Genomic DNA, 281498 nt, shown 5'->3' on the forward strand with positions numbered 1-281498 from the left:
CCCAATTTGCGGTGCAACACTTTTGCCCACTCAGTGTTTGCGACACAAGTGCGGATGCCAGTACTGGTCGCATGGTTGACCCCACAACCGTAAACAAGGAACGAGCCACTGCCTCGGCCTTTCTGTCCGTGGGATCCTTAAATGCAGGAGTCCCCTCTACTGGGATCGTGGTTACTTTGTTTAACCTGGATACTGGGGGGTCCACGACTGGAGAAGCTGACCACTTTTTGAGAAGGCTCTCCTCAAAGGGGTAGCACACCTGCCATGTATTTGGGGACCGAAAAGGTCTGTTGCAGTCGACCCCATTCCTTGTCAATGAACTTGTCAAAATAAGTCAGATACGGTGAACAAGCTGGCTTGCAGGACCCAAAAGGGACCTCTACATCAGCAGAGGGATCTGCTGGCTCCTGAATCTTCAGTGTATCACGCACAGCTGTGATAAGTGCTCCAACAAGCACTTTGTCGCGCATGGACCTGGACGGGGACTCATCCTCACTGTCCGAACGGTCCTGGTCAACGTCATCTGAAACGACAGAACTGGGGTCACCAGCCTCAGCAGGGCCCGAGTCTGTGTCAGAGCTCTCCCCAGAGGAGGGGGGTGGGGGCCAGGGGCCGCTTTTTAGCACCTTTGTGCCCACGTACCGCCTCTATCTTGGCAACGAATAAACTGAGGACCGCCGACAAAGCGTCCAGGGGCACTGCACATTCTGCAGACGAACCCTGCAATTGCCTTGATTTCAGGGGAAGAAACATCAGTTTGTGAAGCCATGCTGACCCTACCCTGTCTGCCACCTGATGGGGACTCAGGACAGTGATGGTCCCACCCTCCTAAATGCTGCTGGCTGAGGGGCTCTTTGCCGCAGGACTCACCACCGTGACTGGTTCTGCGCTGTCCAGCAAGTAGTGCCTGTGTTCTCTGTCAGCTCCCAGGTGCAGAGGGAATTTACACTGTGTCATCCAGAGATGCTGTTTATGGTGCTGAAACCGATCTAAAATGTGCCCAGGCTTAAAGTGGTTGTATACTCATTTTTGTAGCTTTTACCTACAGGAAAGCCTATAATAAGGCTTACCTGTAGGTAAAAAAAATATCTCCTAAACCTGTACGGTTTAGGAGATATTCCCCTCGGTATGCGCCGCTGACTGCAGCGGCGCATGCGCACAAGGGGATTCTCGGCCTGAAAATCCGGCAGTGGCCGGCCGGAATGAAATCTCCCGCGCGCATGCGCGGGAGTGACGATATCGCGGCTCCGGCCACTCACAGCGCCGGAGCCGCGATACCCGGAAGAAACGCTGAGGGAGCATGTCAGCTCCCTCGGCGTGGATCGTGCCAGATGTCGGGGCCTCGTTCTAAGGTAAGTATTTCATAATGAGCTAGTATGCAGTGCATACTAGCTCATTATGCCTTTTGCTTTGCAGGTGTTAAAAAAAATAGCGGGTTTACTACCGCTTTAAAGAAAATGGCTGAAAGAAAAAAAGCGTCCAGTATAAGGCACAGAGAAATTGGCCACCAGACTACAGGAAAGCATGCTGCTCCTAGAGACTGCTCAAAAAACATGCTCAGGCTTCAAGAAAATGGCCAGCGGGCGTCCAGTATAAAGGACAAAACCACAGGGAAAATGGCCGCCAAGCTACAGGAGAGCATGCTGTTCCATGCCCTCACCTAAGATGGCCGCTGAACACTGAATACCATGAGGGACAGTAACAGAAAATGGAGGTGGACAGTGCAGCAGGGATCACAGACACAGCCTCAACGGACACCTCCTGGGAGAGAAAAAACACACATCAGGGCACAGTCAGCCAGCACAGCCCCCCCCCCCCCTGCACATGACACACACCGCTCAGCAGCCACATGCAACATCCCCCATAGGGAGGGGGGGAGGGAAGATAGGGAGAGAAAAGAGGGTGGCGAGGGACCCCCGAATCGACCTCCCAGGGAATGCCCAGCTGCTCAGTTCCACCGAGGCAGGGAGAGCTGTAATTACCAGTCCTGCAGAGCTGGGAGACATTCCATCACAGACCCACTCTCCGACCAGTAGGGGGTGGCTGCTGGCCATGGGACACTGTGAAGCAGACATCAGTAGCCCGGTCATATGTGTGCCCAGGAGCATTAAAGCTCACTACCACCTCTGGAGCTGAGGTACGTTGTGGCCGGCCCAGCGCGTAGCTCTGACCTGCACACGCTCGCTGGCCAGGCTGGGGAGACTACAAGGATAAGAGTATCCAGCCTGTCAACCAGCCGGCTGTTGATAGCAGATCACAGGATCTTTCATCTTGCACAAAAAAACCACAACCCAAAGAGAGGAACTGTGTCATTTGGTGAATATAAGAGAAACACAAATACACAGTTCTCAACAAAGCAGTAAAGTGAAAGTGTTTCTGAGGTTACATCTACAGGCTATACAATTTTTAATACGTATGACTATGCATAAGGTCCAGGTGTGTTATAGGTGTGACCGTATACTTTAGTTCAATCAGCATTCATATCTTCTTAGTAGCAAGAGAACAGTTAAATGGGTGTATACATCATGTGACTAGCAAAAAAAATAGAATTCAGCAGTATCTGGTCAGTTCAGACTGGGTTTGGTGTGAAAGCCTGTTATGAGCAGCTTTCTGGATTTTTATCAGTAGTTTGTCTCGTCACATATCCAACAGTTTTGATTTCCCAGGAATTGAAACAAGCCATCTAAGAAGGAAAAAAACTAATCGAGCATATTATAAATTCTTAAAGTGACAATCTCTATATATACACACACACATACATATATATATATATAAATAACTCAACATTATTAGACCCCTATAATTCTACTCAGGGTCCAACCTATTACTAGCAAGGTGTACCTAATGAAGTGGCCGGTGAGTGTATGTACCAGTACCACACGCATTTTCAGACTGTTGTGGGTCACATGACCAGGTTATATAAACATAATGTGAAAATTAACATTTGATTAAATTCACAAAACATGAATATGTTAATGTAAAAGTTTTATTTTTTTCTCTCCCAAACAACAAATTAATTGCTAATGAAAGGGAAATAGGCCAATATATTGCCAACTCCACTATAATAAATTGGGGTGAACTGGTTTATATATAATTATTTACATTATGCACAAAGCAGTATAACATTACATACAAAAAAAAAAAAAGATTTGATACTAGTTTGGAAATCTACATTCTGAACAAAGTATATACATACATCTACAACCAGTCTTTTATTATACAGTACATTTTCATGTATAGGCCATCAAAACCAAGGGCTCAAATTGCCAAGTCATGAGGCACTAAGGATCACAAAATGACAGTCTTCACCTCCCCCACGTCATTACCAGCTTGTTCTTTTGCAAAACAGACTAAGGCTCCATTCACACTTGTGCGACTTATAATGCAACTTTGGACATCAAAGTTGCATGACAAGTCGTTTCCCATTGATAACCATTAATATATGTGCAACTTAAAAGTAGTTCATGCACTACTTTGGTCCAACTTTCATGCAACTTGAGGGCCATAGACCTCGGAAGTTGCATGAAAGTCGTACCTGAAAGATTTACAATGCAACTTGTGTACAACAGCTGTCCATTATCACTGGTCAAAGACAAAGTCGTAGCAAGTTTCACCTATCCAAAGTTGCATCAAACCTGCACTCCAAAGGCGACACAACTTTGGAGTCGTACAAGTGTGAATGGAGCCTTACTGGCCAGATCACCAGATGAAAAGAGAACAAAGCCTAAAAAAAAGAAAATTAATGCAACCATTACATTTGAGAAATAGTAAGCTGCAATATAATAAATGTTTCCTTTTGGGTTTAATACCATTTTAAAAGATGCTGCCATATCGAGCTGTGATTTCTTTAGTGCAGATTTGAGAAATAAAGAGGAAAATTACTGGTTTACTTTGTTCAATGAGTACAGAATAATACTTTTTATGGACTGATTGAACACTTTAGGTGCTTTTGACACCGACCAATGGGAATAAGCATTTTGTGGACTGATCTCAGATTCAACCTAACTCCCACAAAGGCCTGAAATCACTGCGCTAAGAAGAACTCCGTCTCTGGCTGCAGTAACATCATTAGATCCTGAGAAAAAGATCAGATGTTTATGTATAAACAAAATGACTAGGACGGGAAACTTTAGTACCTTGCAGTAATGTTTAGTCACTCCAAACACATCCTCTATTTACGAAACACATATAATGCTTTGTTTCGGTTATTCGAACAACCCAAAATACAACATGCAATGTTTGTTGTGCTTGTCTGCTGGTCATTGTCTGCTCTATACTAGCTATGCTTCCCAAAATACCACCTATACCCAGTTTCCTAAAGGCTATACCTTACAGACAGTGCCTCATCTGTCAGGGACAGTCATTCTTCTGCTGTACTTTTATCTGGGCCAATCAGGATTGACTATGTAACTTTTCCCATAAAAGTTTATGTTTAGTACCAGAGTCACTGTGGTTTTTGACTAGCAGATGTTACTGTGTTTTGCACCATATGGCTAGTACTAGATAAGGCTATCAGAGCAGGCTGCAGTAGCTGCCTGTTCACCAGTGACTCTCGACTGTGAATTATTGTGCTGCCCTCATCAACCACAGATGGCACTCTGCCCAGACTTTCCACAGAACCAATCATGTGATTTCCAGATGACTTATCACTTGAATCAGTCTTTGCTAAGAGAACAGTTTTTGGAGAAGCTTGCAGAACCGGACCAATCTTAGACAGCACCACCGTACAGGTTGTGTTTGATGTGCTAGCTAGTGATGGTGTTGTAAACGTCACTGTTCCAGGGGCAATAGCAGGTGAACTTTGTAAGGCCATTGGCTTCAGTGGTAAAGATGCAAATTCGCTGCCAACAGATTTGGTGAGTGCAGAAAGCTTGGCATCTGACATGACATACAACGTCTTCGGAGGGCTAGTAGTCACTGGGGGGGGATATAAAAAAAATCAACAGTAAATAAAATGATGAAACATATCACTAGGATAACTATTCTATTTATTCACTAAAGATAAAAAAAAAAAAAAAAAAAACAATCTAGAAGTCAAACTTCAGTCTGACAGCAAAATCGGACAGCAATATAAATTATCTTTAAATGTTTATTGGGAGACAAAGCAGACCTAATACCCAAGATAACTACTTATGGTAAATTATGGTTAACATTAAAGCGGAGTTCCACCCAAAAGTTGTACTGCTGTAGGGTTCCCTCACTCGCAATGGAGGCAGCATGCACCCAACAGCTGATGGAAACAGCTGCGGTGCCGACATCATTGGACTCCAGGACAGGCAAGTGTCCGATTATTAAAAGTCAACAGCTGCAGTATGTGCAGCTTTTCGTTTTTTTTTTTTACTCCACTCTGGCTTTTCATTTTTGCAGCGGCGGGTGAACCTCCGCTTTACATAAGGTTTTTGGGGGCAACAGAAGCCTTGTGCCGTTGGGTTAGGCTGCCACCTACAGGAGAACTGGGCACAGACAAAAAATTGTAGACCAGCACAGAATAATTCCTTATACTCCCAGCATGCCTCAGATGGCAGTACCAAGACTTTGTTCATAAACACAGAGGGGTTGGACCTGTGTTCCTCAACTGACTCCAAGAAAAGTATTTTACAGCAGGTACAAAAATTTGATTTTCATCCTCATCCACTGAGGGACACAAGAAGTCTAAAGGCGGTCCAACTGAGGATTTGGCAACAGCATACAAAAGGCTAAAATCCCCCCCCCCCCCCCCCCCAAGAAAGAAATCAGAACTTGAGGCTGCCTGTAGTTAAAAGAGCTGTCCTGAAGTACCGTACGCTAGAAGATGGCATCAGATGAGGCCTGAGCATTCACTTGATAAAATACGTGACCAGTAGACCATGTGGAAGCCTTGCAAATATGAGAAACAATTGTCACCCTCATGGTAACCAACAAGAATGACAGAAAGAGTGTCAGTCTTTCTGAAGGAAACAGTGGTTTGTGAGAAACGCAAAGCCCTAATTACATCCAGGCAATAGAAGGAGATCCCCCCTCTAAGAATTGCAGCTGGACATGAGGAAGGTTTAAGGTGAAAGGTCAAAACTATCTCAGGATGGAAGTTCGGGCCCTCAACAAAACCTTGTTCTGGTTTATGACCAGAAAGGGTTCTTTAGAGAATAAGCCTGCTAGCTCAGAAACTCATCTTGAGGTGATAACAAAAAAAAGAGAACCCACCTTGTAGGTGAGTGTGGGAAAGGGGAATATCCCTGGCTCAAATTGCAGGAGTGTTGAGAGAACCAAATTCAGATCCTCACGGAGCCACTTAACAGAAAAGTCATAGTCAAAGAATGTACTGCTCCCATTGAGTCATTAGAGCATCCACTGCTTCCGCTAGAGGATCCCTGTACCTGGGGATAACTGGGGATAAAAAGGAACAGGGGGCACACTAGCCTAGTGGATTACCTTTGCGACAATGGTCTGATATTATTTTATAAAGAAGCGTATAAAACATACTCACAAAGGATAAAATCAAGCAAAATATATAAAATCCACAAGATGCTCTAACCATTATGGTCTGCTGGTCAGTGACAATTGTGGAAGGAAGAGTCCAAAAATCTGACACACTTCGAGGGATGTCCCCTCTTCTTCAGAGCTAAATTCGGAGTGCGGGTAGCTGGTCTTTATAGCAATAAAATTCCCCAAAAATTGTCCCATGTGACCTCTGGTTTGGGTATAGGGGTGTGATTATATATATATATTACACACTAGAGGTCGACCGATATTTGCCGTTTTTTAATTAATCGGCATTGGCCGATTGTGCTGATAAAAAGCCGATGTAGAACTACAGCGGGACTTTGAAATGACTTCTGTAATAGAAGTCAGTGTAAGTTGCCTGAGTCGTCATAGAAATGTCTTCCTCCTCTCTGGGCAGGCTGCCAAGAAAAGAACAGAAAGATACAATGTTTACACTTGAATGAATGAAGTCATCTCTGTGTGTAGTTCTCAGTTTAACCATTTAAAGACTAAATCTTTTCTGACACTTGTTGCTTACAAGTAAAAATCCTGTATTTTCTGCCAGAAAATCACTTAGACCCCCCAAAAATTATATATATTTTTTTAGCAGAGATCCTAGGGAATAAAATAGCAGTTGTTGCAATATTTTATGTCACACGGCATTGGTACAGAGGTCTTTCAAATGCATTTTTTTGGGAAAAAAATACACTATTTAAAAAATAAAAATAAAATAAAAACAGTAAAGTTAGACCATTTCTTTTTTTTTCGTCCAAAAGTTTTGACTACCTGTTTTTATTTAATATATAGGTTTTTTTTTTTTTTTTTTTTTTTTTTTTTATCTAAATCATACATACAAGTAAACTGATTGGAGGTTTGTTTTGTTTAATAAATGTTTAAATGTAAGAAAATGTAAGAAATTTTCTGTATCACTTATGAAAGCTGCTTTCACGTGCTGCTTGCAGGACTTTTTTTAAGATCCTGCTAGCGCATCGCCTCAGTGTGAAAGCACTCTGTCTTTCACATAGACTGCAGGGGAGCCATTTTGCAGGCACTTTACAGACGCTATTTTTAGCCCAAAAGCGCCTGAAAAACGCCCCAGTGGGAAAGGTGTGTTAGATCAAGGGGGATTAAAAAAAAAAAAAAAAAAAGGAAAAAAATAAATAAAATAAAATCGGCCTAACATATCGGCCCGAAAAATCGGCATCATATATCGGCCGCCATGATTTCTAAATATCGGCATCGGCCAGAGAAAAACCCATATCGGTCGACCTCTATTACACACACACAGGCTCAAAAAACAAAACAAAAATAAACACATTTCATATCTTTAGCTCTGCATCTTCAAGCATGATGCACTATGTACCAGGCATTATAAGCGTTTCTAGGAATGGATACTCTGGAGGCAGTACTGGGGTGTACGGAAGTCCAGAGTAACAGGGCGCTAAAGTGGGGGCCATGCCATTCAAATGATGGATTGCACGCAGGCCGAAACCAGGAAGTTTGGCCGCGCTGTGCGTTCCAGATGCCGGCCCTGTGATGCACAGACGTCACTTCCGGTGATGCGAGATAGGGTCAGATCCAGCATACCTCCTGGTTTTCAGCCGGTGTGCGATCCAGCATTTGTATGGCATGTTATAAATGGCACTTTTCATCTGTGACAGTGCCTGTTTAGCCCTTCCAGCTGGCAATCACCAGCATATCCCCCCACTTTACGCTGTTACTCTGGACTTGTGTACAGCACTACCCATTCTCATAGAAACGGTTATAATGCCTGGTGCATAGTGCTTGAAGATACAGTACTAAAGATATGAATTTATTTTATTGATCCTATGTGTGGAGAATATATATATATATAATCTCCACACACAGTATATAAAAAAAATCCTTGTGATGCTTGGTCCTATTTGGGGTTTATTTATGTGTGTATATATGGAATTGTATTATCCGATGGTACCAGCCCTCCTACAGAAGGGAGGGGCTTAAACCAGAGGTCACATGGGAATTTTATTTATGATTTAAAGACCAGCTTCCTGTAATCCAAATGACAGTGAGTATCCATTCCTAGAAACGCTTATAATGCCTGGTACATACTGCATCATGCTTGAAGATACAGAGCTAAAAGACAGGAAATGTGTTTTTTGTTGTGTGTGTATATATATATATATATATATATATATATATAAAAATCCTTGTGATGCTTTGTCCTATTTGAGGTTTATTTAGGTGTGTATTTCTCTAATTGTATTATCTGACTGTCCCACCACTTCCACAGAAGAGGGGGGCTCAAACCACATGGGACAATTTTTGGGGAATTTTATTGCTATAAAGACCAGCTACCTCCACTCAAAATTTAGCTCTGAAGAAGAGGGGACATCCCTCGAAGTGTGTCAGATTTTTGGACTCTTCCTTCCACAATTGTCACTTACCAGTGGACCATGCTGGATGGGGCATTTGATATATTTTGCTTGATTTTATCCTTTGTTTGCGAGTATGTTTTATATGCTTCTTTAAAAAATAATAAATTAAATTATCGCAAAGATAATGTGCTAGGCTGGTGCGCCCTCTGTTCCTTTTCTTTTTAGAGCACTACTTGGGTGTTCCCTGACCTGTTGGGAGTGGCAGCACAGCCAATGTGGTGTCTAGACCAATGAAGACAGTCGTTTTAAATCAGCCACACAGCAATTTCTCAAGCGCAGGAGCATTTTTCTCTTCATGACAACTCTGCCTAGTTGGTTGTTGAACCTGGTGGCCAGAAGGTCCACATCTGGCACCCCTCAACTGTGACACAAGCCCTGGAAAACTGCTGGCCGAGAAGACGGTCTGCCAATTGTCCATGCCTGTAATGTAAACAAGGACAAGGCTGGAATGTGAAGTTCTGCCTAGGACAGGATGTGCTCTACCACTCTTTTCATGGCAGGGCTTTTGATTCTCCCCTGATGGTTGATGTACGCCAATGCCTTGGTGACTAAATCTGGATTGGATAACCCTCCAGACGGGGGAGTCCAGCGCTGCAGGGACAGCCAAACTGCATGTAGTCTCACAGTGTTGATCCGGAGATGAGTTTCCTCAGATTTCCAAAATCCCTGCATCAACAAGGTGCCCTACAGGCTGGCATCCAGCTAAAGGATCTCCTAGAAACCAGGATGAAAACACTTTGATGCCAGAGCCAGCCTGAGCTACCAAGCCAGGGACAACCTATTGTTGAGTGCTGGTCTGTGCCAAGGACTGGACCTGTGCCAACTGCCCTCTTAGCAGGAGGCTGTCCTGATATCTTGCAATGGGAGTACCCAGAGAATTCAGCAAGGATAACATTTGGGCCAGCACCTTGGTGAATATTCTAGGTGCAGAACATTGGCTGAATGGCAGGGCCACAAACTAGTAATGCAGGGGACGCATAGCAAAGCTTGGGGAAAATATGGAAAAATGGTACCATGCTAGTCCTTGATGTCCACAGAGGCCAGAAAGTTTTCCTAATAGTGGAAGACTATGACAGAGATGGTGGACTCTAACCAGGATTTTCTGGGCCCACGTAAAGAAGTTTAGGGCTTTGAGAGCCAAGATTGCCAGATACCCCCTTTTGGGTTGGGAACAATATAGGGGTTGAAGTAAACCCCTGAAACTGTTCTGCCACAGAGACTGAAGCAATGGCAGCTTGCTCCAAAAGACCCCCTAGGGCTGCATTGAGATCTGCTAGTGTTGATACAGACAGGTTGGATGGTGGGGTTATTACAGGTGTACATCCTCCCCAGGAATATTAGACTGCTGAATCCACTGAGGGGGAAGCTCGCTTTTTAACAAAGACCTCCTCAAATGGGTGCAGGACTGATAGGTACACGGAAGATACAAACATCTAGTAAGGATGCTTCCAGTCTTCATAAAGGAAGACTGCAAATAGCAGGGGCATGAGGAATATGTTTGCAGTTTTAGGAGCACTAAAGGATCCCAGACTGATGACAGTAATAGTGATAACAGGCTTTTACTCAAGATTTTGAGTGGTTTGTACTAGAGCAGTTAGAGTGTAAATTGTCTTTTTCAGTTTTTGAGTGATGGCAGAACTCTTCAGAGGCACGTTTGTCCATCAAGGACTGCAGAGACTCATTGTCAAACACATGCCATCTGTCCGAGGCAGATGGCATAAGCAGATGCAGACAAATCAAACAGCAATCCTACAAAGGGAAGGAGCAAGAGTATGCTTGAGACCTTTGCAGTCAGGGTCAGCAAGCATCTATGCTTTTTGATTTATAAAATCCTGCATGACTTCATCCAAGATCAGAGGGGTCTGGCTTTTAGCAGGCAGGCGGTGGAAAGTCTGATCCAGGAACCTGTCATGTAATACAATTCAAGCAGCAGTGAAGCAGGAATCTTGATTGAAGAAAAAAGCTAGTAAAAAAAAAAAAAGGTTAGTCATTCTGCAGCAGAGCTGAAAAGAACAAGTCCATCCTCTTAGACACTAGCAAAAAAAATTACGCTGCTGGGAGTAGAAGGGTTATCATGGGCTGGCATTTTGTTTTGGTTTTCAGTGTCTAATCCTCCTGTAGATAACAGTATAACTTCCAGTATCCCTCAATGAATGAGAAAGAAACCCTTTTTATCTTGTTTGCTGGGAGGCACAGGAACCATTTGCATTATAAGCCCTACCCAGGTCTGCTGTCTCCCAGTTGACTATTTGGGAAAAACATTTTACCATGGATGCTAAAAAGGTCTGAAATATTTATAAGTTGCTGAAAAGAAGCCAGGACAGCTTGATTATGTCCTCAAGAGTTGACCCTTGATTCTAACTGGTCTGTTCAAATAGACCTGTTATTAGGACAGTGGAATCCACAGTTTATCTCCTGAAGACACTGGCTGGCTGCTATGCTGACCTAATAGCTTCAATATGTTCTGAGTCACTGACCTGGAACAAGTAGATCAGGAAAGTCAGAATAAAGTCCTTATCTGCATACTTGGTAACTAACAATTTTCAAAAGGAGAGGTCAACCTCTGTATTTTTTTTTTTTAATTACATAATGCTTAACCTTCCTCTTAAAAAGGGGCTCTTTTAATTGTAATTTAAAGAACAAGCTAAATAAGGCCCCTCAACTCTAAACAATTACCAAACATGTATTATAGCTGCCATGGATCAAAATAAGAATAAAGTGCAGGCGCTTCACTTATATCAACACATAAACCAATTATCAAATATATACCACAATGTGATTCTATGTGTAAAACAAATTAAGTCCAACAAAACAAAATAAAGTACACTATGTGGTCCTTTGTGTTAAATCCAAAAGCAAAAAAGGAGGTTCAACTATACACGATAGCTGGCAGGCTGTTCTCTGTTTGCATCTTAAAGTTTACAATGCTTAGATGCTTGCAATATCTACATGTAGATCCTCCATCTTAAACTTCACTATACGTGATCATGCAGGAAATTTAGGTGGCTGTTTGAAAGACATATGATAGTTTGTTATCTATACACAAGCAATTACAGTATAGGTCATATATTTCCAAGAATGTTGCTCCAATTCAGTAGTCACTACTTCTTCAGTAAAAATTGACTGTCTTAGTGAGCACAACCCCTCATGCTACAGTAAAGTCACTATATCCTAATGAACAGAGCACTGGCTTGGTTCACAAAGTACCTGCATTCAGTGCATACTCTGATGCTAAACTAAAAGGCAACAACTCGGCCACACACATCTGACCATAAATGCTGGGGGTAGATTAAAAAAAAGAGAAAGCAAAAGAGTCCGTGTTACCCAAAACATACAACCAATTTCGTAGCAACCTATAAAAATGTTGCATATAATTGAAATGATCGCTTAATTTTTCTTAAAAAGGAGGAGGATTCCAGCAGTCATTAAATAAATATACTGTCTGAATTGGCAAAAAACACATCTAACAGATCCATATTGAGATTTATGTGGCTAGGATTTCAGTATCACACCTAATAATTATCATCAATCCTCACTTCACTATCTATCTCAAATCACCTCAATTGATTATAGCAGGTGTAAAACCGGGCTTCTCACCTGCTGGAGGGGTTACCGCACGCACTATGGATAAGGACTTCTCTCCCGGAGTCCTGTCGCTGGCTGTTGCTACCTTGCACTGTTCTGCCACAGTAGGGGGGAGGACTTTACTAGCAGATACCATGATGGAAGTGGAGTCTGAGGCCTGAAGATCACAGCAGAGACACAAGGTCAGAGACCAGTTCATGCATAGTATACATGTCTTCCCAGGAAAATATACATCTAGACACGTACAGCAGAACATGCGCATATGAATTTCCTTTCCTTATATTACCTCACAAGTTTCAGCTACAGAATGCCTTGCTAAGCAACACACAACGAATAAAAACAAGCAAAGTATATGGATGAAACGTATATTGGTCAGTGTAGTTTCATTAATTGGCAGACAGGTACAAGAGATATAAAACAGCTATAAATAATACGTGATCCAAACACAACTGAACAACAAATATGACCCCCCAGGAACATGGTCGTGTATACCAGTACACACAATTTTGAGGAAAAAGTAGCAATGTGCAATAAATCTGATTATTCCAGATTTTGAGGAGCTTAATTCAACAACTTCATGTCACAAAGGCTTCCTTTATAAAAAAAATAAGAAAATATTTGTGTTACACTTTCAGTATTTTCTGGTATTGGAGTACAGAATCTAAAAGGATACACAGCATTTTAAAAATGTTCCCATCACCCTCAGTCATCAAATAAGGAAGATGAAGCAGACAAGGTTGGTAACCCCTTGCAAACATTAATTTACCTTTATTATAAAAACACAAGATAAACAGTATGGAGGTCTTATATATGTGGGATTTCATACCTGTTGAGAGACATCATCCTGTTTGGCATGAGCCCCTGCTCCTATACTGGCCTGACTCAGTGTGGTGACACGGCTGGGCTGGCCACGTAGAGTAACAGTAATGGTGGTAGGTGCCTTCAAGCCTATACAGAAAAAAGGGCATGTTAAATATGATGAAGAGTATAGCAGTTTCAGAAGCCATTATTAGCTGGGTTAGTTGCAGCTGGCCTAAAAATGTCAGTAGCTTTAAACTAAGAATTCTTGTTTTAACCACTTCAATACTGGGCACTTTTACCCCCTCCTGCCCAGGCCAATATTCAGCTTTCATCGCTGTCGCACTTTGAATGACAATTACACGATTATGCAACACTGTACCCAAATACATTTTTTATCATTTTGTTCACACAAATAAAGCTGGTGGTAGTTAACCATTTCAGCCCTGGAAGAATTTACCCCCTTCCTGACCAGAGCACTTTTTGCGATTTGGCACTGCATCGCCTTAACTGACAATTGCACAGTTGTGCGATGTTGTACCCAAACAAAATTGACGTCCTTTTTTCCCCCCAAAAAATAGAGCTTTCTTTTGGTGGTATGTGATTGCCTCTGCGGTTTCTATTTTATGCGCTATAAACAAAAAGAGCATACATTTTGGAAAACACGCATTACTTTTTACTATAATAAATATCCCCCAAAAATATTTAAAAAAAAAATAATTTTCCCCTCAATTTGGGCAGATATGTATTCTTCTACATATTTTTGGTAAAAAAAACAAACAAAAAACCCCCAAAAAAACACAATAAGCGTATATTGATTGGTTTGCGTAAAAGTTATAGCGTCTACAAAACAGGGGATAGATTATAGCCTTTTTATTACTATTTTTTTTTACTAGTAATGGCGGCGATCTGCAATTTTTATCGTGAATGTGACATTATAGCAGACACATCGGACAATTTTGACACATTTTTGGGACCATTGGCATTAATACAGCGATCAATGCTATAAAATTGAATTGATTATTGTAAAAATTTCACTAACAGTGAAGGGGTTAACACTAGGCGGCAGTCGAGGGGTTAACTGTGATCCCTGGGAGGGAATTCTAACTGAAGGGGGAGGGGACTGACTGGAGGAAGTGATGGATCACTCGTCCCTGTTCTGTCTCTCTTGGTCACGATCGATCATGGCCAGAGGTCATCGCGACCGTCAGCCACAAGCACCGGCACACCTGCTGTGCAGCGGGCACGCGCCTACTATCCCGAAACCGCGAGCTGACGTATAGCTATGATGGATCGCGCAGAGGAGCCAACCTGCCGCAGCATAACTGCAGTAGTTGGTCAAGCTGTAGTAAACCAAGGTATTTAGTAGGAAGCATTTTTTTTTTTTAAATGCTCTCACCAATGCAATACAGTGTCATCATAACTGGTGTGGTGGTCATCAGGCACACTGACTTTTTTTTTTTACCTATAGCAATGTATTACATTGCTATAAGCAAGCATTTTACCGATTCATTCAGTCTGTTTTGTTGTGATTGTTCACAGTCCAGCTGTACCATGTGATTAGCTTTGATTGGCCCTGTGTGTACCATGTGATCAAATTGACCAATCACAGCTAGCGTCACATTTCTACACATTGGATGGCACAGGAAGCCATCCATTGTGTACAACTGTCATGTGACCTGCTGTGATTTGTAACGGCGGTCACATGGTACCGGCAGTGAGCCGGTATTCGGATCAGTCATCGGCCGTGTCCATGGTGACCGATCACGCATCCTGACAGGACATCATATATCAGGATAACTAAAGCCCCACCTGGTTGTCATTTTGCTATAGGCTGCACAGGAAGTGATTAATTCAGTTAGTGTTACTGGGGTTTAAAGCGGGAGTCCACCGGGACTCCGCGTTTTTTTTTTTTTTTAAAAGCCAGCAGCTACAAATACTGCAGCTGCTGACTTTTAAATAGTGACACTTACCTGTCCAGCGCGCCCGCGATGTCGGCACCCGAAGCCGATCGCTCGCTCGTGCCGCCGCCATCTTGGGTATGGGAATTAGGAAATGGAGCCTTTCGGCTTCATTTCCCGGTTCCCTACTGCGCATGCGCGAGCCGCGCGGCGCAATCCGGACGGTCCCCGCTGCCTCTGGGAGCTGTGTGTTTCCCAGCAGGCAGCGGGGCACTTGCTGAAGGGGGCGGGCGCTTGCGGAAAGGGGCGTAACGTACGCCCCTTTCCGCAGAGAGCTAGCCCGGAAGTGGGTGCAGTTACCTGGATTATCCAGGTAACTGCACCCCCCCTCCCCCCTGAAAGGTGCCGATTGTGGCGCCGGAGGGGGGGGGGGGGGGGGATTCCGATGAGCGGAGGTCCATTTTAGGGTGGACCTCCGCTTTAAGTATGTAGAGGGTTAACGGCCAATGTGCTTTATGCAAACACATCCCTTAGAATATTCTTAAATTATAATTTTTTTAAGCTTAAGTTTAGCTAAAGTAAAAATACATCACTAGCTTTAGTCAAATCACTTATCAGTAATGAAGCACGGCCACTTTGTGTAGGTAGAATGATCCTGGAGAAGTCTTAACAGCAGGGATGCCTGTTCTCTTCTTGTCTGAAATTCCAGCGCTGCAATGGTACACAGCTTTGGGTTTTCAGCAGTACAGATTGTCCGGCAGGGACATTCTTCATTACAAGTAAGTGATGTGACGAATGCTGTGTGATTTATTTATTTTTTTAGTTAAATGTTAACTTTACTGTAAAATTAATTGCATGCATTACAGTGAGCAAAGGGCTAATTACGACAACTGAACAACTGAGATACCTGTAGTTGGGCTGGATAGCTGTGCCAAGCCAGGAATACTACTAGCCAGTTTTGCCAGGCCACCATTTGTGAGTAGCTGATGAATAGCAGTGGGTTTGCCACCAGCTGATGCCACAAGGGATGAAGAAGCAGTCACCACAGGGATGGTTCGAAGGATTGTCCCAGTTCCAGTGGTTATCGTGCCCAAGCTTTGAAGAGGAGCAGGAGCTTTAACTGCCATTGTCTATAAAAAAAAATTACATTATCAAAATTATTTTATATTATTAAAAATATAAACATCAATAGATACAAACAAGTCATTTTTAACACTCATGTAATTCTGTAAGTTGTCTTGCACTTAAACTTTCTCTAATGCTTTACTCTGCTTACTCTGCAAAGTAGACTGTATTGGGTGGTAACAATTAACAGAAATTTTAAAAAGAATAACTTCACTTTTGTTGGAAAAAAAAAACAAAAACATTGCCCTCTGGGTGATCCGTGTACATTGCAAGGATTCCAACAAACTTTGTTGCAGAGTCCTAACTTATGTTATTCTGGAGAAATAACTGTTTGTGTCTATGTGAGTGAATCTTTATAGAAGCGGTTTTAGAATGATCAGTCAGCTGCTGCATATGCAGGGCTCTAATGAGCAAAAAAATCGTATTTTTATGACAGCTTACCTGTAAAATAATTTTCTTGGAGTACATCATGGGACACAGCACACCATAGTAATCACTATGTGGATATATAGGCACCTTCAGGTGATGGACACTGGTATACTCAAAGGAAGTTCACTCCCTATATAACCCCTCCTCCTACCAGGAGTACCTCACTTTTTGTAGCAAAGCAATATACCTAAACCTCAAAAGAGGGGAGGAACCTCTGTGTCTCATTATGTACTCCAAGAAAATAGGATTTTTGTACTAAACAGAATTCAGGAATACTAAAAATACACCTGATCCCAGCGTTCTATGGAATATTTTTTTTTAAATTACCATGAAGAGATTACTCCTCACACAACTACAGCAGCTGTTATAAATAAATTTGTAAAATAAATGATACACAATGTGGCTAATTAAAAAAAAAATCAGACACTAACAGCGCTAAATATATTAATCTAAACATTTCTCGGACCTCACCTATGGGTAATATGGTTTAAAATTTATTTTACCACAAATCTAAATGTGTAACCTGTGGTCAATGTCTCAAAACACCACTGATTACATTAAAAGCATTACGCTAATCACATGCTAACAATAGTACGTAATTAAAGATAATAGCGAGAGAAGTGTCAGCAGAGAGGTGCAATCCACCATAGAAATCAATTTCACCAACAAGGGTTAAGAGTCCTACACCATCACCGTAGCCACCTTTGTGCAATCCCCCATGGTTGGCTGTTTACCAGAACGGCACTGCAAACAGGCTTTGTATGGTAGATATTTAAATTTCTCTGCTCTTCCTGGTCTCTTACTCCTCCACACACTGACTAGAATCTCCTCATTAGGCGCAAACATGCAAAGATACACATGGAATCTGATGGTCCCTCTGAAGACGTAAGCACGAAACGCGTGAGCGGGTGGCCACGCGAGGTTTACGGTTGGTCACAGCGAACGCTTCCCGCCTCATCCAGCATATTGTGTAGCGGAAAAAACGGTCGTTGGTGAGCTTTTTATGCTGATTTTATCTTATAGTTAATGTAAGCGCAATTTGTAAGGGGGGAAGGTGAAAGTGTAATAAAGGGTATAACACTATATATCAGATTCCATGTCCCCTCGGCCTCCACTCTGTGAAGCAGACGTGGCAACAATTTGAGAGGAGGGAATGCGTAAATCAGCCAGTACTGCTCCCATGGAGTCACCAATGTGTCAGACGCGTCCGCCCAAGAATCTCTTGTCCTGGACATGAACCTCCGCATTTTTTGATTGAGCTGAAAGGCCAGGAGATCCCTATCTGGTGTGCCCTACCACAGGCAAAGAAGCCTGAACACCTCCAGATGCAACGACCATTCTCTTAGGTACAGTATCTGGCGACTTAATCAGTCCGCCTGCCAGTTATCTACTCCCGGAATGTATATGGCCGACAGGGCCGGTACATGTTGCTCTGCCCACCGGAGGATGTGAGCGACCTCTCGTGCTGCAGGTGAGCTCCTTGTTCCTCCTTGATGGTTAATATATGCAACCGCCATGGCGTTGTCTGACTGGATCCTAATCGGACGCCCTCGTAGCCTCACTGACCATGTGGAGACACAGCCTGATCGGTCGAAGCTCGAGCACATTGATCGGCAACTGGGATTCCTCCTGCGACCAGAGGCCCTGGTTCGACTGTACCCCCAGCACTCCACCCTAGCCGGTCAGGCTGGCGTCCGTTGTGATCACCGTCCAATGAAGAGGCAAGAACGATTTTCCGGAACTAAGGGCCGGAGCCACCAGAGAAGAGAGTCCCCGACTAATTGGCTCACCCCAATCTGCCGATCCAGGGATAACGGAGCTTTGTTCCATTTGGACAGTATCTCCCTCTGCAAGACTCTGGTGTGAAATTGGGCGTACGGTACCGCCTCGATGGAGGCTACCATGAGGCCCAGAACTCGCATGCAGAAACGCAACGACAAGAACCTGTAGTTCATCAACAACTTCACTGCGGCTTGGAGAGTCTGCAGTTTGTCTGAAGGGAGAAACACTCTAGCAGTAAGTCTAGGTACTCCAGGCGCTGAGTCGGCACCAGTACCAACTTCTTGAGGTTCAATACCCACCCAAACTCCTGTAGAGTTTGCATTGTGATTGCCACATCCGCCCTTAATTTTGAGGCGGAAGCTGCCCTTGGAAGGAGGTCGCCTAGGTAACCCATGATTGTGATCCCACGTTGTCGCAGCAATGCCAAAATTGGAGCCAATACTTTGGTAAAGACTCGGGGTGCTGATGCCAGACCAAAGGGGAGAGCCACAAACTGGTAGTGCTCTTCCCCTACTGAAATCAGTTTGTAGACCCATTGGTCGTACAGCCGAGAGGCCCACCGAGTCGCAAACTCCCGGAGGCGACCCCCCCACCCAAGTGTCGGACAAACTTTCATGCTGTAGTACTTTTGCTCACAGGCTTGCGAGACCAGGGAAGCTTCTGTCCCTCAGCAGTCGCCCTGTCGGACTGGGAGCGCTTACCCAACATCCCAAGTGGGTGAAAAAGCCTCTTTTGAGCGGAAAAGGAGTGCCCTTGCCTGCGGCGTGGCTCCTTACCCTTCTTGGACTGTGGGAGCAACGTGCTCTTCCCACCTGTGGACATTTTTAATAATGCCATCCAGCCAAGCTCCAAATAGCCGCTCACCAAGAAAGGGTAAATCCGTCTGAGCTTTTTTTTTTTTTTTTTTAGATGCCTGGTCCGCAGACCAGCATTTCAGCCAGATCAGGCGCTGTAGCACCACTGCTGATACCGATACTCTGGAGAGCAGGGGAAGTGTATCCAGGGGCACATCACAGACATACTTGAGGCCGGGCACCAGCTGGTCTGCTAGTTCTACGCAGACTGGAGGAGACTGTTGCTTCTCCAGCTCAAGGTGAAATAGTTTTGCCCACTCACTAAGGGTCTGCGACACCAATGCTATGGTCAATACCGGTCGTAGCGCTGACCCCACCTCCGTAAACATGGACTGGGCCACGGCCTCGGCTCTCCTGTCGGTAGGGTCCTTAAATGCAGGAGCCCCTTCTACCGGAATCGTGGTTACTTTATTTAACCTGGATACGGGGGGGGGGGGGGGGGGGGCATTTTTTAAAGAGGCTCTCTTCAAAGGGGTAACGCACCGCCTTTTTGGAACTGAAAAAGGTGCGCTGCGGGCTTCCCCATTCCTTATATATGAACTTATCAAAATAAGTCAGAAGCGGAAACAGCTTAGGTGTACGGGCCGGTTTACGGGACCCAAAAGGGATCGACACCTCAGCAGAGGATCCTGCTGCATCCTGTATTTTCAGGGTATCCTGCACAGAGGTGATAAGTGCTCGAACTAGCGCTTTTTCCTGCGCGGACCCAGATACGGAATCTATCTTAATAGCTGGTCAGAATTAGCTCCGGAAGAAGCGTGAGGACACGCGAAACATGTCGAGCATAACATCAGATTTCAATCCCTTTTGATGTTTCACCATTTTGTTTTACCTTCTACTTCATTACCTAGAATGTTTACTGGTGGTTCCCACCATTATAGTATTATGTTAAAACAGTGGTAACATATTAGGGACTATTTTCTGATCAATTCTTTAATAATTAATTTTTTTGTAATTATTGTGTAATTTTTTTTTTTTTATGTTTTTGTAAATAAAGATTACTTTTTAATTAAACAAACAGTGGTATTGTGCCTAAAAAGTCCATAGCCCAAAATGTGTTTCTCTTTGCTTCAAATCCTCACTGTCTGAACGGTCCTGGTCAGCATCCTGACACATCAGAACAGGGGCCGCCAGTCACGCGGGGCCCGAATCTGAATCAGAGCTCTCCCCGGAGGAGGGGGGGTTGGGACAGGGGACAATTTTTACCCCCCTTGCGCCCACACGCTGCCTCCACCCTGGCAACAAACATCTCCAGGACCGGCGAAAAGCATCCAAAGGCACTGCACTATTTGCAGGCGAGCTGGTTGCAATTGCAGGGAGACCTGGGGAAGCTTTTGACGCCATGCTGACCCACCCTTGGCTCAATCCCATCCTCCTAACTGTTAACAGACTGAGGGGCCCCACCGCAGGACTACCCACCCTGACCGAATGCTGCGCCACGCTGATCGCTGTCAGTCACAAGTGTCCAGGAGTAAAAACCACGCTGTTCTGAGGCACAGGAACCACCGCTGAGTAGAAAAACCGTGCTGAGGCTACAGGGAAATGGCCGCTGGCCTTCTTGTATAGGAAAAAACACTAGGAAAATGGCCTAAGGCCATGTTGCTCACAGAGACTACAGAAAGTGGCGACGGCCACCGCTATATCGGTAGCACATACGGAGCCCACAGACCGCAGCAGACAGACAGATGACAGCACATGGACAGTCAGCGCAGCCCCAAGCTAAGGGTTAGAGCCCCCCCAGAGGACCCCCGGCCCAGGTACATACACCACAGCCATGCAGTGTCCCCCCCAGGGGGGAGGGAGGGAACACAGGGACAAGGAGAGAGGAAAGGTAGAAGAGGGACCCCCTAATCAACCTCCCAGGGAATGCCTAGCTACTCTGTCCTGCCAAGACAAGGAGAGCTGTACTTACCATCAAGCTGGAGGCATCCCATCGCAGACCCAGACCCGAGCAGTACGGGGTGGCTGCTGGCCACGGCACACTGTGACAAAGACATCCATAGTCCGGTCATATGTGTGCCCCGGAGCGTGTAGCTAACCGGCCGCCCCTGGAGCCTGAGGGGCATGTTGTGGCCGACCCAGCGCGTAGCTAGGGTCTGCTCACGCTCAACGGCCGGGCTGGGGAGACTACAAGGATCTATATTTATCCAGCCTGTCACGCAGCCGGGATCCGTATGATCACCCCCTGAGCCAGTAATCGGTCTAATGCCCGAAACATATTGTCTGTTCCCTGGATCTTTGGGAACGTTTGATCTCAGAAAACGAGACGGTGGAAACTCCCGAAATTCTAGTTTGTATCCTAGAGACACCGTGGAGATGACCCATCTGTCCACAACCTCTTCTCCCGCTAATCCCTGTAGCCTGATGTTACCTACAGCTGGTCTGCCCCTGCAGTAGCACCGTTTAAAAGGTACCTCATGGCACTTAAAGTACATTATCATATTAACACTTGCTTTGGCATATACATTTTTATTGTGATTTGTGCTCATGTACCCTAAATATTTAACAGTTTTGGTGGGATTTGTGAAGTCCTATCACTCGGTGGGAGGAGCTTGTTTTTTTCTACTTTTTGCCCTTTTTTCTGATTGGTTGATGGCTCTTTAAATATTTCTCATCGTTACTCTACACATATCACATGCCTGATGACGGGGCCCTGTGTTGTGATCATGCAATAAATCATCTGTTTGGACGCTACTTGTGTCGTTCCATGGTGTGCTGGCAAATATCTTCACCGTGACTTGAACCAGCATCCAGCAGGTTGTTGCTACAGCACCCAAATCTGAGAGTGCATCCAGAAACGTGTGCGATGGGAATATGAAGTACTGTCTCTTGTCCCCAGTGCCTATGCTGTGTGATCCTCGTGGACTTATGTCCCGCACACGGCGCCTTAAGCCACGCCCTCTCGGTCATTACACACCTCCCTTCCTCTGTTTTACCTAGCCACAGTGCGAGGGCTGGGGATGCGGGAAGCTTTTAAAAAACTTCTGTGGGGAAGAAAAGAAAAGCCCTGCAAAGAAAGGCTTACAGGCAAAACTTTGTGCTTCGTATACGAGGCCCGGGTAGCATCCCACCTTGGCCTCAGTGGCACTTTGGATGGATCTGGTCTATGGAGGCTGTTTAAATCCAGCAAGGATCCCTCCAGTGGAGCTCTTCAGAGCACATCTTCACTCGTGACCAACACCTTAGACAATGGCGAAAAAAACTGAGGTACTGCTGGTAGGAGGAGGGGTTATATAGGGAAGGACCTTCCTGTTTTGGGTATACCAGTGTCCATCACCTAAAGGTGCCTATATACCCCCATAGTGATTACTATGGAGCTTTGTGTCCAATGATGTACGATAAAGAAAGCAGAATATGCATCCCTTTAGATGTGATTTTCCTTTGGGAGTATCTCACCAAAAATGCAATTTTTGTTGCAGGGGATGCTGAAAATCTGATTTGTATATCTTAGTGCAGACTTCTGGGGAAAATTGGTAAGCTAACCACACAAGCAGAAAATTACATATCTGGGGGTGTTGTGTGAACCTTCTGTGTTCAGAACACCTCCAGGTAGTCATTGTATTTTATAGAAAGTTACACCTCTGCAGATTGAAAAGTAAAGGTCAACATTTAATTACAATATGACCAGTGTTGCAATTGTATACGCCATATTATTTTATTTGCTATTTTTTTTCCCCACACAAAAGTGGAGTTACCCTTTACATCCTTGTAAATGGACAATAACCTTCCCACCAACATGCAAGCATTTAGCAGTGAACCACATAAACAGTGCCAACTAATTCTATTCAGTTTGTAGTCCATTTGATCAAGCATAAATGGATCCCAAGCACAATATATGATCAGTACATTTAATTATAGCTTATAAATATGCAACACTGAGTGCTTTAATGAATATGCCTATATTTATGCAACTATTGAAGTACCTGAGTGGTGGATCCAGAGCTGGCACTGGTGCTAGGAAGAGTACCAGATTTACTTCCTATATCCTGTAAACTGAAACTTAATCCTTGAAGGAGACTGCTGGCTGAGGCTCCAGAATTTGTTCCTGCAATCAACACATCATATAACAAAACATGTAAGCATAAGCAGAAAAAATAAAGAAAAACAATAATATTTTGGGATCAACTTTGCTGTGCTTTTATAGACTAAGGCTTGTTGCACAGTGCTGCCTAAGGCGGGGGTCAGCAACCAGTAGTTTGCGATCTACCAGTAGATTGCTGACAGGTGACTAGTAGATCATGGTCTGGGCTTGCTGACCCACCATTCCAGAGCATCAAAGAGCAATGCAGAGGGGCTGCTTGTAAAGTTGGACATGTAGTAGTGAGCAAGAACCACATAAGCTGATGCCTCCTCTGTAGTGCTGGCTCTTATCCCATGTGGAGGGATACTAACCGCACTCCACCTCTTATCTCGGCTAGTGGTCTCTACTGTGGTGCCAGCAGCAGGAAAGAAAGGATCTTCAGGTCAGTGTGAAGCAATACAGTGGGCATAATAGTATAGGGCTGCTTCACACTGATGAGCTGCGGTTTACCCACAACGAGGGTGCAGTGCATCTGCAAATTTTCTGTGTTATCTGCGCTTTTCCATATAGACTTCTATATGCTGCAGGTTTTGAAAGTGCACCACAACTTCTAAATGCAGGCGTTTTGGTGCGCTTTCAGAAAGAGCACCACACCTGCAGTTTATAACAGAAGAAAAAGATGCCTTCTCTCCAAGGAGAGAAGAAAACAAAAAAGAAAGCCTGTAAATGACAGTACGGGATCGCTCAAAGAATTCATAAATTTATTTACCAAAATGGATGTTTAAAAAGCATGTTGCTGCCTACAATGAGAGGCGTTGTTTGGGAATGGCTTCACCACGGGTGCTGTTTGCTGATAAAATCTACTGGTGCTCCTCATATCACTCTCATGGTCGGTATATTTCACTGACTGCATCTGTAGTGGTATGTGCATGTGAGGAAGAGAGATATTCTCAAGAACGGAGGGGCCTAGGGCATGTAAAGCTGAGGGGAAGTATCAGCATAGGTTGAGGCTACTGTGTATAGCAGGGGTGTCCAAACTTTTTTCAAAGAGGGCCAGATTTGATGAAGTGAACATGCTCGAGGGCCGACCATTTTGCTTGACATTCTTTAAACCATTAAAATTCAGTCTAAGTGTGTTCATCCGAGCACTAATACACGGCCCAACAAGAATTCTCTTGCCTTTGTGCTGTGTGTGGTGAATAGATGAGCTTGGGTGTGTTATTTGGATATACTGTATTTAATCGGCTTATACCACACACCTTAACTTTAAAAAGGAAGTCTCAGGAAAAAAAAATAAAAAATCTTACATTTTAAATAAAGACATGTGAAGCAAAATAAGGGTCAGTGCCCATCTGCAGCCCCCAGTGTATTGCCATGAATTCAGCCCCCAGCGTATTGCCATGAGTGCAGCCCCCAGCGTATTGCCATGAGTGCAGCCCCCAGCGTATTGCCATGAGTGCAGCCCCCAGCGTATTGCCATGAGTGCAGCCCCCAGCGTATTGCCATGAGTGCAGCCCCCAGCGTATTGCCATGAGTGCAGCCCCCAGCGTATTGCCATGAGTGCAGCCCCCAGCGTATTGCCATGAGTGCAGCCCCCAGCGTATTGCCATGAATGCAGCCCCCAGCGTATTGCCATGAATGCAGCCCCCAGCGTATTGCCATGAATGCAGCCCCCAGCGTATTGCCATGAATGCAGCCCCCAGCGTATTGCCATGAATGCAGCCCCCAGCGTATTGCCATGAATGCAGCCCACACATTGCCATGAATGCAGCCCACACATTGCCATGAATGCAGCCCACACATTGCCATGAATGCAGCCCCCACATTGCCAGGAATGCAGCCCCCACATTGCCATGAATGCAGCCCCCACATTGCCATGAATGTAGCCCCCATATTGCTATGAATGCAGCCCACACATTGCCATGAATGCAGCCCCCATATAGCCATGAATGCAGCCCCCATATTGCCATGAATGCAGCCCACACATTTCCATGAATGCAGCCCCCCATATTGCCATGAATGCAGCCCACACATTTCCATGAATGCAGCCCACACATTTCCATGAATGCAGACTCACCATTGCCATCAGTGCAGCCTGATTCATGTCCCTCTGCAGCGTTGGAGGAGACAGGGAGGGGGGCGGGACGAGCACCGACAGACATACAGGAGAAACTCCTGTTTCTATGACGGCCTCTTTAATTGAAAGTCCCGCCTCCTGTGATGGACAAAACGGTTGTCCAATGGCAGCACAGGACGGGACTTCCTTTTACACAGGACGCTGTCCTGTATCCAGTCCACGGCACTCGTCCTGCCCCCTCCATGGCAGCTGAGCCAGCATATCTATCTTTTGTGGCCCCCGGCGATCGGGGATTCGTTGGGGGCCACAAAAGATAGATATGTGAACATGACCAGACGGGCCGTCCGAAACCGGAACGCGGGCCGCGATTGGCCCGCGGGCCGGACTTTGGACATGCCTGGTGTATAGTAACACAATTGCATATGACAATACAATGATGATGTCAAAAATAGCTGTACTTATCCCCTCCATGGGAATGACAGCCCTCGACCCTCCACAGTGTTCACCAGCCAATGTCCGTTGTTAGCGTCGTTTCCCGCTTGAATTTCTGTCCCTTCCAGGGTTTAAAATTAGCCTGCCATGCACCAACTTGAAGCTGGGGGTGTCGTCATGGACTTTTCCTCTCTATTGTCATCTCACACTGCTGGTGTGGCATCAGGACAGTGATTGACGGCATCATCGTCCTGACGCCACACCAGCATCCCCTATAGTGTTGGCAAGTGTATGAGGGATCCCACAAGGGCAACTATTTGTTTATTTTGAGAGCACCACTCGGCGGTAGCAGAAGGGAGGATGGCCTAGATGACATCATGTGTGTGTGAGATGACAAGAGAGATAGCGAGGAAAAGTCAGTGATGACACCACCAGCCCCAAGTTGGTGCACGGCAGATTAATTTAAACCCTAGAAGGGGCGGACATTCAAGCAGGAAATGGCGCTAACAACGGACATTGGCTGGTGAACACGGCGGAGGAACGGGTACTGTCATTCCAGTGGAGGGGATAAGTACAGCTATTTTTGACATCATCATTGTATTGTCATATGCAATTGCGTTACTATACACAGTAGCCTAAACCCATGCTGATACTTCCCCTCATCTTAACATGCCCTAGCTCTGCATAGAAACCAATCAGCTTCCAGGATTTATTTTCAAAGCTTAACTGAACAAGCTAAATTTCTGAAGTTAGAAGCAGTTTGGTTACCAGGCAGGGCTGTACCAGAAATTGAGTGCTCCAATTTTAGTAAATCCCCCCCATGAGTCCATAGATGTGGAACAAAAGTGATGAAAGTTCTGAGGGATAAAACATGTGAAATTCCAAGTCAACAACAACAAAGCAAACAAACTCAAAAACCTCAACAGTACAATGGAGGAAAACCCCCACTAAATAGCCACCGGCAAGACCTTTCACCAAACCTGGCATTTGCAGATGCGAGAACATCTTACCTGGCAAAAATGTGTAAAGTATGAAGAAAAAAAAAAAAAGGTAACAGCCAAACAAACTTGAACAACAGACGCTTGATGCTGAATTGCCCAGGAAGCATGACACTCCTAGTGGAATAGGACTTGACAGGGAAGAAAGAACCTTGCCCTTGAGACCATAGGCCTGGGAAATTAAATGATGCATCTAAGCTGACCCTTAGTTCTAAATCCTTGCCTTTGCAGGGTGAACTATGCAAGGGGTCCTCCTACCTGAAAGAGGTAATTGGGAGCCCATCCCCTTCATCATTACCTTCGCCTATTTGCCTTGGCAGTGGGATGGTATACACAGTTAATAGTTGTAACCCCGATAGGGTAGCAATTATCCAATTGAAAGGAGTGTCTGCCAAACCAGCCACCTACTGCCAAGTAACCCACACCAAAAGTGTACCAAAATACTTGTAATGGGGAGCACTGGCAGAAGGTGCTGACCGCTATTGCCTGGACTGGAGATAGAGCTGCTCTGCAGCCCCAGAGTATTCCTTACTGATGTGCGATCTGCCACCTTGAGAAAACCCAAAATGGAGCCCACGGATACACCCTGTGATGTCATTGTAGCCCAACCCTGCCCTTTTTGAACACAACTACTGGGTAAATTTCTCCACATAGCAGTACAGAACATAGTGCCCCAGCAGTAGAGGAAATATTGGGGGGGGGGGGGGGGGGGGGGGTTACCACACCTTATGGACTTCCACAGGGGCACAAATCGTTCAGGCCCAATACCCCTATTGTAGGCATTCCCAAAAGGGCTTTTAGCGATCCACCTTGCTCTCAGGAGATCATTGCCCTGGACCTGTAAAGTACCCTGCCAGCAAAGTCAATGGATACTCCAGTAAAAGCTGCACGCAAGGTTAAGCGTTGAGCAGTAACATTACAGGCTGTCCCTATTCTTTTAAAGTGGGGTCCGAGTACTGTTGTTCTTGGCCCCCAGGGCCACAGGTGATGGATCTGGACACACTTCACAGACACATCTATCAAAGGACACCAGCAAAAAAATAAAACTCAGCTGGGCTTTGCCTGGGCACAGAAACCTGCCTTTTTTGCCCACTGTCCATTCACCTGAAGGTAAGCAGCATAACCCAAGTAGTCAAGGATATAAAGACACTTTGTTTCCTGTAACGTACTCTCAAAAGAATATATACAATAATAATTTCCTTTATATTATAAGAAAGAGGGTGGAGTACGGAACTCTATTTTGTACTCCATTAACCACCAATCAAACCTACAAGTCTGGGATGTCTGTAATCCGAGAGATAAGCGATTGTGACAGATATCTCCCCACTCCTTGGAGTGAGGGCACCTCTTCACCGGTAAGAAGGCTTGAGGGAAGACTTGTGGCAGAGGTGCTCTGCATTTTGAGGAAGTTGAAGCCACTGAGCAGGGGGCTTCAGAGCCTTTCCGCTATGAGATGTAGGATTCCTTTTATCACTTCATGTAATCCCAGGCAGACTCGATGTTGTGATCAGAGCTCTGAGGGGGCCAAATCATCGCTTCCAAGACTTTGTTCTTCTTTGCACTGAAGACAGTTTTAGGCTCCGTTCACACAGGGGGCGACACGAGGCGACACGACTTGCCGTGCCGCGACCTGACAAGTCGCCCCCGTTCTGTACTATGGAACCGTTCTAAGAGGAGCGACTCGAGTCGCTCCGACTTAGAAAAAAGGTTCCTGTACTACTTTTGGGCGACTTGCATTGACTTCTATACAGAAGTCATTTGCAAGTCGCCGCTGAGGTCGCGGCAGGTCGTGGCACGGCAAGTCGTGTCGCCTCGCATCGCCCCCTGTGTGAACCGAGCCTTAGTGACATTGTCTGTTTTGGGTCGCTGTTCTGCTGCAGAATAAATTTGGGGTCAATCTCATCTTACGCCTCCCTAATGGTATGGCATAATGAATAAGTATCTGCCTGTATGTCACAGCAACATATTCATACATCATGGGCTATAGGTGCATATCTTCAAGTGACTGGCAACTGGAAAGCTTTTAAAAGGACATGTGACCCACCCCCCCCCAAACCCTACCCCACTCTAAGTCCTCAGTTTTGTTGCAAGCAATGCAGAGTAAACAGGGAGAGTTTAGGGATTGTGTCCTGTACTGTACTCCAAGATATGGAATTTACAGCTAAGTCAGAATTCCTCTCATTATTTGTACAGTATGGCTCTCCTCTCCTCACACGGAAGCTGTCGCTGAGGAGAGGAGAGCAGATCAGTGAGTATGAGCTGTTTTTTACAACTTTTTACTCACTGATCACCAGTCTAGTGTAAACACACATGTCCACACACAATGTCCCCAAAACACACATGTCCCCAAATAATAAAAACACATGTCCCCCACATATGTCCCACTAAAATCACATGTCCCAATGATTATCTGCACACATATGTCCGTGATCACCTGCACACACCTGTACATGATCATTTGCGTACATATGTTCGTGATCACACAAACCAATTATTCTACACTTAACTGAATTTTTTTTTTTTTTTTACCAAAAGCATGTAGCAGAATACATTTTGGCTTAAATTTATGACAAAATTAGATTTTAATGGATTTCTTTTAAAATGGAAATAAGAAAAAAAAATTTCCCCCAAATTTCCGCTCTTTTTTCGCTTATATCGCAAAAAAATAAAAGAAATGGAGTCATGAATAAATACCACCAAAAGAAAGCTCTATTTGTGCGAACAAAATGATAAAAATGTAATTTGGGTACAGCGTAGCATGATCGCGCAATTGTCATGGAAATTGCGAGAGCGCTGAAAGCTAAAAATTGGTCTGGGAAGGAAGGGGGCGAAAGTGCCCTGTATTGTAGTGGTCAAACAATCAAATTTCTAATCCACCTACAGGGCATTGCCAGTGTATAAATTAATATATACTTCCAGGGGTTGCCCTAAACAGTTTGACAAAATATGGGCTGGTAGGAATAAATCGGTATCCGGGGACATAGAGGTGTAGTTGATCTAATGGTAGAGGCATAATTTGATTATGTAAATGTACGAAATATGGATATAGAGTTGGGTTTATTAGCTTGATATCAGAAAGGCGGTGTGCATTATTATTATACAAGTTTGAAGTTCAATTTATTTGTTCTTTTTCCTATGTTCCTCGTTTACACTTTCATGCATGACCTAATGTAAGTACACAAGATTTTGTCACATATAGCTGTATAACCAGGATGCTAGTAGTGCATGGACTGGTGTGTAAATGCTAATACTATATAACCTGTATGTTTTTTCTTTCATAGCTGTCATCCTTTGTAAAAGAAATGCTATGGATGTTGTAACACTCTCTCTTTAAAAAAAAAAAATAAAAAAAAAAAAACCTAATCCACCTAGCAATTGTGGATCTTGAGGTGGGTGGCCCTTGCAAGGACCGGGTGAGATGACAAATGGAATCTGCTTGTCTAATGGAAGGCTAGGTACATTCTGCACAGAGCTCAAGGGCAGAACAATGTTCTCATTGAGAAAGAATGCTGAAACCACCTTTGCAAGGAAGGATGGTCTGGTGCGTAATATAACCTTGTCATTGGGAAATTCGGGGAAGGACTTTTTGCAGGAAAAAGCTGCTAGTTCTGAGATTAACAGATGTGATGATCACTAGAAAGGTTACTTTACTGGTAAGAGACTCCAAAGAAATATCCTGGATGGGATCAAATGGTGCTCCCAGGGGTGCATAGGGTTCTGCAAGGGGGCCTAATAGAAGAAACATCTTGAATATATGAGGGAATGTGAAGCTATGGGCCTTTGGAAACTGATGGAGAAGACAAAAACTTGCCCCTTTTAGTGTGTTGAGAGCTAGATTCTGGTCAAGACCTGTTTGTAGTAGAAAAGATGTAGCTGGATAGCCGCACTCCAAATTATTCAACTTTATTTCAAAAATGTAATTAAAATCATAGCATATAGGCTGGCAAACAGACTAACTGCACAGCCGCTGACATGTTTCACACCGAACACGGTGCTTAGTCATAGCTCTTAGCTAGTCTTAGCTATGACTAAGCACCGTGTTCGATGTGAAACATGTCAGCGGCTGTGCAGTTAGTCTGTTTGCCAGCCTAGATGCTATGATTTTAATTACATTTTTGAAATAAAGTTGAATAATTTGGAGTGCGGCTATCCAGCTACATCTTTTCTACTTCAGTTCCTGTTGCAAACAGAGCCAGCACCCTGTGGGATTGTGGAGACAGCTGTTTTGGGAGAAGTCATTACCTTAGAGCGGTAATTCTTTGTATTTATAGCAAGACCTGTTTGTAGGAAGACCAGGAAGTGGGATAAAGAGTAAACTTTGGGACTAACTTGACTGCACTGACACCAGGCAAAGTAAGATTTCCAAGTAGATATACCCGATATCCTTTAAAACCTGGGTTTCAAAAGCGATGCAGTTAAAGCCAGAGACTGTGAAGCAGGATGGAATAGAAGGCTTTAAGATCGTAGATTCAGCCTGTTGGAAAGAGGCCTGGGGTCTTCTGTAAGAAGTTTGAGTATGTCTGTGTACCAGGTGTTGGACCAGTTTGTTGCCAAAAGAATCACAGTCCTCATTCCTTGCTCTATTTTGTGGAGCAGATGAGGGAAACTACTCAGTAAGACATGAACTAGCCTAAACTGGAGCCAAGGGATAATTAGAGCATTCGAGGATCCCTAATTCCGAATACAAACATGGGTATCTTGCTGTTGTATCTGGAAGCTATGATATCCACATTCTAAATACCCAGTTTTTGCTGTACAATATTTTTTTAGTGAGGTTTTTAAAGAGAAACTCCACTTTTGTTGAGGAAAAAAAAAAAAAACACATTCCCCTCTGGGTGATCTATGTACATTACAAAGATTTTAACAAACTTTGTTGGATTCCTACCTTTTGTTATTCTGCATAAATGACTGTTTGTCTGTGTTCATGCGGTAAGTGAATCTAATGGGAGTGGTTTCATAATTATCAGGAAAATTGCAGGGTCTGCATTTTTTATTGGGATTATCCCATTAAAAATGTATATTTTTGTTGCTGGGGATGCCAAAAAACTGATTTGTATCTTAGTGTAGACTTCTGGGGAAATCAGTGAGCCAATCAGACAAAAGAAAGAAAGAAATGGCTGCACATCCAGAACTTCCAATTGCCTTTTATTTTGCTTCACAAAGATAACACCAAAGACACCAAACTGTGGTCACGTAGACGTGTTTCACACATACATCTTGTAATAATTAAGCACATCGGAAGTTCTGGAAGTGCAGCCATTTCTTTCTCCTTTCCAAGTTTACACGGAGTAGGGACTGAGCTGGCACTCTGCAGGATATTCCAAACAGCCTCATCTTTATACACCTGGAGAAGCGTCTCTTTTTCTTGTAGCCAATCACACAAGCAGGACATTATGTCTCTGATGGGGCATTCTGTACACATTCTGGTGTCCGTTTATGAAGCAGAGGAAAATATCCACTGCTCTATTCTCTGGCATTGACCGAGAAGATCTCTCCTCTGAGTGCCAGTTTATGAAGCGGTGTAGATCGTTTCACCTTTTGTGAAGTAACGCAAACTACAAACGTTTTAAACTGTGGAGAACGCCCCCTGATACTGTAATCTTGTGAGACAAACGAGATTACAGTACCAGAAATTCACAGAAACACTGAGGTGTCCGTTTATTAAGCAGTGATAAATTATCACACGGACAGACGGCCCACCTCATGTTAATAAAATAAATAGTCCCCCTGCATAATTTATATATATATATATATATATATATATATATATATATATATATATATATATATATATATATATATATATATATATACACACACACACACATACACACACATATACACTTGTACTCAGAGTCACTCTGTGGATAGTAAGGAAAGGAACAAAGAGCAACAAAGACCTGAAGTGTGCCAGGGTCACGCGGTCAGTATGCCTAAAAGGGGGCATACCCAAGTATGAAATGTAATGAATAAAAATAAAAAGGGAATGGGTGGGTGGGACACGAGAGCCAACGTCCACGAGAGGAGGAGGCAGAGGAGGACAGGCTTTATGCAGCCTGACTCCTCCTATAAATACAGGCTGACCTGCAGTCAGCCTTAAAACTTGTACTCTGAGTCACTCTGTGGATAGTAAGGAAAGGAACAAAGAGCAACAAAGAACAAAGACCTGAAGTGTGCCAGGGTCACGCGGTCAGTATGCCTAAAAGGGGGCAAAAAAATAACACAGTAGGATGAAAGCTTAATAACCAGATTACACAGTGAATAACGTCTAAACTGGGGAGGCGGCAAATGAGGTATGTATTTGGCTGCAGAAAAGGAAGCGCTAGGAAAGGCAGTAGAGGACCAACCCAGCGTTAGACAAATGTAACACTAACACGCTTGGAATAAAACCAACACCAAGCACCACACCTAGCCAGGCTCCAAGAACCTGACAACAGTGCCACCCCCGAATGCTGCGTCTTGCGAGCATGCAGATGTAACAGAAAGGGCCCGGGGTGCCAATCAGTAGATTGGCTACAGTAAGTGAGACCCTGGGCCAGAAGCACCACTCCCCTGGCTTTAGGAACCACCAAGCCAGCTACAGCACCCCTTTGAGCCCCAAGCCGGTAACCAACGCAAAAGGAGTATGTCAAAACAAATCACGGAAATAAAACCCACAATGAAAAGTCAGCTGGGCACAGCAGGGAGTCTACTCCGCTGGAACCCTGGAAGGCCTCAAACGAAAGAGCAGAAAAATAAAACAACCTGACGGATCATTAAAGATGAAATGCTGAGACTTAACTCGATACACCCAGAAAGTGCTGAGGGCCGATACAAGCTGGAGGAGGCAAAAAAAAGGAAACAAAACAAAACAAAAATGGAAATAGGAACTGGATGTTAACCATCAGGACTGGAAACCTAACTTGGAAAGCCCAGAAAAATGCCAAGCAGTGTCATGAGCCTTCCTGGTATGCAAAACAAAACCCAATGATCAAGGCTGCTGCGCCAGCCAAATGGAAAACCAATCTACCACAACTGGAACTGAAAAGAAAGTGCGGCGCTGGTACCTGCTTCCGAGACCCGAGCCTACAGATACTGGCCCGGGCCCCGGGATCTACGAAAGCCCCTGAGCCAGTAGAAGCTGCAGAGCAGCGAAAGGCTGACTAACCAATCGTTCTATACCCTAGCGCAACTCCTGGCCGTGACACAGCTAGGAAATTTAAAGATAGTGAGGAATGACAACCAACTGGACAGGAACACAACTAGCGAGAGAACCGTGAGCAAAGAAAACCTGCGACAAGAACGTAACCTGTGAGAAGGAAACGTGACTGAACGAGAAACTTGAGTAGCGTGATCTGATAACCGTGAGCAGCATAAGAACCAAGGCTGCTAGAAAACATGACCTCCCTAGGAAATGCAGGTTGCATGAGAAACGCGAATCAATGAAACCACAAGAGAAAACCCCGGGGGTACGAGAAAAAACCCCGGGGGTACGAGAGAAACATGGAAAACGAGAGAAACCTGGAACACGAGAGAAACCCGAGAGAAACGTGACATAGCATGAGAAAACGTAACATCGCACGAGAAACGTAAATTGCATGAAAAACGTAAATTGCATGAGGACAAAGCGTATGAGAAACTAACTGCATGAGAAACATGAGTTAGAACAAAATGTGAGTGGTGTAAGAACAGATGAGAAGACTTGCCACTGACCAAGCCAATTAAAAACGATCACCTCAATCTGTTAACCCATAGGTGTGATGGGTAACCCGCAGTGGAAGAACATGGACAACCCAACTGTGTGTGACAACCAGAAAACCTAACAACAACCCGCCCGTGACACAACAAACCCCCTGGTACCTGACAAGTAAAGGATGTAGGACCTAAAGTGTAAGGACGTGGGTGCCAAAATGACAGGACCAACAGCGCATAAATGTGAACCTGATGACACCATCCTGATGAATGCAGACATAAGCCCGAGCAACCTGCAGCGCCAAGACAGGAAATTAAAAATGAACACTCAGGGCTAAGGTACCCACAGACCGTGGTGGGTATAAGTAAAAGGTGTAACGGTGAACATATACGTATGATGTGTGGACTACAGGTGAGAAGATTGTGGGACAACAATCAATTAACAACGAAACCTCAGCCCGTATGGACCTGTAGATGTGACAGATCCTGGAAGTAAGTACCAGCTAACGGAAATGCCGCAAACGAAGGGCAACATGAAACATACGACACATCGGAAAACGTAAACACATGGGAAAATGTGAACATGGGAAAAAATATGAGAAACACGGAAAACTTCTGAAAACATAAAAAAGTTGCCTGAGACACAAATAGCATCAGACCAGTAAAATACAACAGATACGTAAATTGTATGGGAGAATGTAAAACCTGAGAACCATAACTACCCTGAAAAACAAAACGTGAAAACGTCAACCGCCTGAGAAACGCAAAACGCATGAGCAAAGCAAATTGCAAGAAAAACCTGTAAATTGCAGAAAACTGTAAATAGCATGAAACCATAAACCGCACGAGAAAACTATGACCACATAGAATGTCAACACCCAAATTAACATGCGAACTGTAAATTGCGTAACCGTGATTGCATAAACACGTAAATTGCAAAAACGTAAGAAGCGTAATGACCGGTAAATTGCATGAGACAGTAAATTGCCTGAGAAACCGTAAATTGCATGAGACCGTAAAATAGCATGAGAAACCGTAAATTGCATGAGAAACCAAACATGCGTGAGAACCTGAAAAAATTGCATGAGGACCCCCACCCGGCGGACGGACCCCCCCCTCCCCTAGCAGAACCAGGTGACCGAATCCTCCCCCAACAGAACCCCCAGGAGAAGGAGGCAGGTGTGAGAAACAGCTCCCTGGAGCCACCAGGCGGGCGAACCCCCCCCGGCAGAAACAGGCGACCTGAACCCCCCACCCCCTGGCAGAAACACCTGAACCCCCCTCCCGCGGCAAGCCAGCGGGCCCCCGTGGAGACGGAGCACACCGAACAACCGGGGGAAAAGGGGTCAACGAGTGGAGCTGGCGGGGGATGCAAACCCCCCCAGCATGAATACTGGGAGAGGAGGCGGGGCGGTCGAAACAACATGGGAAGAGAGGGGCGGACCAGCCCCCCCTCCAGTCGGCAGGCGATCGAACCCCCCCCCCCCCCCCCCCCCCGGGCCAAACCCCCAGGAGAAGGAGGCGGGCGGGAGAGCCCGCAGCTGCCACCTCCCTCCCCTAGCAATCTGGTAACAGAGCCTGAGGAGAAAAACTATTTATCAGATCTTTTGCTTCAAGCCCAGTAATTAAGCTTCTTGCATTTACCTACAGTATGAGATGTTCCCGGAACGACCCCCAACCACGCGGGGGAAACCTGATGGAAACCTCCCGCCCCCCTCCCCTCCGGCAAAGGCAGCCGGAGAAGGAGGCGGGCGGGAGAAGGGCTCCTTCGCGGAGACAGGAGCCGCCGGCAAACCCCTCCCCAGCAGCACCACACAGGGGAAGCCTGTGGCTGGCACCCCCCCTTCCCTCCGGCAGTGATAGCGGGAGGAGGTGGGCGGGCGACAAGCTCCCCAGTGGAGACAAGCGCTGCGGACAACCCCCCCCCCCCCCCCCCGACAGAACCACACAGGGGAAGCCTGAGACAGAAACCTCCCTCCCCCCTCCCCTCCAGCAGCCGGAGAAGGAGGCGGGCGGGAGAAAGGCTCCCCCGTGCAGATAATAGCTGTCGGCGGGTGAACCCCCCCCCCCACAGATGACCACAAACGGAGCCGGTGGGGGCCAAATCACCCCCGTCCATGAGCGCCAGAGTAGCAGAATGTCCTCCTCCGACCCGCCCGAAGTGACGTCAGCCACACGAGAGCCAACGTCCACGAGAGGAGGAGGCAGAGGAGGGCAGGCTTTACGCAGCCCAACTCCTCCTACAAATACAGGCTGACCTGCGGTCAGCCTTACAACATACATACATATATACACACACACACATATACATAGTCATGGCCAAAATTGTTGCCCCCCTGGAAATTTTTGCAGAAAATCAAGTATTTCTCACAGAAATGTATTGCAGTAACACATGTTTTGCTATACACGTTTATTCCCTTTGTGTGTACTGAAATAAAACAAAAAGGGAGGGAAAAAAAGCAGATTGGACAATGTCACAAAAAACTTCAAAAATGGGCTGGTCAAAATTCTTGGCACCCTTAACTTAACTGAAATCAGTCGCTTCCTATAACCATCAATAAGCTTCTTACACCTCTCACCCAGAATTTTGGACCACTCTTCCTAGGCAAACTGCTCCAGGTTTCTCTTATTGGAAGGGCGCCTTTTTTCCCCCCCAACAGCAATTTTCAGATCTCTCCACAGGTGTTCAATAGGATTTAGATCTGGACTCATTGATGGCCACTTTAGAACTCTCCAGGGCTTTGTTGCCACCCATTTCTGGGTGCTCTTTGAGGTATGTTTGGGGTCATTGTCCTGCTGGAAGACCCAAGATCTCGGACACAAACCCAGCTTTCTGACACTGGGCTCTACAGTGCTACCCAAAATGCTTTGGTAATCGTCAGATTTCATGATGCCATGATTGCACACATTCAAGGCACCCAGTGCCAGAGGCGGCAAAACAACCCCAAAACATCACTGAACCTCCCACATATTTCACTGTAGGTACTGTGTTCTTTTCTTTGTAGGCCTCACTCCAAACAGTACAATGATGTGCTTTACCAAAAAGCTCTATCTTGGTCTCATCTGTCCACAAGACATTTTCCCAGAAGGATTTTTGCTTACTCAAGTACATTTTGGCAAACACTAGTCTTGCTTTTTATGTCTCTGTCAGCAGTGGGGTACTCCTGGGTCTCCTGCCATAGCGTTTCATTTCATTTAAATGTCAACGGATATTTTGCGCTGACATTGATGCTCCCTGAGCCTGCAGGACAGCTTGAATTTCTTTGGAACTTGTTTGGGGCTGCTTATCCACCATTCGGACTATCCTGCGTTGCAACCTTTCATCAACGCCCAGAGAGATTAGCTACAGTGCCATGGGTTGCAAACTTCTTGGTAATTTTGCGCACTGTGGACAAAGGCAAATCTAGATCTCTGGAGATGGACTTGTAACCATGAGATTGTTGATATTTTTCCACAATTTTGGTTCTCAAGTCCTCAGACAGTTTTCTTCTCCACTTTCTGTTGCCCATGCTTAGTGTGGCACACACAGACACACAATGCAAAGACTAAGTGAACTTCTCTCCTTTTTATCTGCTTTCAGGTGTGATTTTTATATTGCTCACACCTGTTACTTGCCCTAGGTGAGTTTAAAGAAGCAATTTTGAAAGGTTGCCAAGAATTTTGACCAGCCCATTTTTGGAATTTTGTGTGACATTATGTCCAATTTGCTTTTTTTCCTCCTTTTTTTCTTTTGTTCCAATACACACAAAGGGAATAAACATATGTATAGCAAAACATGTATTACTGCAATACTTTTCTGTGAGAAATACTTGATTTTCTGGAAAAATCTCTGGGGTACCAACAATTTCGACCATGACTGTATGTATGTGTGTGAGCTGGTGAAGTGCTGAGATCGCAGCTTCATAAACTGGCTGTTTATGTGTCAGAAAAATTACAGATTCTCAGTGTGCGGAGATCGGCGGAGAACATGTTCTCCCCCTATTATCTCTGTTTCATAAACTGTTTATGAGCCGAGATCAGCGGCGATCCTCGGCATCACTGCTGTTCACAGTTTAATAAACTGGACACCTCTGTGTTCAGAACCCCTCCAAGTAACCATTTTGCATTACATTTTACAGAAAGTTAGAGCTGCAAATTGAAAAGTAAAGGCCATTTTTAATAACATTCAATTATGACTTAAAGCGGGAGTCCGCCGTTTTTTTTTTTTTTTTTAAAGCCAGCAGCTACAAATACTGCAGCTGCTGACTTTTAAAATAATGACAGTTACCCACCATATATTCAAAGTGAGAATGGTTATCAAGAATGGATCAGGGTTCCCAAAATTTTTTGTTTTACCTCTCTGAAGTTCAGGGATGGTTGTCCCCAAGCCTTAGCAATAGTGTGTTGTGCAGAAAGAAATCAAATCTTCTTTCTGATTTTCTAAAGCTCAAAACTGGCTTATAAAGCAACTGACTATTGGGCATTCCCACCAAATATGGAGTAAGGTAACATTGGCGTTGCATCCGTTAAAGAAGGGGGGGGGGGAGAAATATGAAGGAGGTCCATATGAAGGGATCAATATACCAGCAAACTAGAAATTTTATGTGCATTTTCTTGTGCCAAAGCATTAATGAAACAGCTATTTCTAACCAAATTTTATGCCATTCTGTAACGTCTAGAGATTCTCCTAGGTCATGTTCCCAATCAAGGACATAAGTAGGTTTATTAGTGCAAGAAACTTGAGCAGCATATAAGAGATATAAAAGGCCAGGGGAGCAGGGGTTCATTTTGCACAATTTATCGAAAGGGTTCAAAAAGGTAGAAACAGGTAGAAAGGAGATTTTGTATGAATACAGTTATCTGAAATAATTGAGACAATTCCGAAGAAGGAAGATGCCAATGTTCCAAAAGATAGGAATACTCTTTGACTCCATTTAACAACAAAACGTTTTGTCATGCCACTAAGTTAAACTCTTAGGCCGCGTACACACGCGGAGACTGTTCGCCCAACTTTGTCCGTCAAACAGTTTCGGCAAACAGTCCGCTCAAAATTAGCATGGACGGACATGCCCACACACGACGAACGAACAGTTTGCTGAAACCGTGCGCGATGACGTGAACGGCACGTACGACGGGACGAAAAATACGACGTCCTATACACTGCATTATAACTTTCGGCGTGTAAATCCTTTCTGAGCATGCGCGGAACTTAGTTTGACGAACAAGCCTACACACGGGCGGACTGTTCGCTCAAACAAGGTTTCAGCGGACAGTTTTACGGAATTTCCGAAAAACCTTGTTCGTCAAACTGTCCGCTGAAACTGTCCGCTGAAAGCCCACACACGAGCGGACTGTCCGCCCAAACACTGTTCAGCGGACAAAGTTGGGCGAACAGTCCGCCCGTGTGTACGCGGCCTTAGAATTGTTAAAAGCATTGGGGGGGGGGGGGGGGGCATTTAGATGACTAGAAGAACTGGATTTTTTGTTACCGTAAAACCCTTTCTCTGAGTTCATTGGAATCTTCTAACCTCGGCCATATGGTTATATTACCACCTACAGGATGACACTAGGCAGAAAAAATAAACATGCCACCGCTTATAGGCAGTCCTGGTTGATATAAAATCCCTCTCTGCATAGGCACACCAGTTAGTTACAAGCAGTGTCAAAGAAAAAGAACAGGTGTGGGTGCAGTGTCCCCCAATGAACTCAGAATAAAAGATTTTATGGTAACAAAAAAGAAATGTAAAAAATCCTGTTTTCTCTTTGGTTCATTGATGGACACAGTGTCGACCATATGGACATACTAAAGTAGTGCTCAACAAGTGAGGGGTGGGAGGAAAACAAAAAAACAAAGGCCAAAACATGGAAATACAAAACCAGGCCCAAAGACGCCAGGACATTCACCTTGTAACATTTTGTAAAGGTTTGCACACGTGACCAGGTGAGCTGTCTTGCATATTGGAGACACAGACCCCTGATGACGGAAGGTCCAGGAAGCACTAAGTGCTGAGTAGATTGTTGCTACAGAACAGGGAGGAATTTGACTCTTAATGGTATATGACACTAGGCAGAAAAAACTGAAGTAAAACAACAAAAAGTCTGGGACATGTATGACACTTGGAACCATTGAAATGTCCCAAAAAAGCAGCTGTGTGGATGAGCTGAAGTGCCTATACAGAGTGGGGGTTTATATCAGCCCGGACTGCCCATAGGTGTTACTTTTTCTGCCTAGTGTCCTACTCCTGTAGGTGGCAATATAACCCTATGGTCGAGATTAGAAGAGGCTGTATCCATCCATCAATGAACGACAGAAAACTTAATACAGTCCCAGCAAGAAAGAGTGGTGTAAAGTGGGATTATCTTCACAGCAAGGAGTGATCCAGATTAAATTATATATTGGGGCTGGGAGCATTGAATAACAGCCAGTTACATCCATATTGGGAGATCCGAGGTAGCACGGAGGTGCAATTTGAGCAGCTAGATAATATTTGGAGATGTCATGGTTTCCAAGGCCACCCATTTTTTTTTTTTCCAAGTACAGAAGCTGAAATACGTGTTTTTTTGAGGTAACTTTCTTTGTTCAATTCTGAGTACATTATTAGCTAGAATTAAAATGGGTAGTACTCAGAAGAAGTATAATAGTTTAAGTAGGTATGACATTTTAACAGCACTAATGCGCCCAAACCAGGATAATAGGTATGTATTCCAACTGGACAATAGCGAGACACTTTCTTAAAGAGGGACGGGTAATTGGCAGCATATAAAGAATCAAATGTAGAAGAAATATGAATAACTAGTTAACTAGTCGGGTAATGTAGAGAGCCATGAGAAGGTTACATTTCTCTGAACAAGAGCTTGGCAATGAGGATTAACGGAGATATTTAGAGCATTTAATTTTTTTTTTTTTTTTTAAACTGTGAGTTCGGAAATAGGAGCAAATTAATAGAGTAATTGAAAAAGATTGGGCAAGGTGACGTGTGGAAAAAAAGAAGTATGTCATCCGCAAAAATTTATATTTTATGAAGGATATTTGCAATTTCTAGGCCTTTGATAGAGAGGTTTGAATGGTTTGCGATTGCTAGAGGTTCTAAAAATAAAATGAAGACAACAGTAGAAAGCTGAAGAGACCATTCTCCAGGTCCAAGTGGTGGTGGCTGAGATAATCTGCCTGGTAACTGTCCACTCCTGGAATGTGGATTGCATGAAATCACTGGACAGCGAGTTTCTATCAATGGGAGAATCTGATGCACTTTCTTCAAGGCAGCCAGGCTACTCATGCCCCCTTGATAGCTGATATATACCACTGTGGTGGCATTGTCTGACTGAACCTAAAATGGATGTCCTTTTAGAAGGGAGTTGCTGAAGGGACAGGTTGACAGCTCTGTGCACAAAGATGTTAATGGGGAATTTAGTCTCCTCGCTTGGCCATGTACTTTGAACTGTCAAGGATTGGAAAACTCCTCCCCAGCCTGACAGACTTGCGTCTGTGATAAGAAACTTCCTAGAACTTCCCTGTGATAAGAAACTTCCTAAAGTAGGGGCAGAAGGATTTTTCCACTATCAAAATTAAAAGGATAATACACCTGGACAAGGAATTTATTGTTTAGGAGGATAGAAGCATGGTTATATTCACGGAAAGAGCTTGCTTTTTCCATGCTGATAGAACGTTTTGTTGGAGAGCTCTTAAATGCAACTGGTGTAAAGGGTACTGCCTCAAAAAGGAGGCCACCGTTAGGGCTCCCATGGGAATTCAGTTGTTTGAGAAAGAAGTTGTTTTTGTAAAAAATACCTTTTGCCTGAGATTTATTTAGAATTAGACCCAGATACTCTAGGTGTATGGAGGGCTAGAGAGCAGATGATAGACAAAAAAAAGGCAGTGTAACAAATTAAAAATGTTTTTTTGCTATAGATAAAGCCATCTTTAATAAGGCAGAAACCCATGTAGCGGGTAAAGCAAACAAAAGGATAATGTAGCCATTTTGGATGCAAATTTTGTTTACAATCGACTATGAGTTAAATTGATTTAATTTTGCTCCTCATTTAAAACAGGTAAAATCCCCTTAACATTAGCTACTTGATACTACAGATAAATTATTAGGAGTCAAACCAGTTTTACCTGACAGTGTACTAGACTGTTGGTTCTGCACTCCAGGGGAAATGCTGGATACCAGCCGGCTCTGGATGGAGTGGAAAGCACTAGGGGTTGATGCGCTGGGGATCAGACCTGAAACAGCTGAGCTCGATGAGGCATTTTCAGAAGCTAGTCTGTGAACATAAATGTAAAATTGTATTAAATAAAAAAATAGACTTGTCCAAAGAACAGGTAGCAAAGACAAAGAACCTTTACTATTAAAAAAAAAAAAAAAAAAAAAAAAAAAAAAAAGCTTAAAACAACATCTGAGGGCATGATCCAGAAGCAGTAAATAGGCACAGACACAGACCTCGTTTGTTACAAGATGGCTTGAATCAGAGGATACTTTAAAAATTAAACAAGTTGAATGAGTTATTTACAGTTGACCATAATTCTAAACCTTATGATTAAACTTGTGAAATATGTTCGGATGATTTATTGGTGAAGGAAATCTAAAATAGCCTATAAAAAATAAATTTACATTTGGAGAATAGCATTATCACTCCCACACATACTAAAAGGCATTTTAGGATGTAAGCAACTTTAATCACAGTATGGAAAACGCCTATAATTTACCTTAGGGCAGGAGAAAACCGTCTTGGTGACTTAAAATGTATCCAGATCATGAATGCGTGTCAGTGTTGGAAATTTTGAAGTGCCACTTATCTCTGTGCGCAGGTACAGTTTTTTACGCACAAACGTGGCTGAATTTAAAAAAGAAAGCTGAAATGCTATACTGGCTTGAATCACTAACTTGGACAGAAACTCCGGCATCTCAGTGTCAGTACAGCCATAGTAGTATCACAGAATTTTGAAAGTGTTGGTTGTGTGAATCGTCTCTCCTTTTTGTATATTACTGGGCAAAGTAGGTTAATTCGCTTTAGAGAGACATAGACCAGACTGGCTGTCAACTGTAGCATGAATGATTAGCAGAAAAGGTGCAATTTGTAGTAGCATAGACCACAATTATGAATGGGATGCATAGATTTAAGAGCAACCAGTCCTTGTACAGAAAGCAGAAATACAATTACCAAAGGAAAATAATCTGATGTAGGATGAAAGCAACAAATTAACAATATAAACACTCACTGACCTATATAATAGCTGCAGGAACTGTGGAGCCACAAATCCTAAAAAACAAAAAAAAAAAAACAAAAAAAAAACAACAACACTGAAGTCCTTCAAGTGATTCTCTTTTACTAGTTCACCTCACCCCATTATCGGTGAGTCAGCAGCTTTCCAATTTTCACATCTCTTATGTGAACATACAGCAGAAGCTTTGGGGAAGGGGGTGAGGACAGAGACAGCTGAGCTACTCAAAGAATAACATCTTATGCTGTGAAATTTCAGGAAGAATTGCTCTACAGTGCATGCAGCTAAAAAAAAAGGTCAGTGGAAAATTGTTTTAAAGCTCATTTAAGAATATGTAAATACTTGAATGTCCATTTCCCGGGTCACAGGTTTACTTTAATGCTTTTCTCATTAAGCCCCATACACATGATCAGATTTTCTGCTGAGTTTTTCCTTCAGATTTACCAAAACCATGTAGTGCAAGGGCATGCCTGATTGCATACACATTGAAACTCCTAAGCTTTGACCTCATAGTATATGGTTTTGGTAAATCTGAAGTAGTACCCTAAAAAATTATTATCTCTAGGCTGTTTGACCAGTCTCAGTTTTTTAACTGGTTCTCCAGTACCAAGCTACAACTAATTATGTACACTTTCTGCTTTTGTGCACATAAGAAGCTCCCTCAGAGTTTCAAGGATTTTGCACATTCCTTTGTATGCCATGTGCGTTTTTACACCAATGGCTATAATATTTCTATTTATCGCTGTCACTTTCATTGGAAAATGTATAAGCCATAAAAAACGAACTGATCATATTAAGACAATATAGGTATACTTCTCAGATTACACAGGGGTCACTCCTCTACCCAATACCCAATTCCTTGCTCAGTTATGCACTCTTTCCAGTGCTCACCTCTAAACGGATTACTAACAAGGTTTTTGTTTTTAATTTTAACTACAAATAGTCTTGTGATGAGTTTTTAGACAAAAAAATAAAAAATAAAAAAAAGGATTTTTTGTACTCACCGTAAGATCCTTTTCTCTGTAGTTCACCTACTGACACAGCTCCTTTCTTAGACCATCAGGTTGTTACGTTACCTTCAGGAGAGGACTAGGCAGAACATGTTAATATGTTATAATAAAACTAGAACTTTCTAGTTCCGCCCAAGGGGCGGTCCCTGAGGTAACAACCCCCCAGCCTGCTACTGCAGCCTCAGTACGTCAAACAAGCAGTATAACGTAAAAATAGGAGGGGAGGGAGCTGTATCAGTCAGTGAACTACAGAGAAAAGGATTTTACGGCGAGTGCAAAAAATCCTATTTTCTCTTACATTCGACTGACACAGCTCCTTCCTTAGACACCAGGATGTCCCCAAGCAGTGCCAAAACGAGGAGTGGGAAAACAGCATAAAAACTTCACCCGCAATGGCATGTGGGAACCAGTATAAAAACTTTACCCACAAAAAACAGTGTGTGGGAATAACAAAGAACTTTTTTTACCCACAAAAAAACAGAGTGCTCCTGAAACTGGGAGTCACTACCTACAAGCCGCCTCAAAACTTGCGGTAATAAATGCAACAGTGCACTTACTTAAAAAGGTACTGTTTTTTTTTTTACCAAAAATCAGGAAAAAAATGTAAGTACATTTGCAATTACACGGCCGCCTGCAAAACTTTGCGGGAAAAACAGGCACCAGCCGATGCACCGACATCTACCTTGTAGAATTTTGTAAAGGCGTTAACAGACAACCAAGTCGCTGCTTTACACACTTGAGCGACAGATGCTTGATGTTAGAAGGCCCAAGACGTTCCACTTGCCCTGGTGGAGTGGGCCGTGACCGGAAAGGGGGGCACCTGCCCCTTCAAGGCGTAGGCCTGTACTACAATCTGTCTGATCCACCTGGAAATGGTGGCTGACGAGACCTCCATGCCTTTTTCCGGACCAGCCACCGAAACAAACAAGGAGTCCGACTTCCGAAAAGGGAGCCATAGCAGACAAATACACCCTCAGAGCCCGGACCGCGTCCAGGGAATGGAGGGCCACCTCCTTAGGATGTGTCGGTTTAGTACACAGAGATGGTAACACAATGCATTGATGTGGAACGCCGAAACCACCTTCGGCAGAAAAGAAGGTTGCGGACGCAACACCACCTTATCCTTGTGGATAACCCGACTTGCAAGACAAGGCCTACAGTTCCGAAACCCTCCTGGCCGATGCAATGGCCACTAGGAAAACCAGTTTCTGGGAAAGTCAACGAGGGATCTCTCTGATATTCTCAAATGGGGGTTTCTGACGTGCCGATAACGCCAGGTTCAGATGCCACGGGGGTAACGGTGGACACACCGGAGAGAATACATGTCGGATCCTTTGAACAAAAATGCTCACTAGAGAGTGAGATGCCAGGGGTCGCTGGAAAAAAAAGACAGCCAAAGCTGATATTTGTCCCTTAATGGTGCTTAAAGCCAATTTCTGGTCTACTCCCTGCTGTAGAAACAGCGGGATCCTGGATATAGAAAAGGAGCATGGACGCCATCCTTTCTCCTCGCACATGGAGGTGTAGGCCTTCCAGGTACGATGATATATCTTCCGAGAAGATTTCCATGCTTTCAGCATAGCTGGACTCACAGAGTCCGAAAGACCCCGGTTCCTCAATACCTGGCTCTCAATAGCCATGCCATTAAAACCAGCGATGGTAAAGCAGGATGGAGAATCGGACCGTGAGACAGCAGCTCTCGTAACAGTAGTCGCAATGGGGTGTCCGCCACCAGGCGCACAAGGTCTGCGTAACCTGGGGCCAATCTGGGGCAATCAGTATTACTGGAAACCCCTCGACCTCCACTTTGCGGAGCAGACGTGGTAATAGTTTCAGCAGGGGAAAGGCATAGTTCAGCTGGTACCGATCCCACGGAACCACCAGCGCGTCTGCCCAAGGATCTCTTGTCCTGGACACAAATCTCGGCACATTCCGATTGAGACGGGAGGCTAGAAGATCCACGTCTGGTGTGTCCCATCGCAGACACAGTAGCCTGAACACCTCCGGATGCAACGCCCATTCTCCTGGGTCCAGCATCTGGCGTCTTAGGTAATCCGCCTGCCAGTTCTCCACTCCTGGAATGTAAATGGCCAATAGGGGCGGTACATGTCGCTCTGCCCACTGAAGGATGAGAGCAACCTCCCGTGCGGCGGCAGAGCTTCTTGTTCCTCCTTGGTGATTGACATATGCCACCGCTGTGGCGTTGTCTGACTGGATCCTGATCGGACGCCCTCGAAGTCTTATCGACCATCTGGAGAGGCAAAGCCTGATCGCTCGCAGCTCGAGCACATTGATTGACAACTTGGATTCCTCCTCTGACCAGAGGCCCTGGGTCGACTGAACTCTCATTACTCCACCCCAGCCGGTTAGGCTGGCATCCATTGTGATCACTGTCCAACGTAGAGGTAGGAACGTCTTCCCGGACCAAAGTGCTGGGGACCTCAGCCACCAGAGCAGGGAGTCCCTGACTAACTGGTTCACCTGAATCTGCCGATTCAGGGACAACGGAGATTTGTCCCATTTTGTCAAGATCTCCTTCTGCAAGACTCTGGTGTGAAACTGGGCATACGGTACCGCCTTGAAGGAGGCCACCATGAGTCCCAGGACTCGCATGTAGAAGCACAGTGACGACCACTTGCGGTTCATCAACCGTTTTACCGCGGCTCTAAGAGTCTGAAGGGAGAAACACTCATTTCCATGGAGTCCAGCAACAAGCCTAGGTACTCCAAACTCAGAGTCGGTACAATCACCGACTTTTTTAGGTTCAACAGCCACCCAAATTGCTGCAGGGTCTTTGCCACATCCTCTTCTAATTCTGAGGTGGAAGGTATTCTCAGGAGGAGATTGTCTAGGTAACTTACGATCGTGATCCCGCGTTGTCGCAGCAAAGCCAGAACAGGAGCCAATACCTTGGGTAAAGACTCGGGGGGGCTGATGCCAAACCAAGGGGAGAGCCACAAACTGGTAGTGGGCTTCCCCAGCTGCAAATCGCAGAAATTTCTGATGCCAAAGGCATATGGGTATGTGCAGGTACGCATCCTGGATGTCCAAAGACACCAGGGAGTCCCCTTGATGGAGTGCAGCCACTACTGAGTGAACTGATTCCATTCTGAACCTCTGTACTTTTACAAAGTAATTGAGGGCTTTTAGGTCCAAGATTGGACGTACCCTTCCTTTTTGGGGACTACAGATTGGAGTAGAACCCCTGGAAGCGTTCCGGCTCTGGAACAGGTACTATCACCCCGCGACTCAGCAGGTCCCTTACCGCCCCCATTAGGGCCTCCCGGCGAGCCGGGAGTACGGGTATGCTGGAAGGGAAGAATCTGTTTGGTGGCCAAGAGAGGAACTCTATCTTGTAGCCGGAGGAAATCAAATCGCAGACCCATTGGTTGGACAGCGGAGGCGCTCACCAGACTGCAAACTCCCGAAGGCAACCCCCCACCCGAGCTGCGGGCGGGGGCAAACCTTCATGCGGTAGCACTTTTGCTCGCAGGCTTGCGGTTCCAGGGACGTTTTTGTCCTTCAGAGGTCGTCCTGTCGACTTTTAGCCCAAGCCTCGGGCAGACGAAAAAGCCATTTGTGAGTGGAAAATGAGGGCCCTTGCCTACGGCGTGGCTCCTTAGCCTTCCTGGCCTGTGGGAGTAGTGTACTCTTACCACCTGTGGCATTTTTAATAATGTCATCCAATGAGGCTCCAAAGAGCCGCTCGCCAAGGAAGGGTAGATCCGTCAGGGCTTTTTTAGATGCCTGGTCTGCTGACCAGCATTTTACCCAAATCAGGCGCCTCGGCACCACTGCTGACACTGAAGCCCTGGATAACAGAGGGAGAGTATCCAGGGCCGCGTCACAAATGTATTTAAGGCTTTGCACTAACTGGTCTGCTAGTTCCACGCAGACAGGAGAAGCCTGTTGCTTCCCAAATTTGCGGTGCAAAAGTTTTGCCCACTCAGTAAGTGTCTGACACAAGTGCAGATGCCAGTACTGGTCACATTGCTGACCCCACAACTGTAAACAAGGAACGAGCCACTGCCTCGTCCTTCCTGTCCGTGGGATCTTTAAATGTAGGAGTCCCCTCTACCAGGATTGTGGTTACTTTGTTTAACCTGGATACTGGGGGGTCCACGACCGGAGGAGCCGACCATTTCTTGAGAAGGCTTTCCTCAAAAGGGTAACGCACCGCCATTCCTTGTATATGAACTTATCCGAATAAGTAAGATACGGAAACACCTTAGGTGTACGGGCCAGCTTAAGGGACCCAAAAGGGGCCGCGACATCAGCAGAGGGATCTGCTGGCTCCTGAATTTTCAGGGTATCACGCACAGTTGTGATAAGTGCTCCAACAAGCGCTTTATCTCGCATGGACCCAGACAGGGAATCATCCTCACTGTCCGCACGGTCCTGGTCAGAGTCGTCTGAAACGACAGAACAGGGGTTTCGGGGGAAGAAACACCAGTTTCTGAAGCCATGCTGACCCTACCCTGTCTGCCACCTGTTGGGAACGTAGGACAGTGATGGGCCCACCCTCCTAACTGCTGCAGACTGAGGGCCCCCTCCCGCAAGACTCACCACCCTGACCGAGTTTTGCGTCGTCCAAATAGGTGTGCTTGTGTCAGCTCCCAGATGCATAAGGGACAAAACCGCACTGTGCTGAGCTCCTCTGTATAGGTCTAAAGTTGAAAAACGCGTTCAGGCTTCAACAAAATGGCTTCCGAGCGCCCAGTATAAAGGACATAATCACAAGGAAAATGGCCACTGGACTACAGTAAAATGGAGACAGACACTGTATGCAATGAGCAGTAAAAAACAGGCAGAGAAATGGCGGTAAACATCGCTACAGCGATCAGCAGACACAGCCTCCAGACACCTCAGGGGAGAGACCTACAGACATCCAGGGCACAGCTACCCAGTGCAATCCCAACCCCAGGTGAGAGCCCTCTCGGGAGCCCCTGTCTATGGCACACACACCGCTCAGCGGCACATGCAGCATCCCCCACAGGGAAGGGGGGAGGAAGATAGGGACAGGGAGAGAAGAGAGGGTGGCGAGGGACCCCCGAATTGACCTCCCAGGGAATGCCCAGCTGCTCAGCCCCACCGAGGCAGGGAGAGCTGTACTTACCAGTCCTGAAGAGCTGGGAGACATTCCATCACAGACCCACTCTCCGATCAGTACGGGGTGACTGCTGGCCTGGCACACTGTGATGCAGACATCAGTAGCCTGGTCATATGTGTGCCCTGGGGCATTACGCCCACCAGCCACCCCTGAAGCTAGAGGCATGTCGTGGCCGATCCAGAGCGGAGCTCTGGTCTGCATACGCTCGCTGGTCAGGCTGGGGAGGCTACAAGTCTAAGGGTATCCAGCCTGTCACCCAGCCGACTGTTGATAGCAGATCACAGGATGTTTTAATCTTATCCAAAAAGCAAAACTTCTGCAGAAAAATCCATGGACCGATGGGCCCATAGGGTTCCAAGGTCCTTCCTCCCTAGGCAGAAAAAAACTGGGGCTGCAGTAGCAGGCTGGGGGGGGGGGGGGGGGGGGGGGGGGTTGTTACCTGGGCGGAACTAAAAAGTACTAGTTTTATTATAACATATTAACATGTTCTGCCTAGTCCTCTCCTGAAGGTGGCGTAACAATCCGATGGTCTAAGAAAGGAGCTGTGTCAGTCGGTGAACGTAAGAGAAATTAGAAATTTTGACTTCCCTATAAAATATTTTTCTTGGAGTATATTACAGGAAACCCGACCAGAGTCTTATGGACTATGAATCTGCTTTTAAATGTGATTGGCCACTGGCAAGTTTGTAATCCATGGACATGATCTGGACCCATAGTCTGCAATGCCCTTGGACCAGATGGTATTGAGGGCCAACAGGCTGCTGCCCACTTTGATAAGTCCGCTTTCCCCCTCTGAGAGGAGGGCTTGTTCCCAGACTTTGAAGGTCCAGATTTTGCAGCAGAACTACATTTCAGGAAAGAAAAACTCTTTTTCGCTTTCAAAATCAAAGGATTTACCCACAAAAGCTCCGACCCTCAGTTTCTGCAGTAAAAGGGTACTAACCCTCCCCCTCGACCTCCTTGATGCATTTGTCCAAGGAGTCAGAGGGACAATCCCTACGGATGGGTATTCTCGCAAGGTACTCTGCAGGGACATTAACAGGTACTTCTCAATACGATACTGAACAAAACACTTTAGAAGAATGAACGTTTTTCAGGGTGAGGCCAGTCTCACACAACACATGCTGTAAGAGCAAGTGTACAGAAAAGGTTTTGTTGGGCTGAGGCATCATAAGTGAACCTAGGCTGATAACCTTTGGCCATGTCAGTGCAAGCTGATTTAAGGCAAAGTAAGTGAGTACTGCATCAATAAGGATTAAAATGGTATCCTTAAGCCTGGTGAAGATGTCAGCATATTGGAAAGTAGTCAGAACTAGCAGAATTTGTCTTTTTGGGGTAATGTTACTGACCTCCTACCCCATTGAGCCATTAGTATTAGTATTATCCTTGTGATGATCCACTATGTTTTGTGAAGTATATTCCAAAAGGGGTACTCACAACCTGTACTGCATAGCAGCAACAGTGCAACCCTCTGACTAGTCATTATAGACAGTGGGAGCACAGAGCAATCAATAATGGCTGTGCTGATATCGATAAAAGTATTACTTTCAGTTTAACTGCAAAATGCTTTTCTTGAAGTAAATCATGGGCACAGGATTTCTTCTTATCCATGACTACTTGGGTTATGTTGCTATAGGTGAACAGACACTGGCCAAAAAAAAAAGCAGGTTTACCCACCCAAGCATAATACCCCCAGCACAGCTTCTGTTTTGTAGCAACCAATGAGGAACCATGCAATGGGGGAGGGATCCCTTTGTCCTGTGATGTACTCCAAGAAATGTTTTTTTTTCCAGGTAAACCAAAAATCCTAACTTTATTTAAATTGTAAATCAAAGGACACCGGGTTTCTGACTCTGTCAGACTACTTGGAATGTCCCAAAGCATTGAAAAAGGAGGGTTGGGCAACACTGCAACAAACACAAGAACAACAGAAGAGAAAAACAGAGTTGTCTGCTGCCCCTTCTGCCCAAAACAGATATCCACAGAGGTGAAAAGGTCTACCCCATAAAAACTTAGTAAATGTAAAGCTTAGTACCTTAGGTAGCAGCATTACAAACTTTAACAGCTGAAGCTTGATGCTGAATTGCCCAGGAAGCACGGACACTCCCAGTAGAATGGGACTTGACTGGAGAAGGTGGAACCTTGTTCTAAATTACATAGACCTGAGAAATTAGTTACTAAATCCAATAAGAAATAGTGGATTTGGAAACAGCCTGCCCCTACACGGCCAAACACAACCAGACTACCGAAACAAAGACACAGTTTAGGTAAGCCCGCACAATGTGGGGCCATGTCCAAGGAGTGAAGAAATTTCACTTCAGGGTGTCTGGGATTCAGACAAAAAGAAAGTAACACAGTGATCTGGTTCTGGTGAAGACACCACCTTAGGCAAAAATTATGGTTGAGGCCTCAACACTACCTTATCTCAGTGGAAAACAAGATATTCTTTACAAGAGAGTGTAGCAAGCTTTGAGACCTGACCAGCCAAAGTAATGGCCACCTTGTAAGAAGCACAAAAGAAATATCCTCAATGTTCAAATGGAACATGCTGTAAAACAGACAAAACAAAATTGTGATCCAGCAGGGACAACTGAGGGCTGACAGCTGGAACAATCTGCATGACCCCTTGTATAAACACCTCTAGCAGGTTGAGAGACACAATAAGCCTCTGAAACAGCATAGGCAAAGCTGAAATCTGGCCCTTGCTAGTACTCAAGACCAGACAGGAGAAGAGTTCCGTGACACAATGTCAGGGATGAAACTAATGAGTTTCATACCAGCCAATATAAGTAATCCAAGTGCGATGGCACAATTTACTGGAGGTCACCAGATTCTTAGGACGTGGGACTCAATAGTCATGCTGTCAAAGCCAGCAGTTGTAAAGCAGGATGGAATATCAGACCCCACCACAGCAGAAAAAGAATTTTAGGGTGTCACAAAGATATCCACTGCAAACACCTGAGGATCCCTTGTCCAGCTTTGCATTGAGCCAGAATGTCACAAGACCCACATCTGGAGTCCTACTCCTACGACAAAAGCTTTGAACACCTCCAGGTGATCACTTTGTAGTGAAAGGGCTTACCTAAATTGATCACTGGATATGAATTGTTCAGAAAATTCATGGTAAGTAGTCATATTGCATAGTTTTGGTAAATCTCAAGTTGACTATACAAAAATCGTATAGGCAGAGTGTAACGTGGATGGTGGTTTTTAGCACACATTAAAATCTGTTCATTTACTCCACCAACCACAATATAGTGCACAATTCTATCCAATTGGTTACAATTTGGTTGGATAGTTAAGGAGGGTCCTCATGTTACATAGTTTTGGTTAATCTAGAATTGATTGCATAGTCAGATTGTAATATATTTGGGTGAGTGTTAGTTCTGACTGCACCCACAAAAAAATAATAATAACACAACCGTGGTCCTCTGCGCCTGAGACAAGCCAGGACCCGTATTTGTCTTCAAAAGATGACTCCTAATTTATTTCCCTTTCTTCCACATCTGCATCCAAAGAATAATCCCTCTGACACCTTGTCCTCTCACAAACAGGAAGGAGAAAGAGTGCCCACATCTACGTCTAGGCGTTCCAACCCAGTGAGAACCTCTGAGAGCTGTTTGTCCAATCCCGAAATGGATGCTAAAAATTCTTCCCCAGACAGGGAGAAATTAAAGGAACAAGTCTTTGAAACAGTGGAAAGACCAGATAAGAGCAGGGACTCCAAACTAATCTGACCCTGAAGGGAGGGCAAATTATGCAGGGGGCATTCCCTATGCAAAGAAAGGTTTTGAGAGCCCATCCGTTTGTCCCCCAACCTTGCTGCCTGCATTCTGCCATGGTTTTCTGAGAGATACAAGCCTCATCCCAAACCGGAAATACAGCCACTGCTACAGGAATGCTTCCCCATGTATCAGATGCTGGGACCCCAAAATATGGCTGTACATGTGGCAGTGATGTCATCATATGGGCGTGGTGTGTGGCCAGAACCAACTCCCTTCTCCACTGATATCACAATAGCAGTGAAGACTGAGGCATGCAGCAGAATAAGTTAACAAACAGCAAACATATACAGCCCACACAGCCTACCCTTCCAGCAGCAGCAAAGCACTCTATGGGCCTGCAGTAAAGGTACACTGCCAATGGAGACAGCCACATGGGGAATTTCTGACAAGGGTGCACTCACCAGGCTAAGGCTGCAAGAAATGGGGGCCTTCGGGCATACAACCACAACCCCCCCCCCCCCCCCAGGGGGATCACTGTCCTGGACCAGTAGAACAACCTTCCAGCATCAGTACCAGATACTAGGTGACCTATGCATAAGATGTAATGCAAATCAGTAAGCTTACAAGCTCTCTCTTATCTTCTGCAGCAAGGTCCTGATATTGTCCATCTGGGCCCATGGACGTGGGTGATACATTCTGAGTCCTTTTCCTCAGCAGGGGTATTACAGAACAGACAGTCAAAAGCATAGGTAAATGCTGTAAACTCCCCCCATATTTGGGGAGTGCCCCTGATGAAGCTGGGTATAACTGGCAATACCAGTTCGGTTACTCTACACTCTTTCCATCTCTACCAGGGAAGATCCTTTTGCACTTGGTGCAACACAGTTGTGGGTTTGAACCTGACAACAGTCCATTGATAATATAATAAATAGGAATATGTAACAGTGCTAGCTCCAACAATTGTATCAATAAATATAAACCATCATCCTGTTAGGATTAGCCAAACAGACGTGTAAAAAAACATGCACATATTTATTTTATAATTTGTTGCACAACAATTCATGAACTGAATAAATCATGTACAAAAATGTTTTAAATTAAGCATATACAATAAATTCTTAAAAACCTTATGCAAATGAGGATGAGTGGTACTTTCACTTGTAGGTCTGCTTTAAGCAAGAAGAGACAGCCATAGCCATTTCCACCATTATGCTGCAACACAGCATCTGTGGTTGTGTAGAGAGTTTAAAAGTGCATGGATAGGTACATCAGTACACAAGGGAGGTGGAAGGTTATTGGCACAGCAGATAAAACATTTAAGACCAGAGGGGTGAGGAGGGTGTTGGGATTTTTTTAATTTTTTGTTGTTAAGGTGGAAGAATAATATTCATATTTCACAAGTTCAGTGATGAGCCAGAGATATACAAAGTTAAAATGCCCAGAGCAACAGCTCCAAAGGTTTCATTACATAAAAAAAACCTTTATGACTGACATTGAGAATAGCAGTTGAATTACGAGTCTGTATAAAAACATCCTTTACTAAATATAAAGACTGGCAACATTTGAGTTGACACTAATGACAAGGTAGATGCGCAAAACCTACTTAGATGATGTAAGCAGACTGGAGATCTCTTTTGTACCCACTGTAGACTGGCCAATCACTGATGAAGATGAAGACTTTGAGGCTGCATAAAAAAGAAAAGAAAATAATTACATCTTACACGGTGATATTATAACGTACATTTACATCTTTAAATAATAGCATTAGTTTAACTTACATTTGACAATATCTTATTTCCAATATAAAAAAAAAGCCATTTATTGGACTTATTTTTTTATTGTTTTTACTGGTAATGATCGTGATCTGCGATATTTTTTAGTGGGACTGCTACATTGCAGCGGACAAATCTGACCTTGACATTTTTTTTAGACCAGTGACACCAATACAGTGATCAGTGCTTAAAAAAAAAAAAAAAAAAAAAAATGCACTGATCAATGTGTAAATGAGACTGGCAGGGAATAGTTTAACACTAGAGGGTGATCAGGGGGTTAACTGTGTCCCCTGGGTGTGTTCTAACTGTGTGGGGGATAAGCTCACTGGGAAAACACAGATCACTGTTGTTGATCATTAGGAACCACAGATCTAGATGTTGTCCCGTCAGAACGGGGATTTGCCCACAGTATCTCATGCACGAAACGACGTACAGGTATGTCGTTTTGCACAGCCGGGGTGTCCTGACGCAGTGGGTGGTCCGGAAGTGGTAAGCATGTTAAAGGAAGAATACCTGTTTTTGATGCGTCACTAAGACCTAAAAAAAAAAACACTGTCCATGTGTCTATGAGCAGAAGTTTTGGCAGAAAAAACGCTTGGAAAAAGGCATCTATATGTGCATTAACACTAGCCGCACTTAGCACATGATCGATAATTAATTTTAATAGCCAGAGAACATTATTATTTTGGCCAATGAATTCAATTAATGCACAAGCGATTGACACCTATAAACACGCCTAAACTCGTTACACAAGTTTACAAGCGTCTTGTGTTTTTTCTGACAAAACTCTGCTGCCAGGAAGAAGTGTTTCCAGGAGAAGTTTGCAAAACATCCTGTGTGCATCAGGCCCAATGATTTTTCATCACAGTGAGTAGCCAAATTTTTTTTTTTTTTATCATAAATACAGAGGGATGGAACCTGCATCCCTCCATGGACTGCAAGAATAGGATTTTACAAAATTCCTATTCTCCTTCTCAACCAGTGAGGCACATAGACGTTTTTAAAATTTGGTAAGCCCAAAATCAGTCCAAATGAGGGATGGAGAACACAGCAAACAAATGCTTACAGGCTCAGGAAAAATTTGAGAAAGTTTGGGACTGTCTGCAGCTTTAAAGATCCACCTGAAAGACCTTAAAGCGGAGGTCCACCCTAAAATGGACCTCCGCTCATCGGAATCCCCCCCCCCTCCGGCGCCACAATCGGCACCTTTCAGGGGGGAGGGGGGTGCAGTTACCTGGATAATCCAGGTAACTGCACCCACTTCCGGGCTAGCTCTCTGCGGAACGGGGCGTACGTTACGCCCCCGTTCCGCAAGCGCCCGCCCCCTTCAGCAAGTGCCCCGCTGCCTGCTGGGAAACACACAGCTCCCAGAGGCAGCGGGGACCGTCCGGATTGCGCCGCGCGGCTCGCGCATGCGCAGTAGGGAACCGGGAAATGAAGCCGAAAGGCTCCATTTCCTGATTCCCATACCCAAGATGGCGGCGGGACCCGGCAGCCGAGCGAGCGATCGGCTTCGGGTGCCGACATCGCGGGCGCGCTGGACAGGTAAGTGTCACTATTTAAAAGTCAGCAGCTGCAGTATTTGTAGCTGCTGGCTTTTAAAAAAAAAAAAAAAAAACGCGGAGTCCCGGTGGACTCCCGCTTTAAGCTCAAAGTTTGTATCAGATGAGGCCACAACATCCATCTGAGAGAACATGACCAGGTGGCAGCTCTGTAGATCTGGGAAACAGTTGCTTAATGTTGAAAAGACCAAGAGGCACTTAAAAGGAAAGAGCCACAATGGTCAGAATGGTGTGGCAAATGCAAAAACTGGTAGTAAATTACACCTTAGTGATCTGTAAATTGTGTTCGTCTTAAAACTGGGGCAGCTGAACTGGCTGAGCTAAGCAGCACTGCTTACAAAATGTCCTCAACTGCTCAGATCTAATTACGGGAGATGAGGGAAGGCAGTTCTGTGCTTCCTGAATTCATTTTACGGATACAATACAGTTCTGCAAAAGTCACTCTGGTCCTCATGATTACTATGGCGTGTGCTCAGTGGTGAAATGAAGTTAGCACAGAAAACCTTGGGCTGCAGATGAAAGCAAAAACAAGAGGCTGCTGGACCAATGCCCATATTCTCTAGGAGGTCAGTGTCAGGAGAACAGTTCAGTTGGTTAGATAAGAAGTCTCATTTCCTGTACCTATTCTACTAGGAAACAGGTGTGTGAAGCAGCAAAAAAGAGTTAGGCAAGTAGCACGTTCGCAGTAGACAGTACATTAGTCACAATCACAGACCTTCCTGTGAGCTAGAGGTGCCTCCTGCTGCTCCGTCACCATGAGAGACAATGGTTACTTTGATTTTTGGACGCTTGGAAGGCTTCATTCCAGAGCTGTTTCCAGGGCTGGGAGGTCTCTTCAGCTGCACTCTGTTGTCGTCCTTATCATCTGTTTCTGAAGATACTGGGACTGGGCACAGAAGTGGATAGTCAGTTTAATGAAGTATTTTACCACAAAGCATAACATTTGGTTGTTTGCAATAGGGTCTTCAAACCAATTTTTGATATCCCAGAGAGATCAGTCACTGCTTTTGGTTTTTAGGTGGAACACATTTTACTAAGGTTCCACGACAGCAGGAACCAATTTTTGAAACCTCAGATATGTTCGTTACAGTAAGTCATTTTCAAAACAGAACGATTTTCTTTACTGCAACCCTGGGGAATAACAGCCGCTAGCAATAATCGGATGTAAAATCCGACAGGCCGGTTTTACCCAAGATTAATCAACTTGGGCGCATCAAGCCTGTTCATACATGCTTTGAATCGTTGCCGGTTCAGCAGGAACAAATCTGAACAGATATGGCTGGCTAAAAGCTGGGTACACACTGCAAAAAACAAAAACTGACAGCTCCAGCCAGAGCGGATGTACTAACCATGCAAGGTTATTTCAGCGATCTACCCTGCCGAGTTGTTGTGTTCTGACCCCTGCCAGAACACTCCGATCAGCACGCTCTGCCACTGGCTGAGAGCACTGATCGGGAATCAGACGGCTGCTGGTTTTCCAGCATGTACAGCCGGCTTCTGTTGGACAGACCAACATACACACTGGCCAAATGTCAGATGTCTTATTTTTATTTTTTTAACCGGCTGTTGTCTCCTGACATTCAGCCCGTGTAGACGGGGCTTAAGACTGCAGGTGACTTTTCACCTCCCGGGGGCCTAAAGCCAACTTCACCAGAATAATTTCAGATAAATAATGGGTTAAAACAAAATCTTCTAAAGGAAAGCTTACCATTTATGATATTTACATTATATTAATATTAATTATAACAGTTTATTTTTAAAACGTGTCCTGATGCGGACTAGAAAAAGGAACTACGGTACTCTCAAGTAGGGATTCTGTCTCTTCATAAAGCTTCCTTAACCCCTATGCAATAGCAATACATTTAAGTGTGAAATTACTCCCCCAAGAACAAACGAGCGAATGCAATATTTCTGGGCCATCATTCATGGTTAACTTTCAATTGATAACCTTTAAAGTGTCGCCAATGGGCATCTTTGGGTACAAGCTTGTTGCCCTTTTACTGGGACACGCAATTTTAGGTCGCGAGATGTTCGGTATCTATTTAATCTTTGCAACCTAATATTTTTTACATTTTACAAGAAAAAAAAAAAAGGGGGTGGGTAATATATTGTGTTTCTGTGCACTAACGTTAAAATAACTGTGTTCTTTACTAATAATATCCGTTTGTTAAATGTGTGTTTTAATATGATGCAACATAAAAAAAATTGCAGCTAACGCTATTTTATTTTCAGGGTCTCTGCTTTCAGAAAGGATATAATGCTTAGGGGATTTGATGATTTTTTTTTAGGCCTAACATGTGCATTTTTAGGTCCCTTACACAAATTCTATAGCAGGCTACAGATGGACAGGCCTGAATATTGTACCAAATGGTATCTGCGTTCTGGGCATTTGTTCCTAAACCCATAGCGGCCTAAACATGACCTACAATTGGTACAGCATTCAGCCCCCATACTCCTGCCATAGACTTTGAAAGGGTGCAGGAAAAAGAGCTGAATGCTGCACCCATGCCTCCCAACACCCACAAACAAGGGACCGACTGTCTAAAATCTGAAAAAATGGGTGTGGTAGAAAAGCGGTTAAGGAAGATACACACATTAGCAACACAATCAGACAGAAATCAGGCTGTGCTTTTTATCTTTTCTTGTGACCCGTGCTCCTTTTAAGCCAAATGAGACCGTTTTGAGGTCTGATTTGTCACACAATACACATGCACAATGATGAAGAAGTGGCCAAAGGCAAGTATCATTCTGTCACTGCGTTACTCCAAAGATGCAGAGGGAGGAATTTATATATATGACGCTGCATAATTATAATAAATCTATCTTGTTGCTCCTGCTTAGCACTGACTGTGCCGTGTGACCATATCATTAAATGCCCCCCAATGCGTTTCCCGTTCAATAAACAATGCCCCAAGTAATATTTTCTGCTCTGTGCAAAATGGGGGCATTCAAATGAGAAGACTCACCAAATACACAAGAGGATGAACCTGCAGGGAGAGACTTCCTCACCAGCATGTTTTGCTTCAGGAAAGCTGCAAACTGGGCTGAAAGACAAAATGCACAATGCATAAAGGGAGGAGAAAAAATTAAAATATGTAATTAATTTCCAATGTCATCTTAAAACAGGATTCTCAAATGGAAACAGTCTGCCAAACAGAGTGGAAACACATGGATATCCTATAGGAAGCACTAAGAGCATCCACCCAGCACAGAATTACTGAAATCCAGGCACAAAACACTTGTAATTTCAACACAGAAAAATATTGCTGTTAGAAATAATGAAGACCGAAATGTTTGTTGGAAAAAATCCTGTCTAAACAAACTATTTAGAGTGTATACCATACCTTGAGTTTTTGGATTTACAGTGGTTCCTGGCCTCATTGTGGTCTTCAGTGGTAATGATGTTTGCCCTGGTTTATGGGGCACGGCTGTTAATTTAGTCTTAGGACTGGATGTAGGACTGCTAGACATATCCTTAAAGAAACGTAAAGTAAAAAAAAAAAAAAAAAAATGAACTAGTGCTTATGGTCCAAAGTGAAGATAGAAAAATGCCAGACATTGTACAAGAAAAGCAGCCAGCACACTATTGGATTTAACCAGTTAAGGAGCAGGTCTTTTTCTGACATTTGTTGTTTACAATTTTAAATTTGTATCTTTTGCTAGAAAATTACTTAAAACCCCCAAACATATTATATATTTATTTATTTTAGCAGAGACCCTAGAGAATAAAATGGCAGTTTACATATGTGGGTGTGACTTGTGTATGCATTCTCTTCTGAGAACAGCTCAGAGGGATGACGGGGTACTGTACATTTATTTTTTTCCCCCTTTTCCTTTTTACACAGTCTCTTTAAAAAAAAAATGGGATCACTTTTATTCCTGTTACAAGGAATGGAAACATCCCTTGTAACAGAAATAAAGCATGACAGGTCATCTTTATTCTGAACTCTGGGGTCAAAGACCTCAGATCTCACATTTACACTTAAAGCAAAAAAAAAAAAAAAAAAAAGTAATTTTACATTTACAGATAAAATAAAAAGCAATATATCACACAGAAGTGTTAGGTAGTGTGAGAGTCAGCGCTCACTGGCAGCTATAGGGTGGATCATAAGGGATCAATAACAGGGAGGGGGAAACAACAAGCTATATCCAAAATGAATTAATAAGAATTAGTCCATAGTAGTAAGGCATATCAAGCGGAAGTCCACAGGTGGATGGGGATTGCAAACACAGTCACCGGCAGCTCATCAGCAGGAAATGAGAGTTCTCTTGGACAAAAAAATGGCAGAAAGAGGGCACCTGGGTCAGTGTGATAGTAAAAGCAAGTAACACTTTATTCAGATACACTTACATAAAAGTATCTTGCAAGCTGCACAGGGTGGAAGCAATCAGCTGTCACAAGGGATGAGAAAACCACTGTGGGGATAAGCTCAGACCTGCCATATGGAGGTGTATAACCAACAGCGTCTCCGGCTCTCATAACCTGAGTTTTTGCCTGAAGGAGGCGGTACCCTGGAAACGCTTTGTGGCCTGCCCCTGTCCTGATTTGGTCTCTTGCTAGCTCTGTGAGAGCTGGAGAAGCTGCTGTTTATACACCTCCATATGGCAGGTCTGAGCATATCCCCACAGTGGTCTTCTCATCCCTTATGACGGCTGACTGCTTGATTGATGATCCACATCCATCCTCTGTGCAGCTTGCAAGATACTTTCATGTAAGTGTATCTGAATAAAGTGTTACTTGCTTTTTCTATCACACTGACCCAGGCGCCCTTTTTCTGCTGTTTTTGATTTAAAAAAAAAATGAAGGCCATTGGGTGAAAGTGATGTCAGACATCGCTCCGATCCTCCAAGGGCATAGAGTCGAGCAGGGGGCCATCTTGCCCTCACTCGATTTCCTGCCCATCGCTCCAGGGGATTGGATTGATTCCCCCTTTACCAATGGCTCTGGTATGAAGGGGGAAACTACCAAGAAGCGGCAGGGGTTCGGGGGGCTGGAAGTTTTGAGCACTTCTCCCACTGCCCATAAAAGTGATCCTGTGGGGAATCTGCTGCTGGGACCACTTTTATGTGAAAGAGGATCGCCCACAGTTAAAAAAAATAAAATAAAATAGGGTAATGGCAGCTAGCTGGTGCCATAAACATGGTATATAGTGTCAAAGTAATGACGTATGTACCGTATACAGTGGGCGGTCCGGAAATGGTTAACATACAGTGCATCCAGAAAGTATTCACAGCGCTTCACTTTTTCCGCATTTTGTTATGTTACAACCTTATTCCAAACAATACCCCATATGTGAAAGAAGCGTGTTTGAAATCTTTGAACATTTATAAAAAAAATAAAAATAAAAAAATAAAAAAAAATCACATGTACATAAGTATTTACAGCCTTTGCTCAATACTTTGTTGAAGCCCCTTTGGCACCAATTACAGCTTCAAGTCTTTTTAGGTATGCTACTACAAGCTTGGCACACCTATTTTTGGGCAGTTTCTCCCATTCTTCTTTGCAGGACCTCTCAAGCTCCATCAGGTTGGATGGGCAGCGTGGTGGTGGCAGCATCATGCTGTGGGGATTTTTTTCAGTGGAAAGAACTGGGAGACTAGTCAGGATCGAGGGAAAGATGAATGCAGCAATGTACATAGACATCTTTGAAGACTTGCTCCAGACTGCTCTGGACCTCAGGTTGGGATGAAGGTTCCAATAGGACAACAACCCTAAGCACACAGCCAAGATAAGGGATTGGCTGCAGGTAAACTCTGTGAATGTCCTTGAGTGGCCCAGCGAGAGCCCAGATTTGAACCCGATTGAACATCTCTGGAGAGATCTGAAAATGACTGTGCACCGACGCTGCCCATCCAATCTGAGGGAGCTTGAGAGGTCCTGCAAAAAAGAATAGAAGAAACTGCCAAAAAATAGGTATGCCAAGCTTGTAGTATCATACCTAAAAAGACTTGAGGCTTCTTCCTGGCCATTCTACCATACAGGCTTGATTGGTGGAGTGCTGCAGAGGTAGGTTTTTCTGGAAGGTTCTCCTCTCTCCACAGAGAAATGCTGCAGCTCTGTCAGAGTGACCATTGGATTCTCGGTCACCTCCCTCACTAAGGCCCTTCTCTCCTAATCACTCAGTTTGGCTGGGTGGCCTGCTCTAGGAAGAGTCCTGGTGTTTCCAAACTTCTTCCATTTACGGATGATGCAGACCACTGTGCTCATTGCTTAAATGCTGCAGAATTTTTTCTGTACCCTTCCTTAGATCTGTGCCTTGATAAAATCCTGTCTCGGAGGTCTACAGACAATTCCTTGGACTTCTTGACTTTGTTAAACTGTGGGACCTTATATAGACAGGTGTGTGTACCTTTCCAAATCATGTCCAATCAACTGAATTTAACACAGGTGGACTCCAATCAAGTTGTAGAAACATCTCAAGGATGATCAGGATGCATCTAAGCTCAATTTTGAGTGTCGTGGCAAAGGCTGTGAATACACGTGATTTTTTTCCCGCTTTTTACTTTTAATAAATTGCAAAGATTTCAAACAAACTTCTTTCATGTTGTCATTATGGGGTATTGTTTGTAGAATTTATTCCATTTTGGAATAAGGCTGGAACATAACAAAATCTGGGAAAAATTAAGCGCTGCGAATACTTTCCAGATGCATTGTATAGACATAAAAATTTTTAATACAAGTGCTGTGCTAATCTCAAAGATAAAAAATTTGCAAACCCACTTTATATGAGTGCCAAAAGTGAAGGCTTACCGCAGTTATGAATGGTCGCACTGCGCCTGTTAGATATAGCAGTAACACCGCCTGTATGGACCTAGGGCTCCATAACAGTGCCAAAGAAAATAGTAATTGGTGTTATGATGAAGCATGTTATATGAGTTCTAATAACCATTTTAATGAAATTTTATCCAGCAGTGTTTACACTACTGGGAGCATGTGGCACTTTCTTTTCCTTTTCATATAATGTTAGTGGTCTGTGGAGGGAAACTGTGGAGAGATGATGGAACCCTAGGTCCATATAGGCGGTGTTACTGCTATATCTAACAGGCGCAGTTTAACCACTCATAACTGGGGGTCATGCCCTTCAGGTTTGGCACATACACATTTGGAGTGGGTTTTTGCAGTGGAACGCGTTGGGGGGATTCCTTCTTGCGGTGGAGGAACTTATTAACACCTTTAATAAGTTTGTCACTGAAGGACACTGTTCAATATTGGAAATGATCATATGGTCAATTGTATTGCCATTCACTATTACCTTGTGCACATTTTTGTTATCTTTGAGATTGCAAAGCCCTTGTATTTATATTTTCAATTAGGGTTACACTGATACAGTAAAATATTTTTCTTGGAGTCCACTGAGGGACATAGGATTTTTTTTTTTACCATTGGGTTATACTGCTGCTCACAGGAGGATTGGATGTAGATGCAAGTGGAAAACCCAACTGGACCGTTCCCCTGCATCTACAAATTAGGCATGTTGTGACCATGTGGCGATTAAGTAAAAAGTCCTCAGGTGCCCACAAAACCCAGATGGCAGTAGTAGGTGAAGGGTGTGTGGCTGGAGGTGACCAAAGCCACTATAGGCAGGAAGCATGAATGGATCGAAGTTCATTGTGGCGCTTTGCTTAGCAAGACCAGCACTGGGAAGATGTTTTCTCAAGGCTGTATGGTGTGGAAAAACCGAGCAGATGAGGTCAATGCTTAGCTGCACAGCATTACCCCTTCTGCGGTGGAAACCGTTGAGTAACCCAGAACTTTAAAGGTGCTTTGTGACATATACTTAAGGGAGCTCCTGAGGCTTGACTTGACTGTCCCACACACAAAGTACAAGACAAGCTCTGAAACTTTGTGGCTAAATTGCTACCAGAACAGTCTGGAAAGCACCCTATGTAGAAGGTAACTTCCAGGCTATTTCCTTAATGTTTAGTCCAGTGGATGTAGAGCTCCAAAAGCCAAACGGAGGACAGCCACACGGAATAGCAGCAATCACAGAAAGCAGCAAGGAAGAAAATAAAATTAAAAATAAAAGGTTCAAGCTAAAATAGGGGGGTCTTTTACACAGCATATATAAAAAGGGAAATGTCCATTCTCTTAGGAAACTAGCAAAAAACTGAGGAATGCTGGTAGTAGGAGGGGTTATCCTGGGCTGGCCCTACAGTTTGTTTTGTTTGCCAGTGTTCATTCCTCCTGTAGGGGCAGCACAACTTAAAAAAAAAAAAAAAAAAAAAAAATACATGTGCGAAGCAAACCAGTTGAAATAAGTTGTAAACATGTGAATTGCGCACTTTTATGCCATTTTGAATGCATCTGCAATGTGGAAAAATCCTATCCAAAATGATTCTTCTAAAGCCTGCATGTAAAATAAAAAAATTTATATGCACAAAAACATGCATTAATGAATGTGCATGAACCACATTAAAAAAGAAAGCCGCTGTATATGCATATGTATAAAAGGGCTTTTGTTTGCTCGGGTATTAACAACATACAGGAAGATGCCATGTTACACAGGTATATAGAGCCATGCATATGGGGTTTGAAAAACATGGAAGATAATTTCACACTGTGGTTGGCATGCAAATGTATGCAACTTTAATAAGCTATGTTCCACTATTGGCATATTACTGGTATTTTTATGTCCAGATAATGTTAACTTATTTCCTCACCTCAGAGCCAGAGGGGGAGGCAGGGAAGCGAGCACCAGGTGAAGCTGGTCTGCTGCTCCGCTCTGGCAAATCTAAAGGCAGGTCCCTCCTCAAGAAATCTCTGGACTTCTTCTTCTTCTCTGCATCAAGATCACGAGGATCAGAACCAGAATGACCCTCAGCCCGATTTAAGACCCCTGTGAGAAAATCAGCAATCTCGTCCTGTGGAAAGAAGAATTACTGATATTATAAAAGCCCATATGCATACCATATATGAGGCTTTGCAAACACTGATTGAAGGCCACCTAACATGTTTACATTTGAATATCACCAGCTATATTGATCACCTTCTATTTGTATATATTCAGTTACATAAAACTGCAGGGATAAAATAGAGCGTATCCATTAAAAACATCACTAGGGGTGCAATTTTTTCAGAGTTATAATTATTTACAGGTGTACAAGTATTTTCCATAGGATTTACAGTGCACCTCTTTACCATGTGAACAGAACCTGGCAATAAAATGAATACCATTTATATTTTTTACCCATGTTATGTCAATAAATATTTTCTATTTTTCTACTATTTCTTGTTGATGTGGTAGTGCCTTTAAAAGTCCTCCCCCTAGGGGGTTTTATCTCTTTCACTTTTATATTTTTGAAGGAACGCCACTGAAACAAAAAAGATATGAATCTAAAACAAAGGTACAGAGCAGAACTCTGCAAAAACTGACACCCATAAAAACATGTAGATAAATGTTTTAATATTACATTTCAATTGAAAAGTTTTGATTGTTGCCATTTTTGTGTAGAATTGAGTTTTGCAAACATAGTGCCCAAAACAAGGATGGCTCTTAAAGATTTTTTTCAAGAAATAACCCATAGCATTGGTTTTCCGGATATATGCAAATTAGCATTATGGCTATCTTGATGAAGAGCCTAAATACAGCCAAATAAAGTTCAAGTTTTAAATTTAAAGTGACACTAAACTCTGAACGTTGATATGACGTATGGACAGGCTCCTGAGGTAGACAATTGGGGATTGATTTACTAAAACTGGAGAGTGCAAAATCTGGCACAGTTCTGCATAGAAACCAATCAGCTTCCAGGTCCTTTTGTTAAAGCTTAAAGGGGTTGTAAAGGTAAATTTTTTATTTTCTATATAGGTTCCTTTAAGCTAGGGCATTGTCGGTTCACTTACCTTTTCCTTTGATTTCCCTTCTAAATGTTTTTTTGCTTTGTCTGAATATCTCACTTCCTGTTTCTCCTTAGTAAACTTCTCACCATCATCCGAGCTGGTGGTTAGTCAGCCAGAACAGCTTACTGAACAGCTTACTGGGGTGAAACAGGAAGTGAGAAATTTAGACAAAGAAAACAAAGAAAAAAAACATTTAGAAGGGAAATCGAAGGAAAAGATAAGTGAACCAACAATGCACTAGCTTATAGGAACCTATGTAGAAAATAAAAAAATTACCTTTACAACCCCTTTAAATGAACAAGCTAGAACAAGTTAAAAGCTATTGCTCTCAGCCTCCTCAGACTTTCCAAATTTCTGCTGCTGTGATCCGACTTCTTGTTAGATGGTGGCTGTGTTTGTATTTGTACTGTATATAGGAACATAGTCCACCCTCTCTTTCTTGCTCCTGAGATGGACTAGGGACTTGTAGTGTGCATAGGGCAGTGCACATGGCTGCATCTAACAGAAGTGAGGAGATTATTTAATGAAAAATAGATCACAGGCCATTAAGTAGGAGATGACCATAGATTATTATTTGAGAATGAGGATATTGTTTAGTGCCACTTTAACAATCAAGGACACAACAGAATAGAGAGGCTCATCCTAAAATTTTCACTGGCAGTAATAATGTTTATACTGGATAGATGACAAGCACAAAAACAATGTCTAGTACAGGAAGACTTCCTCCAAAGAGACCTTCTGCCCCTTTAGCCAAACAGTGTAATCGCAAGAACTTAGTTACTGATCATAATCACAGAGTAAAGAGCCCAGGTCCCTCTGAGTTGTTGAAGGGGATTTCCAAGATAAACAACTAGTGTGTGTAACACTGCTTTTAGAATTAAAAGGAGCGGTCCATGGTTAAGCACCTATCCTATTGTGTAAACCCTTACGATTTCACATTTTTCCTGCAATGGTGCCAACGTTGAAACCCCAATATTACAGTCTAACCTTTCAAATATTTAACTGTGTTGTACAAGTGTTATATTTTAAAGGGCAAGCATAATTCACTGGAAACAGCTTAACAAGGCTCCAAAATAAGATTGAATTTAAAGTGGTTGTAAACCCTTTACAACCACTTTTTACTACAGGTGAGCCTATAATTAGGCTTTCCTGTAGCTACCCTGGATATCTCCTAAACCTGCACGGTTTAGGAGATATCCCCTGTATTTGCATGTACCGACATCATCGGCACATATGCACTGAAGCAACGGCACGTACATGCCGTTGCTTCAGTTAGCCTGTGCCGTTACTGGCGGCTTCGGCACACAAGCGTGGGACTGACGTCATTGCGGCTCTGGCCAATCACAGCACTGGAGCCCGCGATAACCGGAAGTAACTCCGGGAGCGATGTCGGCTGCTGGAGCTCTGAACGAGGATCGCTGTGGGGGCTTCAATCTCAGGTAAGTAGTTCATAATGAACTAGTATGCTATGCATACTAGCTCATTATGCCTTTGTCTTGCAGGTTTTTATTTTTTAGTGTTTACAACCACTTTAAGACTAATTCTGAATCAAAACAATTACATCTATAATGCATATCTACATACATTTAGTAAATTGGGGGGGGGGGGGGAACAAAACTTTTTTTGTTACTCACTGTAAAATCCCTCTCGGATTTTAGCTATTCCGATTCTTGACCACAGGGTTTTATAGTGCCACCTACAGGAGTAGGACACTAGGCAGAAAAGAGCACAGCACGTCCTATGGGCAGTTCTAGCTGGTATAATCCCCTTCTCTGCTATAGGCAAGCCAGTTAGTCACAATACAGGGCAAGATAGATAAAATGATCAAATAGAGGGGTGAGTCAATGTCTTGTTACACAGCCGTTTCCATAGAGTGTTTTAGCAAAAAAATAAAGTGGTTCTTTATTTTATCAGCTCAGCTCAGAGATTCCATTCAGGTTTTATAAAAGGAGAAAAAACAGAGGGGAACTCATGTCCTAGTAAGAGAGCTGTCCGTGACGTCACCACACACCAGCAGGCAATGTGAATGAATTTTTGTTGCGGCTGAGTGTTTTTTTTTTTTTTACAGTGCCTTGTGAAAGTATTCGGCCCCCTTGAACTTTTCAACCTTTTGCCACATTTCAGGCTTCAAACAAAGATATAAAATTTTAATTTTTTGTGAAGAATCACCAACAAGTGGGACACAATTGTGAAGTGGAAGGAAATCTATTGGATAATTTAAACTTTTTTAGCAAATAAAAAACTGAAAAGTGGTGCGTGCAAAATTATTCGGCCCCTTTACTTTCAGTGCAGCAAACTCACTCCAGAAGTTCAGCGAGGATCTCTGAATGATCCAATGTTGTCCTAAATGACTGATGGTGATAAATAGAATCCACCTGTGTGTAATCAAGTCTCTGTATAAATGCACCTGCTCTGTGATAGTCTCAGGGTTCTGTTGAAAGCGCAGAGAGCATCATGAAGACCAAGGAACACACCAGGCAGGTCCGTAATACTGTTGTGGAGAAGTTTAAAGCCGGATTTGGATACAAAAAGATTTCCCAAGCTTTAAACATCCCAAGGAGCACTGTGCAAGCGATCATTTTGAAATGGAAGGAGTATCAGACCACTGCAAATCTACCAAGACCTGGCCGTCCCTCTAAACTTTCAGCTCAGACAAGGAGAAGACTGATCAGAAATGCAGCCAAGAGGCCCATGATCACTCTGGATGAACTGCAGAGAACTACAGCTGAGGTGGGAGAGTCTGTCCATAGGACAACAATCAGTTGTACACTGCACAAATCTGGCCTTTATGGCAGAGTGGCAAGAAGAAAGCCATTTCTCAAAGATATCCATAAAAAAGTCTCGTCTAAAGTTTGCCACGAGCCACCTGGGAGACACACCAAACATGTGGAAGAAGGTGCTCTGGTCAGATGAAACCAAAATCGAACTTTTTGCCCACAATGCAAAACGATGTGTTTGGCGTAAAAGCAACACAGCTCATCACCCTCAACACACCATCCCCACTGTCAAACATGGTGGTGGCAGCATCATGGTTTGGGCCTGCTTTTCTTCAGCAGGGACAGGGAAGATTGTTAAAATTGAGGGGAAGATGGATGCAGCCAAATACAGGACCATTCTGGATGAAAACCTGTTGGAGTCCGCAAAAGACCTGAAACTGGGACGGAGATTTATCTTCCAACAAGACAATGATCCCAAACATACAGCAAAATCTACAAAGGAATGGTTCACAAATAAACGTATCCAGGTGTTAGAATGGCCAAGTCAAAGTCCAGACCTGAATCCAATCGAGAATCTGTGGAAAGAGCTGAAAACTGCTGTTCACAAACACTCTCCATCCAACCTCACTGAGCTTGAGCTGTTTTGCAAGGAAGAATGGGCAAGAATTTCAGTCTCTCGATGTGCAAAACTGATAGAGACATACCCCAAGCGACTTGCAGCTGTAATCGTAGCAAAAGATGGCTCTACAAAGTATTAACGCAAGGGGGCCGAATAATTTTGCACGCCCCACTTTTCATTTTTTTATTAGTTAAAAAAGTTTCAAAAATCCAATAGATTTCGTTCCACTTCACAATTGTGTCCCAATTGTTGGTGATTCTTCACAAAAAATAAAAATTTTATATCTTTATGTTTGAAGCCTGAAATGTGGTAAAAGGTTGAAAAGTTCAAGGGGGCTGATACTTTCGAAAGGCACTGTATATTATCCTTTTAAATGTGCTTGGAAAAGTTTTTATTGTTGGAATAAATTCCGAAAATGAGTTCCCCTCTGTGTTTTCTCTTTTTATAAAACCTGAATGGAATCTCTGAGCTGATAAAATAAAGAACCGCTTTATTTTTTTTTGCTAAAACACTCTATGGAAATGACCGTGAGAGACCTGTGGCTCACCATCCAGGAAAACAGCCCCGTGATCAAGGAAAAACACAGGCAGGTGTGCATGCAGGATTAGTGATGAGCTGGAGACCAGAAGCTGATTCCTTCAGTCACTCTTGCGATAACGACTCCCGTAATTAGGAATCCATCAGATCTGGTAAAAAGCCATCTGGCTGCTTGTTTTGTCCCCTGCAAGGATTGATGTGCAATATCTGATATACCCGTGTAGGATGAATTTTGTATGTTTTTGGACTTTTTTTTTGGTTTTATCATCATATATACACACATTCATATGCACTTATGTGTTGAATTGTTGATCATTTATTTTTGTCTGTAGGTTTGTGCGTTTCAGAAGCTTATTTACTTTTATAAAATTATTTCAAGGGTGTTTTTACACACACATTTTCACCATTTATATTTGCACAACTTTTTATGTTTAGTAATATTGTTCGGATTAAGTATTTAATCTTATAAGTCTGCAATATTTATATTTTCACCTTTTAGAGATGAGCGCAGAATTTATTTACCTTTACAAGTCTAGGAATATCCGGAATATGCTCAAGACAAACTTGTTTTTTTAATCAAATCCTTTTATTTTATATGAAAACAACATTGACTCAATACAGACAAAACCACAAAAATAGAAATCACACCAATCCAAACCCCCCAGGAAAAAATAAAATAAAAAAATAAACCCCAAACCACTTCCCTTCAACATGCCCCGCCAACCTCCCCTGAATCGGAGTATATAGGACACACAAAAAAAAGGAACAACAATATCCAGCATTACAAAGTACACATTGGTTGACATGATACCCAAGTCATAGATTTAGGCCATCTAGACCAGATAACATAAAACTTAATCAGGGAGTTCCTTAAGGAATACGTATGCTTTTCAAAATGATCCTATTGAGATCTACAATCCAATCGGACACAGTCGGTGGACGTGGAGAAGGTCACTTAAGAGCAATCGGTCTACAGGCAACAAAAAGTGCGTGCCTTATAGTATTACCAGTAGGGGAGGTGTAGATAGCGGTATCACAGTAACCCAATATACATATAAGCGGTTCAACCGGAATATTAATATCCAATACCCTATTAAAAGGTACCAATCACCTCCACAAAGTATCTTTGAAGTTTTGGACATCGGCACAAAAGATGTATTAATGTACCTGTGTTACTGCATCTAGCACAGGCTGGCTCAAATTTCAGTCCAATTGCACAGAGAAACTGCGGAGTTCTATAGACCCTATGGAGAATAAAAATCTGGGTCAGTCTATGTGATGTAGAAAGACACCCTGGATAGGGACCGGAGGACATCATCCCAAATCTCCTCAGAGATGGGACCAATATCTTTCTCCTAGCCAACCCGAGAACGGATGGGGAAGTTCAATAGAAACCCATCTGACAGTACCCTATAAGTAACCAAGGTAAGACCCTTTGTTGACCCTGCCCGTACTATTTTATCTAAGACAGGGATAGAGGGGAAACATAGCTTGGCAGAAGAAAACTGGGCATGAAGAGCATGTCTTAATTGAAGGAATTGGTAAAACCAGTTGGATTCTACAGAGAACTCTCCCCTCAGATATTCAAAGGATTTAAGTATACCATTCTGATATAGCTGAGCTAAAGTAGTTATTCCTATTTTTTTATATCCCATACTTTACAGATTAACATACAAGGAGGCATTTTAGCAAGCGAGACACCACCTCTTGCACCATCGAGGACAAAAGAGTGGAGACCGACCCTTAAATGCAAAAGAAAATAATCATCGGGCAGGAAAGGATACCTGTTCAGACTCGCATCCGGCAAAATGCTGTAATTAGGAGGCGAGAAAATATAGCCTTGGATTAGGAACTGCCAGGGCGCTGGCATTTGTTGGATGCTGTAAAGTCTCCAGTTTGAAACAAGGGGTTTTGTTCCGCCATATTAATCACCTTAATATAGTGTTTATCTTAATAAAGGTAAAGGCAAACTTGTTATCAACTTCCTGCTGAAAAAAGGCCAAAACCCAAACCACTGACAAGACGCGTGGCTGGACAACCAGAGCCTCCCATCAGGAGATACATTTTTCAAGCGGTAGACTTGTGCACCTTCAATAATGTAGGGATCACCAAACCCGACAGCCCTCTCAGAACCAGGCTATCAAAGCCAGAGAAGAAAAAGCAGGGTGGAAAGTCGATCTTTGGGACAGAATCTCTTCTTTAAGGGGCAACCTTCAGGGAGCGACCAGCCGCACCTCATCAGCATACCAGGGTTGACCAGGCCAGTCTAGAGCTACCAGAATGACTAAAATCCCTTTGGCTGCTATCCTGAGCAACAGATGAGGATGGAAGACAGCACTGTCAGCAAGACAGGTCTGGAGGGAAGGAGAAGAACCCTGCAGTGCCAACTATCCCAGGGAAGGGGGCATCTACTTACCAATTTATGGAGGTTATGGGTAACACTCCTGAAACAGTTCCACGTCCCATGCGTCGGTAGACAAGGGCGGTCCTGTCGGCCAGGGTAGCACTGTGACAGGGATGCCAGGCCCAGTCATATGTACCCCTTCGAGACTAACTCACTGGCTGCCCTGGTCCAGGAAGGGGCTGATGCAGCTGAACCAGTGCGTAGATAAATGTCTCCATGCACTCGCTGGCCAGGCTGGTATGACTACTGGATCTAGATTTTCCAGCTTGTTGTCCAGCCTGGCTGTTGAACGAAGATGCTTTGCAAGGAAAAATCCCAAGAAGAAAGAAAAGAAGAACCTAAGGAACCACAGCAAACACTAGGCAGAAATAACTGGCTTGTCTATAGCGGAGAGGGAGTTTATATCAGCTAGGACTGCATGTAGATGATGCTTTATTCTTCTGTCTAGTGTCCTACTGCCATAGGTAACGCTATAAAACCCTAGAAAAATTAAAGACTCATATGGCTTTATATGTAATTGCCACCATCCCTTGAAATAGAACATAAGAATAAACCTCAAGTTGCGGGATTTTGTAGGCAATTGAAAAAGAGATAATCCATAATTTTATAAATTTATTACAAAAAGATTTCAGTAAAAATCCAAATTGAAGTAAAAAGATACAACAAGTGATGATATCACACTACATGAAATTGGATATGATCAGATAGTGGTAGTCCCCAGCTACTGTTTCTTCATTGGTGAATTACGATGAAATAAAATAGATGGGGATATCCAACATGCAATTCTAAGCAAATCTTCCTCAGGGAATAATACCACTTCTGAAATGTACAATTGAAATGAAAAACACAAATATATATTATATAGAACTGTATATGGATATATATATATATATTATATCTCTTTTTCAATTGCCTACAAAACCCCACGACTTGAGGTTTATTCTTATATGCTATAAAACCCTATGGTCAAAAATCAGAAGAGATGTGTCCGTCAATGAAAGTAAGCGAAAAGTGCTATATTGCTTTAGCTGGATTCAACTTACTGTTAAAGCAGCAATAATAAAAAAAGGCAACAACTAGGTGACTGCACAATTTAATGTCTTTTAAAAGCCCTAGGAGTCTGGGGTGCAAGGATGCCCTGAAATTGTAAAGTTCATACAGGCACCTTTAATATGCAAACAATGGCTTTGCTTAAAATAACTTTTTAATTAGTAGTCAGTACAAAACTGCTTAAAGTGGATCTTCATTCTCGGAAAAGACTTTCCTTCAATCCACCCATCTGCTATATGAATAGCACTGTCACTCGCCTAGGTGATTGACGCGCACAATGCTCCCTGTACATCCAGGGATATGCATGTCACATGCACTTTCTGGAGCGGAGCATTATCCCAGGAGGCATACCCCTTCATTCAGAAAGGAGGAAGTGGGCATGCCTGGTGCCGCTTCATCAGGAGGCACACCATCTGAATATAGGCGAGCTGGTGGGCCTCTTGATGACGTCACAAGCAACAAGGCAGCATGGGGCTGAGCGGTTGCAGAAGACAAGAGAATCTTGTCTAAAGTGTGCACAACAGACCACCCAGTAAGCAGGGGAAAAATAAGTAAATGGAGGGAGGGGGGCAACCGTCCTCTTTAACTACTTCCCGTCCGGCCTATAGCAGATTGACGGCCCAGAAGTCATTCAGTTATCCTGACTGGGCGTCATATAACATCCAGCAGGATAACATGAGGGGGAATGCAGCATGCCAGCCTGACACGCCGCATCTCTGATCGTGGTAAGAAGCCTCTGACAGAGGCCTCTTACTAGGTGATCAGCCGTGACTAATCAATGTGCTGATAATCAGCACATTGATTATTGGCACAGCCCCATCAAATGTACCACCACAGCAGCTAAAAAGTGCCCATAAGCTGCCAGTCAGTGCCCCATAAAAAAACGGATTACAGTGCCCATTAAAGTGCTGGTGCCCAGCACTAAAACCTGTCAGTACCTCATCAGCAGTGCTGCCCATCAGTACTGCCTGTCAGTGCCCATCAATTCTACATATCAGTTCTTCCTCATCAGTACCACTTTATCAGTGCCACCTCATCAGTACCAATCAGTGAAGGAGAAAACAAAACTTTATATCCAAAATGAAGAAAACATTTTTTTTCCCAAATTTTTTTATATTTTGTTTGTTTAGCAAAAAATAAAAATGCTGAGGTGATCAAATACCACCAAAAGAAAGCTCTATTTGTGGGAACCAAATGATAAAAATGTTGTTTAGGTACAGTGTAGCATGACCGCACAATAGTCAAAGTGCGACAGCACTGAAAGCTGTCCTGGGCGGGAAGGGGCGAAAGTGCCTGGTATTGAAGTGGTTAAGGTGGACCTTCACCCTGACTAATGTTGTACTGCCTAATTTATTAAAAAAATTTTGTTAAGCGCTTTATTTGTGCACGTCTGGATTTCTTGCCTAGGCAAGACTTTCTCCCCACCCGCTGCAAGTGCACAGATATGCTGCAGGGATCAGGTCACCCAGAGAGCCCTGTGGGAAATTTGAGAATGTGGGTTTTAATAAGTATGCACAAAGATGGCTACCAGGGAAGTCCAAAACCTTCCCCATCTTTGTGCGTGCATGGAAAGTCCCCTATGGACGCACCCTAAAGATGGTGCCCGGGGGGTTTGGAAGTGAGTTGAAGTTTGGCTTTAGGAGCTCACTCACATTATGTCATTATGTGTGGTGATGTGCATTTTTAGCACTGGATAAACGAAGGTCACTCCTATGGCACACAGAAAACAATTGTTTTCCATGTGCCTCATTCATACCACAATGCTACTGTTATGTGCGGTCTGATGCAACTCAATACACTGCACTGCTGTGCAAAGACAATTGCTTAGTCCCCTCTGCCCCCTCCCCAAAACAATAAGTTGGCAGTTATGGATCTTACACAATTCTAATTGATCTGTTCAAAGGATCCAAATTGAAGAAATTTAGAAGTTTATGCATCAGTAATAAAATCCTATTGCAATATTCTGCACACAGGGAAAGAGTCTGAAAATACAATCATGCAAGCACAATTTTAAAAAGCATGAAGCCATCCACCGTGACCAGATTGGTTTTCTTGATTAGAGTTTAGGATAACACCTGACTACAAACCATCGTAATGCATCTTGAGCAACTTAATAATTTGCAATTAATATTAACCACTTGACCACTGGGCACTTAAACCCCCTTAATAACCAGACCAATTTTCAGCTTTCGGTGCTCTCACATTTTGAATGACAATTACTCAGTCATGCAACACTGGACCTATATGAAATTTTTGTCCTTTTTTCACACAAATGGAGCTTTCTTTTGGTGGTATTTAATCACCACTTGGTTTTTAATTTTTTGTGCTATGAAAGAAAAAATACAGAAAATTCTGTAAAAAAATGAATTTTTCTTTGTTTCTGTTATAAAATTTAGCAGATTAGTATTTTTTTCTTCATAAATTTTGTCCAAAATGTATACTACTACATATCTTTGGTAAAAATAAGTACAAATTGGTGGATATTATTTGGTCTTTGTGAAAGTTAGAGTCCACAAGCTTTGGTGCCAATATCTGAAAATTGATCACACCTGAAGTACTGATGGCCTATTTCAATTCTTGAGACCCTAACATGCCAGAAAAGTACCCCCCAAATGACCCCTTTTTGGAAAGAAGACATTCCAAGGTATTTAGTAAGAGGCATGATGAGTTTTTTGAAGTTGTAATTTTTTCCCACAATTCTTTGCAAAATCAAGATTTTTACTTTTTTTTTCTCAAAATTGTCATAATATCAGTTTATTTCTCACACAGCATATGCATACCACAAATTACACCCCAAAACACATTCTGCTATTACTCCCGAGTATGGCTATACCACATGTGTGAGACTTTTACACAGTGTGGCCACATACAGAGGCCCAACATGCAGGGAGCGCCATCAGGCGTTCTGGAGCACCCAGGACAATTCTGACCTACATGTAAAAATCATAATTTATTTGCTAGAAAATTACATAGAATCCCAAAACATTATATATGTTTTTTTTAGCAAACACCCTGGAGAATACAATGGTGGTTGTTGCAACTTTTTATCTCCCACGGTATTTGCGCAGCAATTTTTCAAATGCTTTTTTTTGGAAAAAAAATGTTTTGTGCTAAAAAACAAAAACAAAAAAAAACAAAAAAAAACAGTAAAGTTAGCCCAATTTTTGCATAATGTGAAGGATGAAGTTACGCTGAGTAAATAGACACCTAACATGTCACTCTTCAAAATTGCACACGCTCGTGGAATGGCGCCAAACAATGCGACTTAAAAATCCCCATAGGCGACTATTTCAATTTTTTTTTTACTGGTTATATGCTTTGAGTTACAGAGGAGGTCTAGGGCTAGAATTATTGATCTCGCTCTAACATTCGCAGCGATACCTCACATGTGTGGTTTGAACACCGTTTTCATATGTGGGCGGGACTTACGTATGCGTTTGCTTCTGCATGTGAGCACATGGGGACCGGGGCGCTTTAAAAAAAAATATGTATTGTTCATTTTACTTTATTTATTTTAGTTTGACATTTTTTCCCCCAAAAATAATTTTTTTGATCACTTTTATTCCATTGACAAAGAATGTAAACATCCCTTGTAATAGGAATATGGCATGACAGGCCCTCTTTACAGTGAGATATGGGGTCAATAAGACCCCGCATCTCACCTCTAAGCTGGAAAGCCTGAAAAAAAAAAAATTCTGGCTTTGATCGTATTGGCGAGTCGGTAGAAGCAACGGAGGGCGGCGGGAGGGGGGATGTCTATGGCTGGGTATTGCAGGGTATCACCGACTATGGCTGGGTATCTCAGAGTATGGCGTTGCAGAGCATTGGCGGGTGTTGTAGAGCATTGCAGGGTATTGGCGGGTGTTGCAGGGTATTGCAGGGCATTGGCGGGTGTTGCAGGGCATTGGCGGGTGTTGCAGGGCATTGGCGGGTGTTGCAGGGTTTAGCAGAGTGTTGCAGGGCATTGCAGAGCGTTGCAGGGCATTGCAGAGCGTTGCAGAGCGTTGCAGGGCATTGGCAGGTATTGCAGTGTTGCCAAGTATTGGCTGGTATTGCAGAGTATTGGCAGGGAATTGAGGGGTTAATTTTCGGTGAGCAGCGATGTGGGCACTGCAGATGCAGCCCACAGCGCTGCTGACACCGATCTCTTCCCCCTCCGCTGTACCGATCGGTGCAGAGAGGGGGAGGGAGGAACCGGCGTCATAACATGACGCCGGTTTGTTTACAAGTGATCACTCAGTCATTTGACGGAGCGATCACGTGGTAAACAGCCGCGATGAGCGGCCGTTTGCCGTGATCCGCCGGGTCACGGATGCTCTCGAGTGTGCGCCCCAGGGGCGTGCGAGAGCGGAATTCTGGGAGGACGTCATATGATGTCATATTTCTTCCTACTATCACTCATTTTTTTAATAAACATCATGTAATCAGATAAAAGGGCTATTTATATATACAAATATATACAAACTAATGTAACCACTTGCTTACTGGGCACTTAAACCCCTCTCCTGCCCAGACCAATTTTCAGCTTTCAGCGCTGTTGCACTATGACTGACAATTGTGCAGTCATGCAACACTGTACCCAAATTAAATTTTTTGCATTTTTATCACACAAAAGACACATGAACATAGGTTTTCAGTTCCATAATCTAAAAAAAAAGGATTGTTTTGGTGGTATTTACCACTGGGTTTATTTGTTTGCTAACAGGTAATTTTTCTCCTTCATTGATATGCGCTGATGAGGCTGCACTGATAGGCACAGATAAGGCGGCACTGATGGGCCGCATTGATGGGTGGCACCGGTAGGCAACACTGATGGGTGGCACAGAGCACTGGTAGGCGGCACAAATGAGGCAGCAGCTGCTCTCCTTGATCGGGACCAATGTCCCTCTGACAGCCGCCAGTGATCAGCTTATTTTTCCTCCTCACGCCATTAGCAAGGAGAAAAAAATAGCCGATTACCAGCTCTGTTTACATCACATGATCAGCTGTCATTGGCTGACAGCTGATCACGTGGTAAGGGGTCGGGCACTCCAATCTGATCAGCCAAGGCTCATTGACTCGCTGTTCACAGAGCACGCCGCACGCGCCCTACAGGGGGCACACAGGCCGCCTATACATGGGAGGACAAAGTAGGTCCACGCTGTAGCCGTCATTCGGCTATAGCGCGGACGGGAATTAGTTAACGTGACATTAAGAAATTGTCAGTTATTGCTGTTTGTTCTGATCTGTATAACTGTTGAAATTCCTATTTCTTTTTAGATTATGGAACTGAAAACCTATGTTCATGTGTCAACATTTAGATAACGTAGACCATAGGGTCCTACAAAACACAAAGACTGACAGTCAAAAGACATTCTCTACACAAAATTACACACCATCACCCTGCATTTTAAGTAAGTTTTTTGGTACTTACCAGATCAGAAATGTACAAATACTACATAAACCAATACAGAACTTAAGTTCACTTTACCTGAATACACCTGTCTACCATACTTTGGGTCAGACTCTCTGTTTTTTTCTTCATTTTGCTTATCCTGGGGGAATAGATTAAAACAGAAGTGTATGAGTGACATTTTCAAATATTATTAAAATATTTTTTACTGGGCATTACACAACTTAAAAAAAAAAAAGTTTTGCTCAATGCAATATTCTGTTCAGCAGTCCCACTGTAATATTATTCTGGGCACTTCTAAATGACCTTATTAACAATTCTAGTCAAGAAGCAAAAATAATCAGTGACCTACTAAACTTGGACTTCTATGGATGTGGGTTCGTTTTATCACTTTATAATTTTGTTTATTTTTTGAGTTCATACGTTTTAATTTTTTTTTTTTTATAAAGGATTTTTTTCATGGCCACCATTTATAAAGAAGACATGTAAAACTCACTACATATTCCCTTTGAGTACTAAAAATTAGGCAAATTAACATGGTACTATGGTATTTTATTATCTACAAGTTTTTTATATGTATATCTTTGGCTTTAATTTTCCACGACTTGTATGAAATCTTTATTTTGCAACCACGGTGTGGTTTTAAAACAATTTCCTCGCAAAGCATGGAAAATGCAAGTCCAGCAGTGGTTAAAAATCAGTACTGGGCCCTAAGAGCAAACATAAGAGGATGTGCCCATCTGACTTATTTAGTTATGTGTGCTGAAGATCAAACCACATTCTTTTGGAATCAACAGACTCTAGAGCTCCACTTACTGCCCGTAAGTGGTAAAATAGAATTTTTGTATTCAGTAAATATTTTTTTCTTTGTCAGTTGAGGAACACCGGAAATCATATCATCAGCATGTCAAAAAACAGTCCATCTGAGGGGAGGGCAACAGGAACTGGGGACTGCATGCAGCCCAAGAGCTGCCTAAAGGAAAAATGCTCAAATCGGACAACAGATGAGGCCAAATGTCGATATATAGTGCTGTCTAAAAGGAGGATAGGACACCGGCAAACAGAAAAAAAAATTGTAGGCCAGCCCAGGATACTCTCCTACTACCAGTACTGTTTTGCAGCTGGTAAGAGCACAGAAGCTAAGCCTGATGTCAGACCAAGAATGCTTACACTAATGAAGAGATATGGGATGTGACCCTTTTTGAATGCCTAATGGTAAAATGTATTTGTTTGCCCCACAGGCCCCATTAGAACCACGCTGATCCTCATTTGAAGCACAGTTCCCTTCAATATGTAGCTGCCAATTCAGTCTCTATCTATAGATTAATAAGTAGATTACAGCACTATGCAAATGGCTGCTACATATACAATTGTTTTACAACCAGCTTGCTTGGACTTGTGGTGCATTTGTTCACCTGTTCGTTTGCTGAATTAGCCTGCTACAATGCATATTTGGCTGCATCACTGTGTGCTGCAATCAATTTGCTGGGACTGAGAACATCAGTTTGGTGAGATTATTGATAGATCTGCTGTCTCACTCAATTGTTAAAGTGGTTGTAAAGGTTAAATGATTTCTACCTTATTGCATTCTCCGCATTAAGGTAAAAAAAAACCTTTTCGGTGCAACTCTCTCCCCCTGCTCACTGGCTCTTGCTGCTGTCAATCAATCAATCCTGGCACGAAGGAGCAGGGGCTGATGACAAGCGCCACTGTTTGTCAACTGACGCACATAGTGCAGTGCAGGATCGAGCCCACAATTGGAGCCAAGAGCACCAGTGGGGGAAACCAGAATAACAGAATCAGGGCTGCTCTGTGAAAAACCATTGCACAGAGCAGGTAAATATAACATGTTTTTTTTTGTTTGTTTTTTAAAAAAACGAATTCTTTAGAATTACTTTAAGTACAATATATTACTATGTAAATGGCTGCTATAGCTATATAATTGCTTCATAAATTAGCTTGCTGCTGCTTTTGACCTTCAGTTCTTTTAGCTAAATTAGCTTGCTATAATGCACCTGGCTAAATCATTGCCTGTTGCAATCTGCTGGGACTGAGCATACTGGCTTGCCGAGACTTGTAATACATCTCTGACTTGTTGAATCCATTGAAGGCTGAAGTATAACTAAAAGAAAAACCTTTTTTTAGTTTTGGACAGAGTGGGTTTTAGAAGCACCTGTCAGGTTTTTATTGCTTCTGTGCCCCCATTAGGGAGTTTCACCCTCTTGATTCGTCCTGTTTACCATTATCACCAAAAGTGAAAGTAACATTAAATTGCAAGTACCCATAACAGGAGAACAGGGAAAATCTTCCAATGGAGAGACTAGGTCTGAAAACAAGGGATTTTCCCTCACTTCATGTTCTGAATAGGGGCCAGGAAGTGTAGGGAAATCTCCCCCAATTGGACACAGATGGCAAAAATAAACCTTACACGGGTTATAATCCTGCCTGGCTATGTCCTTCCCTCTGTAAAATGACCACGGTTAATCATGGCTGCCAAGCCCCGACACCGTGGTCATTTTAGGTGCCTCCGTCATCTGTAGCTCACCTCTCTGCTCTCGTGTCCTCCTCCCCGCCTGTCAGCTCTGTGTGTGAGCTGCCCCTCCACTCCCCCTTCTAGCACCATTCCCGAGCAGTGCAAACATTACTGATCACAATCACTGTCAGCCACTCTGCTAGGATGCCGTCTTTTTAAACACTTCTTCTTAATACCTTCTTCCTTCTCCCCGATCAGGGTCACGTGACCGCCCGTCACTCTCTTCCTACGATGTATGCACTAAAGAGTGATGTCATTTCACTGTCCGGCAAACTTCAGAAGATCTTGGCCCCTCCCTCCCTAGTACATACATCAAAGGTAGAGAGCGACGGATGGTCACGTGAACGCTGATCGGGGAGAAGGAATAAGGTATTTAGAAGATGAATTTTACTAAACGGCATACAGTATATACTGCAGATTATCCTAGCAGAGGGGCTAGCAGTGATTGCGTGCACTGCCTTAACAACCTCTTTAAAGTGGTTAACCCACTACATGATGATAATGCCATCCTCTGTGTTATATAATGCTATGTGCCCCTGTGCTATATATATATATATATATATATATATATATATATATATATATATAAAACAAAAAAAATGCCCATTATACCGTATATCAGAGCGGCTCCTGACGCTCACGTGACTTCAGCTCTCTCCTCTGCCCGGCTGACAGCTATAGTGGGCGGAGCCGAGCACTGTCGCTGACATCAGCTGGGGAGGACAGAGGAAAGAGAGCCGTGGGGGGCCACGTGAGCAATGGGAGACGCTCTGATATATAGTAAAATCTGCATCTTTTTTATACAGCACAGGGACACATGGCAGGCTTTTTTTTTTTTATACAAAACAGGGACACATGGCAGGCTTATAGTATAGATTTGATTGCACCAGGAGGGGAGGATCGTGGAGTGGATGGAGCTGACAGGCAGGGAGAGGTGGGGGAGGAGAACAGAGGAGAGCAGTGCTGCAGATGATGGAGGCACGTACGCTGACCATGGTATCAGGGCTCAGTGGCCATGGTATACTGTGGTCAGTTTACAGGGGGGGGGGGGAGGAGACCCTAGGCAGGATCAGACAGGTATCTTAGCTAATACCGGGGGCCAAATTACACAGCACAAGCACTGTGCTGTATAACATGCAAGGGAAAGGGATTTTATTTTTTTTACAAACACTTTAAGTATAACATATTTAACATATTACCATGCAAATGGCTGCCATTCAATTTATGGATAATTAAATGAAATAAACCCAGATTACCAACTTCCTGGCAACCAACCTCTCACCACAAGAAAAATTTAAATATATAAAACACAGCAATATAATTGCTTACTAGAAGAGTTTATATACCGTGATCATGTGACATCTCTCAATCACTCCCTACCTCGAACTCCAATATCTGGAGGAAGATTAAGGAATAATCTTGTGATGCCGCTACAAACATCACACTGGAAGCGGAAGGACTTTTGCAGTGTGATGCTATGGTGATGTGCTAAAAAATGTGTATCTATTATGCGATAAACACCGGCAGCAAGGCTCTCTAGAGGAGTTTCTGCCAATCATACTGTATGACAGGGCCCAGAACAAGCTTGTGTAATGTGTCAGGTAGGGCAGGGGAAAGAAGAATCTGTCAATCATCACTGCTAGCTCTGCCTCACTTGATGACACAGTTATGACGTGGTGGAGAGATAGGGTGGACGTGTGTATATTTGTGCAATCCTGAAGCTGCCCCCATGTCTGATGCAAACAGTCACTTAGGGTGGCTTAAAGAGGAAGTGAACAGCTTCCACTGGCAGACAGCATGCCCAATGGAGCTGGCAATGGTACAGCCAGGGAGAATTGGCTGCTCTCGCTGACAGCAACGATGAAGAAGTGAAATGTTACTGCCATGATCAAAGTGGGGTAAGGGGTGGTTAACTTTTACTGCCACGATCCCCCCTGCAATGGTCGTTAGTGGCAGTGAAAATTCGTCAGGCCCTATCGATTCATTCTTTTTTCGTTCAACTAGCATGTGGAACAAAAAAAAATAAAAATAATGAACCTATTCCCCTATCCACACATTCGAGGCGGAATGGGGAAATCGCTCCTACTGAGCGATTGTATTCTTAAGGCAGGGAGCCTTCCTTTACATCCTTTAATACATTTTCCATGAAGGGTAGATTGATTAAATTTGATCACAATAAGCGGAGAGGGATAGCACAAACAACGTTCCAACAGGGGCGTACTAACAGCCTAAAGCCTGCAATGTTTTTTTTTCTGTTCAAGTACAGCAATCTTCCCAGCTGAGCTATTGTGTTCTGACAGGAGGACAGGGGGATACGGGACAACCCCCACCACCAGAACACTCCGATCAGCTGCTTGTTTTCCATCATGCTTGTCCAACATAAGCCGGCCAAACGACTGGTGTACAATTGGAAAAAAAATATAGGATTTTTTGTACTCACCGTAAAAACCTTTTCTCTGTAATTCACTGACCGACACAGCTCCTCTCTGTAACAAATGGGTTGTTACCCTTCTCACTAGGAGAATACTAGGCAAAGTTGTAACACAACACTCAGAACTCTTAGTTCCGCCCAGGGGGGCGGTCCCTTAGGCTACAACCCCTCCCATCTGCAGACAGACCTCAGTATGTCAACAAGCAGTATAATGTAAAGATAAAAGGAGGGGCGGGTGCTGTGTCGGCTGGTGAATTACAGAGAAAAGGATTTTACGGTGAGTACAAAAAAAGACTACTATCTTCTTTAATATTCATCTACTGACACAGCTCCTCTCTGAAACAAATGGGACGTCCCCAAGCAGTGCCAAAACGAGGGGTGGGAAAAAAAGCATAAAAACCTCATCCACCATGGCAAGTGGGAACTAGTGAAACTATACCCACAAAACAAATAGCAGTGCGTGGAAAACCACCACAAAACAAACAGGGCATCCTGAACGGGAGTGATCCCCAGACCGCACCAAACTGCGGAAGTAATGCAACAGTGCATTAAAATAACAGTACTGCATTTTTATCGAAAAAACAGGAAAAAATATCGATTGCATCTTCAATTGCAACTACAAGGCCGCCTGCAAAACTTTGCGGCCAAAACAGGCATCAGCCGATGCACTGACGTCTACCTTGTAGAACTTAGTAAACGTATGGACCAGGTCGCCGCCTTACACACCTGAGTGACCGATGCATGGTGTGGGAAAGCCCAAGACGTTCCGATTGCCCTTGTGGAGTGTGCTGTGACCGGAAAGGGGGGCACCCGCCCCTTCAAGTCTGATCCACCTGGAAATGGTGGCCGACGAGACCGCCATGCCTTTCTTTGGACCAGCCACCGAAACAAACAGAGAGTCTGACTTCCGAAAGGAAGCCGTGGCTGACAAATGCACCTTCAGAGCCCTAACCACGTCCAGAGTGTGAATTGCCACCTCCTTAGGGTGCTTCGGCTTAGGACACAGAGATGGTAATACAATGTCCTCATTGATATGAAAAGCCGAGACCACTTTTGGTAAAAAAGACGGTTGCGGACGCTACACCACCTTATCCCTGTGGATAACCAGATAAGGTGACTTGCAGGACAAGGCCGCCAGTTCCGAAACCCTCCTGGCCAATGTGATGGCCACTAGAAAGACCACTTTCTGGGAAAGAGTCAACAGGGGAATCTCCCTTATATTTTCAAACGCCGGTTTTTGAAGCGATTTTTGGACGCACCGGAGGGACTACATGTCGTACCCCCTGAACGAAGGTACTCGCTAAGTGCGATGCCAGGGGTCGTTGAAAAAAGACAGCCAAGGCTGAAATTTGCCCTCTGATGGTGCTTAATGCCAATCTCTGGTCTACTCCTTGCTGGAGAAACAGCAGGATTCTGGATCTGGAAAAGGAGCGCAGATGCCATCCTTTCTCCTCACACACGGAGATGTAGGCCTTCCAGGTACGATGGTATATCTTCCGTAGTTGGAATCACTGAGTCCGACAGACCCCGGTTCCTCAACACCTGGCTCTCAACAGCCATGCCATTAAAGCCAGCGATGGCAAAGCAGGATGGAGAATCGGACCTTGAGACAGAAGGTTCTCTCGCAACGGCAGTCGCCAGGGAGCGTCTGCCACCAGATGCACCAGGTCTGTGTACCAAGAACGCTGAGGCCAATCTGGGGCAACCAGTATTACTGGGATCCCCTCGGCTTCCACTCTGCAAAGCGGCAACAGTTTCAGTGGAGGAAAGGCGTAGATCAGCCGGTACTGATCCCGCTGAGCCACCAGCGCATCAGACACGTCGGCCCACGGATCTCTTGTCCTGGACACGAATCTTGGCACCTTCCGATTGAGATGGGAGGCCAGCAGAGCCACGTCTGGTGTGCCCCACTTCAGGCACAGCAACCTGAATATCCCCGGATGCAATGCCCATTCTCCTGGGTCCAGCATCTGTCGACTCAGATAGTCCGCCTGCCAGTTCTCCACTCCCGGGATGTAAATGGCTGACAGGGCCGGTACGTGTCGCTCTGCCCACCGAAGTATGTGAGCGACCTCCCGTGCAGCGGCCGAGCTTCTTGTTCCCCCTTGGTGATTGATGTATGCCACAGCCGTGGCGTTGTCTGACTGTATCCTGATCGGACGCCCTTGAAGTCTCATTGACCATGTGTAGAGGCACAGCCTGATCGCTCTCAATTCGAGCAGATTGATCGGCAACCCGGATTCTTCCATCGACCAGAGGCCCTGAGCCGACTGAACCCCCAGCACTCCACCCCAGCCGGATAGACTGGCCTCCGTTGTGATCAGCGTCCATTTCAGAGGAAGGAACGATTTTCCGGACTGAATCACCGGGGACCTCAACCACCAGATCAGTGAGTCTCTGACTGACTGGCTCACCTGGATCTGTCGATCCAAGGACAACTGAGATTTGTCCCATTTTGTCAAAATCTCCTTCTGCAAGACTCTGGTGTGGAACTGGGCATAAGGTATTGCCTCGAAGGAGGCTACCATGAGCCCCAGTACTCGCATGCAAAAGCGGAGCGACAACCACTTGTGGTTCATCAGCAGTTTTACCATGGATCTGAGAGTCTGCAGTTTGTCTGAAGGGAGAAAAACTCTTGCTTCCCTGGAGTCCAACAGCAAGCCTAGGTACTCCAGACACTGGGTTGGCACAATCACCGACTTTTTGAGGTTCAACGGCCACCCAAATTCTCAGGGTCTGCATGGTGATCGCCACAGCCTCCTTTAATTCTGAGGAGATCGTCTAGGTATCCCATGATCGCAATCCCACGTTGTCACAGCAACGACAAAACTGGAGCTAGTGCCTTGGTAAAGACTTGGGGGGCTGATGCCAGACCAAAAGGAAGAGCCACAAACTGGTAGTGGGCTTCCCCGACTGTAAATCGCAGAAACTTTTGATGCCGAAGGCATATGGGTATGTGCAGGTACGCATCCTGGATGTCTAAGGACACCAGGGAGTCCCCTTGATGGAGTGCAGTGACTACTGAGCAAACTGATTCCATTCTGAACCTCTGCACTTTCACAAAGTGATTGAGGGCTTTTAGGTCCAAGATCGGACATACCCCTTCCTTCTTGGGAACCACAAACAGATTTGAGTAAAATCCCTGGAAGCGTTCAGAGTCCGGAACCGGTACAATCACCCCGCGATTCAGCAAATCCCTTACTGCCCCCAACAAGGCCTCCCGGCGAACCGGGGATACGGGTATGCTGGAGGGGAAGAATCTGTTTGGTGGCCAAGAGAGAAACTCTATCTTATAGCCTGTGGAAATCAGATCACAAACCCATTGGTTGGATAGCCGGGAGGACCACCGGGCTGCGAACTCCCAAAAGCGACCCCCCACACGAGACACGGGTGAGGGCAAACCTTCATGCGTTAGCACTTTTATTCGCAAGGCTTGTCAGGCTTGTGGTTCCAGGGATGTTTTTGACCATCCGTGGGCGCCCTGTCGGGCTGGGGACGCAAAAGTTTTGCCCACTCAGAGTCTGCGACACAAGTGCAGATGCCAGTACATGCTCCCCTCAACCGAGATCGTAGTTACGTTATTTAACCTGGATACTGGGGGGTCCACGACCGGAGGAGCCGACTATTTTTTGAGAAGGCTTTCCTCAAAGGGGTAACGCACCGCCATGTATTTAGGAACCGAAAAGGTCCATTGCGGGCGACCCCATTCCTTGTAAATGAACTTGTCAAAATAAGTCAGATAAGGGAACACCTTAGGTGAACGCGCTGGCTTGCGGGGCCCAAAAGGGACTGGTACATCAGCAGAGGGATCTGCTGGCTCCTGAATCTTCATGTTATTACACACAGCTGTGATAAGTGCTCGAACAAGTGCTTTGTCGTGCCTGGACCCGGACGGGGACTCATCCTTGCTGTCCGAATGGTCCTGGTCAGCGTCGCCTGACAAGATAGAGCAGGGGGTCACCAGCCTCAGCAGGGCCCGAGTCTGCGTCAGAGCTCTCCCCAGGGGACAGTGCAGGGACTGCTTTTTAGCACCTTTCTTCCCATGCACCACCTCCATCTTGGCAATGAACAAATTGAGGACCGCCGTCAGGGTGTCCATGGGAACTGCGCAGTCCGCAGGTCACCCGATTGCAATTGTCTGGATTTCAGGGGAAGAAACACCAGTGTCTGAAGCCATGCTGATCCTCCCCTGTCTGCCACCCGAAGGGGACTTAGGACAGTGACAGTCCCACCCTCCTTGCTGCCGCCGACTGAGGGGCTCTAACCCACCAGACTCACCACCCTGAGGAGTTCCACGCTGTTCACAGCAGTGCCTGTAGACCCCTAGTGCTCCCAGGTGCAGAGGAAACCAAAACTGTGGCGGTGGCAGTCCATCAGAACGATCGTTAAACGACCTGAAAAATGTGCTTAGACTACATAAAACAGCCGCCCAGCGTCCAGTAAAGAAAAACAGAAGGCTGAGAGCACATGTAGCTGCTGCTGCTGGAGAACACTGAAATGTGCTCAGGCTCCTAGAAAATGTCCGCCAGTGACCTGAATAGGAATGCACTGGGAAAATGGCTGCTTGAAGCCCAGAAGACATGCGGCCCTCGCCCACACCGAAAATGGCTGCAGGCCAGCTTCCACGAGGGACAGAGAGAGAGACATGTGGCAGAGACACAGCGCTGCACCGAAACACAGCCAGACCCTCACAGGCACCTCCCGGGAGCTAAACACACAGTATCCAGGCACCATCAGCTAGCCAGTCCTCTATCCCAGGTGAGAGCCCTCAGGGATACACACACACACACACACACACACACACACACACACACACACACACCGCTCAGTGCCACATGCAGCAGCCCCCCCGTGAGAGGGGGAGGGAAGATAGGGACAGGGCAGAGAAGAGAGGGAGGCGAGGAACCTCCGAATTGACCTCCCAGGGAATGCCCAGCTGCTCAACCCCGCCGGGGCAGGGAGAGCTGTACTTGCCAGTCCTTAAGAGCTGGGAGACATTCCATTGTAGATTTACACCTGATCAGTACAGGGTAGCTACTGGCCTCGGCATACTGTGATGCATACATCAGTAGCCCGGTCATACGCCCCGCAGCATAAAAGCTCACCAACCACCTCTGGAGCTGAGGTATGTCGTGGCCTGCCGAGCTGTAGCTGCGACCTGTACACAATCGATGGCCGGACTGGGGAGATTACAAGGATAAGGGTATCCAGCCTGTCACCCAGCCGGCTGTTGATAGTAGATCACAGGATCATTCATCTTGCGCAAAAACCCAAGCTTCTGCATAAAAAAAGCATAGACCGATGGGCCCGCAGGGTTCCTAGGTCCTTCTCCTTTGCTAGGCAAGAAAAAACGGAGATCTGTCTGCAGACGGGAGGGGTTGTAGCCTGAGGGACCGCCCCCCTGGGCAGAACTAAGAGTTCTGAGTGTTGTGTTACAACTTTGCCTAGTATGCTCCTAGTGATAAGGCTAACAACCCATTTGTTACAGAGAGGAGCTGTGTCGGTCGGTGAATATAAAAGAAAAAATACTTGGGGCAGACAGAAACCTTGCCGAAGTAAAAAATGCTCAGTAATAATCCTGCCTGAGCAACAGACAGGAGAATTATCAGGACGATGAAGGACATTTGTCTGGGTAAAACCAAACAGGGAAGTGCACCAGAAGGGCATTCTTCACAAGCCCACTAAACAGTTAAAGCTGAGGTTTAATCTTATATTTTGCCTTTCCTGGTTCCTCTTTCCTCTGTCAACATGCTAATGACATTTTTAAATAAAATCTTTTTTCATTATATACCCTTTAGACCCAGTGACCCCATCACTGAGCTTCTTTGCTAGCAGATCATGACTGGCGGGAGGGGTCAGCAGGGTGCTGTACCTAGCATTGTAAAAATATCAGAGCACCCTGCCACAGTACTCCACATAAGGCTGCCCATATTCACATTGAGTGAAGCGCACATTGTGCTAGAAATTCAGAGTAAACAATTACAGTACACGAGAGGACCCTGTACAACTGTGCAAGACTGAAAGATAAGCTGGAGCCGAGCTTTAAGGTAGAAGGGCCTAAACCCAGGTAAACAGGTCTAATGGGATAATTAAAGCATTCCCTGTCACTGCCAGAGGATACCTGCATCAGAAATAGCATTTTCAGCATACAGGTAGCCTAGTGTGTCACTGTGCTCTCCTCCAACATCTTCTATGTGCAGTGTAAAATCTGAACTGCACTTTTGTGTGTGGACCACACTACGATGTCCACAAGTAGCCAGCTGAAAGGAACTTGTCTTCAAAAGATCTCCTAAAGCGGTTGTAACCATATTTAACCAGTTGCCGACCGCCTATATACTGCGGCAGGTCGGCTCTATTGCGCAAAATCACGTACCTATACGTGATTTTTTTTCAATAGCCTCTAGGGGGCGTGCGTGCTTCACCAGAGGTGCGATCAGGCCTACTGATTGGCCACATTGAAAGCACCCACATAGATAGAACGGCAGTCTGCTGATGTAAACAAGGCAGAACGCTGTGTTGTCAGGCATGGACACTGATCTTGTGTTCCTCCTAATTGGGAAGATGGATCACTGTGTCCATGCAGTGAGCCCATCTCCTTCACAGTAAGAAAGCACAAACACGGAACAAACTTTACCCTTTGATTGCCTCTGATGTTAACCCCTTCCCTACCAGTGTCAGTGCATATTTTTAGCACTGATCACTGTAATATGTCACTAGTTCCCAAAAAAGTGTCAGGTGTCTGATTTGTACTCTGAAATCCCGCTAAAAATCGCTGTGCATTACAAGTAAAAAAATAAAAATGCCATAAATATATCCCCTATTTTGCTGACACTATAACTTTTGCGCAAACCAATATACGCTTATTGGGATTTCTTTTTACCAAAAATATTATATTAGCCTAAACTGATGATAAATTTCGATTTTTTACATCAGCAGATCACTGATGCCATGCAGGTCTCCTGCAGAGCTGTCAGCGCATTTGTCTGCAAAAATGGGGTTAAATCACATTGCTTCCTCACCGCTTGTCAGTAGCCTCTGAAGCGTGATCCGAACACGGATTGGGCTACTGTTTAAAGGGAGATTTAGATGCACATATAAGTTTACTCATAAAGCGATTGTAAAATTATTATTTTTTTAAACAAACATATCATACTTACCTACTTTGTGCAATTATTTTTCACAGAGCAGATCCCAATCTCCCCCTTATGGGGTCCCCCACTGGTGCTCCTGGCTGCTTGCTATGGGAGCACTTGTGCAGGTATGCTCCTAAGCAAGGCTGTGTGTGTCTGTTGACACACAAAGCGCAGCTTGGCCCCCACCCCCTCTTTTGGGGGCAGCAACAGAAGCCAGTGGCTCCTGCTGCTGTCTCTCAGCCTGTGAGAGGAGAGAGAGAAAGCAGCCCAAACAATTTTACTTATCTCACTAAACAAAGATGCACTTAATCTTGAAGCTCTAATTCAAGAATTAAGAAAAGACAATGTAAAACTTGAGTCAATAGGTTGATGCAGAGAAGTAACTATTGTCATGCACAGATTTCGACCAAGGGTGGTGCCATATAGTAATATTAAAAGTACATGTCCAGCAAACATTTGCCAATAGATGGAATACGAATACTGAAAATAACTGCATGACAAACATGAAAATAGCATTAAAATCTTCTTGATTCTTACCGAAGATTATCATCAGCTCCTCCAACAATAACAAGACTGTTATCAGCTCTTAACTTCTCTCGAAAATCTTCCATTGCCTCTGGATGACACTGAAGTGAATTCTGACCAATCACAAAAAGTACTGGGGTCTTCATATCAACGAGAGGGTCATCAACATCCTGAAGAAGCAATCATTTTAACTTTATAGACAGCTTCAATTTTGGCAAAAAACAAAACACTCTTTAACTTCATTAAATAAATGATATAGTGATCCTGCGCAAAGGTATATATATATGTATGAATCTCAAATATAAATAGTATGTTAATTATAGTCCAAAAGGCACAGAAAAAAACAAAACAAAATTATATTATATATATATATATATATATATATATATATATATATATATATATATATATATATATATATATATATATATATATATGAGAGATATGTCCATAAATAGTTATATTAAATGTCAAAAAATATTAAAAAATAATTATTATTATAAAGAGTCTCTAGGATGGTGTATTGATAAAACTGGACTTCCGCAAGCATAAGAGAATATTTCAATAAAGATGCAATCCAACACTGAGCTCACAGAACTCTCAGCTCCACTCCTTAGTCATATCAGCATCTCTCTTGGATAAGTCTCCTGCTTGTTTCAATATCCACCACCAGAGGGCCTTCCGTTCCTATAATTTCACAGCTTGATAATGTGGACATACGCTTGTCTTATGCCACGTACACACGATCAGACTGTCCGGCAGACTTAGTCCGATGGACAAACCGCCGGACTTTGAAGCGGTGGTCCGCCGGACTTTCCGAACGAGCGGACCTGCCTACACACAACCGGACTTTTCCAGCGGACTAGGTCTGCCGTACTTTTGAAATGAACGGACTTGCCCACAAACGGAGGAAAGTCTGTTCATTTTGAACGCGTCTCCAGGTAGACGGGACTAGCCAGGTGACGCTGGCCCCATCACTTAAAGGTTTCCTTCCCAACCAGCCACCGCAGTTCTGCAGCAGGTTAGCTCCCCTGGGCGAGCCGCCATAACTCTACGTTGGCCCTTTAAGATGCTGTAGGGGCCCGCGCTTTCTTCTTCGTCGCCGCCCGGGGGTCTTCTTCCGACTTCGGGGGTCTTGTCCCCCTCTTCGGTTCTTCTTGCTGGGCCTCCGCTTTCTTCCTTTAGCTCTTTTACTAGCGGTGGCCCGGTTTTCTGTCACCGCCGCCTTCTCTTCTTCTTGTTCCTTGAGATGTTGACTCGACGCTCTCTGGCCGCAATGACAGGGATGCTTATATAAGTCGCCGCGCACAGCGTCCCTGAAATTACGGCCAGAGAGAGTGTCGAGTCAACATCTCAAGGAACAAGAAGAAGAGAAGGCGGCGGTGACAGAAAACCGGGCCACCGCTAGTAAAAGAGCTAAAGGAAGAAAGCGGAGGCCCAGCAAGAAGAACCGAAGAGGGGGACAAGACCCCCGAAGTCGGAAGAAGACCCCCGGGCGGCGACGAAGAAGAGAAGGCGGCGGCGACAGAAGACCGGGCCTCCGCTAGTAAAAGAGCTGGAAGAAGGAGCAGAGGCCCAGCAAGAAGAACCAAAGAGGGGGACAAGACCCCCCAAGTCGGAAGAAGAGGCGGTGGCGACAGAAAGACCGGGCCACCGCTAGTAAAAGAGCTGAAGGAAGAAAGCGGAGGCCTGGCAAGAAGAACCGAAGAGGGGGACAAGACCCCCGGGCGGCGACGAAGAACGCCGGGCTCCTCCGCTAGTAAAAGAGCTAGCAGAAGATAGCGGAGGAGTCCGGCGAGAAGAACCCCCCCCCAAGATGGAAGAAGACCCCCGGAGCTGTGCAAAAATTTTTAAACCCTTGTGTGGCTTTTTTTTTTATAACAATTTTTTCACCAGGTGAATGGGTAGGGGTACATTGTACCCCATACTCATTCACATAGGGTGGGGGGCCGGTATCTGGGGGCTCCCGGATTCCGATAAGCCCCCCGCCCACAGACCCCGACAACCAATGGCCAGGGTTGTCGGGAAGAGGCCCTTGTCCTTATCAACATGGGGACAAGGTGCTTTGGGGTGGGGGGGCCTTCGCTAGTAATGGCTACCTGGAGCCACGTTCAAAATTATTATTATACAGGTTTTATATAGCGCCAACAGTTTGCTCAGCGCTTTACAACATGAGGGCAGACATTACATTTACATTACAATTTGGTACAAGAGGAATCAGAGGGCCCTGCTCGTTAGAGCTTACAATCTAAAAAGGAAGGGGCAATTGATACAAAAGGTAATAGCTGTGGGGGATGAGCTGATGGAGGAAGTAAAACGGTGTTAGAAGCAGGATAGGCTTCTTTGAAGAGAAGGGTTTTCAGGGATCGTCTAGGCTACTTTGAAGAGAAGGGTTTTCAGGGATCGTCTAAAGATGGATAGATTAGGGGACAGTCGGACAGATTGGGGTAGGGAGTTCCAAAGGTTGGGAGAAGCTCTGGAGAAATCCTGGAGGCGAGCATGGGAGGAGGTGACAAGGGAGCTAGAGAGCAGGAGGTCTTGAGATGACCGAAGAGGGCAGTTTGGTTGGTATTTTGGGACTAGGTCCATGATTTCTTCCCACCCGGCCACTGCACATAAACAACCGGGTGGGCGCTTCCTCTTTCTGCGTGGACAATTTACTGAACGTCCCTCAGAAGGAGTGGGATCGCGCAGCAGCGTGTCACCCAGACACAGCTCATCTTGGATCAGCAGGTGGGCTCTGTGATTGGTCCTCCTGATCACATGAGCCTCCACGAGAACCTGAAAGTGGGCTCCCGGAGCTTCCCATGACACAACCTTCGGAGAAGCTGGGGTGGCAATAAAAAAAAAACGTGTGGCTGCCACGTAACCTCTCCCTGAGGCATAGCACCGCCACTAGTCTAAAGAGACCCCCTTCCCAGACATACAAGCCTCAGCCTCCCCAGCTGTCTTGGCCACGGTTCCATGTGGTGTCTCCCCATTGGAGGAAACAGCAGAACTGAGGAGCCGGCGGAGAAGCATGCTTTTAATTCTGGGCAGGGCGGTGTTTCCTGAGAAGGGAGGAGCGGAGGTCTCTCAGAGGTGGCTGAAAAATGCAATGGGAAAAATGAAATACCAAGTGGTGAATACATAGCATCAAAAGAAGGCTCTATTTGTGTGAACAAAATGCTAAAAATTTTATTTGGGTACAGTGCAGCATGACCGCACAATTGTCATTCAATGAGTGTGAGCGCTGAAAGCTAAAAATTGGTCTGGGAAGGAAGGGGGTGAAAGTGCCCAGTATTGAGGTGGTTAAATTCCAATCAGCAAACCGCACTGCGCGAAGAAGCTCCTACTCTTTTTTGAGCAACAAGTTTTGAGCGATGTGGCTTGCAGCAATTGCAGCACAATTTATCATGTGACAATCACGGCAGAACCGCATCCGTGTTTAGGAGCCATTGAAAATAAATGGCACTTAAACAAGCATAGTGAGATTTGCCAGTTTTGCAGAGAGTTTTGAAATCGCAGCAATTCTGCCCACGATCACAAATGCGCAGGTGTGAACGGGGCCTTGATTAGAAAATGGATGACACGCATTGTCTTTACAATATAATAGAACGAAGCATACTTTACGGAGAACGGCAGGCTTACTATGACTTTAAATAGCTCATTTAGGGGCAAGTTGGCACAAACAAGCTATTTCCTTGACTAACAGATGCGCTTGCTGGGAGTGCTGTATGAGATATACGTAGCATCAGCTACATAAAGTATACAGTGCTGTGTTCCAGCAGCGGTACATCCTCCCATTTCCCAAACGAAAATAAGCTAGGGTGAACGCTGTTCGGCCATTCATAGATAGCCTTGTGCATGACTGGGAATCACCAGTGGTTCATCCAAAAAACTCACAAAGACTAAACACTCCTCATTGCTTACCTAAAACTTCACGTGGCACTCAAGGTTAAAAAAACCAATGGTATAGCGGGTTCTTTATCTGCTCCTTTTTCGCTCTACAACACTAGCACAGACATTAACGTCCACTAAGGTAAGTGAATACTATGTCAATACCTACTAAAACTGACCCTAAAGGTGGCCTCTATTTTTTTTTTACCACCACTAACTTCGGAGTCCTGAAATCTGGTGACCCCGGAAACGCTCACTATGTAACTCCTGATGGAGAAACACAATTTCAAATTCTAAATTTGTCATCTTACGCACTAACTGCAGAGGAAATTCAAGTCCTACAGATAGGTTTAACTTTCTGTCCTGATGCAAATGCAGACAGATTCAATATTATTAAAGATATCCATCTTTTTACTTGACGATTACTGTTTAAAGTCTTGTATCACAAGCCACAAAACATTGACCATCTAGTCTAGTCTCCTCTATTGGTGAGAGCAATGTCACAATTAGAGAGGTTCAGGACATTCAAGAACTGGAATTGTGGGAGGAGAGTTTAGCAAGTCTATTGACTCACCCCTTGACCCCCCACTATTACAAGATTGAACTACATCGAATAAATGTTTCCCTCCTCCACAACTATTTAAACCTAAATCAAAGAACTTTCCCACACTGGGTAACAATCCTAATATTCGGGCTTTCGTGCAACAAATTAACAAAGATGTGGAAGAGATGACTTGGTCGAGGTCTTGTCCCAACAATCTCTCTTCCCCTCATAGAAAGGCACTACAATCATTACAAAAAAATGTGGATTTAATAATCAAACCAGCTGATAAGGGTGGAAATCTGGATCGTGCAAATTATGAACACTTGTCTACATATTCTTCAAAATCGGGAATGGTATAGACCAATTTCCCAAACAGTTATTGATTGTTACTGCAATGAATATAGAAGTATCATAGAAGTATCATTACCAGCCTATTCTAAAAACTTGATTGACAAGCAACCTTGGACCTTTCTAAATGTTCAGGAACCTAAGGTTCCTACTTTTTACGCTTTACCTAAATTTCACAAGTCCTTAAGGTGGTTGTATACCTTCATGTTTTTTCACCTTAATGCATAGGAAAAAAACACCTTGCAGTCACCGCCCCCATTTTACTTACCCAAGCCCCGAATCTCCGTGGGGGGGAACTCGCCTTGCTTCTCCCAGCTTGTCGGCTCTTCATTGGATGATTGATAGCAGCGCAGCCATTGGCTCTCACTGCTGTCAATCACATCCAATGACGTGGCCCCTGGGCACCCCCCCCTCGAGTCATACAATTGGCGGCTATGGACGCCGATTGTATGACATGGGAGTGCGCCCACAAGCTAACCACCCTTGGGAGAGTGCTTCCCAGAGGGGGTTAACTCTTGCGGGAAAGAGCCACGAGAGCCGCAGTGGGACCCCAGAAGAGGACGATCGGGGCCATTCATGCAAAACAAACTGCACAGTGGCGGTAAGTATGATATGTTTGTTTTGTTAAAAAAATAATCTAAGAAACCTTTACAACCCCTTCAACTTAACCCCCCCGGTCGTCCCATCATCTCCGGATGCTTAACTGAAAATGTGAGTAGCCTAATTGATACATATCCGAGTCCCCATGTGAGATCGTTGTTCTATGTACAGGATACCATCAACCTTATTAAAAGGGTCAATATGCCCACACATACAATGAGTTTATATGGGATCTTCTGAGATTTATCCTCACAAGGAATGTTTTCATGTTTGGTCACTCCAATTACCTCCAGGTGCAGGGGGTTGCAATGGGGACACATTGTGCCCCATCGTATGACAACCTGTACCTGGGGGTATGGGAGAGGAACCTATTTGCGAGGGAGTACATTAGCAAGAACCTGGAGTATATAATTACCTTCCATCAATATAATGATTTTATGGTCAGGCACCTACTAGGAATTGATTAAATATCACAGGTACAAATGACTATAAACTTAAATTTAAAATGTCATGTGATCAGAGATCCATTACCTTTCTAGACAAAAAATGTTGAATCTGATGGCTCACTGGGCACCTCTTTGTTCAGAAAGCCATCAGTTGGCAACACGATTTTACATGCCTCTAGTTCACATCCTCAATCTTTGGTCTACAGTATCCCCTACAGTCAGTACCTTAGATTAAGGCGAAACAAGTAGAGATGAGGACTCAAATCACCTTTATTCACGTCTACGCAAGAGAGGGTAAACCCATAGCATTTTGAAAAAAAGCTTTTAAAAGAGCTAAAGCTCATGTACGTGATACTTTGATCTATAAGAAAAAAAAATTAAACCAACTTCTCAGTCAATGAGAATAATAAATTCTTACACAAAACAACAAACAAATATTGGCCATTATTACTGGCTTGAAAACCAAAAATCAAATATTGACAAGCTAAATCTTTGAAGGACCGTTTGGTCCAAAGCCACTAGAGTCCCTGTACCATCTACTACGACCCCTGGTACATTTTTACGTGGAAGATGTGATCATTGCCAATTTATATGTTGAATAGTAATGAGATAGTACTGCCCAACAATCAAATTCATAGAATTATACATAGAGTAACTTGTCAGACCCCTGGAATTGTATATTTAATGAAATGTACATGCAATTGTTTTTATGTTGGTAAAACTAAACGCCCCTTTCTGAAGCGAATCAAGGATCATGTCTATCCTAATAAAAAACCTAAAATGGAAACCCCAATTAGTCAACATGTTGGCTTATTTCATTGTTTCAGTTTGCACAACATAAAATGTATGGCATTAGAACATATTCTCATTCTCACTGATGTTAGAGGAGGAAGTAATGACAAAAAAAACCTTTTAAACAGTTAGATTCTCATTGGATTCATTTTTTCCTGGACTAAATGAAACATTAAGTTATAAACCCTTTCCGCAAGCAGTATCGTTGTCTACAGTATATTTTCTTTCCCCCTGTTCTACTCCCCTTCCCCTATTCTTCCTTTCCTTCTGCTTCCTCTTCTTGTCCTCTATTCCCCTCTTCTGTCTTCCCCTGCACCCCCCCCCTTTTCTCTCCCTTTTTGGTCAACAATTCTCTACATCTAGGTACACCCTTTATAACCCCTTTCTTTACTTCCCCTGAATTTTGGCCTTTGAATCCGCTTGGTGAATTTGCTTATAAAAATTTAAAAACTTTAGATAGCATATTATTCTATGTCGAAACCGCTGTTGCTATATAGTACTGTGTATATATGGATTACAATGTCACTATATGAATAATTGTCTATTTATGATTAAGTTTTTTTTTTTTATTATTTTGTAAATATATGTGCGCTTTCTCCTCGACAATATCCTTTTGGGGTTTTTTCTTAGCCTCCTACCCTTATTGTTTTTTTTCTTCTTTTGATTTATATGATGGTCCGCACGAGTTGCCTTTGAGCACCTAGGGTGTCCATACTGACGCCCAGGGCATCTGATCCAGGACATTCCCCTGGACATAGTCTGTTTCATTGTGCCGTTCGTGCGCTTCTTGTCCTGCGTCTGACCTTGGCCCTTGGAGCGAGTGCCCCCCTCCAGCTTCCAAAGGGAGCCCATTACGTCCTCCTGCGGGCTACACGTTAGGACCCAGCAGTAACTGGATGAGCGGTGGATATGACGCAGTTCAAGCATACGCGGTGTGGTCATTTAGTCTGCATTGTTCCAGCCATTAGACGCTGCTGGAACCACAGGGACACACCCACTGCAGGATAACAGGTACTTGTGCTATGGCAGATAGTGTCTACACTCTTGCATGTTTCCATTAAACAGAGTGCCCTAGTGCTCCTTCTTGCTGCCTGGAAGTTTCTCCAATTGTGCAGCGTTTAATTGAACACTTTATGCCGTCAGTGATTGTTCTTTTTCTGCCATTGCTTATACTTGAAGCCTCCCTTTTTTTGCTTGTCTTTTTAAGACAAGCAGAAAAAGCCCTGTGTGTTGAGCTTTCGTGCAAGCCTTGTTTGTAAGTTGACCCTCTCTTTTTTTCATTAACTTTTTTTGCCTGAATTGATTAATTCTAATTTTTTGATATATAATGTGATTACATTACCATCTATATCATCTAGCTGGTCCTTGAATGCCCTCTATGGTCACCTGTAGTTCTTGGTTTTCTGTGACAGTTGCAGACTCCTTGAATTATCATCGATTGTAGTATACACTGCCTTAAAAGACCGGGGTGAGGAAGGATGTTCTCGGGCTGAATGTGCACATGTATTTTAATTCCTATCCTTTTGAAAATTAACTTTGCATGTCTAAATAAATGTATTTCTTTTTTTATATAATTATGAGTTTTTATAGGATTGTTTTTTTTCCCCTACCTAGGTTTGTACCCCAAATGGACAGCCTCCACTGAGGAAGCCCAGGATGTGGGTGAAACCTGTTGGGAATTCCAGCTAAAGTTCTGTATTTATAAAAACTATGTCCTATGTACTTGCCATAATTGTTTTTAGACAATTTTTTATCTGTTTAAATAAAATATATTTTTATATTATTCTTCGAGATCACTGTATCTTACTTGCACCTTAAAAAAATCCCACAAATTCCCCTGTACCTTGTATTTTATAAATGAATGGCTGAGGTGGAGTTTTTCATGTCATCTGCCTGACTCTTCACTTCAGCGATGCATTCATAAAATGAATCTTGTCAGAGGAAGCCTTTCATTCAATCATAAAATACAAGGTTTCATATGAGTGGCTGAGCAGGGCTCAGTCGGATTCGATTTTGTTCAAAGAATGGGACGGAATAACCGTACTGCTGCCGAAACACATACTGTAGCTGTATATTTTATGTAGCGGATGCTGACAGCTGGAACAGATTTTGCAAGCAAGTCAAAATTAACCCCCTTTTTTTTTTTAATTCTCATTTTTTAAATCAGGCATATTTTTAGATTACTGCGATGTCAAAAAGCAATACAAAAAATAAAATAAATAATAATAAAAAAAAAAAAAGAGTGGTGGGCAAAAAGCAAATAAACTGCCAACAAGCCCACAAACAAGGGTATAAAGACCCTAATGTAACTAGACAGCTACTTGTAACACCTTATCACTGAAGCGGACATAAGCGAAAGGCTTGAACATACACCCGGTAAAACTTAAGACAGAAAATCGGCCTGTTCAGCAGGAACCCACTTTCAGTCCATGTGTACTGCTGTCTTTGGAAAGTTCATGCTGGAAAACCAGCATTCGATCAGTGCTTACAGCCATGTGGCAGCCTTCTAAATCTGCGATACAGATGCTTGATGCTGAATAGCCCAAGACCTAGAGGAGTGGGTCAACAGGAAAGGGAGGTATCTTATCCAGCAGAGGAGCAACTTCTGAGTAGGTGTAACTAAACTTGAGAGTGTAAGGTCCTGATCTTTTCCAATGAAAAAAGGGTCAGGACCCAGGATCTGTCCAAGCATTTCAGACTAAGTTGGGACCAAAGACTTCTGAGGATTAAGGATCCACCCAAAATTTGGCAGAGTCTACACAGTCTATTGCATGCTGGCATTTAAAGTCTGGATGGAATGATACTTCCATAGCAGGTCATCCAGGTAATCCACAATGTGGACACCCTGAAGTGAAGAGCCAAAACAGGGGCCAAGACTTTTGTAAAGACCTAAGCAGTGGACAGGCCAAATGGCAGGGCCACAAACTGAAAATGACAGCGCTCCGCTGCAAAAGGTGAAAACAACTGTTGGTGGGAGTAGAAAAATAGGATTTTTAAAACAGCTTACCTGTAAAATCCTTTTCTTGGAGTACATCATAGGACACAGTCTCAAGTAATTACTTGGTGGGTTATAGGCCTACCTTCAGGTGCTGACACTGGTATAACCAATACAGGAAGTTGACTCCCCTATATAACCCCTCCTCCTTCCAGGAGCACTCAGTTTTTGTAGCCAAGCAATATAAGTAATATACTCTCACCCCATAAAACAGAGGGGCGGGAGCTCTGTGTCCTATGATGTACTCCAAGAAAAGGATTTTACAGGTAAGCCGTTTTAAAAATCCTATTTTCTTTATCATACATCATAGGACACAGAGTCTCAAGTAATTACTTGGTGGGGTGTCCCATAGCAATGCTACTTCAGGGGAGGGAGACACAACCTGTAGGGTAACCCCCAGACCTGAGGACTTATACTGCTGCCTGCAGCACACTGCGCCCGAAGGCGATATCCTCATTCCATCTTACATGCACTTGATAAAATTTTGCAAATGTATGTACTGAAGGGCAAGTCGCGGCCTTGCAGAATGGAGACCTGGAAGCCTGGTGACGCACTGCCCAAGAAGCACCAACTGCTCTGGTAGAGTGCGCCTTAACTTGAAAAGGGGGAATGTTTCATACTATGTTACTAGGTCAGTGTTTCTCAAATCCAGTCCTCGGGCCCCCCCAACAGGTCATGTTTTCAGGTTTTCCATTATTTTTCACAGGTAATTTGATCAGTTTCACTGCCTTAGCAATTACCACAGCCGTTTCATCTGAGGGAAATCCTGAAAACATGACCTGTTGGGGGGGCCTGAGGACTGGATTTGAGAAACACTGTACTAGGTGGAAGTGCTGGGTTGTAATTAAACCATGCAGCTAAAGCAGCTGTGTCAACCAATCAGCCACCGCCCATATAGAAGTTTATACACATCTCTGTATTAGCAACTGCTGTATTTTTTACCAAATCCCACAAGATCTATTTAAAGCGGGAGTCTGCCATTTTTTTTTTTTTTAAAGCCAGCAGCTACAAATACTGCAGCTGCTGACTTTTAAAATAGTGACACTTACCCGCCCAGCCCGCCCGTGATGTCGGCACCCGAAGCCGATCTCTCGATTGTCTCTCGGGTGCTGCTGCCGCCATCTTGGGTATGGGAGTCAGGAAGTGGAGCCTTTCGGCTTCATTTCCCAGTTCCCTACTGCGCATGCGCGAGTCGCTCTGCGCAATAAGGATGGTCCCCGCTGTCTCTGGGATCCGTGTGTTTCCCAGCAGGCAGCAGGGGACTTTCGGAAAGGGGCGTAGATTCTGCAGAAAGGGGCGTACCTTCTGCAGAATCTATGCCGGAAGTGGGTGCAGATACCTGTACTGTACAGGTACCTGCACCCCCCTCCCCCCTGAAAGGTGCCAATTGTGGTGCCGGAGGGGGGGGAGGATTCCAATGAGCGGAAGGTCCACTTTAGGGTGGACCTCCGCTTTAAGTAAAAAACCCCTCTGCCGCTAGGACCACACATGTTCTGAGACAGAGCTGCACTAAGACACATCATAGGTAGTGTAAGTTACTCCTTATAGAGGAGACATTTATAAGGCATATAAGGTATATTGAAGGAAAAAGCAAAGCTTCTTCCCTTACCTTGTCCTCGCTGCAGGATACTGCTGATTTAACAGACAGATCCAACTTTCACCCATCACGGCGGGCTGCGTTTAAACACGCTCAAAGACCGGGGCCCTTTTAAAAGGGGTTCCACTCCTTTGGGCCTTGTATAGCACTCCTTAGCACAACTTTAGGAAATGTAGCAAGACCAAAAAGAGTCCTGGTTCCTAGGGTCCAGCTCTCAAAGAGAAGCATTACAGGCAAAACCTCGTTCTCGCATCGAAGTCCAGGTACCATCCTATGGCCTCAGTGGCAAGGATGAATCTGATTGTGGAGGTTTCTTTAAATCCAGCATGGATCCCTCCTGGAGCTCCGCAGAGCCCATCTTCAATCGTGACCAACACCTTAGACACTGGCGAAAAAACTGAGTGCTCCTGGAAGGAGGAGGGGTTATATAGGGGAGTCAACTTCCTGTATTGGTTATACCAGTGTCAACACCTGAAGGTAGGCCTATAACCCACCAAGTAATTACTTGAGACTCTGTGTCCTATGATGTACGATAAAGAAAATGCGAATGTGCAAATAGGGGTCTTTAAAACCAGTTAAGGACCCGCTGCTGCAGTTGTACTGCGGAAGGTTGGCTCTCCTAGGCAAATCATCTTCATTGTAAGTTGGATGCTTTAAGATCAGTAGGGGGCGCTGCTGGAGCCGATGCGCGTGGCCGCGATGTCCGCAAACCACGAGAGAGAGAGAGAGAGAGAGAGAGAGAGAGAGAGAGAGAGAGAGAGAGAGAGAGAGAGAGAGAGAGAGAGAGAGAGAGAGAGAGAGAGAGAGAGAGAGAGAGAGAGAGAGAGAGAGAGAGAGAGAGAGAGAGAGAGAGAGAGAGAGAGAGAGAGAGAGAGAGAGAGAGAGAGAGAGAGAGAGAGAGAGAGAGAGAGAGAGAGAGAGAGAGAGAGAGAGAGAGAGAGAGAGAGAGAGAGAGAGAGAGAGAGAGAGAGAGAGAGAGAGAGAGAGAGAGAGAGAGAGATCTGTTGATGTAAAACAGACAGATACCTGTTCTGTCAGGGGAGGAGAGAGATCTGCTGTTCCTAGCGATCGGGAACCGTGATCGGTCTCCTCTTCCAGTCACTACACTCCCCCGTTAGAAACACCTCCCTAGGGAACACTTAACCCCTTGATCGCCCCTTAGTGTTAACCCATTTGCTACCAGTGGCATTTATACAGTAATCGGCTATTTTTAGCACAGATTTATAGATGTCACTTGTCTCAAAAAAGTGTGCGATCTGTCTGCCGCAATACACACACACATATATATATAGATTTATGCCATTTTTATTTATATATTTCCTATTTTGTAGACGCTGTAACTTTTGCGCAAACCAAGCAATATACACTTATTGCAATTTCTTTTACCAAAAATATGAAGAATGCGTATTGATCTAAACTGAAGTTATTTTTTTTTTTGGGGATATTTATTATAGCAAAAAATTTAGTTTTTTTCAAAATTGTTGGCCTTTTTTTTGTTTAGCGCCACAAAAAAAAAAAACAAAAAAAAAAAAAGCTTCTATTGTGGGGAGAGGACATAAATTTTGTTTGGGTACAACATCACACAACCACGCAATTGTCAGTTAAAACGACGCAATCCAAAAAATTGCCATATTGCAAAAAATGGCCTGGTCATTAAGGGGGCAAATCCTTCCAGTCCTTAACTACTTGCTGACCGCCAGCCATCAAATGGCCAGGCAGCGCAGCTCTTGTGGCGGGAGGGCGTCATATGACGTCCTACTATCTAAATAGGGAATGCGCGCGCATCTCTGTTCCTTAGGTGGTGGCGTGTCACGGAGACACCGCTCGCCACTGAGGGGGATGAACAGCCATTGGGTATGGTTGTTTACCACATGATCGGCCGTGATGAAGTCACGGCCGATCACAGATGGTTACACCCCCACAGTGCACGGTGCGTGCGCACGATCGTGAACACGCTGCGCGTCGGTGGCGGCGTGTTCCCGGGAACACTGCTCGTCCCCGACGCTGCTAAACAGCCATTGGCCGGCCGTTTACCCACGTGATGGGCTGTGATAGTTTCACAGCCGATCACTAAATGTAAACAAACAGCGGTAACGAGATGTTGCCGGGTTCTCCTCCTCACACACCGATCGTGTGTGAGGAGGAGATTGCGGTAACATCTCATTACCGCTTACAGTGTACACACCAATCACACTGATCGCACCCCCCCCCCCCCCAATAAAGAGGACCTGTCACCACCCATCATAGTACCTGTCACTCACAGTCCATCAGAGTACCCGAGTACCCGTCACAGCCCATTAAAAGTACCCGAGTACCCGTCACAGCCCATCAAAAGTACCCGAGTACCCGTCACAGCCCATCAAAAGTACCCGAGTACCCGTCACAGCCCATCAAAAGTACCCGAGTACCCGTCACAGCCCATCAAAAGTACCCGAGTACCCGTCACCAGGCCATCAGAGTACCCGTCACCAGGCCATCAGAGTACCCGAGTACCCGTCACCAGCCCATCAGAGTACCCGAGTACCTATTTGCAGCCCATGCCTCATAGAATATACGTTGGGGTGTTTGCTTTCCAAAATGGGGTCATTTTGTGGGCAATTCCATTGTCCTGGTGCTCCAGGACCTTCAAAAGTGTGATAGGTAGGAATGAAATGAGATGTATCATTTATGCTTCTAGAACGCCTGAAGGTACTACTTCAATGTTCGGCCTCTCTAGGTGACCAGGCTGTGTAAAAGTCCTACATCTGTGGTATCGCCATACTCGGGAGGAGCAGCAGAATGTGTTTTGGGGTGTAATTTTTGCTATATACATGCTATGTGTTAGAAATATCTTATAAATTGACAACTTTGTGTAAAAAAAATAAATAAAAAAAAATAAATAAATGCGTTTTCATTTTTTCCCACATTTTCCAAAAACGTCTGGAAAAAAAAAACGAACCATTCAAGAGACTCATTTGACTCACAGATTATACGTTGGAGTGTTTGCTTTCCAAAATGGGGTCATTTTATGGGCAATTCCTTTGTCCTGGTACTCCAGGGCCTTCAAAAGTGTAATAGGTGGCTGTGAAATGAGATGTGTCATTTTTGCTCGTAGAACGCCTGAAGGTACTACTTCAATGTTGGTGCTCTGTATGTGGCCAGGCTGTGTAAAAGTCTCACACATGTGGTATCGCCATACTTGGGAAGAGTAGCAAAATGTATTTTGGGGTGTAATTTGTTGTATGCATATGCTGTGTGTGTGTTTACAAAATTTTGTAAAAAATAAATAATGAAAAAAAAAATCTTCATTTTGCAAAGAATTGTGGGAAAAAATTACAACAAAAAAAATCACTATGCTACTTACTTAATACCTTGGAATGTCTACTTTCTAAAAAGGGGTCATTTGGGGGGTATTTGTACTTTCCTGACTTGTTAGTCTCAAAAAAACGAGCTACACCTGATGTACTGAAGGCCTGATCAGATGTGATCAATTTTCAGTGATTGGCACCATAGATTGTAGACTCTATAACTTTCACAAAGACCAAATAATATACACTAATTTGGGTTATTTTTACCAAAGATATGTAGCAGTATATGGCCCCTTTCACACTGACGTCCCGTTCAGGCCCGCCTGTCAGTTTTTCAGGCGGACCTGAACGGGTGCTCCATAGAGGTCTATGGAGCGTCGGATGTCAGCGGTGACATGTCCCCCGACATCCGACCCGCTCCGATCCGAAAAAGTGTAACGGAGGAAAAGGCTATTTTTCCATCCGTCTGCGGATCGGGTGACGACGGGCACTGCGGTCCGTCGTCATCCGATCTCCCATAGTGGAGAGCGGCGCTGTGACAGGTCCGTCCCTGCGCAGTATGCAGAGACGGACCTGTCATCTCCCTGCTCAGCGGGGATCGGCGGAGTGATCCCCGCTGAGCAAACGGATATCCACGGGGCGGATCAGGACTGATCCGCCCCGTGTGAAAGGACCCTAAATTTTGGCCAAAATTTATGAAGAAAAATTAATAAATTAGCAAAATTTTATGACAGAAACAAAGAAAAAGGCATTTTTTTTTTCACAAAATTTACGTTTTTTTTAATTTATTTATAGCACAAAAAATAAAAAACCCACTAGTGATTAAATACCACTAAAAGAAAGCTCTATTTGTGTGGAAAAAAGGATGCAAGTTTCATATGGGTACAATGTTGCATGACTAATTGTCATTCAAACTGTGAGAGCGCTGAAAGCTGAAAATTGGTCTGGTCAGGAAGGGGGTGTAAGTGCACTGTATTGAGATGGTTAAAGCGAGTTCTGCGTAATTTTTTTTTTTTTTTTTTTTAAAGAAAAGGATTTTACAGGTAAGCCGTTATAAAAAGCCTATTTTCTTTCTAGTACATCATGGGACACAGAGCCCTGTTAATTACTGATGGGATGTCCCAGAGAAATGCTGAGGGGAGGGGAATCACACAAAGTAGGATGTGATCAGACCTGAGGACCTTATACTGATGCCTGTAGCACACTATGCCCAAATGCGATATCCTCATGTCCTCTCATATCCACCTGATAAAATTTTGTGAATGTATGGACTGATGACCAGGTTGCGGCCTTGCAGACTGAGCCACGGAGGCCTGGTGATGCACTGCCCATGAAGCACTAATAGCCCTAGTGGAGTGCACCTTGATCTGAAAAGGCAGAACTTTTTGCTTCAAACCATGAACTTGAACAATTAATTGTCAAATCCACTTAGCAATGGTAGATTTCGACGCTGCCTGTCCTCTATTAGGACCTTCTGGTAATACAAACAAAACATCCATTTTGCAAACCTGAGTCGTCGCTTCCAGATAAGCTTTGACTGCTCTCACTACATGCAGAATGTAGTGACCTTTCTTCCGAAGAACAGGGATTTGGAAAAAAGGAAGGGAGAACAATATCTTGGTTTAAATGAAAACCTGAGACCACCTTTGGTAGAAAACTAGGATGAGGGCTCAACACCACTCTGTCCTTGTGCATTATTAGATACTGCTCTTTAGAAGAGAGCGCCACTATTTCTGATACTCTTCTGGCTGAAGAAATGGCCACCAGAAAAATGAATTTCCTTGTCAACAGAACTAAGGGAATTTGATGAATCGGTTAAAAAGGCTGCTTATGTAAAGCTGACAGAACTAAATTCAGGTCCCAGGAGTTTAGAAGCACCTTAACTGGAGGATTAATGCGCGTTACCCCCTGTATAAAGCTTCAGACCAAAGAATGAGAAGCAAGTGGACATTGAAACAGAACTGATAAGGTCAAGACCTGGCCCTTGATGGTACTCAAGGCCAGCTTCATCTCTAACCCCATTTGCAGAAATTCAAGGATTCTGCTTATGACATATTTTCTGGGATGCCAACCCCTGGATTCACACCAAGAGACATATGCTTTCCAGACTCTATGATAAATCATTCTGGAAGCTGGCTTCCTTGCATTAATCAAGGTAGAGATCACAGGGCCTGAAAGCCCACGATTCTTCAGAACGTGGGTTTCAATAGCCAAACCGTTAAATTTAGTGTTTGTAAGGCAGGATGGAATACTGGTCCCTGGGATAGCAGGTCTGGACGTGACAGTAGGGTCCAAGGAGAGCCTACCGCCATCTTCACTATTTCTGCATACCAAGCTCCTCTGGGGCACGCTGGGGCCACCAGAAGCACCGACTTTTCCTGCTTGATCCTGCAAAGTAGTTGTAGCAGCAGCAGAATAGGAGGGAATGCATAAATCAGAGAGAACTGATGCCATGGAGTTACCAACATATCTGTCCCGCGTGCAAGAGGATCCCTCGTTCTTGACACAAAGTTGTCGATCTTGTTGTTGAACCTGAACGCAAAGAGATCTACATCTGGAACCCCCCATCTCTAGCATATGGCTAAGGCGACGTTGGGGTGAAGAGACCATTCCTTGGGACTAACTGCCGGCAACTCAAGTAGTCCGCCTGCCAGTTCTCTACCCCCGGAATGAAGATTGCCGATATACACGGCACATGCTTTTCTGCCTAGATTAAAATCTGGTTTACTTCTCCCTGAGCTGCACGACTCTTGGTGCCTCCTTGGTGATTGATATAAGCCACTGCTGTGGCATTGTCGGGCTGGATCCTGACAGGGAAACCCTGTAACCTGAGTGTCCAGGCCTTTAGGGCTAGATACGTTGCACGGATCTCCAGAATGTTGATGGGTAAGGTCCTCTCGGTCTTGGACCATCTCCCTTGGACAGTCGACTGTTCCAGAACTGCCCCCCAACCTGAAAGACTGGCATCTGTTACTACCACTCTCCAGGTACCTGGTAAAAAGATTTTCCTTTTCGCTGATTTTCGGGTATCAGCCACCAGCTGAGGCTCTGACGAACTGTAGGAGACAGACACATCAGAAAATCTAACGCTTGAACCTTCTTGTTCCATGCAGACAGGATACGGTTCTGCAGCAGCCTCAAGTGAAATTGAGCATAGGAAACTGCTTCGAATGAAGCCACTTTCTTCCCCGGCAACCTCATACAAAGGCGAATTTAGAAGGACCCTTCTTTGCCCTGACAACCTGAATCAGTTCTTTTATAGCACTGATATTTGCTTGGGGTAGAAATACCCTCTTCTGGGCTGGATCTATGAACAGACCCAAATACTCTAGTCTTCTTAATGGTTTTAAAGGCGACTTCTCCAAGTTGAGGACCCAACCTAGATATTCCAGGTAGTTAATTGTGGTGACCAAGTTTTGGTCCAAGCGGGCTACCGACTGGTCTATCAAGAGCAGATCGTCTAGGTATGCTATTACTGTTAGACCTTGGGCCCTTAATCTGGCCAGAGGAGGGGCCAAGATTTTTATAAACACCTGAGTTGCAGTAGCTATCCGAAGGGCAGAGCTAAAAACTGAAAGTGGCGTTTTTCTACTTTGAAACGCAGGTACTTTTGATGAGCAGGGAAAACAGGTACATGCAGTTATGCATCCTTGATATCTATTGATGCCAGAAGTTCTCCTCCTTGTAGGATGCAGACTACCGATCGGATTGATTCCATGCGAAAGGACCATATTTTTTAGAAATCAGTTTAGATCTTTGAGATCTGGAATGGGTCTGACATCTCCGTTTGGCTTTGGTATTGGGAAAAGGTTTGAATAAAACCTCAATCCCTGCTCTTGCATGGGAACTACCACGATAACTTTTTGCAAAATAGTCGCTCCAACGCTAGAGAGACTTCTTTCTCTCTGGGTACATTTGATCCGAGGAAACGAGGAGAGGGGAATTCTGGTTGGTAACCTAGAGTTACTGTGGAGATCACCCATCTGTCCTGAAATTCCTCCTGCCAGAGCCTTGAGAATTTTAGCAGTGTTCCCCCCACTTGAGCAAGCAGGGGCGCCCCTTCATAAGGAGGCTTTAGTGTTTTGTCTTGTAGACTTCCTCCCCCAGGACTTCTTTTGTCCCTGGGGTTGACTGAGTTTTAACCTTTGAGCCCGACAGAGGAGGCCGTCGTGACTGCCTGGAGGCTGATGCCCCTGGCACTGGAGAAAGATCCCTTTTAAAGGAGGGACGTTTACTCCTTTTCTTAACTGGCAAAAGGGTGCTTTTACCACTAGAGATCTTTTGGATACAATTGTCCAAATCCTCCCCAAACAAACAGTCTTGCACCACGAAAGGGAAATCCAGCCAGGAGTTTTTTACATGGTGATTCGGCTGACCAATTTTTCAACCGTAAGATTCTACGCCTATGTACCAAACCAAGCGTAAGGCGAGAGGTCTGGAGGATAAAAATCTCTGATAGCATCAACCGCAAAACACAAAGCCGCTGGTAGGTTGGCAAACCCCCGAGCTTGTTGTTCAGGTATAACTTTGAGCACCTGTTTAACCCCTACTCGCCGAGCATACGCAGATGTGCGTACTCTGCTTTCGGGAGGTATACCTGGATGATGCCCGCACCTACAGGCATCATCCCGGTACTGATTTTCAGAGCCGGCGATTGGCTTTCCAGGCATAACAACCGATGCAGCTAAAAGCCGCTCGGCTGTTAAGCCGGAGGAGCGGGAGGGGACGCCCCCCTAATCGTAAACACGGAAGCGACGTCATGACGTCACTTCCAGTTTACTCGGTTGCCAATGGCGCCGGTTTAAAAAAAAAAAATACAGTATTCAGAATCGCCGAAAACGGCGATCTGAATACTTTGAAGTGTAAAGGAGGGATCGGGGGTCCATAAAGAGTACCTGTCACCAACTATTACTGTCACAAGGGACGTTTACATTCCTTGTGACAGCAATAAAAGGGATCAAAATTATAATAAAAAAAACTATTTAATTTTAAAATAAATAAGAAAAAAAATGTTTTTTTCTAAAGCGCCCCCGTCGGCGCGAGCTCGCACAGCAAAGAAAACGCATACGGAAGTCGTGCCCGCATATGTAAATGGTGTTGAAATCACACATGTGAGGTATCGCCGCGATCGTCAGAGCGAGAGCAATAATTCTAGCACTAGACCCCCTCTAACTCTAATCTGGTAACCAGAATTTTAAAGTGCGTGCAATTATAAAGTGCGTGTGTGCAATTATAAAGTGTGACATGTTTGGTATCTATTTACTCAGCGTAACATTATCTTTCACGTTATACAAAAAAATTGGGCTAATTTTACCGTTTCGTTTTTTTTTTAATTCATGAAAGTGTCCCTTTTCCCAAAAAGTTGCGTTTAAAACACCGCTGCACAAATACCGTGTGACATAAAATATTGCAACAATCGCCATTTTATTCTCTAGAGTCTCTGCTAAAAAAATATATATAATAATATTTGGGGGTTTCAAGTAATTTTATAGCAAAAAATATGGATTTTAACTTGTAAACACCAAATGTTAAAAATAGGCCTAGTCATGAAAGGGTTAACATGGTCTCTTAAATATTGACAGATTCCAATTGCTACCACTGCAAGTTGAACTACTGAACCTGCCAAGGAGAAGACGTTTTTTTAATAGGTATTCCAATGTTTATCAGTTAAATCCCTAAGCAACAGGACAAGTCAGGCTTTTGTTTAGAGGAAATGGTGGCATCAATACATTTTTCCTCCATATGATAAAGTGTTGAAAACTTTTTAGGAGGAAAAAAATGTTTATCTGGGTGATCCCACTCTTCCAAGTAAACCATGATCAGGAAAGGCATGTGCAGCTTGAGGAGGCTTCAGTGAACCCAAACAAGAGGGTTCTTTAATTGACTCAGATGCGGGCAACTTAAATGCAGATCGGACCAATCCAGCAAGAATTTGCACCAACACCTTCTCATCCTGAGAAGCCGAAGAGGGCCCTTCTCCACTAGAGTCCTCTGAAGTGGAATCATCAGTCTCCTCCCGATCCTCTGAGAGGAATTACTCTCCTCCCCCCCCCCCCCCCCAGAGTTCCTCTGTTTGAGGGTCCTGGGTGGCAGAGGGGGATCTAGTGTGTTTTTTTTCCACTGAGTGAAGATGCGATTAAGGCCACTAATTTTTTCTCTAATCCATTAATGGTTGAGGAAAAAAACCTCCTGTGTAATGTATACAGGGGCTGAAGTGTCAGGAGCAATTGCAGCTCCTAACCCCAACGGCTCACCTTGGCCAGCTTCCCTTGGTCCATCGGGGGGGGGGGGAAGGTGCAGAGGGGGGGGTCTTCAAAGCCTGACGAGGACCCCTTTGAGCATCTATTCTTTGGGGTATTAGTGCCTCTTCTGCCCATAGTGCACGGTAACAAAACATAGACGTACCACCAAAAATGCACTGACTGCTGAGCACTGTAGTTCAGCAACTGCTGCTGCTACCAAGACTCAGCCTGGTGCTCAAGTAAATGTTGCCTGGGAATGCCTGTGTCCCCCACACTCACATGAGCCTGTCTGCTCTGTGTCCCTACATAGGCTGTGTGCACCTGAAAAGAGTGCACTTTATAGCCTGTGTAGCCAGCGATGTGGGCGTCTAACCACGCCGACGTTACATTAACGCTCCGCCCCCCTCCTCCTCCGACCTCTCTGCCCCCCCCTCATTTTTTTCAAAAACTAGAGTTTCCCACATGAGCCAAGGCAAGCATGAAGGGGAGGGTGGGAAGGAGGAGAAAGAAGGGCCGGTGGATGTGAAGCCACTGTAGTGGTAGCGGGTTGTGCGGTATGCTACCGCCCCCTGCCCAGGCTAATCTCAGCCCCCTAAGCCATGGAAGGAGAATCCCAGAAGGAAAAAAATCCCCCCTACCCACATCCTACCTGGAGCATGGCTGAAGGAGTGTAGCCCGAGGACACAAAGACAGACAGATCAGGCATGAAAGGTATGTGCTCTTGACAGCCCCCGGTGGTGACTTTAGGTATAGCTTACATTTACTTAAAGGAGAAACCCACTAGAATTCAAAAAATTCTTGATGAGTCTCCCTTACCTTATCCAGCTGCAGGGTTCTGCATAACAGACCCAATCTCCACCTCTCACGGTGGGCTCAGTTTAGAGAAAAACCTTTAGAGACTGAGGTCCCCTTGAATAGGGGGATCTGCAGTTCTGAGCCTGTAAAGCACCCCGCAGGTCTGTCTGCTGTGGTGGCAGACAGGACTTGAACGATTCGCCTTTGTGGGCAAAGCGATGATTTTAAAAGTAAAAGTGGCTGAGGGATGGAGGATGAGTGGAAATACTTAGCAACATGTTACACCCCAAATATGGGTGTAACATGTTGCTAAAGGCAAAACTGGCCTTTAAGGTACTTACAGGTTTGCATTAAAACAAAAATTAAGAGTATCCTAATGAATACAGAACTTCATTAATTTGTCTTCCTGGAAACTTTGCCTAGAGTTTCCCTTGATTTAACAAGTTTTGTTTTTTTAATAGCAAGCACTCACCCCTCTAGGTCCATCCATAGTCATCAAAGGGAACCCCAGGCACACCACAGCCGTCACATATTCCATCAAAGACACCTAAGCAAATGAGACATAAATGTTACAGTTTGTCTACTTATCTAAATAACACAAACAATGAGACCAATCAATGAATACATTTGGCGCTACATCTTTCTGGCAAACCAGTATTAAGAGGGAACCAAAAAGAACAGCACATAATAAAAAAAAAAAAAAAACAGGAAGCCAACAGAATAAAAGGCAACATGCTTGTTGGAGAGCTTCTAACTCAGCAAAGGGTGTGTGTTCAAACTCCGCAGAGAGACCACTGCTTCCTCAAGGAAAGCAAGGGTCATGAGGATAATTCTCTGCAGCATCAGGGAATATGCTTTTCTAATTAAACTGTGACTGTATCTGAAGAAAAGAAATACAGTTTTACACACCTTTTGTTTGTTGTACCTAAAATATATATTATTAAGCCAATTTAAACTGAAATCCAGCAAACTAGTACACATTACTATTCAAAGCAATTCTTAGGATTCCATTGTCATATTATATTACAGACTTCAAATCTTTGATTGCAACTTTTTTTTAGGTTTAGATAAGAGTGGGAAAGGGTGGAAAGATTTCTCAACCACTGGGAAGATATAAAAAAAAAAAAAAAAAAAAAAAAAAAAAGAAGGAGGGGGGGGGGGGGGTGTAATGTTCTTAAATGTGGCATGACTGAAGAGATCTCCCATTTTGGAGAACATTATCAATGGGACAAAGAAGTGAGAGGAAGTGCATCCTAGTATGAACAGACAGCAATAAAAAAGCTGATGTTTTAACTCTTCTTGCCAACAGAATTTACTTTTAGCCAGCTGTTTTATTAATGCTAATGAAAGAGTATTATAAATGTAATTTTATTCTTCCCATCCATTGTTCCCCTTTAAAATGTACGTAAATCCAAAAGTAATTTGACAGTTTGGCACATGCCTCACTGTATAAAGTTTTCTTAATCACCTCATTACCAGCATGTTCCAGTCCCTTGATTACCAGCCAATTTTTCAGTTTTCAGCACTGATACTTTGATTTAAAACTACTGTCATGCAACACTACAACCAAATGAATTTTAGAGAGACAAATAGAGCTTTTCTTTTGGCAATATTTAACCACCCCTCCTGCCCAGACCAATTTTCAGCTTTCGGTGCTCTCACACTAAAGCCTCATACACACGATAGGATTTTGTACAAACTTTCCCTTGGATTTTTGTACAAAGGGCGTCGGCCCTGAACTTGTATTGCATACACACAGCAGGACTTTTTCAGCCAACTTTCACCAAATCATGTGGTTTTTCTGCTCTTTACTGCCACCTTTGGTCAACTTCTGTATTGTTGTCTGATCTTTTGCATTGGTTCTGAGCATGCCTGTTTGTACTTTGTACAAAAGTCCTATGGTTTTCTGTACACACGATCAGACTTTGCTCCATCGGACTTTTGTTGCCAGAAAGTTTGTCCGTTCGCACAGCCAACAAAAGTCCGATGAAAACCAAAAAAGTTTGTCCGATGGAGCGTACACACGGTCGGATGTTGCTCCAAAACAGCTAATTTGCATGTTTGTTGTCAAAAAGTCTGATCGTGTGTATGGGCCTTTAGAATGACAATTACTCAGTCATGTAATACTGTACCCAAATGAATTTTTTGTCCTTTTTTTCCCCATAGAGCTTTCTTTTGGAGGTATTTGATCACCTCTGGGGTTTTTATTTTTTGCACTATAAATGAAGAAAGACCGAAAATTTGGACAAAAAAAACGCATTTTTCTTTGTTTCTGTGATAAAATTATGCAAATTATTAATTTTTCTTAATAAATTTTGGCCATAATTTATACTGCTACATATCTTTGGTAAAGATAACCCAAATTAGTGGATATTATTTGATCTTTGTGAAAGTTAGAGCGTCTATAAGCTGTGGTGGAAATCATACAAAATTGATCACATCTGATGTACTGGTGGCCGATCTAATTTCTTGCGACCCGAACAAGCCAGGAAAGTACAAATACCCCCCAAATTACCCCTTTTTTGGAAAGTAGACATTCCAAGGTATTTAGTAAGAGGCATGGTGAGGTTTTTGATGTTGTAATTTTTTCCCACAATTCTTTGCAAAATTAAGATTTTTTTGTTTTTTATTTTTTTCCCCACAAAATTGTCATTGTAATAGGTTATTTCTCTCACATGGCATGTGTATACCACAAATGACACCGCAAATTAAATTCTGCTATTCCTCCTGAGTATTACGATACCCACATGTGTGGGACTTTTTCACAGCCTGGCCACTTAGAGACGCCCAACATGCAGGGAGCGCATTACGTGTTCTAGGAGCATAAATTACACATCTAAATTGTTGACTACCTATTACACTTTTGAAGGCCCTGGAGCACCAGGACAATGATATGTGACACTGACGTGGCACTGATGGCAGATGGCACTGATGGCAGGTGACACTGATGTGACACTGACGACACATGGCACTGATGACAGATGGCACTAATACGTGGCACTGATGACACGTGACACCGACAGGTGGCACTGGGGATACATGGCACTAGGGACAGGCGGCACTAGGGACAGGCGGCACTAGGGACAGATGACACTGTTAGGTGGCACTGGGGACAGGTGGCATTGATAGGTGGCACTGGGGACAGATGGCACTGATAGGTGGCACTGGGGACAGGTCACACTGGGGACAGATGGCACTGATAGGTGGCACTGGGGACAGGTGGGCATGTGTGTGTGTGTACACTCACTCACTGTCACAGACGCTGTAGCACGGAAGCTCTCCCTCCTCGCACGCTGTCTCTGCGTGAGGAGGGGAGCTGGCGATGAGAGATGATCTCATATGTTTACATATGAGATCACCTTTCATTGGATAGCCCGATCGAGTGCTAAATGGCCACTGTGATTGGCCATTTAGCACGATCTGTGATTGGCTGTGTCCGAGGGACAAGGCCAACACAGAACTTCCCCATTGCGCGCCCACGGCGGCGCGCATTAGGGTAGTAAACAGGAGGACATCCAGGGACGGCCTCCCAGCAGTTAGCGTCCACTCTGTAGCCGTCTTTTGGCTATAGGGGTGGCGCGGCGCGTTAATAACCACTTTTTTTTTGTAAAAAACAAACGCCCCGTTTCCCTTTACTTTCTGTTTAAAACATAGCAAATAAAAATGCCCAGACAGCACAAGGCCCACTGAAATGGACCCTTTTTGGAAAGTAGATACGCCAAGATGATTTTTGCCACATTTTTTGAAATGAGGAAATGTGCTGGTATTGAGGGGATTAAAATATGTAGTTGAGTAATAGTGCACTACATAAAAAATACATTTACAGGTCATAAACAGAGGGATCAGGAGATGAAGGGGCTAATGTACAAGTCACATATAGTGGGAGGATGGAGCTGAAGGGGTTAAAGTACATATGTGCAGGATAAGGTGATGGGGTTTTTATACATGGCAGGATGGGGCTGACATACATTGTACATGTGTGACTGACAGTAGAGGTGTAGATTTCAATATTGTTGGCACAGATTTGCAGTGCTGCTGGCTGGTGGTCAGGAGGCTCTCTTTCCTCTCATCCGCTGATCAGTGTGAGAGAAAGCAGAGCTTCCTGATCACCAGCCAGTAAATGAGGCATAGCTGCTAACAAGCAGTCTTTGCTTGCATTCTGTAACTGGTCACAGTGATCACATGATGCAGAGCCACTCCTCATTGGCTCTGTATGTATCTTTGCCTGTGGTCCACTGTATCCAATCACAGTATTGTGCGTGTGCACAGTTCCCAACGGATGTACAAGTAACAGGTCAATGGACCGGCAATACATTTACAGTGGCCAGTCCACGTAAGGTTAAGAAACCTTTTCTGGGTCTGCTGTTGCAACTTTCTTATCCGAAAAGCTTGCCAGTAATGGCAGGTGCTGTTACAGGCCAAAACCACAAATCCACCGTTTTAAAAATTAGCAGCAGTGTTGTCAGTCTGCCAATGGATTGTCTGTAAAGACTGCAGGAAGCACAATGGACAAATGAAGGAATATAAATGTTAGACTGACTACTGTAACTGTGAGGCAGAGGCTTACAGTAGAACTGTGCTCACCTTCTATCCAGAGTCAAAGTCTTTCCTGATGAACATTGTCATCTGCGGCCGATCTGGCTTACGAGTATCAAAGTTTGCCCATTTTCATTGGCCCGGCACAGATGACCTTATTCCAGCACATGCACAAGAGTTCACTGGTGAAATTTGCACACTGACTTGTGTGTGCACAGCTCAGTGTATAAGGCATACAGGCAGGTAATCATTTTTTCTTTTCTGCATTAAAATCCTGCCTGTTTGCCAATTTATTAATTTTTTTATCATACATAAAGTTCTATTTTAAGGTCGGCAGCCTGCAACAAGAAGTCCTGTTACAGGCAGAAGCTTTGCAACAGATTCACAGTAAAAATGTAAATTAGTGAGGCACAATGTCAAATATAATGAAAACTATTATACAACAGTTTGTGCAGCACTTTACAATATAAGTTTTAGAGTTTTTATACACTTTAAAAGGCACATGAGCTGTCAGACAGCTCCTTAACGACTTCAATACCAGGCACTTTCCCCCCTTCCTGCCCAAGCCAATTTTCAGCACTGTAGCTTTTTAATTGACTATTGTGCTACACTGTACCCAAACTAAATTTTTATCATTTTGTAGAGCTTTCTTTTGGTGGTATTTGATCACCTTTAAGGTTTTTATTTTTTGCTAAACATATAAAAAAAGATCAAAAATTTTGAAAAAAAAAAGTTTTTTTCTTAGTTTCTGTTATAAAATGTTGTAAATAAGCAAGTTTTCTCCTTCACTGATGGGCACTGATGAGGCTGCAGATGGGCACTGATAGGTGGCTCTGATATGTGGCACTGATGGACACTCATAGGTGACACTGATGGGCATCACTGTAAAGGAGGCACTGACAGGCATTACTGATGGGCATTGATTGATATTTTTGGGCGCAGATTGGCATCCCTGGTGGCCATGGGTGGCATACCTGGTGGTCATCAGTGGCGGCCATCCCTGGTGGTCCTGGGTGGGCATCCTAGAGGGGCTGCACTAATCAATCAGCACAGATCCCCTCTGTCAGGAGAGCAGTCGATCGGCTCTCCTTGCGTCTGTCAGACGTGAGTAAGGAACAGCCGATACATGGCTCTTCCTGTTTACACCGCGAGACTCTTACCATGATCGGTGTTGCGGTGTGCCAGACTGACACACCACACCACTGACCGGCGTGTGCCGGCTGTTCTCCTGAAAGACGTCATCCTGACTGGACGTCATGATATAAAGAAACCACCGTCCAGCCATCATTTTGCTATATGCCAGGCGGGAAGTGGTTAAGTGAATGCTAGAAAATTTACCAGGAAATATGTAAAGTGAGTGTCTACCTTACTGCATATAATTTACATGAACTGCTTAGAAAGTTTCACACATGTGCAGCTTAGACCACAAGTAAGGCATCCACTGTGTGCTGTGGTGATGTGACTCCTGTGCAGAAATTACATCTTCATGGCACGGCTATTGAATTGACCGGAGAATACGAACCCGGAAGGAAGACCAGCCAAAGATGGAAGTGGTCAGGACCTGCTAGAGCAGGGACAGTGCAGTGCTGGAGAGATGCTTTTGACAGACGAGTCTGCCACAATCTGCTAAATGTGCAATGATAGCACATTATAGCATAAACCTGCAGGGGCAAAGGAAATAAAAACTAAGAACTTTAAAAACAAACTGTTGAGGGCGTGTCCGGATGTGAACAGGGACAGACATGTGGGAGAAGAGCTCCAGAAATCCTAATTGTAATCCTCGGTCATCCTTGCATTTAGGCAGCTAAACATAGCAAATACACCTGCCTAATTGTCCCTCTGCACAACCTGCAGCTACTGAGGTTTGTATTGGGCAAGATACGCTCAGGATTAACAAGACAGACGCCGGCCTGGCACACTCGCGGCCGCCACCATCTTCCCGGCCTCCATCCTGCTAAAAGGAGTTGTTGTGGACCTGGTGTGAGGTAAAAGGTTCCCCTCACCATCCAGCTTGATCTCCTGAGTGCCTGGCGGGGTCCGGGGTCTGTGGGGCCCCAGATTCGCCCGTTGCGGCCTAATGAAGCCTGCCGTTGGTCGACCTGTAGTCCAGGGCGCGGACGCTGCGGTCATCAGCTGCCTGCATAACTTGCAGGGATCTGTTCGGTGCCTAGAGACTGCCTGTGTGGGCTGGCTGTGGGGCCCCAGGGTCTAGCATTCTCCGCATTCCCTTACATTCATCCTGGCTCCCTGTCTATACCTCCAGTAACATCACAGCCAGCAGTCAGCTGCATAGTGATCGGGGGCACCTCCTGCATCCCTAGATGCCATCAAAAAAGACGGTCAGTTAAAGCGGGAGTCCACCGGGACTCCGCGTTTTTTTTTTTTTTTTTAAAAGCCAGCAGCTACAAATACTGCAGCTGCTGACTTTTAAATAGTGACACTTACCTGTCCAGCGCGCCCGCGATGTCGGCACCCGAAGCCGATCGCTCGCTCGTCTGATGGGTCCTGCCGCCATCTTGGGTATGGGAATCAGGAAATGGAGCCTTTCGGCTTCATTTCCCGGTTCCCTACTGCGCATGCGCGAGCCGCGCGGCGCAATCCGGACGGTCCCCGCTGCCTCTGGGAGCTGTGTGTTTCCCAGCAGGCAGCGGGGCACTTGCTGAAGGGGGCGGGCGCTTGCGGAAAGGGGCGTAACGTACGCCCCTTTCCGCAGAGAGCTAGCCCGGAAGTGGGTGCAGTTACCTGGATTATCCAGGTAACTGCACCCCCCTCCCCCCTGAAAGGTGCCAATCGTGGCACCGGAGGGGGGGGGGATTCCGATGAGCGGAGGTCCATTTTAGGGTGGACCTCCGCTTTAAGAAACAGCCACCACCCAGGACACAGGGCTCCCCGGCAGTGACAAGTGCGTGGCAGCTGTTCCCTCTGGAGCAGAGCATGCCGTGGCCATACCAGACAGCCTTGCAGCTTCTAAGGGACATGGAGCAAAATGAAGGAGAATCGCAGCAGCCCTCAGGTAGGGAGCAATTCGCAGCTACTGACTCCACTGCGGCCATCCTGGCGGCCATTGAGGAGAGTAAAACCATGGTCATGGGGAGGATAGATACACTGGCCATTGAGTGTGATCTTATCTGACTAGACAAGTTTAGAGGCCGTGTCACTGAGGTCGAGAATCGTATCTCAGATATAGAGGATACTGCGGCTACCACCTCTCATAATGTCGCTGACCTGCAACGCACGATAAAAACCTTGATGGCTGGGTCTGAGGACACCGAAAATAGACTGCACCACAAAGCCAGCTTTGCCGAAAATTTCTTAGAAATCCTCAATTTACAACAAGTCTCCTCAGCATACATTGTTGAGCGCGCGCACATAGGGTCCCCACAGGCACGAGACCGCAAGGAACCTTGCCCAGACCATTCCTTGTGCGATTTCTGAATTACCGGGATAGAGATCTCATCCTTGCTGAAGCCCGGAAGAAACCACAGCTCCAGTTTGAGAACACCACCCAGCATTTTTTCCCAGATTTCTCCCCTGAGTTGCAGAGACGCAGTCGCATGTTCGTGGAGGTTCGGAAGAGGCTCCGGGAAAAGGGAATCATATATAGTACGCTGTACCCCAGTAAGATCCGTGCTGAACATCGGGGAAATTTTTTGAGGCCCCCTCGGATGTCTCAGATTGGCTGGATACATTAGGCTGAAGGTAACCAACATTTATCTCGAAAGACATTCTGTTTGAGCTGTTTTGTTACCTTCTCCCTCCTCCTTTTTGCCAGAGACACTTATTTTTTTTGCTGTTTTTTTTGGGGCTGCTGTACCACAATCTGATGTGGTAATGTCTGATTACACACTAGCAGGCAGATATGTTTGGGTCTGTTTTTTTCGTCGTCCCCCCCCTTCTTTCCAGCTGGCTAGACAGGGAATTGTTATGACGGGACTGTTCAAGAATGTATGCCTTTTTTTTATTTTTTTTTGTGTGCTCCGTTTGGGTTTATATGCTCCACCTTTTTTGTGGTTGATTGTTTGTGGTGTCACTCTCGGTACTACACAGTTGGTAGACTGGTGGGCACTCAGAAACAGGCTCCACCGCAAAGCTATGTGTATAGGTGGGTAGATGTCAATCTTGAGCATGCGGTATGGCTCTGTGCGACTCTGGACCTCACTTGCTCCTAGGCCCCTGCCATGTGGTGAATTTCTGAATTACTGTCATGTCCTTGAATATTAAAATCATCTCCTGGAATGTCAGGAGCTTGAATTCAAAATACAAGAGAGCGTTAGTGTTGAAATTCTTACAGGCCCAGCATCCCCACATATTATTATTGCAGGAAACTCATTTACTAGGTAATAAAATCCTAGTCATGAAACGTCCCTGGACGCACAGAGCCAAACCTACCACTTTTTCCATCTTATGCGAGGGGTGTGTCTATTTTGTTGCACAAGTCCTTACCTTGCTCTGTAGAAAAGGTGATTACAGATCCCGGGGGAAGATACTTATGCCGCGTACACACGATCAAACAAGCGGGTGGAAAAGCCCGGCAAACTCAAGTCCGCCAAACAATCCCCCCGTGTGTAGCCTCCGGCATACTTTTTTGACCCGAAAGTACGGCGGACTTAGAATGTAGTTTTACACTCCAATCTTCCCGCCGGACTCGCATTTCGGCGGACAATCCGGCCGTGTGTATGCCAGTCCGCCGTACTTTTGAAATGAACTGACTTTTCCCACCCGGAGAAAAGTCCGCTCATTTCGAGCGGGTCTCCAGGTAGGCGGGGCCCGCGATGGAGACATCGCTGGCCCCGCCGCCTGGTATGGACTTAAAGGGGAACCCCCACGCCGAATCGGCGTGGGGGTTCCCCCAAAGTCCACAACAGACCCTTGTCCGAGCACGCTACCCGGCCGGCCAGGAAAGGAGGGGCGAGCGAGCGCCCCTCCTGAGCCGTACCAGGCCGCGTGCCCTCAACATGGGGGGTGCCTTGGGGAAGGGGGGCCACGCGGCCCCCCCACCCCAAAGCACCTTGTCCCCATGTTGATGAGGACAAGGGCCTCTTCCCGACAACCCTGGCTGTTGGTTGTCGGGGTCTGCGGGCGGGGGGCTTATCGGAATCCGGGAGCCCCCTTTAATAAGGGGGCCCCCGGATACCGGCCCCCCACCCTATGTGAAGGAGTATGTGGTACAATGTACCCCTACCCATTCACCTGTAAAATAAAGTACAAAAAAAAAACACAACACACAAGATAAAATGTGACACCAACCCATGTGACATCAACCCATGTGACACCGCCCCTTGTCCCTATACAAGTCGCAGCGCAGCGCGTCCCTGGCATTGTGGCCGGAGAGAACATCGAGCCAACATCTCCAGGAGAAGAAGAACGGAAGGCGGCGGCGGCAACAGAAGACCGGGCCACCGCCTGTAAAAGAGCTATAAGAAGGCGCGGTGGCCCGGCAGAAGAACCGAAGAGGGGGACAAGCCCCCCGAAGTCGGAAGAAGAGGCCGCGGCGACAAAGAAGAATGCCGGGTTCCACCGCTAGTAAAAGAGCTACAAGAAGATAGCGGAGGAGTCCGGCGAGAAGACCCCCGAAGACGGAAGACCCCCGGAGCTGTGCAATAAACTATTTTATCTTGTGTGTTGTGGTTTTTTTTGTACTTTATTTTACAGGTGAATGGGTAGGGGTACATTGTACCCCATACTCATTCACATAGAGTGGGGGGCCGGTATCCGGGGGCCCCCTTATTAAAGGGGGCTCCCGGATTCCGATAAGCCCCCCGCCCGCAGACCCCGACAACCAACGGCCAGGGTTGTCGGGAAGAGGCCCTTGTCCTCATCAACATGGGGACAAGGTGCTTAGGGGTGGGGGGGGGCGCGCGGCCCCCCCTTCCCCAAGGCACCCCCCCATGTTTAGGGCACGCGGCCTGGTACGGCTCAGGAGGGGGGGGCGCTCGCTCGCCCCTCCTTTCCTGGCCGGCCGGGTAGCGTGCTCGGACAAGGGTCTGTTGTGGACTTTGGGGGAACCCCCACGCCGTTTTTTTTGGCGTGGGGGTTCCCCTTTAAGTCCATACCAGGTGGCGGGGCCAGCGACGTATCTTTTGCGGGCCCCGCCTACCTGGAGACGCGCTCGAAATGAGCGGACTTTCCTCCGCGTGTGTGGGGGCGAGTCCGTTCATTTCAAAAGTAGGGCGGATAGTACGGCGGACTTAGTTCGCCGTATTAGTCCGCTGAAAAAGTGCCGTGTGTGGGCAAGTAGCCCGTTCGGAAAGTCCGATGGACAGTCTGGCGGGAAGTCCGCCGGACTAAGTACGTTGGACAGACAGCTACATGTGTACGCGGCTTTAGTGGTAATAATTGAAGCTTACTCATGCAGGTGTGCCCTGGTAAATGTATATATTCCCCCTCCTTTTACAGGGAATATCCTGTACGAGGTGTTGGAGAAATTGGCGCCTCACGCTTCATTCCATTTATTGAACGCTGGAGATTTCAATAATGTTCTCAATTATGCACTAGACACATCCAACCCACCCAGGGCTCCGAACCATAACTTGTCACACTGGGCGGAAGCGGCGGGTCTCACTGAGATCTGGCGGTGGAAGCATCCCATTGACATTTGCTATTCATATCTGTCCTCGGTACATGCTTCGTCCTCCAGAATAGACCAGGCGTTTGCTAATGGGGCATTGTTGCCTCTGATAGCTGAAGCATCCTACCTTTTCGGGGGGTATATCGGACCACACCCCACTGCAGATTACCTTCCAACTGGGCCCACAGAATTCAAGGAGGGTTTGGCGTCTGTCCCCTAGATGGGTGGGGGAACCCACTGTGGAGGAGATGCTGAAACCACACATGGACACATTTTGGCAGATTAACAAAGGATCAGCAATGGCACATACTGAATGGGAGGCCTTTAAGGCCACCACTAGGGGGGTGTACATATCAGCCATAAGCCCTTGTACACACGGTCGGACATTCCGACGGAAAATGTCCGATTGGGCCGTGTTGTCGGATAATCCGACCGTGTGTGGGCTCCATCTGACTTTTTCCGTCGGCATGTCGGACCAACAAAGTTTGAGAGCCGGACATAAAATTTTCTGACAACATGATCCGATCGGACTTTGTCCGATCATTTGTAGAGAATTCCGATCGGACAAAGTGCCACGCATGCTCAGATGAAATTACAAGATTAAAGCTATTGGCTATTAGCCTGAATATAGTCCCTTCGTATCGAACGAACGTCAACACGTTCCGAACGATCGTTTTTTCCGACAACTTTGTCCGACCGTGTGTATGAAACACCAGTTTCGGAAAAAATCTGACGGATTTTGTTGTCGGAATGTCCGACCGTGTGTACAAGGGCTAAAAGCTCAGAGAACAGAGCAGAATATAGTGTAAAAAAACAACGCCAGGACAAAGAACGAGAATGCGCTAAGGTACATGCAGATTCACCGTCTCCAGATACGTTGGCTCAATTGCAGTTCGTAAAAAGGAATCTATCCCTTCATTATCAAGACGAGACCACTTGTCAGTGGCAAAGGAGTGCGTCACGTGTTTTTGAAAAGGGTGACAAGAATGGCAAACTCTTGGCTCTCCTGACGGCAGGTGACACGTCCCCGACAGCAGTTCCCTGCATACTATCACCGTCCGGACAACTAATAAGAGAAAGGGAGGACATAGTACATGAGTTTGTATCCTTCTATAGGTCTCTGTACTCTTCTATAGATCCCTATGACACTGGTGACCTCAGGGACACATTGGGGTCCCTGCGGTTACCCGAGCTGCCAGAGGAATCTGGGAGTTTTCTGGATGCTGCAATCAAGGAAGAGAAAGTCTCAGAAATAAGGTCATTCCCTCGTGGCAAGGCTCCTGGACCTGACGGTTTACCAATTGAGTGGTACCGTTAATATTCAGAGACTCTGGCACCCAGATTGCTGCAATTATACACAGATAGCTTTCAAAAGGGAAGCTTGCCCCTCGCCTTTTACGAGGCTCATATTGTATTATTGGCTAAGCCGGATAAAGACCCACTACAATGTTCATCATATAGGATCATCTCATTATTAAATATGGACTTCAAAATACTGACCAAACTGTTAGCTACTAGACTTATGCTGGTTCTACAGCGTGTTATTTCACCCCGACCAGACAGGTTTTATGCCCAAAAAGGACACGGATATTAATCTGCGCAGGGACTTCACCCATACTCAGGCCCTGAAACTTCTTGCGGTGGGATACTGGTCTTCCTTGATTTAGAGAAGGCCTTTGATTCCGTAGACTGGAATTGCATGAAGGTGGTACTGGAGATGTTTGGGTTCGGTCCCCGGTTCCAGAAGTGGATTGACATTCTATATCATTGCCCCACAGCAGCCATAAAACAAAATAATGTTATCTGAATTTTTTTCAGTGCATAGGGGCACTCGCCAAGGATGCCCTTTGTCTCCGGGTCTTTTCTCTATTATGATTAAACCCTTGGCTGTGGCCTTTGCGAGCCTCTGAGGGGGTAAGGGGGATAACGGTGGGGAGCTTGACCAAAAAAACTGCACTACATGCAGACAATATGGTTCTTTTTTTGCGGGACTCCCAAGAATTCCCTGTCGGCAGCTTTAGACATTCTTAATTCCTTTGCTAATTTTTCGGGTCTGAAAGTCAACTTGGGGAAAATCCCAGATTCTCTCACTTAAGACACCATCCCCCAAATGCGAGATCCCGGTAAATTGTCCCTTGCAGAGTGTGGAGGTGATCAAATATCTGGGGTTAAATATATCCAACTCTGTACCAGACTTTATTGCTTTGAATGTCGATGCACTTTTGACTAAACTAAAATCCAGACTACAGGAATCTGCCTCTGAAACTCATAGGTAGGGTGAATTTAGTAAAAATGAAATTTCGCAATTCTCCTGTTTGGATACTGAGATACATATTCAAAAGAATAGATCAACTTATAACGAATTTCCTGTGGCTGGGGCGACACCCCCGAATTAAACTCTGAGTGTTACAACTGCCGTGGAAACAAGGGGGTCTGCCGGTCCCGGACTTCCACAGATATTTCCTAGTGGGGCAGCTAGTATTTGTACACAGGTGGTTTACTCTACCTGAGGAGGATGCTGCCAATACACTGGAGGAGGCTGTTGGTTCGTATGAGGCGCTGGCACACCTACTGTATCGTGGTATCAGGGCTCCATATAGGCTCATGATATCCATGCGTACAACTAGTAGGGCATGGGTAGCAGTGACCAAGATGGGTAACACCTCTGAGATTTCTCCCCACACACCACTTTGGAAGAATCCTAAATTAATGCACTTCTATGAGTACCCCATCCAATCATCTGGACTAAATTTGGTATTAAGATGCTGAAAGACATAATGAGTGATGGTTTTACTAGATTGGTCTCTACTAGAGACCAACTCATGCAATTTACATTCTTGCACCGTATATATCTTACTCCCGCTAGGGTGGCCAAAATGTTCCCCGCCCAGTCGCCTGGTTGCTGGTAATGCAGTTCCCTCATTGCAGATTTCACGCATATCTTTTGGAATTGCTCGAGTGTCCAGGCTTTTTTGAAGGGGGTCACGGAATGTATAGCAGAAGTTACAGCCATTCCTCTATAGCCAACAATAGGAGGTGTGCCTGTTGGGTTTGGTAGACAGTCTAGCACCAAAGAGAGTAATGTGCACCTTACTGACTATCCTAATCTATTACGCTAGGAAAATGATAATGTTATCATGGAAAAAGCCTAATTCTCCATCTGTATCAGTATGGAAGGGTGTGGTGAACAGAGCTGCTCCTTTCTACAAGGCTACATACATTAGCAGGGGCATACCACAGAAATTTGATAAAGTGTGGGGCAGTTGGATGAATAGTGAAACTACAGTGGCAGATTGAGTGACACATAATGGAATGTACCTGCTGTGGGATTCCACATGTGTATAATTATTTGACATGTTGAAATGTATTATTGAATCTCATTAGGGAAAGGTGGCCATATTATTATTATTCTGATCCTGTCACTGAGTGAGGGGCTGGAAGGAGGAGTCAATGCTGACGAAATGTAAATAGTTGTTTATGTGTGGCCCATTTGGTCTCGTGTTTACGTGTTATGTTACAAAACAAATAAAAATCTTAAAAAAAAAAAACTGTTGAAAATAGTAATAAACACAATGTACCTACCATAAATGTTTACAATATAAAAGTGCCTATACAGTTTACAGATAAAACATTTTATACATACATTACATTTTTAAATAGAGGTGTAGTAACACCATCCCTCAAGTAGTCAATACTCACATGACACGCAATTAATGCTCCTGTATTCCATCCAAGCAGAATGACAGGCTTGTGAGGGAAATGATTGTGAATCTATAAGCAGAAAAACGCAAGTATTTTTATCATAATTAGTTCAGGAGGTACCGAGGTTACACCATGAATAAACATGGCTATATGGAAGGGACATGTCAGTGTACATCATCATAATTAGTAAGTTATGTCTTAGGACAATAATTCTGCAAGGCTTACTGGAACTGAAAAATAACCAAAAAAAAAACTAAATAAGCGATCCATTGTGCTTCAAGTACAACATTATGTGTGACAAGGACCCCCTTATTATCATAACTTTACATACCTCAACTACTTTGTTGCGCAATCCACCAATCATGTTTTCTAGGCACTGTAAGGAAGTCACCCCACTTCCGCTGTTAGCCAGCTGAGAACCAACAGGAATGACCTTGAAGAGACATAAAAATCATTTTTATGCTGTAGAACAGTAAAATGGTTTCTAATAAGGATTTCCTAATGTGAACATGGCAGACAAATGTGTTTAATATAAATATTTTCACATAAAAATATCACAGGTTTTAAGCTTAACTTTGATATGTAGAGCAGCTTTGTATTCTTTAAAACTGAACTCCAGGAAGGATCCTTATGGCATACTTACACTGGTCAAGCTTGGCACAATGTACAGTGGATATAAAAAGTAGTGATGCACCGATACGATATTTTCAAGAGTATCGGTATTTGCAAAAATGCTCACATACCAAAAACCGATACCAGAAGTGATGTCAGCTGGGGGCGGGACGCCTCCTCCTTCCCTCCTCCAGCAGAGGGGTTTGAAGCAGGACACATCCCACCTGGATTGGGGGGGGGGGGGGGGGGGGGGGGTCAGGGTTCGGAAATGACTGCGCATGGTGATCAGGCATAACGTACAGTATAGTGTCGGGGTACAGACTGGTCTATATATAATGTACAGTACAGTGTCAGTGACTGGTCTGTACCAAACGCCCTGTGCTGTGCCCACCCTGTGCTGCCTCCTCCTTCCCACCACCAGCTTTCACCTCTGTCCCCATGTCTCCCAATGACCCTCCCAGCCCCATCCTCTTCCCCCAGCGATCACAGCCGTTCCATCCCAACGCTCCCACCCCACAATCCCCATTTCACCCGACCATCACTTAGTCCTCTAAGAAGAAAACTGGTCAGGGAGGCTGCCAAGAGGCCTACAGCAACATTAAAGGAGCTTCAGAAATATCTGGCAAGTACTGGCTGTGTGGTCCATGTGACAACAATCTCCTATATTCTTCATATGTCTGGGCTATGGGGTAGAGCGGCAAGACAAAAGCCTTTTCTTATGAAGAAAAACATCCAAAGCCCAGCTAAATTTTGCAAAAACACATCTGAAGTCTCCCAAAAGCACGTGGGAAAATGTGTTATGGTCCAATAAAACCAAGGTTGAACTTTTTGGCCAGAATTCCAAAAGATATGTTTGGAGCAAAAACAACACTGTACATCACCAAAGAGCACCATACCCACAGTGAAGCATGGTGTCAGGGCTGGCTTAGCCCTTACTTTTCTGGGCTGGCCGCTCAGCTGTCGGCTAATTGCCAGCTCTATTCTCTTTCCACAGTTACCAGCTGTTCCCAATGATGCTCGTCTGACCTGCCTATTTAAAGCCTTCCAGCTCACTCTTTCCTTTGCGTTGGTCACATCACAAGGAACCATCTCCTGCTGTTTGTTTCAAGACTGGCTAGCTGACATCCCTCCTGGCTTCTTATCCTGCTTGCAGTTGCTCTCCTTGGATCCCTGACTTCTGGCCTGGCTGACTACCCGATCTGGCTACTGGACTCTGGCTATGCTTTTTTCTATTTACCTTTTTATTTTTATTAATAAAAAAGTGTGATTTGATTGTACTTCTGTCTCTACGTCTGTTTCATGGTTTCTGACACATGGTGGTGGCAGCATCATGCTTTAGGGCTGTTTTTCTTCAGTTGGAACAGGGGCCTTAGTGAAGGTAGAGGCAATTATGAACAGTTCCAAATACCAGTCAATATTGGCAAAAAACCTTCAGGCTTCTGCTAGAAAGCTGAACATGAAGATGAACTTTGTCTTTCACCATGACAACGACCCAAAGCATACATTCAAATCAACAAAGGAATGGCTTCACCAGAAGATATCTGTGGGGTGGTCTGAAGAGGGCTGTGCACAGGAGATGCCATCACAATCTGACAGATTTGGAGTGTTTTTGCAAAGAAGAGTGGGCAAATATTTCCAAGTCAAGATGTGCCATGCTGATAGACTCATACCCAAAAAGACTGAAAATAAAATCAAAAAGGTGCTTCAACAAAGTATTAGTTTAAGGGTGTGCACACTTATGCAACCATATTTTTTTTGTTTTTTATTTCCCTCAACCTAAAAGATTTCAGTGTTGTTCAACTGAGTTGTACAGTTTATAGGTCACATTAAAAAGGTGGAAAAAAAGTTCTGAAGTGATTTATCGTTGTCTCTTTTTTTTACATCACAGAAACCTGACATTTTAACAGGGTCTTTTTATATCCACTGCATATATCATACCCGATTGGCCGCTGGGCAAACTGAAAAATAGGATTTTTAAAACAGCTTACCTGTAAAATCCTTTTCTTTGATGTACATCAGGGGACACAGCGCCATAGTAATAACTATGCAGGTTATATCGGATTATCAGGTGCTGGACACTGGCACGCCCCTTAAGGCGTGAACTTCCTCCATATAACCCATCCCACTACTGGGAGTCCTCAGTTTTGTAGCCAAGCAATGAAAGTGTATAAGAAGAAAAAGGGAGGGACCTCTGTGTCCCCTGATGTACATCAAAGAAAAGGATTTTACAGGTAAGCTGTTTTAAAAATCCTATTTTCTTTTCTTACATCAGGGGACACAGCGCCATAGTAATAACTATGCGTGATGTCCCATAGCAATGGCAACTGAAGGGGGGGAGGGGGGGGAAGAGAGACTCAAGGAAACAGGAGGCCAGAGGACTCATACTGCAGCCTGCAGTGTATGCTGTGTGCAAAGGCAAACTCCTCATGACCTTTAATATCGATTTGAAAATAAATAATCAGATAACTGTCTGAACCAAAGACCAATGTTGCGGTCTTACAGATGTGAGCCATAGAGGCCTGATAATGCATCACCTAAGAGGCACTAATCGCCCTGGATGAATGTGCTCTTAATATGAGAAGGAAGAATTTTCTTCTTTAAGCTGAAGCTTGATCAATCACTTGACAAACCCATCTGGAAAATAGTGGATCTTGACACTACCTGTCCATATCTTGGACCCTCTGGCAGTACAAACAAAACCTGCGTTTTGCAAACCTGATCGCTCTTACTACATCAAGAGACTGTAGTGCTTTCTCTTCCCCAGATTAAGGCTTCTGGGGAGAAAGAAGGGATAATAATATCTTGGTTTAAATGAAAACCTGTTACCACTTTTGGTAAGAGTTCAGGATGAGGACATCAAATAACCTTGTCCCTATACACGATGAAATATGGCTCTTACAAGACAGAGCCGTTAGTTCCAATATTCTTCTAGCAGAAGAAATTGCAGGCAAAAGATTATCTTTCATGTCAAAGAACCAAGAGAATTTCTCGTAAGGTTCAAACAGCTGATTTAACAAAGCCGACAAGACCAATCTTAAATCCTAAGGATTTAGAGGTGCCTTGATAAGGGGCATAAACCGTGCTACCCCCTGAATAAGCTACACACCAAGAGTGGGAAGCAAGAGGCCGTAGGAAAAAAGACATCGACATCGGCCTGGATCTGGCCCTTGATAAAAATCAAGGCCGGCTTCATTTCAGATCCCATATGCAGGAATCCTACCTATTGACATACCTCCTGGGGTGCCAACCCCTGGATCCATACCAAGAAACCTATGCCTTCCAGATTCTATAGAAAGTGACTCTGGAAGCTGGCTTCCTGGCATTAGTCAAAGTAGACACTACTGAAGGAGATCACCCACAATCTTTTATAGACTGGGATTCAACAGTCAAACCTGTTAAACTCCTTGTCCGTACATTAGGATGAAATACCGGACCCTGTGCAAGAAGGTCTGGCTATAATGGCAGCGTCCAAAGGACTTCAACTGCCCTCCTTATGATCCAGATAAATTCAGATCTTCTGGGACCCGCTGGGGCCACCAGAATCACCGCCTTCTGTTCCTTCTTAATCCTGTGGAGAAGGCGCGGAAGTAGCAGAGCTGGAGGGAATGCATATATCAGTGAGAACTGATCCCCTGGGAAGACTAATGCGTATGTTCCGCCTGCTAGTGGACTCGTTTGACATAAAGTTGTCGACCTTACTAATGAATGTGGACGCAAATAGGTCCTTGTCTGGAGTACCCCATCTGAAATATTGCTAGGAAGATGTTGGGGTTAAGAGATCATTCTCCCGAAAAGAATTGTTGGCATCTCAAGTAGTACGCCTGAAATATTAAAATTGCCGATAGGCAAGCAGTGTTGTGTGCTGCCAAAGCTAGAACATTATGCACCTCTTTTTTTATGTAAGCCACCACTGAGTCCTGTCAGGACAGTCCTGTATTCTGACTGCCAAGATTCTATAGCCAGATGTACTGCCTGAAACTTCCAACAAAGTTGATAAGCAAGGTCCTCTAACCTGTACCATCTCCCCTGGACAGAATCTTCTTCCAGGGCTGCTCCCCAGCCTAGAAGGCTGGCGTTTGTTGTTAATACCTTGCAGGATAAAGATTTTCCCTCCTGCTGGACAACAACCCCCAACTTAGGCTCTGAATTATGTCGGGAGCCAAGCCTATTGAAAAACACACAAGGCCTGAATCCTCTTTATTCCAGACCAACAGGATGGTGTCTTGAAGCAGTCTTTGAATAAACTGCGCGTAAGGGACGGCCACCCTTTCCCCTAAAAATCTCCTGCAGCCAAAATGAAGGAATTTTCCTTTCCTGATAAGTTGAATTAGTCCTACAATGGAACTGATTCACGACTGGGGTAAGAATACCTTCTTCTGTATGGTATCTATAACCAGCCCCCAAGTAACCTCCTTGATGGTTTTAAGGAGAATCTTCCTAGGCTGAGAATCCAACCTAGAGATTTCAGCTATCTACAGCTGAGATCAGATTCTGGCTTTAGACCTGAGACTGAATGATCTATTCAAAGTAGATCTTCTAATAGGCTAGGACCGCTATGCCTTGAGCCTTTAACCTGGCTAAAGGAGGTGTCAGAAGCTTTCAGAACACTCTTAGTGCTGTGGCTAAGCCGGATAGCAGTGCCACGATTGATAAAAATACCGTATTTTCTGGCGTATAAGACGACCTTTTACACTTAAAAAAACTGGCCGAAAATCGGGGGTCGTCTTATACGCCGGATCAGCCCCTCCGATGCCTGCTGAGGGTTCGGTAATACTGTATGTAGCTTCGGCTACATACAGTATATACCGCTGAGCCAATCCCAGCGAGCGTTGTATTCAAATGAATACAGAGCCTGCTCGGATTGGAGTAACAACCTCTGCCAATCCGAGCAGGCTACTCTGTAGCCTGCTCGGATTGGCTTTGAGAGTCAGAGAGGAGCGGGCTGATGATGATACAGCCTCTGCCAATCCAAGCAGGCTTTGTATTCATTAATAGAATACATCGCTCGCCGTGATTGGGTCCAGCAAAAGCAGGAAGAAGGATATGGCGCCAGCTCCTGCTCCAGCAAGAAGGACGGAATATCAAGCGTCGGAAGCCTTGGAAGGGGGTCATCTTATACGGTAAGTATAAGAAAAAAAGGCTTAAACAACAGTAAGATTAGGGGGTCGTCTTATACACCGGCATATACGGTAATTTTATATTTCAACTCGCAGAGATTTCTGGTAAGCAGGAAACTTTGGCACATGGAGATATTCAACTCCCCTCCTTACAGGATGGACACAGCCAATCGAATTATGAAAGGATCTGATGTTTAAGTGCCGATTCAGATCTCCGAGATATAGAATGTTTCTTACCTCTCTGCTTGGCTCTGGGACCTTAAAAGGTTTGAGCCAAAAAACCCTGTTCCACTAAGGGAATCTCTGATATCACCGACTGGGATAACAGCCGATCCAGAGACCAGAAAGAGACATCTCCTTTCTCTTTTTCTCCACTTTTTTTTTTTGAAACCTTAGGAGCATGCTATGAAGAGACGGACACTCTTGCATAAGACTACCGCATCAGCAGCCCCAAGGACCCCACAGGCAGCACCCAAACAGGTCCCGAACCCTCAGATCGAAAGCCGATTAGGCCATCCAGGCTCTTGAAACTCTAGATGTAACCTAGAGAAGAAAATCGCAGAAATCACTCTGCTCTTAACATTGTTGCTGCCAGACTTTGAGAATCGCAGGACCTTTCCCCTTACTCAAACAAGTGGGGGGTGCTTCTTCACGAGAAGGCCTTAGCATTCTGCTTCATGTGCTTTCTGCCCCCAAGATCCTGCTGCTGCCCCTGGGAGCTTTCTCCTGAACCTGACGATGGAAACCGTCGAGACTGCCTAAAGGCAGATACCCCAGGCATAGGAGAGGCTGCATGATTAAAGGAGAACTGTTTGAACCTCCTTTTACTGCCTTCGGATGTACTTACCCACTCTAAATAGTCATACCCCAGGAAGGGACACAGACTGGCTAAGGGTTTTCACCTGGTGCTTCAGCTGACCAATATCTCAGCCACGGACCTCTGCAAAAATGCACTAGTCCAAGCAAAAGCCATAGGGCTTAAGTGATCGAGTCTTTCATAGCATCTGTGAGACACAGCGACTCAAATACACCAGCCCCCGCCGGGTCTGCTGATCAGGCAGAACTCTCAGGTATCTCACACCTGTTCCTTAACCCCTTGGAGTCCACATTCCAATGCATTGGCTTGACTCAAAATGTGCTCCACCACAATAGTGGAGCAGACGTTAAGGGGTTAATGGACTGAGCTACTCCAATTGCAGCCAGAACTGCAAAAGACATCTTGTCTTTAAAAGGAAAATCCAACCTTAACTTGCTGGATCCTTTAACATCAGTGCATTATCCACTGGACATGTGAGACTCTGCTCACTGATGCGATTACAGCATTAATAGCTGGAACTCCCTATTTCTTTCATAAAAATGTTCCCATTCATAATACATAGCTATGCACTTTTAGTGCTTTTTGCATCTTGCAGATCTGCACTACAGAACTTGTTCCATAAAGGACACCATGTTGAATGGACTCCCAGGTGGCCTGTGGCAGGCAACAAAAGGGTTAAGTAAGGGAGTAGACTAACACCTGACTTGTGCGGCAACTCCCTCCCTGTTAGGATCCTCTGAAGAGGAAAATAAGTATCTTCCAATATTAGGGAAGATCTCCCTGATTCCCAACCTCCTGCACCTCAACAAAAGGGCCCAGGGGACTAGATGGGAATCTGCTATGTTTAGTCCTACTATGGAGAGACATAATAGCAATAATCTTTTAAATGGTAGAAGAAAAACCTGTTTGTATGAAATACAGGGACAAAAGTGTTCTACCCTTGACGGCTTCATCTGACTGGCCGTATCTTCCTTTTTACCTCCCAGGGAGGAATATAGACATTCTTTTGGAAGGGTTTTTATAGTTTGTTGTATACCATTAACCCCTTAGAACCCTTAGAGGGGTTCCTGGTCCCTTTGTCACTCATAGCTTACAGTACAAAGCAGAGGCAGTACCAACAAAAGAATGTTTCACTTGCTAGGCTATAGTACAGTACAATAACTGCTATTAATCCTAGCTAAACAGTACAATGTTGTCAACAAAAGGGGGATGCCTGTGTCACCAACCTGACCAGCAACCACTCTGCTCTGTCCCTCCACCACCAGACTTCAGCTTTTCCTGTATAGCCTAAAATACTTCCTCCACGTATGGCCGGCGTCTGACGCCATTTAGCCACGACCCCCGCGTGAAAACGGACCCCCTCTCACAAGGGAAGTGTATGAGTGCTGGCAACATGGAGGCCGGGGGGGGTAAAATGGCCACTGAAAAGAGGCAGCAGGCTGACATCCAAAGGAACAAAACGCCACTCTGGGGCCCAGGAGGAGATCAGAACCCCCCTTCATACCTGAGCTGGCTTGAACGGAGAGGAGAGTGAAGGCTTCTGCTGTTTCCAGCGTCAGAATGGTGAGTGCTCAATACAGCCTGCAGTGGTGACACAGACATGACATGACAACATAAATACATGGAAGGAGAGATTCCTTGCAGAAAATCTCCCCTACCTTTTCGCCGCAGGGCTTTATCAGAGATAAAAAGCCCAATCTTCGCCCTTCATGGTAGGCTCCGAGACCTTGAAAGGAAACCTTCAGGAACAGGGGTACACTCAGGTAATCCCACAATCCTGGAACTGCAAGAAGACCCTGCCAGTAAACTTATTGGCCTTACTACCAAAAAGTACTGGATTCCAGGGCCCAGCTTAAAAGCATTCGCAAGCAAAACCTTGTGTCTTCGGATGACGAGGCCCGGGTACCATTCATTTAGTCCATTACGGAGACATCAGAACGGATCCGGTCAGGATGGCTGGCTCTCATCAAAGGATTACTGCCCGTGGAGCTCAGTACACACATCCTTACACGTGCCCAACGTCTTAGACACTGGTGAAAAAATGGAGGACTCCCAGTAGTGGGAGGGGTTATATGGGGGAAGTTCACGCCTTAAGGGGCATGCCAGTGTCCAGCACCTGATAGTCCAATATAACCCACATAGTTATTACTATGGCGCTGTGTCCCCTGATGTAAGAAAATAAATAATTGTAGTAGTTGGGGCTATGACAGTAATTGCCATGCTCTTCTAGGCCTTTTTTTTTTAATTCCTTTATTTAACCAAAAGTTACAACATACAAACCAAGGCAGGGGTAATGCAAGATACAATGTTCTGGCGGGGGTTCTCAGCTCTTGATTGGATAGACTGATAGCAGCTCAGCCATTGGCTCCTGATGCTGTCAATCAAATCCAACGATGCAGGTGCCTGGGTCAAGTCCTGCATTCTGCGTCTATGGACACCGAATGCTGGACTCGGTAGCGAGCCCGCAAGGTAACCCCCCCCGGGAGAGAGCTTCTCCCAGGGGATTATCTGATGTGAGGAGGAGCCACAGAGGGACTAGAGTATGTACCTCAGTCTGACTTGACTTGAGCCTCTTGCAATCCCTTATAGAGAAGCAAAAAAAAAAAAAAAGGGCAGCACTAGCAGCCAATCAGTTGTGTTGTATGCTTATGTGCTGAAAAAAAGAACATGCCGATAGGGGAGAGCATAAGGGATTACCTCATCACTCTGCTGCTACTCTTTCGCTGTCCAGTAAGTAGACAGGGGGAGGAGAGAGGATAACAAATTCCTCACTGCCACAAAGAAGGTACTATCCATTACCTGACTGTGCAGTCTGACAGGGCTGCATACAGTAAATCTTTAGACTAGATGAACAGAATTACACATCCACTTGTAGGTAAAACAAATCCCTCTGTTTTTAACTGTTTGCCAGGAGTTCAGATTTTGTTAATGAAAAGGGCACTTAATTATTATTATTTTTTTCAGCTAATGTTTTGCTCCCACATATTTAATGAAATGCAAGTGGCCAGCCAGCACCTTAAAGATAACAGATGTCAAATGTAAGTGATTCTCCGGGGCAATTCCAGGCCTTGGGGTTTTGCCTCTAGAAAAACCTTCTTTCTGAGCATTAATAAAAAAGTTACAATTCCTGCTTCTTGAATGTTACATTTGCTTTATATGATCTAGTTTTTAGCCAACAAACAAAATAGTAATGTTTGTGACCTTCTCTTTTTCCAGAAATCTACAAACAGCATTTTGGTCAGCATTGTCTGCAATTAAAGTGGTTGTAAAGGCAGAGGGCTTTTTATCTTAATGCATTCTATAACATTTAACAAGCTGACACCTCAGTCATTGTTCAGAGGCAAATAACATTAAAAGTGTTAAGACATAATGTGGAACACAATTAATACTTCTTTTTTCCTATTACCAAATACACTAATAAAATAGGTATATGTAAGGGTAAATAAATTACCGTTTCTTATATGCAGTGAAGTGACTAGCCTCAAGAGATACACAGAAATGAAACAAATTCCCCTACAAGTTGTACCCTTTTATGTGCAGTCTTCTATTATTGCATCCATTCAAAGTGCAGAATTTATAAAGCTTGGCTGCACGTTCAGAAAACAAAAAAGGTGGTGGAGAGCTGAAGATGCATGCTACTGAGCTCAGCGAGGAGATCTCTGAGATCTGACTGGAGGGGAGGGAGCATGTGGCACATGGGAAGAGATTTGAGGCTGTCAATCTGCTGGAGCTCCTGTCCCTATCACCTTTCTTCTCTTGGTGTCAGGATAGAGGAACAAAGCAGCAGATAGAAATGACACTTAGTGCTCTTAATACAAGCACACACTATAGAGGGATATGCTTTGTTCATATTTCATATCTGAGGTTTACAACCACTTTAAGTAATAATCAGTGTACTAAAACAAACCTTAGCTAAACAGGAGAGCTGGGATTGCCAGAAACGGTGTCGCCGCGAAGTGGGAAATATTGAATTGGTTGGCCCTGATGGAGCAATGAGGATGAGAGGGGAACCTGGGAGTTTGCTCTGAAAAAAAAAAAAAAAAAAAAAGATTTAGTAAGAGATTTGGAAATAAAATCAGGAAAAAAAGCAAGACACAATGTGAATATATTTACAGGCTTGTTATGGGATAGTACTCCAACTGCTGGATCCCATGGTCTCTTCAATAGTAGAGATAATGCTTCTGCACTGGCTCCTCCTGATCTGACAGTCGTGGCTAGTAGCATGCGATCAATAAGAGCCGGTACCTGTAGAGAGCCACGACACATTATCTCATTACACACACACAGGATATATGTCCAGCCATATACAGCATGATTACAAACACAGCCAAATCTTCATCTTCCGATACCACATAATTTGGACAGACATATTATTTACATACATTGTTAGCTATGCCAAATGAAGCAGTACCTTGCCTTTCAATGTCTGCAGCGCATCCAGATATGCAGCAAGCAGTGGTAAACTGAGGGTTTCCACCAGTGTGCTATGCAGCCACTGCACTAGTTTGGTGTCCCATCCTACTGAGGCGAGAGCTTGACGTACCCGACGGGCACACTTGTCCACAGCAATTCTTCTCAGCACTGGCTCATTGGTTGCCTGAAGGGGCAATAAGTAAAGACTGCTTTCATGATACAAATTTAGGACAATTACCTAGATTTAACTGCCAACATCTGGCCTGGTCAAAGCGCTATACAAGTTCAGTGAAGAAAGGCAGCAAGAAAAACCAGCACATGTACTTACACCATCATTAGCAAGTCGAGCAAGGCGGTCAGCTTGTAACGTTTTCAGGACCTTGTTAAAAAGCTTATTCTGCGAGGTACTCCAACCAGTCCTAATAGCAATTGATAATAAAACCACATTAAAAAGGGTAAGATGTAATTAACCAAAATGTGCTTGTGCATTTGAAAATCCACTTTGATACAAAAGCAAAAACAAACCTATTAAGGTGATCTTCCCAGTCATCAGGTGGTGGAGGAGCTTCAGTGTCTGTTCGCACAAAGATCACATGACGTTCACACTCATTCATAACACTTCGAGCCTTCTGGTTATCATATAATGGCATGGAAATGGGAGTGACAGTCTCAACATCAATTGGAACATCTGCCTCTCTGCAAAGTGGTAAAATGAAAATGATCAGGCCAACACAATGACAACTATTAGTATGAGTACTATTAAGGTATATTGTTTTTTTGCAGATTTATTTACAGTGGCAAGAAACGTATGTGAAGCCCATGGACTTAACTGGTTTTCTATAGTAATTTTACATAAAATGTGCTGGAGGAAAAAGGAAGTGAACCCCCAGGAGGCAACAGCTGGTCAAACTTCCTTCGAGCAGAAATTACTTCAAGCAAGCTAGCCCTGGATCAGACCTGCACAGCGTTCAGGAGGAATTTTTGACCATTCCTCCTTACAAAACTGCGAAGCCAGCCCAATCATGATGTTCCTTCCACCATACTTTAATATTGGGATGATGTTTTGACGTTGGTAAGCTGTTACCTTTTTTGTGCCATGCTTTCCGAACAATTCAACTTTAGTTTCATCAGTCTAAAGACATTTTCTTAGTAGCGTTGCAGTTTTCCAGGGTGCTCAAACTTTGGGCACACAGCAATGTTCTTTTTGGAGAGCAGTAGCCTCCTCCATGGCTTTCTGTCATAGACATCCTGCCTGTTCAAAGACTTATATATGGTAGACTCGTGAACAAGGATGTTTGCCAGTTCCAGGGATGCCCTCAAACCTTAAGCTGTTTCGCGATTCATAGTTCACATCAGCTGATGCTTCTTGTGAACGGCAATTCTAAAATGCTTGAGTGTCTTTTATGTATCAAAATAGCTCTAAACCATACCTCTAAGCTCATTAATTGGACTCGGGTATGCAAACTATGGACTCCAAACAGTTTCTGTTGAAGTAAGTCTATGGGTTCACTTAGAAATGCTATTGGAAGGATTTGCATTGGACTTTATAGGCACTGAGATGGTGAGGATGTACAGTAATGCACGAAAGTGAGTACACCCCTCACATTTTGGGAAATATTTCATTATATCTTTTCATGTGACAACACTGAAGAAAATACACTTTGCTACAATGTTAAGTAGTGAGTGTACAGCTTGTATAACAGTGGAAATTTGCTCTCCTCTCAAAATAACTCAACACAGCCATTAACGTCTAAACCGCTGGCAACAAACATAAGTATATCCCTAAGTGAAAATGTCCAAATTGGGCCCAAACTATCAATATTGTGTGGCCATCATTTTACAGCACTGCTTTAACTCTATTGAGCATGGAGTTCACCCGAGCTTCACAGGTTGCCACTGGAGTCCTCTTCCAATCCTCCATGACAACATCACAGAGCTTGCGTATGTTAGAGACCTTGCGCTCCACCATCTTACATTTGCGGATGCCCCACAGATGCTCAATAGAATTTAGGTCTGGAGACATGCTTGGGCAGTCCATCACCTTTACCCTCAGCTTCTTTAGCAAAGCAGTGGTCGTATTGGAGTTGTATTTGGGGTCGTTATGTTGGAATACTGCCCTGCGGCCCAGTCTCCGAAGGGAGGGGGGATCATGCTCTGCTTCAGTATGTCACAGTACATGTTGGCATTCATGGTTTACTCACTCAATGAAATGTAGCTCCCCAGTGCCAGCAGCACTCATGCAGCCCCAGACCATGACACTCCCACCACCATGCTTGACTGTAGGCAAGACATACTTGTCTCCATACTCCTCACCTGGTTGCTGCCACACACACTTGAAACCATCCGAACCAAATAAGTTTATCTTGGTCTCATCAGACCACAGGACATGGTTCCAGTAATCCATGTCCTTAGTCTGCTTGTCTTCAGCAAACTGTTTGCGGGCTTTCTTGTGCATCATCTTTAGATGTGGCGTCCTTCTGGGATGACAGCCATGCAGACCAATTTTATGCAGTGTAACCTCTGCAGCAATGCTGGCAGCACTCATACGTCTATTTTGCAAAGAAAACCTCTGGTTATGACACGGAGCATGTGCACTCAACTTCTTTGGTCAACCATAGCGAGGCCTGTTCCGAGTGGAACCTGTCCTGTTAAACCACTGTAGGGTCTTGGCCACCGTGCTAAAACAGAGCAGTTTCAGGGTCTTGGCAATCTCCTTATAGTCTAGGCCAGGGGTAGGCAACCTCGGCCCTCCAGCTGTGGTGAAACTACAAATCCCATCATGCCTTTGCCTCTAGGAGTTATGTCTGTGATTGTTTGGGTCTTGCAATGTTTCATGGGACTTGTTTCAAAACAGCTGGAAGGCCGAGATTGCCTACCCCTGGCCTAGGCCACCTTTATGTAGAGCAGGGATATGCAATTAGCGGACCTCCAGCTGTTGCAGAACTACAAGTCCAATGAGGCATAGCAAAACTGATGGCCACAAGCATGGCACAGAGAGGCAGAGACATGATGGGACTTTTTTAGTTTTGCAACATCTGGAGGTCTGCTAATTGCATATCCCTGATATAGACCAACAATTCTTTTTTTTTCAGATCCTCAGAGAGTTCTTTGCCATGAGGTGCCATGTTGAATTTCCAGTGACCAGTAAGAGATAGTGAGAGCGATAACACTAAATTTAAACACACCTGCTCCCCCCAATCATACATGAGACCTTGTAACACTAACGAGTCACCTGACACTGGGAGGGAAAATGGCTAATTGAGCCCAATTTGGACATTTTCACTTAGAGGTGTACGCACTTTTGTTGCCATCAGTTTAGACATTATTGGCTATGTGTTGAGTTATTTTGCGGGGACAACAATTTGTTATACAAGCTGTACACTCACTACTTTACATTGTAGCAAAGTTTCTTTGCTTCTCTAAAATATTTACAAAAATGAGAGGGGTGTACTCACTTGTGATATACTGTGGATGTAACATCCTCACCATCATCATGCTGAGTGATCTTTGGTGCAGATGTCACAACGCAGTTCTACGTTCATGATCAGGATACACTACTACCCCTCTGCTGCAGCTACTGAGAAATTATTTTTTCTAGATGTTTTGAAGCTTTGACTGTTGTATAGGATCCCTATAGGCTTGTTATATGCCTCCTCTCTACCCAGTATGCTATATCATGCTACATTTGTAACCATTGCTAAATCGGGGTTCAATACTGTCTCCACCAACATAGACCAGTCATAAATGCGATGACACTTGTCTGCAACATCCGCCGTATCCTGGATAATTACCTACTTTGTTACCAACTACTGGTTGAGGTGCATATTAATGCAACATGTAGAGTCGAGCTACTGCACACTATGATCAACTCACACCAAGCCCGATAGAACAATAACTGTTCATCATGATCATTCAGGAGTATATTTCTTGGTGTATGGGTTGTGTGTTGTAATAGCATATAGGAAATTTCTACTTTGCAAAGTTTTTAAACTAGCGTCTGTCAGGTTGTTCATTTTTAATCAATTTGTAATAAAAACATTTTTATCTTTAAACGTGTATCTCAGTGCCTATAAAGTCTAATACCAATCCTTCCAAAAGCATTTCCAGTTAATGTGATGTGGCATATATGCGGTATATATTGTTTTGGTATCCACAGCACCACCCTGTGGTGATACTTCAAAATTGTCTATTTCAATCTATGGATTCACTTAGTTTTTCCTCCAGCATTGTGCATGTTTAAGACAGGGCTTGACAAATTTGCTTAGAATCTAGGAGCCAGTTGAAAAAGTTAGGAGCCAGTTATTTAAATCCTCTGCCCAGCGCCCAGAACTGCATGTCTGGGGCATCGGTCAATAAAAATTGCTCATGCCTGATGCCAAGAGAAAAAGACAATATTTAAGAAATTAAAAAAAATAAAAATCAACATTTGTTTTGTTATAAGATTTTGCAAATAAGTTTTTTTTCCTCCTTCACTGATGTGCTTTGATAGGCTGCACTAATTGGCACTGATGGGGCGGCATTGAGGTTGGAACTGATGGGCACTGACAGATGGCACTGATGGGCACCAATAGGCAGCAGAGGTGCCATTAATGGGAACTGCCAGGTGGCACTGATGGGCAGCACTGGCAGGTGGCACTAACTGGCATTCGCAGACGGCACTGGCAGGTGGCACTGGCACTAACTAGCGGGTGGCACTAACTGGCACTGGCAGGTGGCAATGGGTGGCACTGGCAGGTGGCAATGGGTGGCACTGGCAGGTGGCAATGGGTGGCACTGGATTGCACTGGCAGGTGGCACTGATAGGTAGCACTGCTTGGCACTGGCAGATGGCATTGGCAGGTGGCACAGATTGGCAAGTGGCACTGGATTGCACTGGCAGGTGGCACTGGTTGACACTGGCAGATGGCATTGGCAGATGGCACTAGCTGGCACTGGCAGGTGGCACTGGATTGCACCGATTGGCACTGGCAGGTGGCACTAACTGGCAGGTGGCACTGGATTTGCACTGGCAGGTGGCACTGGCAGATGACATTGGCAGGTGGCACTAACTGGCATTGGCAGGTAGCACTGGCAGATGGCACTAACTGGCATTGGCAGGTGGCACTGGATTGCACTGGCAGGTGGCAATGGTTGGCACGTGGCACTGGCAGGTTTCACAGCCGATAGTGTAACTGTATGCTCCCTGCAGTGCTGCACTGTGTGAAACTGTATGGAGAGAGAGGAGCTGACAAAGTCAGCGTGATGTCAGAGGTGGGCGGGACCTGGCAGCTATCCAGCCAATGATTGGGCTGCTTAAGAAAGGGGAGGGGCCCGCCCCGCCCAGATCCCATCCCATTGGCTGGTGTTGGGAAACTGGGTCCCGCCCACCCCGACATTCAACCTCAATTTTGACAGCTCCTCTCTACACAGTTTCACACACTGCGGCGCTGCTCTGCCATGAGTGTGTGGAGAAGGGAGGAGGATGTCAGAGGCTGCTGAGCTGCTCTCTTCCTGCTCCATCCCGACTATCAGACAGTGCTCTGTGTCTGGAGGCACCAGACACAGAGCAACAGAGGCACCTGTCAGTGACAAAAACCCAGGAGCCACGACACAATTTCTAGCCGCAACAGCGACCTGGTGCCTGGGATTTGTCGAGCCCTGGTTTAAGACTTGTGTCAGCTTTAAGTGTTACTAAACCCTGCTTTCACTATGTCTCATCTCCCACAGTACATAGAATATGGAAATACTATTATTTTAGTAAAAATAAATAGCTAAATAACTTTTGTCTTGTGACTTCTATCAGTGTCTGATTAAAGCTTGTAAAGGGGGGTCATTCTCCTCTGTCCTATGAAGCTGCATGACCCCTGACCCTAGGTCTGGACAGTACTGATTGGCCCTCTGGCAAGCATATGCACCCTATCTCAAAAAAAAAAAAAAAAACACTTCTCTAGCAATACACACCAAACTAGACATGTGCAGAGTGACCCAACACTTTTTACTATCAGGAGATGGATTGGGGAGTGTGGGAGAGGATCAGACAAGACAGGACCAAACAGCTTTTTTACAAAATGCAGAGGATTAACCCAGTAGGTTCCACAGTGAGTATAACAAGCATGATTTACTGCATACACAGACTGATTTTACTGTTGTGGGTTTAGAAACACTTTAAAAAGAGAAGTATTTTTTTTTGTTTGTTTTTTTACAGAATCATACTTACCTAGGTGGATGCAGCATCGGTCCCCTGGCGCCTCCGCACAGAGAACTGAGTGATCGAACAATGCCGATGGATCAGTTCTCATAGCTCCCCAAGCAGAGAGCTGCTGACTGTCAAACCTCAGGGAGCGGCCATCTCAGACTCTCAGCTGTTCACTGAGGCGAGTATCAGTCCAATCACCTGGCGGATACAGACTTTATTGTTGTGATGACGCGGTGCCTGGACTGATTTCTGTGACGTCAGCAGATAGTGGAATTCAGTTTTGCACTCTTGTGACCCATAGGAGAAGCCCAGCCAAACAAGCTTAGGGTGGACTTCTCCTTTAAGCACATTGGGGCCAATTTACTAAAACTGGAGAGCACAAAATCTGGTGCAACTGTGCATGCCAGCCAATCAGCTTCTAACTTCAGCTTGTTCAACTAAGCTTGGACAAAAAAAAAAAAAAAACTGGAAGCTGATTGGTTTCTATGCAGAGCTGCACCAGATGTTGCACTCTGCAGTTTAAGTAAATCAACCCCATTCTGTTTGTCTATTGTTGTGACTATATATGAGGATCAGATCACATTTTATGGCAAATTACTGCAGAAAAACAATTCCAAGAGGTGTACATACTTTTTCTTGCCACTGTACATAAACCTTTGTTTAACCCCTTCCACCCAGCACAGGTGTACCTCTAACTGGGTCTTAATGTCCAGGGAACAGAAATGACTTCCTGATCATGTGACCACCTGTCACATGATCGGAAGTCAGTCAAGCCAGCTCGCAATCAGTATGAGACCAGGAGCTATCTATGACAGCTCAGTCGCTTTGCTGAGTGTTTGCAGGAAGTGTGCTCTCAGCATAGGAACCTTGGCTGTCCATGGACACATATGTGCAGCATGTGGACATTAAAGCCTAACATCTTTGCAGCTGCATAGATTTGTTATATTGGCAGCAAGAGGTTAATCAGAATATATTTTTCTAAAAATGTTGAAACAATAAGATCCACATTAATTTTCAAACTGTCTTCTTAGAATTATTAAAAAGAATCCAAAACTTACATTGCACTTTCCTGCTGTCTACGAGGCGTGATGAAAAGGGTACGGGTGGGACGGGCATTGCTGGCATCAGGGTGGGCACTCCAAGGCTTGGCATAGCTGTGATCAAGAAATACCAAGTCCAACTCTCGTTCATGCACAGACAACTGGAAAAGAAGGGATGTGCCCATTCGACGCGCTGAAGACTGCAGGTCTCGCTCACTTGTCCTGTGTGACATTTTTGCCACACCACAGACCCCAGGCATGGGACACAGTATAATAAAACCTGTAAATGAAGAGAGTATATTAAACTTTATTATGCGATTATACTGGAAACTACCACTTCTCCCAAATATGGCTTGGATATGGACATCATATCTCATCAGATAAACAGAGCTCATGCCTGCTCAACTTACATGGTTAAAGTGATTTTAAGGGTTTGTTTTATTTTTTTTTTAAAACAAAAAAAAAGCACATCATACTTACCTCCACTGTGCAGCTCGTTTTGCAGAGTGGCCTCAAATCTGCTCTACTGGGGATCCTCGGCGGCTCTCGCGGCTCCTCCCCACATCAGATAACCCCCTGGGAGAAGCGCTCTCCCGGAGGGCTACCTTGCGGACACGCTCCCAAGTCCAGCATTCGACATCCATAGAGGCCGAATGTAGGACTCGGCCCCGTCCCCATGTCATTGGATTTGACGGACAGCAGCAGGAGCCAATGGCTGCGATGCTATCTATCCAATCAAGAGCAGAGCGACAGCGTGTCCCCGTGGGTCAAGTTCTATGGCTCAGGTAAGTAAGTCCATTCAGCTGCTGGGAAAGGAAAGGGAGCTCTGTAAACGCTAAAGCCTGGTACACACTACTGACAGCTCTGGGTGGAGCCGCTGTACCAACAATCCAACATTAGTACAACAATCTTCCAGTTGAGCTGTTGTGTTCTGACAGGGGGACAGACCCCTCGCAAGAACCCTCCAATAAGTAGTCTCAGCTATCGGCTGAGAGCACTGATTGAGAGGCGGTCGGCTTCTGGTTGCCCAGCATGCTCGTCCGACAGAAGTGGGCCAAATGGCTGGCTGACGTACACACAGGCCGAATGGGGGCTGGTTTTTATTGAACTGGCCAATGTCGCCCGACATTTGGTCCGTGTGTACTATTCTTAAGGCTCTTATATCCCACCCATTTCAGCCATATGTGCCTCTAAATCCAAAAGCCATTTTTGTCACACCAGGAGGCTAAGCAGAGCAGTACAGAAATATAGGAAAAACAAGCATATGCACCTGGAAGAGGTGAATTAAAGTGAATCTAGACCCAGCCACTCTTATCCTTAAAGTGGAAGTAAACCCATGGATTTAAACAGTTTAAAAAAAAGGCATGCCGGGAATGCGAACTGCACATTGGCTGTGCTCTCAGCCAAACTATCAAACCATCCAATGGCTGGTGTCATAACGAATCACATTAAATCACAGTTGAAGATTAAACAGAGGCAAAGATGGCAGCTTCCTTGGCTGAAAACGATTCCTGTCCGCGCTATAGCGGAAAGACGGATACAGCGTGGACCTACATTGCTGGGAGGCCGTCAATGGACGGCCTCCCCTTTGCACGTCCCCTGCGGGTCGAGCATGGCACACTCTGATCACCATGTCAATGAGACTCGAGTGATCACAGATCGGCCCCTTACCACATGATCAGCTGATCACATAATGTAAACAGCAGCTTGGTGACCTTTCTTTTTTTCTCCTCACGTTGACAGTGTGGAGAAAAAAAAAGCTGATCACCGGCTTCTCTTGAAGGGACATCAGTCCCAAAGAGGAAAAGGCACAGCCACCACATCTGTGCCAACCAGTACCGCCTGCCAGTGCCATCAATCGGTGCCCATCGGTGAATATCAGTGCCACCTAGCAGTGCCCATTACTGCCACCTATCAATGCCCTTCAGTGCCACCTCATTAGTACCGCCTCATCAGCACGAGAAAAATTACCTGTTTGCAAAATTTTATAACAAAATATAAAACCAATAAAAAAATAAACAACAAGGATTTTACCAATTTTGTATACTGTGGCAGGTTGGCAAGGCTGTGCAAAACGCTGTAGCTGTAAGTTGCTCCTTCAAGACCTCATAGCAGGCGCAAGCGCCCGCCGTGTGTCCCTGGAGCCGATGCGCGTGCCTGGTGGGCACGATGTCCGCTGGGCACCCGCGATTGCTCGTGACAGAACGAGAACAGGAATGTGTGTGTAAACACAAATCACGGTTCTCTCAGGGGAGAGGAGACCGATTGTGTGTTCATACTAAGTATGAACACCGATTGGTCTCTTCCCCTACTCAGTCCCATCCCCCCCAACAGAACAAACCTAGGGTCCCCTTGATCGCCCCTAGTGTTAACCCCTTCCCTGCCAGTGACGTACAGTAATCAGTGGCTATTTTTAGCTCTGATCGCTGTATAAATGTCAGGGGTCCCAATATAGTGTCAAAAGTGTCTGATCTGTCCGCCGCATATGTTGCAGTCCTGATAAAAAAAAAAAAAAATGCTGATGCACTTTGAATGTTCTGATGGGAAAAGTTGCAGTGTCTGCATTAGGGATGCACTGAAATTTCGGCCTCCGAAACATATCGGCCAAAAATTGCATTTTCGGCAATTTGTCGAAAGAGAAATGTTGCCGATAATGGCACCGAAAAAAGGGGTGGCATGGACACTGGTGGGCACATGCATTGGTGAGGCTGCATGACAGGCATAGACAGGCTGCTGCATCTGATGGGCACAGACACTGGTGAGTCTGCATGAAGGGCACAGGCAGGGTGCTACAACTGATTGGTAGGCTGCATCGATCTCCCGTACCGTGTCCCCAGTCTCTGGCCATCTCCCGTACCCTGTCCCCAGTCTCTGACCATCTCCCGTACCCTGTCCCCAGTCTCTGACCATCTCCCGTACCCTGTCCCCAGTCTCTGACCATCTCCCGTACCCTGTCCCCAGTCTCTGACCATCTCCCGTACCCTGTCCCCAGTCTCTGACCATCTCCCGTACCCTGTCCCCAGTCTCTGACCATCTCCCGTACCATGTCCCCAGTCTCTGACCATCTCCCGTACCATGTCCCCAGTCTCTGACCATCTCCCGTACCATGTCCCCAGTCTCTGACCATCTCCCGTACCATGTCCCCAGTCTCTGACTATCTCCTGTATAAAAATATTTTTAACAACAGCCACTTTCGGTATGGGATTTCAGCCCACTTTATTTTTTATTTTCGGTATCAGTTTCGCCACCAAAAAACCCATTCGGTGCATCCCTGTAGAAGTATCTCACAATAAAATGACATTTTGGTTGCAGAGGATGCTGAAAATCTGATTGTATCTTAGTGTAGAGCCAAGCCAAGCCAACCAAGCAGGAAGTTACACTTTCAAAGGTGTTCTGTATACCAATGGTGTACAGAATGCCTTCATGTTGCCATTTTGCATTGAGTCTTACAGAAAATGACAGCACTACGATATGAAAAGGAAAGGTAACGTTTAAAGTGCTAGTAAAGTCTTGTGTGATATTTTTATCTGCAAGTAAGCTTATAAGAAAGCTTACTTAGGTAGAATGAATATCTCCTAAATATGCATCGTTTATGAGATATTCCAGCGAACAGCAGTCGGTGATGTCACCGGCACATGTGATCTAAAGGAAAGGCATACCCGCGCTGTTCCTTTAGAGCTCTGTGCTGTGCCTAGGGCTCCTGCATGGGAGGGACGTCATCGCAGGTCGGTCAGCAGGCTCAAGAGCCCACAAACCCAAAAAGGAAGACTGGGTGAAGATGGAAGCCCTGTTAATGGTGACAGAGTGCCGCTAGAGGGCTTTGTTTAAAAGGTAAGTACCGGCATTTTATAATGCGTTATTATTCGATGCATACCAGCACATTATGACATTACCTTATAGGGGGAAACCTTATTTTACCCCAAAAACTTTACGACAGCTTTAATAACATTAACTTACAATATGGCTTATGTCAGAGCTCGACAAACCCCGGGCGCCAGGTCGCATTTGCGACTAGACTTAGCGACCTGGGGCAGCACAGCTGGGAGGTATCCTGTCTCCATGCACACCCCCCTCCCCCCCAGCGTGATCGCGTTGGGCCGCGCCGCCACCGGCAATTGAGGCCGCGGCTTTGAGGCCTTCTGAGGTCCTATGCTTCCTTCTGGAATCTGGTGCCCTCTTGTGGTGGCCATTGGTATGACAACCAGCAATGCTAATGAAGCTTCCCCTGCCTGTTTTCACTGCCCACCTATCTCCTTCCCTTTACTTAGAACCCCTAAACATTATATATATATTTTTTTATTCCAACACCCTAGAGAATAAAATGGTGGTCGTTGTAATACTGTCTGCCGAACCGTATTTGCGTGGCGGCCTTACAAGCGCACTTTTTTGGGGAAAAATTAATTAAAAAATAAGACAACAGTAAAGTTAGTCCAACTTTTTTTATATTGTCAAAGATAATGTTACGCCGAGTAAATTGATACCCAACATGTCACGCTTCAAATTTGCGCCCGCTCGTGGAATGGTGACAAACATTTACCCTTTAAAATCTCCATAGGCGACATTTAAAAAAATTATACAGGTTGCATGTTTTGAGTTACAGAGGAGGTCTAGGGCTAGAATTATTGCTCTCGCTCTACAGATCACGGCGATACCTCACGTGTGGTTTAAACACCGCTTTCATATGCAGGCGCTACTCATGTATGCGTTCGCCTCTGCACGTGAGCTTGGCGCGACGGGGCGCATTGCAAAATTTTTTTTTTCTTATTTTAACTTTTATTTTAAAGAGGAAGTAAACCCTTCCAAACAACTTGGACCTACAGGTAAGCCTAGATTAAGGCTTACCTGTAGGTCCAAGCAATATCTCCTAAACCTATATGGTTTAGGAGATATTTGCCCGAAAATGGGCACCGCTGTCTACGGCGCATGCGCCGTAGACAGCGGCGCGCAGGCGCACTAAATGCGGCAAATCCATGAATGGATTTGCCAAATTTGTCGACTCCCGTGCGCATGCGCGGGAGTGACGTCATCGCGGCTTCGCCGAGTGGCAGCAGCGGAGCTGCGAGACGCGACTCCCGTGCGCATGCGCGGGAGTGACGTCATCGCGGCTTCGCCGCTGTGATTCGTCGGAGCTGCGAGACGCCACCAGCAACATGGATGCGGCGGACTACAGGGATCAGCGGCGACTTCGCTGGCTCCTGTGTCAGGTAAGTGACACATAATGAGCTACTATGCGATGCATAGTAGTCCATTATGCTTTACCTTTGCAGGGAAAAAAAGAGGAAGTAAACCCAACCCAGAAAGACGTCAGATCTCATATTTACACTAAAATACAATTTAAAAATTGACTTGGAGACAGGTGGGGGGGGGCCCCATCTTCCCCTCACTCGTCTCCACGACCAGGGACAGGGCCGGATCGCCGTTATCAACCTGGCTCCTACATTTTTAAGCTGGCTCCTAGATTCCAAGCAAAATTGTCAAGCCCTGCCTTATGTAGCAATTGTATATGCCATATATAGTTTTTTTTGTTTTTGTTTTTTTGCAGACTTAGATAACAAGGGGGTCAATTCACAAATTGTTACCGCATGCAATAACGCAGCTACACAATATGCAATAATATATTTGCATATATTATTGCATGTGGTAAATTAAAGCGGGGTTCCACCCTAAAGTGGAACTTCCACTGATCAGAACCCTCCCCCCCTCCGGTGTCACAATTGGCACCTTTCAGGGGGGACAGGTATTTACACCCACTTCCGGGCATAGACTCCCGTGGGAGTCTATGCCTCTTCCTGTCCTGCCGCGCTGTCTGCTGGGACACACACGGGTCCCAGAGACAGCGCAGACAATTCCTATTGCGCTGAGCGACTCGCGCATGCGCAGTAGGGAACCGGGAAGTGAAGCCGATTCGCTTCACTTCCTGATTCCCTCACCTAGAATGGTGGCGGCAGCAGCCGAGAGATCGATCGGCCTCGGCATCGCTGGACCATTTATTAAAAGTCAGCAGCTGTAGTATTTATAACTGCTGGCTTTTAATATTTTTTCCCCCCTTACAGTCCCGCTTTAAGTCCAATTCAAATATAATTAAAAAAAAGTGCTTGTAAATAGCACTTTAAAAAAAGAGCATGCAGGGTTTTGCTGGCGGTATTACATGCCAGGGAACCCCCACACTGTTTTTTTTTTACCAAATAGCTGGTTGCTAAGGCCCCCACAGTCCATACCAGACCCATGTCTGAGCATGCAGGTCAGGGAACGGGGTTTTGGAGACACACAAGACTCCCATGTTGAGGGCCACATGCCCTCACCATGGGAACACTAGGTGACATAGCCAGGCGGCCCCGCCTCTTACCTATATAAGAAGCCCACACTTTTTCTTCATCATTTTTATTGTCTGCTTTTTTTTTTTTTACATTCAGCTGTCAGCGAGGAACCTGCTGACAGCTGATGAGTCATCGGTTGGGGGCTGCTCCTTAGCAACCAGCGCAATGCGGTATATTACCGCATTAAATAATGTGGAAATTACTGCTAAATCAAATCTCAAATTTAGTATGTAAGCAAAATTCTTAATGAATTGAACACCTGCACAATTGCTACCACATACTGTATTTTACCACATTTTTTAACTCTTTGTGAATTGACCTCAAGATGATTACATATTATAAATTGCCAACTTTATTACCCTCGAGTCATCTTTGAAAAGAGATGAAAGCAGAAGTCCAGACAAACTTTTTTTTATACATTTGAACGGACAGAATGGGTTAGAACCTCTGTCAGGTTTCAATTACTGCCTGTGTCCCTGCTGGGGTTGACACCCCCCCCCCCATTCAATCCTAGGCAAGAATTACTTGAATGCAGCCTCCTGAGATATCACTGTCATATCCCAGGAGGCTTCCCCAAAGCACCAGACAAATATTTTATCTAGATCAGCCTTATCAGAACGCTTGCTGCAAAATCCCAATAGAGACAGTCAGCTCCTAATAACAAAGTAAAGCAAGATAGTAGCATGGAAATTGCAGCAGAACAGTACCGGGAGAAAAGGACAATGTAGGATTTACTAAGATTGTGAGTATGTTTTTCTTGCATATAAGGCTTGTGTCCGTACACACCCACCTACCTCCAATCTAATCCAGTCCACTAAAAACAAATGGAACGGACCCTGTCCCCCTCCTAAGCAGATCGGATCGGAGGGCAGTTGGTTGTAAATGGACAGCGGAGTCCGTTTACACCGCCTGTCCATAGAGCATAGTGGGCTCTGTCCATGTATGTTCTGCATAAACTGCGCAGACATGGACCAGGGGCGCGCAGTGGCTCAAAATCCTGAGGACGGTTTATAATGTCCTGTAAGGTTTTGAAACCACTTTGCAGCCATTATTTGACAATTGGCGGGCAGCAAGTGGTTAAATACCCCTTTAAAGCGGAGGTACGCCCAAAAAACAAAAAGCCTGCAGCTACACATACTGCAGCTGCTGGCTTTTAATATAATCAGACACTTACCTGTCCTGGAGTCCAGCGATGTCAGCACCGCAGCTGATGTATCCCCCGCCCCCCCCCCCCCAAAAAGGTGGCAATTGTAGCACCGGAGGGGGTAGAGGAGACAAATGAGCAGAATTTCCACTTTTGGGTGGAACTCCGCTTTAAGGGAAAAAAAAAAGTCCCAGTAGCAGTTTTTTTTAGGGTGTGCCCCCCAAATATCTTTTTTGTCTATTGTATGGATTCTGACCAAATCCTTTTGGGTGGAGCACCCCACTCCCTCAGTAAGTACCTCTCATTAGTGACCACCTGTGTCGTGGTGGAGACCTCATTCTCCCATATAGAGGAGTATAGCGCCCGTGCTTCAGAGAAGCAGGATCTCCCAATCTATGGATAGTGTAGGACCCACTAATCATGGGGTACTTTGTCACAGTAAGTGGGCTTAAAGTGGTTGTAAACCCTTACAAACCACTTAGACCTACAGGTAAGCCTAGATTAAGGCTTACCTGTAGGTCCAAGAAACATCTCCTAAACCTATACAGTTTAGGAGACATTTACAAAAAGACAGGCACCGCTGTCTACGGCGCACTGAGCAGGCCGCAGATCACTGCAATATGCTGCTTGTGTCAGCTCCCGTGCGTACACTTGGGAGTGACACCATCGCGGCACCGACGAATCGCTGCGCCGGAGCAGTCACTCTGGCATACATGGCAGCGGTGAAGATGAAGACAGAGGACCGCTTTGGGGGGGCTTCGTTCTCAGGTAAGTTATTCATAATGAGCTAGTATGCACAGCATACTAGCTCATTATGCCTGTCTTGCAGGTTGCATTTTTTTATTGCCCTTACTTCCTCTTTAAGTACCGTATAGCAATATGGTGTGACCAAACCCCCATATTTTTTGAAAATGTCTAGGGGTTTTAAAAAAGCCTTTCTGGAGGTAAATGTTAGTTTTGCATGTGTGCGCTATATATAATATTTTTTGTTCCAGTAGCAGTATCGCCCCTCACCTCCTAAATACTAACCTATGGGTGCTTTCACACTGCTCCATTGGGAAAAAAACATGCATTAAAACACATACGCATTTTGTAATCTTTTCTGCTGCTTGACTTCCAACATGGACATGCAACAAAAAATAAAATAAAAACACAACTGTGGTGTGTTTTTGATGTGTTTTCTATTCATTTTAATGGCGAGCTGCATATTTGGTCCAGTTTTGAAAAGTGTACTGCAGCGGTGTGAAAAGTCCCAACAGGATTTAGATGGGAGATATTGTTATTGTGATTTTAGCAAGGTAAAAACTAAGCAAAAAGTCCTCACTTGAGCTAACACTGTGCCCATCTGTAACAGCTCTCTCTATGCAGGGGCAGCTGTTGATCAAATCCTGTAAGCTGAGGGGAATTGCTAAGCCAGGCGTGTCTATGGAAACACGCAGCACAGCTCAGAAGTAAGCCCACATGCCCAGGAGAGGAGGACTGGGGACCCTCTGTGCAATTCCAGTACACATAGCAGGTACACGTATAACAGGTTTGATATTTCTGAAAAGAAATTAAAAAAACCTTTAACCCCAATATGGGGAGAGAGAGAGGGGGGGGGGAGAGAGAGAGAGGGGGGGAGAGAGAGAGAGAGAGAGAGAGAGAGAGAGAGAGAGAGAGAGAGAGAGAGAGAGAGAGAGAGAGAGGAGAGAGGAGGGGAGAGAGAGAGAGAGAGAGAGAGAAATCGAGGGGACGAGAGGCGGAAATCGAGGGGACGAGAGGCGGAAAATCGAGGGGACGAGAGGCGGAAAATCGAGGGGACGAGAGGCGGAAAATCGAGGGGACGAGAGGCGGAAATCGAGGGGACGAGAGGCGGAAATCGAGGGGACGAGAGGCGGAAATCGAGGGGACGAGAGGCGGAGGGGGGAAATCGAGGGGACGAGAGGCGGAGGGGGAAATCGAGGGGACGAGAGGCGGAGGGGGGAAATGGAGGGGACGAGAGGCGGAGGGGGGAAATAAAAAATCGAGAGGACGAGAGGCGGAGGGGAAATCGAGGGGACGAGAGGCGGAGGGGGGGGTGAAATCGAGGGGACGAGAGGCGGAGGGGGGGGGGAAATCGAGGGGACGAGAGGCGGGGGGGGAAATGGAGGGACGAGAGGCGGAGGGGGGAAATAAAAAATCGAGGGGACGAGAGGCGGGGGGGGGGGGGGGGAATCGAGGGGACGAGAGGCGGGGGGGGGGGGGGGGGGGGGAATCGAGAGGACGAGAGGCGGAGGGGAAATCGAGGGGACGAGAGGCGGAGGGGGGGGGTGAAATCGAGGGGACGAGAGGCGGAGGGGGGGGGGGGAAATCGAGGGGACGAGAGGCGGAGGGGGGGGGTGAAATCGAGGGGACGAGAGGCGGAGGGGGGGGGTGAAATCGAGGGGACGAGAGGCGGAGGGGGGGGGGAAATCGAGGGGACGAGAGGCGGAGGGGGGGGGGGAAATCGAGGGGACGAGAGGCGGAGGGGGGGGGGGGGGAAATCGAGGGGACGAGAGGCGGATCGAAGGGCTGGGAGGTGGAGGGGGGGGGGGGTCGAGGGGACGAGAGGCGGAGGGGGGGGAAATCGAGGGGACGAGAGGCGGAGGGGGGTCGAGGGGACGAGAGGCGGAGACGAGGGGGGGGCGAGAGGAGGGATCGAGAGGAGGGATCGAGAGGAGGGAATCGAGGGGACGAGAGGAGGGAATCGAGGGGACGAGCGGCGGAGGAGGGATCGAGAGGACACAGGGGACGAGCGGCGGAGGAGGGAATCGAGGGGACGAGGAGGAGGGATCGAGGGGACGAGAGGAGGGATCGAGAGGAGGGATCGAGGGGACGAGAGGAGGGATCGAGGGGACGAGAGGAGACGAGAGGAGGGATCGAGGGGACGAGAGGAGGGATCGAGGGGACGAGAGGTGGAGGAGGGGGACAGGGGAGAGAGGGGGACACGGGGTGGAGGGGGACAGGGATACACTCCCTACTACACCACCACAGCTACCCCAGCCAGGGCCGTACTGGCTCCACACAGCATTCTGTTGACATGGCAGCGAATTGTGCTTTGTCATGGCACTTCTGCACTCTCCCCACAGAACCGGACTCACCCGTCTCACTGCTCCGTGTAGTCTCTATATTTATCCCTCCTCATCGTCCCGGCTACCGTCCTGGGCTCCGCCCACTCCTCTTTGCTCCGGCTCCTCCCCGCCCACTCCGTTCTCCGGTGTCTCAGGCCTACAGCGTGCCGCGTACGTGCGCGCCTGTGTCTGCGCGTGCTCGCAGCGTCACGTGATTAGTGAGCGGGAAGTTTAGGCGTGGGTTGATGACGTACTCCTAGCTGTAGAAGTGATGCTGCGGTTGGTACTAAACGGTGAGAAAAGGCACGGTGGTAAAGTAGAGTTGATAGCATCCATTTGTTTAGATATGGATAGAGGCACTCTAATTATCACATTAAAAGAAGACATACCTCCCAACATTTTGAGATGGGAATGAGGGACACCTACTAGCAAATGTATATAGATATAGGACATGCTCCCTGTCACACCCCCTTAACCACTTGCTTACTGGGCACTTAAACCCCCCTCAGTCCCAGACCAATTTTCAGCTTTCAGCGCTGATGCACTTTGAATGACAATTGCGCGGGCATACAACACTGTACCCAAATGAAATTTTTATCATTTTTTTCCCCACAAATAGAGCTTTCTTTTGGTGGTATTTAGTTACAGCTCGGAGTTTTATTTTTTGCTAAACAAACAAAAAAAGATGCAAAAAAAAAAAAATCATGTTTTAATAGTTTGTTATAAAATTTTGCAAACGGGTCATTTTTCTCCTTCATTGAAGTGCGCTGATTAGGCGGCACTGATGGCTGCATTGGTGGGCACTGATGGCTGCATTGGTGGGCACTGATGGGCTGCATTGGTGGGCACTGATGGGCTGCATTGGTGGGCACTGATGGGCTGCATTGGTGGGCACTGATGGGCTGCATTGGTGGGCACTGATGGGCTGCATTGGTGGGCACTGATAGGCTGCATTGGTGGGCACTGATAGGCTGCACTGGTGGGCACTGATAGGCATAGTTAAGGCGGCACTAATAGGCACAGATAAGGCGGCACTGATGGGCACAGATAAGATGGCATGGATGGGTGGCACGGATGGGCACTGATAGGTACCACTGATAGATGGGCACTGATAGGTGGCTCTGATAGGTGGCACTGCTGGGCACTGATGGGCGGCACTAGGGTGCAGCACCTTTGAGGCACATTGTGGGCACTGTTGGTGGCACTGCTGGATGGCACTGTGGGTGGCACTATGGGCACTGCTGGGTGGCACTGATGGGGGGCACTTACTTTTATTCAGGATAGCACTGCGGTGGGCAGGTGGGCACTGGCAGGGGGCAGGTGGTCAGCTGTATTGCTGGCCGTGATCGGGACTGATGTCCCGATCACAGCCGCCGGTGATCGGCTTTTTTTTTCTCTCCTCGCGCTGTCAGCGCGAGGAGGAATAATAGCCGATTACCGGCTCCGTTCTATCACATGATCAGCTGTCATTGGCTGACAGCTGATCACGTGATAAGGGGTCGGGATCGACCCCTTACACGGATCGGCGATCAGGCGAGTCTCACGGACTCGCCGATCACAGAGCGCGCGCGCCCCTCAGGGCGCGCGCAGGCCGCTCGTACCCGGGACGACGTCAATAGACGTAGTCCCGGAAAAGTAGATCCGCACTAATGCCGTCATTTGGCAATAGCGCGGATCCCAAGTGGTTAAAGGAGAATCAACCCACGCTGATATAGGTTGGCTGAATGGCTCTGCTGGGCAAAACTCTGTATGGGCACATTGTTCCCTGTAAGAGCCACCAGGGGGTGCCTGCTGCTCTGCGGGGGGACTTGATGCGTGTGGCTGGTGGGCACAATTGCTGCCGGCTACCCGGAGAGCCAGCATGGGGATTTGTGTGTGTAAACATACAAATCCCTGTTCTGTCAGGGGAGAGGAGACATATTGTTTGTTCCTACTAAGTAGGAACAACAATATATCTCCTCCCCCAGTCAGTCATATCCTCATACAATAAGAAACACAAACTAGAGAACACAATTAACCCCTTGATCACCACTAGTGTTAACCCCTTCCTTGCCCATGACATTTATACAGTAATCAGTGCGTTTTTATAGCACTGATCGCTGTATAAATGTCACTGGTCCCAAAATGTCAAAAGTGTCCAATCTGTCCACCGCAATATTGCAGTCCTGCTAAAAATAGCAAATCACGGCCATTACTAGTAAAAAAAAATTGCCATAAATCTTTCCCATAGTTTGTAGACGCTATAACTTTTGCGCAAACCAAACAATATATGCTTATTGCGATTTGTGTTTACCAAAAATATGTAGAAGAATATATATTGGCCTAAACTGATGAAGAAATTTTGTTTTTTAAAAACATTTTTGGGGATATTTATTATAGTAAAAAGTATTGTTTTTTTTTTCCAAAATTGTCGCTAATTTTTTGTTTATAGCGCAAAAAATAAAAACTACAAAGGTGATCAAATACCACCAAAAGAAAGCTCTATTTGTGAGAGAAAAACCCACAAATTTAGTTTGGGTACAGCATTGCATGACCGCGCAACAGGAGTCCATTCACACAGGGGCAACACGACTTGCAGCGCGACTTTGGGAGGCAACTTGGACACGACTTGAGTATGAATCACAGCGAGACTTGGGGCGACTTACAACACAACTTTAAGTCGCCCCCTGGCCAGGCGACTTTGCCTGTGGCAAATCACAGAATAATCAGCTCTCAAGGGGTAACTCCACGCCAAATTTAAAAAAAGAAAACGGCATGGGTTCTCATCCAAGAGCATACCAGGCCCTTAGGTCTGTTATGGATTTTAAGGGGAACCCCCCTACACTGAAAAAACGGTGTGGTGGTCCCCCCAAAATCCATACCATACCCTTAACTGAGCACGCAGCCCGGCCGGTCAGGAAAGGATGTGGGGATGAGCGAGTGCCCCCCCCCCCGAACCGTATTAGGCCGCATGCCCTCAACATGGGGGGTGGGTGCTTTTGGGAAGGGGGGGCCGCAGGCCCTCCCCACTCCAAAGCACCTGTTAGGGCTGGCTTAGCCCTTCTTTCTCTGGGCTGGCTGCTCAGCTGTCGGCTAATTGCCAGCTCTCATCTCTTTCCAGAGTTACCAGCTGTTCCTGATCATGCTCGTCTGACCTGCCTACTAAGTGTGATTTAATTGTACTTCTGTCTCAGTCTGATTCATGGTTTCTGACAGCACCTTGTCCTTGTCCATGTTGATGAGGACAAGGGCCTCTTCCCGACAACCCTGGTTGTTGGGGTCTGTGGGCGGGGTTTTTTTTTTTTGGAATCACCCTATGTGAATGAGTATAGGGTACATCGTACACCTACCCATTCATCTGAGGGAAAAAAGTATCAATAAAAAAACACACTAGACAGGTTTTTAACGTAATTTATTAGGCAGCTTTGGGGGTCTTCTTCCGACATCTCCACTCTCTTCGGCCTCTTCTCCCGGTGTTCGGTTCTTCTCCCGCTCTACAGCCTGTTCTCATGCTCTCTGGTTCTTTTGCCGGGCTCCTCCGCTATCTTCTTCCAGCTCTTATACTAGCTCTGGCCCGGTCTTCTGCGTCGTCTTCTTCCCTCTTGACACAATGCTCTCTCCCGCTGTAATGCCGCGTGAGCAGTCCGCAACGACTTATATAGGCATGGGGCATGGTCACCGGGTGATGTCACCCGGTTATCACGTGGCATTACAGCGGGAGAGAGCGTCGTGTCAACATCAGAGGAAGAGAAGAGGGAAGAAGATGATGCAGAAGACCGGGACAACGCTGGTAAAAGAGCTGGAAGAAGAACTGGAGAGCGGGAGAACAGGCCGAAGAGAGCGGAGAAGTCAGAAGAGACCCCCCAAAGTCGGAAGAATACCCCCGAAGTAGCCTAATAAATTTCTTCAAAAACCTGTCTAGTGTGTTTTTTATTGACACTTTTTTCCCTCAGGTGAATGGGTAGGGGTACGATGTACCCCATACTCATTCACATAGGGTGGGGGGCCGGGATATGGGGCCCTCTTTTTAAAGGGGGCTCCCAGATTCCGATAAGCTTCCTGCGCGCAGGCCCCGACAACCAATGGCCAGGATTGTCGGGAAGAGGCCCTTGTCCTCATCAGCATGGGGACCAGGTGATTTGGGTTGGGGGGGCCGCATGGCGCCCCCCTTCCCCAAAGCCCCCACCCCCCATGTTGAGGGCATGCAGCCTGGTACGGTTGAGGAGGGGGGTGGCCTGCTCGCTCATCCCCACCCCCTTTCCTGACCGGCTGGGCTGTGTGCTCAGATAGGGGTCTGGTATGGATTTTGGGGGGACCCCCACGCCGGTTTTTCAATACCAGACATAAGGGCCTGGTCTGCCCCTAAAGGGGAACCCATGGCAGTTTTTACTATTAGAGAGGTGACATTTCCTGTAAAGTCGCTTCAGTATAGATGGTGATCCGACTTGGAGGCGACTTCCATTGAATTCTATGGGTACAAGTCACCTAGAAGTTGGATTAAAGTAGTACAGGTACCTTTTCTGAAGTCGGAGCGACTGCAGTAGTGTACGGATCCATTTAAGACGGATCCATTCACTTACATTGATTTTTGCATGTAGCACGAGTTGGGGTGACTTGAAGTCGGATCCAAAGTTGCCCCTGTGTGAATGGACTCTAAAGTGACGCAGTGCCAAATTGTAAATCTTCCAGGGCTGAAGCGGTTAAATCCACATGGGCTTTCTTTTTTCTTTTTTTTACCACTACTATTCATTTATATTGGCTTCTAAAATTTACAAATGCAGCAATTTAGAAATTGGATGAAAGGTGTAGCACTGGGAAACACTTTTTGAAAGATAAAAAGTGCATTTTATATACAACTAATATAGATCAAATAAAAATAAGGGACAAATGAGTAGGACAGAGGGACATTGCTCCAAATCAGGGACAGTCGGGAGTTACGAATAAAAGAGTGGTGATAAAGCAAGATCATTTTGAGGGAGGATTTGTAGCTATGTAACCTATGCCCCGTATTGGGATACACCAGTGTTTCCCAACCTTTTTTGGCACCACAGTCTAAAGACCCATACACACGGTCATAAAATCTGAAGTAAAATTTTGTCCGATGAACGATCTGCCGATTTTCTGATCGTTAGTATGCTGCTTTTGACAACCGATTATGAATTTTCATCAGATAAAAACTGAATGTACAGGCTTCAAACGTTTTGCCTGATGTGACCACAGCGTCCGATTTTCTTTTCATTAATACAGTTTTCTGCCAAAAAAAAAAAAAAAAATCTGAAAAGCAAGACTAGGCATGCTGAGAAATGAAAGAACACATACAAAAAAATTCAACACGTTACGTCACTTCTGACGTTGAATTCTGTCATTCGAAAATTTTCCGATGGTGAGTACCCTCTTCACTTTCCATTTGAGACTAGCATCCAACAAAAAGAACGAAAATTTGTCCAATTCTCTGATCGTGTGTATAAGGCTTAAAGCACATGATCCAATTGTTGGCAGGGAATTTTCTGTTGACAGACGACGGTTGTCCTTAAATCTGACCGTTAGTATGCTCCTTTTGGCAATTTTTGTTCAACTTTCTGCCAACAAATGTTGGATGATAGGCTAGTAAATTTTCGGCGGACAACAGTTGGTTGTCAGATTTTCTGGTGGTCAGTACACAAGTCCGTCACACAAAAGTTGAAAATACAAACACGCATGCTCGGAATTAGCAATTGTGTGTTTGCATGCTCGCAAACACACAATCTAACTGGCCAACAATTAGATTGTGTGTACAAGGCTTAAGGCCTTGTACACACAATCAGATTTTTAGATGAATGTTCTTCCGTTTTTTGTTGCATGCTAGTCTCATATGGAAAGTGAAGACATAACTCACCATACAAAAATTCTCATTTGACAGAATACAACATCAGAAGTGACATGATGCGTTGAATTGTTTTGTATGTGTTCTTTTGTTTCCAAGCATGCATAGTCTTGCTCTTACAAATATTTTCAGACTAAAACTGTACTAATTACCGTATTTATCGGCGTATAACACGCACCTTTTCCCCCTGAAAATCAGGGGGGCGTGTTATACGCCGATAGCGTACCTCACCAAGCTGTCATGTTCTCTCCACTCGGCTCCTCGGCTTTCACGCGGCTCTCCCCATTACACACACACACAGTCCCGCCTCCGCCACCGGTATTGGACCAGTATTCTGCCTATCACAGGAGCCTATGGCGGAGGTGGGACTGTGTGTCTGTGTGACGGGGAGAGCCGAGTGATAGCCGAGGAGCCGAGTGGAAAGGACATGACGTTACACACACACACAGTCCCACCTCCGCCACCGGAATTGGACCAGTGTTCTGCCTATCACAGGAGCCGATGGCGGAGGCGGGACTGTGTGTGTTTGTGTGACGGGGAGAGCCAAGTGAAAGCAGAGGAACCGAGTGGAAAGGACATGACGTTACACACACACAGTCCCGTCACCGGCATTGGACCAGTGTTCTGCCTATCACAGGAGCCGATGGCGGAGTGTGTGTAACGTGACAGCCTAGTGAAAGGCAAGGAGCCGAGTGGAGAGGATATGACGGCTCGGTTATTTCCTGATTTCAGGCTGCTGGAAAGGGAGATAGCTGCAAATTAATGCATTTTAATATTGAAGGCATTTTAAAGGAAGGCAGTTTAACCACTTCAGCCCCGGACCAATTAACAGCCTAAGGACCAGAGGTCTTTTTACAATTTCGCACTGCACTGCTTTAACTGGTAATTGCACGGTCATGCAATGTTGTACCCAAACTAAATTTGCGTCCTTTTCTTCCCACAAATAGAGCTTTCTTTTGATGGTATTTGATTGCCTCTGCGATTTTTTTTTTTTTGCGATATAAATGGAAAAAGACCGAACATTTTGAGAAAAAATGATATTTTCTACTTTTTGTTATAAGAAAAATCGAATAAACTCAATTTTAGTCAAACATTTAGGGCAAAATTTATTCAGCCACATGTCTTTAGTAAAAAAAATGTCAATAAGCGTATATTTATTGGTTTGCGCAAAAGTTATAGCGTCTACAAACTAGAGTACATTTTCTGGAATTTACACAGCTTTTAATTTACGACTGCCTATCTCATTTCTTGAGGTGCTAAAATGGCAGGGAAGTACAAACCCCCCCCCCAAATGACCCCATTTTGGAAAGTAGACACCCCAAGGAAGTTGTGAAGAGGCATGTTGAGCCCATTGAATATATATATTTTTTGTCCCAAGTGATTGAATAATGACACAAAAAAAAAAAAAGTTTACAAAAAGTTGTCACTAAATGATATATTGCTCACACATGCCATAGTTATATGTGGAATTGCACCCCAAAATATATTCTGCTGCTTCTCCTGAGTACGGGGATACCACATATGTGGGACTTTTTGGGAGTCTAGCTGCGTACGGCACCCCGAAAACCAATCACTGCCTTCAGGGTTTCTAATGGTGCAAATTTTTGATTTCACTCCTCACTACCGATCACAGTTTCAAAAGGCCATAAAATGCCAAAATAGCACAAAACCCCCCCCCAAATGACCCCATTTTGGAAAGTAGACACCCCAAGCTATTTACTGAGAGGCATGTTGAGTCCATTAAATATTTTATATTTTGCCACAAGTAGCAGGAATTTTACAATTTTTTTTTTTTTTTTTTGCACAAAGTTGTCACTAAATGATATATTGCTCACACATGCTATGGGCATAAGTCAAATTACACCCCAAAATAAATTTTGCTGCTTCTCCCGAGTACGGGGATACCACATGTGGGGGACTTTTTGAGAGCCTAGCCATGTACGGGACCCCAAAAACCAAGCACTGCCTTCCAGATTTAAATCTAAAATGCTACCAAAAAAAACTGTTAGCGATCGCAGGGATCAGGCCTGACTCTGCGATCGCTGCAGTTATGTGTTTAGTGTTTTGTAAGTGACAGTGATCGATCGATACTGCACTTGGGTGGGCTAGGCAGAGGGGCAAAACGCAGGTGCCAGCAGGTATCTGGGCTGATCCCACTAACAATGCGTTTTTTGGAACCCTGAACTGCTGGGGATGCTAGTATAGATCTGATCAGATCAGATATAGATCTGTTCAGATTCTATACCACTACGGGAGGTTTATGCTTTGCATGTGGGTGTTAGCGGTACTGGCACTAACCTAGCGCTGCCTGGGGCGGCGCAGACCCTGACCCTAAAACCTAATTGATATCACCCACCGGGTGATCAGGGGGTTAAACCTTTATTGGGTAATAAATGGTGGGTGCCCTGATGCTATAAAAAGCAAACTAACCAGAGTCACCCGTAACACTTATACGGTGATCACTGGTAAAAGGGTTAACTAGGGGCAATCAGGGGGTTCAAATTTTTATTAGGTAGTATATGGGGGTCCCTGGCGCTATATAAAAACCTAACGGGGAACCTAAATAACTAACTGGCTAACCAGCGTCACCAGTGACACTTATACTGTGATCGCTGGTGAAAGGGTTAACTAGGGGCAATCAGGGGGTTAAAACCATTATTGGGTAGTATATGGGGGTACCTAACGCTATAAAAACCTGGCGGTGAACCTAAAAAAATAACTAGCTACCTAGCGACACTAGTGACACTAATGCAGCGATCAGAAAAATGATCGCTTAGTGACACTGGCAAAAGGGGGTGAAAGGGTTAACTAGGGGCAATCAGGGGGTTAAAACCATTATTGGGTAGTATATCAGGGTACCTAGCGCTATAAAAACCTGGCGGTGAACCTAAAAAAAAACTAGCTACCTAGCGACACTAATGCAGCGATCAGAAAAATGATCGCTTAGTGACACTGGCAAAAGGGGGTGAAAGGGTTAACTAGGGGCAATCAGGGGATTAAAACCATTATTGGGTAGTATATAGGGGTACCTAGCGCTATAAAAACCTGGCGGTGAACCTAAAAAAATAACTAGCTACCTAGCGACACTAATGCAGCGATCAGAAAAATGATCGCTTAGTGACACTGGCAAAAGGGGGTGAAAGGGTTAACTCTAGGGGCAATCAGGGGGGTTAAACCTTTATTGGGGGGTGGTAGGGGGCTACCCTGGACCTAACACTAACTGCCCTGACCGTTTTTACTGTCACAACTGACACTAAATGCAGTGATCAGTAAATAAATGATCACTGCAATCAGTGACACTGTGACTGGGGGGGGGTTGGGGGATCGGGGGGGTTTGTGTACCTATGTGTTAGAGTAGTGTTTTGGTGCACTTACTTTTAGTCTTCTCCTCGTAGTCCGGTCAAAAAGACCGCCCCGAGGAGAATGACATCACTTCCTCCCTGCCTGTGTATACAATACACAGTGGGAGGAAGCTTCTCATTCGCCAGGAGCGATCGAGAGGGGATGGCCAGAAACCAACGGCCATCCCCTCATCCCGGATCGCTCCTGAAGCGAAACGGACCGCCGTATCCGATCGGACCCCCCACCCGCTGGAAGGCAAGCACGTACATGTACGTGCTTGTGCCTGCCGGTGCCATTGTAATGACGTACATTGGCAATACGGCGGTCCTTAAGTGGTTAAATGAAGACAGTTTAAATAAAGGCATTTGTCACGCTGCATTGATGACTTTTTTATGCTTCATTGAGGACAATAATCAGGCTGTATTGATTTGTTTTGGCTGCATTGAGGACTTTATTTAGTCTGCAAATGGACAATTATCAGGCTGCAGATGGACATTAATGGGCACTGACCCTTAATTTGCTTCAAAGTTGTTCATTTTAAAAATGCTTTTTTCCTGAAACTTCCCTCTTAAAATTAGGGTGCGCATTATACACCAGTGCGTGTTATACGTCGATAAATACGGTAATCAAAAATTGAACGTTGTGTTCACATATGATTAACCCCTTCCCGCCGAGCGTACGCAGATCTGCGTACTCGGCTTCCGGGGGGTATACCGGGATGATGCCCGCACCTGCAGGCATCATCCCGGTGCCGTTTTGTTCAGCGGGCGATTGGCTTTCCAGCCATAACAACCGATGCGGCTAAAAGCCGCTCGGCTGTTATGCCGGAGGAGCGGGAGGGGACGTCCCCCCTCCCGCCGCCTCTCGCCGCTGTTACCGGTGCTCCCGCTCGATCGGGAGCACCGATCAGTGGTCCGACGCCTCCGGCTGCTGCGGAGGAACTGGAACGAAGCCGTAATCGGCTTCGTTCCAGTCTCCTCATCGTAAACACGGAAGCGACGTCATGACGTCACTTCCCGTTTACTCGGCTGCCAATGGCGCCGGTTTTAAAAAAATATCCGGTATTCAGAATCGCCGTTTTCGGCGATCTGAATACACTGAAGTGTAAAGGAGGGGTGGGGGGTCTTTTAGACCCCCGATCCCTCCATAAAGAGTACCTGTCACCACCTATTACTGTCACAAGGGATGTTTACATTCCTTGTGACAGCAATAAAAGTGATCAAATTATTTTTTTTTTTTTAAAACAATTTAGTCGTTTTAAAATAAATAAAATAAATAAAAAAATAAAAAAAAAATTTTCAAAGCGCCCGCCGTCCCCGCGAGCTCGCGAAGCAAAGAAAACGCATACGGAAGTCGCGCCCGCGTATGTAAACGGTGTTCAAATCACACATGTAAGGTATCGCCGCGATCGTCAGAGCGAGAGCAATAATTCTAGCAGTAGACCTCCTCTGTAACGCTAACCTGGTAACCGTAAAAAAATTTTTAAAGCGTCGCCTATTGAGATTTTTAGGTACCGTACTTTGTCGTCAATCTACAAGTGCGCGCAATTATAAAGTGTGACATGTTTGGTATCTATTTACTCGGCGTAACATTATCTTTCACATTACGCAAAAAAATTGGGCTAATTTTACTGTTTTGTTTTTTTATTATTCATGAAAGTGTCCCTTTTCCCAAAAAGTTGCGTTTAAAACACCACTGCGCAAATACCGTGTGACATAAAATATTGCAACAATCGCCGTTTTATTCTCTAGAGCCTCTGCTAAAAAAAAATATATAATGTTTGGGGGTTCCAAGTAATTTTCTAGCAAAAAATATGGATTTTAACTTGTAAACACCAAATTCCAAAAATAGGCTTAGTCATGAAAGGGTTAAAATTTAATAGTCTGCACATTCAGTTTTTGTCATACGAAAAATTGGAATCAGCTGCCAAAAGCACCATACTAACGATCTGAAAATTGGCAGATAGTTCGTCAGACAAAATGTAACTTTCAATTTTCTTATTGTGTGTACAGGCCTTAAAGAGGAAGTAAATCCTGATGAGTAAGGATGAGCTCCAGCGTGTTCGCATACTCCACATGCAGAGCCCGCCAGGAAGTCGGCGCAGCGCTGCACTAATCACAGGCACTGAGACATTTCCCAGTTGCGGAGATCGGGCAATGTCTCACTGCCTGTGATCAGGGCAGCCATCAGAAATTGTGGGGTCCCTTACACAGCTTCAGGCCTGGGCCCCCCCGGGCCTGACCACCAACATTCTCCAGGGCCCGCCCACAGGCCGTCCCACCGCCTCTCCGCCAATCAGGTGCTTGCATCTGTTACCCATCACCTGATTGGCTAAAACGACATGTGCTGTGATTAGACGCCTATCAGGCATCCAATCATAGCAGAGGATGGGAGAAGACATCAAGGAGCTGTCCCACCGCCATTGAGACATGGTGAGTACAGACGGCGGCGGAATGCACACTGGCAGCGTTTGACATGGCACAGTGGCTGTGTTTGGGGCACAGTGAGGCTGCATTTGATGGGTACAGTGGCTGCGTTTGATGGTACAGTGGCGGCAATTGATGGGCACAGTGGCTGCATTTGATGGGCACAGTGGCTGCGTTTGATGGTACAGTGAGGCTGCAATTGATGTGTTTTTTTTTTTCAGAATTTTTCAATTTGTTTGCGCCTCCCCAAAAAATTTTGAGCACCAGCCACCACTGACCTCCACCCATCATCATCCATTGCTCTCCACAATATATCCCCACCTCCACCCAACATCATCCATCTCCAGGATTCTGGACGGAGGTGGGGATATATTGTAAAAATGGATGAGAATGATTCTGGGTGGAGATGAGTTACATAGTGAAGAGGCTCTCCACAATGTAACTCTCACCCCCACCCAGAATCATTCTCGTTTTCACAATGCAAATCCATTGCAAGTGCATCATGCCAGCTTGTCAGATTCAGGTGTTAATAATATGTAATAGCAGGGGTTGACAAATTTGCTTGGATTCTAGGAGCCAGCTAAAAAAGTGAGGAGCCAGGTCCGTGACGGCGATCTGGACCTGTCCCTGGCCTGACATGGAGACGAGTGAGGGGAAGATAGCCCCCAGCCCCCCACATATGAGATCACCTCTCGTTGAACACACCGCTTGAGTGCTAAATGGCCGCTGTGATTGGCCATTTAGCATGATCTGTGATTTGCTGTATCCAAGGGACACGGCCAACACAGAACTTCCCCGATGCGCGCCCATGGCGGCGTTCAGAGGGGAAGTAAACAGGAGGATGTCCAGGGACGCCCTCCCGGCAATTGGTGTCCGCGCTGTAGACATCTTTTGTCTATAGCGCGGGCACGAAGTGGTTAACAAAAGAATGTGACTTTTATTTCCGCCATGTTCCCGCTTATTAACGTCATATCCCCGCTAAGGGTTAGATCAGGTCCGCCTGAAAAACTGACAGGTGAACCTGATCAGACAGGGGTCAAGCAGGGAGGATTACAAATAATATATATTTTTTTTTTTCCCTTAATTAAAATAATAAATTTTACTTTTTACAAAAAAATAAAAAATAATATAATATAATTATATATATATATATATATATATATATATATATATATATATATATATATATATATAATGAGAAGCCATTTACCAGCCACCACACTCACCGTTGGGCAAAAGGCGCCAGATGACGCCCGCAATCACTTCCTTCTTTTCACTTTGGGAAGGAAATGGGCGGGCAGTGAAAAACAGGCAGGGGAGCTTCACTCCATTAGGATTAGCATTATTGGAATAGGGTGTAATTTCTACATCCACCACAAGATGGCGCCAGACTACCGAATGATTTTAGAAGGCCGCAAAGCCGCGGCCTCAATTACTGGCCAGCGCGGCCCGATGCAATTGCGCGGCGGAGTTTGGGGTCCAAATGGAGACAGGATACCCCAGCAGCGTTGCCCCAGGCGCCAGGACACGAATTCTAGTCGCAAATGCGACCGGGCGCCCGGGGTTTGTCGAGCCCTGTGTAATAGTGTTCCATCTATTGGATTAAGTGAGTGACTGAGAGGGCACAGCGGTACACTCCATTTTTCTGTGGCTTACCCTCCACGCCTCTCTCATATATTCATGCACCTGAGAGGGCGGGGCTCACTTTCCAGGCTAAGAAGCTGGCCACGCCCCCTGCACCAGTACTGGCCAATGTGATTACAACAGCAACTAGCAGGCTCCACCTTAGCAAGGGATGGAAGCAGACTGAGTGTTGTTACTCGATTACTGGCCGAGAGGGCAGGGGGAAGCGGCAGTGAAAGGCGGAGGCTTGTATTCTCTGCTGCATGGGCTAGCAGCTGCCTGCAGATCAGATGAGAGTATATTTTCATGTTAAGTGAGGCAGGGAGCGGGCCCGCCACCGGGCCACTTGGGACGCTCGAGCCCCTTACAGAAGTAATGCCTGTACTCCCCTGATGGCGGCCCTGCCTGTGATTAGCGCAGCGCTGCGCCGACTTCCTAGCCGTCTCTACACGTGGAGTATTCGGACACGCCTGAGCTCATCCCTACTGATGGGTTTTACTTCCTCTTTGTTTCCCTGTAAAGGTAAAGAATAATGGGCTACTATGCATCGCATAGGTGTCACTTACCTGATACAGGAGCCAGCGATGGCACCGCTGTCCCCTCTTCCACGAAGCATCCATCTTCCTTCCAGGTATCGTGGCTGCGGCGATGTGATTGGCCAGAGCCGCAACCTGTGCACCTTTGTCTACAGAGCATGCGCTGTAGACATCAGTGCCTGTGTTTTGCAAATATCTCCTAAACCATGTAGGTTTAGGAGATATTTCTTGCACCTACAGGTAAGCCTTAATCTAGGCTTACCTGTAGGTAAAAGTGGTCTGTAAGGGTTTACAACCACTTTATGGCTTGGTTCACCGTACAGAGTGTTGGGGAATCTGTCCAAAATCCAGACAGTCAGACAGGAGTGTCATTAATTCTCTATGGTACTCCCACGCATCGGCAAAGGCAGTGCCCTTTTGGGTTGGTGTAATTAAAAAAAAAAAAAGGTTCATGGAATTCTTTCCTTGCATTTCTGTGGGCAGGGTAGCCTATTGAAATGAATGGGCTGCCCCTACATGCAGCCACACAGATGTGAACCAAGGGCTTGCTCACGTGTGAGGTTGGAGGATGGTAAAATCACCATCAAGGTTGAGCCGTATGAGTACAACCCCCATGTGCTTCCCCTTTATCTGCAGAGGCAGCAGCCAAGGTTGTACACATGCAGTGGCATATGTAGCAGCACCCCTGAAGGAGCAACTGGTTAACCACTTCAATACTGGGCACTTTCTCCCCCTTCCTGCCCAGGCCAGCTTTCACCGCTGTCGCACTTTGAATGACAATTATACGGTCATGCAATGCTGTACCCAAACAAAATTTGTATAATTTTCTTTTTCGGCGACAGATAGAGATTTCTTTTGGTGGTATTTAATTACCACTGAGTTTTTATTTACATTTTTTTGCTAAACAAAGGAAATATCACCAAACATTTTAGAAAAAAGAAAAAGTTTTTCTTAAGAGGGATTCCACCAAAAAAAAAATATTAAAAGCCAGCAGCTATAAATACTACAGCTGCTGACTTTTAATAAATGGACACTCACCTGTCCCGGGTTCCAGCGATGCCGGCAGCCGAGGCCGATCGATCGCTCGGCTCTCGGCTGCTGCAGTCACCATTCTAGGTGAGGGAATCAGGAAGTGAAGCAAATCGGCTTCACTTCCCGGTTCCCTACTGCGCATGCGCGAGCCTTGCAATAGGAAATCTCCGCGCTGTCACTGGGACCCGTGTGTGTCCCAGCAGACAGCGCGGCAGGGCAGGAAATGGCGTAGACTCCCACGGGAGTCTATGCCCAGAAGTGGGTGTAAATACCTGTCTTTGACAGGTATCTCCACCCCCCTCCCCCCTGAAAGGTGTCAATTGTGACACCGGAGGGGGGGAGGGATCCGATCAGCGGAGGTTCCACTTTAGGGTGGAATCCCGCTTTAGTTTCTGTTACAAAATTTTGTAAATAAGTAATTTTTCTTCTTCACTGATGTGTGCTGATTAGGGATGAGCTTCGTGTTCGAGTCGAACATACGTTGGACTCGAACATCGGCTGTTCGCCCGTTCGGCGAACTCCGAACGTTATGGGCCGTTTGCGCTCACGGCCCACAATGCACTGCGCCGGCGCTCACGGCCCACAATGCACTGCGCCATCGCAGTGCATTGCTGGCTCATGCTTGGCCAATGACAGCGCCGGCAGCGAGGAGAGCCATGATTGGCCACAGGCAGAATGCCTGTGGCCAATCATAGCTCAGGCTGTGTAGTACACGCCCCACACTATATAAGGCCGCCAGCGCGGCGGCCTTGTGTAGTGTGTTGGCATCTCTAGGAGTTAGTGGGTGTTCTCTGTGTACCTTCAACACAGTATACACCGTTCATTATCAGCCGATTTTGTGTTCTTGCTCTTCTGTAATTGAGCTGTTAGCAATCTGTAGGAGATTGTGCGTGCTGTCTGCGTGCCCTGACCGCAGTATACACCGTTATATCCACCTATATAGCTAGCTATATTGCTCTTTTTTAATAGAGCTTGCAGTCAGTTGTAGGAGATTGTGTGTGCTGTCTGCGTGCCCTGACCGCAGTATACACCGTTATATCCACCTACATAGCTAGCTATATTGCTCTTTTGTAATAGAGCTTGCAGTCAGTTGTAAGAGATTGTGCGTGCTGTCTGCGTGTCCTGACCGCAGTATACACTGTTATATCCACCTACATAGCTAGCTATATTGCTCTTTTGTAATAGAGCTTGCAGTCAGTTGTAGGAGATTGTGTGTGTTGTCTGCGTGCCCTGACCGCAATATACACCGTTATACACCATTATATCCACCTATATAGCTCTTCTCTTCTCTCTAGAGCCATCTGCAGGAGTTAGTGGGTGTTGTGTGCCTCCAGTACAATATACACTACCCAATTGCTGGTTTTCTCATCTCCCTTCAGGCCATTACCATGTCTGAAAGGCCAACAAGGAGAGGCAGACAGGCGCGAGCCGATAAAAGAGGGCAAGCAGGCTCTGTGTCTAGAGACAACAGTGCTGGTCGTGGACGCGGTGCATCGTCATCATCAGCACGTGGCCATGGGACACGCTTGTCCTTCTTTTCGGCAGCTGGACATGTTGAGCCGCATCATGCCGAAGACTTGGTAGAGTGGATGACCAAGCCCTCTTCATCCTCCTCACCCTTTCTCACCCAGGCTCAGGGTACTAGCAAAGCAGCTGCCAACGCATCGTCTTTCCTCCTCTCAATGTCATCATCAGTGACTCCTTCCCTAGACCCACCACGTCCTCCTGAGGAGTCTCCTGAACTCTTTGAGCACAGTGTTGGGTACATGCTCCAGGAGAATGCCTAGTGTTTTGTAGGCTCTGATGATGATACTCAGCTAGAGGAAGGCAGTAGCGTGAGCGCAGAGAGAGGGGATGCTCAAGAAGGACAGCAATCTGGCAGTCATGCTCCACAAGCTGCAGCATACTGCCAGGTTTGCACCAGCGATGAAGAGGGAGGGGATGATGAGGGCACTGACTCCACGTGGGTGCCTGGTAGGAGAGAGGAGGAGGCACATGTCCAAGGAGGCAGGATGCCCTCCGGGGGCCAGCTTAGGGGCAGCACACCGACTGAATCACACCGCAGAGCTCCGCCTGTGCAGGGCGCTGCCTCTGCGCGTTATTCTAAAAGTCCTTTGGTGTGGGCCTTTTTTGACGAGTGCATCAGATCGCACCGCTGCTATTTGCAACATATGTCTCAAGCGTATTTCACGTGGCCAAAATATCAGCCGCTTGGGCACCACATGCTTGACCTGACATATGTTGACCTGCCATGCAGCTCGTTGGCAAGCGTACCTCAAAGACCCACACCAAAGAACAAAGCGGACCTCTCCTTGCTCCTCATCAGCTGGGATCTCCAACCCCACTAGACCTTCAGTCCTCTCTGAAACCTGCTCTGAGAGGAATGAAGGTGTAGAATTAGGTGTGTCACAGCCAAGTGCTTCCGGGCACTCTGCTAGCAGTACACCCACATCCGATTATAGCAGGCAAATTTCCCTGCCCAAGCTGCTGGACCATCGAAAGAAGTTCACTCCCAGCCATCCACATGCCCAGCGGTTGAATGCTAGCTTGGCTAAATTGCTAGCACTTCAACTGCTGCCTTTTCAGTTGGTTGACTCGGCCCCCTTCCGTGAGTTTGTACAATGTGCGGTTCCTCAGTGGCAGGTCCCCAAACGCCACTTTTTCTCATGGAAAGCGATTCCGGCTCTCTACCGGCATGTGGAAGGCAATGTCCTTGCCTCGCTGGACAGGGCGGTCAGCGGTAAGGTGCATATTACCGCTGACTCATGGTCCAGCAGGCATGGACAGGGACGTTACCTGTCTTTTACGGCCCATTGGGTCACTCTTCTGGCAGCTGGGAAGGATGCAGGACAAGGTGCAGTAGTGTTGGAGGTTGTTCCGCCACCACGCCTCCAAAATGCTACTATTAGTTGTGACACACCTCTCTCCTCCACCCCCTCCTCTTCTTCTTCCTCCATGGCCTCTTCCAGTGCTCTGTCCTCAGAAACAGCGGTGCTCTGTAGGCGTTCCAGGGGCTACGCAAGTACGCAGGCAAAACGATGCCATGCCGTGCTTGCGCTGGTTTGTTTGGGGGACAGGAGCCACACTGGGGCAGATATTTTGTCAGCTCTGCAGGGGCAGGCCGAGAGGTGGTTGACGCCATGCCAGCTTAAGCCAGGAATGGTGGTTTGCGACAATGGCACCAACCTCCTCTCCCCCCTCCGACAGGGACAACTGACCCATGTGCCCTGTGTGGCTCACGTCCTTAACCTGGTGGTGCAGCGGTTCTTGGGCAGGTACCCGGGCTTACAGGATGTCCTGAAGCAGGCCAGGAAAGTCTGTGTGCATTTCCGCCGATCATTTAATGCCTGTGCTCGGCTGGCTGAGCTCCAAAAGGAGTTGAACCTGCCCAAGAACCGCCTTATATGTGACATGCCCACCAGGTGGAACTCAACATTGGCCATGCTGCAGCGGCTGCACACGCAGCAGAGGGCCATCAATGAGTACCAGTGCGACTATGACACCAGGACAGGGTCAGGGGAGCTCGGTTTTTTCTCACCACGCCAGTCGGGCATGATCAGGGATGCATGCACTGTCCTGTCACCATTTGAGGAGGCCACAAGGATGGTGAGCAGTGACAGTGCATGCATCAGTGACACTGTACCACCGTTTGAGGAGGCCACAAGGATGGTGAGCAGTGACAGTGCATGCATCAGTGACACTGTACCTCTTGTCCACCTGTTGGAGCATACGCTGCGTGGAATAATGGACAGGGCACTTGAGGCAGAACAGAGGCAGGAAGAGGAGGACTTCCTTGCCTCTCAAGGCCTCTTTTATCCAGACAGTGTTCCTGCTGTCCCACCCATCACACAGGAAGAGGACGAGGAGGATGATTGTGTCAGCATGGAGGTGAAGGCTGGCACTCAGCAGCAGCAGTCTTGTAGGGATGATTTACAGTCCCAAGAAACCCGTGGACTTGTACGTGGCTGGGAGGAGGTAGCTGCGGATCATCTTGTCCTTAATGACCCAGAGGACTCCGGACCGAATGCCTCAGCTAGCCTACGCTTAATGGCCTCCCTGATCCTGCAAAGCCTGTGGAAGGATCCTCATATTCTTCGGATCAAGGAGAGGGACCATTACTGGCTGGCCACTCCACGGTACAAGGGTAAGGTTGCCGACCTTATCTTGCCATTGCAGAGGGAGCAGAGGATGAGACATCTCCGGGAGGCCTTGCAGAAAGGTCTGTGCAACGCGTTCCCAGAGACTGGGAGGGTACAAACTCCTGGTCCTGGACAACGTGTTGCTGAGGCATCGGTCAGAAGGAGTGGTGGAGAAGGTGGCCGTCTGACCAATGCGTTCAGACAATTTTTTAGTCCGCAGCCCCAAGGTATGATCGGTTCCAGCAACCATCGCCAGCGTCTGATTTACATGGTGCAGGAATACCTAGGGGCAAGGTCAGACTTGGACACCTTTCCCACCAAAAATCCTCTGGCTTACTGGGTCTTGAGGATGGATCACTGGCCAGAGCTTGCACAGTATGCAATTGAGCTACTGGCCTGTCCTGCATCCAGCGTTCTTTCGGAACGCACCTTCAGCGCTGCTGGTGGCTTTGTTACCGATCACAGGGTGCGCCTGTCCACCGACTCAGTTGATCGACTGACCTTCATCAAGATGAATCAGTCTTGGATCACCCACAGCTACCAAGCACCTGAAGCTGATGTAACCGAATAATTTTTTTTTTAAATATCACATCCCTTCAAGACTGCCTATGCTGATGCTGAGTGACTGTCCTGTTATGTTGATTGTCTATCCTCTTCCTCCTCCGCTGATATGTTGGAAGAACATTTTTGGTTCTGGGTGATGCCACCAGCCCAATTTTTCAGCCCCTGTTTAACAGGGGCGTTTAATTACAATTTTTGATGCAATGCTTGGCAGCAGGGCTCATTCCTGCACCACAACTAGAGTATATGGGAGAGGTTGCAGTGTCGTGGCACCAGCACCAGTGCCAGCAGCCCAATTTTTCAGCCCCTGTTTAACAGGGGCATGTAATTACAATTCTTGATATAATATTTCACAGGAGGGCCCGTTCCTGTGCCCACCCAGAGTAACTGTGAGGACTTATAGTGTTGTGGCACCAGCACCACAACCACCAAAGGTCAATTTTTCTACCACTGTTCAACAATGGCATGTAATTACAATTCTTGATATAATCGTTCACAGCAGGGCGCTCCAGCGCCCACCAAGAGTCACTTTGAGGGCTTACAATGTTGTGGCAACACCAACACCTTGTTCCGCCATTTCTGCAGAGCATATAGGGCAGGCCCCTACTTTCAAACATCCAACTTACAAACGTCTCCTACTTGCAAATGGAAGGAGACAACAGGAAGTGAGATGAAAAAAGACGGACGGCAAAACAAATTATACAGGGGTGATAACCCTTCCCTATGTTTTCCAAAAGGCTTAAAAATAGATTTTTTGACTGGAGCTACACATTAAAAATGTACCAGTTCAAAATTACAAACAGATTCTACTTAACACAACAAATCTACACAGTCCCTGTCTTGTTTGAACCGCCTGTATACTGCTGTTCTGAGTATATAGGGCCTGGGGGCCCCACGTCTTTCCTTTTTTTAATATGAGTACAGGGTTCCCCTTAATATCCGTACAAGACCCAAAGGGGCTGGTAATGGGCAGGGGGGGCTACCCATGCCATTTTTCTCAATGATTTTCATCCATATTGCCGGAACCAGATATTACATTAAAAACGCAAGCAGTTTGAAATGACTTTTTTTCCGTTTAATGTCATTTTGTGCAGGGACTGTTCTAAACACGTGGCACTTCACGGGGCGCATCCCATTCACAAAGCGCTGCGCGACTCGAGCATGCGCAGTAGGAAACGGGCAGTGAAGCTGCAAGGCTCCACTGCCTGTTTCCCCTAGAAAGAATGGCGGCCCCGAGAGCCGAGGGACGGGTCGGCTTTGGGCGGCCGACATCGCGGTCGCCCTGGACAGGTAAGTCGGCTTATTAAGTCAGCAGCTGCAGTGTTTGCAGCTGCTAACTTTTCTTTTTTTTTTTAAATGGCCCTCCTCTTTAAATTGAGAAACCTCTGCAACCACAGATCTAGACACAATTAAAATAACCCGCACCTTGATGCATGTTACTATAGTAAATGCACACACACCCGTTTAGTGATTAGCAAGTTGATATATTGAAACCACTTAAGACAGTCTGAGATAACATAAGCTCATTCAAGTAGGTTAAAATACAGTCAGCCATTCAGAATGAAAACTATACCAAAATAAAGAATAATCAGTTCTTTGACTTTAATTAGAGTCATTAAGTGAATTGGCAATAAGTAATGAGAATAAACCTTATGACAATATAACTTATAATAGGCTATCTTAGGGCTTGTTTACATTAGCTTCAAAACATGGCTTTGGACAGGCTTTTTTTTAAAAAAAAAAGCTCTCTGGATGCCAGTCAAAGCCCCTGTCACTAAATAAAATGGTTAACTTACAGTCTTGTTTACACCTTGCATTTTCTTTGCTTTGACTTTGCTTCAAAAATTATACCCCATGTCGCTAGAGTGGTGCTTCAAAGCATCGTCCAAACCTCCATAAAAGTCTATGACAAAGCTCGCTTGAAGCACCTGCAGCTTTTGAGAGGCTTTAATTCATCTTTAGCTTTGCTTTGTTTTGGAGATATTGTAGGTATTCGATATCAACACGCACATAGGGCATCATCCAAAGCTTAAAAACAGCACCCCAAAGCACTACTGAGACATCTTTGAAGCTTCAAAGCAGCTTTAAAAAAGCATGTTGAATCGGTAGGAGCTTTAATGTGTGTTGTAGTCAAAGCCAGTGTAAAAGTGAACTGTAAGGGGGGGGGGGGCAGTCTCCAAGGCCTGCATCCAGAGTGTGAGCTAATATGTGGCAGACTTTGTAGTTCCGAGCGACTCAGTCTCTGATGACAGCAGCACATAGTAACAGTCACAGATAATAGCCACAAGGTCCTCTCACCAATCCTAGTGACACAGCAACAAGTGTTCCTCTGAACAGATGTCTTCTCACTCTCAATTGCCCGTGGCAAGACCAATAACTGACACTGCAGGGGCTATATCCTGGCAGCAGCTCTGTTTGGCTCACAGGTCCCAGTGTGGTGCTCTGGTCTCTTTCCCTAACAGTAATATCTCCTCTCAGGCTCAGTCTCTCTCTCTCCAAGATGGCACTCCCCCAGCACCCCTCCTCTCACCACGCTGTCCTCGTCCTCTGTGCTTCTGTCTCTGTCCTGTGCTGCTGACAGAAGAAGGCGGGGGGGGGGGTAATACACTGACAGCCCGCGCTCGCTTCTCCCCTTGTCACAGTGCCGCTGCCACTTCTCACTCCTGCAGCGTTGGCTCTAAAGGAGATGGGCAGAAGCGGTGGGTAGCACCCGCTACACGTGTACCCCCAAGTGAATAGGGTTGTGCTGCAACCACTCTGCAGTGCATTGCATGCGGTTGTGACATGGTGATGCTGCATTTAGGGGGTAAAACAGGCAATGAGGAGCCGACATTTCTTTTCATACATCAGGGGACACAGAGCCATAGTAGTTACTATGTGGGTTATAGGGCCACTGATAGGTGATGGACATGGGCACAACCTAAGGCAAGAAGTGTACTCCCTATATAACCCCTTCCACTACTGGGAGTCCTCAGTTTTTTCGCCAGTGTCTAAGGTGTTGGTCAGGAGTAAAGATGTGCTGTGCTGAGCTCCACTGGAAGCAATCCTTGCTGGGGCTAGCCATGCTGACCGTATCTGTTCAGAGTATCCTTTCATGGGCTAAAGGAAAGGTACCCGGTTCTGGTGTCCGAAGAAACAAGGTTTTGCTTGCGAATGCTTCTCTTTTTAGAGAGCTGGACCCTGGGATCCAGTACTTTTTGGTAGTAAGGCCATAAAGTTTTACTGGCAGGGTGCTGTTGCAGGTCCAGGATTGTGGGTAACCTCTAGGTTCCCCTGTTCCTGAAGGTTTCGGAGCCCACCGTGAAGAGTGAAGATTGGGTTTATCTCAGAAAACCCTGCAGCCTCGCTGCAGTGTTATCTGAGATAAACCCAATCTTCAGGTAAGTGGAGATTTTCTTATGAATTTCTCCTTTTAAGTTATAATGTTGTCATGCCTATGTGTCACCATTGGGGGCTGTATTGAGCACTCACCGCCTGATGCTGGAAACAGCGCTGTGTTAGAAACCTTCATTCTTTCTCTCCTCCACAACAGCAGATCCTCTGGGGGGGGGGGGGGCTAGTCCTCCTTCCGCTCCCCAATGTTTGTATCTTTCCCTTCAGGGGACCTATATGCCAAAAGCATTTTATTTAAGAAAAAACAAAAAAAAGTTAAACTGGGCGGCTGGCCATTGGTGGTTTTTACCCCCCCACCACCATATCAGCTCTTTGCAAGCCACCTGAAGTCCGCTGCTCGCGCAGGAAAACACTTTCTATTGAAAGAAGGGGGTGTAATTAGCGTGTGGGCGGGGCTAATGGCGTCAGACGCTGGGCACATGTGGAGGAAGTTTCTGAAGCATTGTGTGTAGCTGCTGCTGGCTGTGAAGGGACACATGAGCAGGAGGTTGGCTTACTTCAGGTTTGGTGACACAGGCATTCCCTTTGACACATTATTACTTTACCAGGCTAGGTATTAATAGCAGCTTGTAGTGCTGGACTATAGGGCTGCAACTAACGATTATTTTCATAATCGATTAGTTGGCCGATTATTGTTTTGATTAATCAAATAATCGGTTAATAACCTAAAAAAAAAAAGTTTGCTGCAATTTGCATTTTTACATATTTTTTTGGCCAATTTGTTGTTGAGCAGATTAAAAAAACACAAATTGCCGCAAAAACACATTATTACATGCTTTTCTGCAGCTTATCCATTGAAGTACATTGAACCAAAATAGCACCGTTTTGCGTTAAAAAAAAACAAAAAAAAAGTCCCTGTCTTTTCCAAATACGCAGCAGCTGAAGAAATCATGGATGTGAACGTGTCCCATAGGAAACCATGTAAATGAACTGTAGTGTGTTTCTGCAAAAAAAAAACACCAAAAAACACAGAGATGTGACCCAGGCCTGAGATGTTTAGCAACATAATGGGGTTAAAAAAACGAAAATTGGTACAAAAAGAGCAAATAATCGCTACTATAAGGGGTGAATTTTTTACTATGGGACAGTGAAAGTAATATTTACAGTAGCGATTTGCTCTTTTTGTACTATTAAGGGCTAATTTTAGTTTTTTGTTAACCCCATTATGTTAGTGGTCGATTATTCGATTATGAAAATAGTAATCGATTAATTTTATAATCGATTAGTTGTCGATTAATCGATTAGTTGTTTCAGCCCTACTGGACTATAACCTAGCAGTGTACATTCTTTTTTTGGTAGTGCCTCTGCTTTTGTGCTTCAAGCTATGAGTGGAAAAGGGACTAGGAACTCCTCTAAGGGTTCTAAAGGGTCAATGGTTTCACAACAAACTAAATCCATTTCCAAAAGAATGTCATCCTCCTCTTAGCCCCTGTACACACGGTCGGACATTCTGCCAACCAAATCTGTTGGATTTTGTCAGACGGATTGTGTCCGAAACTGTTGCATACACACGGTCGGACCAAGTTGTCGGAAAATCCGATTGTTCAGACGTTATTTCGTTAGGACGGGACTACGTTCACGCTAGTAGCCAATAGCTTTGATGTAGGAATTTGATCTGAGCATGCGTGGCACTTTGTCCGATCAAAATTCTCTACACATGATCGGAGTATTACTAAATTGGTTTGTTCAACCTTTTTGCTGCCTGCAGAGCAGGCTCTTGATGAACCCACCTCTTTGGGATCATTAAAACGTCCCCCATTTGGGGATGCTTTTCCTATTCATTCATGGCTAAAAAAGCTTATGTATTCTGAATGGAAGCATCTGGGTAAACAATATTTTCCTCCTAAGAAATTCTCCACACTTTATCTTATAGGATTTCTAGAGGATTTCTATAAAAAATGGGGGGTTCCAGCAATTGATGCTGCAGTCACCTTAGTGAACAAGAGTCTCAAGTGTCCGGTGGATAATGTGCTAATGTTAACTGCTTAAGGACCGCCTCCTGCATATATATGTTGGCAGAATGGCACGGCTGAGCACAAGCACATACCTCCTACGTTGCTCTTTAACCACCTCAATACAGTGCAGTTACACTCCCTTCCTGACCAGACCAATTTTCAGCTTTCAGCGCTCTCACACTTTGAATGACAATTACCCGGTCATCTAACACTGTATCCATATGAAACTTGCGTCCTTTTTTCCACACAAATAGAGCTTTCTTTTAGTGGTATTTAATCACTAGTGGGTTTTTTATTTTTTGTGCTATAAATAAACTAAAACGTAAATTTTGTGAAAAAAATGCCTTTTTCTTCGTTTCTGTCATAAATTTTTGCTAATTAGTAATTTTTCTTCATAAATTTTGGCCAAAATTTATACTGCTACATATCTTTGGTAAAAATAACCCACATTAGTATATATTATTTGGTCTTTGTGAAAGTTATAGAGTCTACAATCTATGGTGCCAACCACTGAAAATTGATCACTTCTGATCAGGCCTTCAGTACATCAGGTGTACCTAATTTCTTGAGACTCTAACTAGTCAGGAAAGTACAAATACCCCCCAAATGACCCCTTTTTACAAAGTAGACATCCCAAGGTATTAAGTAAGTAGCATGGTGAGTTTTTTTAAGTTGTCATTTTTTCCCACAATTCTTTGCAAAATGAAGATTTTTTTTTTTTTTTTTACTAAATTGTCATATTATCAGGTTATTTCTCACACACAGCATATGCATACAACAAATTACACCCCAAAATACATTCTGCTACTCTTCCCGAGTACGGCGATACCACATGCGTGAGACTTTTACACAGCCTGGCCACATACAGAGCACCAACATTGATGTAGTACCTTCAGACGTTCTACGAGCAAAAATGACGCATCTCATTTCTCAACCACCTATTACACTTTTGAAGTCCCTGGAGTACCAGGACAATGGAATTTCCCATAAAATGACCCCATTTTGGAAAGCAAACACCCCAACGTATAATCTGTGAGGCATAATGAGTCTTTTGAATGGTTAATTTTTTTCCAGAAGTTTTTGGAATATGTGGAAAAAAATTAAAACGCATTTTTTTTTACACAAAATTGTCAATTTATAAGATATTTCTAACACGTAGCATGTATATAGCAAAAATTACACCCCAAAATACATTCTGCTACTCTTCCCGAGTACGGCGATACCACGTGTGTGAGACTTTTACACAGCCTGGCCATATACAGAGCACTAACATTGATGTAGTACCTTCAGACGTTCTACGAGCAAAAATTACGCATCTCATTTCTCAACCACCTATTACATTTTTGAAGGCCCTGGAGTACCAGCACAATGAAATTTCCCATAAAATGACCCCATTTTGGAAAGCAAACACCTCAACGTATAATCTGTGAGGCATAATGAGTCTTTTGAACGGTTCATTTTTTTCCAAAAGTTTTTGGAATATGTGGAAAAAAATTAAAACGCATTTTTTTTTACACAAAATTGTCAATTTATAAGATATTTCTAACACATAGCATGTATATAGCAAAAATTACACCCCAAAATACATTCTGCTACTCCTCCCGAGTATGGCGATACCACATGTGTAGGACTTTTACACAGCCTGGCCACATAGAGAGGCCGAACATTGAAGTAGTACGTTCAGGCGTTCTAGGAGCATAAATGACACATATCATTTCATTCCTACCCATCACACTTTTGAAGGTCCTGGACCACCAGGACAGTGAAATTACCCAAAAAATGACCCCATTTTGGAAAGTAAACACCCCAACGTATATTCTATGAGACATGGGCTGCAAATAGGTACTCGGGTACTCTGATGGGCTGGAGATAGGTACTCGGGTACTCTGATGGCCTGGTGACAGGTACTCGGGTACTCTGATGGCCTGGTGACAGGTACTCGGGTACTCTGATGGCCTGGTGACAGGTACTCGGGTACTCTGATGGCCTGGTGACAGGTACTCGGGTACTCTGATGGCCTGGTGACAGGTACTCGAGTACTCTGATGGCCTGGTGACAGGTACTCGGGTACTCTGATGGCCTGGTGACAGGTACTCGGGTACTCTGATGGCCTGGTGACAGGTACTCGGGTACTCTGATGGCCTGGTGACAGGTACTCGGGTACTCTGATGGCCTGGTGACAGGTACTCGGGTACTCTGATGGCCTGGTGACAGGTACTCGAGTACTCTGATGGCCTGGTGACAGGTACTCGGGTACTCTGATGGCCTGGTGACAGGTACTCGGGTACTCTGATGGCCTGGTGACAGGTACTCCGGTACTCTGATGGCCTGGTGACAAGTACTCCGGTACTCTGATGGCCTGGTGACAAGTACTCCGGTACTCTGATGGCCTGGTGACAAGTACTCAGGTACTCTGATGGCCTGGTGACAGGTACTCTGATGGTTTGGTGACTGGTATTTGGGTACTCTGAAGGGCGGTGACAGGTACTCATATGGACTGTGACAGGTACTCGGGTACTCAGATGAACTGTGACAGGTACTCAGGTACTCAGATGGACTGTGACAGGTACTCGGGTACTCAGATGGACTGGAACAGGTACTTGGGTACTCTGATGGCCTGGTGACAGGTACTCGGGTACTCTGATGGCCTGGCGACAGGTACTCTGGTACTCTGATGGCCTGGTGACAGGTACTCGAGTACTCTGATGGCCTGGTGACAGGTACTCGGGTACTCTGATGGCCTGGTGACAGGTACTCGGGTACTCTGATGGCCTGGTGACAGGTACTCGGGTACTCTGATGGCCTGGTGACAGGTACTCGGGTACTCTGATGGCCTGGTGACAGGTACTCAGGTACTCTGATGGCCTGGTGACAGGTACTCTGATGGTTTGGTGACTGGTATTTGGGTACTCTGAAGGGCGGTGACAGGTACTCATATGGACTGTGACAGGTACTCGGGTACTCAGATGAACTGTGACAGGTACTCGGGTACTCAGATGAACTGTGACAGGTACTCGGGTACTCAGATGAACTGTGACAGGTACTCGGGTACTCAGATGGACTGTGACAGGTACTCGGGTACTCAGATGGGCTGTGACAGGTACTCGGTACTCTAATGGACTGTGACAGGTACTCTAATGGACTGTGACAGGTACTCGGTACTCTAATGGGCTGTGACAGGTACTCGGGTACCCTGATGGACTGTGACAGGTACTCGGGTACCCTGATGTGCCGTGACAGGTACTCGGGTACTCAGATGAACTGTGACAGGTACTCGGGTACTCAGATGAACTGTGACAGGTACTCGGGTACTCAGATGAACTGTGACAGGTACTCGGGTACTCAGATGGACTGTGACAGGTACTCGGGTACTCAGATGGGCTGTGACAGGTACTCGGTACTCTAATGGACTGTGACAGGTACTCTAATGGACTGTGACAGGTACTCGGGTACCCTGATGGACCGTGACAGGTACTCGGGTACCCTGATGTGCCGTGACAGGTACTCGGGTACCCTGATGTGCCGTGACAGGTACTCGGGTACCCTGATGTGCCGTGACAGGTACTCGGGTACCCTGATGTGCCGTGACAGGTACTCGGGTACCCTGATGTGCCGTGACAGGTACTCGGGTACCCTGATGTGCCGTGACAGGTACTCGGGTACCCTGATGTGCCGTGACAGGTACTCGGGTACCCTGATGTGCCGTGACAGGTACTCGGGTACCCTGATGTGCCGTGACAGGTACTCGGGTACCCTGATGTGCCGTGACAGGTACTCGGGTACCCTGATGTGCCGTGACAGGTACTCGGGTACTCTGATGTGCCGTGACAGGTACTCGGGTACTCTGATGTGCCGTGACAGGTACTCGGGTACTCTGATGGGCCGGGACAGGTACTCGGGTACTCTGATGAACTGGGACAGGTACTCGGGTACTCTGATGGGCTGGGACAGGTACTCGGGTACTCTGATGGACTGGGACAGGTACTCGGGTACTCTGATGGGCTGTGACAGGTACTTAAATACTCTGATGGACTGTGACAGGTACTCTGATGGACTGTGATTGACAGGTACTATGAGGGGTGGTGACAGGTCCTCTTTATTGGGGGGGGGGGCAATCAGTATGTTTGGTGTACACTGTATGCGGTAACGAGATGTTACCGCAATCTCCTCCTCACACACGATCGGTGTGTGAGGAGTAGAACCCGGTAACATCACGTTACCGCGGTTTGTTTACATTTTAGTGATCGGCTGTGAAAGGATCACAGCCGATCACGTGGGTAAACAGCCGGCCAATGGCTGTTTACCAGCGTCGGTGACGAGCGGTGTTCCCGGGGAACACGCCGCCACCGACGTGCACGCGCAGCGCGCTCGCGATTCACGCGCATGCGCTGTGCACGTTCGGGGTGTGACCATCTGTGATCGGCCGTGACTTCATCACGGCCGATCACGTGGTAAACAGCCATAACGAATGGCTGTTCACCCCCTTCGGTGGCGAGCGGTGTCTCCGTGACACGCCGCCACCGAAGAAACAGGGATGCGCGCGGTCAGCTACTAGTTAAGTGCCCAGCCGTGGGCCGGGAGCGCACCGCCGGCGGCACGCTCCCGACCCGGTCCTGAGCTCCGAGACCAGTGGACCTGATCGCCACTGGTGTCCCGCAATCGGGTCACAGAGCTGAAGAACGAGGAGAGGCCTGTGTAAACAAACCTCTCCCCGTGCTTCCTACTGTGACTGTCACCGATCGTCTGTTCCCTGTTATAGGAAAAGACGATCAGTGATGTCACATGCCAGGCCACGCATAACCTCACACATAACCCCTCCCCGCCCCCTAGTGGTTAACTCCTTCACTGCCAGTGTCATTTACACAGGAATCAGTGCATTTAAATAGAACTGATTGCTGTATAAATGACAATGGTCCCAAAAATGTGTCAGAAATGTCTGATGTGTCTGCCATAATGTAGCAGTCACAATAAAAACCGCTGATCGCCGCCATTACTAGTAAAAAATTTTTTTATAAAAATGCTATAAAACTATCCCCTATTTTGTAAACGCTATAACTTTTGCACAAACCAATCAATAATCACTAATTGCGATTTTTTTTACCAAAAATATGTAGAAGAATACGTATCGACCTAAACTGAGGAAAAAAATGTTTTTTATATATTTTTTGGGGATATTTATTATAGCAAAAAGTAAAAAATATAAAAAAAATTTCAAAGTTGTCACTCTATTTTTGTTTATAGAGCAAAAAATAAAAACCGCAGAGGTGATCAAATACCACCAAAAGAAAGCTCTATTTGTGGGAAAAAAAGGATGCCAATTTTGTTTGGGAGCCACGTCGCACGTCACAATTGTCAGTTAAAGCGATGCAGTGTCGAATCGCAAAAAGGGGCCTGGTCCTTTGGCTGCAAATTAGGGTTGCAACTAACGATTATTTTCATAATCGATTAGTTGGCCGATTTGTTGTTTCGATTAATCGGTTAATAACCTTTAAAAAAAAGTGGGTCAAATTGACGTTCATTTTCAACCACAGTGACAGGAAAATTTGGAAATAGAAAACTTCTTAGTCAAATAAATTTTCAGACAATGTATGTGGATTTCGTTCAGAAATGATATTCATTTTAAAAACAGAATGTTAAAAACAAGTGAAAAATTCAAACAAAATTCTTTCATTCAGCGAATGTACATGATTTTTCGTCAGAATATTCTCATCTGAAAATTGATCTGTGTGGGCAGCATAAGTCTCGGTACACACCTGTGCAGTTTGCTTTTGATCTGTTTCTGCAGTGCTTTTTGCTGTACGTTTTGATTTTTGCGCACATGATTTTACTGCAATTTGCTGCAAAAACGCATTACATGCTTTTCTGTAGCTTTGCCATTGAAGTATATTGAACCAATAAAGCACCATTTTGCATTAAAAGTCCCTGACCCTTTCAGATGTGAACGTGTCCCATAGGAAACCATGTAAATGAACTGTAGTGCATTTCTGCAAAAAGCACCATTAAACACATAGATGTGAAGCAGGTCTAAGACGTTTAGTAACATAATGGGATTAAAAAAACTAAAATTAGCCCTTTATAGTAGAAAAACACAGATAATCACTACTGTAAGGAGTTCATTTTTTTACTGTAGAACAGTGAGAGTAATATTTACAGTAGCGGGGGCGTGGCCAAGATGACAACCAGCTAGGACGTGTTGGAAGAGAGCGCCGCACCTGGCAGGCTATTAGGGACATATATCTCTCCTGTTGGGCCGGTGGAGCGGTGGTGAGGACCGGGCATGTGCAGGGGCTCGGAAGAAACACACGGCGCCGGGTACCCCGCTACAGACCCACGCTACACGCAGGAAGGCCCACACCAATATGGCGTCTCAGACGGAACAAGCCGACATGCCGCCGCTGGGTGCTGAACAGTTCCAGGCTCTCATGCAGGCGATTACGGGCTGCCAGACTACCCTAACCAGTAAGATAGAACAGATACAGCTTGACATGGGGCTTGACATGGATAAACACCGGGAGCGGCTCACGGAGGCGGAGCGGCGGATAGGGGACGCGGAAGATGTAGTCCGCGACCATGATGCCTCCCTCCGCACGTTGCAGGTGAAAATGAAGGCGCTGGAATCAAGGGCGGAGGACCAGGAGAACAGGAATAGGAGGAATAATTTACGGTTGGTGGGCCTGCCAGAAGGTGCAGAGGGTCGGGACACTGAGGCTTTTACTGAACATTTGCTGTGCACACTCCTCCCGCTGGCTGTGTTCTCCCCTCAATTTGTTGTGGAGCGGGCACATAGAATGCCGTCTGTCCAAGGCCCGCCCGGAGCCCCGCCACACACATTTATCTTTCGCCTTCTGAACTTTAGAGACAGAGACCTGGTTCTTCGGGAGGCGAGAAAGGTGGGAGAACTGCGCTTTCAAAATGTCAAGCTAATGCTCTTTCCTGACTACTCCATGGAGACGCAAAGGCAACACAGGACATTCGACCAAGTCAAGGCCCAGCTGCACACCAAAGGTCTCAAGTACAACATGATGTTCCCCGCGAAACTCAGAGTGGTTGATGGTGAATCCATCCGTTTCTTTACCTCCCAGAGTGAGGCCTCCAGATGGATTGATTCCCTCCCCCGGCAAGGCTGATCCTGGATGGAGAATCCCTGACTGAGGTCCACTCGCATCACCGACTCTGCCTTGCGGTAAGCACACATGTCCCCCCCAACTTTGTCCCTCCATCTCTGAACTTGGAGATCCGGTTAGACTGCCTCCCCCCCCTTCCCATCAGCTGTTTTGTGCAGGGGGTGAGGGGTTGACATGGAGATGCTGCTTATGCACTGATGCTCTGCAGGGGAGGGAGTACATGTTATCATCCTGCTGGCCTTCTGGCCTCACTTCCCCCCTGCGTTTGTGCCCGGGGGGTGTACTGCCCCGTTTGTAAGGATACTCCTGGACACAGACATGCTCTACCGAGGATGCCGGACCTGGTCACTCTGATAGCCCTAACTCCCTGGGCTGCACCTTTTTCCTCCCCCTGGTTTTGTCTTATTACCTTAATTATTTTTTTTTTCTTTTCTTCTGCTGTTCTAATTTTTGTCTCTTCCCTGCTGGAAGGGTTGCAACCAAGAATGAGCCCTTGGAATACTCCAAGCGAACACTGTACTTCAGTCTGAGATGTCACCTATACCCTTGTTTGTTCCCCTTTGACATGTTTTGTCTCCAGGAAGCGGCTGCGCTGGAGTCTGTTTACTCTAACGCAGAAGACTCTGTCCTAGGTGTGCTGGTTGATACGCACCGCCCCATAGGAGAATTCTCCTTTAAATGAGTTCATTTTGGTTTGGGTTCTCAAACACCCCGGGGCTGTTTTTCTGGGGTGTGGGGTGGGATGGGAGGGGAGTTCTGTTTGTTTTTAAGTTGTTTTTTTGTTACATGCTTACCGTATATACTCGAGTATAAGCCGAGATTTTCAGCCTCTTTTTTGAGGCTGAAAGTGCCCCCCTCGGCTTATACTCGAGTCATCGCTGTCTGCCCGCTCGATCAGCGTGTCGAGCAGACAGACAGCGGCCATTCTATGATTCAAAAGCCGCGCCTCCGGCTCCGCCTTCGCCTGTGATAGGCGGAACACTGAATTTCCCAGCAGCCTGTGTTCCGCCTATCACGGGCATCCGCTCATCCTCGTACTACGGACGAGGATGATACGACGTCCGTGATAGGCGGAACACAGGCTGCTGGGAAATTCAGTGTTCCGCCTATCACAGGCGAAGGAGGAGGCGCGGCTTTTGAATTTTACAATGGCCGCCGACGAAGAGGGCACGGGACGGAGGCAAGGCACGGCACGGGACGGGACGGGACGAAGGCAAGGCACGACACGGGACGGAGGCTCGGGACAAAGGCTCGGGACACAGGTAGGCTGGACACACACACACACACACACACACACACACACACACACACACACACACACACACACACACACACACGGATGGAGACACACACACACGGATGGATGGATGGATGGAGACACACACACACACAGGGATGGATGGATGGATGGATGGAGACACACACACACACAGGGATGGATGGATGGAGACACACACACACAGGGATGGATGGATGGATGGATGGAGACACACACACACAGGGATGGATGGATGGATGGACACACACACACACAGGGATGGATGGACGGACACACAGGGATGGACGGACACACAGGGATGGACGGACACACAGGGATGGACGGACACACACACAGGGATGGACAGGCATGTCTCACCCTCGGCTTATACACGAGTCAATAAGTTTGCCAGTTTTTTTGGGGGTAAATTGGGGGCCTCGGCTTATATTCGGGTCGGCCTATACTCGAGTATATACGGTATATGTTTTTTTACTGCAGACAGCTCTATTACAACAAATGTATTGTGTATGTCATTGCATTATTTGATTTGACTTGACCCTGGTCATGCGGTCATCTCCGTTGGTCCCCCCTGCCCTTCTGGGTTATGGCTCCGTTGAAGATCCTGTCCTGGAATGTCAGGGGGCTTAACCAAAAGATTAAACGCTCTCTTGTTTTCGACTACGTGAAAAAATATGCACCGCATATTTGTATTCTTCAGGAGACACATCTAGTAGGGGGAAGAATAATGGGCTTGAAAAGGCCCTGGGTGGGATATCACTATCATGCCACGCATTCTGGATATGCCCGAGGGGTTAGCATCCTGGTCCACAAGTCCCTTAATTTTGAGCCTCTTGATATTGTTATGGATCAGGAAGGGAGATATGTGCTGATGCATGCCAGAATAGATATGATAGAGATGGTGCTGGTGGGTCTCTATATGCCACCTCCGGTGAACCTGTCTCTGCTACACAGATTGACTGGCCTGATTGCCCAATTCCATTCTGACAATGTAATTCTAGCGGGGGACTTTAATATCCCTCCCAATCCTTCACTAGATAGGTTATCGCCCGACCAGGCTACGGATTCGCCACTTTCTCGCTGGGCCCAGGTGTTTGGGTTGGAGAATGTCTGGAGGTGGAAACGCCCGTCCGATCGCAGGTTTACGTGCCATTCCTCCTCCCACAACACCCTCTCCCGTATTGACCTTGTTTACGCTAGTGCCCCCCTGCTCCCCAGGGTTCTTGGTATAGAGTTGCTCCCTCGGGGCATATCTGACCACTCCCCGCTGCTGTGTACGCTGCAGACCTCTACCCCCCAGCGGGATAGACTTTGGCGACTGTCGAGGTACTGGATTGAGCACCCCACTATAGCCATTGAGATGGGTGGAGAAATACGGGGATTCTGGGCCTCCAACGCTGGCACGGCTGCGAAGGGGATAGTCTGGGATACTTTTAAGGCCTACATGAGAGGGTGTTACCTCTCTTCCATTGGCCGGGAGCGTAGGAATGATAGGATCATGGTAGAGGAGGCAGAAGCCAGGGCCCAAGACCTTGAAACCCGATTCACCCTCACGGCCAACGCGCTCACAGCACAAGACATGAAAGTAGCTTACCGGGAGGTGGTACTGCTTAGGGTGACTAAGACAAGCAAACGTCAGCTGGCACAGACGCAGAGGATATTTGAACAGGGCGAAAAGACGGGGAGGCTGTTGGCCTGGATCTCTAGGGAGCAGGCCCCAATCTCCACTATATCCCGAATCCAGAATAGTGCTGGGACATTAGTGACAGAACCCCTTGCCATTAACGCTTGTTTTGCGGAGTTTTATTCCACCCTCTACTCGTCTAGGGCAAGGTACTCACCTGAGGAGCTGCGTGCCTTTCTAGAGGGGGTGACACTCCCTGCCCTCCCCTCTGAGGCCAGGGACAGTCTAGACTCCCCGTTCACACTAGAGGAAGTCCGACTAGCACTGGGGTCCATGCAGTCGGGGAAGACCCCTGGGGAGGATGGGATACCCCCGGAATTCTATAAACGCTATCTGGAAGAGGTGACTGTTAGAATGCACGACATGCTTACCGCATCCCTCCAGGAGGAGGATCTCCCTCCATCTATGGCACAAGCCATTATAGTGGTGATCCCTAAACCTGGGAAGGACCCCCAGCTGTGCTCGTCCTACTGACCTATTTCCCTGCTCAATTTGGACGCAAAAGTACTGACCAAAATCCTTGCCAGGCGACTGAATGATGTTATACTCACCCTAATTCATGAGGACCAGTCCGACTTTTTTGCCAGGGATGGGGACAGACATTAATATATGCAGGCTCTATGCTGTCTTGGCCTCGGGGGATGCAGAAGGCGGGGAGGAGGTAGTGGCCTCCCTAGACGCGGAGAAAGCCTTCGACTCCGTGGAGTGGGACTATCTCTGGGAAGTCCTCCGTAAATTTGGATTTGGTCCGGTCTTTATCTCCTGGGTCAGGGCAGTGTACAAGGCTCCCACAGCTAGAGTGTGCACAGGTACGGTCCTCTCCCCTCTTTTTCCTCTCCACAGTGGTACCAGGCAGGGGTTCCCCCTGTCCCCGGGGCTTTTTGCGCTGGCAATTGAACCTATGGCGGGTCTGCTCCGTTCCTCCCCTGAGGTTCGGGGCATTGTCCGGAGCCCTTTGCAAGAAAAGGTTTCGTTATATGCTGATACCCTGTTGTATCTCAGAGATGACGGAGCCTCTCTAAAAGCAGCATTGTCGATTATCGACGCGTTTGGACGGTTCTCGGGCATACGAATAAACTGGGCAAAATCTACTCTATTTCCATTACAGGACGGTGCTGGCAATCCTCAGACGGATGGGCAACTACAGAGGGTTTCTCAATTTAGGTATCTGGGTGTGGAAATACACCGAGACCTGAAACAGTTTATTACTCTTAACCTGAGTCCAGTGGTCACCCAGCTAACCCACAAGTGTAATGTGTGGAGATCCCTGCCGCTTTCACCTGTGGGACGGGTCAATTTAATCAAGATGTCGGTTCTCCCTAAGTTTACTTATCTTTTCCGTCCAGACCCCAGTCCATATCCCACTTACATTTTTTTTAAGCAACTAGATGGCATTATCTCGTCCTTTGTTTGGAATGGTAAACCCCCTAGAATAGCTAGAACAACTCTCCAACTGACCCTTGTGCGCGGAGGTCTGGCATTGCCCTGTTTCTTGAAGTACTACTGGGCGGCAGTCCTGGTGACTGTTAAGTGGTGGCTCTCTGAGGGCCCTGCCAACCCTGCATCCTCGTTGGAGGCGGCGTTGCTGGGCTCCTATGCGGAATTAAGGAACTTAATCCATAGGGGACCCCGATCCAACCCCGGGATAACTCTCCCGATGCACACGACTCTTAAGGTATGGGAATTGGTCAACAGACAGCTGGTGGGCCCAGGGGTGTGGGCCCCAAGGACCCCCCTTTGGGGGAACCCCCGTCTGCCCCATTTTCAGTCCATCCCTGATCCAATTGGTTGGGCCAGGCATGGAGTTACATCACTGGGGGACATAGTGTCTCAGGGGCAGCTACTTTCCTTTGATGCTCCAAAACAAGATAGAGATCTGCCGAACCATATGTTTTTCAGATTTCTGCAGCTGCGGCACGCCTTCCGGTCTCAATTCCCATCCCGAGTGAATCTGGAGGTGTCAGCAATGGAGACCATGCTTGGTCCAGCGGGGGGGAGCGCCCAATGTCTACGATATATAACGCGCTGGCTACACACAAGACTAGAATCTCCCATGTGTTTGAGCTCTGGCACAGTGACATTCCAGAACTTACTGATGAGGACTGGGAGGAGGGTATACAGCAGTGCTCGACAAAACCCGGTCGCCAGGTCGTATTGGCGACTAGAATCAGCGACCTTGCGCCTGGGGCAGCATAGCTGGGGGTATCCCGTCTCCGTGGACCCCCCCCCCCCCCCCGCGCGATCGCGTCGGGCCGCGCCGCAGGCGGCCGGTAATTGAGCCCCCGGCTTTGAGGCCTTCTGTGATCCTATGGTTCCTTCTGGAATCTGGCGCCCTCTTGTGGTGGCCGTTGGAATTACAACCAACAATGCTAATGGGCCAGTCTTTCTCCATCCCTTTACTTAGAACCCCTAAACAAAACAAAAAAAAAAAAATATATATATATATATATATATATATATATATATATATATATATATAATTTTTTTATTATTATTTATTCTAACACCCTAGAGAGTAAAATGGTGGTCGTTGCAATACTGTCTGTCACACCATATTTGCACAGCGGACTTACAAGCGCACTTTTTTGGGGGAAAAATTTTTTATTTAATAAAAAAAAAAAGACAACAGTAAAGTTAGCCCAATTTTTTTTTTTTATATTGTGAAAGATAATGTTACGCCGAGTAAATCGATACCCAACATGTCACGCTTCAAAATTGCGCCCGCTCATGGAATGGCGACAAACTTTTACCCTTTAAAATCTCCATAGGCGACGTTTAAAAAATTCTTCAGGTTGCACGTTTTGAGTTACAGAGGAGTTCTGGGGCTAGAATTATTGCTCTTACTCTACCGATCGCAGCGATACCTCACATGTGTGGTTTGAACACCGCTTTCTTATAGATGCGTTCGCTTCTGCACGCAAGCTTGGCAAGACAGGGCGCATTTAATACAATTTTTTTTTCTTATTTTAACTTTTATTTTTATTTTTTTCACTGTTCTTTTAAAAAAAAAAAATGTGTGTCACTTTTATTCCTATTAAAAGGAATGTAAAAATCCCTTGTAATAGAAAAAAGCATGGCAGGTCCTCTTTTATATATGAGATCTGGGGTCAGAGAGACTCACATCTCATATTTACACTAAAATGCAATTTAAAAATGTCCCTCTAAGAGCTATGGGCAATGACTTGGAGACAGGTGGGGGGCTGGGGGCTATCTTCCCCTCACTCGTCTCCATGTCAGGCCAGGGACAGGTCCAGATCGCCGTCACGGACCTGGCTCCTAACTTTTTTAGCTGGCTCCTAGATTCCAAGCAAATTTGTCAACCCCTGGTATACAGCAATACCTGGCCCTGGCGATTTCGGCAAGGGACAGGTATATACAATTGAAGTATCTTCATCGGGCGTACTTCTCACCGGCATGCCTGGCAAGGATTTATCCTGACCGACTGACTACCTGCCCTAGATGTAATGAAAAAGATGCTGACTTTTTTCACATGGTGTGGTCCTGCCTGGGGGTGGGGGTATTCTGGAAAGACGTCCTGGCTGACATTAATGATGTGGGGGAGCTTACGATCCCACTTAGCCCAATACCTCTCCTGTTAGGTATCTGTGATTTTTTGGAACACTCCTGGGGAAAGAAACTGTTTATTTTCTACACCACACTATACGCGAGGAAAGCGATACTATTGCAATGGAGTCAACCTCTCCCTCCTACCAAGCAATTGTGGCAGTCCCTGGTGAACGCGGCTCTGCCGCTATACAAACTGACGTATCTAGGCAGGAACTGTCCCAAGAAATTTGGGAAGATTTGGGCGGCATGGGTTGAGGCGAAGCATTTGACCATTGATTAGGCTGGTGGGGGGTGGGATCCCTTCTTGGTGTCGTATGTGGTTTTTGTATTGAGGAGGGAGGTCTCGGGTAATGTCTGGTGTTGGTAATGTAATGACTAGTGACTTTACGAAACTCTAGGTAATGACTGTGATGAATATCTGCTGCAATTTGGATACCTGTCTGCGCATTTTATTTTTGTAACCTGTTTATTTGTGTAACATGTTATTGTATGTCTGTTCCTTTTTTTTTTAAATATGAATAAAAATACTTGTTAAAAAAAATATTTACAGTAGTGATTATTTGCTCTTTTTTTTTGTACTATAAAGGGCTAATTTTAGTTTTTTTTAACCCCATTATGTTACTGGCCGATTTAATCCATTATGAAAATAGTAATCGATTAATTTCATAATGGATTAGTTGACGATTAAGCGATTAGTTGTTTCAGCCCTACGGCAAATTGGTCTGGGGCTTAAGTGGTTAAAGGATCCAACAGATAAAAAGTTGGAACTTCTTTCTAAAAGCAATATGTCTTTAGCAAGTTCAGTAGCGCAGCCAGTTCTTGCGGCAATTGGTGTATCTCAGTCCATTAAGGAACAGTTTGTGGAGATACTTAAAGGGGTTGTAAAGGTTCGTTTTTTATTTTCTACATAGGTTCCTCTAAGCTAGTGCATTGTTGGTTCACTTACCTTTTCCTTCGATTTCCCTTCTAAATGTTTTTTTTCTTTGTCTGAATATCTCACTTCCTGTTTCTCCTCAGTAAGCTCGAACAGGAAGTGATAAATTCAGACAAAGAAAACAAAGAAAAAAAAACATTTATAAGGGAAATTGAAAGAAAAGGTAAGTGAACCAACAATGCACTAGCTTATAGGAACCTATTTAGAAAATAAAAAGCTAACCTTTACAACCCCTTTAAGATTCTGCCTGATCAGCAGGCCCAGCAATGGGCTGGCAATTCCGACACACTTCACAGTAGATGCTATGAAAGATTCTATCATTCAAGCCTCACGGCTTATGCTTGGACTAGCGCATTCTCGCAGAGTTCTGTGTCTGAAAAATTGGTCAGCTGAAGCACTGTGTAAAAAGCTCTTGGCCAGTTTCCCCTTTCATGGTGAACGGCTATTTGGAGATGATCTGGATAAATACATCCAAAGGATCTTTAATGGGGAAAAGTTCTCTTTTACCAGTAAAGAAGAAGTTCAAACATTTCTCCTTTAAGCATGCTTCCTCACCTGTGCCAGGGGTATCAGCCTCTAGGCAGTCTCGACGGCCTCAACCTTCAGGTTCAAGGGGAAAACCCCAAGGGCAGCACCAGGGTCAAAAGAGATCTTGGGGCAGAAAGTCCACAAAGCAGAATGCTAAAGCTTCCTTATGATGGGGAGCCCCCGCTCGCTCTGATGGGGGGGAAGGCTCCTGCAATTTTCAAAGATCTGGCGGGAACAATGTCAAGACAGATGGGTGGCTTCTTCAGTTTCTCTAAGTTACAAACTAGAGTTCTGAGGATTTCCGTCTCCTCTTTTTCTAAGATAAAATGTTCCCAGGGATGCAGAGAAAAAGAAGTCTCTCTTTCTAGCTCTGGATCATCTATTATTCCAGTTGGTGATATCAGAGATTCCCTTAGAAGAAAAGGGCACATGTTTTTATTCAAACCTTTTCACGCTTCCAAAACCAAACGGAGAGGTAAGACCCATTCTAGATCTCTAAATCGGCACTTAAACATCTGATCCTTTCGCATGGAGTCAATCCAATCGGTTGTTTCCATCCTGCATGGAGGGGAGTTTTGGGCTTCAATCGATATCAAGGATGCATATCTCCACGTGCCAATATTTCCCGCTCACCAGAAATTTCTGAACTGCGAAATAGAAAATCATCATTTTCAGTTTGTGGTCCTGCCATTCGGTCTAGCCACAGCACCACGGGTGTTCTCAAAGATTCTGGCACCTCCTTTAGCCAGATTAAGGGGTCAAGGCATAACAGTCCTAGCCTATTTAGACAATCTACTTTTAATAGATCATTCAGTCTCAGGTCTAAACCAGAGTCTGATCACAGCTGTAAACTACCTGGAATCTCTGGGTTGGATTCTCAACCTAGAAAAATCCTCCTTAAAACCATTAAGGAGATTACAGTACTTGGGACTTGTCATAGATACCGTACAGAAGAAGGTATTCTTACCCCAGGCAAGAATCAGTTCCATTATAGGACTAATTCAACTTATCAAAACAAAGAAAAATCCTTCCATTCAAATGTGCATGAGATTGTTGGGGAAAATGGTGGCCTCCTTCGAGGCCGTCCCTTTCACTCAAGACTGCTTCAAAACACCATCCTGTCGGTCTGGAACAAAAAGATTCAGGCCTTGGATTTTCCAATACACTTGGCTCCTGACGTACGTCAGAGCCTAAATTGGTGGTTGATATCTAGCAACCTCCAAAAGGGAAAATCTTTTCTACCAGTATCCTGGAAAGTGGTGACAACAGATGCCAGCCTTCTAGGCTGGCAAGCAGTCCTGTCCAGGGGAAATGGTCCAAGTTAGAGAGGACCTTGCCTATTAACATTTTTGAGATTCAGGCAGTACGTCTGTCCCTAGAATCTTGTACGGTCAGACTACGGGATTGTCCTGTCAGGATTCAGTCTGACAATGCCACGGCTGTGGCTTACATCAATCACCAGGGGGGGCACGAGAAGTCGTGCAGCCCAAAAAAGAGGGGAATCGTGTTCTAGCTTGGGCAGAACACAACATTCCTTGCCTATCGGAAATTTTCATTTCAGGAATAGAGAATTGGCAGGTGGACTACTTGAGTCACCAACAATTATTTCCAGGAGAATGGTCTCTTCACCCCAACATTTTCTTAGTGATATCATAGTTTCATAGTTAGTTAGCTTGAATAAAGACACCAGTCCATCCAGTTCAACCTGAGTGAGTGTCTACAATTGTCCCCATCCCTGTACATTGCACCTTCATGTTGGTCCCTACCCTCAAGGAGCCCACAATCCAAGGTCCCCATTCATATCCTAGGGCCAATTTTGAACAGAAGCCAATTTACCTACATGCATGTCTTTGGATTGTGGGAGGAAACCAGAGTACCCGGAGGAAACCCACACAGGCACAGGGAGAACATGCAAACTCCAGGCAGGTAGTGTCGTGTTTTGGATTTGAACCAGTGACCCTTCTTACTGCTAGGTGAGAGTGCTAACCACTACACCACTGTGCCGCCCTGCATATTGATTCAACAACAAAGTCGACAACTTTGTGTCGAACGAGGGATCCGCTAGAATGTGGAACAGACGCATTAGTCTTCCCAGGGCCGTCTTTAATTTTGATTGGGCCCTGGGCAAACATTTTCTTGGGGCCCCCACCTCCATTCTGAGACATACAAAAAATAGCAGGTAGACTCAAAATCAGTTTACTGCAGCAGATCATACAGTGATTGCAATTGTTTGCCAGAGGTTACAGCCTATCCTTACTGCTCGCTGGCTGGTTGCTAGAGGTTACAACACATAATTTATGCTTGCCGATTGGTTGCTAAAGGTTAATGCTCATCATTACCACTTACTGATTGGCTGCTAGAGATTAAAGCAGATCACTACTGTTCGCTGATTGGTTGCTACAGGCTAATACACATCATTTCCTCTCACTGGGCAGTGGAGCAATCCTAAATAATTGAGCAAGTAAAGGGGCACATTAATACACATACTACAGGAGAGTGTCAGAGACTGCGGACATACTACAGGAGACAAACAGAGACTGCGGACATACTACAGGAGACAAACAGAGACTGCGGACATACTGCAGGAGAGTGTCAGAGACTGCAGACATACTACAGGAGACAATCGGAGACTGCGGACATACTGCAGGAGACATTCGGAGACTGCGAACATACTGCAGGAGACATTCGGAGACTGCGGATATACTGCAGGAGACAATCGGAGACTGCGGACATACTGCAGGAGACAATCAGAGACTGCAGACATACTGCAGGAGACAATAAGAGACTGCGGACATACTGCAGGAGACAATCAGACTGCGGACATACCACAGGAGACAATGAAAGACTGCGGACATACTGCAGGATACAATCAAAGACTGCGGACATACTGCAGGAGACAATCAGAGACTGCGGACATACTGCAGGAGACAATCAGACTGCGGACATACTGCAGGAGACAATCAGAGACTGCGGACATACTGCAGGAGACAATCAGACTGCGGACATACTGCAGGAGACAATCAGAGACTGTGGACATACTGCAGGAGGAAATCAGAGACTGCGGACATACTGCAGGAGACAATCAGAGACTGCAGACATACTGCAGGAGACAATCAGAGACTGCGGACATACTGCAGGAGACAATCAGAGACTGCGGACATACTGCAGGAGACAATCAAAGACTGCGGACATGCTACAGGTGATAGTCAGAGAACTTTTAGCAACGCACAGCTTGACAGTTGAATAACACAGCTCAGGGTTTAAGCAGTCAGGCATTTTATGGGTGCAAGGACATACCTGGGCAGCCAAACTCACTACATACATTTAGAGGTATGTGGGCGGGGCTTCCATTCTCTGATCTCACTACAACAGCCGGGAGCTCCACTGATGCTTTGTAGGGGGGCCCCGTTACCCGTGAATTGGGGCCCAATGAAGGTTTTGCAGAGGACACGGGAGGCTGTATTCCCGCGCTAGCCAGCTGAGAGGGGGCGGGGCCGGGAGCTCCACTGACCCCGCCCCCGTGCAGCCTGTATGCTCGGAACAGAGCGGCTGTAGTGAGAGCCAGTGATTGAAGTGGGAGCGTCAGTGGAGCTCCCGGCCCCGCCCCCTCTATACTGGCTGGGGAATACAGAGGTCCGGGGGTGGGGCCGGGACCTCCACTGACGCTCCCACTCTGATCACTGGCTCTCACTACAGCCGCTCTGTTCTGAGCATGCAGGCTGCATGGGGGCGGGGTCAGAGCGTCAGTGGAGCTCCCGACCCCGCCCACCTCTCAGCTGGCTAGCACGGAAATACAGTCTCCCGTCCTGTGTCCTCTGCGCACTCTGCAAAACCTTCATTGGGGCCCCAATTCGCGGGTAGCAGTGCGGGCCCCCCTACAAACATTGGGCCCAGGGCAAGTGCCCCATTTGCCCTGCGCTAAAGACGGCCCTGAGTCTTCCCATGGAATCAGTTTTCACTGATATATGCGTTTCCTCCAGTTCTGCTACTCCGCAGGATCAAGCAGGAACGAATGGAGGTGATTCTGGTGGCCCTAGAGTGGCCCAGAAGATTTTGGTTTGTCGAGATCACAAAAATGGTGGTAGGAGTCCCTTGGACTCTGCCATTATGGCCAGACCGTCTCACACAAGGTCCTATATTCCATCCTACCTTACAGACACTAAATTTAACGGTTTGGCTATTGAAACCCACATTCTAAAGGAATGTGGGTTATCTCTAGGGATGCACCGAAATTTCGGCCGCCGAAACATATCGGCCGAAAATGCCCTTTTCGGCAATTTGCCGAAAGAGAAAAACGGCCGATAATGGAGCCGAAAATGGGGCGTGGCCTGGGTGGGGGCGGGGCTCCGCCCCTGGTGACGCCCATCATGGGGGTTGTATAGCGCTGGAGAGCCGCCTCCGCCGCCTATTTGATCACAGCGCCCGGGAACATCACAGCTCTCATTTCAATAGCTGTGTGTTCCCGGCCGCGCGCCGTCACACGCAGCCCCTCCCCCTTGTCCGGGCACTTAGATAGACAGATCATCCGCAGGATTGGACGGATGATCTGTCTATCAAAGTGCCCGGACAAGGGGGAGGGGCTGCGTGTGACGGCGCGCGGCCGGGAACACACAGCTATTGAAATGAGAGCTGTGATGTTCCCGGCGCTGTGATCAAATAGGCGGCGGAGGCGGCTCTCCTCCCTGCACAGGCTGCAATGGGACACGCTGGCTGCAAAATGACACGCTGGCTGCAAAATGACACGCTGGCTGCAAAATGACACACTGGTACACTGGCTGCAAAATGACACACTGGTACACTGGCTGCAAAATGACACACTGGCTGCAAAATGACACACTGGTACACTGGCTGCAAAATGACACACTGGCTGCAAAATGACACACTGGTACACTGGCTGCAAAATGACACACTGGCACACTGGCTGCAAAATGACACACTGGCTGCAAAATGACACGCTGGCTGCAAAATGACACGCTGGCTGCAAAATGACACGCTGGTACACTGGCTGCAAAATTACACGCTGGCTGCAAAATGACACACTGGCTGCAAAATGACACACTGGCTGCAATGGGGGACACACTGGCTGCAATGGGGGACACACTGGCTGCAATGGGGGACACACTGGCTGCAATGGGGGACACTGGCTGCAATGGGGGATGCCTCCTGTACCATGTCGCCAGTCTCTGACCACCTCCTGCACCATGTCGCCAGTCTCTGACCTCCTCCTGTACCATGTCCCCAGTCTCTGACCTCCTCCTGTACCATGTCCCCAGTCTCTGACCATCTCCTGTACCATGTCCCCAGTCTCTGACCACCTCCTGTACCATGTCCCCAGTCTCTGACCACCTCCTGTACCATGTCCCCTGTCTCTGACCACCTCCTGTACCATGTCCCCAGTCTCTGACCACCTCCTGTACCATGTCCCCTGTCTCTGACCACCTCCTGTACCATGTCCCCAGTCTCTGACCATCTCCTGTACCATGTCCCCAGTCTCTGACCACCTCCTGTACCATGTCCCTAGTCTCTGAACATCTCCTGTACCATGTCCCCAGTCTCTGACCACCTCCTGTACCATGTCCCCAGTCTCTGACCTCCTCCTGTACCATGTCCCCAGTCTCTGACCATCTCCTGTACCATGTCCCCAGTCTCTGACCACCTCCTGTACCATGTCCCCAGTCTCTGACCATCTCCTGTACCATGTCCCCAGTCTCTGACCACCTCCTGTACCATGTCCCCTGTCTCTGACCACCTCCTGTACCATGTCCCCAGTCTCTGACCACCTCCTGTACCATGTCCCCAGTCTCTGACCACCTCCTGTACCATGTCCCCTGTCTCTGACCACCTCCTGTACCATGTCCCCAGTCTCTGACCACCTCCTGTATAAAAATATTTTTTAAAAACAGTCATTTTCGGTATCGGTGCTGTTTCGGTATCGGTTTCGGTTTTCGGCCTAGTGTATTTTTCATTTTCGGTATCGGTTTTGGCACCAAAAAACCCATTCGGTGCATCCCTAGTTATCTCCTTTGGTAGTGTCTACCTTGATTAATGCCAGGAAGCCGGCCTCCAGAATCATTTACTATAGAGTCTGGAAAGCATATGTTTCTTGGTGTGGATCCAGGGGTTGGCACCCCAGGAAATATGTCATAGGTAGGATCCTTGATTTCCTGCAAATTCTATTAGAAATGAAGCTGGCCTTGAGTACTATCAAGGGCCAGATCTCGGCCTTGTCAGTATTTTTTCAACGGCCTCTTGCTTCCCACTCTCTGGTGCGTGGCTTTGTTCAGGGGGTAACACGGATTAATCCCCCTATCAAGGCACCTCTAAATCTTTGGGATTTAAATTTGATCTTATCGGCTTTGCAGAATCAGCCATTTGAGCCTTTACGAGAAATTCCCTTGATTCTTTTGACAAGAAAGATAATCTTTCTGGTCGCTATTTCTTCTGCTAGAAGAGTATCAGAACTAGCGGCTCTGTCTTGTATAGAGCCATATTTGATAATGCATAAGGATAAGGTGGTTTTACGTCCTCATCCTGAATTCCTACCAAAAGTGGTGACAGGTTTTCATTTAAACCAAGATATTATTCTTCCTTCTTTCTTCCCAGAGCCTCAATCTAGGGAAGAGAAGGCACTACATTCCCTTGATGTAGTAAGAGCGATCAGAGTCTATTTAAAGGCGACTGCTCAGGTTTGCAAAACAGATGTTTTATTTGTACTGCCAGAAGGTCCAAAAAGGGGACAGGCAGCATCAAAATCTACTATTGCCTAATGGATTCATCAAGTGATTGTTCAAACTTACGTCTTAAAGAAGAAAATTCCTGATCTATGCATTTCCTCCAGCTCTGCTACTTCCGTGCCTTCTCCACAGGATTAAGCAGAAATAAAAGGAGGTGATTCTGGCGGCCCCAGCGTGTCCCGGAAGATCCTTATTTATCGAGATCATAAAGATGACAGTAGGAGTCCTTTGGATTCTGCCATTAGAGCCAGACCTTCTAGCACAAGGTTTGATATTTCATCCTATCTTACGGACAAAGAGTTTAACAGGTTTGACTGTTGAATCCCACTCTAAAGGTAAAAGATCGTGGGTGATCTCCTTCGGTAGTGTCTGCTTTGACTAATGCCAGGAAGCCGGCTTACAGAATTACTTACTAAGAATCTGGAAGGCATAGGTTTCTTAGTATGGATCCAGGGGTTGGCGCCCCAGGAAGTATGTCAATAGGCAGGATTCCTGCATATGGGATCTGAAATGAAGCTGGCCTGGACCTTTATCAAGAGCCAGGTCCAGGCCTTGTCGATATCTTTTCCTATGGCCTCTTGGTGCGTAGCTTATTCAGGGGTTAACACGGTTTATTCCCCCTATCAAGGCACCTCTAAATCCTTAGGATTTAAGATTGGTCTTATTGACTTTGTTAAATCAGCCATTTGAACCATACAAGAAATTCTCTTGGTTCTTTGACAAGAAAGAGATAATCTTTTTTGCTTGCCATTTATTCTGCTAGAAGAGTATCGGAACTAACGGCTCTGTCTTGTAAGAGCCATATTTCATGATGCATAAAGATGAGGTGGGTTTATGTCCTGAATTCTTACCAAAATTGGTAACAGATTTTCATTTAAACCAAGATATTATTCTTCCTTCTTTCTCTGGGGAAGAGAAAGCACTACAGTCTCTTGATGTAGTAAGAGCGATCAGAATCTATTTAAAGGCGACTGCTCAGGTTCGCAAAACACAGGTTTTGTTTGTACTGCCAGAGGGTCCAAGATATGGACAGGCAGTGTCAAGATCCACTATTTTCCAAATGTATTTGTCAAGTGATTGTTCAAGCTTCAAGAAATTCTTCTTTCTCAGATTAAGAGCACACTCATCCAGGGCGATTAGTGCCTCTTGGACGGTGCATCATCAGGCCTCTATGGCTCAGATCTGTAAGGCTGTGACTTGGTCTTCAGTTCATACAATTACCAGATTTTATCAAATCGATCTCAAAGGTCATGAGGTTGTTGCCTTTGGGCGTAGTGTACTGCAGGCTGCGGTATGAGTCCTCTAGCCTCTTTTGCCCTACTTTTTTGGGTTGTGTTTCCCTCTCTTCAGTTGCCATTGCTATGGGGCATCAAACATGGTAACTACTATGGCTCTGTGTCCCCTGATGTATAAAAAGAAAACAGGATTTTTAAAACAGCTTACCTATAAAATCCTTTTCTTTGATGTACATCAGGGGACACAGAGGTCCCTCCCTTCTTGGTATACACTTGTATTGCTTGGCTACAAAACTGAGCACTCACAGTAGTGGGAGGGGTTATATAGGGCGTGGTTCTGGGTTGAACGAGCCCTAAAAAAGCAGTTTTGATCAGACAGGATAAGGGGTCAAGATTAAAAGTAACGTACATACATACACACACATTCTCACATGCATACACAGTCTTTTTACAAATTGCACTTGCACTGCAAGGTACAGAACTGTAGGGGGAGGCAGAGCACCACCTCCCCCTTTCACTGTTGTAAACTTCACTGTCCTGACAGAGCTCTTGCTGTGACAATGTACAATGGGCAGTGGAAGCTTGAGCTGATTTGAATGTCTTTCTCAACCAGGATGCCATGGCACCCCTGACTACCTTAGGTGGTACCTCAGGGTGCTGCAGCACCCTAGCTGAGAGAGGCTGGGATACACCAAAGGTAGTTTCATATCTGTGTGTTGTAAAAGGCAATATTTTTTCTAAAACACATATTGCGTTTTAGCGCAATTTTGATGTGTTGTGTTAAAATACAAAGCATAATGCACATGGCATGTGTGTTCCCCTGATCACCTACAACAATGGTCATCTGACTAAAAAAAAGAAATCGGGGTACGTTTTTGGTGTGCTTTCATTGACTGTAATGAAAGGTGCGTTATTAGAAGTGATGGAAGTAACTGAGTTAAAGTAAACGGCGTTACTTAACAGCGTTACTTTAGAGGGTAACGAGTAATCTAACTGATTACTCTTCCCCTCATGGTAACGCTGTTCGCAATTATATCTACCGCCACTAGGGGCGCAACGGGCCACGATCCAGGGCGCTCCGTGGCCTTGGCCTTAGGAAAGGCCGTGGCTTCGGCCTAGCTCCGGAGCGGTGGCCATCTTGTGCACCCCTCGGCCGTTTACAATGTGAGTGTTCCATCAAATGACGGAGCGATCACTTATAAGCAAACCGGCGTCATGATGACGCCGGTTCCTCTCTCCCCTCTGTGTACTGATCTGTACAGTGGAGGCAAGAAATCGGATGGCAGCAGCGCTGTGGGCTGCATCTGTAGTGCCCACAGCACTGCTCTGTGACAGTGACAGTTGCAGTCACAGCCATCCCTCCATACCCTGCCAATACTCTGCAATTCCCTGCCAATACTCTGTAATATATCACATAGACATATAGTATACACCATCCGTTAACCCTTCATCATATAAAATATACTATATTGACAGCGCTAAATATCCAATAAATTTCAAAACAAATATACATAAAAAGATGACAGTTTGTAATTTTCAAGGAATCCACCCAAAAAGTTTTTTTGAAGCCCAAAAACGTGAATATGAGATTATCTACTACAGTGTTCAGAAGGTGATGAAAAAGAGAAGAAAGTCCATCTCCAAGCCAGAAACACCAGAGCACAGAAGCTTCAGAATCGGTGACACCCCTTATGGTAAAAAACTCACCAGAACTCAAAGGGTTACAGGCACATTATAAACAATTATAATTATTGGTTCCTCGGATTCCTTATAGAGATGCTTCTCAATGTAACCAATATCAAACGGTTGCCAACATCAATAGTTAGAGGTTCCTTGATCTCCTTACAACAATATCTTTGGATTTACAGTACTCCACTGCACTGTAAGCACTTTGGCATTACCAGTGACAGTATACCAATCACCCAAACGCTTTTCTTTAGACAGATCTCAGCGGACAGACCTCGGGCGCCCAGAGCAGGGGGCAAAAGTGGCGCGAATGATGCCTCAATCCGACCATGTGGGTGAATGAAGGGCGGCTCCCGCACCAACGTAAATATCTACAAGCCCAGAGAGCTCATTAGCATAAAAAAAATTTACTTCCGACCCGCCGAGCAGCCAACCAGGATGCCAGCCCAGTATATGAGCACATTGTTGTTATGTGTGTGGCCTCGTAGTAGTGAGTGTGTAAAGGAGGAGGGAGGGGAGCACGGCACTTCCCCTGTACACTATACAAGGTAAGGGTGGCAAAATCTTTGTTTTTATTTTCCCTTGTAAACTTGCTACAGAATTGCAAGCGGTTTGAGCTACAAAGTCAGAAGAATGAGTTTTCTGAAAGAGAAAAGCCATGTCGCAGCTCTCCACACCTCTTTTCATCAAGTAGAAGGCGCACATTTTCTTTATCTGTTCTGGTCCACAATTTAAAGAATGTGGTCAGTGTAACAGAAAGACAGCTCATTCAAGCACCCTTGAGGAAAGAACCTTGAGTTTCTTTGGGCGCTTATTGCCCTGTTGTAAAGTTGTCAGGCCATAGGGTGCAAGTGCAGATTAAATTTTCCATGAATAAAGGCAAAAAGCAAGAAACTGCATGCTCCAGGTGAGGCTCGAACTCACAACCTCGGCATTGCTTAACAGATACTGCCATATAAGTACCACGCGCTGATCGATTGCGCCACTGGAGCACAGAAGCCATCACCGAAATCCATCACCCATGTCTCCTTGGTTTCAAATAGGCCTTCAAGTGATCCGAAACCTAAAATCGTGCTTATCCCAGACAAAAGAGAATATTTTTTCTCTCATAGCAAGAAATGGTAGCATATAAGTACTCCTAGAAAAAAAAAAACACCGCCAAATCCACTTGACTGGAGCTCAAGGACAGTATTTAAAAAATAAAAGTAGAACTTTTTTGAAAGAAAAAATGATATTGCAACTGCTATCGTGACGTGTTAGGGATATATTCATGCATGTTTGAAAAGTTACTAAATATCCACTGTAAAGCAAGAAGTGGCAGGTAATACCAAGTACCTTTGGATCAAGGTCTGTTTGTGGGTAAACCCAGATAAAACACAAGAGTTGTTAATACATTTGAAATGCCACTATCCAGCAACTGTGTTGAGCATTTTGATGCTCTATTTTTCAGAAAATCTGCCGATCCACGTCAGATTCTATTTCTGACTGCTTGCGGCAAGAAGACTTCTGAATGTGTCCCAAAGCAGTGGCTATCAGTGTGAATCTCAACAAATGCAACAACACCATGTCATATGAAGCAAAGGAAGCACACCTCTAAGGAGCGATTCTGATTGCTATTCGTATACATGTTGATACATCAGGAAAAACATTTCTGAAACTGGCACAAAAAGGACATAAAATGCCTTCCTGCAAATTAAGCTTACCAACGATACTTGTCAGGGTGGCTTTTTTGCTTGAAGATTTTAGGCCACCGGATTTGCATGCCACAATGGGATGTCTGGAGAATGTCGGAGAAAATGCAAAGCTCTTTCCTAATAAAAGCAGCGTTTCCTTTGTTTGGAGTTGAACATATTGTTTGGCAGAAACATTGCAGGAGATTTGGTTTTGGACAAGAGGACTTGTAGCCATCTTGCAGAAGTTTCCATTCAGTTGATAGCATGCTGCTGAACTAATCTGAGTTCTACTAGGAGAAGGCACACATATTAATTAAGGCAACAGGAAAGGGAAGTCCTAAAGGTTTTATTCTAAAGCCTTGCTTTAGATGTGACTTGAAAGAGTCAAGCAAGATCTCAAACACCCCAGATGGGACTCGAACCCACAATCCCTGGCTTAGGAGGCCAGTGCCTTATCCATTAGGCCACTGGGGCTTTCGCTAGATTACAGCAAAGACTTTTTTTTTCTTTTAGAAGGCATCCGTTCTCTTACTTTACAAGGTAAGGGTGGCAAAATCTTTGTTTTTATTTTCCCTTGTAAACTTGCTACAGAATTGCAAGCGGTTTGAGCTACAAAGTCAGAAGAATGAGTTTTCTGAAAGAGAAAAGCCATGTCGCAGCTCTCCACACCTCTTTTCATCAAGTAGAAGGCGCACATTTTCTTTATCTGTTCTGGTCCACAATTTAAAGAATGTGGTCAGTGTAACAGAAAGACAGCTCATTCAAGCACCCTTGAGGAAAGAACCTTGAGTTTCTTTGGGCGCTTATTGCCCTGTTGTAAAGTTGTCAGGCCATAGGGTGCAAGTGCAGATTACATTTTCCATGAATAAAGGCAAAAAGCAAGAAACTGCATGCTCCAGGTGAGGCTCGAACTCACAACCTCGGCATTGCTCAACAGATACTGCCATATAAGTACCGCGCGCTGACCGATTGCGCCACTGGAGCACAGAAGCCATCACGGAAATCCATCACCCATGTCTCCTTGGTTTCAAATAGGCCTTCAAGTGATCCGAAACCTAAAATCGTGCTTATCCCAGACAAAAGAGAATATTTTTTCTCTCATAGCAAGAAATGGTAGCATATAAGTACTCCTAGAAAAAAAAAAACACCGCCAAATCCACTTGACTGGAGCTCAAGGACAGTATTTTAAAAATAAAAGTAGAACTTTTTTGAAAGAAAAAATGATATTGCAACTGCTATCGTGACGTGTTAGGGATATATTCATGCATGTTTGAAAAGTTACTAAATATCCACTGTAAAGCAAGAAGTGGCAGGTAATACCAAGTACCTTTGGATCAAGGTCTGTTTGTGGGTAAACCCAGATAAAACACAAGAGTTGTTAATACATTTGAAATGCCACTATCCAGCAACTGTGTTGAGCATTTTGATGCTCTATTTTTCAGAAAATCTGCCGATCCACGTCAGATTCTATTTCTGACTGCTTGCGGCAAGAAGACTTCTGAATGTGTCCCAAAGCAGTGGCTATCAGTGTGAATCTCAACAAATGCAACAACACCATGTCATATGAAGCAAAGGAAGCACACCTCTAAGGAGCGATTCTGATTGCTATTCGTATACATGTTGATACATCAGGAAAAACATTTCTGAAACTGGCACAAAAAGGACATAAAATGCCTTCCTGCAAATTAAGCTTACCAACGATACTTGTCAGGGTGGCTTTTTTGCTTGAAGATTTTAGGCCACCGGATTTGCATGCCACAATGGGATGTCTGGAGAATGTCGGAGAAAATGCAAAGCTCTTTCCTAATAAAAGCAGCGTTTCCTTTGTGGGGAGTTGAACATATTGTTTGGCAGAAACATTGCAGGAGATTTGGTTTTGGACAAGAGGACTTGTAGCCATCTTGCAGAAGTTTCCATTCAGTTGATAGCATGCTGCTGAACTAATCTGAGTTCTACTAGGAGAAGGCACGCATATTAATTAAGGCAACAGGAAAGGGAAGTCCTAAAGGTTTTATTCTAAAGCGTTGCTTTAGATGTGACTTGAAAGAGTCAAGCAAGATCTCAAACACCCCAGATGGGACTCGAACCCACAATCCCTGGCTTAGGAGGCCAGTGCCTTATCCATTAGGCCACTGGGGCTTTCGCTAGATGACAGCAAAGACTTTTTTTTTCTTTTAGAAGGCATCCGTTCTCTTACTTTACAAGGTAAGGGTGGCAAAATCTTTGTTTTTATTTTCCCTTGTAAACTTGCTACAGAATTGCAAGCGCTTTGAGCTACAAAGTCAGAAGAATGAGTTTTCTGAAAGAGAAAAGCCATGTCGCAGCTCTCCACACCTCTTTTCATCAAGTAGAAGGCGCACATTTTCTTTATCTGTTCTGGTCCACAATTTAAAGAATGTGGTCAGTGTAACAGAAAGACAGCTCATTCAAGCACCCTTGAGGAAAGAACCTTGAGTTTCTTTGGGCGCTTATTGCCCTGTTGTAAAGTTGTCAGGCCATAGGGTGCAAGTGCAGATTACATTTTCCATGAATAAAGGCAAAAAGCAAGAAACTGCATGCTCCAGGTGAGGCTCGAACTCACAACCTCGGCATTGCTCAACAGATACTGCCATATAAGTACCGCGCGCTGACCGATTGCGCCACTGGAGCACAGAAGCCATCACGGAAATCCATCACCCATGTCTCCTTGGTTTCAAATAGGCCTTCAAGTGATCCGAAACCTAAAATCGTGCTTATTCCAGACAAAAGAGAATATTTTTTCTCTCATAGCAAGAAATGGTAGCATATAAGTACTCCTAGAAAAAAAAAAACACCGCCAAATCCACTTGACTGGAGCTCAAGGACAGTATTTTAAAACTAAAAGTAGAACTTTTTTGAAAGAAAAAATGATATTGCAACTGCTATCGTGACGTGTTAGGGATATATTCATGCATGTTTGAAAAGTTACTAAATATCCACTGTAAAGCAAGAAGTGGCAGGTAATACCAAGTACCTTTGGATCAAGGTCTGTTTGTGGGTAAACCCAGATAAAACACAAGAGTTGTTAATACATTTGAAATGCCACTATCCAGCAACTGTGTTGAGCATTTTGATGCTCTATTTTTCAGAAAATCTGCCGATCCACGTCAGATTCTATTTCTGACTGCTTGCGGCAAGAAGACTTCTGAATGTGTCCCAAAGCAGTGGCTATCAGTGTGAATCTCAACAAATGCAACAACACCATGTCATATGAAGCAAAGGAAGCACACCTCTAAGGAGCGATTCTGATTGCTATTCGTATACATGTTGATACATCAGGAAAAACATTTCTGAAACTGGCACAAAAAGGACATAAAATGCCTTCCTGCAAATTAAGCTTACCAACGATACTTGTCAGGGTGGCTTTTTTGCTTGAAGATTTTAGGCCACCGGATTTGCATGCCACAATGGGATGTCTGGAGAATGTCGGAGAAAATGCAAAGCTCTTTCCTAATAAAAGCAGCGTTTCCTTTGTGGGGAGTTGAACATATTGTTTGGCAGAAACATTGCAGGAGATTTGGTTTTGGACAAGAGGACTTGTAGCCATCTTGCAGAAGTTTCCATTCAGTTGATAGCATGCTGCTGAACTAATCTGAGTTCTACTAGGAGAAGGCACACATATTAATTAAGGCAACAGGAAAGGGAAGTCCTAAAGGTTTTATTCTAAAGCCTTGCTTTAGATGTGACTTGAAAGAGTCAAGCAAGATCTCAAACACCCCAGATGGGACTCGAACCCACAATCCCTGGCTTAGGAGGCCAGTGCCTTATCCATTAGGCCACTGGGGCTTTCGCTAGATGACAGCAAAGACTTTTTTTTTCTTTTAGAAGGCATCCGTTCTCTTACTTTACAAGGTAAGGGTGGCAAAATCTTTGTTTTTATTTTCCCTTGTAAACTTGCTACAGAATTGCAAGCGGTTTGAGCTACAAAGTCAGAAGAATGAGTTTTCTGAAAGAGAAAAGCCATGTCGCAGCTCTCCACACCTCTTTTCATCAAGTAGAAGGCGCACATTTTCTTTATCTGTTCTGGTCCACAATTTAAAGAATGTGGTCAGTGTAACAGAAAGACAGCTCATTCAAGCACCCTTGAGGAAAGAACCTTGAGTTTCTTTGGGCGCTTATTGCCCTGTTGTAAAGTTGTCAGGCCATAGGGTGCAAGTGCAGATTACATTTTCCATGAATAAAGGCAAAAAGCAAGAAACTGCATGCTCCAGGTGAGGCTCGAACTCACAACCTCGGCATTGCTCAACAGATACTGCCATATAAGTACCGCGCGCTGACCGATTGCGCCACTGGAGCACAGAAGCCATCACGGAAATCCATCACCCATGTCTCCTTGGTTTCAAATAGGCCTTCAAGTGATCCGAAACCTAAAATCGTGCTTATCCCAGACAAAAGAGAATATTTTTTCTCTCATAGCAAGAAATGGTAGCATATAAGTACTCCTAGAAAAAAAAAAACACCGCCAAATCCACTTGACTGGAGCTCAAGGACAGTATTTTAAAACTAAAAGTAGAACTTTTTTGAAAGAAAAAATGATATTGCAACTGCTATCGTGACGTGTTAGGGATATATTCATGCATGTTTGAAAAGTTACTAAATATCCACTGTAAAGCAAGAAGTGGCAGGTAATACCAAGTACCTTTGGATCAAGGTCCGTTTGTGGGTAAACCCAGATAAAACACAAGAGTTGTTAATACATTTGAAATGCCACTATCCAGCAACTGTGTTGAGCATTTTGATGCTCTATTTTTCAGAAAATCTGCCGATCCACGTCAGATTCTATTTCTGACTGCTTGCGGCAAGAAGACTTCTGAATGTGTCCCAAAGCAGTGGCTATCAGTGTGAATCTCAACAAATGCAACAACACCATGTCATATGAAGCAAAGGAAGCACACCTCTAAGGAGCGATTCTGATTGCTATTCGTATACATGTTGATACATCAGGAAAAACATTTCTGAAACTGGCACAAAAAGGACATAAAATGCCTTCCTGCAAATTAAGCTTACCAACGATACTTGTCAGGGTGGCTTTTTTGCTTGAAGATTTTAGGCCACCGGATTTGCATGCCACAATGGGATGTCTGGAGAATGTCGGAGAAAATGCAAAGCTCTTTCCTAATAAAAGCAGCGTTTCCTTTGTGGGGAGTTGAACATATTGTTTGGCAGAAACATTGCAGGAGATTTGGTTTTGGACAAGAGGACTTGTAGCCATCTTGCAGAAGTTTCCATTCAGTTGATAGCATGCTGCTGAACTAATCTGAGTTCTACTAGGAGAAGGCACGCATATTAATTAAGGCAACAGGAAAGGGAAGTCCTAAAGGTTTTATTCTAAAGCCTTGCTTTAGATGTGACTTGAAAGAGTCAAGCAAGATCTCAAACACCCCAGATGGTACTCGAACCCACAATCCCTGGCTTAGGAGGCCAGTGCCTTATCCATTAGGCCACTGGGGCTTTCGCTAGATGACAGCAAAGACTTTTTTTTTCTTTTAGAAGGCATCCGTTCTCTTACTTTACAAGGTAAGGGTGGCAAAATCTTTGTTTTTATTTTCCCTTGTAAACTTGCTACAGAATTGCAAGCGGTTTGAGCTACAAAGTCAGAAGAATGAGTTTTCTGAAAGAGAAAAGCCATGTCGCAGCTCTCCACACCTCTTTTCATCAAGTAGAAGGCGCACATTTTCTTTATCTGTTCTGGTCCACAATTTAAAGAATGTGGTCAGTGTAACAGAAAGACAGCTCATTCAAGCACCCTTGAGGAAAGAACCTTGAGTTTCTTTGGGCGCTTATTGCCCTGTTGTAAAGTTGTCAGGCCATAGGGTGCAAGTGCAGATTACATTTTCCATGAATAAAGGCAAAAAGCAAGAAACTGCATGCTCCAGGTGAGGCTCGAACTCACAACCTCGGCATTGCTCAACAGATACTGCCATATAAGTACCGCGCGCTGACTGATTGCGCCACTGGAGCACAGAAGCCATCACGGAAATCCATCACCCATGTCTCCTTGGTTTCAAATAGGCCTTCAAGTGATCCGAAACCAAAAATCGTGCTTATCCCAGACAAAAGAGAATATTTTTTCTCTCATAGCAAGAAATGGTAGCATATAAGTACTCCTAGAAAAAAAAAAACACCGCCAAATCCACTTGACTGGAGCTCAAGGACAGTATTTTAAAAATAAAAGTAGAACTTTTTTGAAAGAAAAAATGATATTGCAACTGCTATCGTGACGTGTTAGGGATATATTCATGCATGTTTGAAAAGTTACTAAATATCCACTGTAAAGCAAGAAGTGGCAGGTAATACCAAGTACCTTTGGATCAAGGTCCGTTTGTGGGTAAACCCAGATAAAACACAAGAGTTGTTAATACATTTGAAATGCCACTATCCAGCAACTGTGTTGAGCATTTTGATGCTCTATTTTTCAGAAAATCTGCCGATCCACGTCAGATTCTATTTCTGACTGCTTGCGGCAAGAAGACTTCTGAATGTGTCCCAAAGCAGTGGCTATCAGTGTGAATCTCAACAAATGCAACAACACCATGTCATATGAAGCAAAGGAAGCACACCTCTAAGGAGCGATTCTGATTGCTATTCGTATACATGTTGATACATCAGGAAAAACATTTCTGAAACTGGCACAAAAAGGACATAAAATGCCTTCCTGCAAATTAAGCTTACCAACGATACTTGTCAGGGTGGCTTTTTTGCTTGAAGATTTTAGGCCACCGGATTTGCATGCCACAATGGGATGTCTGGAGAATGTCGGAGAAAATGCAAAGCTCTTTCCTAATAAAAGCAGCGTTTCCTTTGTGGGGAGTTGAACATATTGTTTGGCAGAAACATTGCAGGAGATTTGGTTTTGGACAAGAGGACTTGTAGCCATCTTGCAGAAGTTTCCATTCAGTTGATAGCATGCTGCTGAACTAATCTGAGTTCTACTAGGAGAAGGCACACATATTAATTAAGGCAACAGGAAAGGGAAGTCCTAAAGGTTTTATTCTAAAGCCTTGCTTTAGATGTGACTTGAAAGAGTCAAGCAAGATCTCAAACACCCCAGATGGGACTCGAACCCACAATCCCTGGCTTAGGAGGCCAGTGCCTTATCCATTAGGCCACTGGGGCTTTCGCTAGATGACAGCAAAGACTTTTTTTTTCTTTTAGAAGGCATCCGTTCTCTTACTTTACAAGGTAAGGGTGGCAAAATCTTTGTTTTTATTTTCCCTTGTAAACTTGCTACAGAATTGCAAGCGGTTTGAGCTACAAAGTCAGAAGAATGAGTTTTCTGAAAGAGAAAAGCCATGTCGCAGCTCTCCACACCTCTTTTCATCAAGTAGAAGGCGCACATTTTCTTTATCTGTTCTGGTCCACAATTTAAAGAATGTGGTCAGTGTAACAGAAAGACAGCTCATTCAAGCACCCTTGAGGAAAGAACCTTGAGTTTCTTTGGGCGCTTATTGCCCTGTTGTAAAGTTGTCAGGCCATAGGGTGCAAGTGCAGATTACATTTTCCATGAATAAAGGCAAAAAGCAAGAAACTGCATGCTCCAGGTGAGGCTCGAACTCACAACCTCGGCATTGCTCAACAGATACTGCCATATAAGTACCGCGCGCTGACCGATTGCGCCACTGGAGCACAGAAGCCATCACGGAAATCCATCACCCATGTCTCCTTGGTTTCAAATAGGCCTTCAAGTGATCCGAAACCTAAAATCGTGCTTATCCCAGACAAAAGAGAATATTTTTTCTCTCATAGCAAGAAATGGTAGCATATAAGTACTCCTAGAAAAAAAAAAACACCGCCAAATCCACTTGACTGGAGCTCAAGGACAGTATTTTAAAACTAAAAGTAGAACTTTTTTGAAAGAAAAAATGATATTGCAACTGCTATCGTGACGTGTTAGGGATATATTCATGCATGTTTGAAAAGTTACTAAATATCCACTGTAAAGCAAGAAGTGGCAGGTAATACCAAGTACCTTTGGATCAAGGTCCGTTTGTGGGTAAACCCAGATAAAACACAAGAGTTGTTAATACATTTGAAATGCCACTATCCAGCAACTGTGTTGAGCATTTTGATGCTCTATTTTTCAGAAAATCTGCCGATCCACGTCAGATTCTATTTCTGACTGCTTGCGGCAAGAAGACTTCTGAATGTGTCCCAAAGCAGTGGCTATCAGTGTGAATCTCAACAAATGCAACAACACCATGTCATATGAAGCAAAGGAAGCACACCTCTAAGGAGCGATTCTGATTGCTATTCGTATACATGTTGATACATCAGGAAAAACATTTCTGAAACTGGCACAAAAAGGACATAAAATGCCTTCCTGCAAATTAAGCTTACCAACGATACTTGTCAGGGTGGCTTTTTTGCTTGAAGATTTTAGGCCACCGGATTTGCATGCCACAATGGGATGTCTGGAGAATGTCGGAGAAAATGCAAAGCTCTTTCCTAATAAAAGCAGCGTTTCCTTTGTGGGGAGTTGAACATATTGTTTGGCAGAAACATTGCAGGAGATTTGGTTTTGGACAAGAGGACTTGTAGCCATCTTGCAGAAGTTTCCATTCAGTTGATAGCATGCTGCTGAACTAATCTGAGTTCTACTAGGAGAAGGCACGCATATTAATTAAGGCAACAGGAAAGGGAAGTCCTAAAGGTTTTATTCTAAAGCCTTGCTTTAGATGTGACTTGAAAGAGTCAAGCAAGATCTCAAACACCCCAGATGGTACTCGAACCCACAATCCCTGGCTTAGGAGGCCAGTGCCTTATCCATTAGGCCACTGGGGCTTTCGCTAGATGACAGCAAAGACTTTTTTTTTCTTTTAGAAGGCATCCGTTCTCTTACTTTACAAGGTAAGGGTGGCAAAATCTTTGTTTTTATTTTCCCTTGTAAACTTGCTACAGAATTGCAAGCGGTTTGAGCTACAAAGTCAGAAGAATGAGTTTTCTGAAAGAGAAAAGCCATGTCGCAGCTCTCCACACCTCTTTTCATCAAGTAGAAGGCGCACATTTTCTTTATCTGTTCTGGTCCACAATTTAAAGAATGTGGTCAGTGTAACAGAAAGACAGCTCATTCAAGCACCCTTGAGGAAAGAACCTTGAGTTTCTTTGGGCGCTTATTGCCCTGTTGTAAAGTTGTCAGGCCATAGGGTGCAAGTGCAGATTACATTTTCCATGAATAAAGGCAAAAAGCAAGAAACTGCATGCTCCAGGTGAGGCTCGAACTCACAACCTCGGCATTGCTCAACAGATACTGCCATATAAGTACCGCGCGCTGACTGATTGCGCCACTGGAGCACAGAAGCCATCACGGAAATCCATCACCCATGTCTCCTTGGTTTCAAATAGGCCTTCAAGTGATCCGAAACCAAAAATCGTGCTTATCCCAGACAAAAGAGAATATTTTTTCTCTCATAGCAAGAAATGGTAGCATATAAGTACTCCTAGAAAAAAAAAAACACCGCCAAATCCACTTGACTGGAGCTCAAGGACAGTATTTTAAAAATAAAAGTAGAACTTTTTTGAAAGAAAAAATGATATTGCAACTGCTATCGTGACGTGTTAGGGATATATTCATGCATGTTTGAAAAGTTACTAAATATCCACTGTAAAGCAAGAAGTGGCAGGTAATACCAAGTACCTTTGGATCAAGGTCCGTTTGTGGGTAAACCCAGATAAAACACAAGAGTTGTTAATACATTTGAAATGCCACTATCCAGCAACTGTGTTGAGCATTTTGATGCTCTATTTTTCAGAAAATCTGCCGATCCACGTCAGATTCTATTTCTGACTGCTTGCGGCAAGAAGACTTCTGAATGTGTCCCAAAGCAGTGGCTATCAGTGTGAATCTCAACAAATGCAACAACACCATGTCATATGAAGCAAAGGAAGCACACCTCTAAGGAGCGATTCTGATTGCTATTCGTATACATGTTGATACATCAGGAAAAACATTTCTGAAACTGGCACAAAAAGGACATAAAATGCCTTCCTGCAAATTAAGCTTACCAACGATACTTGTCAGGGTGGCTTTTTTGCTTGAAGATTTTAGGCCACCGGATTTGCATGCCACAATGGGATGTCTGGAGAATGTCGGAGAAAATGCAAAGCTCTTTCCTAATAAAAGCAGCGTTTCCTTTGTGGGGAGTTGAACATATTGTTTGGCAGAAACATTGCAGGAGATTTGGTTTTGGACAAGAGGACTTGTAGCCATCTTGCAGAAGTTTCCATTCAGTTGATAGCATGCTGCTGAACTAATCTGAGTTCTACTAGGAGAAGGCACACATATTAATTAAGGCAACAGGAAAGGGAAGTCCTAAAGGTTTTATTCTAAAGCCTTGCTTTAGATGTGACTTGAAAGAGTCAAGCAAGATCTCAAACACCCCAGATGGGACTCGAACCCACAATCCCTGGCTTAGGAGGCCAGTGCCTTATCCATTAGGCCACTGGGGCTTTCGCTAGATGACAGCAAAGACTTTTTTTTTCTTTTAGAAGGCATCCGTTCTCTTACTTTACAAGGTAAGGGTGGCAAAATCTTTGTTTTTATTTTCCCTTGTAAACTTGCTACAGAATTGCAAGCGGTTTGAGCTACAAAGTCAGAAGAATGAGTTTTCTGAAAGAGAAAAGCCATGTCGCAGCTCTCCACACCTCTTTTCATCAAGTAGAAGGCGCACATTTTCTTTATCTGTTCTGGTCCACAATTTAAAGAATGTGGTCAGTGTAACAGAAAGACAGCTCATTCAAGCACCCTTGAGGAAAGAACCTTGAGTTTCTTTGGGCGCTTATTGCCCTGTTGTAAAGTTGTCAGGCCATAGGGTGCAAGTGCAGATTACATTTTCCATGAATAAAGGCAAAAAGCAAGAAACTGCATGCTCCAGGTGAGGCTCGAACTCACAACCTCGGCATTGCTCAACAGATACTGCCATATAAGTACCGCGCGCTGACCGATTGCGCCACTGGAGCACAGAAGCCATCACGGAAATCCATCACCCATGTCTCCTTGGTTTCAAATAGGCCTTCAAGTGATCCGAAACCTAAAATCGTGCTTATCCCAGACAAAAGAGAATATTTTTTCTCTCATAGCAAGAAATGGTAGCATATAAGTACTCCTAGAAAAAAAAAAACACCGCCAAATCCACTTGACTGGAGCTCAAGGACAGTATTTTAAAACTAAAAGTAGAACTTTTTTGAAAGAAAAAATGATATTGCAACTGCTATCGTGACGTGTTAGGGATATATTCATGCATGTTTGAAAAGTTACTAAATATCCACTGTAAAGCAAGAAGTGGCAGGTAATACCAAGTACCTTTGGATCAAGGTCCGTTTGTGGGTAAACCCAGATAAAACACAAGAGTTGTTAATACATTTGAAATGCCACTATCCAGCAACTGTGTTGAGCATTTTGATGCTCTATTTTTCAGAAAATCTGCCGATCCACGTCAGATTCTATTTCTGACTGCTTGCGGCAAGAAGACTTCTGAATGTGTCCCAAAGCAGTGGCTATCAGTGTGAATCTCAACAAATGCAACAACACCATGTCATATGAAGCAAAGGAAGCACACCTCTAAGGAGCGATTCTGATTGCTATTCGTATACATGTTGATACATCAGGAAAAACATTTCTGAAACTGGCACAAAAAGGACATAAAATGCCTTCCTGCAAATTAAGCTTACCAACGATACTTGTCAGGGTGGCTTTTTTGCTTGAAGATTTTAGGCCACCGGATTTGCATGCCACAATGGGATGTCTGGAGAATGTCGGAGAAAATGCAAAGCTCTTTCCTAATAAAAGCAGCGTTTCCTTTGTGGGGAGTTGAACATATTGTTTGGCAGAAACATTGCAGGAGATTTGGTTTTGGACAAGAGGACTTGTAGCCATCTTGCAGAAGTTTCCATTCAGTTGATAGCATGCTGCTGAACTAATCTGAGTTCTACTAGGAGAAGGCACGCATATTAATTAAGGCAACAGGAAAGGGAAGTCCTAAAGGTTTTATTCTAAAGCCTTGCTTTAGATGTGACTTGAAAGAGTCAAGCAAGATCTCAAACACCCCAGATGGTACTCGAACCCACAATCCCTGGCTTAGGAGGCCAGTGCCTTATCCATTAGGCCACTGGGGCTTTCGCTAGATGACAGCAAAGACTTTTTTTTTCTTTTAGAAGGCATCCGTTCTCTTACTTTACAAGGTAAGGGTGGCAAAATCTTTGTTTTTATTTTCCCTTGTAAACTTGCTACAGAATTGCAAGCGGTTTGAGCTACAAAGTCAGAAGAATGAGTTTTCTGAAAGAGAAAAGCCATGTCGCAGCTCTCCACACCTCTTTTCATCAAGTAGAAGGCGCACATTTTCTTTATCTGTTCTGGTCCACAATTTAAAGAATGTGGTCAGTGTAACAGAAAGACAGCTCATTCAAGCACCCTTGAGGAAAGAACCTTGAGTTTCTTTGGGCGCTTATTGCCCTGTTGTAAAGTTGTCAGGCCATAGGGTGCAAGTGCAGATTACATTTTCCATGAATAAAGGCAAAAAGCAAGAAACTGCATGCTCCAGGTGAGGCTCGAACTCACAACCTCGGCATTGCTCAACAGATACTGCCATATAAGTACCGCGCGCTGACTGATTGCGCCACTGGAGCACAGAAGCCATCACGGAAATCCATCACCCATGTCTCCTTGGTTTCAAATAGGCCTTCAAGTGATCCGAAACCAAAAATCGTGCTTATCCCAGACAAAAGAGAATATTTTTTCTCTCATAGCAAGAAATGGTAGCATATAAGTACTCCTAGAAAAAAAAAAACACCGCCAAATCCACTTGACTGGAGCTCAAGGACAGTATTTTAAAAATAAAAGTAGAACTTTTTTGAAAGAAAAAATGATATTGCAACTGCTATCGTGACGTGTTAGGGATATATTCATGCATGTTTGAAAAGTTACTAAATATCCACTGTAAAGCAAGAAGTGGCAGGTAATACCAAGTACCTTTGGATCAAGGTCCGTTTGTGGGTAAACCCAGATAAAACACAAGAGTTGTTAATACATTTGAAATGCCACTATCCAGCAACTGTGTTGAGCATTTTGATGCTCTATTTTTCAGAAAATCTGCCGATCCACGTCAGATTCTATTTCTGACTGCTTGCGGCAAGAAGACTTCTGAATGTGTCCCAAAGCAGTGGCTATCAGTGTGAATCTCAACAAATGCAACAACACCATGTCATATGAAGCAAAGGAAGCACACCTCTAAGGAGCGATTCTGATTGCTATTCGTATACATGTTGATACATCAGGAAAAACATTTCTGAAACTGGCACAAAAAGGACATAAAATGCCTTCCTGCAAATTAAGCTTACCAACGATACTTGTCAGGGTGGCTTTTTTGCTTGAAGATTTTAGGCCACCGGATTTGCATGCCACAATGGGATGTCTGGAGAATGTCGGAGAAAATGCAAAGCTCTTTCCTAATAAAAGCAGCGTTTCCTTTGTGGGGAGTTGAACATATTGTTTGGCAGAAACATTGCAGGAGATTTGGTTTTGGACAAGAGGACTTGTAGCCATCTTGCAGAAGTTTCCATTCAGTTGATAGCATGCTGCTGAACTAATCTGAGTTCTACTAGGAGAAGGCACACATATTAATTAAGGCAACAGGAAAGGGAAGTCCTAAAGGTTTTATTCTAAAGCCTTGCTTTAGATGTGACTTGAAAGAGTCAAGCAAGATCTCAAACACCCCAGATGGGACTCGAACCCACAATCCCTGGCTTAGGAGGCCAGTGCCTTATCCATTAGGCCACTGGGGCTTTCGCTAGATGACAGCAAAGACTTTTTTTTTCTTTTAGAAGGCATCCGTTCTCTTACTTTACAAGGTAAGGGTGGCAAAATCTTTGTTTTTATTTTCCCTTGTAAACTTGCTACAGAATTGCAAGCGGTTTGAGCTACAAAGTCAGAAGAATGAGTTTTCTGAAAGAGAAAAGCCATGTCGCAGCTCTCCACACCTCTTTTCATCAAGTAGAAGGCGCACATTTTCTTTATCTGTTCTGGTCCACAATTTAAAGAATGTGGTCAGTGTAACAGAAAGACAGCTCATTCAAGCACCCTTGAGGAAAGAACCTTGAGTTTCTTTGGGCGCTTATTGCCCTGTTGTAAAGTTGTCAGGCCATAGGGTGCAAGTGCAGATTACATTTTCCATGAATAAAGGCAAAAAGCAAGAAACTGCATGCTCCAGGTGAGGCTCGAACTCACAACCTCGGCATTGCTCAACAGATACTGCCATATAAGTACCGCGCGCTGACCGATTGCGCCACTGGAGCACAGAAGCCATCACGGAAATCCATCACCCATGTCTCCTTGGTTTCAAATAGGCCTTCAAGTGATCCGAAACCTAAAATCGTGCTTATCCCAGACAAAAGAGAATATTTTTTCTCTCATAGCAAGAAATGGTAGCATAAAAAACACCGCCAAATCCACTTGACTGGAGCTCAAGGACAGTATTTTAAAAATAAAAGTAGAACTTTTTTGAAAGAAAAAATGATATTGCAACTGCTATCGTGACGTGTTAGGGATATATTCATGCATGTTTGAAAAGTTACTAAATATCCACTGTAAAGCAAGAAGTGGCAGGTAATACCAAGTACCTTTGGATCAAGGTCCGTTTGTGGGTAAACCCAGATAAAACACAAGAGTTGTTAATACATTTGAAATGCCACTATCCAGCAACTGTGTTGAGCATTTTGATGCTCTATTTTTCAGAAAATCTGCCGATCCACGTCAGATTCTATTTCTGACTGCTTGCGGCAAGAAGACTTCTGAATGTGTCCCAAAGCAGTGGCTATCAGTGTGAATCTCAACAAATGCAACAACACCATGTCATATGAAGCAAAGGAAGCACACCTCTAAGGAGCGATTCTGATTGCTATTCGTATACATGTTGATACATCAGGAAAAACATTTCTGAAACTGGCACAAAAAGGACATAAAATGCCTTCCTGCAAATTAAGCTTACCAACGATACTTGTCAGGGTGGCTTTTTTGCTTGAAGATTTTAGGCCACCGGATTTGCATGCCACAATGGGATGTCTGGAGAATGTCGGAGAAAATGCAAAGCTCTTTCCTAATAAAAGCAGCGTTTCCTTTGTGGGGAGTTGAACATATTGTTTGGCAGAAACATTGCAGGAGATTTGGTTTTGGACAAGAGGACTTGTAGCCATCTTGCAGAAGTTTCCATTCAGTTGATAGCATGCTGCTGAACTAATCTGAGTTCTACTAGGAGAAGGCACGCATATTAATTAAGGCAACAGGAAAGGGAAGTCCTAAAGGTTTTATTCTAAAGCCTTGCTTTAGATGTGACTTGAAAGAGTCAAGCAAGATCTCAAACACCCCAGATGGGACTCGAACCCACAATCCCTGGCTTAGGAGGCCAGTGCCTTATCCATTAGGCCACTGGGGCTTTCGCTAGATGACAGCAAAGACTTTTTTTTTCTTTTAGAAGGCATCCGTTCTCTTACTTTACAAGGTAAGGGTGGCAAAATCTTTGTTTTTATTTTCCCTTGTAAACTTGCTACAGAATTGCAAGCGGTTTGAGCTACAAAGTCAGAAGAATGAGTTTTCTGAAAGAGAAAAGCCATGTCGCAGCTCTCCACACCTCTTTTCATCAAGTAGAAGGCGCACATTTTCTTTATCTGTTCTGGTCCACAATTTAAAGAATGTGGTCAGTGTAACAGAAAGACAGCTCATTCAAGCACCCTTGAGGAAAGAACCTTGAGTTTCTTTGGGCGCTTATTGCCCTGTTGTAAAGTTGTCAGGCCATAGGGTGCAAGTGCAGATTACATTTTCCATGAATAAAGGCAAAAAGCAAGAAACTGCATGCTCCAGGTGAGGCTCGAACTCACAACCTCGGCATTGCTCAACAGATACTGCCATATAAGTACCGCGCGCTGACCGATTGCGCCACTGGAGCACAGAAGCCATCACGGAAATCCATCACCCATGTCTCCTTGGTTTCAAATAGGCCTTCAAGTGATCCGAAACCTAAAATCGTGCTTATCCCAGACAAAAGAGAATATTTTTTCTCTCATAGCAAGAAATGGTAGCATATAAGTACTCCTAGAAAAAAAAAAACACCGCCAAATCCACTTGACTGGAGCTCAAGGACAGTATTTTAAAAATAAAAGTAGAACTTTTTTGAAAGAAAAAATGATATTGCAACTGCTATCGTGACGTGTTAGGGATATATTCATGCATGTTTGAAAAGTTACTAAATATCCACTGTAAAGCAAGAAGTGGCAGGTAATACCAAGTACCTTTGGATCAAGGTCCGTTTGTGGGTAAACCCAGATAAAACACAAGAGTTGTTAATACATTTGAAATGCCACTATCCAGCAACTGTGTTGAGCATTTTGATGCTCTATTTTTCAGAAAATCTGCCGATCCACGTCAGATTCTATTTCTGACTGCTTGCGGCAAGAAGACTTCTGAATGTGTCCCAAAGCAGTGGCTATCAGTGTGAATCTCAACAAATGCAACAACACCATGTCATATGAAGCAAAGGAAGCACACCTCTAAGGAGCGATTCTGATTGCTATTCGTATACATGTTGATACATCAGGAAAAACATTTCTGAAACTGGCACAAAAAGGACATAAAATGCCTTCCTGCAAATTAAGCTTACCAACGATACTTGTCAGGGTGGCTTTTTTGCTTGAAGATTTTAGGCCACCGGATTTGCATGCCACAATGGGATGTCTGGAGAATGTCGGAGAAAATGCAAAGCTCTTTCCTAATAAAAGCAGCGTTTCCTTTGTGGGGAGTTGAACATATTGTTTGGCAGAAACATTGCAGGAGATTTGGTTTTGGACAAGAGGACTTGTAGCCATCTTGCAGAAGTTTCCATTCAGTTGATAGCATGCTGCTGAACTAATCTGAGTTCTACTAGGAGAAGGCACGCATATTAATTAAGGCAACAGGAAAGGGAAGTCCTAAAGGTTTTATTCTAAAGCCTTGCTTTAGATGTGACTTGAAAGAGTCAAGCAAGATCTCAAACACCCCAGATGGGACTCGAACCCACAATCCCTGGCTTAGGAGGCCAGTGCCTTATCCATTAGGCCACTGGGGCTTTCGCTAGATGACAGCAAAGACTTTTTTTTTCTTTTAGAAGGCATCCGTTCTCTTACTTTACAAGGTAAGGGTGGCAAAATCTTTGTTTTTATTTTCCCTTGTAAACTTGCTACAGAATTGCAAGCGCTTTGAGCTACAAAGTCAGAAGAATGAGTTTTCTGAAAGAGAAAAGCCATGTCGCAGCTCTCCACACCTCTTTTCATCAAGTAGAAGGCGCACATTTTCTTTATCTGTTCTGGTCCACAATTTAAAGAATGTGGTCAGTGTAACAGAAAGACAGCTCATTCAAGCACCCTTGAGGAAAGAACCTTGAGTTTCTTTGGGCGCTTATTGCCCTGTTGTAAAGTTGTCAGGCCATAGGGTGCAAGTGCAGATTACATTTTCCATGAATAAAGGCAAAAAGCAAGAAACTGCATGCTCCAGGTGAGGCTCGAACTCACAACCTCGGCATTGCTCAACAGATACTGCCATATAAGTACCGCGCGCTGACCGATTGCGCCACTGGAGCACAGAAGCCATCACGGAAATCCATCACCCATGTCTCCTTGGTTTCAAATAGGCCTTCAAGTGATCCGAAACCTAAAATCGTGCTTATCCCAGACAAAAGAGAATATTTTTTCTCTCATAGCAAGAAATGGTAGCATATAAGTACTCCTAGAAAAAAAAAAACACCGCCAAATCCACTTGACTGGAGCTCAAGGACAGTATTTTAAAAATAAAAGTAGAACTTTTTTGAAAGAAAAAATGATATTGCAACTGCTATCGTGACGTGTTAGGGATATATTCATGCATGTTTGAAAAGTTACTAAATATCCACTGTAAAGCAAGAAGTGGCAGGTAATACCAAGTACCTTTGGATCAAGGTCCGTTTGTGGGTAAACCCAGATAAAACACAAGAGTTGTTAATACATTTGAAATGCCACTATCCAGCAACTGTGTTGAGCATTTTGATGCTCTATTTTTCAGAAAATCTGCCGATCCACGTCAGATTCTATTTCTGACTGCTTGCGGCAAGAAGACTTCTGAATGTGTCCCAAAGCAGTGGCTATCAGTGTGAATCTCAACAAATGCAACAACACCATGTCATATGAAGCAAAGGAAGCACACCTCTAAGGAGCGATTCTGATTGCTATTCGTATACATGTTGATACATCAGGAAAAACATTTCTGAAACTGGCACAAAAAGGACATAAAATGCCTTCCTGCAAATTAAGCTTACCAACGATACTTGTCAGGGTGGCTTTTTTGCTTGAAGATTTTAGGCCACCGGATTTGCATGCCACAATGGGATGTCTGGAGAATGTCGGAGAAAATGCAAAGCTCTTTCCTAATAAAAGCAGCGTTTCCTTTGTGGGGAGTTGAACATATTGTTTGGCAGAAACATTGCAGGAGATTTGGTTTTGGACAAGAGGACTTGTAGCCATCTTGCAGAAGTTTCCATTCAGTTGATAGCATGCTGCTGAACTAATCTGAGTTCTACTAGGAGAAGGCACACATATTAATTAAGGCAACAGGAAAGGGAAGTCCTAAAGGTTTTATTCTAAAGCCTTGCTTTAGATGTGACTTGAAAGAGTCAAGCAAGATCTCAAACACCCCAGATGGGACTCGAACCCACAATCCCTGGCTTAGGAGGCCAGTGCCTTATCCATTAGGCCACTGGGGCTTTCGCTAGATGACAGCAAAGACTTTTTTTTTCTTTTAGAAGGCATCCGTTCTCTTACTTTACAAGGTAAGGGTGGCAAAATCTTTGTTTTTATTTTCCCTTGTAAACTTGCTACAGAATTGCAAGCGGTTTGAGCTACAAAGTCAGAAGAATGAGTTTTCTGAAAGAGAAAAGCCATGTCGCAGCTCTCCACACCTCTTTTCATCAAGTAGAAGGCGCACATTTTCTTTATCTGTTCTGGTCCACAATTTAAAGAATGTGGTCAGTGTAACAGAAAGACAGCTCATTCAAGCACCCTTGAGGAAAGAACCTTGAGTTTCTTTGGGCGCTTATTGCCCTGTTGTAAAGTTGTCAGGCCATAGGGTGCAAGTGCAGATTACATTTTCCATGAATAAAGGCAAAAAGCAAGAAACTGCATGCTCCAGGTGAGGCTCGAACTCACAACCTCGGCATTGCTCAACAGATACTGCCATATAAGTACCGCGCGCTGACCGATTGCGCCACTGGAGCACAGAAGCCATCACGGAAATCCATCACCCATGTCTCCTTGGTTTCAAATAGGCCTTCAAGTGATCCGAAACCTAAAATCGTGCTTATCCCAGACAAAAGAGAATATTTTTTCTCTCATAGCAAGAAATGGTAGCATAAAAAACACCGCCAAATCCACTTGACTGGAGCTCAAGGACAGTATTTTAAAAATAAAAGTAGAACTTTTTTGAAAGAAAAAATGATATTGCAACTGCTATCGTGACGTGTTAGGGATATATTCATGCATGTTTGAAAAGTTACTAAATATCCACTGTAAAGCAAGAAGTGGCAGGTAATACCAAGTACCTTTGGATCAAGGTCCGTTTGTGGGTAAACCCAGATAAAACACAAGAGTTGTTAATACATTTGAAATGCCACTATCCAGCAACTGTGTTGAGCATTTTGATGCTCTATTTTTCAGAAAATCTGCCGATCCACGTCAGATTCTATTTCTGACTGCTTGCGGCAAGAAGACTTCTGAATGTGTCCCAAAGCAGTGGCTATCAGTGTGAATCTCAACAAATGCAACAACACCATGTCATATGAAGCAAAGGAAGCACACCTCTAAGGAGCGATTCTGATTGCTATTCGTATACATGTTGATACATCAGGAAAAACATTTCTGAAACTGGCACAAAAAGGACATAAAATGCCTTCCTGCAAATTAAGCTTACCAACGATACTTGTCAGGGTGGCTTTTTTGCTTGAAGATTTTAGGCCACCGGATTTGCATGCCACAATGGGATGTCTGGAGAATGTCGGAGAAAATGCAAAGCTCTTTCCTAATAAAAGCAGCGTTTCCTTTGTGGGGAGTTGAACATATTGTTTGGCAGAAACATTGCAGGAGATTTGGTTTTGGACAAGAGGACTTGTAGCCATCTTGCAGAAGTTTCCATTCAGTTGATAGCATGCTGCTGAACTAATCTGAGTTCTACTAGGAGAAGGCACGCATATTAATTAAGGCAACAGGAAAGGGAAGTCCTAAAGGTTTTATTCTAAAGCCTTGCTTTAGATGTGACTTGAAAGAGTCAAGCAAGATCTCAAACACCCCAGATGGGACTCGAACCCACAATCCCTGGCTTAGGAGGCCAGTGCCTTATCCATTAGGCCACTGGGGCTTTCGCTAGATGACAGCAAAGACTTTTTTTTTCTTTTAGAAGGCATCCGTTCTCTTACTTTACAAGGTAAGGGTGGCAAAATCTTTGTTTTTATTTTCCCTTGTAAACTTGCTACAGAATTGCAAGCGCTTTGAGCTACAAAGTCAGAAGAATGAGTTTTCTGAAAGAGAAAAGCCATGTCGCAGCTCTCCACACCTCTTTTCATCAAGTAGAAGGCGCACATTTTCTTTATCTGTTCTGGTCCACAATTTAAAGAATGTGGTCAGTGTAACAGAAAGACAGCTCATTCAAGCACCCTTGAGGAAAGAACCTTGAGTTTCTTTGGGCGCTTATTGCCCTGTTGTAAAGTTGTCAGGCCATAGGGTGCAAGTGCAGATTACATTTTCCATGAATAAAGGCAAAAAGCAAGAAACTGCATGCTCCAGGTGAGGCTCGAACTCACAACCTCGGCATTGCTCAACAGATACTGCCATATAAGTACCGCGCGCTGACCGATTGCGCCACTGGAGCACAGAAGCCATCACGGAAATCCATCACCCATGTCTCCTTGGTTTCAAATAGGCCTTCAAGTGATCCGAAACCTAAAATCGTGCTTATCCCAGACAAAAGAGAATATTTTTTCTCTCATAGCAAGAAATGGTAGCATATAAGTACTCCTAGAAAAAAAAAAACACCGCCAAATCCACTTGACTGGAGCTCAAGGACAGTATTTTAAAAATAAAAGTAGAACTTTTTTGAAAGAAAAAATGATATTGCAACTGCTATCGTGACGTGTTAGGGATATATTCATGCATGTTTGAAAAGTTACTAAATATCCACTGTAAAGCAAGAAGTGGCAGGTAATACCAAGTACCTTTGGATCAAGGTCCGTTTGTGGGTAAACCCAGATAAAACACAAGAGTTGTTAATACATTTGAAATGCCACTATCCAGCAACTGTGTTGAGCATTTTGATGCTCTATTTTTCAGAAAATCTGCCGATCCACGTCAGATTCTATTTCTGACTGCTTGCGGCAAGAAGACTTCTGAATGTGTCCCAAAGCAGTGGCTATCAGTGTGAATCTCAACAAATGCAACAACACCATGTCATATGAAGCAAAGGAAGCACACCTCTAAGGAGCGATTCTGATTGCTATTCGTATACATGTTGATACATCAGGAAAAACATTTCTGAAACTGGCACAAAAAGGACATAAAATGCCTTCCTGCAAATTAAGCTTACCAACGATACTTGTCAGGGTGGCTTTTTTGCTTGAAGATTTTAGGCCACCGGATTTGCATGCCACAATGGGATGTCTGGAGAATGTCGGAGAAAATGCAAAGCTCTTTCCTAATAAAAGCAGCGTTTCCTTTGTGGGGAGTTGAACATATTGTTTGGCAGAAACATTGCAGGAGATTTGGTTTTGGACAAGAGGACTTGTAGCCATCTTGCAGAAGTTTCCATTCAGTTGATAGCATGCTGCTGAACTAATCTGAGTTCTACTAGGAGAAGGCACGCATATTAATTAAGGCAACAGGAAAGGGAAGTCCTAAAGGTTTTATTCTAAAGCCTTGCTTTAGATGTGACTTGAAAGAGTCAAGCAAGATCTCAAACACCCCAGATGGGACTCGAACCCACAATCCCTGGCTTAGGAGGCCAGTGCCTTATCCATTAGGCCACTGGGGCTTTCGCTAGATGACAGCAAAGACTTTTTTTTTCTTTTAGAAGGCATCCGTTCTCTTACTTTACAAGGTAAGGGTGGCAAAATCTTTGTTTTTATTTTCCCTTGTAAACTTGCTACAGAATTGCAAGCGGTTTGAGCTACAAAGTCAGAAGAATGAGTTTTCTGAAAGAGAAAAGCCATGTCGCAGCTCTCCACACCTCTTTTCATCAAGTAGAAGGCGCACATTTTCTTTATCTGTTCTGGTCCACAATTTAAAGAATGTGGTCAGTGTAACAGAAAGACAGCTCATTCAAGCACCCTTGAGGAAAGAACCTTGAGTTTCTTTGGGCGCTTATTGCCCTGTTGTAAAGTTGTCAGGCCATAGGGTGCAAGTGCAGATTACATTTTCCATGAATAAAGGCAAAAAGCAAGAAACTGCATGCTCCAGGTGAGGCTCGAACTCACAACCTCGGCATTGCTCAACAGATACTGCCATATAAGTACCGCGCGCTGACCGATTGCGCCACTGGAGCACAGAAGCCATCACGGAAATCCATCACCCATGTCTCCTTGGTTTCAAATAGGCCTTCAAGTGATCCGAAACCTAAAATCGTGCTTATCCCAGACAAAAGAGAATATTTTTTCTCTCATAGCAAGAAATGGTAGCATATAAGTACTCCTAGAAAAAAAAAAACACCGCCAAATCCACTTGACTGGAGCTCAAGGACAGTATTTTAAAAATAAAAGTAGAACTTTTTTGAAAGAAAAAATGATATTGCAACTGCTATCGTGACGTGTTAGGGATATATTCATGCATGTTTGAAAAGTTACTAAATATCCACTGTAAAGCAAGAAGTGGCAGGTAATACCAAGTACCTTTGGATCAAGGTCCGTTTGTGGGTAAACCCAGATAAAACACAAGAGTTGTTAATACATTTGAAATGCCACTATCCAGCAACTGTGTTGAGCATTTTGATGCTCTATTTTTCAGAAAATCTGCCGATCCACGTCAGATTCTATTTCTGACTGCTTGCGGCAAGAAGACTTCTGAATGTGTCCCAAAGCAGTGGCTATCAGTGTGAATCTCAACAAATGCAACAACACCATGTCATATGAAGCAAAGGAAGCACACCTCTAAGGAGCGATTCTGATTGCTATTCGTATACATGTTGATACATCAGGAAAAACATTTCTGAAACTGGCACAAAAAGGACATAAAATGCCTTCCTGCAAATTAAGCTTACCAACGATACTTGTCAGGGTGGCTTTTTTGCTTGAAGATTTTAGGCCACCGGATTTGCATGCCACAATGGGATGTCTGGAGAATGTCGGAGAAAATGCAAAGCTCTTTCCTAATAAAAGCAGCGTTTCCTTTGTGGGGAGTTGAACATATTGTTTGGCAGAAACATTGCAGGAGATTTGGTTTTGGACAAGAGGACTTGTAGCCATCTTGCAGAAGTTTCCATTCAGTTGATAGCATGCTGCTGAACTAATCTGAGTTCTACTAGGAGAAGGCACACATATTAATTAAGGCAACAGGAAAGGGAAGTCCTAAAGGTTTTATTCTAAAGCCTTGCTTTAGATGTGACTTGAAAGAGTCAAGCAAGATCTCAAACACCCCAGATGGGACTCGAACCCACAATCCCTGGCTTAGGAGGCCAGTGCCTTATCCATTAGGCCACTGGGGCTTTCGCTAGATGACAGCAAAGACTTTTTTTTTCTTTTAGAAGGCATCCGTTCTCTTACTTTACAAGGTAAGGGTGGCAAAATCTTTGTTTTTATTTTCCCTTGTAAACTTGCTACAGAATTGCAAGCGGTTTGAGCTACAAAGTCAGAAGAATGAGTTTTCTGAAAGAGAAAAGCCATGTCGCAGCTCTCCACACCTCTTTTCATCAAGTAGAAGGCGCACATTTTCTTTATCTGTTCTGGTCCACAATTTAAAGAATGTGGTCAGTGTAACAGAAAGACAGCTCATTCAAGCACCCTTGAGGAAAGAACCTTGAGTTTCTTTGGGCGCTTATTGCCCTGTTGTAAAGTTGTCAGGCCATAGGGTGCAAGTGCAGATTACATTTTCCATGAATAAAGGCAAAAAGCAAGAAACTGCATGCTCCAGGTGAGGCTCGAACTCACAACCTCGGCATTGCTCAACAGATACTGCCATATAAGTACCGCGCGCTGACCGATTGCGCCACTGGAGCACAGAAGCCATCACGGAAATCCATCACCCATGTCTCCTTGGTTTCAAATAGGCCTTCAAGTGATCCGAAACCTAAAATCGTGCTTATCCCAGACAAAAGAGAATATTTTTTCTCTCATAGCAAGAAATGGTAGCATATAAGTACTCCTAGAAAAAAAAAACACCGCCAAATCCACTTGACTGGAGCTCAAGGACAGTATTTTAAAAATAAAAGTAGAACTTTTTTGAAAGAAAAAATGATATTGCAACTGCTATCGTGACGTGTTAGGGATATATTCATGCATGTTTGAAAAGTTACTAAATATCCACTGTAAAGCAAGAAGTGGCAGGTAATACCAAGTACCTTTGGATCAAGGTCCGTTTGTGGGTAAACCCAGATAAAACACAAGAGTTGTTAATACATTTGAAATGCCACTATCCAGCAACTGTGTTGAGCATTTTGATGCTCTATTTTTCAGAAAATCTGCCGATCCACGTCAGATTCTATTTCTGACTGCTTGCGGCAAGAAGACTTCTGAATGTGTCCCAAAGCAGTGGCTATCAGTGTGAATCTCAACAAATGCAACAACACCATGTCATATGAAGCAAAGGAAGCACACCTCTAAGGAGCGATTCTGATTGCTATTCGTATACATGTTGATACATCAGGAAAAACATTTCTGAAACTGGCACAAAAAGGACATAAAATGCCTTCCTGCAAATTAAGCTTACCAACGATACTTGTCAGGGTGGCTTTTTTGCTTGAAGATTTTAGGCCACCGGATTTGCATGCCACAATGGGATGTCTGGAGAATGTCGGAGAAAATGCAAAGCTCTTTCCTAATAAAAGCAGCGTTTCCTTTGTGGGGAGTTGAACATATTGTTTGGCAGAAACATTGCAGGAGATTTGGTTTTGGACAAGAGGACTTGTAGCCATCTTGCAGAAGTTTCCATTCAGTTGATAGCATGCTGCTGAACTAATCTGAGTTCTACTAGGAGAAGGCACGCATATTAATTAAGGCAACAGGAAAGGGAAGTCCTAAAGGTTTTATTCTAAAGCCTTGCTTTAGATGTGACTTGAAAGAGTCAAGCAAGATCTCAAACACCCCAGATGGGACTCGAACCCACAATCCCTGGCTTAGGAGGCCAGTGCCTTATCCATTAGGCCACTGGGGCTTTCGCTAGATGACAGCAAAGACTTTTTTTTTCTTTTAGAAGGCATCCGTTCTCTTACTTTACAAGGTAAGGGTGGCAAAATCTTTGTTTTTATTTTCCCTTGTAAACTTGCTACAGAATTGCAAGCGGTTTGAGCTACAAAGTCAGAAGAATGAGTTTTCTGAAAGAGAAAAGCCATGTCGCAGCTCTCCACACCTCTTTTCATCAAGTAGAAGGCGCACATTTTCTTTATCTGTTCTGGTCCACAATTTAAAGAATGTGGTCAGTGTAACAGAAAGACAGCTCATTCAAGCACCCTTGAGGAAAGAACCTTGAGTTTCTTTGGGCGCTTATTGCCCTGTTGTAAAGTTGTCAGGCCATAGGGTGCAAGTGCAGATTACATTTTCCATGAATAAAGGCAAAAAGCAAGAAACTGCATGCTCCAGGTGAGGCTCGAACTCACAACCTCGGCATTGCTCAACAGATACTGCCATATAAGTACCGCGCGCTGACCGATTGCGCCACTGGAGCACAGAAGCCATCACGGAAATCCATCACCCATGTCTCCTTGGTTTCAAATAGGCCTTCAAGTGATCCGAAACCTAAAATCGTGCTTATCCCAGACAAAAGAGAATATTTTTTCTCTCATAGCAAGAAATGGTAGCATATAAGTACTCCTAGAAAAAAAAAAACACCGCCAAATCCACTTGACTGGAGCTCAAGGACAGTATTTTAAAAATAAAAGTAGAACTTTTTTGAAAGAAAAAATGATATTGCAACTGCTATCGTGACGTGTTAGGGATATATTCATGCATGTTTGAAAAGTTACTAAATATCCACTGTAAAGCAAGAAGTGGCAGGTAATACCAAGTACCTTTGGATCAAGGTCCGTTTGTGGGTAAACCCAGATAAAACACAAGAGTTGTTAATACATTTGAAATGCCACTATCCAGCAACTGTGTTGAGCATTTTGATGCTCTATTTTTCAGAAAATCTGCCGATCCACGTCAGATTCTATTTCTGACTGCTTGCGGCAAGAAGACTTCTGAATGTGTCCCAAAGCAGTGGCTATCAGTGTGAATCTCAACAAATGCAACAACACCATGTCATATGAAGCAAAGGAAGCACACCTCTAAGGAGCGATTCTGATTGCTATTCGTATACATGTTGATACATCAGGAAAAACATTTCTGAAACTGGCACAAAAAGGACATAAAATGCCTTCCTGCAAATTAAGCTTACCAACGATACTTGTCAGGGTGGCTTTTTTGCTTGAAGATTTTAGGCCACCGGATTTGCATGCCACAATGGGATGTCTGGAGAATGTCGGAGAAAATGCAAAGCTCTTTCCTAATAAAAGCAGCGTTTCCTTTGTGGGGAGTTGAACATATTGTTTGGCAGAAACATTGCAGGAGATTTGGTTTTGGACAAGAGGACTTGTAGCCATCTTGCAGAAGTTTCCATTCAGTTGATAGCATGCTGCTGAACTAATCTGAGTTCTACTAGGAGAAGGCACGCATATTAATTAAGGCAACAGGAAAGGGAAGTCCTAAAGGTTTTATTCTAAAGCCTTGCTTTAGATGTGACTTGAAAGAGTCAAGCAAGATCTCAAACACCCCAGATGGGACTCGAACCCACAATCCCTGGCTTAGGAGGCCAGTGCCTTATCCATTAGGCCACTGGGGCTTTCGCTAGATGACAGCAAAGACTTTTTTTTTCTTTTAGAAGGCATCCGTTCTCTTACTTTACAAGGTAAGGGTGGCAAAATCTTTGTTTTTATTTTCCCTTGTAAACTTGCTACAGAATTGCAAGCGGTTTGAGCTACAAAGTCAGAAGAATGAGTTTTCTGAAAGAGAAAAGCCATGTCGCAGCTCTCCACACCTCTTTTCATCAAGTAGAAGGCGCACATTTTCTTTATCTGTTCTGGTCCACAATTTAAAGAATGTGGTCAGTGTAACAGAAAGACAGCTCATTCAAGCACCCTTGAGGAAAGAACCTTGAGTTTCTTTGGGCGCTTATTGCCCTGTTGTAAAGTTGTCAGGCCATAGGGTGCAAGTGCAGATTACATTTTCCATGAATAAAGGCAAAAAGCAAGAAACTGCATGCTCCAGGTGAGGCTCGAACTCACAACCTCGGCATTGCTCAACAGATACTGCCATATAAGTACCGCGCGCTGACCGATTGCGCCACTGGAGCACAGAAGCCATCACGGAAATCCATCACCCATGTCTCCTTGGTTTCAAATAGGCCTTCAAGTGATCCGAAACCTAAAATCGTGCTTATCCCAGACAAAAGAGAATATTTTTTCTCTCATAGCAAGAAATGGTAGCATATAAGTACTCCTAGAAAAAAAAAAACACCGCCAAATCCACTTGACTGGAGCTCAAGGACAGTATTTTAAAAATAAAAGTAGAACTTTTTTGAAAGAAAAAATGATATTGCAACTGCTATCGTGACGTGTTAGGGATATATTCATGCATGTTTGAAAAGTTACTAAATATCCACTGTAAAGCAAGAAGTGGCAGGTAATACCAAGTACCTTTGGATCAAGGTCCGTTTGTGGGTAAACCCAGATAAAACACAAGAGTTGTTAATACATTTGAAATGCCACTATCCAGCAACTGTGTTGAGCATTTTGATGCTCTATTTTTCAGAAAATCTGCCGATCCACGTCAGATTCTATTTCTGACTGCTTGCGGCAAGAAGACTTCTGAATGTGTCCCAAAGCAGTGGCTATCAGTGTGAATCTCAACAAATGCAACAACACCATGTCATATGAAGCAAAGGAAGCACACCTCTAAGGAGCGATTCTGATTGCTATTCGTATACATGTTGATACATCAGGAAAAACATTTCTGAAACTGGCACAAAAAGGACATAAAATGCCTTCCTGCAAATTAAGCTTACCAACGATACTTGTCAGGGTGGCTTTTTTGCTTGAAGATTTTAGGCCACCGGATTTGCATGCCACAATGGGATGTCTGGAGAATGTCGGAGAAAATGCAAAGCTCTTTCCTAATAAAAGCAGCGTTTCCTTTGTGGGGAGTTGAACATATTGTTTGGCAGAAACATTGCAGGAGATTTGGTTTTGGACAAGAGGACTTGTAGCCATCTTGCAGAAGTTTCCATTCAGTTGATAGCATGCTGCTGAACTAATCTGAGTTCTACTAGGAGAAGGCACGCATATTAATTAAGGCAACAGGAAAGGGAAGTCCTAAAGGTTTTATTCTAAAGCCTTGCTTTAGATGTGACTTGAAAGAGTCAAGCAAGATCTCAAACACCCCAGATGGGACTCGAACCCACAATCCCTGGCTTAGGAGGCCAGTGCCTTATCCATTAGGCCACTGGGGCTTTCGCTAGATGACAGCAAAGACTTTTTTTTTCTTTTAGAAGGCATCCGTTCTCTTACTTTACAAGGTAAGGGTGGCAAAATCTTTGTTTTTATTTTCCCTTGTAAACTTGCTACAGAATTGCAAGCGGTTTGAGCTACAAAGTCAGAAGAATGAGTTTTCTGAAAGAGAAAAGCCATGTCGCAGCTCTCCACACCTCTTTTCATCAAGTAGAAGGCGCACATTTTCTTTATCTGTTCTGGTCCACAATTTAAAGAATGTGGTCAGTGTAACAGAAAGACAGCTCATTCAAGCACCCTTGAGGAAAGAACCTTGAGTTTCTTTGGGCGCTTATTGCCCTGTTGTAAAGTTGTCAGGCCATAGGGTGCAAGTGCAGATTACATTTTCCATGAATAAAGGCAAAAAGCAAGAAACTGCATGCTCCAGGTGAGGCTCGAACTCACAACCTCGGCATTGCTCAACAGATACTGCCATATAAGTACCGCGCGCTGACCGATTGCGCCACTGGAGCACAGAAGCCATCACGGAAATCCATCACCCATGTCTCCTTGGTTTCAAATAGGCCTTCAAGTGATCCGAAACCTAAAATCGTGCTTATCCCAGACAAAAGAGAATATTTTTTCTCTCATAGCAAGAAATGGTAGCATATAAGTACTCCTAGAAAAAAAAAAACACCGCCAAATCCACTTGACTGGAGCTCAAGGACAGTATTTTAAAAATAAAAGTAGAACTTTTTTGAAAGAAAAAATGATATTGCAACTGCTATCGTGACGTGTTAGGGATATATTCATGCATGTTTGAAAAGTTACTAAATATCCACTGTAAAGCAAGAAGTGGCAGGTAATACCAAGTACCTTTGGATCAAGGTCCGTTTGTGGGTAAACCCAGATAAAACACAAGAGTTGTTAATACATTTGAAATGCCACTATCCAGCAACTGTGTTGAGCATTTTGATGCTCTATTTTTCAGAAAATCTGCCGATCCACGTCAGATTCTATTTCTGACTGCTTGCGGCAAGAAGACTTCTGAATGTGTCCCAAAGCAGTGGCTATCAGTGTGAATCTCAACAAATGCAACAACACCATGTCATATGAAGCAAAGGAAGCACACCTCTAAGGAGCGATTCTGATTGCTATTCGTATACATGTTGATACATCAGGAAAAACATTTCTGAAACTGGCACAAAAAGGACATAAAATGCCTTCCTGCAAATTAAGCTTACCAACGATACTTGTCAGGGTGGCTTTTTTGCTTGAAGATTTTAGGCCACCGGATTTGCATGCCACAATGGGATGTGTGGAGAATGTCGGAGAAAATGCAAAGCTCTTTCCTAATAAAAGCAGCGTTTCCTTTGTGGGGAGTTGAACATATTGTTTGGCAGAAACATTGCAGGAGATTTGGTTTTGGACAAGAGGACTTGTAGCCATCTTGCAGAAGTTTCCATTCAGTTGATAGCATGCTGCTGAACTAATCTGAGTTCTACTAGGAGAAGGCACACATATTAATTAAGGCAACAGGAAAGGGAAGTCCTAAAGGTTTTATTCTAAAGCCTTGCTTTAGATGTGACTTGAAAGAGTCAAGCAAGATCTCAAACACCCCAGATGGGACTCGAACCCACAATCCCTGGCCAGTGCCTTATCCATTAGGCCACTGGGGCTTTCGCTAGATGACAGCAAAGACTTTTTTTTTCTTTCAGAAGGCATCCGTTCTCTTACTTTACAAGGTAAGGGTGGCAAAATCTTTGTTTTTATTTTCCCTTGTAAACTTGCTACAGAATTGCAAGCGGTTTGAGCTACAAAGTCAGAAGAATGAGTTTTCTGAAAGAGAAAAGCCATGTCGCAGCTCTCCACACCTCTTTTCATCAAGTAGAAGGCGCACATTTTCTTTATCTGTTCTGGTCCACAATTTAAAGAATGTGGTCAGTGTAACAGAAAGACAGCTCATTCAAGCACCCTTGAGGAAAGAACCTTGAGTTTCTTTGGGCGCTTATTGCCCTGTTGTAAAGTTGTCAGGCCATAGGGTGCAAGTGCAGATTACATTTTCCATGAATAAAGGCAAAAAGCAAGAAACTGCATGCTCCAGGTGAGGCTCGAACTCACAACCTCGGCATTGCTCAACAGATACTGCCATATAAGTACCGCGCGCTGACCGATTGCGCCACTGGAGCACAGAAGCCATCACGGAAATCCATCACCCATGTCTCCTTGGTTTCAAATAGGCCTTCAAGTGATCCGAAACCTAAAATCGTGCTTATCCCAGACAAAAGAGAATATTTTTTCTCTCATAGCAAGAAATGGTAGCATATAAGTACTCCTAGAAAAAAAAAAACACCGCCAAATCCACTTGACTGGAGCTCAAGGACAGTATTTTAAAAATAAAAGTAGAACTTTTTTGAAAGAAAAAATGATATTGCAACTGCTATCGTGACGTGTTAGGGATATATTCATGCATGTTTGAAAAGTTACTAAATATCCACTGTAAAGCAAGAAGTGGCAGGTAATACCAAGTACCTTTGGATCAAGGTCCGTTTGTGGGTAAACCCAGATAAAACACAAGAGTTGTTAATACATTTGAAATGCCACTATCCAGCAACTGTGTTGAGCATTTTGATGCTCTATTTTTCAGAAAATCTGCCGATCCACGTCAGATTCTATTTCTGACTGCTTGCGGCAAGAAGACTTCTGAATGTGTCCCAAAGCAGTGGCTATCAGTGTGAATCTCAACAAATGCAACAACACCATGTCATATGAAGCAAAGGAAGCACACCTCTAAGGAGCGATTCTGATTGCTATTCGTATACATGTTGATACATCAGGAAAAACATTTCTGAAACTGGCACAAAAAGGACATAAAATGCCTTCCTGCAAATTAAGCTTACCAACGATACTTGTCAGGGTGGCTTTTTTGCTTGAAGATTTTAGGCCACCGGATTTGCATGCCACAATGGGATGTGTGGAGAATGTCGGAGAAAATGCAAAGCTCTTTCCTAATAAAAGCAGCGTTTCCTTTGTGGGGAGTTGAACATATTGTTTGGCAGAAACATTGCAGGAGATTTGGTTTTGGACAAGAGGACTTGTAGCCATCTTGCAGAAGTTTCCATTCAGTTGATAGCATGCTGCTGAACTAATCTGAGTTCTACTAGGAGAAGGCACACATATTAATTAAGGCAACAGGAAAGGGAAGTCCTAAAGGTTTTATTCTAAAGCCTTGCTTTAGATGTGACTTGAAAGAGTCAAGCAAGATCTCAAACACCCCAGATGGGACTCGAACCCACAATCCCTGGCCAGTGCCTTATCCATTAGGCCACTGGGGCTTTCGCTAGATGACAGCAAAGACTTTTTTTTTCTTTCAGAAGGCATCCGTTCTCTTACTTTACAAGGTAAGGGTGGCAAAATCTTTGTTTTTATTTTCCCTTGTAAACTTGCTACAGAATTGCAAGCGGTTTGAGCTACAAAGTCAGAAGAATGAGTTTTCTGAAAGAGAAAAGCCATGTCGCAGCTCTCCACACCTCTTTTCATCAAGTAGAAGGCGCACATTTTCTTTATCTGTTCTGGTCCACAATTTAAAGAATGTGGTCAGTGTAACAGAAAGACAGCTCATTCAAGCACCCTTGAGGAAAGAACCTTGAGTTTCTTTGGGCGCTTATTGCCCTGTTGTAAAGTTCTCAGGCCATAGGGTGCAAGTGCAGATTACATTTTCCATGAATAAAGGCAAAAAGCAAGAAACTGCATGCTCCAGGTGAGGCTCGAACTCACAACCTCGGCATTGCTCAACAGATACTGCCATATAAGTACCGCGCGCTGACCGATTGCGCCACTGGAGCACAGAAGCCATCACGGAAATCCATCACCCATGTCTCCTTGGTTTCCAATAGGCCTTCAAGTGATCCGAAACCTAAAATCGTGCTTATCCCAGACAAAAGAGAATATTTTTTCTCTCATAGCAAGAAATGGTAGCATATAAGTACTCCTAGAAAAAAAAAAACACCGCCAAATCCACTTGACTGGAGCTCAAGGACAGTATTCTAAAAATAAAAGTAGAACTTTTTTGAAAGAAAAAATGATATTGCAACTGCTATCGTGACGTGTTAGGGATATATTCATGCATGTTTGAAAAGTTACTAAATATCCACTGTAAAGCAAGAAGTGGCAGGTAATACCAAGTACCTTTGGATCAAGGTCCGTTTGTGGGTAAACCCAGATAAAACACAAGAGTTGTTAATACATTTGAAATGCCACTATCCAGCAACTGTGTTGAGCATTTTGATGCTCTATTTTTCAGAAAATCTGCCGATCCACGTCAGATTCTATTTCTGACTGCTTGCGGCAAGAAGACTTCTGAATGTGTCCCAAAGCAGTGGCTATCAGTGTGAATCTCAACAAATGCAACAACACCATGTCATATGAAGCAAAGGAAGCACACCTCTAAGGAGCGATTCTGATTGCTATTCGTATACATGTTGATACATCAGGAAAAACATTTCTGAAACTGGCACAAAAAGGACATAAAATGCCTTCCTGCAAATTAAGCTTACCAACGATACTTGTCAGGGTGGCTTTTTTGCTTGAAGATTTTAGGCCACCGGATTTGCATGCCACAATGGGATGTCTGGAGAATGTCGGAGAAAATGCAAAGCTCTTTCCTAATAAAAGCAGCGTTTCCTTTGTGGGGAGTTGAACATATTGTTTGGCAGAAACATTGCAGGAGATTTGGTTTTGGACAAGAGGACTTGTAGCCATCTTGCAGAAGTTTCCATTCAGTTGATAGCATGCTGCTGAACTAATCTGAGTTCTACTAGGAGAAGGCACGCATATTAATTAAGGCAACAGGAAAGGGAAGTCCTAAAGGTTTTATTCTAAAGCCTTGCTTTAGATGTGACTTGAAAGAGTCAAGCAAGATCTCAAACACCCCAGATGGGACTCGAACCCACAATCCCTGGCTTAGGAGGCCAGTGCCTTATCCATTAGGCCACTGGGGCTTTCGCTAGATGACAGCAAAGACTTTTTTTTTCTTTTAGAAGGCATCCGTTCTCTTACTTTACAAGGTAAGGGTGGCAAAATCTTTGTTTTTATTTTCCCTTGTAAACTTGCTACAGAATTGCAAGCGCTTTGAGCTACAAAGTCAGAAGAATGAGTTTTCTGAAAGAGAAAAGCCATGTCGCAGCTCTCCACACCTCTTTTCATCAAGTAGAAGGCGCACATTTTCTTTATCTGTTCTGGTCCACAATTTAAAGAATGTGGTCAGTGTAACAGAAAGACAGCTCATTCAAGCACCCTTGAGGAAAGAACCTTGAGTTTCTTTGGGCGCTTATTGCCCTGTTGTAAAGTTGTCAGGCCATAGGGTGCAAGTGCAGATTACATTTTCCATGAATAAAGGCAAAAAGCAAGAAACTGCATGCTCCAGGTGAGGCTCGAACTCACAACCTCGGCATTGCTCAACAGATACTGCCATATAAGTACCGCGCGCTGACCGATTGCGCCACTGGAGCACAGAAGCCATCACGGAAATCCATCACCCATGTCTCCTTGGTTTCAAATAGGCCTTCAAGTGATCCGAAACCTAAAATCGTGCTTATCCCAGACAAAAGAGAATATTTTTTCTCTCATAGCAAGAAATGGTAGCATATAAGTACTCCTAGAAAAAAAAAAACACCGCCAAATCCACTTGACTGGAGCTCAAGGACAGTATTTTAAAAATAAAAGTAGAACTTTTTTGAAAGAAAAAATGATATTGCAACTGCTATCGTGACGTGTTAGGGATATATTCATGCATGTTTGAAAAGTTACTAAATATCCACTGTAAAGCAAGAAGTGGCAGGTAATACCAAGTACCTTTGGATCAAGGTCCGTTTGTGGGTAAACCCAGATAAAACACAAGAGTTGTTAATACATTTGAAATGCCACTATCCAGCAACTGTGTTGAGCATTTTGATGCTCTATTTTTCAGAAAATCTGCCGATCCACGTCAGATTCTATTTCTGACTGCTTGCGGCAAGAAGACTTCTGAATGTGTCCCAAAGCAGTGGCTATCAGTGTGAATCTCAACAAATGCAACAACACCATGTCATATGAAGCAAAGGAAGCACACCTCTAAGGAGCGATTCTGATTGCTATTCGTATACATGTTGATACATCAGGAAAAACATTTCTGAAACTGGCACAAAAAGGACATAAAATGCCTTCCTGCAAATTAAGCTTACCAACGATACTTGTCAGGGTGGCTTTTTTGCTTGAAGATTTTAGGCCACCGGATTTGCATGCCACAATGGGATGTCTGGAGAATGTCGGAGAAAATGCAAAGCTCTTTCCTAATAAAAGCAGCGTTTCCTTTGTGGGGAGTTGAACATATTGTTTGGCAGAAACATTGCAGGAGATTTGGTTTTGGACAAGAGGACTTGTAGCCATCTTGCAGAAGTTTCCATTCAGTTGATAGCATGCTGCTGAACTAATCTGAGTTCTACTAGGAGAAGGCACGCATATTAATTAAGGCAACAGGAAAGGGAAGTCCTAAAGGTTTTATTCTAAAGCCTTGCTTTAGATGTGACTTGAAAGAGTCAAGCAAGATCTCAAACACCCCAGATGGGACTCGAACCCACAATCCCTGGCTTAGGAGGCCAGTGCCTTATCCATTAGGCCACTGGGGCTTTCGCTAGATGACAGCAAAGACTTTTTTTTTCTTTTAGAAGGCATCCGTTCTCTTACTTTACAAGGTAAGGGTGGCAAAATCTTTGTTTTTATTTTCCCTTGTAAACTTGCTACAGAATTGCAAGCGCTTTGAGCTACAAAGTCAGAAGAATGAGTTTTCTGAAAGAGAAAAGCCATGTCGCAGCTCTCCACACCTCTTTTCATCAAGTAGAAGGCGCACATTTTCTTTATCTGTTCTGGTCCACAATTTAAAGAATGTGGTCAGTGTAACAGAAAGACAGCTCATTCAAGCACCCTTGAGGAAAGAACCTTGAGTTTCTTTGGGCGCTTATTGCCCTGTTGTAAAGTTGTCAGGCCATAGGGTGCAAGTGCAGATTACATTTTCCATGAATAAAGGCAAAAAGCAAGAAACTGCATGCTCCAGGTGAGGCTCGAACTCACAACCTCGGCATTGCTCAACAGATACTGCCATATAAGTACCGCGCGCTGACCGATTGCGCCACTGGAGCACAGAAGCCATCACGGAAATCCATCACCCATGTCTCCTTGGTTTCAAATAGGCCTTCAAGTGATCCGAAACCTAAAATCGTGCTTATCCCAGACAAAAGAGAATATTTTTTCTCTCATAGCAAGAAATGGTGGCATATAAGTACTCCTAGAAAAAAAAAACACCGCCAAATCCACTTGACTGGAGCTCAAGGACAGTATTTTAAAAATAAAAGTAGAACTTTTTTGAAAGAAAAAATGATATTGCAACTGCTATCGTGACGTGTTAGGGATATATTCATGCATGTTTGAAAAGTTACTAAATATCCACTGTAAAGCAAGAAGTGGCAGGTAATACCAAGTACCTTTGGATCAAGGTCTGTTTGTGGGTAAACCCAGATAAAACACAAGAGTTGTTAATACATTTGAAATGCCACTATCCAGCAACTGTGTTGAGCATTTTGATGCTCTATTTTTCAGAAAATCTGCCGATCCACGTCAGATTCTATTTCTGACTGCTTGCGGCAAGAAGACTTCTGAATGTGTCCCAAAGCAGTGGCTATCAGTGTGAATCTCAACAAATGCAACAACACCATGTCATATGAAGCAAAGGAAGCACACCTCTAAGGAGCGATTCTGATTGCTATTCGTATACATGTTGATACATCAGGAAAAACATTTCTGAAACTGGCACAAAAAGGACATAAAATGCCTTCCTGCAAATTAAGCTTACCAACGATACTTGTCAGGGTGGCTTTTTTGCTTGAAGATTTTAGGCCACCGGATTTGCATGCCACAATGGGATGTCTGGAGAATGTCGGAGAAAATGCAAAGCTCTTTCCTAATAAAAGCAGCGTTTCCTTTGTGGGGAGTTGAACATATTGTTTGGCAGAAACATTGCAGGAGATTTGGTTTTGGACAAGAGGACTTGTAGCCATCTTGCAGAAGTTTCCATTCAGTTGATAGCATGCTGCTGAACTAATCTGAGTTCTACTAGGAGAAGGCACGCATATTAATTAAGGCAACAGGAAAGGGAACTCCTAAAGGTTTTATTCTAAAGCCTTGCTTTAGATGTGACGTGAAAGAGTCAAGCAAGATCTCAAACACCCCAGAGGGGACTCGAACCCACAATCCCTGGCTTAGGAGGCCAGTGCCTTATCCATTAGGCCACTGGGGCTTTCGCTAGATGACAGCAAAGACTTTTTTTTTCTTTCAGAAGGCATCTGTTCTCTTACTTTACAAGGTAAGTGTGGCAAAATCTTTGTTTTTATTTTCCCTTGTAAACTTGCTACAGAATTGCAAGCGGTTTGAGCTACAAAGTCAGAAGAATGAGTTTTCTGAAAGAGAAAAGCCATGTCGCAGCTCTCCACACCTCTTTTCATCAAGTAGAAGGCGCACATTTTCTTTATCTGTTCTGGTCCACAATTTAAAGAATGTGGTCAGTGTAACAGAAAGACAGCTCATTCAAGCACCCTTGAGGAAAGAACCTTGAGTTTCTTTGGGCGCTTATTGCCCTGTTGTAAAGTTGTCAGGCCATAGGGTGCAAGTGCAGATTACATTTTCCATGAATAAAGGCAAAAAGCAAGAAACTGCATGCTCCAGGTGAGGCTCGAACTCACAACCTCGGCATTGCTCAACAGATACTGCCATATAAGTACCGCGCGCTGACCGATTGCGCCACTGGAGCACAGAAGCCATCACGGAAATCCATCACCCATGTCTCCTTGGTTTCAAATAGGCCTTCAAGTGATCCGAAACCTAAAATCGTGCTTATCCCAGACAAAAGAGAATATTTTTTCTCTCATAGCAAGAAATGGTAGCATATAAGTACTCCTAGAAAAAAAAAAACACCGCCAAATCCACTTGACTGGAGCTCAAGGACAGTATTTTAAAAATAAAAGTAGAACTTTTTTGAAAGAAAAAATGATATTGCAACTGCTATCGTGACGTGTTAGGGATATATTCATGCATGTTTGAAAAGTTACTAAATATCCACTGTAAAGCAAGAAGTGGCAGGTAATACCAAGTACCTTTGGATCAAGGTCCGTTTGTGGGTAAACCCAGATAAAACACAAGAGTTGTTAATACATTTGAAATGCCACTATCCAGCAACTGTGTTGAGCATTTTGATGCTCTATTTTTCAGAAAATCTGCCGATCCACGTCAGATTCTATTTCTGACTGCTTGCGGCAAGAAGACTTCTGAATGTGTCCCAAAGCAGTGGCTATCAGTGTGAATCTCAACAAATGCAACAACACCATGTCATATGAAGCAAAGGAAGCACACCTCTAAGGAGCGATTCTGATTGCTATTCGTATACATGTTGATACATCAGGAAAAACATTTCTGAAACTGGCACAAAAAGGACATAAAATGCCTTCCTGCAAATTAAGCTTACCAACGATACTTGTCAGGGTGGCTTTTTTGCTTGAAGATTTTAGGCCACCGGATTTGCATGCCACAATGGGATGTCTGGAGAATGTCGGAGAAAATGCAAAGCTCTTTCCTAATAAAAGCAGCGTTTCCTTTGTGGGGAGTTGAACATATTGTTTGGCAGAAACATTGCAGGAGATTTGGTTTTGGACAAGAGGACTTGTAGCCATCTTGCAGAAGTTTCCATTCAGTTGATAGCATGCTGCTGAACTAATCTGAGTTCTACTAGGAGAAGGCACGCATATTAATTAAGGCAACAGGAAAGGGAAGTCCTAAAGGTTTTATTCTAAAGCCTTGCTTTAGATGTGACTTGAAAGAGTCAAGCAAGATCTCAAACACCCCAGATGGGACTCGAACCCACAATCCCTGGCTTAGGAGGCCAGTGCCTTATCCATTAGGCCACTGGGGCTTTCGCTAGATGACAGCAAAGACTTTTTTTTTCTTTTAGAAGGCATCCGTTCTCTTACTTTACAAGGTAAGGGTGGCAAAATCTTTGTTTTTATTTTCCCTTGTAAACTTGCTACAGAATTGCAAGCGCTTTGAGCTACAAAGTCAGAAGAATGAGTTTTCTGAAAGAGAAAAGCCATGTCGCAGCTCTCCACACCTCTTTTCATCAAGTAGAAGGCGCACATTTTCTTTATCTGTTCTGGTCCACAATTTAAAGAATGTGGTCAGTGTAACAGAAAGACAGCTCATTCAAGCACCCTTGAGGAAAGAACCTTGAGTTTCTTTGGGCGCTTATTGCCCTGTTGTAAAGTTGTCAGGCCATAGGGTGCAAGTGCAGATTACATTTTCCATGAATAAAGGCAAAAAGCAAGAAACTGCATGCTCCAGGTGAGGCTCGAACTCACAACCTCGGCATTGCTCAACAGATACTGCCATATAAGTACCGCGCGCTGACCGATTGCGCCACTGGAGCACAGAAGCCATCACGGAAATCCATCACCCATGTCTCCTTGGTTTCAAATAGGCCTTCAAGTGATCCGAAACCTAAAATCGTGCTTATCCCAGACAAAAGAGAATATTTTTTCTCTCATAGCAAGAAATGGTAGCATATAAGTACTCCTAGAAAAAAAAAAACACCGCCAAATCCACTTGACTGGAGCTCAAGGACAGTATTTTAAAAATAAAAGTAGAACTTTTTTGAAAGAAAAAATGATATTGCAACTGCTATCGTGACGTGTTAGGGATATATTCATGCATGTTTGAAAAGTTACTAAATATCCACTGTAAAGCAAGAAGTGGCAGGTAATACCAAGTACCTTTGGATCAAGGTCCGTTTGTGGGTAAACCCAGATAAAACACAAGAGTTGTTAATACATTTGAAATGCCACTATCCAGCAACTGTGTTGAGCATTTTGATGCTCTATTTTTCAGAAAATCTGCCGATCCACGTCAGATTCTATTTCTGACTGCTTGCGGCAAGAAGACTTCTGAATGTGTCCCAAAGCAGTGGCTATCAGTGTGAATCTCAACAAATGCAACAACACCATGTCATATGAAGCAAAGGAAGCACACCTCTAAGGAGCGATTCTGATTGCTATTCGTATACATGTTGATACATCAGGAAAAACATTTCTGAAACTGGCACAAAAAGGACATAAAATGCCTTCCTGCAAATTAAGCTTACCAACGATACTTGTCAGGGTGGCTTTTTTGCTTGAAGATTTTAGGCCACCGGATTTGCATGCCACAATGGGATGTCTGGAGAATGTCGGAGAAAATGCAAAGCTCTTTCCTAATAAAAGCAGCGTTTCCTTTGTGGGGAGTTGAACATATTGTTTGGCAGAAACATTGCAGGAGATTTGGTTTTGGACAAGAGGACTTGTAGCCATCTTGCAGAAGTTTCCATTCAGTTGATAGCATGCTGCTGAACTAATCTGAGTTCTACTAGGAGAAGGCACGCATATTAATTAAGGCAACAGGAAAGGGAAGTCCTAAAGGTTTTATTCTAAAGCCTTGCTTTAGATGTGACTTGAAAGAGTCAAGCAAGATCTCAAACACCCCAGATGGGACTCGAACCCACAATCCCTGGCTTAGGAGGCCAGTGCCTTATCCATTAGGCCACTGGGGCTTTCGCTAGATGACAGCAAAGACTTTTTTTTTCTTTTAGAAGGCATCCGTTCTCTTACTTTACAAGGTAAGGGTGGCAAAATCTTTGTTTTTATTTTCCCTTGTAAACTTGCTACAGAATTGCAAGCGCTTTGAGCTACAAAGTCAGAAGAATGAGTTTTCTGAAAGAGAAAAGCCATGTCGCAGCTCTCCACACCTCTTTTCATCAAGTAGAAGGCGCACATTTTCTTTATCTGTTCTGGTCCACAATTTAAAGAATGTGGTCAGTGTAACAGAAAGACAGCTCATTCAAGCACCCTTGAGGAAAGAACCTTGAGTTTCTTTGGGCGCTTATTGCCCTGTTGTAAAGTTGTCAGGCCATAGGGTGCAAGTGCAGATTACATTTTCCATGAATAAAGGCAAAAAGCAAGAAACTGCATGCTCCAGGTGAGGCTCGAACTCACAACCTCGGCATTGCTCAACAGATACTGCCATATAAGTACCGCGCGCTGACCGATTGCGCCACTGGAGCACAGAAGCCATCACGGAAATCCATCACCCATGTCTCCTTGGTTTCAAATAGGCCTTCAAGTGATCCGAAACCTAAAATCGTGCTTATCCCAGACAAAAGAGAATATTTTTTCTCTCATAGCAAGAAATGGTGGCATATAAGTACTCCTAGAAAAAAAAAAACACCGCCAAATCCACTTGACTGGAGCTCAAGGACAGTATTTTAAAAATAAAAGTAGAACTTTTTTGAAAGAAAAAATGATATTGCAACTGCTATCGTGACGTGTTAGGGATATATTCATGCATGTTTGAAAAGTTACTAAATATCCACTGTAAAGCAAGAAGTGGCAGGTAATACCAAGTACCTTTGGATCAAGGTCCGTTTGTGGGTAAACCCAGATAAAACACAAGAGTTGTTAATACATTTGAAATGCCACTATCCAGCAACTGTGTTGAGCATTTTGATGCTCTATTTTTCAGAAAATCTGCCGATCCACGTCAGATTCTATTTCTGACTGCTTGCGGCAAGAAGACTTCTGAATGTGTCCCAAAGCAGTGGCTATCAGTGTGAATCTCAACAAATGCAACAACACCATGTCATATGAAGCAAAGGAAGCACACCTCTAAGGAGCGATTCTGATTGCTATTCGTATACATGTTGATACATCAGGAAAAACATTTCTGAAACTGGCACAAAAAGGACATAAAATGCCTTCCTGCAAATTAAGCTTACCAACGATACTTGTCAGGGTGGCTTTTTTGCTTGAAGATTTTAGGCCACCGGATTTGCATGCCACAATGGGATGTCTGGAGAATGTCGGAGAAAATGCAAAGCTCTTTCCTAATAAAAGCAGCGTTTCCTTTGTGGGGAGTTGAACATATTGTTTGGCAGAAACATTGCAGGAGATTTGGTTTTGGACAAGAGGACTTGTAGCCATCTTGCAGAAGTTTCCATTCAGTTGATAGCATGCTGCTGAACTAATCTGAGTTCTACTAGGAGAAGGCACGCATATTAATTAAGGCAACAGGAAAGGGAACTCCTAAAGGTTTTATTCTAAAGCCTTGCTTTAGATGTGACGTGAAAGAGTCAAGCAAGATCTCAAACACCCCAGAGGGGACTCGAACCCACAATCCCTGGCTTAGGAGGCCAGTGCCTTATCCATTAGGCCACTGGGGCTTTCGCTAGATGACAGCAAAGACTTTTTTTTTCTTTCAGAAGGCATCTGTTCTCTTACTTTACAAGGTAAGTGTGGCAAAATCTTTGTTTTTATTTTCCCTTGTAAACTTGCTACAGAATTGCAAGCGGTTTGAGCTACAAAGTCAGAAGAATGAGTTTTCTGAAAGAGAAAAGCCATGTCGCAGCTCTCCACACCTCTTTTCATCAAGTAGAAGGCGCACATTTTCTTTATCTGTTCTGGTCCACAATTTAAAGAATGTGGTCAGTGTAACAGAAAGACAGCTCATTCAAGCACCCTTGAGGAAAGAACCTTGAGTTTCTTTGGGCGCTTATTGCCCTGTTGTAAAGTTGTCAGGCCATAGGGTGCAAGTGCAGATTACATTTTCCATGAATAAAGGCAAAAAGCAAGAAACTGCATGCTCCAGGTGAGGCTCGAACTCACAACCTCGGCATTGCTCAACAGATACTGCCATATAAGTACCGCGCGCTGACCGATTGCGCCACTGGAGCACAGAAGCCATCACGGAAATCCATCACCCATGTCTCCTTGGTTTCAAATAGGCCTTCAAGTGATCCGAAACCTAAAATCGTGCTTATCCCAGACAAAAGAGAATATTTTTTCTCTCATAGCAAGAAATGGTAGCATATAAGTACTCCTAGAAAAAAAAAAACACCGCCAAATCCACTTGACTGGAGCTCAAGGACAGTATTTTAAAAATAAAAGTAGAACTTTTTTGAAAGAAAAAATGATATTGCAACTGCTATCGTGACGTGTTAGGGATATATTCATGCATGTTTGAAAAGTTACTAAATATCCACTGTAAAGCAAGAAGTGGCAGGTAATACCAAGTACCTTTGGATCAAGGTCCGTTTGTGGGTAAACCCAGATAAAACACAAGAGTTGTTAATACATTTGAAATGCCACTATCCAGCAACTGTGTTGAGCATTTTGATGCTCTATTTTTCAGAAAATCTGCCGATCCACGTCAGATTCTATTTCTGACTGCTTGCGGCAAGAAGACTTCTGAATGTGTCCCAAAGCAGTGGCTATCAGTGTGAATCTCAACAAATGCAACAACACCATGTCATATGAAGCAAAGGAAGCACACCTCTAAGGAGCGATTCTGATTGCTATTCGTATACATGTTGATACATCAGGAAAAACATTTCTGAAACTGGCACAAAAAGGACATAAAATGCCTTCCTGCAAATTAAGCTTACCAACGATACTTGTCAGGGTGGCTTTTTTGCTTGAAGATTTTAGGCCACCGGATTTGCATGCCACAATGGGATGTCTGGAGAATGTCGGAGAAAATGCAAAGCTCTTTCCTAATAAAAGCAGCGTTTCCTTTGTGGGGAGTTGAACATATTGTTTGGCAGAAACATTGCAGGAGATTTGGTTTTGGACAAGAGGACTTGTAGCCATCTTGCAGAAGTTTCCATTCAGTTGATAGCATGCTGCTGAACTAATCTGAGTTCTACTAGGAGAAGGCACGCATATTAATTAAGGCAACAGGAAAGGGAAGTCCTAAAGGTTTTATTCTAAAGCCTTGCTTTAGATGTGACTTGAAAGAGTCAAGCAAGATCTCAAACACCCCAGATGGGACTCGAACCCACAATCCCTGGCTTAGGAGGCCAGTGCCTTATCCATTAGGCCACTGGGGCTTTCGCTAGATGACAGCAAAGACTTTTTTTTTCTTTTAGAAGGCATCCGTTCTCTTACTTTACAAGGTAAGGGTGGCAAAATCTTTGTTTTTATTTTCCCTTGTAAACTTGCTACAGAATTGCAAGCGGTTTGAGCTACAAAGTCAGAAGAATGAGTTTTCTGAAAGAGAAAAGCCATGTCGCAGCTCTCCACACCTCTTTTCATCAAGTAGAAGGCGCACATTTTCTTTATCTGTTCTGGTCCACAATTTAAAGAATGTGGTCAGTGTAACAGAAAGACAGCTCATTCAAGCACCCTTGAGGAAAGAACCTTGAGTTTCTTTGGGCGCTTATTGCCCTGTTGTAAAGTTGTCAGGCCATAGGGTGCAAGTGCAGATTACATTTTCCATGAATAAAGGCAAAAAGCAAGAAACTGCATGCTCCAGGTGAGGCTCGAACTCACAACCTCGGCATTGCTCAACAGATACTGCCATATAAGTACCGCGCGCTGACCGATTGCGCCACTGGAGCACAGAAGCCATCACGGAAATCCATCACCCATGTCTCCTTGGTTTCAAATAGGCCTTCAAGTGATCCGAAACCTAAAATCGTGCTTATCCCAGACAAAAGAGAATATTTTTTCTCTCATAGCAAGAAATGGTAGCATATAAGTACTCCTAGAAAAAAAAAAACACCGCCAAATCCACTTGACTGGAGCTCAAGGACAGTATTTTAAAAATAAAAGTAGAACTTTTTTGAAAGAAAAAATGATATTGCAACTGCTATCGTGACGTGTTAGGGATATATTCATGCATGTTTGAAAAGTTACTAAATATCCACTGTAAAGCAAGAAGTGGCAGGTAATACCAAGTACCTTTGGATCAAGGTCCGTTTGTGGGTAAACCCAGATAAAACACAAGAGTTGTTAATACATTTGAAATGCCACTATCCAGCAACTGTGTTGAGCATTTTGATGCTCTATTTTTCAGAAAATCTGCCGATCCACGTCAGATTCTATTTCTGACTGCTTGCGGCAAGAAGACTTCTGAATGTGTCCCAAAGCAGTGGCTATCAGTGTGAATCTCAACAAATGCAACAACACCATGTCATATGAAGCAAAGGAAGCACACCTCTAAGGAGCGATTCTGATTGCTATTCGTATACATGTTGATACATCAGGAAAAACATTTCTGAAACTGGCACAAAAAGGACATAAAATGCCTTCCTGCAAATTAAGCTTACCAACGATACTTGTCAGGGTGGCTTTTTTGCTTGAAGATTTTAGGCCACCGGATTTGCATGCCACAATGGGATGTCTGGAGAATGTCGGAGAAAATGCAAAGCTCTTTCCTAATAAAAGCAGCGTTTCCTTTGTGGGGAGTTGAACATATTGTTTGGCAGAAACATTGCAGGAGATTTGGTTTTGGACAAGAGGACTTGTAGCCATCTTGCAGAAGTTTCCATTCAGTTGATAGCATGCTGCTGAACTAATCTGAGTTCTACTAGGAGAAGGCACACATATTAATTAAGGCAACAGGAAAGGGAAGTCCTAAAGGTTTTATTCTAAAGCCTTGCTTTAGATGTGACTTGAAAGAGTCAAGCAAGATCTCAAACACCCCAGATGGGACTCGAACCCACAATCCCTGGCTTAGGAGGCCAGTGCCTTATCCATTAGGCCACTGGGGCTTTCGCTAGATGACAGCAAAGACTTTTTTTTTCTTTTAGAAGGCATCCGTTCTCTTACTTTACAAGGTAAGGGTGGCAAAATCTTTGTTTTTATTTTCCCTTGTAAACTTGCTACAGAATTGCAAGCGGTTTGAGCTACAAAGTCAGAAGAATGAGTTTTCTGAAAGAGAAAAGCCATGTCGCAGCTCTCCACACCTCTTTTCATCAAGTAGAAGGCGCACATTTTCTTTATCTGTTCTGGTCCACAATTTAAAGAATGTGGTCAGTGTAACAGAAAGACAGCTCATTCAAGCACCCTTGAGGAAAGAACCTTGAGTTTCTTTGGGCGCTTATTGCCCTGTTGTAAAGTTGTCAGGCCATAGGGTGCAAGTGCAGATTACATTTTCCATGAATAAAGGCAAAAAGCAAGAAACTGCATGCTCCAGGTGAGGCTCGAACTCACAACCTCGGCATTGCTCAACAGATACTGCCATATAAGTACCGCGCGCTGACCGATTGCGCCACTGGAGCACAGAAGCCATCACGGAAATCCATCACCCATGTCTCCTTGGTTTCAAATAGGCCTTCAAGTGATCCGAAACCTAAAATCGTGCTTATCCCAGACAAAAGAGAATATTTTTTCTCTCATAGCAAGAAATGGTAGCATATAAGTACTCCTAGAAAAAAAAAAACACCGCCAAATCCACTTGACTGGAGCTCAAGGACAGTATTTTAAAAATAAAAGTAGAACTTTTTTGAAAGAAAAAATGATATTGCAACTGCTATCGTGACGTGTTAGGGATATATTCATGCATGTTTGAAAAGTTACTAAATATCCACTGTAAAGCAAGAAGTGGCAGGTAATACCAAGTACCTTTGGATCAAGGTCTGTTTGTGGGTAAACCCAGATAAAACACAAGAGTTGTTAATACATTTGAAATGCCACTATCCAGCAACTGTGTTGAGCATTTTGATGCTCTATTTTTCAGAAAATCTGCCGATCCACGTCAGATTCTATTTCTGACTGCTTGCGGCAAGAAGACTTCTGAATGTGTCCCAAAGCAGTGGCTATCAGTGTGAATCTCAACAAATGCAACAACACCATGTCATATGAAGCAAAGGAAGCACACCTCTAAGGAGCGATTCTGATTGCTATTCGTATACATGTTGATACATCAGGAAAAACATTTCTGAAACTGGCACAAAAAGGACATAAAATGCCTTCCTGCAAATTAAGCTTACCAACGATACTTGTCAGGGTGGCTTTTTTGCTTGAAGATTTTAGGCCACCGGATTTGCATGCCACAATGGGATGTCTGGAGAATGTCGGAGAAAATGCAAAGCTCTTTCCTAATAAAAGCAGCGTTTCCTTTGTGGGGAGTTGAACATATTGTTTGGCAGAAACATTGCAGGAGATTTGGTTTTGGACAAGAGGACTTGTAGCCATCTTGCAGAAGTTTCCATTCAGTTGATAGCATGCTGCTGAACTAATCTGAGTTCTACTAGGAGAAGGCACGCATATTAATTAAGGCAACAGGAAAGGGAAGTCCTAAAGGTTTTATTCTAAAGCCTTGCTTTAGATGTGACTTGAAAGAGTCAAGCAAGATCTCAAACACCCCAGATGGGACTCGAACCCACAATCCCTGGCTTAGGAGGCCAGTGCCTTATCCATTAGGCCACTGGGGCTTTCGCTAGATGACAGCAAAGACTTTTTTTTTCTTTCAGAAGGCATCCGTTCTCTTACTTTACAAGGTAAGGGTGGCAAAATCTTTGTTTTTATTTTCCCTTGTAAACTTGCTACAGAATTGCAAGCGGTTTGAGCTACAAAGTCAGAAGAATGAGTTTTCTGAAAGAGAAAAGCCATGTCGCAGCTCTCCACACCTCTTTTCATCAAGTAGAAGGCGCACATTTTCTTTATCTGTTCTGGTCCACAATTTAAAGAATGTGGTCAGTGTAACAGAAAGACAGCTCATTCAAGCACCCTTGAGGAAAGAACCTTGAGTTTCTTTGGGCGCTTATTGCCCTGTTGTAAAGTTGTCAGGCCATAGGGTGCAAGTGCAGATTACATTTTCCATGAATAAAGGCAAAAAGCAAGAAACTGCATGCTCCAGGTGAGGCTCGAACTCACAACCTCGGCATTGCTCAACAGATACTGCCATATAAGTACCGCGCGCTGACCGATTGCGCCACTGGAGCACAGAAGCCATCACGGAAATCCATCACCCATGTCTCCTTGGTTTCAAATAGGCCTTCAAGTGATCCGAAACCTAAAATCGTGCTTATCCCAGACAAAAGAGAATATTTTTTCTCTCATAGCAAGAAATGGTAGCATATAAGTACTCCTAGAAAAAAAAAAACACCGCCAAATCCACTTGACTGGAGCTCAAGGACAGTATTTTAAAAATAAAAGTAGAACTTTTTTGAAAGAAAAAATGATATTGCAACTGCTATCGTGACGTGTTAGGGATATATTCATGCATGTTTGAAAAGTTACTAAATATCCACTGTAAAGCAAGAAGTGGCAGGTAATACCAAGTACCTTTGGATCAAGGTCCGTTTGTGGGTAAACCCAGATAAAACACAAGAGTTGTTAATACATTTGAAATGCCACTATCCAGCAACTGTGTTGAGCATTTTGATGCTCTATTTTTCAGAAAATCTGCCGATCCACGTCAGATTCTATTTCTGACTGCTTGCGGCAAGAAGACTTCTGAATGTGTCCCAAAGCAGTGGCTATCAGTGTGAATCTCAACAAATGCAACAACACCATGTCATATGAAGCAAAGGAAGCACACCTCTAAGGAGCGATTCTGATTGCTATTCGTATACATGTTGATACATCAGGAAAAACATTTCTGAAACTGGCACAAAAAGGACATAAAATGCCTTCCTGCAAATTAAGCTTACCAACGATACTTGTCAGGGTGGCTTTTTTGCTTGAAGATTTTAGGCCACCGGATTTGCATGCCACAATGGGATGTCTGGAGAATGTCGGAGAAAATGCAAAGCTCTTTCCTAATAAAAGCAGCGTTTCCTTTGTGGGGAGTTGAACATATTGTTTGGCAGAAACATTGCAGGAGATTTGGTTTTGGACAAGAGGACTTGTAGCCATCTTGCAGAAGTTTCCATTCAGTTGATAGCATGCTGCTGAACTAATCTGAGTTCTACTAGGAGAAGGCACGCATATTAATTAAGGCAACAGGAAAGGGAAGTCCTAAAGGTTTTATTCTAAAGCCTTGCTTTAGATGTGACTTGAAAGAGTCAAGCAAGATCTCAAACACCCCAGATGGGACTCGAACCCACAATCCCTGGCTTAGGAGGCCAGTGCCTTATCCATTAGGCCACTGGGGCTTTCGCTAGATGACAGCAAAGACTTTTTTTTTCTTTTAGAAGGCATCCGTTCTCTTACTTTACAAGGTAAGGGTGGCAAAATCTTTGTTTTTATTTTCCCTTGTAAACTTGCTACAGAATTGCAAGCGGTTTGAGCTACAAAGTCAGAAGAATGAGTTTTCTGAAAGAGAAAAGCCATGTCGCAGCTCTCCACACCTCTTTTCATCAAGTAGAAGGCGCACATTTTCTTTATCTGTTCTGGTCCACAATTTAAAGAATGTGGTCAGTGTAACAGAAAGACAGCTCATTCAAGCACCCTTGAGGAAAGAACCTTGAGTTTCTTTGGGCGCTTATTGCCCTGTTGTAAAGTTGTCAGGCCATAGGGTGCAAGTGCAGATTACATTTTCCATGAATAAAGGCAAAAAGCAAGAAACTGCATGCTCCAGGTGAGGCTCGAACTCACAACCTCGGCATTGCTCAACAGATACTGCCATATAAGTACCGCGCGCTGACCGATTGCGCCACTGGAGCACAGAAGCCATCACGGAAATCCATCACCCATGTCTCCTTGGTTTCAAATAGGCCTTCAAGTGATCCGAAACCTAAAATCGTGCTTATCCCAGACAAAAGAGAATATTTTTTCTCTCATAGCAAGAAATGGTAGCATATAAGTACTCCTAGAAAAAAAAAAACACCGCCAAATCCACTTGACTGGAGCTCAAGGACAGTATTTTAAAAATAAAAGTAGAACTTTTTTGAAAGAAAAAATGATATTGCAACTGCTATCGTGACGTGTTAGGGATATATTCATGCATGTTTGAAAAGTTACTAAATATCCACTGTAAAGCAAGAAGTGGCAGGTAATACCAAGTACCTTTGGATCAAGGTCCGTTTGTGGGTAAACCCAGATAAAACACAAGAGTTGTTAATACATTTGAAATGCCACTATCCAGCAACTGTGTTGAGCATTTTGATGCTCTATTTTTCAGAAAATCTGCCGATCCACGTCAGATTCTATTTCTGACTGCTTGCGGCAAGAAGACTTCTGAATGTGTCCCAAAGCAGTGGCTATCAGTGTGAATCTCAACAAATGCAACAACACCATGTCATATGAAGCAAAGGAAGCACACCTCTAAGGAGCGATTCTGATTGCTATTCGTATACATGTTGATACATCAGGAAAAACATTTCTGAAACTGGCACAAAAAGGACATAAAATGCCTTCCTGCAAATTAAGCTTACCAACGATACTTGTCAGGGTGGCTTTTTTGCTTGAAGATTTTAGGCCACCGGATTTGCATGCCACAATGGGATGTCTGGAGAATGTCGGAGAAAATGCAAAGCTCTTTCCTAATAAAAGCAGCGTTTCCTTTGTGGGGAGTTGAACATATTGTTTGGCAGAAACATTGCAGGAGATTTGGTTTTGGACAAGAGGACTTGTAGCCATCTTGCAGAAGTTTCCATTCAGTTGATAGCATGCTGCTGAACTAATCTGAGTTCTACTAGGAGAAGGCACGCATATTAATTAAGGCAACAGGAAAGGGAAGTCCTAAAGGTTTTATTCTAAAGCCTTGCTTTAGATGTGACTTGAAAGAGTCAAGCAAGATCTCAAACACCCCAGATGGGACTCGAACCCACAATCCCTGGCTTAGGAGGCCAGTGCCTTATCCATTAGGCCACTGGGGCTTTCGCTAGATGACAGCAAAGACTTTTTTTTTCTTTTAGAAGGCATCCGTTCTCTTACTTTACAAGGTAAGGGTGGCAAAATCTTTGTTTTTATTTTCCCTTGTAAACTTGCTACAGAATTGCAAGCGGTTTGAGCTACAAAGTCAGAAGAATGAGTTTTCTGAAAGAGAAAAGCCATGTCGCAGCTCTCCACACCTCTTTTCATCAAGTAGAAGGCGCACATTTTCTTTATCTGTTCTGGTCCACAATTTAAAGAATGTGGTCAGTGTAACAGAAAGACAGCTCATTCAAGCACCCTTGAGGAAAGAACCTTGAGTTTCTTTGGGCGCTTATTGCCCTGTTGTAAAGTTGTCAGGCCATAGGGTGCAAGTGCAGATTACATTTTCCATGAATAAAGGCAAAAAGCAAGAAACTGCATGCTCCAGGTGAGGCTCGAACTCACAACCTCGGCATTGCTCAACAGATACTGCCATATAAGTACCGCGCGCTGACCGATTGCGCCACTGGAGCACAGAAGCCATCACGGAAATCCATCACCCATGTCTCCTTGGTTTCAAATAGGCCTTCAAGTGATCCGAAACCTAAAATCGTGCTTATCCCAGACAAAAGAGAATATTTTTTCTCTCATAGCAAGAAATGGTAGCATATAAGTACTCCTAGAAAAAAAAAAACACCGCCAAATCCACTTGACTGGAGCTCAAGGACAGTATTTTAAAAATAAAAGTAGAACTTTTTTGAAAGAAAAAATGATATTGCAACTGCTATCGTGACGTGTTAGGGATATATTCATGCATGTTTGAAAAGTTACTAAATATCCACTGTAAAGCAAGAAGTGGCAGGTAATACCAAGTACCTTTGGATCAAGGTCCGTTTGTGGGTAAACCCAGATAAAACACAAGAGTTGTTAATACATTTGAAATGCCACTATCCAGCAACTGTGTTGAGCATTTTGATGCTCTATTTTTCAGAAAATCTGCCGATCCACGTCAGATTCTATTTCTGACTGCTTGCGGCAAGAAGACTTCTGAATGTGTCCCAAAGCAGTGGCTATCAGTGTGAATCTCAACAAATGCAACAACACCATGTCATATGAAGCAAAGGAAGCACACCTCTAAGGAGCGATTCTGATTGCTATTCGTATACATGTTGATACATCAGGAAAAACATTTCTGAAACTGGCACAAAAAGGACATAAAATGCCTTCCTGCAAATTAAGCTTACCAACGATACTTGTCAGGGTGGCTTTTTTGCTTGAAGATTTTAGGCCACCGGATTTGCATGCCACAATGGGATGTGTGGAGAATGTCGGAGAAAATGCAAAGCTCTTTCCTAATAAAAGCAGCGTTTCCTTTGTGGGGAGTTGAACATATTGTTTGGCAGAAACATTGCAGGAGATTTGGTTTTGGACAAGAGGACTTGTAGCCATCTTGCAGAAGTTTCCATTCAGTTGATAGCATGCTGCTGAACTAATCTGAGTTCTACTAGGAGAAGGCACACATATTAATTAAGGCAACAGGAAAGGGAAGTCCTAAAGGTTTTATTCTAAAGCCTTGCTTTAGATGTGACTTGAAAGAGTCAAGCAAGATCTCAAACACCCCAGATGGGACTCGAACCCACAATCCCTGGCCAGTGCCTTATCCATTAGGCCACTGGGGCTTTCGCTAGATGACAGCAAAGACTTTTTTTTTCTTTCAGAAGGCATCCGTTCTCTTACTTTACAAGGTAAGGGTGGCAAAATCTTTGTTTTTATTTTCCCTTGTAAACTTGCTACAGAATTGCAAGCGGTTTGAGCTACAAAGTCAGAAGAATGAGTTTTCTGAAAGAGAAAAGCCATGTCGCAGCTCTCCACACCTCTTTTCATCAAGTAGAAGGCGCACATTTTCTTTATCTGTTCTGGTCCACAATTTAAAGAATGTGGTCAGTGTAACAGAAAGACAGCTCATTCAAGCACCCTTGAGGAAAGAACCTTGAGTTTCTTTGGGCGCTTATTGCCCTGTTGTAAAGTTGTCAGGCCATAGGGTGCAAGTGCAGATTACATTTTCCATGAATAAAGGCAAAAAGCAAGAAACTGCATGCTCCAGGTGAGGCTCGAACTCACAACCTCGGCATTGCTCAACAGATACTGCCATATAAGTACCGCGCGCTGACCGATTGCGCCACTGGAGCACAGAAGCCATCACGGAAATCCATCACCCATGTCTCCTTGGTTTCCAATAGGCCTTCAAGTGATCCGAAACCTAAAATCGTGCTTATCCCAGACAAAAGAGAATATTTTTTCTCTCATAGCAAGAAATGGTAGCATATAAGTACTCCTAGAAAAAAAAAAACACCGCCAAATCCACTTGACTGGAGCTCAAGGACAGTATTCTAAAAATAAAAGTAGAACTTTTTTGAAAGAAAAAATGATATTGCAACTGCTATCGTGACGTGTTAGGGATATATTCATGCATGTTTGAAAAGTTACTAAATATCCACTGTAAAGCAAGAAGTGGCAGGTAATACCAAGTACCTTTGGATCAAGGTCCGTTTGTGGGTAAACCCAGATAAAACACAAGAGTTGTTAATACATTTGAAATGCCACTATCCAGCAACTGTGTTGAGCATTTTGATGCTCTATTTTTCAGAAAATCTGCCGATCCACGTCAGATTCTATTTCTGACTGCTTGCGGCAAGAAGACTTCTGAATGTGTCCCAAAGCAGTGGCTATCAGTGTGAATCTCAACAAATGCAACAACACCATGTCATATGAAGCAAAGGAAGCACACCTCTAAGGAGCGATTCTGATTGCTATTCGTATACATGTTGATACATCAGGAAAAACATTTCTGAAACTGGCACAAAAAGGACATAAAATGCCTTCCTGCAAATTAAGCTTACCAACGATACTTGTCAGGGTGGCTTTTTTGCTTGAAGATTTTAGGCCACCGGATTTGCATGCCACAATGGGATGTCTGGAGAATGTCGGAGAAAATGCAAAGCTCTTTCCTAATAAAAGCAGCGTTTCCTTTGTGGGGAGTTGAACATATTGTTTGGCAGAAACATTGCAGGAGATTTGGTTTTGGACAAGAGGACTTGTAGCCATCTTGCAGAAGTTTCCATTCAGTTGATAGCATGCTGCTGAACTAATCTGAGTTCTACTAGGAGAAGGCACGCATATTAATTAAGGCAACAGGAAAGGGAAGTCCTAAAGGTTTTATTCTAAAGCCTTGCTTTAGATGTGACTTGAAAGAGTCAAGCAAGATCTCAAACACCCCAGATGGGACTCGAACCCACAATCCCTGGCTTAGGAGGCCAGTGCCTTATCCATTAGGCCACTGGGGCTTTCGCTAGATGACAGCAAAGACTTTTTTTTTCTTTTAGAAGGCATCCGTTCTCTTACTTTACAAGGTAAGGGTGGCAAAATCTTTGTTTTTATTTTCCCTTGTAAACTTGCTACAGAATTGCAAGCGGTTTGAGCTACAAAGTCAGAAGAATGAGTTTTCTGAAAGAGAAAAGCCATGTCGCAGCTCTCCACACCTCTTTTCATCAAGTAGAAGGCGCACATTTTCTTTATCTGTTCTGGTCCACAATTTAAAGAATGTGGTCAGTGTAACAGAAAGACAGCTCATTCAAGCACCCTTGAGGAAAGAACCTTGAGTTTCTTTGGGCGCTTATTGCCCTGTTGTAAAGTTGTCAGGCCATAGGGTGCAAGTGCAGATTACATTTTCCATGAATAAAGGCAAAAAGCAAGAAACTGCATGCTCCAGGTGAGGCTCGAACTCACAACCTCGGCATTGCTCAACAGATACTGCCATATAAGTACCGCGCGCTGACCGATTGCGCCACTGGAGCACAGAAGCCATCACGGAAATCCATCACCCATGTCTCCTTGGTTTCAAATAGGCCTTCAAGTGATCCGAAACCTAAAATCGTGCTTATCCCAGACAAAAGAGAATATTTTTTCTCTCATAGCAAGAAATGGTAGCATATAAGTACTCCTAGAAAAAAAAAAACACCGCCAAATCCACTTGACTGGAGCTCAAGGACAGTATTTTAAAAATAAAAGTAGAACTTTTTTGAAAGAAAAAATGATATTGCAACTGCTATCGTGACGTGTTAGGGATATATTCATGCATGTTTGAAAAGTTACTAAATATCCACTGTAAAGCAAGAAGTGGCAGGTAATACCAAGTACCTTTGGATCAAGGTCCGTTTGTGGGTAAACCCAGATAAAACACAAGAGTTGTTAATACATTTGAAATGCCACTATCCAGCAACTGTGTTGAGCATTTTGATGCTCTATTTTTCAGAAAATCTGCCGATCCACGTCAGATTCTATTTCTGACTGCTTGCGGCAAGAAGACTTCTGAATGTGTCCCAAAGCAGTGGCTATCAGTGTGAATCTCAACAAATGCAACAACACCATGTCATATGAAGCAAAGGAAGCACACCTCTAAGGAGCGATTCTGATTGCTATTCGTATACATGTTGATACATCAGGAAAAACATTTCTGAAACTGGCACAAAAAGGACATAAAATGCCTTCCTGCAAATTAAGCTTACCAACGATACTTGTCAGGGTGGCTTTTTTGCTTGAAGATTTTAGGCCACCGGATTTGCATGCCACAATGGGATGTCTGGAGAATGTCGGAGAAAATGCAAAGCTCTTTCCTAATAAAAGCAGCGTTTCCTTTGTGGGGAGTTGAACATATTGTTTGGCAGAAACATTGCAGGAGATTTGGTTTTGGACAAGAGGACTTGTAGCCATCTTGCAGAAGTTTCCATTCAGTTGATAGCATGCTGCTGAACTAATCTGAGTTCTACTAGGAGAAGGCACGCATATTAATTAAGGCAACAGGAAAGGGAAGTCCTAAAGGTTTTATTCTAAAGCCTTGCTTTAGATGTGACTTGAAAGAGTCAAGCAAGATCTCAAACACCCCAGATGGGACTCGAACCCACAATCCCTGGCTTAGGAGGCCAGTGCCTTATCCATTAGGCCACTGGGGCTTTCGCTAGATGACAGCAAAGACTTTTTTTTTCTTTTAGAAGGCATCCGTTCTCTTACTTTACAAGGTAAGGGTGGCAAAATCTTTGTTTTTATTTTCCCTTGTAAACTTGCTACAGAATTGCAAGCGGTTTGAGCTACAAAGTCAGAAGAATGAGTTTTCTGAAAGAGAAAAGCCATGTCGCAGCTCTCCACACCTCTTTTCATCAAGTAGAAGGCGCACATTTTCTTTATCTGTTCTGGTCCACAATTTAAAGAATGTGGTCAGTGTAACAGAAAGACAGCTCATTCAAGCACCCTTGAGGAAAGAACCTTGAGTTTCTTTGGGCGCTTATTGCCCTGTTGTAAAGTTGTCAGGCCATAGGGTGCAAGTGCAGATTACATTTTCCATGAATAAAGGCAAAAAGCAAGAAACTGCATGCTCCAGGTGAGGCTCGAACTCACAACCTCGGCATTGCTCAACAGATACTGCCATATAAGTACCGCGCGCTGACCGATTGCGCCACTGGAGCACAGAAGCCATCACGGAAATCCATCACCCATGTCTCCTTGGTTTCAAATAGGCCTTCAAGTGATCCGAAACCTAAAATCGTGCTTATCCCAGACAAAAGAGAATATTTTTTCTCTCATAGCAAGAAATGGTAGCATATAAGTACTCCTAGAAAAAAAAAAACACCGCCAAATCCACTTGACTGGAGCTCAAGGACAGTATTTTAAAAATAAAAGTAGAACTTTTTTGAAAGAAAAAATGATATTGCAACTGCTATCGTGACGTGTTAGGGATATATTCATGCATGTTTGAAAAGTTACTAAATATCCACTGTAAAGCAAGAAGTGGCAGGTAATACCAAGTACCTTTGGATCAAGGTCCGTTTGTGGGTAAACCCAGATAAAACACAAGAGTTGTTAATACATTTGAAATGCCACTATCCAGCAACTGTGTTGAGCATTTTGATGCTCTATTTTTCAGAAAATCTGCCGATCCACGTCAGATTCTATTTCTGACTGCTTGCGGCAAGAAGACTTCTGAATGTGTCCCAAAGCAGTGGCTATCAGTGTGAATCTCAACAAATGCAACAACACCATGTCATATGAAGCAAAGGAAGCACACCTCTAAGGAGCGATTCTGATTGCTATTCGTATACATGTTGATACATCAGGAAAAACATTTCTGAAACTGGCACAAAAAGGACATAAAATGCCTTCCTGCAAATTAAGCTTACCAACGATACTTGTCAGGGTGGCTTTTTTGCTTGAAGATTTTAGGCCACCGGATTTGCATGCCACAATGGGATGTGTGGAGAATGTCGGAGAAAATGCAAAGCTCTTTCCTAATAAAAGCAGCGTTTCCTTTGTGGGGAGTTGAACATATTGTTTGGCAGAAACATTGCAGGAGATTTGGTTTTGGACAAGAGGACTTGTAGCCATCTTGCAGAAGTTTCCATTCAGTTGATAGCATGCTGCTGAACTAATCTGAGTTCTACTAGGAGAAGGCACACATATTAATTAAGGCAACAGGAAAGGGAAGTCCTAAAGGTTTTATTCTAAAGCCTTGCTTTAGATGTGACTTGAAAGAGTCAAGCAAGATCTCAAACACCCCAGATGGGACTCGAACCCACAATCCCTGGCCAGTGCCTTATCCATTAGGCCACTGGGGCTTTCGCTAGATGACAGCAAAGACTTTTTTTTTCTTTCAGAAGGCATCCGTTCTCTTACTTTACAAGGTAAGGGTGGCAAAATCTTTGTTTTTATTTTCCCTTGTAAACTTGCTACAGAATTGCAAGCGGTTTGAGCTACAAAGTCAGAAGAATGAGTTTTCTGAAAGAGAAAAGCCATGTCGCAGCTCTCCACACCTCTTTTCATCAAGTAGAAGGCGCACATTTTCTTTATCTGTTCTGGTCCACAATTTAAAGAATGTGGTCAGTGTAACAGAAAGACAGCTCATTCAAGCACCCTTGAGGAAAGAACCTTGAGTTTCTTTGGGCGCTTATTGCCCTGTTGTAAAGTTGTCAGGCCATAGGGTGCAAGTGCAGATTACATTTTCCATGAATAAAGGCAAAAAGCAAGAAACTGCATGCTCCAGGTGAGGCTCGAACTCACAACCTCGGCATTGCTCAACAGATACTGCCATATAAGTACCGCGCGCTGACCGATTGCGCCACTGGAGCACAGAAGCCATCACGGAAATCCATCACCCATGTCTCCTTGGTTTCCAATAGGCCTTCAAGTGATCCGAAACCTAAAATCGTGCTTATCCCAGACAAAAGAGAATATTTTTTCTCTCATAGCAAGAAATGGTAGCATATAAGTACTCCTAGAAAAAAAAAAACACCGCCAAATCCACTTGACTGGAGCTCAAGGACAGTATTCTAAAAATAAAAGTAGAACTTTTTTGAAAGAAAAAATGATATTGCAACTGCTATCGTGACGTGTTAGGGATATATTCATGCATGTTTGAAAAGTTACTAAATATCCACTGTAAAGCAAGAAGTGGCAGGTAATACCAAGTACCTTTGGATCAAGGTCCGTTTGTGGGTAAACCCAGATAAAACACAAGAGTTGTTAATACATTTGAAATGCCACTATCCAGCAACTGTGTTGAGCATTTTGATGCTCTATTTTTCAGAAAATCTGCCGATCCACGTCAGATTCTATTTCTGACTGCTTGCGGCAAGAAGACTTCTGAATGTGTCCCAAAGCAGTGGCTATCAGTGTGAATCTCAACAAATGCAACAACACCATGTCATATGAAGCAAAGGAAGCACACCTCTAAGGAGCGATTCTGATTGCTATTCGTATACATGTTGATACATCAGGAAAAACATTTCTGAAACTGGCACAAAAAGGACATAAAATGCCTTCCTGCAAATTAAGCTTACCAACGATACTTGTCAGGGTGGCTTTTTTGCTTGAAGATTTTAGGCCACCGGATTTGCATGCCACAATGGGATGTCTGGAGAATGTCGGAGAAAATGCAAAGCTCTTTCCTAATAAAAGCAGCGTTTCCTTTGTGGGGAGTTGAACATATTGTTTGGCAGAAACATTGCAGGAGATTTGGTTTTGGACAAGAGCACTTGTAGCCATCTTGCAGAAGTTTCCATTCAGTTGATAGCATGCTGCTGAACTAATCTGAGTTCTACTAGGAGAAGGCACGCATATTAATTAAGGCAACAGGAAAGGGAAGTCCTAAAGGTTTTATTCTAAAGCCTTGCTTTAGATGTGACTTGAAAGAGTCAAGCAAGATCTCAAACACCCCAGATGGGACTCGAACCCACAATCCCTGGCTTAGGAGGCCAGTGCCTTATCCATTAGGCCACTGGGGCTTTCGCTAGATGACAGCAAAGACTTTTTTTTTCTTTTAGAAGGCATCCGTTCTCTTACTTTACAAGGTAAGGGTGGCAAAATCTTTGTTTTTATTTTCCCTTGTAAACTTGCTACAGAATTGCAAGCGCTTTGAGCTACAAAGTCAGAAGAATGAGTTTTCTGAAAGAGAAAAGCCATGTCGCAGCTCTCCACACCTCTTTTCATCAAGTAGAAGGCGCACATTTTCTTTATCTGTTCTGGTCCACAATTTAAAGAATGTGGTCAGTGTAACAGAAAGACAGCTCATTCAAGCACCCTTGAGGAAAGAACCTTGAGTTTCTTTGGGCGCTTATTGCCCTGTTGTAAAGTTGTCAGGCCATAGGGTGCAAGTGCAGATTACATTTTCCATGAATAAAGGCAAAAAGCAAGAAACTGCATGCTCCAGGTGAGGCTCGAACTCACAACCTCGGCATTGCTCAACAGATACTGCCATATAAGTACCGCGCGCTGACCGATTGCGCCACTGGAGCACAGAAGCCATCACGGAAATCCATCACCCATGTCTCCTTGGTTTCAAATAGGCCTTCAAGTGATCCGAAACCTAAAATCGTGCTTATCCCAGACAAAAGAGAATATTTTTTCTCTCATAGCAAGAAATGGTAGCATATAAGTACTCCTAGAAAAAAAAAAACACCGCCAAATCCACTTGACTGGAGCTCAAGGACAGTATTTTAAAAATAAAAGTAGAACTTTTTTGAAAGAAAAAATGATATTGCAACTGCTATCGTGACGTGTTAGGGATATATTCATGCATGTTTGAAAAGTTACTAAATATCCACTGTAAAGCAAGAAGTGGCAGGTAATACCAAGTACCTTTGGATCAAGGTCCGTTTGTGGGTAAACCCAGATAAAACACAAGAGTTGTTAATACATTTGAAATGCCACTATCCAGCAACTGTGTTGAGCATTTTGATGCTCTATTTTTCAGAAAATCTGCCGATCCACGTCAGATTCTATTTCTGACTGCTTGCGGCAAGAAGACTTCTGAATGTGTCCCAAAGCAGTGGCTATCAGTGTGAATCTCAACAAATGCAACAACACCATGTCATATGAAGCAAAGGAAGCACACCTCTAAGGAGCGATTCTGATTGCTATTCGTATACATGTTGATACATCAGGAAAAACATTTCTGAAACTGGCACAAAAAGGACATAAAATGCCTTCCTGCAAATTAAGCTTACCAACGATACTTGTCAGGGTGGCTTTTTTGCTTGAAGATTTTAGGCCACCGGATTTGCATGCCACAATGGGATGTCTGGAGAATGTCGGAGAAAATGCAAAGCTCTTTCCTAATAAAAGCAGCGTTTCCTTTGTGGGGAGTTGAACATATTGTTTGGCAGAAACATTGCAGGAGATTTGGTTTTGGACAAGAGGACTTGTAGCCATCTTGCAGAAGTTTCCATTCAGTTGATAGCATGCTGCTGAACTAATCTGAGTTCTACTAGGAGAAGGCACGCATATTAATTAAGGCAACAGGAAAGGGAAGTCCTAAAGGTTTTATTCTAAAGCCTTGCTTTAGATGTGACTTGAAAGAGTCAAGCAAGATCTCAAACACCCCAGATGGGACTCGAACCCACAATCCCTGGCTTAGGAGGCCAGTGCCTTATCCATTAGGCCACTGGGGCTTTCGCTAGATGACAGCAAAGACTTTTTTTTTCTTTTAGAAGGCATCCGTTCTCTTACTTTACAAGGTAAGGGTGGCAAAATCTTTGTTTTTATTTTCCCTTGTAAACTTGCTACAGAATTGCAAGCGCTTTGAGCTACAAAGTCAGAAGAATGAGTTTTCTGAAAGAGAAAAGCCATGTCGCAGCTCTCCACACCTCTTTTCATCAAGTAGAAGGCGCACATTTTCTTTATCTGTTCTGGTCCACAATTTAAAGAATGTGGTCAGTGTAACAGAAAGACAGCTCATTCAAGCACCCTTGAGGAAAGAACCTTGAGTTTCTTTGGGCGCTTATTGCCCTGTTGTAAAGTTGTCAGGCCATAGGGTGCAAGTGCAGATTACATTTTCCATGAATAAAGGCAAAAAGCAAGAAACTGCATGCTCCAGGTGAGGCTCGAACTCACAACCTCGGCATTGCTCAACAGATACTGCCATATAAGTACCGCGCGCTGACCGATTGCGCCACTGGAGCACAGAAGCCATCACGGAAATCCATCACCCATGTCTCCTTGGTTTCAAATAGGCCTTCAAGTGATCCGAAACCTAAAATCGTGCTTATCCCAGACAAAAGAGAATATTTTTTCTCTCATAGCAAGAAATGGTGGCATATAAGTACTCCTAGAAAAAAAAAAACACCGCCAAATCCACTTGACTGGAGCTCAAGGACAGTATTTTAAAAATAAAAGTAGAACTTTTTTGAAAGAAAAAATGATATTGCAACTGCTATCGTGACGTGTTAGGGATATATTCATGCATGTTTGAAAAGTTACTAAATATCCACTGTAAAGCAAGAAGTGGCAGGTAATACCAAGTACCTTTGGATCAAGGTCTGTTTGTGGGTAAACCCAGATAAAACACAAGAGTTGTTAATACATTTGAAATGCCACTATCCAGCAACTGTGTTGAGCATTTTGATGCTCTATTTTTCAGAAAATCTGCCGATCCACGTCAGATTCTATTTCTGACTGCTTGCGGCAAGAAGACTTCTGAATGTGTCCCAAAGCAGTGGCTATCAGTGTGAATCTCAACAAATGCAACAACACCATGTCATATGAAGCAAAGGAAGCACACCTCTAAGGAGCGATTCTGATTGCTATTCGTATACATGTTGATACATCAGGAAAAACATTTCTGAAACTGGCACAAAAAGGACATAAAATGCCTTCCTGCAAATTAAGCTTACCAACGATACTTGTCAGGGTGGCTTTTTTGCTTGAAGATTTTAGGCCACCGGATTTGCATGCCACAATGGGATGTCTGGAGAATGTCGGAGAAAATGCAAAGCTCTTTCCTAATAAAAGCAGCGTTTCCTTTGTGGGGAGTTGAACATATTGTTTGGCAGAAACATTGCAGGAGATTTGGTTTTGGACAAGAGGACTTGTAGCCATCTTGCAGAAGTTTCCATTCAGTTGATAGCATGCTGCTGAACTAATCTGAGTTCTACTAGGAGAAGGCACGCATATTAATTAAGGCAACAGGAAAGGGAACTCCTAAAGGTTTTATTCTAAAGCCTTGCTTTAGATGTGACGTGAAAGAGTCAAGCAAGATCTCAAACACCCCAGAGGGGACTCGAACCCACAATCCCTGGCTTAGGAGGCCAGTGCCTTATCCATTAGGCCACTGGGGCTTTCGCTAGATGACAGCAAAGACTTTTTTTTTCTTTCAGAAGGCATCTGTTCTCTTACTTTACAAGGTAAGTGTGGCAAAATCTTTGTTTTTATTTTCCCTTGTAAACTTGCTACAGAATTGCAAGCGGTTTGAGCTACAAAGTCAGAAGAATGAGTTTTCTGAAAGAGAAAAGCCATGTCGCAGCTCTCCACACCTCTTTTCATCAAGTAGAAGGCGCACATTTTCTTTATCTGTTCTGGTCCACAATTTAAAGAATGTGGTCAGTGTAACAGAAAGACAGCTCATTCAAGCACCCTTGAGGAAAGAACCTTGAGTTTCTTTGGGCGCTTATTGCCCTGTTGTAAAGTTGTCAGGCCATAGGGTGCAAGTGCAGATTACATTTTCCATGAATAAAGGCAAAAAGCAAGAAACTGCATGCTCCAGGTGAGGCTCGAACTCACAACCTCGGCATTGCTCAACAGATACTGCCATATAAGTACCGCGCGCTGACCGATTGCGCCACTGGAGCACAGAAGCCATCACGGAAATCCATCACCCATGTCTCCTTGGTTTCAAATAGGCCTTCAAGTGATCCGAAACCTAAAATCGTGCTTATCCCAGACAAAAGAGAATATTTTTTCTCTCATAGCAAGAAATGGTAGCATATAAGTACTCCTAGAAAAAAAAAAACACCGCCAAATCCACTTGACTGGAGCTCAAGGACAGTATTTTAAAAATAAAAGTAGAACTTTTTTGAAAGAAAAAATGATATTGCAACTGCTATCGTGACGTGTTAGGGATATATTCATGCATGTTTGAAAAGTTACTAAATATCCACTGTAAAGCAAGAAGTGGCAGGTAATACCAAGTACCTTTGGATCAAGGTCTGTTTGTGGGTAAACCCAGATAAAACACAAGAGTTGTTAATACATTTGAAATGCCACTATCCAGCAACTGTGTTGAGCATTTTGATGCTCTATTTTTCAGAAAATCTGCCGATCCACGTCAGATTCTATTTCTGACTGCTTGCGGCAAGAAGACTTCTGAATGTGTCCCAAAGCAGTGGCTATCAGTGTGAATCTCAACAAATGCAACAACACCATGTCATATGAAGCAAAGGAAGCACACCTCTAAGGAGCGATTCTGATTGCTATTCGTATACATGTTGATACATCAGGAAAAACATTTCTGAAACTGGCACAAAAAGGACATAAAATGCCTTCCTGCAAATTAAGCTTACCAACGATACTTGTCAGGGTGGCTTTTTTGCTTGAAGATTTTAGGCCACCGGATTTGCATGCCACAATGGGATGTCTGGAGAATGTCGGAGAAAATGCAAAGCTCTTTCCTAATAAAAGCAGCGTTTCCTTTGTGGGGAGTTGAACATATTGTTTGGCAGAAACATTGCAGGAGATTTGGTTTTGGACAAGAGGACTTGTAGCCATCTTGCAGAAGTTTCCATTCAGTTGATAGCATGCTGCTGAACTAATCTGAGTTCTACTAGGAGAAGGCACACATATTAATTAAGGCAACAGGAAAGGGAAGTCCTAAAGGTTTTATTCTAAAGCCTTGCTTTAGATGTGACTTGAAAGAGTCAAGCAAGATCTCAAACACCCCAGATGGGACACAAACCCACAATCCCTGGCTTAGGAGGCCAGTGCCTTATCCATTAGGCCACTGGGGCTTTCGCTAGATGACAGCAAAGACTTTTTTTTTCTTTCAGAAGGCATCCGTTCTCTTACTTTACAAGGTAAGGGTGGCAAAATCTTTGTTTTTATTTTCCCTTGTAAACTTGCTACAGAATTGCAAGCGGTTTGAGCTACAAAGTCAGAAGAATGAGTTTTCTGAAAGAGAAAAGCCATGTCGCAGCTCTCCACACCTCTTTTCATCAAGTAGAAGGCGCACATTTTCTTTATCTGTTCTGGTCCACAATTTAAAGAATGTGGTCAGTGTAACAGAAAGACAGCTCATTCAAGCACCCTTGAGGAAAGAACCTTGAGTTTCTTTGGGCGCTTATTGCCCTGTTGTAAAGTTGTCAGGCCATAGGGTGCAAGTGCAGATTACATTTTCCATGAATAAAGGCAAAAAGCAAGAAACTGCATGCTCCAGGTGAGGCTCGAACTCACAACCTCGGCATTGCTCAACAGATACTGCCATATAAGTACCGCGCGCTGACCGATTGCGCCACTGGAGCACAGAAGCCATCACGGAAATCCATCACGGAAATCCATCACGGAAATCCATCACCCATGTCTCCTTGGTTTCAAATAGGCCTTCAAGTGATCCGAAACCTAAAATCGTGCTTATCCCAGACAAAAGAGAATATTTTTTCTCTCATAGCAAGAAATGGTAGCATATAAGTACTCCTAGAAAAAAAAAACACCGCCAAATCCACTTGACTGGAGCTCAAGGACAGTATTTTAAAAATAAAAGTAGAACTTTTTTGAAAGAAAAAATGATATTGCAACTGCTATCGTGACGTGTTAGGGATATATTCATGCATGTTTGAAAAGTTACTAAATATCCACTGTAAAGCAAGAAGTGGCAGGTAATACCAAGTACCTTTGGATCAAGGTCTGTTTGTGGGTAAACCCAGATAAAACACAAGAGTTGTTAATACATTTGAAATGCCACTATCCAGCAACTGTGTTGAGCATTTTGATGCTCTATTTTTCAGAAAATCTGCCGATCCACGTCAGATTCTATTTCTGACTGCTTGCGGCAAGAAGACTTCTGAATGTGTCCCAAAGCAGTGGCTATCAGTGTGAATCTCAACAAATGCAACAACACCATGTCATATGAAGCAAAGGAAGCACACCTCTAAGGAGCGATTCTGATTGCTATTCGTATACATGTTGATACATCAGGAAAAACATTTCTGAAACTGGCACAAAAAGGACATAAAATGCCTTCCTGCAAATTAAGCTTACCAACGATACTTGTCAGGGTGGCTTTTTTGCTTGAAGATTTTAGGCCACCGGATTTGCATGCCACAATGGGATGTCTGGAGAATGTCGGAGAAAATGCAAAGCTCTTTCCTAATAAAAGCAGCGTTTCCTTTGTGGGGAGTTGAACATATTGTTTGGCAGAAACATTGCAGGAGATTTGGTTTTGGACAAGAGGACTTGTAGCCATCTTGCAGAAGTTTCCATTCAGTTGATAGCATGCTGCTGAACTAATCTGAGTTCTACTAGGAGAAGGCACACATATTAATTAAGGCAACAGGAAAGGGAAGTCCTAAAGGTTTTATTCTAAAGCCTTGCTTTAGATGTGACTTGAAAGAGTCAAGCAAGATCTCAAACACCCCAGATGGGACACAAACCCACAATCCCTGGCTTAGGAGGCCAGTGCCTTATCCATTAGGCCACTGGGGCTTTCGCTAGATGACAGCAAAGACTTTTTTTTTCTTTCAGAAGGCATCCGTTCTCTTACTTTACAAGGTAAGGGTGGCAAAATCTTTGTTTTTATTTTCCCTTGTAAACTTGCTACAGAATTGCAAGCGGTTTGAGCTACAAAGTCAGAAGAATGAGTTTTCTGAAAGAGAAAAGCCATGTCGCAGCTCTCCACACCTCTTTTCATCAAGTAGAAGGCGCACATTTTCTTTATCTGTTCTGGTCCACAATTTAAAGAATGTGGTCAGTGTAACAGAAAGACAGCTCATTCAAGCACCCTTGAGGAAAGAACCTTGAGTTTCTTTGGGCGCTTATTGCCCTGTTGTAAAGTTGTCAGGCCATAGGGTGCAAGTGCAGATTACATTTTCCATGAATAAAGGCAAAAAGCAAGAAACTGCATGCTCCAGGTGAGGCTCGAACTCACAACCTCGGCATTGCTCAACAGATACTGCCATATAAGTACCGCGCGCTGACCGATTGCGCCACTGGAGCACAGAAGCCATCACGGAAATCCATCACGGAAATCCATCACGGAAATCCATCACCCATGTCTCCTTGGTTTCAAATAGGCCTTCAAGTGATCCGAAACCTAAAATCGTGCTTATCCCAGACAAAAGAGAATATTTTTTCTCTCATAGCAAGAAATGGTAGCATATAAGTACTCCTAGAAAAAAAAAAACACCGCCAAATCCACTTGACTGGAGCTCAAGGACAGTATTTTAAAAATAAAAGTAGAACTTTTTTGAAAGAAAAAATGATATTGCAACTGCTATCGTGACGTGTTAGGGATATATTCATGCATGTTTGAAAAGTTACTAAATATCCACTGTAAAGCAAGAAGTGGCAGGTAATACCAAGTACCTTTGGATCAAGGTCTGTTTGTGGGTAAACCCAGATAAAACACAAGAGTTGTTAATACATTTGAAATGCCACTATCCAGCAACTGTGTTGAGCATTTTGATGCTCTATTTTTCAGAAAATCTGCCGATCCACGTCAGATTCTATTTCTGACTGCTTGCGGCAAGAAGACTTCTGAATGTGTCCCAAAGCAGTGGCTATCAGTGTGAATCTCAACAAATGCAACAACACCATGTCATATGAAGCAAAGGAAGCACACCTCTAAGGAGCGATTCTGATTGCTATTCGTATACATGTTGATACATCAGGAAAAACATTTCTGAAACTGGCACAAAAAGGACATAAAATGCCTTCCTGCAAATTAAGCTTACCAACGATACTTGTCAGGGTGGCTTTTTTGCTTGAAGATTTTAGGCCACCGGATTTGCATGCCACAATGGGATGTCTGGAGAATGTCGGAGAAAATGCAAAGCTCTTTCCTAATAAAAGCAGCGTTTCCTTTGTGGGGAGTTGAACATATTGTTTGGCAGAAACATTGCAGGAGATTTGGTTTTGGACAAGAGGACTTGTAGCCATCTTGCAGAAGTTTCCATTCAGTTGATAGCATGCTGCTGAACTAATCTGAGTTCTACTAGGAGAAGGCACGCATATTAATTAAGGCAACAGGAAAGGGAACTCCTAAAGGTTTTATTCTAAAGCCTTGCTTTAGATGTGACGTGAAAGAGTCAAGCAAGATCTCAAACACCCCAGAGGGGACTCGAACCCACAATCCCTGGCTTAGGAGGCCAGTGCCTTATCCATTAGGCCACTGGGGCTTTCGCTAGATGACAGCAAAGACTTTTTTTTTCTTTCAGAAGGCATCTGTTCTCTTACTTTACAAGGTAAGTGTGGCAAAATCTTTGTTTTTATTTTCCCTTGTAAACTTGCTACAGAATTGCAAGCGGTTTGAGCTACAAAGTCAGAAGAATGAGTTTTCTGAAAGAGAAAAGCCATGTCGCAGCTCTCCACACCTCTTTTCATCAAGTAGAAGGCGCACATTTTCTTTATCTGTTCTGGTCCACAATTTAAAGAATGTGGTCAGTGTAACAGAAAGACAGCTCATTCAAGCACCCTTGAGGAAAGAACCTTGAGTTTCTTTGGGCGCTTATTGCCCTGTTGTAAAGTTGTCAGGCCATAGGGTGCAAGTGCAGATTACATTTTCCATGAATAAAGGCAAAAAGCAAGAAACTGCATGCTCCAGGTGAGGCTCGAACTCACAACCTCGGCATTGCTCAACAGATACTGCCATATAAGTACCGCGCGCTGACCGATTGCGCCACTGGAGCACAGAAGCCATCACGGAAATCCATCACCCATGTCTCCTTGGTTTCAAATAGGCCTTCAAGTGATCCGAAACCTAAAATCGTGCTTATCCCAGACAAAAGAGAATATTTTTTCTCTCATAGCAAGAAATGGTAGCATATAAGTACTCCTAGAAAAAAAAAAACACCGCCAAATCCACTTGACTGGAGCTCAAGGACAGTATTTTAAAAATAAAAGTAGAACTTTTTTGAAAGAAAAAATGATATTGCAACTGCTATCGTGACGTGTTAGGGATATATTCATGCATGTTTGAAAAGTTACTAAATATCCACTGTAAAGCAAGAAGTGGCAGGTAATACCAAGTACCTTTGGATCAAGGTCTGTTTGTGGGTAAACCCAGATAAAACACAAGAGTTGTTAATACATTTGAAATGCCACTATCCAGCAACTGTGTTGAGCATTTTGATGCTCTATTTTTCAGAAAATCTGCCGATCCACGTCAGATTCTATTTCTGACTGCTTGCGGCAAGAAGACTTCTGAATGTGTCCCAAAGCAGTGGCTATCAGTGTGAATCTCAACAAATGCAACAACACCATGTCATATGAAGCAAAGGAAGCACACCTCTAAGGAGCGATTCTGATTGCTATTCGTATACATGTTGATACATCAGGAAAAACATTTCTGAAACTGGCACAAAAAGGACATAAAATGCCTTCCTGCAAATTAAGCTTACCAACGATACTTGTCAGGGTGGCTTTTTTGCTTGAAGATTTTAGGCCACCGGATTTGCATGCCACAATGGGATGTCTGGAGAATGTCGGAGAAAATGCAAAGCTCTTTCCTAATAAAAGCAGCGTTTCCTTTGTGGGGAGTTGAACATATTGTTTGGCAGAAACATTGCAGGAGATTTGGTTTTGGACAAGAGGACTTGTAGCCATCTTGCAGAAGTTTCCATTCAGTTGATAGCATGCTGCTGAACTAATCTGAGTTCTACTAGGAGAAGGCACACATATTAATTAAGGCAACAGGAAAGGGAAGTCCTAAAGGTTTTATTCTAAAGCCTTGCTTTAGATGTGACTTGAAAGAGTCAAGCAAGATCTCAAACACCCCAGATGGGACACAAACCCACAATCCCTGGCTTAGGAGGCCAGTGCCTTATCCATTAGGCCACTGGGGCTTTCGCTAGATGACAGCAAAGACTTTTTTTTTCTTTCAGAAGGCATCCGTTCTCTTACTTTACAAGGTAAGGGTGGCAAAATCTTTGTTTTTATTTTCCCTTGTAAACTTGCTACAGAATTGCAAGCGGTTTGAGCTACAAAGTCAGAAGAATGAGTTTTCTGAAAGAGAAAAGCCATGTCGCAGCTCTCCACACCTCTTTTCATCAAGTAGAAGGCGCACATTTTCTTTATCTGTTCTGGTCCACAATTTAAAGAATGTGGTCAGTGTAACAGAAAGACAGCTCATTCAAGCACCCTTGAGGAAAGAACCTTGAGTTTCTTTGGGCGCTTATTGCCCTGTTGTAAAGTTGTCAGGCCATAGGGTGCAAGTGCAGATTACATTTTCCATGAATAAAGGCAAAAAGCAAGAAACTGCATGCTCCAGGTGAGGCTCGAACTCACAACCTCGGCATTGCTCAACAGATACTGCCATATAAGTACCGCGCGCTGACCGATTGCGCCACTGGAGCACAGAAGCCATCACGGAAATCCATCACCCATGTCTCCTTGGTTTCAAATAGGCCTTCAAGTGATCCGAAACCTAAAATCGTGCTTATCCCAGACAAAAGAGAATATTTTTTCTCTCATAGCAAGAAATGGTAGCATATAAGTACTCCTAGAAAAAAAAAAACACCGCCAAATCCACTTGACTGGAGCTCAAGGACAGTATTTTAAAAATAAAAGTAGAACTTTTTTGAAAGAAAAAATGATATTGCAACTGCTATCGTGACGTGTTAGGGATATATTCATGCATGTTTGAAAAGTTACTAAATATCCACTGTAAAGCAAGAAGTGGCAGGTAATACCAAGTACCTTTGGATCAAGGTCCGTTTGTGGGTAAACCCAGATAAAACACAAGAGTTGTTAATACATTTGAAATGCCACTATCCAGCAACTGTGTTGAGCATTTTGATGCTCTATTTTTCAGAAAATCTGCCGATCCACGTCAGATTCTATTTCTGACTGCTTGCGGCAAGAAGACTTCTGAATGTGTCCCAAAGCAGTGGCTATCAGTGTGAATCTCAACAAATGCAACAACACCATGTCATATGAAGCAAAGGAAGCACACCTCTAAGGAGCGATTCTGATTGCTATTCGTATACATGTTGATACATCAGGAAAAACATTTCTGAAACTGGCACAAAAAGGACATAAAATGCCTTCCTGCAAATTAAGCTTACCAACGATACTTGTCAGGGTGGCTTTTTTGCTTGAAGATTTTAGGCCACCGGATTTGCATGCCACAATGGGATGTCTGGAGAATGTCGGAGAAAATGCAAAGCTCTTTCCTAATAAAAGCAGCGTTTCCTTTGTGGGGAGTTGAACATATTGTTTGGCAGAAACATTGCAGGAGATTTGGTTTTGGACAAGAGGACTTGTAGCCATCTTGCAGAAGTTTCCATTCAGTTGATAGCATGCTGCTGAACTAATCTGAGTTCTACTAGGAGAAGGCACACATATTAATTAAGGCAACAGGAAAGGGAAGTCCTAAAGGTTTTATTCTAAAGCCTTGCTTTAGATGTGACTTGAAAGAGTCAAGCAAGATCTCAAACACCCCAGATGGGACACAAACCCACAATCCCTGGCTTAGGAGGCCAGTGCCTTATCCATTAGGCCACTGGGGCTTTCGCTAGATGACAGCAAAGACTTTTTTTTTCTTTCAGAAGGCATCCGTTCTCTTACTTTACAAGGTAAGGGTGGCAAAATCTTTGTTTTTATTTTCCCTTGTAAACTTGCTACAGAATTGCAAGCGGTTTGAGCTACAAAGTCAGAAGAATGAGTTTTCTGAAAGAGAAAAGCCATGTCGCAGCTCTCCACACCTCTTTTCATCAAGTAGAAGGCGCACATTTTCTTTATCTGTTCTGGTCCACAATTTAAAGAATGTGGTCAGTGTAACAGAAAGACAGCTCATTCAAGCACCCTTGAGGAAAGAACCTTGAGTTTCTTTGGGCGCTTATTGCCCTGTTGTAAAGTTGTCAGGCCATAGGGTGCAAGTGCAGATTACATTTTCCATGAATAAAGGCAAAAAGCAAGAAACTGCATGCTCCAGGTGAGGCTCGAACTCACAACCTCGGCATTGCTCAACAGATACTGCCATATAAGTACCGCGCGCTGACCGATTGCGCCACTGGAGCACAGAAGCCATCACGGAAATCCATCACCCATGTCTCCTTGGTTTCAAATAGGCCTTCAAGTGATCCGAAACCTAAAATCGTGCTTATCCCAGACAAAAGAGAATATTTTTTCTCTCATAGCAAGAAATGGTAGCATATAAGTACTCCTAGAAAAAAAAAAACACCGCCAAATCCACTTGACTGGAGCTCAAGGACAGTATTTTAAAAATAAAAGTAGAACTTTTTTGAAAGAAAAAATGATATTGCAACTGCTATCGTGACGTGTTAGGGATATATTCATGCATGTTTGAAAAGTTACTAAATATCCACTGTAAAGCAAGAAGTGGCAGGTAATACCAAGTACCTTTGGATCAAGGTCCGTTTGTGGGTAAACCCAGATAAAACACAAGAGTTGTTAATACATTTGAAATGCCACTATCCAGCAACTGTGTTGAGCATTTTGATGCTCTATTTTTCAGAAAATCTGCCGATCCACGTCAGATTCTATTTCTGACTGCTTGCGGCAAGAAGACTTCTGAATGTGTCCCAAAGCAGTGGCTATCAGTGTGAATCTCAACAAATGCAACAACACCATGTCATATGAAGCAAAGGAAGCACACCTCTAAGGAGCGATTCTGATTGCTATTCGTATACATGTTGATACATCAGGAAAAACATTTCTGAAACTGGCACAAAAAGGACATAAAATGCCTTCCTGCAAATTAAGCTTACCAACGATACTTGTCAGGGTGGCTTTTTTGCTTGAAGATTTTAGGCCACCGGATTTGCATGCCACAATGGGATGTCTGGAGAATGTCGGAGAAAATGCAAAGCTCTTTCCTAATAAAAGCAGCGTTTCCTTTGTGGGGAGTTGAACATATTGTTTGGCAGAAACATTGCAGGAGATTTGGTTTTGGACAAGAGGACTTGTAGCCATCTTGCAGAAGTTTCCATTCAGTTGATAGCATGCTGCTGAACTAATCTGAGTTCTACTAGGAGAAGGCACGCATATTAATTAAGGCAACAGGAAAGGGAACTCCTAAAGGTTTTATTCTAAAGCCTTGCTTTAGATGTGACGTGAAAGAGTCAAGCAAGATCTCAAACACCCCAGAGGGGACTCGAACCCACAATCCCTGGCTTAGGAGGCCAGTGCCTTATCCATTAGGCCACTGGGGCTTTCGCTAGATGACAGCAAAGACTTTTTTTTTCTTTCAGAAGGCATCTGTTCTCTTACTTTACAAGGTAAGTGTGGCAAAATCTTTGTTTTTATTTTCCCTTGTAAACTTGCTACAGAATTGCAAGCGGTTTGAGCTACAAAGTCAGAAGAATGAGTTTTCTGAAAGAGAAAAGCCATGTCGCAGCTCTCCACACCTCTTTTCATCAAGTAGAAGGCGCACATTTTCTTTATCTGTTCTGGTCCACAATTTAAAGAATGTGGTCAGTGTAACAGAAAGACAGCTCATTCAAGCACCCTTGAGGAAAGAACCTTGAGTTTCTTTGGGCGCTTATTGCCCTGTTGTAAAGTTGTCAGGCCATAGGGTGCAAGTGCAGATTACATTTTCCATGAATAAAGGCAAAAAGCAAGAAACTGCATGCTCCAGGTGAGGCTCGAACTCACAACCTCGGCATTGCTCAACAGATACTGCCATATAAGTACCGCGCGCTGACCGATTGCGCCACTGGAGCACAGAAGCCATCACGGAAATCCATCACCCATGTCTCCTTGGTTTCAAATAGGCCTTCAAGTGATCCGAAACCTAAAATCGTGCTTATCCCAGACAAAAGAGAATATTTTTTCTCTCATAGCAAGAAATGGTAGCATATAAGTACTCCTAGAAAAAAAAAAACACCGCCAAATCCACTTGACTGGAGCTCAAGGACAGTATTTTAAAAATAAAAGTAGAACTTTTTTGAAAGAAAAAATGATATTGCAACTGCTATCGTGACGTGTTAGGGATATATTCATGCATGTTTGAAAAGTTACTAAATATCCACTGTAAAGCAAGAAGTGGCAGGTAATACCAAGTACCTTTGGATCAAGGTCTGTTTGTGGGTAAACCCAGATAAAACACAAGAGTTGTTAATACATTTGAAATGCCACTATCCAGCAACTGTGTTGAGCATTTTGATGCTCTATTTTTCAGAAAATCTGCCGATCCACGTCAGATTCTATTTCTGACTGCTTGCGGCAAGAAGA

At 44.5% G+C, this 281498-nt stretch overlaps 1 protein-coding gene and 77 non-coding genes across 79 annotated transcripts; all 78 read right to left on the minus strand.

The window, feature by feature from the left end:
* Window positions 1–2968: 2968 nt before the first annotated feature.
* Window positions 2969–157329, minus strand: KANSL3 (KAT8 regulatory NSL complex subunit 3). 2 transcript variants are annotated; one of them, XM_077469540.1, is made up of 23 exons: window positions 157174–157329; window positions 146633–146894; window positions 139925–140095; window positions 139728–139818; window positions 139398–139583; window positions 139100–139231; window positions 138894–139010; window positions 128772–128873; window positions 128438–128509; window positions 114107–114181; window positions 92122–92279; window positions 79566–79629; window positions 65592–65792; window positions 60275–60404; window positions 59897–59974; window positions 57646–57816; window positions 55200–55281; window positions 42645–42793; window positions 23274–23395; window positions 16068–16290; window positions 13288–13409; window positions 12474–12618; window positions 2969–4917 (listed from the first exon to the last, which is right to left on the minus strand). In XM_077469540.1, exons 2-23 carry the CDS (start codon window positions 146872–146874, stop codon window positions 4445–4447), a joined length of 3306 nt encoding a protein of 1101 aa, XP_077325666.1. In that variant the 5' UTR covers window positions 146875–146894; window positions 157174–157329; the 3' UTR covers window positions 2969–4444. The 2 variants fall into 2 exon arrangements, with proteins under 2 accessions (XP_077325666.1, XP_077325667.1); XM_077469541.1 differs by lacking the exon at window positions 12474–12618 and having other exon boundaries at window positions 4779–4917.
* Window positions 157330–208834: 51505 nt separating this feature from the next.
* On the minus strand, window positions 208835–208907 carry TRNAR-CCU (transfer RNA arginine (anticodon CCU)). The gene has a single exon. It is a non-coding gene; the product is annotated as a tRNA-Arg (tRNA).
* Window positions 208908–209324: 417 nt separating this feature from the next.
* Window positions 209325–209417, minus strand: TRNAI-UAU (transfer RNA isoleucine (anticodon UAU)). Its single transcript is given in 2 exon segments — window positions 209325–209360; window positions 209380–209417. It is a non-coding gene; the product is annotated as a tRNA-Ile (tRNA).
* Window positions 209418–210499: 1082 nt separating this feature from the next.
* On the minus strand, window positions 210500–210572 carry TRNAR-CCU (transfer RNA arginine (anticodon CCU)). The gene has a single exon. It is a non-coding gene; the product is annotated as a tRNA-Arg (tRNA).
* A 417-nt stretch (window positions 210573–210989) lies between these two features.
* Window positions 210990–211082, minus strand: TRNAI-UAU (transfer RNA isoleucine (anticodon UAU)). The gene is given in 2 exon segments: window positions 210990–211025; window positions 211045–211082. It is a non-coding gene; the product is annotated as a tRNA-Ile (tRNA).
* A 1082-nt stretch (window positions 211083–212164) lies between these two features.
* On the minus strand, window positions 212165–212237 carry TRNAR-CCU (transfer RNA arginine (anticodon CCU)). Its single transcript has one exon. It is a non-coding gene; the product is annotated as a tRNA-Arg (tRNA).
* A 417-nt stretch (window positions 212238–212654) lies between these two features.
* Window positions 212655–212747, minus strand: TRNAI-UAU (transfer RNA isoleucine (anticodon UAU)). Its single transcript is given in 2 exon segments — window positions 212655–212690; window positions 212710–212747. It is a non-coding gene; the product is annotated as a tRNA-Ile (tRNA).
* Window positions 212748–213829: 1082 nt separating this feature from the next.
* TRNAR-CCU (transfer RNA arginine (anticodon CCU)) lies at window positions 213830–213902 on the minus strand. Its single transcript has one exon. It is a non-coding gene; the product is annotated as a tRNA-Arg (tRNA).
* Window positions 213903–215494: 1592 nt separating this feature from the next.
* Window positions 215495–215567, minus strand: TRNAR-CCU (transfer RNA arginine (anticodon CCU)). The gene has a single exon. It is a non-coding gene; the product is annotated as a tRNA-Arg (tRNA).
* A 417-nt stretch (window positions 215568–215984) lies between these two features.
* Window positions 215985–216077, minus strand: TRNAI-UAU (transfer RNA isoleucine (anticodon UAU)). Its single transcript is given in 2 exon segments — window positions 215985–216020; window positions 216040–216077. It is a non-coding gene; the product is annotated as a tRNA-Ile (tRNA).
* A 1082-nt stretch (window positions 216078–217159) lies between these two features.
* On the minus strand, window positions 217160–217232 carry TRNAR-CCU (transfer RNA arginine (anticodon CCU)). The gene has a single exon. It is a non-coding gene; the product is annotated as a tRNA-Arg (tRNA).
* A 1592-nt stretch (window positions 217233–218824) lies between these two features.
* Window positions 218825–218897, minus strand: TRNAR-CCU (transfer RNA arginine (anticodon CCU)). The gene has a single exon. It is a non-coding gene; the product is annotated as a tRNA-Arg (tRNA).
* A 417-nt stretch (window positions 218898–219314) lies between these two features.
* On the minus strand, window positions 219315–219407 carry TRNAI-UAU (transfer RNA isoleucine (anticodon UAU)). The gene is given in 2 exon segments: window positions 219315–219350; window positions 219370–219407. It is a non-coding gene; the product is annotated as a tRNA-Ile (tRNA).
* A 1082-nt stretch (window positions 219408–220489) lies between these two features.
* Window positions 220490–220562, minus strand: TRNAR-CCU (transfer RNA arginine (anticodon CCU)). The gene has a single exon. It is a non-coding gene; the product is annotated as a tRNA-Arg (tRNA).
* A 1592-nt stretch (window positions 220563–222154) lies between these two features.
* On the minus strand, window positions 222155–222227 carry TRNAR-CCU (transfer RNA arginine (anticodon CCU)). Its single transcript has one exon. It is a non-coding gene; the product is annotated as a tRNA-Arg (tRNA).
* Window positions 222228–222644: 417 nt separating this feature from the next.
* Window positions 222645–222737, minus strand: TRNAI-UAU (transfer RNA isoleucine (anticodon UAU)). Its single transcript is given in 2 exon segments — window positions 222645–222680; window positions 222700–222737. It is a non-coding gene; the product is annotated as a tRNA-Ile (tRNA).
* A 1063-nt stretch (window positions 222738–223800) lies between these two features.
* Window positions 223801–223873, minus strand: TRNAR-CCU (transfer RNA arginine (anticodon CCU)). The gene has a single exon. It is a non-coding gene; the product is annotated as a tRNA-Arg (tRNA).
* A 417-nt stretch (window positions 223874–224290) lies between these two features.
* On the minus strand, window positions 224291–224383 carry TRNAI-UAU (transfer RNA isoleucine (anticodon UAU)). Its single transcript is given in 2 exon segments — window positions 224291–224326; window positions 224346–224383. It is a non-coding gene; the product is annotated as a tRNA-Ile (tRNA).
* A 1082-nt stretch (window positions 224384–225465) lies between these two features.
* On the minus strand, window positions 225466–225538 carry TRNAR-CCU (transfer RNA arginine (anticodon CCU)). Its single transcript has one exon. It is a non-coding gene; the product is annotated as a tRNA-Arg (tRNA).
* A 417-nt stretch (window positions 225539–225955) lies between these two features.
* Window positions 225956–226048, minus strand: TRNAI-UAU (transfer RNA isoleucine (anticodon UAU)). The gene is given in 2 exon segments: window positions 225956–225991; window positions 226011–226048. It is a non-coding gene; the product is annotated as a tRNA-Ile (tRNA).
* Window positions 226049–227130: 1082 nt separating this feature from the next.
* TRNAR-CCU (transfer RNA arginine (anticodon CCU)) lies at window positions 227131–227203 on the minus strand. Its single transcript has one exon. It is a non-coding gene; the product is annotated as a tRNA-Arg (tRNA).
* A 417-nt stretch (window positions 227204–227620) lies between these two features.
* On the minus strand, window positions 227621–227713 carry TRNAI-UAU (transfer RNA isoleucine (anticodon UAU)). The gene is given in 2 exon segments: window positions 227621–227656; window positions 227676–227713. It is a non-coding gene; the product is annotated as a tRNA-Ile (tRNA).
* Window positions 227714–228776: 1063 nt separating this feature from the next.
* Window positions 228777–228849, minus strand: TRNAR-CCU (transfer RNA arginine (anticodon CCU)). Its single transcript has one exon. It is a non-coding gene; the product is annotated as a tRNA-Arg (tRNA).
* A 417-nt stretch (window positions 228850–229266) lies between these two features.
* Window positions 229267–229359, minus strand: TRNAI-UAU (transfer RNA isoleucine (anticodon UAU)). The gene is given in 2 exon segments: window positions 229267–229302; window positions 229322–229359. It is a non-coding gene; the product is annotated as a tRNA-Ile (tRNA).
* A 1082-nt stretch (window positions 229360–230441) lies between these two features.
* TRNAR-CCU (transfer RNA arginine (anticodon CCU)) lies at window positions 230442–230514 on the minus strand. Its single transcript has one exon. It is a non-coding gene; the product is annotated as a tRNA-Arg (tRNA).
* Window positions 230515–230931: 417 nt separating this feature from the next.
* Window positions 230932–231024, minus strand: TRNAI-UAU (transfer RNA isoleucine (anticodon UAU)). The gene is given in 2 exon segments: window positions 230932–230967; window positions 230987–231024. It is a non-coding gene; the product is annotated as a tRNA-Ile (tRNA).
* Window positions 231025–232106: 1082 nt separating this feature from the next.
* On the minus strand, window positions 232107–232179 carry TRNAR-CCU (transfer RNA arginine (anticodon CCU)). Its single transcript has one exon. It is a non-coding gene; the product is annotated as a tRNA-Arg (tRNA).
* A 417-nt stretch (window positions 232180–232596) lies between these two features.
* On the minus strand, window positions 232597–232689 carry TRNAI-UAU (transfer RNA isoleucine (anticodon UAU)). Its single transcript is given in 2 exon segments — window positions 232597–232632; window positions 232652–232689. It is a non-coding gene; the product is annotated as a tRNA-Ile (tRNA).
* Window positions 232690–233770: 1081 nt separating this feature from the next.
* On the minus strand, window positions 233771–233843 carry TRNAR-CCU (transfer RNA arginine (anticodon CCU)). Its single transcript has one exon. It is a non-coding gene; the product is annotated as a tRNA-Arg (tRNA).
* A 417-nt stretch (window positions 233844–234260) lies between these two features.
* On the minus strand, window positions 234261–234353 carry TRNAI-UAU (transfer RNA isoleucine (anticodon UAU)). The gene is given in 2 exon segments: window positions 234261–234296; window positions 234316–234353. It is a non-coding gene; the product is annotated as a tRNA-Ile (tRNA).
* Window positions 234354–235435: 1082 nt separating this feature from the next.
* On the minus strand, window positions 235436–235508 carry TRNAR-CCU (transfer RNA arginine (anticodon CCU)). The gene has a single exon. It is a non-coding gene; the product is annotated as a tRNA-Arg (tRNA).
* A 417-nt stretch (window positions 235509–235925) lies between these two features.
* On the minus strand, window positions 235926–236018 carry TRNAI-UAU (transfer RNA isoleucine (anticodon UAU)). Its single transcript is given in 2 exon segments — window positions 235926–235961; window positions 235981–236018. It is a non-coding gene; the product is annotated as a tRNA-Ile (tRNA).
* A 1082-nt stretch (window positions 236019–237100) lies between these two features.
* On the minus strand, window positions 237101–237173 carry TRNAR-CCU (transfer RNA arginine (anticodon CCU)). Its single transcript has one exon. It is a non-coding gene; the product is annotated as a tRNA-Arg (tRNA).
* Window positions 237174–237590: 417 nt separating this feature from the next.
* On the minus strand, window positions 237591–237683 carry TRNAI-UAU (transfer RNA isoleucine (anticodon UAU)). The gene is given in 2 exon segments: window positions 237591–237626; window positions 237646–237683. It is a non-coding gene; the product is annotated as a tRNA-Ile (tRNA).
* A 1563-nt stretch (window positions 237684–239246) lies between these two features.
* TRNAI-UAU (transfer RNA isoleucine (anticodon UAU)) lies at window positions 239247–239339 on the minus strand. The gene is given in 2 exon segments: window positions 239247–239282; window positions 239302–239339. It is a non-coding gene; the product is annotated as a tRNA-Ile (tRNA).
* A 1563-nt stretch (window positions 239340–240902) lies between these two features.
* On the minus strand, window positions 240903–240995 carry TRNAI-UAU (transfer RNA isoleucine (anticodon UAU)). The gene is given in 2 exon segments: window positions 240903–240938; window positions 240958–240995. It is a non-coding gene; the product is annotated as a tRNA-Ile (tRNA).
* Window positions 240996–242077: 1082 nt separating this feature from the next.
* TRNAR-CCU (transfer RNA arginine (anticodon CCU)) lies at window positions 242078–242150 on the minus strand. Its single transcript has one exon. It is a non-coding gene; the product is annotated as a tRNA-Arg (tRNA).
* A 417-nt stretch (window positions 242151–242567) lies between these two features.
* On the minus strand, window positions 242568–242660 carry TRNAI-UAU (transfer RNA isoleucine (anticodon UAU)). Its single transcript is given in 2 exon segments — window positions 242568–242603; window positions 242623–242660. It is a non-coding gene; the product is annotated as a tRNA-Ile (tRNA).
* Window positions 242661–243742: 1082 nt separating this feature from the next.
* Window positions 243743–243815, minus strand: TRNAR-CCU (transfer RNA arginine (anticodon CCU)). Its single transcript has one exon. It is a non-coding gene; the product is annotated as a tRNA-Arg (tRNA).
* A 417-nt stretch (window positions 243816–244232) lies between these two features.
* Window positions 244233–244325, minus strand: TRNAI-UAU (transfer RNA isoleucine (anticodon UAU)). The gene is given in 2 exon segments: window positions 244233–244268; window positions 244288–244325. It is a non-coding gene; the product is annotated as a tRNA-Ile (tRNA).
* A 1081-nt stretch (window positions 244326–245406) lies between these two features.
* On the minus strand, window positions 245407–245479 carry TRNAR-CCU (transfer RNA arginine (anticodon CCU)). The gene has a single exon. It is a non-coding gene; the product is annotated as a tRNA-Arg (tRNA).
* Window positions 245480–245896: 417 nt separating this feature from the next.
* TRNAI-UAU (transfer RNA isoleucine (anticodon UAU)) lies at window positions 245897–245989 on the minus strand. Its single transcript is given in 2 exon segments — window positions 245897–245932; window positions 245952–245989. It is a non-coding gene; the product is annotated as a tRNA-Ile (tRNA).
* Window positions 245990–247071: 1082 nt separating this feature from the next.
* Window positions 247072–247144, minus strand: TRNAR-CCU (transfer RNA arginine (anticodon CCU)). Its single transcript has one exon. It is a non-coding gene; the product is annotated as a tRNA-Arg (tRNA).
* Window positions 247145–247561: 417 nt separating this feature from the next.
* Window positions 247562–247654, minus strand: TRNAI-UAU (transfer RNA isoleucine (anticodon UAU)). The gene is given in 2 exon segments: window positions 247562–247597; window positions 247617–247654. It is a non-coding gene; the product is annotated as a tRNA-Ile (tRNA).
* Window positions 247655–248736: 1082 nt separating this feature from the next.
* On the minus strand, window positions 248737–248809 carry TRNAR-CCU (transfer RNA arginine (anticodon CCU)). The gene has a single exon. It is a non-coding gene; the product is annotated as a tRNA-Arg (tRNA).
* Window positions 248810–249226: 417 nt separating this feature from the next.
* TRNAI-UAU (transfer RNA isoleucine (anticodon UAU)) lies at window positions 249227–249319 on the minus strand. The gene is given in 2 exon segments: window positions 249227–249262; window positions 249282–249319. It is a non-coding gene; the product is annotated as a tRNA-Ile (tRNA).
* A 1082-nt stretch (window positions 249320–250401) lies between these two features.
* TRNAR-CCU (transfer RNA arginine (anticodon CCU)) lies at window positions 250402–250474 on the minus strand. Its single transcript has one exon. It is a non-coding gene; the product is annotated as a tRNA-Arg (tRNA).
* A 417-nt stretch (window positions 250475–250891) lies between these two features.
* On the minus strand, window positions 250892–250984 carry TRNAI-UAU (transfer RNA isoleucine (anticodon UAU)). The gene is given in 2 exon segments: window positions 250892–250927; window positions 250947–250984. It is a non-coding gene; the product is annotated as a tRNA-Ile (tRNA).
* Window positions 250985–252066: 1082 nt separating this feature from the next.
* TRNAR-CCU (transfer RNA arginine (anticodon CCU)) lies at window positions 252067–252139 on the minus strand. Its single transcript has one exon. It is a non-coding gene; the product is annotated as a tRNA-Arg (tRNA).
* A 417-nt stretch (window positions 252140–252556) lies between these two features.
* Window positions 252557–252649, minus strand: TRNAI-UAU (transfer RNA isoleucine (anticodon UAU)). The gene is given in 2 exon segments: window positions 252557–252592; window positions 252612–252649. It is a non-coding gene; the product is annotated as a tRNA-Ile (tRNA).
* A 1082-nt stretch (window positions 252650–253731) lies between these two features.
* TRNAR-CCU (transfer RNA arginine (anticodon CCU)) lies at window positions 253732–253804 on the minus strand. Its single transcript has one exon. It is a non-coding gene; the product is annotated as a tRNA-Arg (tRNA).
* A 417-nt stretch (window positions 253805–254221) lies between these two features.
* Window positions 254222–254314, minus strand: TRNAI-UAU (transfer RNA isoleucine (anticodon UAU)). The gene is given in 2 exon segments: window positions 254222–254257; window positions 254277–254314. It is a non-coding gene; the product is annotated as a tRNA-Ile (tRNA).
* A 1082-nt stretch (window positions 254315–255396) lies between these two features.
* On the minus strand, window positions 255397–255469 carry TRNAR-CCU (transfer RNA arginine (anticodon CCU)). Its single transcript has one exon. It is a non-coding gene; the product is annotated as a tRNA-Arg (tRNA).
* Window positions 255470–255886: 417 nt separating this feature from the next.
* On the minus strand, window positions 255887–255979 carry TRNAI-UAU (transfer RNA isoleucine (anticodon UAU)). Its single transcript is given in 2 exon segments — window positions 255887–255922; window positions 255942–255979. It is a non-coding gene; the product is annotated as a tRNA-Ile (tRNA).
* A 1082-nt stretch (window positions 255980–257061) lies between these two features.
* TRNAR-CCU (transfer RNA arginine (anticodon CCU)) lies at window positions 257062–257134 on the minus strand. Its single transcript has one exon. It is a non-coding gene; the product is annotated as a tRNA-Arg (tRNA).
* Window positions 257135–257551: 417 nt separating this feature from the next.
* On the minus strand, window positions 257552–257644 carry TRNAI-UAU (transfer RNA isoleucine (anticodon UAU)). The gene is given in 2 exon segments: window positions 257552–257587; window positions 257607–257644. It is a non-coding gene; the product is annotated as a tRNA-Ile (tRNA).
* Window positions 257645–258726: 1082 nt separating this feature from the next.
* TRNAR-CCU (transfer RNA arginine (anticodon CCU)) lies at window positions 258727–258799 on the minus strand. Its single transcript has one exon. It is a non-coding gene; the product is annotated as a tRNA-Arg (tRNA).
* A 417-nt stretch (window positions 258800–259216) lies between these two features.
* Window positions 259217–259309, minus strand: TRNAI-UAU (transfer RNA isoleucine (anticodon UAU)). The gene is given in 2 exon segments: window positions 259217–259252; window positions 259272–259309. It is a non-coding gene; the product is annotated as a tRNA-Ile (tRNA).
* A 1563-nt stretch (window positions 259310–260872) lies between these two features.
* On the minus strand, window positions 260873–260965 carry TRNAI-UAU (transfer RNA isoleucine (anticodon UAU)). Its single transcript is given in 2 exon segments — window positions 260873–260908; window positions 260928–260965. It is a non-coding gene; the product is annotated as a tRNA-Ile (tRNA).
* A 1082-nt stretch (window positions 260966–262047) lies between these two features.
* TRNAR-CCU (transfer RNA arginine (anticodon CCU)) lies at window positions 262048–262120 on the minus strand. The gene has a single exon. It is a non-coding gene; the product is annotated as a tRNA-Arg (tRNA).
* A 417-nt stretch (window positions 262121–262537) lies between these two features.
* Window positions 262538–262630, minus strand: TRNAI-UAU (transfer RNA isoleucine (anticodon UAU)). Its single transcript is given in 2 exon segments — window positions 262538–262573; window positions 262593–262630. It is a non-coding gene; the product is annotated as a tRNA-Ile (tRNA).
* A 1082-nt stretch (window positions 262631–263712) lies between these two features.
* TRNAR-CCU (transfer RNA arginine (anticodon CCU)) lies at window positions 263713–263785 on the minus strand. The gene has a single exon. It is a non-coding gene; the product is annotated as a tRNA-Arg (tRNA).
* Window positions 263786–264202: 417 nt separating this feature from the next.
* Window positions 264203–264295, minus strand: TRNAI-UAU (transfer RNA isoleucine (anticodon UAU)). Its single transcript is given in 2 exon segments — window positions 264203–264238; window positions 264258–264295. It is a non-coding gene; the product is annotated as a tRNA-Ile (tRNA).
* A 1563-nt stretch (window positions 264296–265858) lies between these two features.
* On the minus strand, window positions 265859–265951 carry TRNAI-UAU (transfer RNA isoleucine (anticodon UAU)). Its single transcript is given in 2 exon segments — window positions 265859–265894; window positions 265914–265951. It is a non-coding gene; the product is annotated as a tRNA-Ile (tRNA).
* Window positions 265952–267033: 1082 nt separating this feature from the next.
* Window positions 267034–267106, minus strand: TRNAR-CCU (transfer RNA arginine (anticodon CCU)). Its single transcript has one exon. It is a non-coding gene; the product is annotated as a tRNA-Arg (tRNA).
* Window positions 267107–267523: 417 nt separating this feature from the next.
* TRNAI-UAU (transfer RNA isoleucine (anticodon UAU)) lies at window positions 267524–267616 on the minus strand. The gene is given in 2 exon segments: window positions 267524–267559; window positions 267579–267616. It is a non-coding gene; the product is annotated as a tRNA-Ile (tRNA).
* Window positions 267617–268698: 1082 nt separating this feature from the next.
* TRNAR-CCU (transfer RNA arginine (anticodon CCU)) lies at window positions 268699–268771 on the minus strand. Its single transcript has one exon. It is a non-coding gene; the product is annotated as a tRNA-Arg (tRNA).
* Window positions 268772–269188: 417 nt separating this feature from the next.
* Window positions 269189–269281, minus strand: TRNAI-UAU (transfer RNA isoleucine (anticodon UAU)). The gene is given in 2 exon segments: window positions 269189–269224; window positions 269244–269281. It is a non-coding gene; the product is annotated as a tRNA-Ile (tRNA).
* Window positions 269282–270363: 1082 nt separating this feature from the next.
* TRNAR-CCU (transfer RNA arginine (anticodon CCU)) lies at window positions 270364–270436 on the minus strand. Its single transcript has one exon. It is a non-coding gene; the product is annotated as a tRNA-Arg (tRNA).
* Window positions 270437–270853: 417 nt separating this feature from the next.
* On the minus strand, window positions 270854–270946 carry TRNAI-UAU (transfer RNA isoleucine (anticodon UAU)). The gene is given in 2 exon segments: window positions 270854–270889; window positions 270909–270946. It is a non-coding gene; the product is annotated as a tRNA-Ile (tRNA).
* A 1572-nt stretch (window positions 270947–272518) lies between these two features.
* On the minus strand, window positions 272519–272611 carry TRNAI-UAU (transfer RNA isoleucine (anticodon UAU)). Its single transcript is given in 2 exon segments — window positions 272519–272554; window positions 272574–272611. It is a non-coding gene; the product is annotated as a tRNA-Ile (tRNA).
* Window positions 272612–274208: 1597 nt separating this feature from the next.
* TRNAI-UAU (transfer RNA isoleucine (anticodon UAU)) lies at window positions 274209–274301 on the minus strand. The gene is given in 2 exon segments: window positions 274209–274244; window positions 274264–274301. It is a non-coding gene; the product is annotated as a tRNA-Ile (tRNA).
* A 1108-nt stretch (window positions 274302–275409) lies between these two features.
* Window positions 275410–275482, minus strand: TRNAR-CCU (transfer RNA arginine (anticodon CCU)). Its single transcript has one exon. It is a non-coding gene; the product is annotated as a tRNA-Arg (tRNA).
* Window positions 275483–275899: 417 nt separating this feature from the next.
* TRNAI-UAU (transfer RNA isoleucine (anticodon UAU)) lies at window positions 275900–275992 on the minus strand. The gene is given in 2 exon segments: window positions 275900–275935; window positions 275955–275992. It is a non-coding gene; the product is annotated as a tRNA-Ile (tRNA).
* Window positions 275993–277564: 1572 nt separating this feature from the next.
* On the minus strand, window positions 277565–277657 carry TRNAI-UAU (transfer RNA isoleucine (anticodon UAU)). The gene is given in 2 exon segments: window positions 277565–277600; window positions 277620–277657. It is a non-coding gene; the product is annotated as a tRNA-Ile (tRNA).
* Window positions 277658–279229: 1572 nt separating this feature from the next.
* Window positions 279230–279322, minus strand: TRNAI-UAU (transfer RNA isoleucine (anticodon UAU)). Its single transcript is given in 2 exon segments — window positions 279230–279265; window positions 279285–279322. It is a non-coding gene; the product is annotated as a tRNA-Ile (tRNA).
* A 1082-nt stretch (window positions 279323–280404) lies between these two features.
* Window positions 280405–280477, minus strand: TRNAR-CCU (transfer RNA arginine (anticodon CCU)). The gene has a single exon. It is a non-coding gene; the product is annotated as a tRNA-Arg (tRNA).
* A 417-nt stretch (window positions 280478–280894) lies between these two features.
* TRNAI-UAU (transfer RNA isoleucine (anticodon UAU)) lies at window positions 280895–280987 on the minus strand. Its single transcript is given in 2 exon segments — window positions 280895–280930; window positions 280950–280987. It is a non-coding gene; the product is annotated as a tRNA-Ile (tRNA).
* Window positions 280988–281498: the final 511 nt, after the last annotated feature.

Source organism: Lithobates pipiens, unplaced genomic scaffold (assembly GCF_037356315.1).
Source record: "Lithobates pipiens isolate NorthernLeopardFrog02 unplaced genomic scaffold, aLitPip1_a1.2 Scaffold_8, whole genome shotgun sequence".
Lineage (NCBI taxonomy): Eukaryota > Metazoa > Chordata > Amphibia > Anura > Ranidae > Lithobates > Lithobates pipiens.

Coding starts and splice junctions, on each gene's coding strand:
- KANSL3 (XM_077469540.1), bottom strand. CDS start 146,874: ATGCCTGGGGTCTGTGGTGTGGCAAAAATGTCACACAGGACAAGTGAG. Junction 139,232..139,397: donor TGCAGACATTGAAAGGCAAG/GTACTGCTTCAT, acceptor GGCTCTCTACAG/GTACCGGCTCTTATTGATCG. Junction 13,410..16,067: donor GCTATCCAGCCCAACTACAG/GTATCTCAGTTG, acceptor TTTTCTGTATAG/GCTTGAAGGCACCTACCACC.